At 40.6% G+C, this 288,358-nt stretch overlaps 1 protein-coding gene and 1 long non-coding RNA gene across 2 annotated transcripts; one reads left to right on the top strand and one right to left on the bottom strand.

Annotated features, from left to right (window-relative positions):
• Positions 1-83,692: 83,692 nt before the first annotated feature.
• On the bottom strand, positions 83,693-94,036 carry LOC131485350 (uncharacterized). Its single transcript, XR_009248787.1, has 2 exons — positions 93,833-94,036; positions 83,693-84,024 (listed from the first exon to the last, which is right to left on the bottom strand). It is a non-coding gene; the product is annotated as an uncharacterized LOC131485350 (long non-coding RNA).
• A 21,735-nt stretch (positions 94,037-115,771) lies between these two features.
• On the top strand, positions 115,772-262,247 carry KIZ (kizuna centrosomal protein). Its single transcript, XM_058684742.1, is given in 13 exon segments — positions 115,772-115,987; positions 123,340-123,402; positions 128,786-128,948; positions 137,837-137,929; positions 175,408-176,053; positions 176,438-176,756; positions 218,786-218,906; positions 229,583-229,748; positions 230,885-230,950; positions 244,957-245,061; positions 251,949-252,045; positions 254,850-255,051; positions 255,053-262,247. Coding segments are annotated over 13 exon segments (2,265 nt in total). The 5' UTR covers positions 115,772-115,820; the 3' UTR covers positions 255,110-262,247.
• Positions 262,248-288,358: the final 26,111 nt, after the last annotated feature.

Raw genomic sequence — 288,358 nt, 5'->3', positions numbered from 1 at the left:
GCTGCACCAATTTGCATTCCCACCAACAGTGCAGGAGGGTTCCTGTTTCTCCACATCCTCTCCAGCATCTATAGTCTCCTGATTTGTTCATTTTGGCCACTCTGACTGGCGTGAGGTGATATCTAAGTGTGGTTTTGATTTGTATTTCCCTGATGAGGAGCAACGTTGAGCATCTTTTCATGTGCCTGTTGGCCATCCGGATGTCTTCTTTAGAGAAGTGTCTCTTCATGTTTTCTGCCCATTTCTTCAATGGAGTACTACGTGGCAATGAGAAAGAATGAAATATGGCCCTTTGTAGCAACATGGATGGAACTGGAGAGTGTGATGCTAAGTGAAATAAGCCATACAGAGAAAGACAGATACCATATGGTTTCACTCTTATGTGGATCCTGAGAAACTTAACAGAAACCCATGGGGGAGGGGAAGGAAAAAAAAGGGGGGGGGGTTAGAGTGGAAGAGAGCCAAAGCATAAGAGACTCTTAAAAACTGAGAACAGGGGCGCCTGGGTGGCGCAGTCGGTTAAGCGTCCGACTTCAGCCAGGTCACGATCTCGCGGTCCGTGAGTTCGAGCCCCGCATCAGGCTCTGGGCTGATGGCTCGGAGCCTGGAGCCTGTTTCCGATTCTGTGTCTCCCTCTCTCTCTGCCCCTCCCCCATTCATGCTCTGTCTCTCTCTGTCCCAAAAATAAATAAAAAACGTTGAAAAAAAAATTTTTTAAAAAAAACTGAGAACAAACTGAGGGTTGATGGGGGGTGGGAGGGAGGGGAGGGTGGGTGATGGGTATTGAAGAGGGCACCTTTTGGGATGAGCACTGGGTGTTGTATGGAAACCAATTTGACAATAAACTTCATATATTGAAAAAAAAAAAGAAAATGGAAAAGGTAGATTCTGAAGGTTGTGTGTGGGAGGAAAGGGAGGTGGTGTCTCACTTAAAAACCATATGTTCCTGGCACAAAAACAGACACATAGACCAATGGAATAGAATAGAAACCCCAGCACTAGACCCACAAACGTATGGCCAACTCATCTTTGACAAAGCAGGAAAAAAGACAGTCTCTTTAACAAATGGTGCTGGGAGAACTGGACAGCAACATGCAGAGGGTTGAAACTAGACCACTTTCTCACACCATTCACAAAAATAAACTCAAAATGGATAAAGGACCTGAATGTGAGACAGGAAACCATCAAAACCTTAGAGGAGAAAGCAGGAAAAGACCTCTCTGACCTCAGCCGTAGCAATCTCTTACTCGACACATCCCCAAAGGCAAGGGAATTAAAGGCAAAAATGAATTACTGGAAACTTATGAAGATAAAAAGCTTCTGCACAGCAAAGGAAACAACCAACAAAACTAAAAGGCAACCAACGGAATGGGAAAAGATATTTGCAAATGACATATTGGACAAAGGGCTGGTATCCAAAATCTATAAAGAACTCACCAAACTCCACACCCGAAAAACAAACAATCCAGTGAAGAAATGGGCAAAAAACATGAAGAGACACTTCTCTAAAGAAGACATCCAGATGGCCAACAGGCACATGAAAAGATGCTCAACGTCGCTCCTTATCAGGGAAATACAAATCAAAACCACACTCAGATATCACCTCATGCCAGTCAGAGTGGCCAAAATGAACAAATCAGGAGACTATAGATGCTGGAGAGGATGTGGAGAAACAGGAACCCTCTTGCACTGTTGGTGGGAATGCAAATTGGTGCAGCCACTCTGGAAAGCAGTGTGGAGGTTCCTCAGAAAATTAAAAATAGACCTACCCTATGACCCAGCAATAGCACTGCTAGGAATTTACCCAAGGGATACAGGAGTACTGATGCATAGGGGCACTTGTACCCCAATGTTTATAGCAGCACTCTCAACAATAACCAAATTATGGAAAGAGCCTAAATGTCCATCAACTGATGAATGGATAAAGAAATTGTGGTTTATATACACAATGGAGTACTACACGGCAATGAGAAAGAACGAAATATGGCCCTTTGTAGCAACGTGGATGGAACTGGAGAGTGTGATGCTAAGTGAAATAAGCCATACAGAGAAAGACAGATATCATATGTTTTCACTCTTATGTGGTTCCTGAGAAACTTAACAGAAACCCATGGAGGAGGGGAAGGAAAAAAAAAAAGAGGTTAGAGTGGGAGAGAGCCAAAGCATAAAAGACTCTTAAAAACTGAGAACAAACTGAGGGTTGATGGGGGGTGGGAGGGATGGGAGGGTGGGTGATGGGTATTGAGGAGGGCACCTTTTGGGATGAGCACTGGGTGTTGTATGGAAACCAATTTGACAATAAATTTCATATGTTGGGAAAAAAAACAATATTTGTTCTTTCAATCCATGAAAAAAAAAAAACATATGTTCCAGTTTTAGACAAGGGCAAATGAGCAGAAACCGTTCCTCCCAGGGTGAGGAAGTTACTGGAACACTGCTCTGCTTCAAGAAGAGACTTAAAAAGTATTTTTGCTGAATAGAGGAGAAAGGGAAAAGCTTGTTATTACTCAGTCTGCATTTGGCATCATAAAAAGCTTTCTTAGGCTACTTTCCTTTTGAATGCTGCTGGACACACATTTGTTGAAATGTGTTGACTTTTTTTGGTCAAAACATTTTCAAGAGTAACCACAAGGTAAATATAGGTGTATCCAAGTGAGCAAAGCAATATTCCAAATGCTGAGTGACCTTGCCTCCAGATGATTTTGTTGTACAGACTCTGGTTTATTCGTGGAAGAAGACACACACTGTGTGGCCACAAGTGATGAGCAACGTACAGAAAATGTGAACTCTTTACACGACATCCCCAAGGTAAAGAAAAAAGGAAATGCCTTGCAAAGTACCCTCCTGAGTGGAGAACAGGGGGACCTAGTTCCAGGTGAGAAAAGGGTACTTATCAGGTTGTTACCCTTATTTTTATTTTTTTGACTTGTATTCATTTTTGAGAGACAGAGAGAGACAGAGCATGAGCGAGGAAGGAGCAGAGAGAGAAGGAGACACAGAATCCGAAGCAGGCACCAGGCTCCAAGCTGTCAGCATGGAGCCCGACGCGGGGCTCGAACTCATGGACTGTGAGATCATGATCTGAGCCAGAGTCGGACACTTAACTGACTGAGCCACCCAGGCACCCCTAAACGTTACCCTTATTTTTAAAATAAAAAGTAAATATCCACAAATCTCTTAATCCCATAACTGATTTAAAAGTCAAATGAAAATGTGGAAAAAAGTGTTCTTGAACATGTGTCACGACCACCTATATTAAGGAGGGTTATGAAGTTAGGGATTTATTCGGACCAAATGCACACGTGCACACACGCACACAGAGGAGTAGTGAAGAAGGTGTTCTACGGTCCGAGCTCATTATTACCCTTTTTAGAAATGTATAAACACTCATGTATCTAGAGAGGTGATAATGTCCAAGGCCATTTTCTTTAACATCTATTTTTAATATATATATTCACCTGCATTTAGGTCTCTAAGTCCTGGCAAATCATTTATGGATTTACAATTTTAAAATAGCACTTACATTTCAAGGCTTCAAATAAATAATTTTATACAAAGGGATGTAGTCAGTTCCCTTTTTTCTATTTCTTTGAAAAGTTGGTAAGTTTTCTGAGAAATTGAGTCTGAGCACAAACACCCACAAAATATGACTGAGCAAATATGTAATCCTCAAATCCTCAAAATTTGAGGATTGGCAAAGGGCCACAAATTCTTTTCTCTCTACACCCACACACGCCCTTGGTAGTGCCCTCCAGACATCAAGTTGTCCATTGCTTTGATTCATTTGTTTTGGCCAATGAACATCGCGATCAACATGACACAAGCAGAAACTTAGAAAGCATTTATCACATCCCCTCTTGGTGCACTTGATGTGAACAAACTAAGTTATCCTAACAGAAGGTAAGAGACACATGAAGAAAAGACTCAGTAACCTGTTGATTGTCAGTGAGGTCATCTTCTAGTATTCTTCTATTGGACAGCCACAAACATATGCAAGAGCCCAGCAGGGGTCAGCCAAACCAGCCCAGCCCAGGAGAGCCACCCACCAACCCATAGAGTCACTAGCTAAACTTGGACTCAAGTGCTATATGTGCTGAGTATTGTGACTGAGATCTGTTCTGATTTAAATTCTCTTTTGTTATTGAACCATCAAAATTTTTTTTCTTTCGTGAACCATCAAAATTATAGTAAAACTATACACTGTTTTGGTGCCACTGAGTCTTCATGGCACATTTATGACTCTCTTGGTGTTTTCAATTATTCCAGTTACACCAAATCATCTATCAAAGCTGGCCCTTAACTATACAGGCACTGTATTAAAAATGACACTTCCTGGGGCACCTGGGTGGCTCAGTCAGTTAGGCATCCGACTCTTGATTTTGGCTCAGGTCATGATCTCACAAGTCATGAGTTTGAGCCCCACTGTCAGTGCAGAGCCTGCTTGGGAATCTCTCTCTCCCTCTTTCTCTGCCCCTCCCTTGCTCACTCTCTCCCTCTCTTTCAAAAAATAAATAAATGAACTTAAAAAGATTTTGAGACATGACACTTTTCATTATTTTGAAGACTGAATGAGAGTGTATGGGTGTAGCAGATGCTATCAGTGTTGTGCCTACCATCCCCTAAATTCTTTGTCATTGTCATGCAAACCCTTTGCCATGTGTATTCACTCCCCAAAGTCAGTACTTGCATCTCTGTTGGAGGACAGCCCTTGAGCTGCTAGAACCCACTTTGCTTGAGAATATGGAGAACTTGAAATCTGGGGGGATTACATCATGTCTCTTCCCATTAGGATATGACCCTAATTCCACAGCTCCTGAAGGACAGAGCCAAAGTTATCCTCCAAGAAATTTTGCTAGATACCAAGTCTTTGCTCAGCCTTTTTGGCCCTTCTTCCCCACTCTTGTAGTGAACTTTCCTGGAATCACTTCTTAATGAATTCCTTAAACTTTGTTTCAGAGATTGCTTCTGGAAAACCAATCTAACTTAGCTGCTTTCTCCTTCAGGCCAAGATTATGCCCCTCCTATGCCCAAGAGAAGTTTTTAGCTGGCCTAGAAGCTGTCAGTTTCAAGGATATCCTTTGCTTGGACAAGATGATCTGATGTCCGTGCTCTCCTGCCAGCACATGTCTAATCCTGGCACATTACTAGCCAACACTAAAGATTCCTCAACCTATATCTGATGTGAGAGAATTGACAACTCTCCCTCTTTCTCTCTCTCTCTGTCTCTGTCTCTCTCTCTCTCTCTCCTCTCTTTCTATATCTGTCCTTCCTTCTGCAAGCAGATTCACTTCTTTGGGAGAAACTGTTCCTCAAGCATGGAACTGCTCCCAAGCATGGAGTTGTCATGGACTGATAGTCTTAGCCACCCCACCCCAGCCACAGCTGGCAAGTGACCATTCAGACCAATTGGAATCCTGCCCTGGAATATTTCAAACTGGAACTGAAGAAAGACAGGTAGTTAGACCAAGAACTTCTCAGCACTGTTTCCTTCCAGTATGACATTCAGAGAGACAGGCACAAGAGAGACCAATAGGAATGTGTCACAGGAGTCCCTGAGGCCCTCCCCCACTACATAAGACATTGGCAGGTCCTTTTATCCCAAGTCAGTTTGAGGTATATTTTTGTCACTTGCAACCAACATACCTCTACGTGATGGATACCTCTGGATTCTGGGCTTGTTGTCACTCATGGTCCTGTGTGAAAGCCAGTGGCTGAACTCACCTATGAGAACCATACCTCTGGCTGATTCTTCCTGGTCACGTCTTGGGTACGGGTGTGGTATTTCCTCTCTGGGAGCCTTGAAGTCTGTTCTTTGCTTGCTCATAGGGCATGATCCTAAGAGGAACAAAAACAGGAATTTCACTGGACCATGGCAAATAGCTTCAACCTCCTTCCTAACCCAAACTCTTACTTCATTAGACTTTTGTTTCCTCTTCTTCCTTTTTCTGTTCAGCCATGGGTGATCAGCATTAACCTCCTTGAGGTTGTCTGAAGATAAAAAAAGGAAGGATCCAGATGATTCTTGAACCAACATAAAATCACAGTGACTCTATTTGACATAGAGAGAAATTGGACAACATAAGAGTTCTAAACTTTTGCTTGAATCATTCATATGAACATGTGCATGTTTAATAAAGTTGGCAGAGGTGAAGCTCTTGCCACATAACACAGTGGCTCTCAAACCTGACTTGTTTCAGAAACATTTGTGGTGCTTTTATAACCTACAGATACCCGTGTTCCTTTCCAGACCTCTCCAATCACCATCCTTAAAGAAGGTTAAAAATGAGAACTCTCCAGAGAATCCAATAAAAATCAGGCCAAAAAAATAAACATTTCTCCAAAGAAGATATATAAATGGCCAACAAGTACATGAATACCCAACATCACTAATCATTAGAGAAATGCAAATCAAAATGACAGAGATCCCACTTCATATCTATTAGGATGGCCTCTATAAAAAAAAAAAGAAAAGAAAAAGAAAAAAGAAAGAACAGAACAAGTGTAGGCTGTGGAGATGTGGAGAAACTGGAACCCTTGTGCATTATTGGCAACATAAAATGGTGCAACCACTATGGAAAACAGTACAGCATTTCCTTAAAAATAAAATTACCATATGATCCAGGAATTACACTTCTGGATATATAGTCAAAGAAACTGAAAGCAGAATCTTGAAGAGATATTGGTACATGCATATTCGTAATATGTTTAATCACGATAGCCAAAAGGTGGAAATAATCCAAGTATCTACCGGCAGATGAATGGATAAACAAAATGTGGAATATACATACAATGGAATATTATTCAGCCTTTCAAAGAAAGGAAATTCTTCTTTTTTTTAATGTTTATTTATTTACCTTGAGAGAGTGTGTGTGTGCACATGTGTGAACAGGGGAGGAGCAGAGAAAGAGAGGGAGAAGATCCCAAGCAAGCTCCATGCTATCAGTGCAGAGCCCAACATGGCGCTCAAACCCACAGACTGTGAGATGATGACCTGAAGTGAAACTAAGAGCCATATGGTTAACCAACTGAGCCACGTAGGTGTTCAAGGGAAGGAAATTCTGACACATGCCATAATATGGATGAATCTTGAGGATATTATGCTAAGTGCAATAAACTAGGCACAAGAAGACAAATACTATATGATTCTTCTTATCTAAGGTATGGGGAATAGTCAAATTCATGGGTATGGAAAACAGAATGGTGGTTGCCAGGGGCTGGGGAGAGGGGTGAGTGCCATAGGAATACAAGTGGTTTAGAGATTATATATCTACCCTTAATCTGCACCCATGACTCCTCTCCCAGCCTCTCAAATCCAGTTCATCAATAAGGTCTATTACAGAAACATTCAAACATAAAGGGGCATCAAAATCCCCTGGGAATCTTGGTAACACACAGATTTCTGGGCCCCACCACTAAGATTTCTGATTCAGTAGTTAGATTTGTATTTCTAGCAAGTTCCCGGGAATTGCTAATACTGCTGGCCTGGAAATACTTTGGGAACCACTGACCTATTGATTTAACTCAACAGTCTGCCTAAAATTAATCCTCTTTCTCCTGCCATCACCAGTTCAGACTCTCATTCCCGAATGTTCTGCTTAAAAACAATGGTTGCCTGGTGTTCGAGATCCTGCATGAGCAGCTTTAGCCTCCTTGGTGTAGTGGGAAGAGTTCAGGACTAGACTCAAATGCCCCAGAGACTGCACTGAATTAGCCAGGTGGTTTTGAGTAAGCTACCTCATCTTTTGCTACTTAATGTGTTCATCAATAAAATGGTGATGAGAATATCTATTTTGTAGGGTTATTTTAGGATAGAATGAAACAAGGTATGTAGAGACGCTTGGCACACAGTAGAGCTGTCCCACAGGCCTTCCACAGCCGTTGGTTCTCTCTTCCTTTTCCATCTTTGTTACAAACTCTTCACCCACAGGAAACCTTATGCTCCCCTTCCCCCAAACATACTCCCAGTGCTGCCATCTCTGCAAACTTCCATGTACCTTTTCTTCCATGTGGACATTGCCCTGATTAACATTTTTTAACAGAAACTCTCTTTGGATCAGGCGATCACTGTTTGGTACTATAAGGCCCTAGAGTACCAATGCTTCAATCCTGAGCATTGAAACATAGTCCACAGTAACAGGGCACAACCCCTGATTGTCCACCCATGCAAGTGTCTACCATCCTTTTACCAGGCCCTTGTCGCCACCTCAGGAAATCCCTCTTACCTTTCCAAGCCCAGTGAACTGCCACCTCCTCCTTGAAACGTGCCTTTCTCCTTAACCAAATATGACCTCCCCCTTCTCAACCAGCTTTGCATTCAATTTATGCCTCTCGGACAGCCCCTGCCACATGGTGCATAGTGATCTGTGTATGTGGATCTGCATATCGAAGGCCTGCCACTTGCTAACTCCATAGCCTTGGACACATTGTCTCTCTGGGCCTCATTTTCCCCATCTCATAAATGGAAACAGTAACAGTGCCCACCTCCAAGGCTTGCTGTGAGAATCAACAGAGCTGAACCATATAAAGTGCTTCAAACTGCACTCCACATAAGGACACTCAATAATTGTTATACATGATAATGATTAATTTTCTATCCTTACTTATGAGCCCCAATGATCAGAGGCTATGTTTTTAATCTTGGCACCTTGCAGTACCTTATGCCAGATACTAAGCCCTCAGAAAAGCAAATAAGTTGTATTTTATTGCCCTGGCCTTTCCACTTATGGTTACCTCTTAGGACGGGTGGGGGGTGGTTCTCCTTCAGAGAGAGGCAGACTCCCTCCCATACCCCAATCTAGTTTAGTGGGCAGACAAGTTTATCTCCCGATTAAATCTTCCTCTGAAGTCACCTTATTCTATTTCATGAAAGGTTTGGGATATGAGCTTAGCTCTAAGGATGCTCCATTAACATTCTTTTAATTGATATTTTCACACTAGTATATGAGACTTTTTTGAGAAGGGGGGGTGCAAGTGAGCGAGCGGCAGAGGGAGAGAGAGAATCCATGTGGACATTGCCCTGATTAACATTTTTTGTTAATGTTAAAATGTAAATGTTGAAGCAGGGCTCAAGCTCACCTGATGCAGGGTTGAATCTCACTAACTGTGACATCATGACCTGGGCTGAAGTTGGATGTTTAACCAACTGAGCCACCCAGGTGCTCCTAGTATATGAGGCTTTTTGTGGCTCAAAACTTTTTCATAAAGATCCCAAGCTACCAATCTTAGATTTCAGAAACAGAAAGTTTCTGAGGATATTCAACATGTACTCGGAGATGATACTTTAAAAGTACCACCACTATCCCTTTTCCCTTTTAATTGGGCAAATTTTAGTGTGGGTGAAGATTCCTTCTCTCACTGCTTATCTGCTTCTCTAGAATTCAGTGTGGTGATTCTCCATCCATCTTTGAATACTTTTTCCTTTTTATTTAAACACAACCCCCCCACCGCCAATAATCTGCACAAACTCTTGCCAACATGAAGAATATGAAGCCAGAAGTTTGCGCTCATTTCCACAGCATTCCACAGGACTGGCCCAGGAAAATAAAACATGCTCTGGTAGAAACTATTTTGTAATAGTTGGGAACTTTATAACAATGTCGTACTTACTATCCAGTTTATTCTAATATGTTTGGTGGACAATTATTAATCACCAAAGTAGAAAAGGGAGCTTGCCTTTTCAAAAGTGGTGAAAGTCCCCCACCTCAGGAGCCATGTGGGATTACCACACAGTTTTAGGTGGCCCAGCCCCAGCCTCCGCTGACAGCCAGGCTGCTCAGCAGAGTCTCTGATCTGGTGAAAGGGAAACTGTCTTCTCAGGAAGCATGTTACAATTAAGTAGAAACCCTGGGCTGTAAATATAGATACATGACAAACAAATAACTCAAAGCTTGTTTTCTTGTGATTTCAGGGAAGACACAGAAAGCAATATGTTTACACTCAGATGTTTACATGCATGATTCAGAACACTCTCAAAAAACTGGTGCTTGGGAAAAACAAAAAACAGAACAAAACAAAACAAAAAGTCACCAACTGCTTTTTGGCCAGTTCACCTATGTCTGTTAAATCAAATAGGGAGGAAAGTGCTTTGTCTGGAAGGTAGAACTTCTGCCCAGCGGAAATGAACTTGAAAATGTATTGTGGACACCGGCAGAGTGATTACATAATTAAAATTACTAGATCTGAAAACTCCCAATTATTTGTCCTCTTCAAATCCTAATTATCTTTTTAATTTGCAAAGATAGTTTTTTGGGTTTTTTTTCTGTGTTTTTTGTCTGTTTTTTAGAGCCAGTTAGATGTGCCAGCTGCTCAGGGCTCTGTTGTGAACACTGAGAAGGGTGTTTAATGATGTTAAGTTAGGGTTAAATTTCACCTTTGAAACAAAGAAACAAACAAAATTGAACAGGGAGTGGGGTGTGCACATAACTTGGGTTCAAGAAAGGCTATGGAGAAAGCTGCAGAAGCCCACATCATGTTCAAAGTTCCATAAAAATCCCTGTCCCCTCTCATCCCACCCCCACTATTTCCAGTTTAATCTTTGGATGGGGGGAGGGAGTGGGTGATGTTATTATTAACTTATTATGCTGTCAAGAGCTCCATATGCAAATTAAATGTGTTCATTTTTCCAAAATCTGCTGTTTTCTGCTCTCAATAACTAAATTTCCTCTGTCATCAAGTCTCAGAATTATAATTCAGGAGGGAGTTAAGCTGTGGCATTAGCCAGGCTCTATATACATCTCCACCCTGTGACCCAAATGTTGGATTAATGAGGACATATGGCCTGATCCCAAAGATAAAGCCTTTGGGGTCAGCCCCAGAGGCCAAACTGGCACCTCTCCCTGGTGGTCCTCATTGTTCCTCCTCAGCATCCAGGGAGCTTACCAAATCCTAACTCTCAGGCAATTGTACATCTGACCTTGTGCAGCAGCCTGTGGGGCACAGTGGGCTGATGGGAAAGAAGTCAAAACCCTCATAGGGAGAAAGGCTGGGGACCCCTAAGCCAACCAACCTGGGTTCTGGGTGACTGGCCCCCCTGCAGCATAGAGGCAGGCCAGGCAGGCTTGGCAAGCCCCTCCAGGGTAGCTGGAGGCTTCATGGCTGCCTGTTTATTTTCTGGACCAAGGACTCCCAGCACACACACCCTCATGAAGACAGCCTTGATTTCACTACTTCCTGAGAGACAAATGGACTAATAAAGCCTGCAGGGGGTGGTTGGAGAAGGAGTCTCTCCCTATTCTTTCTCTTGGTTGCTTCTTTCAGAAATCTAGGGTTACTCCAAAGGGATGCCAGGGCCCTGGGCAAATCCAACTCTATACCTCACCTCACTTCCTTGAGAGGAAAAACCTTTCATGTATAGAGGAGGTTTCATGGCTTACAAGATGCATTCACTTCATGAACTTACTGGTGCTGTGCAGTAATGGGAATATTTCTCCTATGTTACAGATGAGAGAATGGAATTCAGAGTCCAAATGGCTTGTCCAACACCTCCTACCTTCTAAGTGATAGAAATGGGTCTGGTCCCCAGATCTTCTAGTCCAGACCTCCCCATATTCTTCACAGAATTCTTCATAAGAAACAAACAACCTCATCCTGCCAAGGAAAGGGACTTTAGCAGCCAACCCCAACCAATGCTGGCCCCAGTTGGGAAGGCACAACCTCTTGTGCATTCATTGAACCATCTGAGTTCCTGATCTCATCCATCACACAGGATGGTTTCTCCCCTAAAAGAGTCCTCCAACCTGCTTGCAACAACAGTCACTAAATGAGTGTGAAGGGATGGGAGAGGCATTTGAATCATTCCAAATCTAAGAGCATCAGAATAACTTCTGCCTCCCATCATGATGGAGAACCAAGTTCCAGACCAGCCCTCCTACTGTAAACCACTATGAAACTGTAAAACAAAACTGTTTTCAGACATTGGAATGCAGCACAACACTGGCTCTGTAGGGAAAGGAAGTACACACGGTGAGACCCATGTTGCCTTCGCTGTCTATCTGAAGGTGCTTTCCAGAACACACTATAAAGAGCTGGAGACCAAACAGACCATGGTGGTTTCACTGAGGTAAAGAGTCAGTGATCAGAGTTTGGATCTGCTGCAGTGGGTAGAATAAAAGAGGCAGGATACCAAAGAGGATTGAGGTGTACAGAGAAAGAGTTCCATAAATCTGCATAAAGTTCCCCTTGAACGTTTGGCCAAATACTAAGCTGCATATGTGCAGAGTGAGAATTCATGAGTCCTGGGAAAGAGCAATCAATGGAGGTGTACGTGGGTGCTATGAGCCTAATGGGGATTCTGGGGTTTGAATAAAAGAGGGAGACATTGGAGTTCTAACAGCCAGACTGGAAACGTACCACTCAATGTTCCAGGCAATGAGTTAAGACTCTTGAAATGTCACACCTTGGAAGTAGAGATAAACTAGATCTAAAGTAAAGGCTACTCAAGACCTACCCTGACAAAGCTTAAAAATAAGCTTCCAAGGGGTCAACTGATCTGCAAGTAACTGCAAATTAACTGCTTACCAGAACACTCAGCATTCAGCAGAACCCAGAACTCTATAGCATACAATCAAAAAAAAAAAAAAAGTAGCCATGCAAAAGAAGGAAAATGAGACTCATAATCAGAAGAAAAATCAGTCAATAGAAATAGACCCAGAGGTGACAGCACCGTTGGAATCAACAAGCAAGGACTTTAAAACGGCTATTACAAATACGTTCAAAATTTAAAGAAAAATACACTATAATTGGAAACAAATGGGGAATATCAACAAAGAAATGGAAAATATTAACCAACAACAACAAAAACACCAAGAGCCACCCCAGCCCCATGACCTACCATGTCCATGTGAACTACAATTTGCCCTGGCACATGCCTTCCTTTTACCTTTCCTGACCATACATTTCAGCTCAGTTCCCTTTATGCATTCCACTTCCCTTCCCAAATTTCCAGTGCCCACCCCATTCCTGCGTCTGTTCATATCCACCACTGACCATTCTTCCAAAGGTCAAAATAAAGGATTAAGTAAATCTCTTAATAGTGCTAAGAATGGGAACAAGAAGATTTTTCCTTTGCATTTTCACTTTTTATGAGCAGTGTGGCAACGCAGCCAGCTCACAGACTCTGACTGGGTTGATGCTGGCTCTACGACATGAATATTGCAGTCTGTGTGAATGAGGCAGGGTGAATAACACCAGCCGCTATCACAAAGTCCCACATCTCAGCATCTTGGCACAATAAGAGTTGACTTCTTGCTCACACAAAATCCAAAGTGGATATTTCTGGTCAGGAGGTACTTTCCACATGATCACTCAGGAATCCAGTTTCCTTCCATCTTATGGTTTCACCATCGCCCAGGGCCTCAGAGTCCTCTGTTGGGTCCTCAGCACTCAGCTACCAGACAGAGGAGGAGAGAGCAGAGGATCAGGTAAGAGTTTTGTGTGGCCATTTCTATATACAATCTATTGGTCAGAACCCATTCACATAGTCACACCTAACTGCATGGGCAAATGAAAAATAGAATTTAACTAGATACATAGGAGGAAGAAAAAAAAATAGGTTTTGTTGACCAGATAGAAGTCTCTGTCTCACTGTAATGTCTTGGGGCAATTACCTTTCTCTGAGCCTCAGTTTCCTTGTCTGTTTACAGACAAGGAATAATACCTTCTTCATGGGGTTATTCTGAGGGTTGAAATGAGATAGTTCATGCGAAGCAACTAGCAGCATACCTAGAACACAGGAAGTGTTTTAGAAATTTTGCCTGTTACAATTTCTACAATAACTGCATTAGTAAATCTTTGTATGCTCCATAGGGTAGTTCTAACCTTGTGGACCGGGGCCAGGCATGCTTTAACTTTTTCCCATTGTGTTGTTTTCAGTCAAGAGATAGTAAAAAATAGAACTACTATGAAGGGGTTGGTCCATAGCAAAATGGAACAACCATTTTGGTTGTAAGATGGTTGTACTTAAAAAGTTTGAGAACCGGGGCACCTGGGTGGCTCAGTCGGTTAGGCGTCCGACTTCAGTTCAGGTCACGATCTCGCAGTCCGTGAGTTCGAGCCCCGCGTCAGGCTCTGGGCTGATGGCTCGGAGCCTGGAGCCTGCTTCCGATTCTGTGTCTCCCTCTCTCTCTGCCCCTCCCCCGTTCATGCTCTGTCTCTCTCTGTCTCAAAAATAAATAAAAACATTTAAAAAAAATTAAAAAAATAAAAATAAAAAGTTTGAGAACCATTGCTCTATGGGACCCAGAATGCTCTTTTGCACATAGTAGATAATCAATATGTCAAATGAATAGGCTTCCTTCACACCTATTTTGTTCTTCCCTCATTCCTATTTCCTGGTCTTCTTACTTTGCTTACTGCCTCCATGTCACATACTCAATACTTCACTACCACCAGCACCTCCTCACACACATGTGTAAGCACACACACACCTACTACACAAACATATGCTGACCATAATTCAAACAGATTATCTTGGATTGACATGTCTACAGCCATACATAGCATCCACCAGCCAGCCTAGTCCTGACATGTCCTATAGTTCCCCAAAGGTAGCCTCCTGATCCTGCTTCCACTGCTGGCCCTAACAAAACTCTTGTTGCCTTTCTATGTTTCTGTGAGGCTCTGGGAAAACAGACCAAACTAATTCATACTAGGTAGAGAATGATTTGCTATTATATTTTCACATAGAGATATTTATTTGCTAAAATTAATTTTTAATTAGTAGTATTTCAAACCAAGTAAGTAAGGAATTTGTCTACATTGGTGAAAGTCTCTCCATAATTCATGACACTCAGCTTTCTTTGCTATTTAAAATTGGTCTGAATAGGAAGTATTCACCACCACACATACCCTTATTTTCCTGACAAACTCTTTCCCCAACCAAATGGATGAATTGGCCACTCATTAGCTTTTAGTCCTAACTTCCCTGTCAGATCCTCCTTCCTCAATGAGCAAAAACATCTTCCAGGACAAATGGCTGTCCCCCCATCCCTGCCTCCCTCAACTACGTAGTATAAAACTCAATATCTACCCAGTCCCTGTTCTTCATACCTGTTCAGCATACCTGGAGGTGGCTGAAACATCTGGTTGTAGGTGCTCCTAGAAGAAAGGGAAGAAGCCTAGGCTCCTGTAGGTTATGATCCAGCTGACACCACCCCTTTCTTTGCTCTCATACCTCCATCTCTACAGTCATTCAGAAAGAACCAAAGCCATTCCCATGACTTACTCTGGGCCTAATTCACAACTAGCCCAGAGATGATGATGCATTTCATTAAGTGTGTCACATCAGCTCTGATATAAGTTTTATTTGATCACAATACTATGATTTGAGTCCTCATGCTGCTCTTCATTTTTCAAGGGCAATGCCAACTGCCATTGACGCCTCTAGAAACTGAGGCCTGCCATCCTGGCTCCATAGGGATGGTCCAGGATATAAGTCCACAGCATCCTTGATTAGAAATAAGACATTGTGGGGGCGCCTGGGTGGCTCAGTCGGTTGGGTGTCCGACTTCAGCTCAGGTCACGATCTCGCGGTCCATGAGTTCGAGCCCCGCGTCGGGCTCTGGGCTGATGGCTCAGAGCCTGGAGCCTGCTTCCGATTCTGTGTCTCCCTCTCTCTCTGCCCCTCCCCCATTCATGCTCTGTGTCTCTCTGTCTCAAAAATAAATAAACGTTAAAAAAATTAAAAAAAAAAAGAAATAAGACATTGTGCTCCCATCTTGTATACACAGAGCTCACACCAGCTTCCAAAACCAACAGACAATCCCCACGCCTCATGTTGGCTATTAAGCTCCATCTCCTTCAACCATTTCTCCAGCAATGCTAACAAGGGAAAATGATCTGATGAGTGTTTCCCTCTCCTTTTCTTCTCTGGTCCCACTCAGTAATGCAGTGAATGCTGGAAACACTCTGTGCCATGACCCTTCCTCCCTCAGCTGTGCAGGATAAGGCTCCCTGTATCCAAGCTACGGGAGGGAGGGGGTGGCCTGGAAGGGAGGGAGGTTTGGATGTCGATAGACATATTGGGCCCACCAGGATTGAAATCAACATTTGTTTCTCCAAAGGTCTTGGGCTAAAACACTGTGCAATGTTACCAGGTTGCAAAAGGAGAAAGGATGGTGACTAAGACAGGAAATGTAGAGTTGGGGCTCTCTGGGTAAGCCCCACCCCATGCCCCACCATCCCATCGAGACAGCACTGGCTGAGAGAGTATACAGGATGTCAACTTGCTAAGGCTGAAATCTCTCAGCATTATTTCTCCTGTAAAACTTAAACTGCTCTTGTCAACTTAACACCAAGGAGCAACAGCTGGGTCTTCATGAAATATGGATGCCTTAAACCCTTAAGTTTACTTTGGGTCTTTTCTTCATAATGATGTAGGATAGGGAGGAGAATGTTTTAGAATAGCTAGGAAACCAAATAATAGAAGGAGCAACATATGCCAGAGATAACCAAGAAGGTAAAAACATCTGCCCAGGTTTGCCTACGAAGGAAAGAAATCACATTACTGAGAAATTAGTACATGGCCAAGCATACCTTAAAACAGGACAGGGACGTTTGGGTCCTGCTCACAAAGAAATAACAATGTCTTCTTACATTTGCATTTGCCAATTAAATTCCGTTGAAAAATGCAGACAGTTTCCTGTGTCAGTATACCTGCATTATCACAGAACAAAATAAGGAGACATCTGATCTAGGCAGAAGGCCCGGGTCCACTTGCAAAATCCAAGAGGCAGTTTTGAAGTAGGAGAGAAAATAACCTGTGCCAGGCGCTGTACCAGAAGCTTCCATATGGGAGCTATAATTAAATTCTCACAACAACCCTGCAAAGCAAAGTGTAATTATTCCCATTTTATAGATAATGAAACTGAGCCTTGAAAAAGTTAGGTAATTTGACCAGAACTAGAATTAGAATCCACATCTATGTGATTCGAAGACCACATTCCTTCTACTATAGCACCTCATGGTTAAACAACCACCTTATCCATCAGACAGATATTATCAGGTGCCATGAATGAATCTGTCAAGAAATACACTGTAAGACCGATGGTTGCCAGAGATAGGGGTTGCCAGAAGAATTAGGTGAAGGTGGTCGAAAGGTACAAACCTCCAGTGATAAGACAGGAAAGTCCTGGGTATGTAACATGCAACATGGTAACTATAGTTAATAATATTGTGTTGTATATTTGAAAGTTGGTAAGAGAGTAGAGCTTAAAAATTCTCATCACAAGAAAAAAAAATAGAACCATGCAAAGTGATGGATGTTAAGTAAACTTATTGTGCTGATCATTTCACAATGTATACATATATCAAACCATTATATCGTATACTTAAATTTTTTTAAATGTTTTTTATTTATTTTTGAGAGAGAGAGACATGGAGTATGAGCAGGGGAGGGTCAGAGAGAGAGGAAGACACAGACTGTGAAGCAGGCTTCAGACTCTGAGTTGTCAGCATAGAGAACAACGCAGGGCTTGAACTAACAAACTGTGAGATCATGACCTAAGCTGAAGTCGGCTACTCAACCGAGACACCCAGGTGCCCCTGTATACTTTAAACTTATACAATGTTCATTATATCTCAATAAAACTGGAGGAGGGGAGAGAAATCCATTGCATCCATTGTTTCCTAGTGGATACAAGCATGCTCATGGCTGTGAGTCACTATCATGCAGAAAACTTTAATAAAAATACTAAAAATATTTCTAAACATCTTGGGCTTTTGCAGCTCAAAAGGGTGAATTGAGCACATACTTTTTGTCTCTACACCCTTCTGAGATCCTGTGAAAATTGTAATACTGGATTTACAAAGATGAAACCCAGTAACAGCAAAGCAAGGGATAAAGGATGCTTAGCAGCTAGTGAGGTGTCAGCACATTTCCAGAAGAGTGGAAGAGGGAGAAAAGTGGGAGAGGATTAGTGAAAGACACAGAGGTTGCCACAGGCACAAACATTGTAGATGGGGCTGAGATGGAGGGGTGCCCACCAGCCTGGAACCCTGCCAGACTGTGACGGGGCGGGGCAGACATGGCATGGCAGGGATGAGAAGTAAGCTGGACCATAGAGGAGTAAAGAGTGATTCTCAAGTGGAGCTACATGGTGGGATGTGGAGAGCTTTAAAAAGCAACAATGCCTGGATTCTATCCTGAGAGGTTCTGACTTAATTGGTGTCAGGTACAATTCAGGTATTGGGAGGGTTTAAAAGCTCCCCCAGGTGATTCTAATGGGCTGTCAGGGCTGAGAACCACTGGCTTAAGGTGATGGAAACATGGAACCCCTCACCCCACCACAAACAGCTGCTCCCTCGCCTACCTGGAAGCAGGTAGAGGAATCTACCTAGAGTAGAATCAGAAATGTAGAGCAAGACGTATTCTAGCCTTATACTTAACATTTCGGTGAACACCAAATAGTCACATCATGCCAATAATATAAATATTGGTTATTGATTTTCAAATTTTAGCCTTACTATATACACACATAAAGAATAATTTTAGGACAGAATATAAATATTTTTAACCGGACTATTATAAAACCGCAGAATCAGAAACCCATATGTAGGACCCAACCAGGTACATTTTTTAAAACATTTGGATACATAGCCAAGATGGAAAGAATCTGAATCATCCTTCATCATTTTTCTTCTTCATAAATTATTTTCCAAACTAGGTATCATGGGCAGTCCCTCTCAATCTGCCCCTCACACATACACATGCATACACAATGACATCCAGATTCCCCATGTCATTTGGTGAGTTCAACCTTTATTTTGAGGCTTACCCATTCTTTGGACCCCCACCACCTTTGTCCTGCACACCTCTCTCCTGGCTCCGCTGGAGCCATTCTCACTGACAGTCTTATGGTTCTGAAATCTTGTACACCATACACTGTCCAGCACACCAAGCCAGCTACTTGCTAATGCTCAGACTCTTCTGGTAGAAGTTTTTGCATGGATCTTGGAGTCTCTTCTTAGAAACAGAACTAGTGGCATGGGTGGAGTAGGTTATATTTGTGGCCCTGAATCTTCATCCCTCTCTTCACCGTGAGACTAGGCAGTTCCTCCCGCTAGAGAAGCAGAGTATATACCCCATGATGGCAGATTTAGCTCTGTGACTTGCTTTGGTGAATGGAATGTGAGCAGAGGTAACATGACTGTAGGTTTGAAAAGTCTTGCGCAATTGGGCATGAACCTCAGCCATGATGAGAAGCCCTCCCCTGGTGTAGCTGCATGCCTTCAGCCTGAGTTCCAGATGGACACATGTAGGGCAGACCTTAGGCCAGTCCTCAGGGAGGAGATAAGGCACAGAATGTTGATATCTTCAAGTACAGCTGCCCAGTCAAGCCATTCTAATTCAACCAGCCCTCAGATATGTGATCCAGCCCAGACAAAACCAGACAAGATCAACCTACCCTCCAGCCAACCCACAAATGAATGAGTTAAATTAGTGCTTACTGTTGTATGCCCTTGAAGTGTTGTGGTTGTGAATGATGTAGCACATGTAGCAACTGTTATTTAATACAGATAAACTAAATGCTATGAAAGCAGAGACTCAGTCTTGTTAACTGTTGTACATCCAGCACCTAGTACAGTGTCTGGAAAATAATAATGCTTAATGAGTAATTGTTGAGTGCATAGAAAAATAAATAAATGAATGAATAGATAACAACCAGAGGAAAACACTGAAAGAGCTAGCACATTGGCAAGGATGTGGAGAAATGGGAACCCTCTTGCACTGTTGGTGAGAGCGCAAACTGGTGCAGCTGCTCTGGAAAACAGTGTGGAGGTTCCTCAAAAAATTAAAAATAGAACTACCCTATGACCCAGCAACAGCACTGGTAGGAATTTATCCAAGGGATACAGGAGTGCTGATGCATAGGGGCACATGTACCCCAGTGTTTATAGCAGCGGAATGAAATCCTGCCATTTGCAGCAACATGAATGGAACTGGAGGGTATTATGCTGAGTGAAATAAGTCAGAGAAAGACAGATACCATATGTTTTCACTCATATGTGGATCTTGACAAACTTAAAAGAAGACATGGGTGAAGAGAAGAGGGGAAAAGAGCTACAAACAGAGAGGGAGGGAGCCAAACCATAAGAGACCCTTAAATACAGAGAACAAACTGAAGGTTGATGGGGGATGGGGGAGAGGGGAAAGTGGGTGATGGGCATTGAGTAGGGCCCTTGTTGGGATGAGCACTGGGTGTTGTATGGAAGTCAATTTGACAATAAATTATATTTTTAAAGAGAAGAAAGAACTAGTGTGCAACACATAATTTGAGTTAGTTGTATTAGAATTGTGTAGAGAAACAGAACGAAAATAATGTGTGTACACACACACACACACACACACACACAGATTTATTATAAGAAATTGGCTCACATGACTATAGATGCTAGCAAGTCCCTGATTCTACAAGGTGTCAGCAAACTAGAGACCCAGGAGGGTTGATCATTTAATTCTAGTCTGAGTCCAAAGGCCTGAGAACCAAGAGAACCTATAATGTAGTTCTAGTTCAAGGGCTCAGACTCAGGAAGAGCCAACATTTCAGTTCTGATCCAAAGGCAAGAAAAACCTTATGTCTCAGTTCAAAGGTGATTGGGAAGGAAGAATTCTTTCCTACTCAGGGAAGGACAGCCTTTTTGTTCTATTCAAGCCTTCAACAGATTATATGAGGCCCAGCCACTTTGGGGATGTCAATCTGCTTTATTCCATCTACTGAATAACATGTTAATCTTATCACACACACACACACACACACACACACACACACCATGCAAAAACACCTAGAAAATTTTTTTACCAAATATCTGGCTACTTTGTGGCCCAGGCAAGTTGACACATAAAATTAACCATCATGCTGGTTTTATGCACATCAACAGGGTTTTTATGTACTCTCTCCATGTGGCAAATCCCCAGCAGAGGTGGCTCACCCACCACCCATCATTTTCCAGAACAGTTATAGCAATGAATTGTTCTAGTATGTGGCATCTTTGCTATGCTGCTACCAGTCAGGGTCTGCTGTCATTTAGATATAAATGGGAAAGGGAAGAGAGATGGGGAGGAGAAAGGATACTGGCCAACATCAGCCCCAAAGTCCAGAAACACCATGTGCAAAGGTTTTTTAAAGGATGACTTCCCCATAATACGTTTTGACGGGTTTGAAATTGGCCCTATGTAGACCAACAATAAGGGAGAGTCAAGTTTATAGAGCAGAAAATCTATACTCTCTAGACACTTGCTTACTGCAGGAGAATTCACGGTATTGACCTTCAATTCAATGCTGAGATAAGAGGCGCTAATCTGTCCAACCTCCCAGGCACTTCCAGGCTGACACGGATCTCTTCAGCCACAGCTTTGTAAGTTACTAAATGGCCCTTTATTGACTCCGTCTGGGGCGACACTCCCAGGATAGAGAGGAAGGCTCTATCAATGAGCCCAAAGTCCTCTTCCCTACTTCTTCAGTTGTGCCTGAAATTCTCTTAATAGAGGTTTAAAAATACAAATGACTTTGGCAGAGGAAAAAATGAATGTATATTCACTGAGATCTCTAGAGATGGGAGTTTCACACTTCAGTTCCTCCTGTCTCTACACCTCCTCTTCCCCCAAAAAAGGAACCCCACTAAACTTGGTCAGTTTCAAGACATCAATTGGGGCATGTTTATTTGTGTAGTTCCTCTTGTCCTCTTCCAGCCAGAGCAATGGCAGTCAATGGTCCGAGGCCTTGCCCACAAAAAGGAGGTCTGATCCTCTTGCTTTATCTTGCTGGTGCTTCTCTCTGTCTCTCTCTCTGTCTCTCCATCCTCCTCCCACAAAGCCATTTGCTCCCCTGGATGCAATTTGGTCTTTTTCTATGGGTCCCCTGGTCTCTGGATGGCTAGCCAGTGTATGGAGCACTTTAAGATCATGGGTTTGCTATGGGGGAGCAGTGCCAGTCTGGCCATCTTCTATACCTCAGAATCCTCAGAATTCAGTGTTCTGCACACTGGCAGCCCAACCATGATGGACAGCAATAAGGGACTCATTTTCCTTCACTGCTGTCCCTGTCCATCTCTAATGGCATCCTTGAGGGTAAAACAACTGCAGTCCAGGGTCAGACTCAGGAATGCCTGCTCTCTTGGCCCCTATGCCATCCCAATAATGTTCAAACCCCTTAATTCTGCTTAATAGCATTAAGGTGTAAAGGACTTACTAAAGATTCTTCCTGAACTTTGGTGGCAGAGAAGGGGCCAAAATGTAACAAACAATAAAGAGACTAAGCTTCTGACAGGACAAGGTGGCAGTGAACAACACATCCAAACATCAAGACTGCAAGCAAATACTTAGCCCACAGCATGATTCAGTGCCACCCACTTCATGTGAGCACGCAATGGAGACAGAAACACTCCATTGAGTCTTGCACACTCTATCATGCAATGTGATCACCAGAGAGCCCCCTTTCTTGCGGGAAACTAGAAATCACTTGTTCAAGAACTCTCACTGATGGAAACTTCCATATTAAAACCTATGTCAAGGGACCCGGCTATTTGGTAGGACAGGTAAGGAGGAGAGTGTTGTTTAAGAAGTTTCCAAGGAAGCTACTGGTGGTTATGTAAACTGGTGCAGCCACTCTGGAAAACAGTTTGGAGGTTCCTCAAAAAATTAAAAATAGAATTACCCTATGACCCAGAAATTGCACTACAGGATACAAAAATGCTGATTCTGAGGAGCACATTCACCCCAATGTTTATAGCAGTGCTCTCAACAATAACCAAATTATGGAAAGAGCCCAAATTTCCATTGACTGATGAATGGATAAAGAAGATGTGGTATATATACATAATGGAATATTACTTGGTGATCAAAAAGAATGAAATACTGCCATTTGTAACAACAGGGATGGAACTAAAGGGTATTATGCTAAGCGAAATAAGTCAGTCAGAAAAAAAGACAGATATATGATTTCACTCATATGGAACCTAAGAAACAAAATAGATGAACATATGGGAAGGAAAGGAAAACTAAGATAAAAACAGAGAGGGAGGCAAGCCACAAGCGACTCTTAAATACAGAAAACCAACTGAGCATTACTCACTTAGGGGTGTTGGGTGGGGGGATGGGCTAAATGGGTGATGGGCATTGAGGAGGGCACTTGTTATGATAAACACTGGGTTTCTGTGTAAGTGATGAATCACTGGGTTCTACTCCTGGAACAATTATTATACTACATGTTAACTAACTTGGATTTAAATAAAATTTTTTAAAAATTAAACAAAAAAATAAAAAATAAAAAGTAAAAAAAGAAGTTTGCAAGGAAGAAAGATGGTGGTTAGGAATACAAGGTTAGGGAAGGACACAGAGGGACTCCCAAAATAATTCAGCTTTTCTTTTTTTTATACGGTTGCTTGTCCGGGTCACAGCAAAATCAGTGTAGTAAATTCCCCACCCAAAAATGGCAGCATTTGTCGCTTTCTGGCACACTTGCCCTCAAAAACAAGTGTTAGATGAGAACTTAGTTTGGAGATAAGAGAGAAAACTTGTAGTTTGAAAAGGTTTTTTTAATATGAAACTTATTGTCAAACTGGCTTCCATACAACACCCAGTGCTCATCCCAACAGGTGTCCTCCTCAATGCCCATCACCCACCCTCCCTCCCTCCCTTCCACCCCCCATCAACCCTCAGTTTGTTCTCAGTTTTTAAGAGTCTTTTATGGTTTGGCTCCTTCCCTCTCTGTAACTTTCCCCCCCTCACTCCCCCATGGTCTTCTGTTAAGTTTCTCAGGATCCACATAAGAGTGAAAACATTTGGTATCTGTCTTTCTCTGTATGACTTATTTCACTTAGCATAACACTCTCCAGTTCCATTCACGTTGCTACAAGAGGCCATATTTCATTCTTTCTCATTGCCACATAGTATTCCATTGTGTATACACTTTTTAAGTGTTTTCCAAATTATGCTTCCACAAAATCGTAAACAGAATTAGAGACACATTCCAAAAGTTGCAACTAAGGAGAGAAAATCAGATGAAACCTTATCCTTTTAAGAGGCACTGAAAAACTTGCCATTATACAATTAGGATCTGTAAATGCCAAGCTCCAGAATTCAGACATTTTATGCCATAGAAATATTCTGAACCAAAATTTCATTGCCAATATGGATTCCTTATAGCATATCTACCTTAAGGCTAAGCCAAAGAGGGGCCCCTAGGTGGCTCAGTTAGTTAAGCATCCAACTTCGGCTCAGGTCATGATCTCGCGGTTTATGAGTTCGAGCCCCGAGTCAGGCTTGTGCTGACAGCTCAGAGCCTGGAGCCTGCTTCAGATTCTGTTGTCTCCCTCTCTCTCTGCCCCTCCCTCACTCACACCCTGTCTCTCTCTCTCTCTCAAATATAAATGAACATTTTTAAAAGAAGACTGAGCCAAAGAAACAGATTACAAACTTCTAAGTTATGTGAAAAAATACATGCTAAGAAGTTAGGCATGCATAGTAGTGGCCATAACGTTAGCAATAATAATAGCGGCAATGCTAACATTTATTAAGCATTTTCCATGTGTTGGGCACTGGACACAAACATTTTTCTCATTCATCTCCTGCATTGATCTCTAATCCTGGCTAGAAAGGACAAGTAACTTGTCCAGGGCTACCCAGCTCCAGATGGCTGAGCCTGGAAATAAGCACAGGTGGTTGAACTCCACTGTGAGGCCTCTCAGCATGCAGGGGAGCCAGGTAGGACCACTGCACAGTGGGGAAGGAGGGACCAGGAGTTGCATAGCCAACCCTAATCTGCTCTTCATGGATCAGCCTCATCTTTGTCAAATGACAGCATCTATTATTAAACTTCACTGCCCTCACAGATAGAATTAGGCTAGGTCCCCCCAAAAGAGACCCTGGGACAAGAATTTGGGTGCAAGTAGTTTATTTGGGAGATGATTCCAGGAAAAATGGTGGGGGATGGGGAAGTGAGACAGGGAAGGGAAGGAAGCCAATCTGAGGCGCTCTCAGGAGTTGGTTACCACTATGGCCAGCTAGGACACAATCCCCTGGGGACATCTAGGTGACTATGTCTAATGCACCTCATAGTTTCCCACCAGGGCTAAAGAAGCTGGGCTCTGTAGCCACAAATTCCTGCCTGTCAGAGCTTGAGGGCATTAATTTCTAGGCACTTTTGGCCTGTTCTTTGCCTAAACTATGCAGATCATCTGCTTGACACAGGCACTGGATATACAAACATGAGGGCCAGGAGATGGGATGTGGTGGCTATGGACAGTGTTTGTTCCACTATATTCGCTTCCTATTTCTACACACTGTATACATTATATACAAGGATATTCTTGGATTCTAATTAGACAATCACTTTTTCTCACAGAGGTATCATTCTAAGAAAAATGTTGGGCAAAGGGCTTGGAATTATATCCACTGAAGATCAAACATACTTTTTTTAGACTCTTCCAGGTTCTCACCATGAGAGAGGGAAGATATCAGACCCCTCTTCTGCATGAGACATTATTTGGCACCAAGGAATCAACGTGTGCTGGGAAATTCCCAAACTGTTGGCTTCTACCTACTTCTTTCATCTGTGGTCCAAACCTTCTGAGGGTCTGGGGCAAAGGGGTTTTGAGTAATACAAACTAGGGTGCATACTCAAGGCAGGGAGGGAGACTATATATTCCTTTTGCCTAAGAACATATGGATTTAAAAGTCAGTATTAAAAGAGGGAAAATGATATACAGTATGGTCAAGGACATTTAAGCCTTGGAAATCAGATATGAGACATTGTATGTATTTTTGCTACATTGATTTGGTCCACTTTTTAGCATTTAAAAGGAAAAGATGAACTTATTTATGTACCACATTATACCAGACCGTGTAGTAGAAGGGGTGTGCGTGTGTGTGTGTGTAGTATGCATACTCTGGAAAGACTCAAGAGTGTACAAAGAACAAGAGAGCATCCTTGAAATACGTCATAGTAGATTGAAAACATGATACTACCAAATATATTAGAAGCCAAGTTTATATTGGAATTAAATTTGAGTTCTGATTTTGTCCTTTTTGATTAAAATAAAAACTTTTCAACAATTAAAGCTTTGATGGCATTTTCACATAAAGAATACAGATGGAACCACAAATAATTTTTTTTCTTTTAAAATCTATTTTTGAGTAATATATTGCAAAGATGTATTCTACAAAATATTATTTGAATGCCAAGTCACCCAAGTATATGGAGAAAAGGTGATCTTCTAAAGGTTTACGTTTTTTTATTTCCTCCTGGAGGACTTTGTTCAGATAAGGATGATTTCTGCCTTCAATGTCTATGATTTAAAATATGACTTTTCTGAACTTTGTAACCTTATTTTGAAGGAAACCATTTTAAGAGCAAGGGATAAAATTCAATTAACTGAGATGACAGAAAATAATCTACTAAGCGAATATATCAAGCAATTGGAAGCTTTCATACCTTTCAAAAAGGAAATAACCTATTTCTTGCCTTGTTATCTAATGACACAGGAGTTTATTTCTCTTGAAGCTGTTACAAATCTACCTAATGAGGCCTAAACACTGTTGCCAAGCAATTAGAGTTTTTATTGTGTCACTGATTTCCTTCATTTCCGTAGTTGCTGATAATCATTAGCCAATACTGTCTCATCTAAAAATGCACATGTGCACACATGTGCATACACAGGCACACACACAAATAAATACACACACTCCAGCTGGCTAAGAATTATAACAGAGCCACTGACAGCTGGGGCCAGTGGGTGGGCATCCTTAGAGAGTTACCAAACTTGGACATTTCTGCATATCTTATTGGCTAAGGCATTTGTGCTGACCCATGCTCATTGCTCATTTGCTATTCTGTGGGTACAATTTATTTCAAAGGCATTGAAAAATGGCAGCATTTCCTAATATGAACACACACACACAGCAAGTTGTATTTTCCAAAGAGCCACTTCACTATTTCCTGTCCCACAGGCTCTTCTAGAACCTTGTCACCTCCCCCATCAAGAATCTGAGGTGCCTGGGTGGCTCAGTCAGGTAATGTCTGACTTCAATTTTGGCTCAGGTCATGATCTCTGGGTTCATGAGTTCGAGCCCTGTGTGGGGCTCTGCACTGACAGTGCGGAATCTCTCTCTCAAAATAAATAAATAAACTTCTAAAAAAGAAGAATCTAATTCACTTCCCTTGAATGTGGACTGGCTCATGACAAGCCTGGAACCAACAGAATCCTGCAGAAGTGACTTAAGGTCATAAAAACAAACGCACTTTCTGCCTTAGGCTCTGAAACACCTCTTGCAGACTTCAGCTGCTAAGCCCAATGGCCAGAGGGCCATCATGCTGTGAGGAAGCCTATACAGACAGACTGCGTGGAGACAGAAAGAGATTCCCAGCCACCTCTAGCTCCTCTAGGAAGCCATCCTCTGCCAGCCCCAGCCACCAACTGATGGCAACTGTCTATAAAATGCGTCCAGTGAAACCTTCCTGAATTCTTGACCACAGAAACCACAAGTAGTAATAAAATGATAGTTGGAGATTAAGACAGTAAGTTTTGCATGCTCATAAGAACATGGGTATGGGAGCACCTGAGTGGCTCAGTTGGTTGAGTGTCTGACTTCAGCTCAGGTCATGATCTCACCACTCATGAGTTCAAGCCCTGCATCAGGCTCTGTGCTGACAACTCAAAGCCTGGAGCCAGCTTCAGGTTCTGTGACTGTCTCTCTCTGCCCCTCCCCTGTTCACACTCTGTCTCTCTGTCTCTCTCTCAAAAATAAATAAACATTAAAAAAGAACATTGGTATGATTAGAATATTTCTCTATACATACTCTTTTCCTTAATAGAGCAGACACTGTTGGTATTATGCCCACACCCTGTTGCCACTCATTGTTCCCATAATGGTTTTTGACTTTCCGAAAGCTGCAGTCACTTTCCGTTTGGGGGCTTTCCTGGCTGCAGCCTGGGTGGCCACTGAAGGGCAAACCAGAAGTACTAGGGAGTTGTTGCCTACAGGTAAGCCCTTAATTAATGGAAAATGGAAGTTTCTAGATAAATAGCCCAACTCTTCGTCCCTTAGATGGAAAAACTCCAATGCAGGCTCTCCCCCATCCTCAGAGTGGTAGTAAACTCTATAAAACTCTTCTGGCTGCCTTTCCCCTCCTGACCAACCAAGACACCCCTGGGACACATGCATTTTAATGGGTGTCTCAGTCAGTTAAGCACCAGACTCCTGATTTTGGCTCAGGTCGTGATCTCATAATTTGTGAGTTTGAGCCCTTCATTGGGCTCTGCACTGACAATGCAGAGCCTGTTTGGGATTCTCTCTCTCTCTCTCTCTCTCTCTCTGCCCCTCCTGCACACTATCTCTCTCAAAATAAATAAATAAACTTGGGGCACCTGGGTTGTTTAGTCGGTTAAGCATCCAACTTCAGCTCAGGTCATGATCTCACGGTTCGTGAGTTTGAGTCTATGTCAGGCTCTGTGCTGACAGCTCAGAGCCTGGAGCCTGCTTCAGATTCTGTTGTCTCCCTCTCTCTCTGCCCCTCCCCCACTCATGCTCTGTCTCTCCTCTCTCTCAAGATAATAAATAAACTTAATAAAATAATAAAATAAAATAAAATAAAATAAAATAAAATAAAATAAAATAAAATGCATGTGTCCTGAATGGAGAATTTTGTCAAATACAGTCTTTCCCCTGTAACCCTCCAAATTTTGAAAAATATTTAAGTCAAAAAGACATATTGCTAATTAACTGTATGCCTGGCACTCTGTTAGACAATGCAACAAATGCAAGAGAAAAGTCACACCCCAAATTTATAGTACTTGAAGTGTGGCCAGAGGAACCACCCTTACTCACAGCAAAAATCCAGAAATGGTGTATACCAGTGACTCAGGGAGGTGAGAGGCTTGCAGAGAAGGGAACTCCACACTGGGCAGTGATATCAGGGTAGTGATGCCACCCGCCTTTCTATTCCCAGGGACTCCCTCTATGTTGGTGGAAAAGGATTCAGGAACAACCAGGCTTGTGGGAGCACAAGTGATTTGCTTGGTACCTAACCAAAGACTATACCTTTATAGTAACTGCCATTCATAGAATACCTCTTCCACGTCACACAGCCTTTGAGGGCTTTTTATATGCAAGGTGGTGACACTTTATGCAAAGGGTATTGTACCTGAAGAAATTGCATAATGCAAAGCCTGCATTATTCAACATTAATCCCAGGAAGAAGGTGAGTATTTCTTATTACCAGCCAGTCATGTGGCAACAGCATAAAACCAGTGTACCATTCCCCCCAACATGTTAGCTTTGAAATTACACAATTCTGGATTAATATTTATATCATGGGGACTTGCATTATTTCAAATCTGGGGTGAATATATAAAACAACTAATATTTTACATTATACTAAATTCAACTCATATAAATATGTCCTCTATACATAATTGTCATCATCTTCATTTGTACGCTAACAATTAATACTGACGTTAATAGTAATATAATAATTATATAATACTTATAAAGAGCCCCATATTTATTAAGTGCTTACCATACATAAGTGTTTAGCACAGATGTTAACTCATTTAATGTACTGCAAAGTACATGTTACTATTATCCCAGTTTATAGATAGAAAAATTGAGGCACAGAGGTTAAATAGCTTGCTCACAATTATACAACTGATCAATGGGCAGTTGTATAATTGGATACAGCCAGGCAATATGGCCCTAGAACCTGCCACACTCTCAATCACCAGACTCTACTTCCTCATTTAACCCCCATAATTAGTCTATCATGAAAGTATTGCTTTCCTATTGTACAAATGAGAAAACTAAGGCCCAGGTGAGTTCATCAGAATTCCAACCCATTTCTCTCCAGCTCTAAACCCCACACTGCTTGCATCAAACTCAGCTGGATCCTTCTGTTTCCTGGCTGTGTTGATGCCAAGGTAGACTAAGGCCAGCACTCACCAAGACTGCTCTTGTCAAGACAAACTCTCTTACTTCGATATAGAGATAGACAAATGGAAAAGATCCATTTTACCATGAAACATGATGAGAGGTAGGAAATCCTAGTGCTTAGGTGATCTTACACCAATAATAGCAAACATTTATTAAGTCCTGACACAAACCAGGCACTGTTCTGGGCACCTTCCACATATCAGCTCTGTACTGCTCTTTCTCCCATTGTACAGCTATGTCAGAGGTAAAGAGAGGGGGAATAGGGGTCCAGGTGTTGCTCTGGGTAACTGCCACTATTCAGTAGAACTGAGAACAGAGTGAATGACAAAGCTCTCCTCCAGCTCACTCACAAAGCTGAAGATGTACTCCAATGTATGGTGTGAAAGAGAGTTGCTAAGAGGAGAGCAGCAGTGACCCCGACAATGCCCAGAGGAGAAAATGCAGAGCTAAGGCCTACTTCACTATTCTCTGGAAAAGCTGGGGTGCCAGGTTTCAGACACCCTGTGGGTTTCCTGGAGGACCCATGGGGCAACTTCAGTGATGGCTACCACAGCGCCCTCTAGGGGCAACAGTGAGCAGCCCGGGGCAAGAAGAAGGCACCAAAGGCTTCTCCTGGTGGGGAAGAATGAATGCTGACATAGCCACCTGAGGATGCTAAGACAGGAGACAAATTCACAATGCTGGTGAAGTAAGAGTCCCCATGGACCTCGTGTGACCTTGGGAACTAATTTTTACAAAGCTTTGAGAGATTGTGACTCATTAAGGACTACTAGGTTATATAAGCCTAATGGTGCATTATATCATAAGTGCTGACTTTGTTATTGTTTAATTGAAATTTATTTTAATACATCATCAGGGTATTTGGAAATGGAAGGGGCAGGCAGCCTCACTGAGTATATAGCAAAGGTGTGGGTTGAAAATTGATAATCCATATATATCATAAAGAGAATGTACTATAATTCTCAGTTAAGCACTATTCTATACACGAGCATATACTTCAGTAAAGTAATATTCTGTATCTGTATAAGTGTATACATTATATAAATGCTGCTGTTGCACCACCCAGGCTTCCTTTATGAGGCCAGGTGCTGGCCTCCAGCTTCCAGGAGTGGTGGCTGCTAACAGCTGTCACCTACCTTAATCTCTGGAGAATCACCCACTGCCAAAAGGGAAGCTACCTCACCTATGGGGTTATGCCCCGCCCCAGGGGCAGCCAGTGTCCAGTGACTGTTTCATAAGGGTTCATATGTACCTCAAGGAACATGAAATCCATGGTGCAATTCACACTCCAGATTACCCCATGGGATAAGGTTGAGACTAGACCCCAGGCAAAGATCATAGCTTTGCACAGCGTTAACTAGTGAGATAGAAACTATATTTCCAGCTACCGATCAGAGTGGAATTTTCAAGGCTCGTTAGTTCCTACTAGATAATGCTTTGGAAGTAATCCAGCTTATTGTCATTTAAGGCTAGGATCCTGCGTGAGACAGCAAAAACTTAGAAACCATCTGACGAGTTAGGAATAGCATGGTACATACAATGGAAAATATTACACAATCATAGAAATCAGGATACAGATATGTATCTACCGACATACAAAGTGCAAATCCAGGTTACAGAATTGTGTGTATAGCATGTGCTTTTGCTTGATGCTGTACATTATTCATACACACACACACACACACACACAGAATGTCTTAGTGTGTCCGGTTCCCCCCCAGATCAGCCTGAGACAAGAGCTTGTGTGTGGACAGTTTATTTGGGGAAGTTATCACAAAAATGGAAGGGGAGGGCTAGAGAAATGTGAAACAAGGAAGTAGGGAAAACCAACCCAAGGACAATTGTTGAGCCAATCACCCGGGACTCAGTCCTATTTGGGACCCTCTCAGGAGCTGTGTAGACAGCCTCAGAATTGTCCACTTGCAGAAGAGGAGAAAGGGTGTTTTTATTCACTGGATCTAGGCCCCATTGGTCAAGGGTTGCCCCATAGGGTGTTCACTCCTTTCAGCTTCCTATGAGTACCTGCCCCAGATGGGCATAGGTAATCTACCTACAGTGGTAGAGGAGCCCTGGGGCAAATGTAGGCAGGGGAGCTGGGGTTACACCTGCACAGTTGGTGGCCATGGCCGGAGTTAAAAGGTTGGCCAAGGGGCTTTGAAGAGGGCACAGGGGATGGTGGTCATTCCTGGGTGGCAAGATTCTTTATTCTCTTCTTTATGTTTTCTATACTGTTAAATTGTTTTTGTAAGAAGCATGTAATTTTTTACAAAAACACAGCAAAGCTATATCAAAAGAAGAAATCATTGCATTTGACTCCATCATTTGACAGAGGAGCAGATGAGGTTTGGGACAGTGCTCACAGACTGGTAGCTCAGAGGACATCTGCAGTGTAAGCATAGTATTATGGCCCACCCAGCCCTGCGGATGTATAGGATTCTGCCTACACACTGCAGCTCAGAGCAGATGAGGGACACAGCAGGTGGTAGAGTCCTATGAGGGATGAAGAAAACGGAACAGGGTACCTGGCTCCATTGGCTTATCTCTGCGTGAAAGAACAAGTGTGGAATCATTTCCGTGGATCTCAAACACTAAAGAGAAGGGTGGATGCTACAAACAAGACTGCCTTTCTTGCCCACTGCTTCTTGGGCCCATTCTCACAGCTTCAGCCACTGGCACAGGGTGCCTGACTTAGTTTATGTTCACCCCCAAAGTGAAGCCTGAGACAAGGATTTGAGTGCAGATGATTTGTTTGGGAGTTAGTCTCAGGGAGCCCTGTGAGGAAGGGGTGGGAGCCAGGCAAGAAGAAACCCGGTGTGCATCAGTGAGGGTGGGTACCAGGGCTCAATCCCCCAGGATCCACTAGGAAGCTATGGGGAATTTTCCCTCTGAGATGCTGGAACACTGGAACATTTTTCTGCTAATCCCACCCCTCATTGGTTGAGGATCACTCCTGGGGTGTTAACTCCCTGACACTCATGGTCTGCCCCATCCATGGTGAAGGAAGTTGATGGAGTGAGGGAGCTGTATGCAGGCCACATCTCCATAGTAGGCTTAGGGAACATGGGTAGAATCCTAACAGCATCTACTATACTCCCGAAACTCTGAACTGAGATTTTCTCCTGTGTATCCTGGGCCTACTGGCTAAACCATTCAGATGATGACAGAGCAGCAAGTGGGACCCTGACTATAATTTCTGTTCCCTCCTCTATCACTCCAGCAGTTGGGGGCGGGATGGAGACAGTGGGAAAATGTGATGCAAAAGGCCAAAGATAGGAGAAGATCAACTGCTTGAATGAATTGCTTGTTCTCAAATAGAGAAGGAACTGTATCTGAATGGTTAATCCTCATGTGTTACAACAGCCAAAGACCGCCCCACAAAGATTATTATTGGCCCAGAGTGTTATAGACTGGGGAAATCTTCATGTGCCGCTTTTCATTTTAAACATCAGATCCTAGAGCCAGGCCAAGATATTTGAAAGCAAATTGTGAGCCCCGTCTGCCAGCTGGGGGCATGCTGAGACAAAGGAAAGATTCTAGCTGGCAGAGCTCACTGGAAACCCTTAATCCAGCCAGGCTGCTTTTAACACGTTTGTTCCTATGTTGCGTGGATATTCTTCCATCCTCAAAGCTGCCTCTTCAAAAAGAACTTTTCTGTTTGTTATCAGCTTATTTACTGTTTTAGATTCAGCTATAGATCATAGAGTTTAAAAACCTTGGCCAACTGAGGGGGAAATCTCCCCAGGGTTCCATCTAAATTGTAAATAAATAGGTGTTGCAGCTCAAGGGGTCATAACATGCCCTCTGTGATTCTGTGGGGTGGCTTCACGCAGGATCTCTTCTAGAAAACAAAAGAACTGAGGAAACACGAAGCTCCATATGCCACAAAGTAATCCTCAAGGTCATAGGTCACATTGAAAGGAACCCTTTAAAAACTTTTGCTATCCATAAAGTGAGTGTCACTTAAACATGAGGGTCAATGAGTTGAGCCAACTTAGTTTGCCAGAAAATCATGCAACATTGCTGAAATTAGCAGTCTCTCACACTGACAGATAGACAAACTCTATGAATGAGCCAGTAACACTGAGTTTCAGGGTGAGGAAAAAAATATAAGCTGAGCCTCAGTTTAGAAAAGGTTAAGGATATTTTTGCAAATGCTCTCAGAAACACACTCAAAAGTCCATTTAAAATCCTGAATGGGGGTACCTGGGTGGCTCTGTCAGTTAAGCGTTCAACTTCACCTCAGGTCAAGTTCTCATGGTTAGTGAGTTCAAGCCGTGAGACCAGCTCTGTGCTGACAGCAGCTGTGCCTGCTTCGGATTCTGTGTCTCCCTATCTCTCTGCCCCTCCCCTGCTTGTGCTGTCTCCCTCTCTCTCTAAAAAATAGGTAAACATTAAATAATAATAATAATTAATAATAATAATAATAATAATAATAAAATTGTGAATGAATACCCTTAAAAAATATTCAGGATGCTCACAGGTAATCAACTGTTTGTGCATGTCTCTAAAATTAATAGATATACTGAAGGTGAGATTTAATTTACCCAGGATGCAAAGCCTGGTATTATGATCACTTATTTGGAAATTGCTAAATTCAGAAAGAAAGACTTCCTCAGATGACATTAGTAAAATTAGTCAAATATAAAGAAGAATATTTTCATTTTCAAGGTCATATAAAGTTTTTTTCATTGAGAAAAAGTATTAAAGGATGCTTATAAAAAAGACACAGGGAAAGACTAGACAGTCTTTTATGTTACTGCCCTTGTAAGTCATCCATTCAACAAAGTAAAATTTGCAATTCATTCATTCATCCATTCATTCAACAAAGATATGCATGACTTCCCTGCCAGATACTCTGCTGGGCACTAACGATATAATAATGCTGTAGACGGTTGGATTTTTGACCCCTTGAGCTTACCATCTCGCACACAAGTGAAAAGGGAGGTATTTTATATTATGCATGGATGTCCATTATAAAAAAAAAATATTAGTTAAAGACCAAAAGAATTTTAATAGAGACCAACATGAGAAGGTAGAGGCATAGGAGGACGCTGGGCTCACCGCGTCCTGTTGATCACTTAGATTCCACCCACACCGCCTAAATAACCCAGAAAACCACCAGAAGACTAGCAGAACAGATTCTCCAGAGCCAAGCATAGACAAGAGGCCCATGAAGAGGGTAGGAAGGGCAGAGAGGCGGTGTGAAATACACGGACTGGAGGGAGAGAGCCAGCAAAGCAGACCCCTGAGTCTGGCTTGCAAAAGCAGAGGGGCTGGATGGAGTGTGTTCTGACAGTGAGCAGGACTTAACATATGGAAGGTTATAAGTTAACAGCTCTGCTCAGTGAGCCGGAGGGCTAGAGGACAACGGGAGGGAGAGTTGTTGAACCCCAGATGACAGAGCTCAGCTTGGTGGGGAACAAAGGCACACGCCAGCGCCATCTCCCTCGCCCATCCCCCAGCCAAAATCCCAAAGGGAACCAGTTCCTGTCAGGGAACTTGCTTGCACCCCGCAAACACCCAGTGCTGTGCTTCTGTGGATCCATCCCTCCAGTGGGTCTGACTCCCTCCCTGTGCTGCAGGGCCCCTCCAGAAGCAGATCACCAAAGGAGAAGTGAGTTGAGCCTGCCCCTCCAGCCCCTGTGCACCTTGCCAATCCACCCCAGGTAACACACCAGATCCCCAGCACCACAAGCCTGGCAGTGTGCAAGTAGCCCAGACAGGGGCCACACCACCCCACAGTGATTCCCGCCCCTAGGAGAGGGGAAGAGAAGGTACACACCAATCTGTGGCCCCAGTGGTGGGCTGGGGGCAGACATCAGGTCTGACTGCGGCCCCACCCACCAATGCAAGTTATTCAAGACAGCACAGGGGAAGTGCCCTGCAGTTCCACACCACTCCAGGGACTATCCAAAATGATGAAACGGAAGAATTCCCCTTAAAAGAAACTCCAGGAAGTAGCGACAGCTAATGAACTGATCAAAAATGATTTAAACAATATAACAGAAAGTGAATTTAAAATAATAGTCATAAAATTAATCACTGGGCTTGAAAACAGTATAGAGGACAGAAGAAATCTATTGCTACAGAGATCAAGGGACTAAGAAACAGTCAGGAGGGGCTAAAAAATGCTATAAATGAGCTGCAAAATAAAATGGAGGCGACCACAGCTCGGATTGAAGAGGCAGAGGAGAGAATAGGTGAACTAGAAAATAAAATTATGGAAAAAAAGGAAGCTGAGAAAAAGAGAGATAAAAAAATCCAGGAGTATGAGGGGAGAATTAGAGAACTAAATGATGCGATGAAACGTAATAATATATGCATAATTGGTATTCCAGAAGAGGAAGAGAGAGAGGTGCTGAAGGTGTACTTGAAGAAATCATAGCTGAGAACTTCCCTGATCTGGGGAAGGAAAAAAGCATTGAAATCCAAGAGGCACAGAGAACTCCCTTCAGACATAACTTGAATCGATCTTCTGCACGACATATCATAGTGAAACCGGCAAAATACAAGGATAAAGAGAAAATTCTGAAAGCAGCTAGGGATAAACATACTCTAACATATAAAGGAAGACCAATAAGACTCGTGACAGATCTATCTACTGAAACTTGGCAGGCCCGAAAGGAATGGCAGGAAATCTTCAATGTGATGGATAGGAAAAATATACAGCCGAGAATCCATTCTCCAGCAAATCTGTCATTTAGAATAGAAGGAGAGATAAAGGTCTTCCCAAACAAACAAAAACTGAAGGAATTCATCACCACTAAACCAGCCCTGCAAGAGATCCTAATGGGGATCCTGTGAGACAAAGTACCAGAGACATCACTACAAGCATGAAACCTACCGACATCGCAATCACTCTAAACCCATATTTTTCTATAATAACACTGAATGTAAATGGACTAAATGCACCAACCAAAAGACATAGTGTATCAGAATGGGTAAAAAAAAACAAGGCTTGTCTATTTGCTGTCTGCAAGAGACTCATTTTAGACGTGAGGACACCTTCAGATTGAAAGTGAGGGGATGGAGAACTATTTATCATGCTACTGGACGTCAAAAGAAAGCTGGAGTAGCCATACTTATATCAGACAAACTAGACTTTAAATTAAAGGCTGTAACAAGAGATGAAGAAGGGCATTATATAATAATTACAGGGTCTATCCATCAGGAAGAGCTAACAATTATAAATATCTATGTGCCAAATACAGGAGCCCCCAAATATATAAAACAATTACTCATAAACATAAGCAACCTTATTGATAGGAATGTGGTAATTGCAGGGGACTTTAATACTCCACTTACAGAAATGGATAGATCATCTAGACACAGGGTCAATAAAGAAACAAGGGCTCTGAAAGATACATTGGAGCAGATGGACTTGACCAATATATTTAGACCAAAAGCAACAGAATATACTTTCTTCTTGAGTGCACATGGAACACTCTCCAAGATAGATCACATACTGGGTCACAAAACAGCCCTTCATAAGTATACAAGAATTGAGATCATACCATACATACTTTCAGACCACAATGGTATGAAGCTTGAAATCAACCACAGGAAAAAGTCTGGAAACCTCCAAAATGGAGGTTAAAGAACACCCTACTAAAGAATGAATGGGTCAACCAGGCAATTAGAGAAGAAATTTAAAAATATATGGAAACAAACGAAAATGAAAATACAACAATCCAAATTCTTTGGGATGCAGCAAAGGCAGTCCTGAGAGGAAAATACATTGCAATCCAGGCCTATCTCAAGAAACAAGAAAAATCCCAAATACAAAACCTAACAGCACACCTAAAGGAACTAGAAGCAGAACAGCAAAGACACCCTAAACCCAGCAGAAGAAGAGAAATAATAAAGATCAGAACAGAAATAAACAATATAGAATCTAAAAAAACTGTAGAGCAGATCAATGAAACCAAGAGTTGGTTTTTTGAAAAAATAAACAAAATTGACAAACCTCTAGCCAGGCTTCTCAAAAGGAAAAGGGAGATGGCCCAAATAAATAAAATCATGAATGAAAACGGAATTATTACAACCAATCCCTCAGAAATACAAGCAATTATCAGGGAATACTATGAAAAATGATATGCCCACAAACTGGACAACCTGAAAGAAATGGACAAATTCCTAAACACCCACACACTTCCAAAACTCAAACAGGAAGAAATAGAAAGCTCGAACAGACCCATAACCAGTGAAGCAATTGAATCAGTTATCAATAATCTCCCAACAAATAAGAGTCCAGGACCAGATGGCTTCCCAGGGGAGTTCTACCAGACATTTAAAGCAGAAATAATACCTATTCTTCTCAAGCTGTTCCAAAAAATAGAAATGGAAGGAAAACTTCCAGACTCATTCTATGAAGCCAGTATTACTTTGATTCCTAAACCAGACAGAGACCCAGCAAAAAAAGAGAACTACAGGCCAATATCACTGATGAATATGGATGCAAAAATTCTCAACAAGATACTTGCAAATTGAATTCAACAGCATAAAAAAGAATTATTCACCATGATCAAGTGGGATTCATTCCTGGGCTTCAGGGCTGGCTCAACATTCGCAAATCAATCAATGTGATACATCACATTAATAAAAGAAAAGATAAGAACCATATGATCCTGTCAATTGATGCAGAAAAAGCTTTTGACAAAATTCAGCATCCTTTCTTAATAAAAACCTCAACAAAGTCAGGATAGAAGGAACATACTTAAACATCATAAAAAACCATTTATGAAAAGCCCACAGCTAACATCATCCTCAATGGGGAAAAACTGAGAGCTTTTTCCCTGAGATCAGAAACACGACAGGGATGTCCACTCTCACCGCTGTTGTTTAACATAGTGTTGGAAGTTCTAACATCAGCAATCAAACAAAAGGAAATCAAAGGCATCAAAATTGGCAAAGATGAAGTTAAGCTTTCACTTTTTGCAGATGACATGATATTATACATGGAAAACCCGATAGACTCCACCAAAAGTCTGCTAGAACTGATACATGAATTGAGCAAAGTCGCAGGATACAACATTAATGTACAGAAATCAGTTGCATTCTTATACACTAATAATAAAACAACAGAAAGACAAAGAAACTGATCCCATTCACAATTGCACCAAGAAGCATAAATACCTAGGAATAAATCTAACCAAAGATGTACAAGATGTGTATGCTGAAAAGTATAGAAAGCTTATGAAGGAAATTAAAAATACAAAGAAATGGAAAAACATTCCGTGCTCATGGGTTCAAAGAATAAATATTGTTAAAATGTCAATACTACCCAAAGCTATCTACACATTCAATGCAATCCCAATCAAAATTGCACCAGCATTCTTCTCAAAGCTAGAATAAGCAATCCTAAAATTCATATGGAACCACAAAAGGCCCCGAATAGCCAAAGTAATTTTGAAGAAGACCAAAGCAGGAGGCATCACAATCCCAGACTTTAGCCTCTACTACAAAGCTGCAATCATCAAGACAGCATGGTATTGGCACAAAAACAGACACATAGACCAGTGGAATAGAATAGAAACCCCAGAACTAGACCCACAAAAGTATGGCCAACTAATCTTTGACAAAGCAGAAAAGAACATCCAATGGAAAAAAGACAGTCTTTTTAACAAATGGTGCTGGGAGAACTGGATAGCAACATGCAGAAGGTTGAAACTAGACCACTTTCTCACACCGTTCACAAAAATAAACTCAAAATGGATAAAGGACCTGAATGTGAGACAGGAAACCATCAAAACCCTAGAGGAGAAAGCAGGAAAAGACTTCTCTGATCTCAGCCGCAGCAATTTTTTACTTGACACATCCCAAAGGCAAGGGAATTAAAAGCAAACATGAACTATTGGGACCTCATAAAGATAAAAAGCTTCTGCACAGCAAAGGAAACAACCAACAAAACTAAAAGGCAACCAACGGAATGGGAAAAGATATTTGCAAATGATATATCAGACAAAGGGCTAGTATCCAAAATCTTTAAAGAGCTCACCAAACTCCACACCTGAAAAACAAATAATCCAGTGAAGAAATGGGCAGAAAACATGAATAGACACTTTTCTAAAGAAGACATCCAGATGGCTAACAGGCACATGAAAAGATGCTCAACGTCGCTCCTCATCAGGGAAATACAAATCAAAACCACACTCAGATATCACCTCATGCCAGTCAGAGTGGCCAAAATGAACAAATCAGGAGACTATAGATGCTGGAGAGGATGTGGAGAAATGGGAACCCTCTTGCACTGTTGGTGGGAATGCAAACTGGTGCAGTCGCTCTGGAAAACAGTGCGGAGTTTCCTCAAAAAATTAAAAATAGACCTACCCTATGACCCAGCAATAGCACTGCTAGGAATTTACCCAAAGGATACAGGAGTACTGATGCATAGGGGCACTGTACCCCAATGTTTATAGCAGCACTCTCAACAAGAGCCAAATTATGGAAAGAGCCTGAATGTCCATCAACTGATGAATGGATAAAGAAATTGTGGTTTATATACACAATGGAGTACTACGTGGCAATGAGAAAGAATGAAATATGGCCTTTGTAGCAACATGGATGGAACTGGAGAGTGTTATGCCAAGTGAAATAAACCATACAGAGAAAGACAGATACCATATGTTTTCACTCTTATGTGGTTCCTGAGAAACTTAACAGAAGTCCATGGGGGAGGGGAAGGAAAAAAAAGGAGGTTAGAGTGGGAGAGAACCAATGCATAAGAGACTCTTAAAAACTGAGAACTGAGGGTTGATGGGGAGTGGGAAGGAAGGGAGGGTGGGTGATGGGTATTGAAGAGGGCATCTTTTGGGATGAGCACTGGGTGCTGTAAGGAAAACAATTTGACAATAAATTTCATATATTGAAATTCAAAAAAAAAGAATTTTAACAGTTAACAATCAGAAGGATCGAACGCAAAGAGGTTGGTGCTGGGTTCTGAAGGAGGAATGAGCAAGTTTGTGGGTTTCCAGATACTGAAAGCCATGCCTTGCCCCACAGCAGGCCTCCAGATGAACCAGGGAAATACCAAGCATTTCTCACCTGTGCAACAGGGAAGTAATGATACTTAACTCTTAGGATTGCTTCAGGGTATATGCAGAAAAGGCCTAGTCTGGTAGCACCATGACAAATGCTCAATTGATGTGACCTGCTTTGATACTAGCAAGTAACTCACACAGCACCATGTTTGGCACTAGAAAATGATCTATAAATATTGATTCATTTCTCTTGCTATGCTGACATACACACATATATACACATACCTTAAGCCAGGGTCTCCAAAGTGGGGTATGCACAAAAATCCACTGGGTGAAGAAAAAAATTAGGATTTCTATTTGTAAGTTTTTATATAACAGTGGTAAAATGATTAAACTTTATTGAAATGTATGGATTGACACTAGTGCCCTTCCTTGGTCTGTGTGTCTGTCTTGCATTATTGGTACCTGAGGAGGCCCGAGGGAATGTAGGAATGCCCCTGCTCCAAAGAGCAGAGAGTGGCATTCTTATTTGGTGGCCTTTTGTGAGTTCTATTAAAGGAATGTACAGATTTTATAAATCTAGCTTTAACTAAATTAGTTTCCCAATTTGGGGAAAGTGGCTTTAAAATATTCTAGGGGCACCTGGGTGGTGCAGTTAGTTAAGCATCCAATTCTTGATCTAAGCTCGGGTCATGATCTCACAGTTCATGAGTTCGAGTCCCACACTTGGCTGTGCACTGATGATGCAAAGCTTGCTTGGGATTTTGTCTTTCCTTCTGCCCCTCCCTCACTTGTGCTCTCTCTCTCCCTCTCTCAAAATAAATAAATAAACTTTGAAAAATAAACTAAAATATTCTAGCGAAGAGAGGGGGACTGGCTGGCTCAATTGGTAGAGTAGGTGACTCTTGATCTCAGGGTCATAAGTTCAAGCCCCACATTGGGTGTGGAGCCTACTTAATAAAATAAAATATTCTAGCCAAGAAATCACAGATTGAAGATACTCATGATATCACAAGCACAAAGGAATAAAAAAAAATGGCAGAGCTGACTCTTCCATTCCCATTATCTTCTATCAGCTTCATTATAAAAACTATAATGCTCCCATTAGTGTGACAAGAATTCAGCCAAAGAATATTGAAATTATAAAGACTACCAGAAATAAGGATATACAATCGTTATGATTGACAATGAAACTAACTCTATGTGTAGGTTGTTGCTCTGCTATAGTAGTTATTAATACATGGTTTCAAAGTAGCTGTACAATTTACACTCCCACCATCACTATGTGACAATTTCAATTGTCCCACATCCTCATCAAACCTTGGTATTGTTTTTTTTTTAATTGTAGACATTCTGGTAGATATGTAGTGGTAACCAATTAAAGTTTTAACTTGCATTTCCTTGCTGCCTAATGAAACTGAACAACTTTTCATGTCTTTAAAAGACTTTAACTCGTTTTTCAAATTTTATGGTCTTTTTCTAACTGATTTTTAGGAATATTATATATATTCAAGGCCTGATACAGACAGATATATAGACCTATATTACAAATATGTTTTCTTATTCTATGGCTTGATTTTTAATCAAGGTATTGTATGATTAGTGTTTATCAAATCCATTTAAGAAACGTTGGCCTTCAGAGTCAGGAAGATATGTGTCCATGCTACCTTTATGTTCAAATGTACATTCCACTTGGAATTGGTTTTGTCTCTGATGTAAGGAAAAGTCAAAGATCCTTTCCTCCTTATGGGTAGTCAATTAACCCAGAATCATTTATTGTGAAGACCATCCTTTCCCTACTGCACCCTTGTTGCATTTTTGCAATAAAATCATGAGACTAAATGTTGTGAGTCTGCTTCTGGACTATTGGTTCCATTGGTCTGTTTGTCTGTCTTGCATCTGTTCCATACTGTCTTATTATAAAGCAGCAGCAATTAATTAAATCCATCGACTTTGTTCTTCTTCAAGATTACTCGGCTATTCTTGGCTCTTTTCATTTCCATTTGAATTTTAGAATCAACTAATAAATTTCCACCACACACACAAATCTGACGATTTTTGCTGGAATTGCATTGAATCCGCAGATATTGCAGATTGTCTTCCAATATATAATATTATATTGTCTTCCAATCCATTAATATTGTCTTCCAATCCATTAATATCTCACAGTAATTTTGTGAGACCTCTGTGCAGATCTCTTGCACATCAGTATTTATTCCTAAATACTTCATTTTTAAAGATATTTTTAAACGTTTATTTACTTTTAAGACAGAGAGAGACAGAGCACGAGCAGGGGTGGGGCAGAGAGAGAGGGAGACACAGAATTTGAAGCAGGTTCCAGGCTCTGAGCTGTCAGCACAGATCCCGATGCGGGACTCAAACCCACAAATCATGAGATCATGACCTGAGCCGAAGTTGGATGCTTAACCGACTGATCTATCCAGGCGCCCCTAAATACTTTATTTTTTAATGCTATTGGAAATATTGACTTTTTTCAAAGTGTCATGTTCTAATTGTTGTTAATATATTTTTTAAAATCTGATTTTGGCATATTTTCATTTTATTCAGCAGCCTTGCTAAGCCCATGTATTGATCCTAATTATTCATCTGTAGATTGCTTTAACTTTCCTATGTACTAAACACACCATCTGTTTTATTTATTCCTTCTCTTTTCTTTCTTCCTCTCTTCCTTTCCAACCTTCATAAATTTTCATTTTATACCAAATTTCCACTGGCTAGAAACACCACGATAATGGTGAATAAATGTGATAGCAGGCATCCTCCTTTCTTTCCTAATCACAGAGGGAAAGCTTTTAAGTAATTATTAATAATTTAATAATGGAATGTTTTCCATATGGTTTTTACAGAGACATGTAAGTTCTCTTGTATTCCTAGTATGCTGTGAGTTTTTTTTAATTAGGAGTTTAATTCAATGGTATACTATTTTTGCTTTCATTGAGATATTATTTGATTTTTTCTATTTTTTTTCTGTTATTATGGGGAATGACATCCAATGATTTTCATATATTAAACTAAGCTTGATTTCCTGGAATGAACCCAATTTAATCATAATTATCTTTTTGAAACATATTGCTGAGTTTGATTTGCTAATAATTTGGGATTTTTTTATCAATATCCATGAGAGATATTAATCCTGTTGCTTTCATTTCTTATACTATCCTTGTGAGGTTTTTGCTATTCTGGCCTCATAAAACAAGTTGAGAAATGTTTTCCCCTTCTCTCTTCTCTAAAAGAGTATATACAATTTAAAAATTTTTAATGTTTATTTATTTTTGAGAGAGAGAGAGAAACAGAGAGTGAGAGCATGAGTGGGGGAGGGGCACAGAGAGAGAAAGGAGAGGGAGACATAGAATCCAAAGCAGGCTCCAGGCTCTAAGCTGTCAGCTGTCAGCTTCAGCTGAGCTGAAGTTGGAAGCCTACCAATTGAGCCACCCAGGTGCCCCATATAAGTTTAATGTATATTATCCTTAAGTGTCAGAAGATTTCAACAGTAAAGCCATTTCTCTTAAAGTTTTATTTATTGGAAGTTTTTAAATTATAAATTCAACTTAATAGAAATAGGAGGACTATTCAGATTTTAAATTTCTTCATGTGTCCATTTTTTAAATTTATGTTTTCTATGAAATATGCACAATTCATCAAAATTTCAAACGTATTGGCACATGTTGTTCAATATATCATTTTATGATCTTTCTAATGTATAAAAGATCTGTAATTATGTCCTATTTTTTGTTGATAAATGGTAATTTGTGGTCTTTTTCTTCATAGTAAGTGTTGCTAAAAGTTTAATAATTGTATTAATTTTTAAACAGAACTTTTTACTGCATTGTCTCCATAGTATGCCTGTTTTCTATTTAATTAGCTTATATGTTATCTTTCTTATTTCCTTTCTTTTACTTTCTTTAGGTTTTATTTAATGTTTTTCCTGACTTCATGAAATATTTAAATCATAAATTATCTTCTTTAGATGTATACATACAATAGAATACTATTCAACCATCAAAAAGAATGAAATCTTGCCATTTGCCGTGACATGGATGGAGCTAGAATGTATTATGCTAAGCAAAATAAATCAGCGAAAGACAAATACCATATGATTTCATTCATATGTGGAATTAAAAAACAAAACAGATGAACATATGGGAAGAGGGGAAAAAGAGAGGATAGAGGGAAATAAACCACAAGAGACTCTTAATGATAGAGACTAAACTGAGGGCTGATAGAGGGAGGTGGGTGGAGATGGGCTAGATGGGTGATGGGTACTAAGAGGGCTCTCTTAGTTATGATGTGTTATGATGAGCACTGGGTGCTGTATGTAAGTGATGAGTCACTGAAGTCTACTCCTAAAATCAATATTGTACTGTATGTTAATTAAAATTTAAATAAAAAATAATAAATAAATAAATAATCTTATTTTATAATGTATGCATCTAGCACTACAAATTTCCCTCTAAGATCAGCTTTGGCTACTTTCCATAAATTTTATATATCATACCTTCATTGTTAGTCTGTTAGTAATATCTTCCATTGTCCACTGTGATTTCTTTTTTTTTTTTTTAGTTTATTTTTGTTTTGAGAAAGAGAGAGAGAGAGCAGGGGAAGGGCAGAGACAAAAAGAGAGAGCAAATCTCAAGTAGACTCTGTGCTACCAGCATAGAGCCTGACATAGGGCTCTATCTCACGAACCATGAGATCATGACCTGAGCTGAAATCAAGAGTCAGACACTTAACCAACTGAGCCACCCAGGAACCCTGATTTCTTCTTTAAGAAGTTTTACTTAGAAGAATATGACTTAGGGGCACTGGGGTGGCTCAGTCAGTTGAGCCTCTGACTTTGGTTCAGGTCATGACCCCACAGTTTGTGAGTTCGAGCCCCGCATCAGGCTCTGTGCTGACAGCTCACAGCCTGGAGCCTGCTTCAGATTCTTTGTCTCCCTCTCTCTGCTCCTCCCCCACTCACACTCTATCTCTCTAAAAAATAAATAAACATTAAAAAAAAAGAATATGACTTAATTTCCAATAGAGATTTTTCTAATTATCTTTTGTTATTGATCTATAGCTTAATTCCACTGAAGTCAGAAAACATGCTCCCCATGTTTTTAATAGTTTGAGGTACAACTCAATTTATGACCTAGCACATGGTGATTTTTGGTGAATGTTCTATTTGAATACACCCGAAAAACCAATCAATCTCCAGTTGTTGTTTGAATTATTCTCTATATGTTATTTAGGTCAAGTTGACTAATAATATTCTCCAAATCTACAGTTTTATGATTTTTCTGTTTGCTCCATCAGTTACAGAAAGAAGTATTTAAAAATTTATAATGGATTATAATTTAACTTATTTCTTCTTTTCATTCTATTGCTTTATACATTTTGAAGCTGTGTTACTAACTGCATACAAATTTAGGGTTGTCATGTCTTCTTGTTGGGTTGAACATTTTATCATTATGAAATCATTACAACTAGTATAATTAGTAGTTCCTCACTCTTAAAGTCTATTTTGTCTGATATTAACATAGTTGTACCAGGTATCTTTTTGTTAGTGTTTCCATGGTACCATGGTACATGGTACATGGTACAAGTTTCCATGGTACACTTATATTTCCAACCCTTTAGTGTCATAATAATAAAACTGTGTCACAATTAAGTTGCTACTATTGATTTTTTATTTTTATTTATTTTTGAGAGGCGGGACGGGCAGAGAGAGAGAGAGAGAGACAGACACACAGAATCCAAAGCAGGCTCCAGCCTCCAAGCTGTCAGCACAGAGCCTGACACGGGGCTCAAACTCACAGACGGTGAGATCATGACTTGAGCTGAAGTCACTCAACCAAATGAGCCACCCAAGCGCCCTGCATATTATTGAATTTTTAATGCAACATGACAGTCTTGACCTTTAATTACCATATTTTATCTGTTTGTATTTAACATATACACTAATGTGTCAACTAATATATTTGGGTTTAAATCCACCATCTTATTATTATCTATTTGTCCTATCCTTTATTTTCTTTCTCTTCTTTCTTGTCTTTGAGGATTAATCAAGTATTGTTCTCATTCCATTTTCGACCTCTGTAAGTAAGTTATGCATTCTTTTATTATACTTTTAGTGGTTGCCCTAGAGATTACAACATGTACCTTGATTCATTAGGGTCAGTTATAAATTAGCAACATTAAATTTATGGTTAACTTTTTAACCGAAATTGTGGAATGATAATGCATGTGTCTTCTACCATCATCATGATGCTACTCCTCAGCTGCCTTTAGGATTTCCTCTTGGTCTTTCCTTTTCATAAGTTTTAACATGATATCCGTAGGTATGGTTTCTTTGTATACACCCTGTCTGAGGTTCATAGTGCTTCTGAAATCAGAGACTTCTTATCATCTTTCAGCTTTGGAATAGTCTCAGCCACAAAATCTTCAAATATTGTCTGTCAGTTCCCCACCCTCCTCCCCTAGAACACCAAATTCACATGTTTAGACCTTCTCACTGTGTCATGTGTATGCTTGGTGCTCTTATATGAGGCTTATCATCTTTCAGCCTTATTTCTGGGCAATCTGAGTGGACTCTTAGTTGACAAACATTCAATATTTATAGTTTTGGATATTTCCTTTTGGGCTGTTCAGATTTCCACTTTTCTAGTCTTCTCTCTGGAAGGAAAACATTTGACTTCTAGCTTTCTGGGAAGCTCTGAAAGAGGAGCAAGAATCTCTGCAAGTAGCATTCACCTAGCCATTTGGTCAATTAATCCTCTGTTTGTATTATGGTATTACTGTATCACTTGTCATCCTAGCATTCTCCGGTCCAATGACCCCAATTTACACTTTCAAACAATGTCTTTATAGTAAAGGCACTGAGTATAAACTTTTTGTTAAGTATAGCAGCTGTTTCAACTTTTGGTATAAATAGTTTTATCAACTAAAAGAAGTTCAATTCTGTTCTTGATTTGATAAATTTATCGTGCGTAGGTGTTGAATCTTATCAAATTATTTTTCTGAGTTAATTAAGAAAAATCAGACTACTGAAGGAAGATGGTGGTGTAGGAGGTTGCTGGGTTCCCCTCGTCCTGCTGATTGCTTAGATTCCACCCACATCAGCCTAAATAACCGAGAAAACAGCTGGAAGTCTAGCAGAATGGACTCTCCAGAGCCAAGCAAAGACAAGAGGCCCATGGAAGAGGGTAGGAAAGGCAGAGAGGTGGTGCATGCTACACGGACTGGCAGGAGGGAGCTGGGGTGGTGGAGAGGCAGCCCACCAGGCAAGGCTGAGCCCCTGAAGTCTGGCTTGCAAAAGCAGAGGGGCCGGACTGCGTGAGTTCTGACAGCCAGTGGGTATTTAACATCTGGAATGTTAAAAGTCAACAGCTCTGCTCTAAGAGAGTGGGGAGGGCGGGAGGACACCAGGAGGGACAGTTGTTGAGTTCTGGAAGGACAGAGCTCAGTGGGGGAACAAAGGTACTGGCAAGCACCATTTCCCTCTCCCATTCCGCAGATGAAATTCCAAAGGAAACCAGTTCCCATCACCAAACTTGCTTGCACCGTGAAAACACCCAATGCTGTGCTTCTGTGGATTCATCCCTCCAATGGGCCTGCCTCCCTCCTGGTGCTGCAGGGCCCCTCCCACAGGGGACCACCTATGGCAAAGCTAACTAAGCCTGCCCCTCCCACCCATGTGTACCTGGTGGATCCACCCCATCTAATACATCCTTGGCCATATCCCACCAAAGCAGCAAGACAAGCCTGACAGTGTGCAAGCAGCCCAGACAGGGGCCACACCACTCCACAGTGAGTCCTGAACCTGGAAGAGGGGAAGATAAGGTACACACCAGTCTGACTGTGGCAGGGGTCAGACGTCAAGTCTGACTGAGGCCCCTCCCACCAACACAAGTTTCTCTGGACAGCACATGGGAAATGCCCTGCAGTTTGGAACTACTGCAGGGACTAGCCAAAATGACAAAACGGAAGAATTCTCCTCAAAAGAAACTCAGGAAGTAGTGGCAGCTAAAATTGATCAAAACTGATTTAAGCAATATAATGGAAAAAGAATTTAGAATAATAGTCATAAAATTAATGGCTGGGCTTGAAAAAAGCATAGAGGGCAGCAGAGAATCTATTGCTACAGAGATCAAGGGACGAAAACATAGTCATAAGGAATTTAAAAATGCTATAAATGAGGTACAAAATAAAATGGAGGTGGCCATAGCACGGACTGAAGAGGCAGAGGAGAGAATAGGTGAATTAGAAGATAAAATTATGGAATAAGAGGAAGCTGAGAAAAAGAGAGATAAAAAAAATCCAGGAGTATGAGGAGAGAATTAGAGAACTAACTGATGCAATCAAATGGAACAATGTCTGTATCATAGAAATTCCAGAAGAAGACGAGAGAGAGAAAGGGGCTGAAGGTGTACTTGAACGAATCATGCCTGTGAACTTCCCTGATCTGGGGAAGGAAAAAGTCATTGAAATCCAAAAGGCACTGAGAACTCCCTTCAGATGTAACTTGAATCGATTTTCTGCAAGATATATCATAGTGAAACTGGCAAAATACATGGATAAAGAGAGAATTCTGAAAGCAGCTAGGGATAAATGGGCCCTAACATACAAAGGTAGACACATAAGGGTAGTATCAGACCTATCTACCAAAACTTGGCAGGCCAGAAAGGAATGGCAGGAAATCTTAAATGTGATGAACAGAAAAAATATGCAGCCAAGAATCCTTTATCAAGCAAGTCTGTCATTTAGAATACAAGGAGAGATAAAGGTCTTCCCAAACAAACAAAAACTGAAGGAATTCATCACCACTAAACCAGCCCTACAAAAGATCCTAAGGGAGACTCTGTGAGTAAAATGTTGCAAGGACCACAAAGTAACAGAGACATCACCACAAGCATTAAACCTACAGATATCACAATGACTCTAAACAGATATCTTTCAATAATAACACTGAATGCAAATGGACTAAATGCTCCAACCAAAAGACATAGGGATCAGAATGGATGAAAAACAAGGCCCATCTATTTGCTATCTACAAGAGACTCACTTTAGACCTGAGGACACCTTCAGATTGAAAGTGAGGGGATGGAGAACTATTTATCATGCTACTGGACATCAAAAGAAAGCTGGAGTAACCATACTTATATCAGAAAAACTAGACTTTAAATTAAAGGCTGTAACAAGAAATAAAGAAAGGCATTATATAATAATTACAGGGTCTATCCATCAGGATGAGCTAACAATTATAAATGTCTATGCACCAAATACAGAAGCCCCCAAGTATATAAAATAATTAATCACAAACATAAGCAACCTTATTGAAAAGAATGTGGTGATTGCAGGGGACTTTAATACTCCACTTACAACAATGGATAGATCATCTAGCTACACGGTCAATAAAGAAACAAGGGCCCTGAATGATACATTGGATCAGATGGACTTGACAGATATATTTAGAACTCTGCATCCAAAAGCAATAGAATATACTTCCTTCTCAAGTGCACATGGAGCATTCTCAAAGATCACGTACTGGGTCACAAAACAGCCCTTCATAAATATAAAAAAATTGAGATCATACCATACATACTTTCGGACCACAATGGTATGAAGCTTAAAATCAACCACAGGAAAAAGTCTGGAAAACTCCAAAAGCATGGAGGTTAAAGAACACCCTACTAAAGAATGAATGGGTCAACCAGGCAATTAGAGAAGAAATTTAAAAATATATGGAAACAAAGGAAAATGAAAACACAACAACCCAAATGCTTTGGGATGCAGTGAAGGCAGTCCTGAGAGGAAAATACATTGCAATCCAGACCTATCTCAAGAAACAAGAAAAATCCCAAACACAAAATCTAACAGCACACCTAAAGGAACTAGAAGCAGAACAGCAAAGACACCCCAAACCCATCAGGAGAGAAATAATAAAGACCAGAGCAGAAATAAACAATATAGAATCTAAAAAACTCAATGAAACCAAGAGTTGGTTTTTTGAAAAAATAGACAAAATCAATAAACTTCTAGCCAGGCTTCTCAAAAAGAAAAGGGAGATGACCCAAATAGATAAAACGATGAATGAAAATGGAATTACTACAACCGATCCCTCAGAAATACAAGCAATTATAAAGGGATACTATGAAAAAATATATGCCAACAAACTGGACAACCTGGAAGAAATGGACAAATTCCTAAACACTCACACACTTCCAAAACTCAAACAGGAAGAAATAGAAAACTTGAAGCCAGCGAAGAAATTGAATCAGTTCTCAAAAATATCCCAACAAATAAGAGTCCAGGACCAGATGGCTTCCCTGGGGAATTCTACCAGACATTTAAATCAGTGATAATACCTAGTCTTCTCAAGCTGTTCCAAAAAAATAGAAAGGGAAGGAAAACTTCCAGACTCATTCTATGAAGCCAGCATTACTTTGATTCCTACACCAGACAGAGACCCAGCAAAAAAAGAGAACTACAGGCCAATATCCCTGATGAATATGGATGTAAAAATTCTCAACAAGATACTAGCAAATCAGATGCAACAGCATATAAAAAGAATTATTCACCATGATCAAGTGGGATTCATTCCTGGGCTTCAGGGCTGGTTCAACATTTGCAAATCAATCAACGTGATACATCACATTAATAAAAGAAAAGATAAGAGCCATATGATCCTGTCAATCGATGCAGAAAAAGATTTTGACAAAATTCAGCATCCTTTCTTCACAAAAACCCTCAACAAAGTCGGGATAGAAGGAACACTTAAACATCATAAAAGCCATTTATGAGAAGCCCACAGCTAATATCATCCATCCTCAATGGGGAAAAACTGAGAGCTTTCTTCCTGAGATCAGGAACATGACAGGGATGTCCATTCTCACCACTGTTATTTAACATAGTGTTGGAATTTCTAGCATCAGCAATCAGACAACAAAAGGAAATCAAAGGCATCAAAACTGACAAAGATGAAGTCAAGCTTTCACTTTTTGCAGATGACATACTGTACATGGAAAACCCAATAGACTCCACCAAAAGGCTGCTAAAACTGATACATGAATTCAGCAAAGTTGCAGGATACAAAATCAATGTACAGAAATCAGTTGCATTCTTATACACTAATAATGAAGCAACAAAAAGACAAATGAAGAAACTTATCCCATTCACAGTTGCACCAAGGAGCATAAAATACCTAGGAATAAACCTAACCAAAGATGTAAGAGATCTGTATGCTAAAAACTATAGAAAGCTATGAAGGAAATTAAAGATACAAAGAAATGGGAAAACATTCCGTGCTCATGGATTGGAAGAATAAATATTGTCAAAATTTATTTGACAATATTTGTCAATACTACCCAAAGCTATCTACACTTTCAATGCAATCCCAATCAAAATTGCAACAACATTCTTCTCGAAGCTAGAACAAGCAATCCTAAAATTTTTATGGAACCACAAAAGACTCCAAATAGCCAAGTAATTTTGAAGAAGACCAAAGCAGGAGGCATCACAATCCCAGACTTTAGCCTCTACTACAAAGCTGTAATCATCAAGACAGCATGGTACTGGCACAAAAACAGACACATAGACCAATGGAATAGAATAGAGACTCCAGAACTGGACCCACAAAAGTATGGCCAACCAATCTTTGACAAAACAGAAAAGAACATCCAATGGAAAAAAGACAGTCTTTTTAACAAATGGTGCTGGGAGAACTGGACAGCAACATGCAGAAGGTTGAAACTAGACCACTTTCTCACACCGTTCACAAAAATAAACTCAAAATGGATAAAGGACCTGAATGTGAGACAGGAAACCATCAAAATCCTAGAGGAGAAAGCAGGAAAGACCTCTCTGACCTCAGCCGTAGCAATCTCTTACTCGACACATCCCCAAAGGCAAGGGAATTAAAAACAAAAATGAATTATTGGGACCTTATGAAGATAAAAAGCTTCTGCACAGCAAAGCAAACAACCAACAAAACTAAAAGGCAACCAACGGAATGGGAAAAGGTATTTGCAAATGACATATCGGACAAAGGGCTAGTATCCAAAATCTATAAAGAGCTCACCAAATTCCACACCCGAAAAACAAATAACCCAGTGAAGAAATGAGCAGAAAACATGAATAGACACTTCTCTAAAGAAGACATCCGGATGGCCAACAGGCACATGAAAAGATGCTCAATGTCGCTCCTTATCAGGGAACTACAAATCAAAACCACACTCAGATATCACCTCATGCCAGTCAGAGTGGCCAAAATGAACAAATCAGGAGACTATAGATGCTGGAGAGGATGTGGAGAAACGGGAACCCTCTTGCACTGTTGGTGGGAATGCAAATTGGTGCAGCCACTCTGGAAAGCAGTGTGGAGGTTCCTCAGAAAATTAAAAATAGACCTACCCTATGACCCAGCAATAGCACTGCTAGGAATTTATCCAAGGGATACAGGAGTACTGATGCATAGGGGCACTTGTACCCCAATGTTTATAGCAGCACTCTCAACAATAGCCAAATTATGGAAAGAGCCTGAATGTCCATCAACTGATGAATGGATAAAGAAATTGTGGTTTATATACACAATGGAGTACTACACGGCAATGAGAAAGAACGAAATATGGCCCTTTGTAGCAACGTGGATGGAACTGGAGAGTGTGATGCTAAGTGAAATAAGCCATACAGAGAAAGACAGATATCATATGTTTTCACTCTTATGTGGTTCCTGAGAAACTTAACAGAAACCCATAGGGGAAGGGAAGGAAAAAAAAAAAAAAGAGGTTAGAGTGGGAGAGAGCCAAAGCATAAGAGACTCTTAAAAACTGAGAACAAACTGAGGATTGATGGGGGGTGGGAGGGATGGGAGGGTGGGTGATGGGTATTGAGGAGGGCACCTTTTGGGATGAGCACTGGGTGTTGTATGGAAACCAGTTTGACAATAAATTTCATATATTGAAAAAAAAATGTTTCACGGTGATCAAGAAAAATCAATCTCTCATTCTCAGTATAGAACTCCATATATGTGTGTTAACTCGAGCTATACTATACTGTTCCAATTTTTTGTATCTCTGCTTATTTTTAATCTATTTGATCTAATAGTTTCTGAATGGGCTGTATTACAACCTCAAAAACATGTTTTATCTAATTTTCCCTGCTGTGCTATCAGTTGTTGCTTGATATATAAGGGCCATATGTAATCAGGATGGATATATATTTTTGTCTTATTGTTCCTCTGCAATTATAACATTTTGTTTTGTTTTAATTATATTTTGCCTTAAATTTTATTTTGTGAAATATTAATGTTGCTATACCAACTTTGTTTTGATTCATATATTCCTGGTATAACTTTTTCATCCTATTATTTTCAAGTATTTTTTACCTTTCCACTTTAAGAGTATCTTTTGTATACTAGATTTTTAACTCCAGCCTAAAAATCTGTTTTTAAGCCACAAACATTTATTCCAATTACTAATTCATTAGAAGTTAATGTACTTGCTTATTTTTATATTTTCTATTTAGCTCATTTTCTTTTCTTTCTTTTATCCTTCTTATTCAATAGATGAAATTTACTCCTGGTGATTTTAAATGAAGTCTCTTCACAAAGCAGGAAAGAATATCCAATGGAAAAAAGACAGTCTCTTCAACAAGTAGTGTTGGGAAAACTGGACAGTGACATGCAGAAGAATGAAACTGAACTACTCTCTGACACCATTCATAAAAATAAATTCAAAATGGATGAAAGACCTAAATGTTACACTGGAAACCATCAGAATCCTAGAGGAGGATTCAGGCAGTAACCTCTTTGACCTTGGACGCAGCAACTTCTTACTAGACACATCTCTGGAGGCAAGGAAAATAAAAGCAAGTATGAACTATTGGGACTTTTCAAGATAAAAATCTTCTGCACAGCAAAGGAAACAATCAACAAAACTAAAAGGCAACCAATTGATGGAATGGGAGAAGATATTTGCAAATGATGTACCAGATAAAGGACTAGTACCAAAATCTATAAAGAACTTATCAAACTCAATACCCAAAAAAGAAATAATCCAGTTAGGAAACAGGCAGAAAACATAAACAGACATTTCTCCAAAGAAGACATACAAATGGCTGACAGACATATGAGAAAATGCTTAACATCACTCATTATCAGGGAAATAATAATCAAACCACAATGAGATATCACTTCACAACTGCCATAATGCCTAAAATTAACAACTCAGGAAACAACAGATATTGACAAGGATGCAGAAAAAGGGCAACACTTTTGCACTGTTGGTGGGAATACAAACTGGTGCAGCCACTCTGGAAAACAGTATGGAGGTTCCTCAAAAAGTTAAAAATAGAGCTACCCTATGACCCCACAATTGCACTACTAGGTATTTATCCAAAGGATACAAAAATACTGATTCGAAGGGACACATGCACCCAATGTTTACAGCAGCACTATCAACAACAGCCAAATTATGGAAAGAACTCGAATGTCCATCAACTGATGAATGGATTAAAAAAAATGTGACACACACACACACACACACACACTGGAATGTTACTCAGCCATCGAAAAGAATGAAATCTTGCCATTTGCAAAGACAAGGCTGGAAATAGTGTATCATGCTAAGCAAAATAAATCAGAGAAAGACAAATACCATATGATTTCACTCATATGTGGAATTTAAGAAACAAAACAGATGAATATAGGGGAAGGGAAGGAAAAATAAAATAAGATAAAAACAGAGAGGCAAACCACAGGAGACTTAACTATAGAGAACAAACTGAGGGTTCCTGGAGGAAAAGTGGGTAGGGGGATTGGTTACATGGGTGATAGGCATTAAGGAGGGCACTTGTGAAGAGCACTGGCTATTATATATAAGTGATGAATCACTAAACTCTACTCCTGAAACCAAAACTAGACCATATGTTAACTAACTTGAATTTAAATAAAATCTTGTAAGAAAAAAAGTAATAAAATAAAATCAGTCTCTTCATTCTTTTTTTACAGCTGTATGGTATTCCCTTGAATGAATGTGTTGTGATTTACCTGTATCATCCATTTTTTTTTATTTTTTTTAATGTTTTATTTATTTTTGAGAGACAGAAAGAGTATGAGTGGGGTAGGGGCAGAGAGACAGGGAGACACAGAATCCAAAGAAGGCTCCAGGCTCTCAGCTGTCAGCATAGAGCCTGACGTGGGTCTCAAACTTGTGCAAAATCATGACCCACACCAAAGTCCGATGCTAACCGACTAAGCCACCCAGGTCCCCCCTATATCATCCATTATTGATAGATATTTAAGATGTTTCCAACTGTATTACAATCATATTCTATCTCAAATAATGAAAAACTCTGTTCGTACTCCCAGTTCAAGTTCATCATTTACCTTTTGAGTATATTTGACTCTAAGAATTGACAGCATTTTTCATGGGTTCTGTCTTGAGCTGGGCTCTCCAGAAGCAGTCCCCTAGATGAGCATTCCTGTGACCATGGTTTAGTAGGAGCAGAGTCCAGGAAAAACTGGTGGGATGGTGGGAAAGGATGACAGGGAAGGAAGCCACACCAAGTGTAGTATCAAGCAAATCACCTAGGAAGGTGACTTTGGTTCAGTCCAACAGGAAATCTCTGGAGACGATACAGGCCCCTCCTGAGTGAGCACACTGCTCCCCTCTTACACTGTTACAGACTGCACCTGTAACAAGGTCAATTCTAGCACCTGCACTAACCATCAGGGTGGAAGAGCCCTGAGCCCACCTGTGGACAAAGAAACACAGGCAATGGCTCTGGGGGGCTACTGTACATGAGAATGCCTGCAGACCTGGCATTGTCTGCTACAGCATCCTGGCCTCTGACTGGGTGCAGGCCAAAAAAGAGGTTCAGCAGGAAATGCAAGGGAAATTTTCTAATCTTTTAGATTTTCAGCCTTAAGGCAAATGAGGGCTTTAAGGAGTGTCTAGGCTGATTCTTGTCTCCACCACTTGTAGGTCTTGTGGCCTTAGGCAAGTCATCACTTAACCTTTTTTAAAAAAAATATTTTTAATGTTTGTTTTTGAGAGAGAGAGAGAGTGTGTGTGTGTGTGTGTGTGTGTGTGTGTGTGTGAGCGGGGGAGGGGCAGAGAGGGAGGGAGACACAGAATCTGAAGCAGACTCCAAGCTGCCAGCACAGAGCCTGATGCAGGACTTGAACTCACAAACCGTGAGATCATGACCTAAACTGAAGTCAGACGCTCAACCAACTGAGCCACCCAGGCACCACATCACCTAACCTTTTTAAGACATATTTTCCTCACCTACAACTGGGGATGATTATAGTTTTTATAGCAGAAAGCTTACCAGTGTGTCTGGCACAGAGTAAGAGTTGATACAAGTTCCTACCATTATTACTCAACAGAACTTTACTCAAACGATCCCTGAAGGACTTTAAGCTGATTAAACAACCACTAGAAAGTACCTTACAAAGCAAAAATGCTAGAGCATTTATTATTTATATAAAATGCATAACTAGGAAGAAATCACATAAATCATAAGTTGCTACTTTTCTTGGAGTTTACAATAGCTATATTATTTCATGAAGAACTGGACCATATTAAATTACTCAGGCCTTAGAAACTTGTAAGCCTGTACAAATTCCACACTGGAAACAATCATTTGTATGTACTGTCACTTAAAACACAAATTATGGTTGGTATAAAATATCTTAATTCACATCAATTCACCAGTAAAAAGTATATACCAGGACAGAACTACTCAGGGCTTGTCGCACGTATGAGGAGGCTGCTGGTTTCATCTAGTTACATTCGCAGTGCTTTACATTCTCTTTGGGTGATGTGGTAGCAGGATTGGGTGGAGGGGAAGTAGGGAAGAATTTTTAGTTGGGTTCCTCCAAAATCCAACCTTGGCAAGGGCTTGGGTAGAGATAGTTTACTCAGGAGATGTATTAGTCAAGTTTCTTCAAAGAAACAGAATCAATAGGATGGATGGATAGATAGATAGATAGATAGATAGATGATAGATAGATAGATAGATAGATAGATAGATAGATAGATAGATATGGAATTGGCTCACGTGATTATGGAGGCTGAGAAGTCCCATGATCTTCTGTCTGCAAGCTGGAGGCCAGGAAACCTGGTGGTGTAATTCAATCTGGGCCTAAATTCAGGAGGCAAACTCTATAATGAGTCAGGAAGAAAAGGGGTAAATTTCTTCTTCATCTGCTTTTTGTTCTATTGGGGCCCCCAATGGATTGGATGAATGATGCCCACCCACACTGGTGAAGACAATCTACTTTGCTGAGTCCACCAATTCCAATGTTAATCTCATCCAGAAATACCCTCACAGACAAACCCAGAAAATGATGTTTAATCTAGGTACTCGAGGGCCAGTCAAACTGATGCAAAAAATTAAGCATTACAGAAAATAATGCCAGGAAACACAAGTGGAGGAATCTGGAAGTTAGATGGGAAGAGAGAAAAGCCAAGAAGGACAGCATTCATGAGAGAGTTACCACTATGGGCAAAAGGTGCTCAGAGGTGCTAGGGACTTTCAGAAAAACCATGTGGAACACACCTTCAGAAAAATCCCGCCAAAGGAAGGGTAAGCAGGGAAATTTATCCACCTATTCCCAGTCCCCTTTGGTTGAGACTTACCCCAAGTTGTTGAATCCTTGACATTTAGAGGTTGCCCTACAAGTGGGTTGACCAAGCTCATGGGGTGCTGAAGAAAGCCTTTTGGAAGAAAAAGAGAAAGACAAAGATGCTTGGGGTGAGAAGTTTACAGTATATTCAGGGACTGTCCAGTGCAGCTGCAGGTGAATGCATTGACCATGGGAGCACTGGTTGGGACATCCACATCCACAGCATCTGCTACAAATAAATGTCAAAAATCTATCATGACTCAAAACACAGTGAAATGTGAATGCATTTTAGAACCCAACTTTTATTTATTACAAGGAACAAAATATCATTATAATGTTATTGCTTGCTAAAACTTTGTTCCATAAAATGAACCTCCGAAATTGTGCTCTATGAGAATCTGGGCAATTATATTCATCTTTCCTCTTAAAAAGAATTATTTCTTAATCTAGTTTTCCTTAGCCATATGACAACCATGATAATTTTAGAGTACAATACACCCTGAGTCAACAGTCAAACGTATCATAAATTAATGCCAGCACAAATACAACATTTTGGTCACCATATCTGTTACAGAAGAATCTAAATGTGTTAATACCATCCAATAACTCTGTCCTCAAGTTTTCCAGGCCATTTAATTATTAAATTTCTCTTTTAAAAAGGATCCCTATTGTAAGCAATTCAGACTTTGGTGGATGTGAGGGGTTTTTTGTGAGGTCAGTAGAGCTTTTAACCACTGCCTAAAGTGCATCCTGTGCTGATTAACATACTTTGGATTAACTACATTTAGCATGCGGCAATCATACTCCATTCAGTAGAGCCCACCTCTGGTGAATCGTGGACATTAATGACAGTTGCAAGAGCTCAAATATTATATAATCACTAATTACATTCTGCGCAATTAGTGGAGGCTCATCAGTGTGAATCACTAATGGCTGATCACCCTGTTCTCTCTGGAAAGAAATAGACGGTCTGCATAATTTTCTGATTGTATTAGCATAGTCACAAACGCTATTAATGAACTTTGGCAATCCTGAAGAGGCTCCACGTCTGTGATGGACAAAGGCAAGAGGCTCAGCTTGATGGGGACAGATACTTCATTTTGAACCTCAAAGCTATGTGTTTGTGGTTTGTTGATGTGACTCATTCACTCCCCTTCCAAAAGGAAAACACACACAACATCCTGCCCAATCAACCACTAAAGAACTTTCACACAAGGCCAGTTAAAAAAAAAAAAACACCCTATGGACATTTATTTTCTTTAGCTGGTTTTCAGAGAGCCAAGATCTAAGGATTTGTGGGATATTCAAATATGAAGCTGGTGACAAAATAGGAAGAAAACATCTGAAATGGTGAAGGACTTATCTATTTCTTTTAACCCTCTACATGCTGGGCCAGTATATTAGTCTGCATAGGCTGCCATACAAAGTACCACAGACTGAGAGGACTTCAATGGCAGAAATGTATTTTCTTACAACTCTGGAGTGAAATCCAAGATCAATGTGGCAGCAGGTTTGATTTCTTCTGAAGCCTCTCTCCTTGCCCTTACAGATGGCCACCTTCTCAGCATATCCTCACAGGTCCATTCTTTTGTGCACAGGCAAGGCTCATGTCTCTCCATGTGTCCAAATTTCCTGCTCTTATAAGGACACCGGTCATATTGGATTAGGGCTCACCCATATGACCTCCATTCACCTTAGTTACCTCTTCAAAGTCCCTATTTCTGAGGACAGTCATATTCTGAGGTACTGGAGGTTAGAGCTTCAACATATGAATGGAGGGAGGGGACACAATTCAGCCCATAGCAGTCAGGATGTGCACAAACCATGACTATTCTAACTCAAGAAGTTCTGGCTAGAAGACTAACAACAGAATTGGACCACTTGAGAGTCCTAAAGGCATCCTTAGATGAGAGCTCTGTTGTTCAAAATAGCAGTCCACAGCCACACGTGACTATTGAGCACTCAAAATGTGGCTAGTGTGGGTGAGGAAATGAATTTTTAATTTTACCTCACTGTAATTAATTTAAGTTTTAGAACCAAAGAAATATAAAATGTGTTTCTATGAAACACAACTTTATTGTTCTAGTAGAGATACATTATACCTCAACCATTAAAAGTTTAGTGTCTCAGTTGAGATACACTATGAGTGTGAAATACATAATGAAATCTGAAACTTAGAGTAAAAAATGTAAAGCATTTCATTAAAATATTTTTACTGATTGTGTGTTGAAATTAAAATATTTTTAATATTGATTAAATAAAATATATTATTAAAATTAATTTTTTCTTACTTTTTATGATGTATCTATAAGAAAGTTCAAAGTTGCATATCTGGATTGCACTACATTTCTATTGGACAGCATCAGGTTAGAACTTTAGTCCTCCATGGGGTGCCTGGATGACTCAGTTGGTTAAGCGTGTGACTCTGGTTTCAGCTTGGGTCATGATTTTATGGTTCATGAGTTTGAGCCCCGTGCCAGGCTCTGCCCTGACAGTGCAGAGCCTGCTTGGGATCCCCTCTCTACCTCTCTCTCTGCTCCTCTCCTGCTCTCTCTCTCTCAAAATAATAAATATAATAAATAATAAAATAAACTTAAAAAAAAGAATGTTAGTCCTCCAATATCCCACCACTCAGCAAAGTTGAGTCAGTGGGTAAACTAAAGGAAAAATTCCTTTAGCCAAAATGATTAAAGTTCCATGTCCTTTTGTGTCCTTTGTACTAAGATTTGGATAACTGAAACCAGCCATTTCTCCTTGAGTACTCATACAGTTGACAATGTGGGGGTGAAGGGCATGGACCCCTGTACAGTTGAAAATCCATGTATCATTTTGACTCCCCCAAAACTTAACTACTAATAGCCTCCTGTCAACTGGAAACCTTACTGACAACATAAGCAATCAATTAACATGTATCTTGTATGTTAGATGTATTATATTGTTATATACATATACTGTATTCTTATAGTAAAGTAAGCTAGAGAAAAGAAAACATTATTGAGAAAATCATAATGAAGAGAAAATATATTCATGAACTGTACTGTATTGAAAAAAAATCCATGTATAAGTGGACCCTCACAGTTCAAAACCTGTGTTGTTCTAGGGTCAACTATATATGATGAAAGCTCCCATTTCTTGCCATATATGTACATTTTCTCAATAATGCTTTCAGCACCAAAACTTTGTTAACAAACACTATATTTATGAATCAGGAATAATTTTCTTCATAATGAAAAATTCTTGCCTATAAATGAATCCAGCTACCCTGGTGGCTCTGGCTTTTTCTCTATACCACCTGGCTTCATTTGTCCTCCTGTGATCTCATCTTTGTATTCTGTCCTCCTGCCTCAGTTGCTAAGAAATTCTCAGATAAGGCATCATATACCCTTTCCTTATATCTATTTAACACAAGCTGAAAACCCACTCTTATTTCTTCATCTGCACTATGGAAAAGTCACACTGATTTCACATATTAAAAATTAAAGAATTAAAAATTCAAACAAAATACAGTAAAACCTTGGTTTGTGAGCATAATTCATTCCAAAAACATGCTTGTAATCCAAAGCACTCGTATATCAAAGGGAATTTCAAGAACACAGGCTCAGTTGTGATCATGTGACATTCGATACCTGGTACTTACTCATATTGCAAGTCATCGCTTGTTTATCAAGTGAAAATTTGTTAGAAATGTTTGTTTACCTCGCAGAACACTCACAGAACAAGTTACTCCCAATCCAAGGTTTTCCTGTAATTGTTTGATATTAGGTTAGAACAACTGGTTAGTTGTCTTTAACCCTTTCTTAAGCAGTTTAACCCATAAATGTCACAAAGAACAACAAATAAACAACAGAGCAGACAGAACTTCTGGACACCTGAGCCCATGGTACAGCTTGTCCTCACCCTACCCATCAGCATATATTAGCCCCCAGTAGAGAATGTCTGAAATTTCTTAAAAGACCACAGAATTTGCCCAATATCACATGCTCATTCTAAAATACAGGATGGGGAGGGGGACAATAAAAGCGATGGTTTTTGCCTTATCTCTTTGTTCTTTCTGGCATCAATCAGCCTTTAGAAATAATGAAATCAATGCAAACATTTGTTGGAAGGATGCCCACTTTGAAGATCATTTGCTACCTAACTATCTTGGTCATTTACATGGATCCCAGGGAGGATTTCAAAGAGTTTCTCACCCTTGTTCCTCAGATGAAAGAATCAGGTGTTAACTTTGGTTGTGCGTGTGTGTGTGTGTGTGTGTGTACCTTAATATTTGATGAGGCTTCCATTTCACACACACAGGATTCCCATGTGAGTTTTATTTTTCTGTCCTTTAATTGAAGTGCTACAGATTGAATCAAAGATGAAAACTGTATTTATATCCAAAAGGAAAAAAATATTTACATCCAGAAAAGTGACATGTAAGTGACTGTTTTCATATACATAAAGCAAATGCTGCTTTTCTACAGTAGCAGCAATATATGGCTAAGTGGTTTCAATTAGAAAATATAAGGGAATGGGGCGCCTGGGTGGCTCAATCTGTTGGGCGTCTGACTTCAGCTCAGATCACGATCTCGTGGTTCATTAGTTCAAGCCCCGTATCGGACTCTGCTGACAGCTCAGAGCCTGGAGCCTGCTTTGGATTCTGTGTCTCCCTCTCTCTCTCTCTCTCTGTGCCCCTCACCTGCTCACACTGTTTCCCTCTCTCAAAAATAAATTGAAAATTAAAAATATATTTTAAATTTTTTTAAGAAAAAGAAAAAAGAAAATATAAGGGAAAGAAAGTTTGGTAAACAAAAGACTTACTTACCAAAACTTAGGAGCAGAAGATAAGGAAAGGATATACATGAACCAGATCCTCATGTAATATAACAGAAGTTCAATAGAAAACATGAAAAGATTTAAAAAATCAAGAACTTATGGGAGACCACGTTAACTGGGTTTTGGAGACAACTACTAGAAGACAGAAAAAAATTTTTTTTTATTTTTTTTAATGTTTTTTTTTTTTTGAGAGAGAGACAGAGACAGAATGCAAGTGGGTTAGGGGCAGAGACAGAGAGAGATGCAGAATCCTAAGCAGGCTCTGAGCTGTCAAAACAGAACCCAATGCAGGACTGGAACTCACGAGCTGTGAGATCATGACCTGAGCTGAAGTCAGACGCTCAACTGACTGAGCCACCCAGGTGCCCCAAGACAAAATTTTTAAAAAAAGAAAAGAGAAACATTTGACCCATTGATTTCTCAGTAGTGTGTTATTTAATTTCCAAATATTTGTGAATTTTCCAGTTTTCCTCCTATTATTGATTTTAGGGTTTGTTTTTTTAAGTTTATTTCTTACTGAGAGACAGAGCATGAGCATGAGCATGGGAGGAGCAAAAAGAGGGGAAGACACAGAATTGAAAGCAGGCTCCAGGCTCTGAGCTGTCAGCACAGAGCCCAACGTGGAACTCGAACTCACAAACTGCAAGATCATGACCTGAGCCGAAGTCGGATGCTTAACCAACTGAGACACCCAGGCGCTCCTATTGATTTCTCGTTTTGTACCATTTTTGTCAGAAAAGATACATGGTATAATTTCCATGTTTTTAAATTTGCTGAGTCCTTTTTTGTGACCTAACCTATAATCTGTCCTGGAGAATGTTCTGTGTGCCCTTGAGAAGAATGTATAGTCTGCTGCTGTTGGATGGCATGTTCTGTATAGGTTTGTCAGTACCATTTGGTCTAAAGTATAGTTCAGGTCTAATGTTTCCTTTTTGACTTTCTGTTGGATGATCTATTCATTGTTCAAAGTGTGATTCTTGAAGTTCCCTGCTATTATTATTCCCTGGATTGTAGTCTACTTCTCCTTTCAGATCTATTAGTATTTGCTTAATATATTTAGGTGCTCTGGTATTGGGTACATATATATTTATAATTGTTAAATCCTGTTGATGAATTGACCCTTTTCTCATTATATAATGACCTTCTTTGTCTCTTTTTACAGTTTTTGGCTTAAAGTCTACTTTGTCTGATGTAAGTATAGCTACCTTGGCTCTCTTTTGGTTTCCATTTGCTTGGAATATATTTTTCCATCTTCTCTTCACTTTGAGCCTATGAGTGTCCTTGAAGCTGACGTGAGTCTCTTGTAGGCAGCTTGTAGTTGGGTCTTTTATTTTTTTAATTCATTCAGCCACTCTATGCCTTTTGACTAGAGCACTTAATCCATTTATACTTAGAGTAATTGGTAGGTAAAGACTTACTATTGACATCTTGTTAGTTGTTTTCTGGCTGTTTTGTAGTTCCTTTGTTCCTTTCTTCCTCTTTTGATGCCTTCCTTTCGAACTGATGATTTTCCAAAGTGGTATACTTTCCCAATCTTGTGTGTATCGGTTATAGGTTTTGGGGTTTTATAGGTGGTTACCTCAAAGCTTATGTAAAATTGGATAGATTAGCAGTGTATTTTAAGTTGATAACAATTTCACTTTGATCACACAAAAACTCTTACCTTTCATTCCTACACACACGCATTTTGTTTTTGATGTCACATTTCACATGTTTTTTTTTTAAGCTTACTTATTTGCACTGTCCATGCAGAACCCAACATGGGGATCAGTCTCAGGAACTGTGAGATGATGACCTGAGCCGAAATCGAGAGTCAGATGCTCAACTGACTGAGACACCCAAGTGCCTCTGTATGTTTTTATATTTATATTTGTATCCATTAACAAATTATCATAGCAATAGTTGTCTTTAATATTTTTGTCCTTCAACATTTATACTAGAGTTAAGTGGTTAACATACCACTGTATTACAGGATTCTGAAGCTGGCTATATACTTGCTTTTACGAGTGTGTTGTTTATTTTCATATGTTTTCATATTACTAGTTAGCACCCTTTCATATCAGCTTGAAAAACTCCTTTCAACATTCCCTGTAAACCAAGTCTAGTGGTGATGGATTCCCTTAGCATTTGTTTGTTTGGCAAAGTCTTTATCTAGCCTTCATTTCTGAAGGACAGCTTTGCTGAGTACAGTACTGCTTGTTAGCAGTGTCTTTCTTTTAGCATTTTGAATATATCATCCCAGGAAACCTATATTTAAAAAATGAAACTTGACCCTTACTTCACACCACCCACAAAAATTAATTCAAGATGAACTATAAATCAGGGGTGCCTGGGTGACTCAGTCAGTTAAGCATGACTCTTGACTTTGGCTCAGGTCATCATCTCACAGTTCATGAAATCAAGCCTTGCATGAGGCTCTGCACTGACAGCACAGAATCTGCTTGGGATTCTCTCCTCCACCGCCAACCTCTCTCTGCTCCTCCAATGCTCACTCTCTCTCTCAAAATAAATAAATTAACTATAAAAAATTTTTTAGGGGTGCCTGGGTGGCTCAGTCAGTTAAGTGTCCAACTTCAACTCAGGTCATGATCTCATGGTTCATGAGTTTGAGCTCCACATTGGTCTCTGGGCTGACAGCTCAGAGCCTGGATTCTGCTTCAGATTCTGTGTCTCCCTCTCTCTCTCTGCCCCTCCCCCACTCACACTCTGTCTCTCTCTCTCTCAAAAAATAAACATTAAAAAATTTTTTAAGATAAACTATAAATCTAAATGTGAAATTTAAAACCATAAAAGTCTTAAAAGAAAACATAGAGATGATCATCATGATCATCATGAACTTGGGGTAGGCAAAGATTTCCTAAACAAGACACAAAAACTATGGACCATTAAAAAAAGAAAAAGACTGATAAAGTGGACTTCATCAAAATGTAAACTTAAACTCATAAAGAGACGCCATTAAGAATGTGAAAAGATAAGCCACACACTGGGAGAAAATATTCTCAACTTGCACATCTGTCTTAGTCCGTTTGGGCTGCTAAAACAAAATATCACAGACTAGGTAACTTATAGACAACAGAAATCTATTACTTACAGTACTAGAGACTAGGAAATCCAAGATCAAAGTGTCAGTAGACTGGGGCTCTCCTGAGGCCTTTCTCCTTGCCTTGCAAATGGCCACCTTCTGTGTCCTAAAATGGTATTTCCTGTGACACCCTGTGTCCTAAAATGGTATTTCCTTTGTGCATGTACACTCCTGGTGTCTCTCTGTGTGTCCAAGTTTTCTCTTCTTATAAGGATACCAATCAAATTTGATTAGGACCCACCCTAATGACTTCTTTTACCTTAATCACCTCTTTAAAGCCCTTATCCCTAATACAATCACATTTTGAGGTACTGGGAGTTAGGACTTCAACACATTGATTCAGTTCATAACACATGAGTAAGAAAGAAAACAAAATCCCCAGGAGCCGAAACAAAGCGAAAACAGAAATACAGAGAGATACGCAAGCATTGAAATCAGCTCACCTGAGGTCAGATATCATTAACTGATAACAAAAGCTTTCATTTTGATGATTTGCCTATAAAGACAGAAGACAGTGCCTACACTAGATGGGGAATAGAAATACCTCACATAAAACAGCATCTCCCAGAAAACCATACCTCAGTGAAAGGTAAACTAGAAAAGAAAATCTCCCCCATGTAAGTAGAAAGCAAAAAATGGCTCTGTCTCAACATGAGCAATGGGCAGGAAAAAAAAAAAGGACCCTCCCCTGAAAATCTTTACATAACCCAACCTTAATACAAGATTGGGATCTAAATTTACCCTTCCTTGGGAAGGGTTAATGTGTCCACATCTGATCCCTTCAGGTTAACATTCCAGAAGAGGGATTGCCTCCCAAACATTTTGAGGGCCCTTGGTCACAGGGTCTAATGTGATTTTGATACCCAAGGAACCAAAGCGTCATCATGGAATTCCTATTAGATTGGGGCAGGTATAAGTAGTCTTAGCTAGGCTCCCATTGTGTTCATTGAATCCATGGACTTATCTATTGGTATAAAATGGACATAGTTGGTGGTTAGCACAATACCTACATTGGCTCCTCTACCAATAATGTGAAGGCTATATAGTGAGTAAGACAAGTGAAATAGCCCCTCTGACACAACCCCTCCCACCCCACTCTTCACCAAGAAGTTACACAGAAACAATATCATTCAGAGGAAATTGTAGACATTATTGAAAAAAGAAATTATAAGTTAAAGGAAAGAGGAGTTATCTCCATTATATTCTCATCTAATTCACCAATCTGACGCTGCAAAACCAAGACAGATATTCAAGGATGATCATGGACTAAGTTCAAATGGAACCAGATCATAGCCACAATGATAGCTGTGCTAGATATGGTACCTGTACAACAGATTACTATGTTTTGATGTCATGGCATGTAGCCATTGATTTGGAGGATGTTTTCTTTTCCACACTTATCAAGAATGAGAACCAGAGCAGAACCCAAGATAGACAACACTACATTTGCAGGCTTGGTCCAGGGCTATGTAAACACTCCCTCCCTTAGGCCTATGGGATTTAGGCATGACTCTGTGACCCATAGAGACCTTGACTGGCTGGACATCTTGCAGAGCATCACATTGGTCTGTGTATTAATGACATTAAGTTAATAGGACCAAATGAGCAAGAAGTGGTACAATATATGTGCTCCAGAAAATGTGAGATAAACCATATTCAGGAACCTACCCATCAGTGAAGTTTTTAGTGGTCTGAGGCATGATGTAACATCCCCTTCAAGGAAAAGAACAAATTATTGCATCTCACACAATGCCTGGTAAACCTATTCAGGTTCTGATGGGAAAATATTCCACATTTTGAAAAAGACAGTAGAAGATTAGGTAGACAAAATGACTCGGCCTTCCTCTATCACCAATTATTCTAGTGTCAGCAAAATAAATATGTGAACTAAAATGGGATGATGGCAGGTTTGGGGGTCATGCATGGGCTCAACAGCATGGGGTCCATCTCACCATGGCTAATGCTGTTACTGAATGTCCAATATGCCAACCACAGGGACCAATGGTCCTATTATAGCACCATTTTTCAAGGAGATCAACCATCCACTTAATAGCAAGTTAATTACTCTAGACCTCTCCCATTCTGGAAGGAGGGGCTATTCCTCTTCACCAGAGTCAACATATATTCCAAGTATGAGTTTGCTTGTCCTGTCCTTAGAGTCTCATCCAGAAGCACATTTATAGGGCTTAGAGTATTTAATCTGCCAACATAAGATACCTCATTATGTCACATTGGACCAAAGGATCTACTTTATAACAAAGATGGTCCACCAGTGGTCTCATGTCCATGAGGTTTAACAACTCTATTCCATTCACCACCACAAAGAAACTGTCAGCCTGACAGAGTAGTTAAATGATCCTTTCAAAGCACAGCCAATATGCCAGCTGAGAAATAACATCATGCAAGGATGGGCCTCTGTCCTCCAGATTGTGGCATACACCCAAAATCAATGACCATTTTATGGCACCATGTTCCCAGTAGGTGAAATCAATAGGTCTAGAGTGAACATAGAAGTGCCCCCACACACCATCACTTTCAGTGGTTTATTTAGAGAAGTTGTACTTCTATCTCTGTAATTCTAGGTTCTGTAGTTCTAGACATTCCAGTTCCCAAGAAGGGGAACACTTCCACCAGGGATGTAAGTAGCCCACTAAGCTTTGATATATGAATGCCAACTTCAGGATCTTCATGCCAAGAGACCAGCAAGCCAGGAGATGGGTCACTATCCTGGCTGGGTAATTGGCCCTGATCAGGAAGAGGTGGGGCTGCTCTTACCTAGTGGGATAGGGAGGAACATGCAGGGCACCCAGGTGACCCACTGAATGCCTTTTAGTCTTTCCTTGACAAGTTTTGATAGTAAATGATCAAGAGCAGCAACAGTCTACGAAGGACTTGGAGACCAGAGGCTCTCATCCCACTAACTTTGCTTTTATAACTACATTCTGCCAGGAAGAAACAAGGAGAATCCAGAAGGGATCAATTGATATGCAGCAAGTGCACCTCGGAGGACAAGGGGTGTTCTACAGCAGATGCTGTAAGACTATGCAGAGTCCTTCTTTATGTCTGGAACACTCACTGTATGGTTGCATGACAGATTGCCTACTTAGGACTTACTCTTGAGTCCCACCCTGAAACAGCCATTAGCTGAAGGGAGCTGCCTGGCCCAAGTTTCTGCCCCTGGTTAGGAGCAATCTATATCCACTGACTGGTCACTGAAGGGGTACAACTCAAAAGACAGCTGATCTTGAATCTAAGCATATTCCTTTGAGACAGTATTCTTAAATTGAGATTTATGGAAATGCATTTATTCCTTCAGCAAATATGTATTAAGCATAAACCGTGCATCTGAACTATTCCAAGAATTTGGTATACATCAGTGAACTAAACACACAACAATTCCTGTCTTCATGGAATTTACCTTCTAGTGAGAAAAGACAGAGAGTCAACAATCCACATAATAAGAAAGTGAGTTATATAGTATAAGGGGGAAAAAGAGCAAGGTAAGAGAGATAAAGAGTACAGGGAAATGGAGAATAGTTACCGTTTTAAATAGCCTTGTCCAGGTAGACCTCACTGAGAAGGTGACACTGAGCTGTTTGGAAGGAGATGAGGAAGGGAGCTATGTGATTGGGAGGAAAATGTAGCAGGCAAAGGGATCAGCTAGGGAACCTAGTGTATTCAGGAGGCAGCCAGGAGAGCATGCAGCCACAGACAGTGAGCAATAGGACCATGGTAGGAGAGGAGGTCAAGAGATAAACAGGTAAGGGTGGAAGGAACCACCTTGTAGGCCACTCTGTGAGGATTGTGACTTACACTGAGGGAAATGGAGAGCCAGTGAAAAGCTTGATCAGAGGACTAACAGGATCACTTCCATTTCGACAGGACTTTTCATCCTGCTTTGCTAGGATGAGACAAGTTGGGGGAAGGTAGAAGTGTAGAAACTGGTAGAAGCCAAGAGAAACTAAGAAGCTGTAGCAGTAGGTCCATGAGACAAGATGGTGGCTCAGCAGGGTAGCAGTGGAAGCAATGAGGAGATTCTGGATACATTTTAAACATTGAGACAACCTGATTCCCTGATATATTGACAAGGCGTAACAGAGAGAGAGTCATGGATGACTCCAAGGTGCTCTGTATAAGTAATTGGAAGGATGGAGTTGGGGAATGGGAGTTGGGGGAGGGGTCTCAGGAGTTTTGGACACATATAGTCTGAGATGTTTAATGGACTTAGAAGCAGACCCTGCTGCTGCTCCACTGCCAAATTGGAAGTGGCTGGGAGTTTGTGTCCTCGCTCACCACCACCCCCCCACAAAGCCACCCTCGGACAATGATGGATGAGTGCAAGAATATAATAGCCCAGCTCCTGTTTCTTGCACTGGAACAAACTTCAAGACATAACGTATACCTTAGAGGACCTTTGTGGGACCAAGTTGAAGCTGCCTTCTGCAGAACTTTGCCTGATATTGTGTGATGCTTCGTTTCCTCACCTGCTCTATCCCTGTCCTATTTTCCCCATCCCCTCTCTAGTTTCTTCTGAAAGTGGCTCCTTATAGATCACGTAAACACAAACCCTCATGTAAGGTCTGCTTCTGAGGAACCAGACCTAAAATGACATCCAAGCAGAGATGGATATATGAACCTGGAGTTCATCAGAGGGCTTTTGGCCAGAGAAATAAGTTTGGATGTCAACCAGATATAAATGTACTTAATGGCATGATCATGAGAGGGACTTGGCATTATTCTTCCACTATAGAGACACTCTCATCTTGAAACTGGGGAAGAAAAGTGGGGAACAAAAAGACTGATTTTGTTTTAAATACCATTAAGTTGTAATTATAATTTAATTATAGCAAAATGTCAGAAGTTGGGACGCCTGGGTGGCTCAGTCAGTAAAGCGTCGACTTTGGCTCAGGTCATGATCTCACGTTTCTTGAGTTTAAGCCCCGCATCAGGCTCTGTGCTGACAGCTCAGAGCCTGGAGCCTACTTCAGATTCTGTGTCTCCCCCTCTCTCTGCCCCTCCCCTGCTTGTGCTCTCTCTTTGTCTTTCAAAAAATGAATACATGTTAAAAAAAATTTTAAACAAAATTTCAGAAGTTGATCATTGTTAAAGCTGGGCCACAGGCACATAAGAGAATCATTATATCACTCTTTTTACTTGTGTGCATGCTTGAAAATTTCTATAATGAAAATCATGTAAGCAATATATGAATATGCTCTCTTTAAAAAGAAGAAACAATTGGAGGAATTCAGGAAGGTGATCAAAAGTTACGAAGTTTCAGTTATAGATAAATACTAGGGATATGTACAACATTATGACTGCAGCTAATGCTGCTATAAAGTATATAGGAAACTTGTCAGCAGAGTAAATCCCAAGAGTTGTCAACTCAAGGAAAAAATTTTTTTTGCTATTTCTTTTTATTGTATCTGTGTAAGATGATGGATGCTAACCAAACTTACTGAGGTAATCATTTCATAATACATGTAAGTCAAACCATTATGCTGCATACATTAAATTTATATGGTGATGTACATTGATTATATCTCAATAAAACTAGTAAAAAAAAGAATTACATAGTAAAAAACTAGAAATCATGTAAATATCCATCAACAATAAAATAAATATGTAAGTTGTGGTTTACTGATCCAGTAATGATTATGATGAACTACCTGTAACAATATGAATGAATGAATCTTATAAACACAATGTTGCAAGAAATGTACACAAAAGAGTACATGTCATATAATTCAACTTATATAAAGTTCAGAACAGACAAAACTAATCTATACGGTTAGATAGGAGTGTGTTACCCTTGGGGGGATAGTGACTAAAAGGGTACATCAAGGAGATTTCTGTGATGCTGGTAATGATCTTTTTCTGGATCTGGTGCTGGTTATACATGTGAATCCACTTATTCAATATTTACATTGCATTGTGAACATGCTGAGATTTTAGCTTGCCACAATCTCAGGGATGCCAGCAGAAGACATGAGACTTCAGGGTCAGAGACGGACTTTATTATGGTCTATGATGGACTTCATGTTTGTATCGGTTCCTTTTGACCTCTAAGTACTGTGGGGGTGACAGGGAGCTGGGCCCCTGTGAATGCAGCACACGCACAGGGTTTGCAGCAGACCTGAGGGACCCTAAGCTTAGAAAGTCTGCCTTTGAAAGGGGCTACAAGCAAACTGCTCAAATTTTGTCCCAGATGGGGACAGTGTCTTTACTACATTGGACAGCAGATAAACTTATCCTCACCTCAGAGACACCATCTCTGTCTTCAAAGGTTGTTTTCTGTACAAACATAGTTGAATACATAGTCTGGAACAAAAACTCTTGGTGCCACTACTCATAAGACATGAAGTATAAATATGAGAAACATAGAAATTTGCCAACTAACAATATTGCAATAAAAATGTGCATTTAAAAAATCACTTAAGTAAATCACTAACCAGACAAAGCCAAAGATCAACTTTCTTTGACCATTTTCCTGTTCCAAGTCAAGACGTGATCAATGTTGGGTGTAATCATTTCTAGACCATTAGCTATACAATGGTATGAATATATTATAAATGGTATAAATATATTATAAATGGTGTAAATTATACCATATATTTATACCATTATATACAACGGTATAAATATTTTATAAATGGTATAAATATATTATAAATATATATATATGTGTGTGTCTAGAGAGACAGAGACACAGTGAGAAAGACAGAGACAGAAAAACAGAGAAAAGAGTGATTTGGAATACAGTATGGAATGAGTTAAATATATGACACATATTCTAAACCCATGTACTCTTTTTTTTTTAATTTATTTATTTTTGAGAGACAGAGAGAGACAGAGCATGAGCAGGGGAAGGGCAGAGAGAGAGGGAGACACAGAATCCCAAGCAGGCTCCAGGCTCCGGGCTGTCAGGACACGGGGCTCAAATCCAGGAACCGTGAGATCATGACCTAAGCCGAAGTCAGATGCTTAACCGACTGAACCACCCAGGTACCCCATATATGACATCATATTCTACATATCATTCTGCAACTTGTTACTTTCACTTAACAAGGTCTTAATATGCCTTCCCTTTTTCTCATTCCTTATCACTACATACCCACAGATCTTCCTCTTTCTTCTAATTTTCTGCATAATGAGACATACTATGGATGTTCTACAGTTTAATTAAACATTCCTCTTTCGGATGTGTTCAGTTTTTGCTGTTTTTTGTTTTCTGAATTTTGGGGGGTTTTTTTGTGGGGGGTTTTTTGCTATTACAAGCAGTACTTCAATGACCATCGTCAGACAGATCTCTTTATACATTTGTGCAAATATTTTTCCCTAGAGTGGATTCCCAGGGGGACTACTGCCAAATTGCCCTCCAAAACCATTGTTCCAGTTATCTCACTAGTAGTTTATGAATGCCCATTTCCCCATGAACTTGCCAACAGCGTACATTATTGTTCATTTTAATTTTTGTCAACTGGAAAGGAGAGAAAAGTGATATCCTGTTGAGGTTTTAATTTGCATTTCTGTGATCTTTAGTAAAGCTGAGCATATTTGCATAGCTCATTTATTAGGTCACTGTATCTTTTCTTTTTTTTTTTTTTTTTTTAAACGTTTTTTATTTATTTTTTGGGGACAGAGAGAGACAGAGCATGAACGGGGGAGGCGCAGAGAGAGAGGGAGACACAGAATCGGAAACAGGCTCCAGGCTCCGAGCCATCAGCCCAGAGCCCGACGCGGGGCTCGAACTCACGGACCGCGAGATCGTGACCTGGCTGAAGTCGGACACTTAACCGACTGCGCCACCCAGGCGCCCCTATCTTTTCTTTTTTAAGAGAGAGAGAGCATGTCCTTGCCTGCACCCACACAAGCAGAAGAGGGGCAGAGGGAGAGGAAGAGAGAGAATCTCAAGCAGGATCCACACCCAGCACAGAGTCCAATGAGCGACTCAATCATACGAACCTGTGAGATCATGACTGGAGCCAAAATCAAGAGCTGGATGCTGAATCCACCAAGCCACCCAGGCACCCCTAGGTCACCATATCTTAATATTTATGTGCCCAGAACTACAATGGGTGTTTCATGCAAAATATTTCACTTTATTCTCACAGCCCATCCTGGTCTGATAGTGAGGAAAGAGCCGCTAGATCCCCCATGAGACAGGCAAGTCAACTGAGAACTAGTGTGGATTCACACATCTAGTAAGTGCTGGTGGCAGCAAACTCTTCTTCTAACTAATTACACAGTATCTGTTCTCTTCTTCCTTAGTAAGAGAACCCAGACTGTGGAACGAGCAGAAACCTGTCAGCTTTGAATCTCCCCTTTCCAGCCTACTTTGTAGGTAGCAATAGCCATGAGAAATCTTGCCCGTGAGCTATTGACGCCGTTGAGGGGTAGAGCTGCTTCCAGCAAAGCTCCTTGAAAGGACAGCAACCATCTGACTCTGCTTTGCTCTCCTCCCTTCTTCCTCCTTAAGATAAGTTGACTCAAGCTGTATAGCCAGGGCATAACCCTGAGGCAACCTTAAGGTGGAAATGAGTTCAAAACAAGGCAGAACAGGGAGACAAGAGGAACGTGGGACACTGATAGCATCATGGGGCCTGTTCTCTTCCACCTTAGACTACCTATTTCCACCCTAGATATCTACCTGCTATTACTGAGACAGTGATGGAACCAGGATTTGAACCAAAGCCAAGCACATGATTGTAACCCTTAATCTATGTCGAATCACTGCTCTTTATCCAGGCAGCTTCTCTCCACACAAAAGGGATGCTTTTACTATAACAGTCACCTCCAGTGGCCCTTAAAGACTGGAAGAAATCTTACTCTTGGCTATTCTTCCTCAGGACAATTGGAGTCGCACATCCTGCTTCCACGTCAGAACAATTCAACCTCATAATGGCAACAGAAGAGGTAGGTAGCGCTTGTGAAAGATAAAAGTAAAATAACCAAATACTGCATAACTTCCTTTATTGATTGATGGTGTCTATACAGGGGAGCATGGGCTTACAGAAATGAATACCATGGCAAATGTTGAAAACAAAATTTCCAGTCCTGGTTTCACTATTGCATGGGCTGTGTGATCTTAAAAAAAAAAAAATCGTATCACTTCTCTTAGCTCCCTTTTCTTGTGTGTTAATAAAATAGACCTTTGTGCCAGGCTTGTGATGAAGAGTCCAGTGAGGAAATACACATAAAAGCTTTTCAAAAAAATCAACGCTGCTCTGACCACGGAGAGAATCACTCTATAAATATTGAATTCCCAGTATACGTGTACACCATGCACAGAAAGCCTTGTGGTTATCATTATCCCATTTTAGTGACCCCAATTTTCTCCCTCTTTTTTAGCCATTATGCTGTGGGAGACCCCACGAGACACAAGGACATTGTCACAGTGAGGGGTAGGTTTGCCTGTATGCGTGTGTTTTTAAGATTTATCCTTTTTCTCATTGAGTTTCATATATTTCATGCAAAGGATTGCTGAATATTCATTGATCTATCTAGGATCCACAAGTATGCTATTAGAAATGCATTGCTTATCTATATTTCTGAAATGTTGAAATAATTCAGTGTTGATCCTTTATGAGATAGGTTTGCTACCTTTAAACTGAAGTGACAATAACACCCCAGCCGTCTTCGGTTTCTCTCAAGTTGTACTGATATCCTTGATGTCGCTAACAAACCAAAGACTGCCAGTGAGAATCTTGTATGTCACCATTAAATTGAAAAAGGCCCGAAGTATCGAAATCTTACTTCTGGTAGGGAAGAGAATTGAGAAAAGAGCAAACCGATGGTTATTCATGAATCACTCTGGCCTGCGATGATACCCCTGGCCTCACTCTCCTCTTCTCCGGGCTCATAATTTTCTCCCTGACGGTGTTCCACCTGCACAGGAAGAACTGGGATGGAAGGATGCTAGTAAAAATGATTTTTAAAGCCTCTTAAAACACAAAAGGCCGTGTGGGGGTTACAAGCTCTTCTTTTTGCATAGGCAGCACAATGTCCAACTAATCTCAGCAGACGGGGGAGAGGGGATGAAACAGTATGTCATGTTTGGTCTGGGGTTTTGTGACAACCCAGGAATGTGCAGGGAAAATGATATAAACCCCGGACGAAGGAACTTCTTTTAAAAGATTGCAAGTGAATGGCTCCAGATCTGGGCTTCTGTTGCAACACTGAACAGAGAGATCCACTATCCAAACACAGATTCTGCATCTAAGCTAGGGAATTTTCTTGCCCCTTCTACATGAAAGGCTAGGATGGGGCATCTGGAAGGAAATACAGCAGTGCACAAAGAGCCAGTAAAAGTGTGGCTTCCAGGTTTTATTGTACACTTCCCAGTGTCTTCTCATTGTTTCCACAAGGAGTTGCCTTCCCACCACCGGTGCTGACAGGCCGTGCTATGTGACAGGTTAGCAAACAATTTTACGGTTTTCCTCTCTCTCCTTATGAATGATATTTATAGACTAAGAATTGCATTTGCTTCCGATTTCCGACACAGTTATCTTCTTGGGCGTGGATTAAATGTAGATCTGGGTGTTGAAAGACATTTACATAAGTGCTGTTTGTGAACAGGGAGGCCAGTTCTTCTATTATCGCCAGAACATTTAAATCTTAATGACTGGCATTGTTGTCTAAAAGACGGTGTTTTTCCTGCTGAGAAACTGCATTAGATTCAAGAAACGGAGCTCATTTCCATTCCCGCAGCAGTCTCTCTAGAAATGACATGCAGTGCTTGAAACTGTTTATTTCCAAATTCAGGCCTCCCTCGCATCAGTCATCAGCTTCAATTACCAGTTTTCCGGAGCCGAGCCATCAGGCAGTCTGACACCGGGGTCCGGCCTAATTCCCACCTTCTCCAGAGTCAAGAGCATAATGTGCGGATGAAAAGGTGCAAAATAGCCCGGACTTCATTAGCATGCAGGGCCTGGCTGTTCATTTGCCGGCTGCGAATGGAAGTTCTGACACTCGGAGCTGGCTGCAAAATGAGAAAAGTCCTCTTCAGGGGAGATGGGGTCCTCGGTGGTGAGGAAAGGTCATCAAAAAGACAGCCACTGCCCTTGCTCCCTGCTCTCCAGGACTGCTTATTGATTCCAGGGACACCTCATTACACGCCGGATCAACATATTATTGCCATGTTCTGGGACTGAATTGTTTACAAGTGTCTTTATCACCAGCAAAGGCCTGCCCGGCGATGCATGACTACACTCATTTGGCTGTGACCCGCCAATTATGTGTTATCCGATATGTTGCTGGGTATCTTGATCTTTGCCCGGGTCTTCTCGCGGCATCAACACAGTCCCATTTACTACTTTCTAACCACTCTTTGGGAAAGTAGCCATTAGCCTGTCAGTGTGTGTGTGGGAGGGGGGGGACCGGGGGGGGGGGGACAGTGGAGTTGGGGGAGGGTGTCCTCCACTACAGGAAATCTGAGCCTGATTTCTGTGTTGCTTCCTGTGCATGAGGTTCATAATCAGTTGGTAGAAAAAAAATTCTCTGTCTCTGTCTTTCACACACACACACACACACACACACACACACACACACACACCCCTTTTCCCTTTTTTCATGGCATGGAGGAGAACCCACGCAATTTGCAATCAGTATGCATGGCAGAGAGCATAATGCGGCTTGTTACCAAGCTCCCTCTGCTTACACATAGGCCCTAGGAGAGAGCTGTCATATTTTATTTGGGCACAGCCACTGCAAACCACTGCACAGAACCATTTTAATCTTTCATTACAGACACTTCTATGGCTCCATAAAAGAAAGAGTGGAATAGCAACTCGATTAAAAACTCAGTAAAGAGACTGTGGAACCTATCCCCCTCCCCAAAAAGTGGAGACAGAAGCCATAGTTTGGAAATGAGTGCATTCTGTTGCAACTTGATTTCCATTTCCCTCCACTGGTGACTACTGACATAGCTTTAATGATGTTGCGTGTTGACAACTTTGGTTTATTACCATGAATACTGCTTGGGGGAAGGTTTAATGACTACCAAACATTTGGGCCATCTCAACCAAATACTAAAAAGAGGCCATTTCATTTACATCTCTAATTGCCATCAGGAATGGCTCTTTGATGAGTTTTCCAGTGGGGCGATGTAAAACAAATGCTAAGGAATTTGCCTTTACTTTCCCTGGAAGAATACATCCCTGGCAATGGGCACAGACTACAATGAATGAAATGAAACTCAAAAATCTAACTGCCTTTGGAAAGGTGACGTCTGTAAATACATTCATTTCTAGTGATTTTCTATATTTGTCTGGTATTTATCTTTAAGTTAATTTTCCCCAGGGGCACATGGATGGCTCAGTTGGCTAAGTGTCCAAATCTCAATTTCCATTCAGTTCATGATCTCACAGTTCATGAGTTCAAGCCACATATCAGGCTCTGCACTGACAGTGTGGAGCCTGCTTGGGATTCTCTCTCCCCTCTCTCTCCCTGCCTCTCTCTCTCACTCTCTGTCCCTCCCTAAAATAAATAAACATTTAAAAAAATTAATTAATTTTTTTCAGGCATTTTTCTTTCCTTCTTTCAATTTTTGGAGCAGAGTCTTATAAAGTTACTGAGTTCTTTTTGTTCCTTCTGAAATCCCTGGGCCCTGGCTTCTTGGCAAATAACTCACTGAAAAGGCTAAATAAAGCCCCCCTCATCAGGGTGCTTCAGCCCAATTAAAGAGTCAATGGAGAGATGTTTGCTCCAGCAAGGGTTTAAGGACACTGCAAATTCTGTAGTGTCATCAACCAACAAATAGCCTTTGGAAGAGAAGAAAATACTCTTGCTTTTTTTTTTTTTTTTGAGACATGATTGCATCTGGAGAAGTTTAGTCAAGTGATAAAGATGGAACAAGCAGGACTGTTTACCAAGTTTTCCATGTGAAGAGCAAGTCTCAGTGTGGTTGGGATTCAGCGAATGCCAAAAAGGATGACTCTCAATAACTAGAGATCATCCAAAAGAGAAGGGTTTCTTTACACACTTATAAGAGATTGTAACAGTGAAGCTATAGGAGTTCCCAGTCAATGGACAATCTGGGGTTGAATGCTCTAAGCAGAAGGAAGAGATCCATCCAGGGGTTTCTGCCAATTTTTATAACCAGCTCATTTGTGTTTTTAACCATCAAAAAGAATTCCTTGTTGTTATGGCTTTAACATCTCATCTTCTTTATGAACCCCCATACTGGAACCAAAAGATTCTCTTCAAGTAACAGGATGGCTGGTAATCCTTAATCTTCTTGATCTTAAGGAATCATGCCTTTGCATAATTTCTTTCTTTTTTTTTATTTAAGGCAGGGACAGGAGGGAAGGAGCAGAGGAAGAAAGAGAAAGAATCTTAAGAAGACTCCATGCTCAGCATGAAGCCCAATGCAGGGCTTGATCCCGTGACCCTGGGATCATGATCTGAGCTGAAATCAAGAGTTGGACACTCAACCGACTGAGCCACCTTCATATAATTTCTGATAGTTAATGGAAAATGCATACACAGAATGTGCAAGCATAATGATAGGGTAAAATGATCAAATGGTAACTTGAAATAACAAGTGTTAGAGAAGATGTGGAGAAAAGGGAATCCCCAGGTACTCTTGGTGAGAATGTAAATTGGTGCAGCCACTGTAGAAAATGGAGGCTCCTCAAAAAATTAAAAATAGAAACATTATGTGATCCCTCGATTCAACTACTGAGTATTTACCCAAAGAAAATGAAAATACCAATTCAAAAAGTTATATGTCTTTCTGTGTTTATTGCAGCATTATTTATAATAGCCAAGATATAGAAACCCAAATATCTATCCATACATAAATGGATAAATAACATGTGGTATATATAATTTTATAAATATATATATAATTGAATATTACTCAGCCATAAAAAAGAATAAAATCTTGCCATTTGTAACAAACTGGATGGACCTAGAGCATATTATGCTAAGTGAAATAAGTCAGAAACAGAGACAAATACATATGATTTTACTTATATGTGAAAAACAAACAAACAAAAAAGCAAAAACAGACCCATAAATACAGAGAACAAACTGGTGGCAAGGGGTTCGGCAGAATGGGTAAAATGGAGAAAGGGAATGGGAGGTACAGGCTTCCAGGAAAAAAAATAGTAACTTTTCTTTGAAAGTCATTTATTAAACATAATTTTGTTTCAGGGAACTTTCTAAAAAATTAGTACATCTTTACTTATTCAATATAACAACGCTGTGACTTATTGTTATTGTTATTCTCACTTTCCTCATGAGGAAAACTTTTCACACATCCAACAGAGTTTTCAAATGTGCTCAAGGTCACAAGACTAACAACAGAGGTAGAATTTAAACCCAGGTATGACCCAGGGCAGAATCCATACTGTATTCTGTCTCTCCTAGAGCTGACATCCATCACACATTTCCACGAGCCCAGTAAAATGCATTTTCTGCATGCTAGCTAACATCGATGCACAAAGAGCTACTAGTCCTGAAAATGTGTCTAACCCATCATCTTTTATACATCTGATATCTTTAGCCATGAGGTGAGCTGAAGCAAGCCTACTTTGATTGACATGATAAAGTTTTGATCCCAAAGGGCAATTCAGGGCATTTAATAAAAAAGTGGGGTGGGAGTTACAGAGAGAACATGTTCAGGGAGCTATAGAAATACCCCCACTTGTCACTAGGAGAAACAGAGGAAGTCTTGTCAGTCTTTTGCACTTTTATGCATCCCTGCTGTCTGCTGATCTTCCCTTAGTGGTTCTATTAAAGGAAAACAACAACTCTTATTTCATTTTCTGTGGACACCATAGGCCCACTAAAGGCTTACTCTACCTTTGGAAACCTAGTGACAAAGGACCAGTCACAGTGTAGGAGACTGAATGCCAGAGACTGGAGGGATGTCCATTTGCTGACTACAAACCCACAAAAACATATGCATAGGTTCTAGAATCTTCCCTTGGCTCATGTTTTTATTTTTCTCTGTTGTCTCTGAGAATGGCAGCTACCTTCTAATACCCAGGGCAGTGCATTCTTGAGAATGTCTCCTCACAACTGGCCTGGCTGAAATGAAAGGAGACCACTTGGCCATAAGGATCCCTCCTCCTCAATTCTACCCCCCTCAGCATCAGTGGGTTCCAATCTTCCAGCACATCCATACTGTCCCAGTTTCTTCTGTTGAAAGAGAAACACTTCTCTTATCAGTTAATTTATCACTAAAACATCAGAGATTCAAATTCCCTCCCCTCTCCTTCCCACTCATCTCCCTCAGGTAGTACTTGAATTTTAAAAAAGGGCAAAGCTTGACACAAGGGAATCATTAAGGCAGAGGAGTGGTATTTGGGAAGGGGAGGCCTTCCTGGTGATCCATTCCATTCACAAACATGGCCATTCCCTCGTGTGGCTATGTGTGTCACCTAAGCCTCACTTAGGCTGGGAGGATTTCAGAATTATTTGATCTTCAGAATTTACAGTTGAAGACTCCAGATAAATCTACTAGAAATGAGTTCTACTGATCTAGTTCTTAGCCTAAGGGCATATACTTGCTAGTGACTCCTTCCACCCACCTCTTACTTCTATGCCCTTCCTTTGCTTTTGCAGAGATATACACTATACAAAATGTTCTTGGAAATCTAATATGCATTTTCTGCTCTCAAAGAGGCAGCAATGGGTAGCAACAAAGTGTTACAAGACAATAAATAATTAAGGACAAGATAAGAAGTGTGTGTGATAAGAAGCACCCACAGAGTTCAGGTGGGGCTAGAAGACCCCAGTGGCCTAGCATAACAACAAAAGCTTTCTATATGAGCATGGACAGGAATATGTCTTGAATTTGAATAAGTGCAAAAGGGGCAGGTAGGCATGATGGACAGTATACAATGCGGCCACTGTATTTTGTTCCTTTATGCATATGCAGCTCCTCCCACAAAGAGGAAGAGCCTATTGCCCCCCTTGACCTGGGCAGACCTTGTGATCTGCTCTAACCAATAGAATGAAATGGGAATGACATTTTGAGACTTCTGGCTGCACAAGCCTTCAAAGGACTAGCAGCTTCTACTTCTTCCCTTATGGAACCCAGCTGCTGTCCTGCAGGGAGGTCCTCACTGGGCTACTGAATGATACACAACCACACAAAGAGATGTCCTTGAAGATAAGAGGCCATCCTGGTGGTTCCAGGTGAATAAGCCTAGCTGACCTTCCATGGAGGAGAAGTGCCTAGCAGATCCTGCCCCAATTTCTAACTCATGGAATTGTGAAAAATAACAAATTATTGTAGTTTTAAGGCACTAAGTTCTAGAGTGGTTGGTTAAATGCTGACAAAAAAGGGGAGTACACCCGTGATGGGATACTTTCCCCATGAAAGGATGGCACAAATAAAAGGAGAATAAATGCTCATGGTATTTGGGGAGCACTAAATCAAGTAAACCACCCTGGCTGGGGCAGGCATTTCAAATTAGCAACTGGAAGAACAGATTGATAAACTGAGTCCAGATAACTTCAATGTAGGAAGGGGAGCTTCAAGACTATTCATCAATGCTTTCTGTAGCAGATGTGGTCAGTGTCCTATCAGTAGACCTTTGCCCTTAAACTTCAGTGCCTACCAGCTCAATATCCAACCACCAGCATATGCGGTACATTGCCTGAGTACTTCCTTTGGTCCCTAAAGCCTACTTTGCCTATGAAACAGGCCAGACATGCTGAGGAAATACTGCCCATGAAAAGTAATCCTCAGCTAATGATTGATGGGAGTTGGTGTATAAATACTTTGGCTCAGGTGGACTTATCCTAAGGCAGATGTTCTATACCATTTCTCAAAGTTGCCTCGATAGAATTAAATCCCAGTTACCCACAATGGTAATTCGCTTTAAAGTGCACTTTAATGGCTGCCTGCATTTTCCTGTCTGTCAACCCCACTCCTCAACTGGGATTTCCTCAGATCACTTCCCAATAAACTGCTTGCTTTGGGGGAAACCCAAACTAAGATACTTTCACTTTACAGTTAAGAAAAATAAAGCCTGGGCCCCCTGGGTGGCTCAGTGGGTTAAGCAACCAACTCTTGATTTTGGCTTGGGTTATGATCTCACAGTTTGTGGGTTTGAACACCACGTCAGACTCTGTGCTGTCAGCGTGGAACCTGCTTGGGAGTCTCTCTCTCCCTCTCTCTGCCCTTCTCCCACTTGCACTCTATCTCTCTCTCAAAAATCAATAAATAAGCACTTAAAAAAAGTAGAAAGAAAAAGAAAGCCAGGATGTAGATTACTTTGGGTAAGTGCTGTAACAAAGTGAACCAAATATGCAGTTTTTCAAACAAAATAGACATTTATTTCCCTCCATATAACAGTTCAGGGTGAAAGTGCAGACTCTGATCTAGGGAGTCATTTTGTGAACCCAGGTCTTTGGGCGAGTTTTGTCATCCTCCAGGTCATTGGGCGAGTTCTGTCATCCTCCATATGTGGCTTCCATTAGCATCATTCCAGCCAGTAAGAAGGAACAGGAAGGTGCAAGTATGAGATGACAATTACTCCCATCACTTCTGCTTGCATTCCACTGGTGAAAACTTAGTCACAAGAGTTTACACAACTGCAAGGGAGGCTGGGAAATGTAGTCCAGCTGGGCATCCATGTGCCTAGCAAGAAGAGAATAAATTGGTGAGAAGTGGCAGACAGGATCCCTGACACAGGGAGATTAGGTGATTGCCCAAGTGTCTACAGCCAGTTAGTGGACAGATAGAACTATAAGCCTTCTGCCCACCATTTATTTCCTTCTGACCCCGACATTGATTCCAACCAGACTGTGGCAGGTCTCAAATGTCATGCTTATCAGTCCGGTATTCTGCAGGATCCATCTGCTTTCCTCACAGAGTCAGCAAAGCAGAGTAAGTCCTTGGAACCCCTCTTAAATTCAGTCTACACTAGGATGCTGGATTGAACTTTCTGGCCAAAGCCAATGGCCCAGGGAGTCCACAGTCCCCACTATCCATGACTGTCTTCTTTAAGCAGAGCCAGCTAGACTTACACTTAACCCATGTAGCCCCTTGGTACATATTTTAAAAATAATAATAATAACAGCCTTCTCCCTCAACTTTAATTTACTGTCATACCACAGAGCAGTGTCTGAAAATCCATACACATCCATAGTGACAATGGTGTTGAATGGTGCACCTGGAGTTAGGTGAAACTCAACCTGTGGATTGTAATCATGACTCCTGGTGGGAGTGGAGGGAAAGAACCATGGGGCAGGCTGACGTCCACAATGATCAGAGACATTTTGCAGTCATCTCTGAGGAATCTGGACTTGTTTCTGTGGCTTGCAATTATCCATAGGCTGATAAGTATTGAAGCTCTTTCCTTTTAAACCCAGTATCAGAACCCAGCATAGCTTATTTAAATATTAAAATAGAAGAAAATGAGAGGAGACAGGTTTATCTAAGTGAATTCTGTTCCTAACTTTTACAAGCTAACCTACATTTTCCAAACTCAGTTTTTCAATAGATTTGGGTTTGAGCTGGCCACATATGTAAAAATCACTTTCTTTAAAGAGCAATAAGAATCATTCATTCTTTCAAATAATTGCAAAAATTTGTTTTTTGGGAGAATTTCTTTAATGGCTCTGCACTGTTCTTTTCCTTCAAATTAAAAAAAAAAAGTCTTTTATCCTTGAAGAAGATAGCACTTTTTAAAATCATTATTCTGCTCCTTGTCTATTCTGTAACTTTTCACAAGAGAGAAGGCTTATTTCTTTTATAATTAGGTTGGAAATGACAGGGTATGTGTTGTTAAATTACTGAATATCACCTAATACTGTATTTCCAATATTTTTACTGCAAGTGTACATGAGTAGCAGTTACCTTTGATTTGAACTCTACAAAATAAAGTGATACTCTAGATTTTTTTCACCAACAGTTTCCAGTTATGTTCAGCAAACCTCCCTCCAAATGCAGATCTCAGTCTCATTTAGGAAACTGCTGAAAATATGTGTCTAATCACCAAGAAGCCAAGCATTTATCAGGATAATCCTTCCAAACTCATCAACTTTAATGGTATCCAGACGGCTTTTCTGGAGAGGGCTCATTAGTTTAAAATAAAGAAAAGAAAAGAAAAGAAAGAAAAATACCCGCAAAATTTCAATGTACTATGGCTTGACTTACATAGTCAAAATATAATCAGAGTCCCCATATTCTTGTTTAATAGCCATTTTCTGCCCATATACTGCCTTGAAAAATAGTCAAACAAATGTAAAAAAAAGATAAATATCAAGCATAAACAAACTAACGCCATAGGGGATAGGTTGTGTGCATAAAAATGAGTAACATCAGAGCTGCAGATTAAGAAACTGAATATGTTGGTGTTTAGAATGGTTCCCAATTGAATTGATAATGTTCCATTTAAGAAAAGAAATGTTTTCAAATCACTCTGCTGACTGCAAGTCTGAATCAAAGTCAGAAATTAATAAAAAGATGCAGACAGAGACCCCTAATCATAAATAACAGAGATGATTTGTATGCTTTTAAAACCTGCAAGGCACGGGGGCGGGGTGGGGGGGGGAGCACCTAATGAAATGCAAGAAGAAAATGTTAAAAAATAGAAATGAATGTGCTTGGTTGAAATGCTATTGTATTCTTGTGACACAATGACTTATTTTCTGGAAAAGTAATTCTTCAATTGAGCCAGGCAAACATTGTATTCATTGTAAAGTATATTTAGACCTATAGTCTGAAGAGCTTGCTTGTATTTAAAGCTCAGTGCTACCCCAGGCTCATTAGAGTACAAGGACAGAGCTCGATCATATTACTGCTTAGACACTACTCAGAACTTCAGGGTAGTTTTCAGTGGTTTCAAGTACTTAGATTGTTAGCAGTGTAGGAAACAGAAAAAATACTGAATGGGTGAGGTGTATACATCAAACATGTAAGAATGTATAGACAAAGATAAGCATCCCAGTTGAACATCCTGTTATAGTGAAGTCAGTGCAGAACAATTCCAGGGTAAACACAGACTCATAGTCAAAAGAGCTGCAATGCACAGGTTGCAAAATTAGAGCGGTCTGAGTCTCATTCAAGATCAAATGGTTCTTTTCTAGACTTAATATCAGGAACAGGGTTCTGCTATGGGTGGCAGAAAGATAAAGGAACATAATCACAGCTATGAAATCTTCAGTATAGGAACAGGAAAAGCAAGGGAAACGTGTCTAAATTCAGGTCTGTTTTGACAACAGTATGGCATCATTGTGCAAAGTGTTTCCTTCCAAACTGTGGCCAACTCAACGTTTAGGTGACATACTTGTGCTTTGTGGGAAGTTGCTATCAGGATGGGGGTGGGAGGCACTGGCTGGGGGTGAAGGTAGGAAGGAGGAACTGTGGTCAGGAGGAAGAATGGGGAGAAGTCAGGTAAGGACTATAGGCAGCCAAAATAATTCACCCCTGCTTTTTGGTAATTCAGTTTGTCTTTTATGTATTTATTTTTGGAATAAATAATTCGCATGTAGGGAAACATTGAAAGGTACAAGAGGCAATCCAGTGAAAAGCTGATCTCCTCTCACCCACCTACCACATTCCCCTTCCAGTAGATATTTGCATACATAAGTGTAGTCAGTCAATTTCAATCCAGACATTAAAGAAAGCAGCCCCCTATTTCACCCCCCCCCAACACCCAAGTCTTCTTCCTTCAGGCAGTTCTTCACTCAGTACCCCTCCCCAGCAAGTCTATTAATCTCAGGGTATTTGATACACGACCTGCCGACACCGTGATGACCCAGGCGTTTTTTGTTTTTTTTTTTAAGGGGTAGGGTTATTACTTAATGATAATGACTTATCCTACACATTGTCGTCTGCTGATGTTTAAAAGATAAGAAGACATTTGTCTGAGCGGGCGCCTGAGGCCCTCGGAGGACGCTGGGAGACCCTGCCAAAGCGTTTCCAAACTGAATAGTCATTGGGTTGCCAGATAATTCAGAAACTATTTGTATGAGCTGTTTATCAAATTATTAACCGCACAGATGTTGTTTGGCTGAAGAGCAGCTGAATCCCCTCTCTGGCAGCCGCGGAGACAAAGGTCTCCAGGAATAATTGGAGATGTGCATGGAATATTAAATTAATTTACTGCTCTTAATTCTTATGCAAATTCTGACCTCCGATGGCGCCTATCAATTACCCCGCGCGCAGTGAAAGCGAAGGCGACAGTTTCTTTTCTTCTCTTTGCTTTTTTTTTTTTTTAAGGAACTCGAAAAAGGAAATATTTGCAATAAGCAGGCGGTAGGAGCACCGCGTAACTGGAATTATTTAATTGAATCTCCAAGTTTTCAGGGATGTCCGTAGAGGATAAAACCCCAGGACCCAGGGGAGAAGGCGGGAGGGGTGCGGAGCGCGGAGGAATTTGTTGGTTTGACTGTACACCTGCGGCAGGAGGAAAACTGCAGCAATGAGCAGGGACCCGGATAGCTAATAATATATTGGCCTGCAGGCGGTTACCGGCCTTAGTGATCCTGAGAGCTGAGCGTTAGCGCCGGGCCCCTTAGTGGCAGGTGATTAGGTCTAAACAGCGAGCGGTTGGCAAACCCGGGTCCAGATTTGGAAGCGCCTTTGCGCTGCTTTCCTCGACCGCAACCTGTAAGGTCTTCTGTGCTCGGGATTCCCTTTACTTATTTTTTAAGTGTTTTAACCTGTCTTTACAAACACCCCTCTCCCTCCCCCCCAAAAATTATTCTTTATTTGAACACACACACACACACACACACACACACACACACCGCTGCGCGCGCAAGTTCAACTCCTATGGAAATCCCGGGTAGGCCGAAATGCGATTTAATTGTCTCTTGCGTGGAGAGTGACACCCTCTCTTTTCTCAGAATTAAGCAAACGTCCAGGCTTTGTCTGCGCTTGTGGCTTAAACTCTGTGCGGTTTCTACGCCCCAGTGGTGGGTTGTAAAACTGGGGTCTCCGAGTCTTTCATCATCCTTTTAATAAGGAAAACCAAATCGGGCGCATAATGTCATCAGCCCCGGCTCGACCTCGCCGGGACCTCGGCAGCCCGATGATGTAGCCAGCGGCCCCCGGCGCAGTCACGACGCGCCGCCTTTCAGCTCCTCACGGCCCCCACAAAAGCCAGACAACAATATCAATTAATCATGCAGCCGGCAAACAAGGAGATTTATCCCGCGACAAACAGCCCCACCGAGAGCCGCTGAATGGGTATGATTAGCATGTGAAAAGGCGAGCAAAACTCCGCGGTTCAACAGCTAAAGAGCAATTTGATGGGGCTGGGATGGGGAAATTACTTGATTAGCGTCCATCGGAGGAGAGCACGGTAACTGCCCCTCGGCCGGGAATCCGACAAGGGAACAAAACGCGCTGGTAAACTAGGCGACGTGGAAGGAGAGGAAGCGAGGGAGGGTGGCGCGGGGTCCGCGCTGCCTAGAGGAGATCAGGGATGGGGGCGGGAATAGTGAGCAAAGGGGAGGACGCCCTAGCCAAAGCCAAAGCCCGAAGCCAAAGACTACGGGAGCTGCGACAACTGGTTCTCGCCGCCCTCACCTCGGGCTCCCAGGCCGGGACAGGGCGGACACAAAGCTCCCACCCAGTGCTGGAGGCCGATTTTGAACGCGCTGCCCCGGCCCTGGTCTGAGAGAGAGGTGCGTGCGGAGGGAAAGGCCCACCCTCGAGGTCCTGAGAGCCCCCTTCGGGAACCCCAGGGGCGCAACTAGTCGCGGCAGCAGCCTCTGCCTGCTCCAGGGCTCCGGCCCCGGGTCAGTATCGCGAGGGCAGAGCGCGGTGGTTCCACAGAGGTAGCTCTGTGGTTCCATTCTTGCCTGCTGAGAAGATTGGAGTCGGTCAAGACGTGTTTTCCGGCTCCTCCGAATTTGATCACCCTTTCCCTGCCTCGTCGAAAAGTGGCCGCGTTTGGGCTTGGCGTTTGGCAAGAAAAGGGTTCCTTGCTTGCGCCCCCACGGGGAAGCGAAGGCAAGTTGGGAGAGAACGCCCTGAGTGCGGGGGGGCTGGGGCAGAGAGGGGAGCTGGGTGGGGACGCCAGGGCCTTGAGGTAGGGACCTGGATGGAGCACGCGCTGGGACTCTTCGTAGGCTCTGGTGGGCAGCCCAAGGCCTGCCTTGGATCTAGAGGCGCAGGGCCAGAGCCGGCTGCGTGGGAAACTGCGCATCGCAGCCTATTCCCAGGCCCGGAAGGCAGCTTCAAAGGCCCAGGCGCACAACTTGGTCCAGAGTTTGGTTTGGGCACGCACACTTGATGCTCGCGGACTGCGCTTTTATTTGCTGGGGGAAATGAGTGAAGGGGGAAAACGCTAAGGCGTAGCGCGGCTCAGGGTCCGCAGGGCAAGGCCAAGTGGAAGGTGTAGGCACTCTCAGAGCCCCATCACTCCATCTAGGGCGGGCATCCGCACCTTTTCCTCAACCCCCGACATTGCCCCGGCACTGAAGTCTGCGCCAAACCCAGCAAAAGAAATTTAGTTTCTCACTCGACGCACCTGCAACCTTCCTTCTGGACTCATGTCCACAAACTCCTGCTCCCTGGCTCCTCCCAGTGCCAGGGAAGAGAAAACGCTCGCACCCAGTCCCCAAAGGCCCAGACTAACTCCCTCTGGGGCTCGCGATCCAACTCATGCCTCGAATTGGGGTGCACATATGAGTTCCCAGGATGCGGCCTTCAATTTACCTGAGGGAGTCTAATTCGGCCTTCGTGAAGTACATTAACACAAATGTAATAAAAGACTGCAAAGGGCAGATTCGCCAAGGCCCCGTTGGTTTTAAATTCACCCATCCCCTTAGCACGAATGAAACAAGCACCAAGGAATCAAATCTTGTTTTACATAAAAGTGAGGGGGGATGGATCGCCCCCATCGAGCTGAACAATTGTCACTCAGTTGAACAGAGTGTCTATTAAACCTCAGCTCGTGACCAATTTTAAAAAGCTTAATTCTTTCTGAAATGTCCCTGGCGGCGGGTGTGCAGCGAACTCTCCCTTTCTCCTTCGCCCGCTTTCTGTCCCTCTGGACTCCTTACTGAAGCCACAGTGAGGCTCCCTTCTCTTTCCGTCCCAACTCGGACCCCGAGAGCCACAGCTCCCGATTTGGCGCAGGTACTGAGGTCAGAGTGTGTCGCGGCGGCCGGCAGGTCTGGAGAGTGCACGGGTAAGCCGGGCGCGGCGGCAGTGGCACGCTCCAGGTGGGAACCCATGACCCGAGAACCTGCGGAGTGCACAGCCCAACTGCGAACCCCAGACCCCCGGCTGTCTGCCAGCGTCAAAGCCCTGCTGGCACCTCGGCGGCACCCAAGCAAATCCGTGCCTTTCGCACCCGCCCATCTCTCTCTGCTCATCCCTAACTCGCGGTGTATTCCGAAGCACTTTCTCAGAGCGGCTAGGGCTGTGCATTATAATCCCAAATCCAGGTGGATAAACCATCGCTAAATTGGAGGGCGGAGGGGGAGGTGGAAGGAAATCGGGTGGCTAAATGCCTTTGCCTGCAGGGTAGCAGAGCTGTTCCCACCAATAGCGACAGCTCAGGGCTGGCTTTGTAGTTATTTTTACAAGTTCTGCCCGGTGCCCATCATATTGCCCTGAAAAAGCAAAAGAGGCCGCCGCAATTTATTCCAATGGGCGGTTTTTAAGAAGCTGGCAATTTGAACCGGCTGGGTGTTATTTAGTGCAATATGAAATCAAATGATCCTATTTCTCAAATAACAGTGTCTGTGAGGAGAAGTGAATCCTCTGAAAGGGTAATTGTCTGCTGATAGTGTTTCCCATTATACCCGATCTTGGCCTAAATGGTGTTCGGCAGCAGGCTGAGAGCGCGGGGTGAAATCAATGCGCGAACTCGCCCTCGGGAGACAGGGAAAAGGCACTAGCGCTCAGTCCCGGCAGGTTGAGTGAACAATGCCACCCAATGCGCCGCCGGTTTCGACGTCATTTTGCAGATGTCCGACATCATTAAACAGGAGTGATCTTGTGGATGAAAGAAAACTAACTTTTCCTCCTTTTGCAACTTTGGGAGTCGTTAGAAATTGGATATGGCCATCGCTCTCGCGGTATCCTGGCGCCGTTTAGTCCGACTACAGATGGACAATAATCTGGGAAAGAAAACCTAGCTTGGCGCCCGTCATCACAACACATTAATATCGTGAACGCGGGGGTCCCTCCTTCCAAGGACACACTTCTGTCTAGGACTTTCCCAGTCCCATTTCTGGAACCCAGATTTAATTCCGGGGAAAGGTATTGCGTCCACGAGGCGTCTGTTATTCACACAGTAAATGGTACCTTTTGGAGGAAGAAGTTGGCCCCGTCCTTTCAAATTGTCCTCCGTGGGCCCAGCCACTGTTTTGGGTGGAAACCAGATAAAGGGATGCAGCTTGTATCAGACAGAAGCACGGAGGAGGAGCAAACTTCAGGAATGTTTTAAGAACAGGGACATAAGCAGCCTTCCATAATCTCCCGTCTGGCTTTGGGGCGTGTCAGTATGCTGGGGTCCAGTGCCAGCATGCACACTGGTGATGTCCGGGGCTACCTCTCTGCAGAATTATTCCCAGATACGGAGGCGGTCGCAGGCAGCATCCTTGCCTATGAAACCCTTTTACTTAGTACTCAGGCACCTTGAGGGGGCTGCCTCCTCCTTAGAACCTGTGGGCCTGGACAGAGTGGAGTTCGACCGGAACAAAGCCACCCGGGGTAAAGGCGCTTCCAAGGACACACGCAGGCCAAGAGTGAGAGAAGGTTTCTGGGTGTGTTTTCTCCACCCCACCCCACCGCACCTTCAAACTTTTTTTCCTAAGGAGCATTTTGTGTGTTTTGAATATCCTGGGTTTGCAGGTACAGCCTACCTACCTACACCCTCTGGTAATTTGAGGTATGTCGGGCTAAGCCTCCTAGAACAAATTTGTGGTTTGTTTCTGCTCTAGCTAGGCAGGTCCATTTTCATAGTCTCTCTGGATGTTTTGAATATATATATATATATATATATATATATATATATATATATATATATATAGTCTCCCCCAGTACTGTGACCTTTGTTTACGCCAAGCAGGCGGGAATCACTACCACCACCACCACCACCCTCCGCGCTTGGCGCTACTTCCAAATTTTTAAAAAAGCCAAAGAAAAGGGTGGTGATTCCTGCATATCCGAGGAACCCGACCTGGGAAGCTTCTATCCCTTCCTAGCAGGGAGCATCTGCCACCGCACCTCGGAGGGACGTTCTGCCATCGCACCTGGAGCCCAAAACACCCGACACCAGACGCGCCATTCCTGGAGCTCTTTCGGGCCTCTAGTTGACGATCAGCAGGTAGCCTGGGTTCAGCCTGCAGCATCGCCTCTAGCATTCATTGCCTGGCTGAAAATCCAGCCAGTACCCATCCTCTTGCCAGGCCCGGAGCAGAGCTTGGACACCCCACCCTCGGGAGCCCTGATCGGGCGTTTTCATTTCTCACCCTCCTGCTCGCGTCTGAACAGCCCCAGGTGGTTTCCTAGGGTCTTCTGAAGACATCCTCGCCTCTCGAGGGCCTGCCCTCCCTGTGATGAACGTGAAGCCCTCCGATGAGACCACGAAGACGCGACGCTCCCTCTGGCCCACCGAGGGGCTTCTCAGGTTCCCCCTCCAATACTGCCGTCCTCCGCGCAGAGTAGGGGCTCTGCATTGCTGCAAAGGCAGCCGTCTACATCTCGCGCGCAGGAGCTGAGCCAGGGCTGTGCAGGGCTGCGCCAGGGCTGCGGGGACTGTGCGGGCAGTCGGCCCCTTTACCCACGGGGGCCCACGCGGGGCGTTCGCCTCGAAACCTGAGCTCACACTTCCAGAGGAAGGGATGGCCACGCCTGAGCCTGCCGACCAGTCTTTAAGGAGAAGGGAGTGACAGTAAGGAGTCCCTCCAGTAACCTCAAAGGGGCTTAGATAGGATTCCCGCGCCTCCTCCCCAATAAATCAAGCTGGGAACCCCAGAGACTGTCAGCGTCTGTCCGCTTTCCAGAGGCTTCAGGCTTTTGCGTGGTTTTATACTCCCTCTCTCCTTCCGAATGTACCCTAGGCTGGCTTGGACTCCGCGTTGCACTGGACAGGGCTGGGTCCGCGGCTGGGGAGGAGAAGGGGCTTTGGGGGCTCAACCCGGCCGCCACCCCTTGCCTGCAGAGAAACCCTCTCCAAGTCCAGGCGCATGGGGTGGGGGCCGGGCGGAGACCCAGCCGGACCAGGCCGCGCGCCCCCTCTTCCAGGGGTTTCGGGGTCCCAGAGGGACAGGGGATTTCAGAAAGAGATCTTCCCTTTGAAGCCATTGCCCGGCCCCAACGCGCCTTTGCCAAGGAACAGCCGGCCGCTCACCCACCTCTTCCGCTCAGACCCACGCTGCCTGGTGCCAGCACCTCCCCCTTCGGCTCTTCGAGTCACCTTTCCCCCCACCTCAAACCCCTACCCCGCCGCCCTCCCCTCCCGCGGCCCACTGACCTTGGGAAGGCGCGGACCCGCCGCTTGCCGAGCCTGCCAGGCACTGAGCGAAGGAAGAGCGCGGTCCGCACTCAGAGGAGACCCGGAGGCTTGGCGGCGTCGGCCCTGACGGGCGAGGGAGCTCAGAGCTCCCCTCCCCCACGCCTTATAATTTAATCACACGCGATATTAAATTATCAAGTCGCTCATTAATCGTCATGCGAGTTACTGGGACTCAGCACGCCGCTGCGTGTTTTGACAGCCCAGACCCGTTCGCGGGGTCGGGGTGTGTCTGGGTTTGGGGGGTGGGGGTGGGGGTGTCGAAGCCCTCGCGAGGAACGCTGCGAGCCCCACGCGGGCTGATGGGGTCTCTTGCCTGGAAAAAGATTAGGAAAGCACAGGCTGGGCTTACAGCCTAGCCTAGCCTAGCCTAGAGTTTGGTCGAGGGTTTGTCAAAAGCCCAAAGGCATCTCTCAGGGCCCCTTTTCTTAATGTTTGGATTTTGATCAAGATGATTAAGACAGCCAGCAGCGGATCAATCAGCAGCATCTTAATTTGTAGTTTTTCTGGAGGGTGAATTTGACCCGAATCTGTGCATCTTCATTACCTAGCTTGGACGGTGTGAAATTAATGCGTTTGAAATACAGATGAAATCATATCACTGAAGTCATTTCAAAGGACAACTTCCCCCCCCCCCAGTTCAAAAGGGCTTTCTTACCTTTGCATACTGTAGATGTCAAGAAAGGAAAATAAAGGTGTTTTTTTTTTCAATTCAATCCTTAAATTGAGGCTTTCTTTTTAAAACTAATCTATGCGTTTCACTCTAAAGTCTTAGAAACTGATTTTATTTTCTAGTTTTTTTCCCTTTCCCTCTATTAGATGGATATTTTTAAATGAATACACCAATTGAATTAAAGTTCGTAGGATTTGATTCCATACAATGAAGAAGCAAGTGCTCATAAAAAGTTGTTTTAGTGACACAAAGAACGCTAATTAGTTCTCAGTGTTCAGGATCTAACACAACAGCAGAAAATAAACAAAAGAGCATCCGCTGCCCTGGAGGGGGTAATGTAGATATGAATCTGTCAACCAACATATTTTTTTAATATTCAGTTTGAAATTAGTCTTTAAGGGAAATGTAATTCCGAAATTAAGTCTTTTCTCACCTTAGCAGAAGCCAAGGTTAGGTGTAGCAAGAGGCCAGTTCCTGTAGGAAATAACTGTGGATTCAGTCAAGTTGGAAAGTAAAGTTTTCTAAACAAACTGTAGACCAAATCAAATTATTTCCCTTTAAAAATATAACATAAAAATATATGTCAAATGAAAGTAAATTCCAAATCCTTAGAACCTAAATCACATTTTACCTTCTCAACCAGTAAAGTGTGATCGATTTAGTAAGCAAATAAATAGATACATCCTGACCCTGTGGTTACATTTTATCACAGAAAATTATCAATATTATTACTGGTGTCCAAGACCATTCTTGAGATATCCTGTCTCCTATTAATCTGTTGTCTGTATTTTTCAACCCTCCTCACTAGCACACAAAGAGATAGGTATCAAAAACCCAACGCGCGCGCACACACACGCACACACACACACACCAAAAACTAGGTGAATTTCATAAATCCTAAAGAAGCTAGTGAGTGGGGGCGGGGGGGAGCTATAAGACATAGATTTTTCTTTTTTAAATAAACCAATGGAAAAAAAAAATCTTATCCAGGCCATTCATGCCTATGTATGCTCTGCAATGATAGAACATTTGTTGTCTGGTCAGAGAGATCACTTTCCATTCCAGGAGCCCTTTCTTGTTAAAGTAGGCCACTGGCAACTCTCTGCTAAAAATTATATCTGAAGACTTATTTTTAAAACCAGAGACTTTCAGGGCACAGTCTACAGACTTTATGGCTCAATCTGACTTTCGCTCAGGTCATGATCTCACGCTTGTGAATTCAAGCCCCATGTTGGGTTCTGTGCTGACAGCTCAGAGATTGGAGCCCACTTTGGATTCTGTGTCTCCCTCTCTATGCAACCCTCCCCTCCATCCCCCCTTCACCACCACTCATGCTCTGTCTCTCTCCCTCAAAAATAAATAAACATTAATTAAAAAAAAAAAAACACCCAGAGGGGCGCCTGGGTGGCTCAGTCGGTTAAGCGTCCGACTTCAGCTCAGGTCACGATCTCGCGGTCTGTGGGTTCAAGCCCCGCGTCAGGCTCTGGGCTGATGGCTCAGAGCCTGGAGCCTGCTTCTGATTCTGTGTCTTCCTCTCTCTCTGCCCCTCCCCCGTTCATGCTCTGTCTCTCTCTGTCCCAAAAATAAATAAACGTTAAAAAAAAATTAAAAAAAAAAAACCAAAAACACCCAGAGACTTTCAATATAACCTGATCATCCAAACAGTGTGGAATGATGGACTAGGCAATTATGTACTTCTGAAATGTAGAATGTGGATCAAGTCTACATGAGAAGGTTGCAAGAAAATTTAAAACACAATATTTTGTTGACCCAAAAGACTCCACCAAAAAACTGCTAGAATTGATTCATGAATTCAGCAAAATTGCAGGATATAAAATCAACGCACAGAAATCTGTTGCATTCCTATACACCAACAATGAAGCAACAGAAAGAGAAATCAAGGAATTGATCCCACTTACAGTTGCACAAAAAAACCATAAAATACCTAGGAATAAATCTAACCAAAGAGGTGAAAAAGCCATACACTGAAAACCATAGAAAGCTGATGAAAGAAATTGAAGAAGATACAAAGAAATGGAAAAAAGATACCATGCTCCTGGATAGGAAGAACAAATATTGTTAAAATGTCAATACTACCCAAAGCAATCTACATATTCAATGCAATCCCTATCAAAATAACACCAGCATTCTTCACAGAGCTAGAACAAATCCTAAAATTTGTATGGAACCAGAAAAGACCCTGAATAGCCAAAGCAATCTTGAAAAAGAAAACCAAAGCAGAAGGCATCACAATCCCAGACTTCAAGATATACTACAAAGCTGTAATCATCAAGACAGTATGGTACTGGCACAAGAACAGACACTCACATCAATGGAACAAAATAGAGAACCCAGAAATGGACCCACAAATGTATGGCCAACTAATCTTTGACAAAGCAGGAAAGAATAGCCAATGGAATAAAGACAGTCTCTTCAGCAGGTGGTGCTGGGAAAACTGGACAGCGACATGCAGAAGAATGAACCTGGACCACTTTCTTACACCAGACACAAAAATAAACTCAAAATGGGTGAAAGACCTCAATGTAAGACAGGAAGCCATCAAAATCCTCAAGGAGAAAGCAGGTAAAAAGCTCTTTGATCTTGCCCGCAGCAACTTCTTACCCAACACGTCTCTGGAGAAAGGGAAACAAAAGCAAAAATGAACTATTGGGACCTCATCAAAATAAAAATCTTCTGCACAGCGAAGGAAACAATCAGCAAAACTAAAAGGCATCCAACAGAATGGGAGAGGATATTTGAAAATGACACATCAGATAAAGTGTTAGTATCCAAAATCTATAAAGAACTTACCAAACTCAACACCCAAAAACCAAATAATCCACTGAAGAAATGGGCAAAAGACACGAATAGACACTTCTCCAAAGAAGACATCCAGATGGGCAACGGACACATGAAAAAATTCTCAACGTCACTCATCATCAGGGAAATACAAATCAAAACCACAATGAGATACCACCTCGCACCTGTCAGAATGGCTAACATTAACAACTCAGGCAACAACAGATGTTGGCGAGGATGCGGAGAAAGAGGATCTCTTTTGCATTGTTGGTGGGAATGCAAGCTGGTGAAGCCACACTGAAAAACAGTATGGAGGTTCCTCAAAAAATTAAAAATAGAACTACCCTATGACCCAGCAATTGCCCTACTAGGGATTTATCCACGGGATACAGGTGTGCTGTTTCAAAGGGACACATGCACCCCCATGTTTATAGCAGCACTATCAATAATAGCCAAAGTATGGAAAGAGCCCAAATGTCCATCAATGGATGAATGGATAAAGAAGATGTGGTATATATATACAATGGGTTACTCGGCAATCAAAAAGAATGAAATCTTGCCATTTGCAACTACATGGACGGAATTGGAGGACATTATGCTAAGTGAAATTAGTCAGAGAAAGACAAAAATCATATGATTTCACTCATACGAGGACTTTAAGAGACAAAACAGATGAACATAAGGGAAAGGAAACAAAAATAATATAAAAACAGGGAGGAGGACAAAACAGAAGAGATTCTTAAATATGGAGAACAAACTGAGGGTTACTGGAGGGGTTGTGGGAGGGGGGTATGGGGTAAATGGGTAAGAGGCACTAAGGAATCTACTCCTGAAATCATTGTTTCAGTATATGCTAACTAATTTGGATGTAGATTTTTTAAAATAAAAAAGAAAATTAAAAAAAAGAAAAAAAACCAATATTTTGTTGAATGAACCATTAAAATTGAGAAAAAATAAATTGTTCCATTCATTTGCCTGTTTTTCTTCCAGTTAACCACTTTTGCAATCATCTGTTTGACTCTCGCAGGAATGCTATGATTGTGGAATGGGAATTTAGTCTTTCCAGTTCATGCTTGGGGAAATTACACAATTTATTCATGATGCAGAATAATAAGCAAGAACCCAGATTCCTTGACTCCTAGTCCAGTGCTCTTTCCAACCAACATCTGCTTAGTATAGCTAATATGTACTTCAAATTTTTCTCTTTTATAAGCCCTTCCCCCATCACTCAATAAAGTCAAGCACTTGATTATTCTGAAACTTTCAGAATGTAACAAATATGGGAAATACTCTTGACTGGGGTGGCGGGGGTTAGCTTAGCCTCTAGTTTTAGCTCTGACTTTGGACACATTAGTCTATAACTTCAGTTGGGTTCTCCCATAAACTGACCTTGAGACAAAGATTTGAGAGCAAGTAAATTTTTCAGGAGGTGATCTCAGGAAGCAATATAGTAGGGGGATGAGGGAAGAGAAACAGTGAAAGGAAGGCAGTAATAAAGAGTGAATTATCAAGCAAGTTACCATTGTCTGCAACTGGAACTTAATCCTGCTAGAGGAGCTCTGGGAAGCAAGGGAACTGTATCCAACTCTTGTCAATTATTGGCTGGGAACTATAGGAGATGAGTGTTAATTCCACACAGCTGCAAACCTGTCCCACAAGAAGCACAGCAGACCCTGGTCACCAGAGAAAGCTCTGAGGCACAGGATTGCAGGTGCTGGTAGTTTGGATGGCTGGCCAGTGTACATGGAAAAGGTGAGTGCCATTATATTTTCCAAAAATGTCCACAACTAAATCTCCCAGCCCATATGTTCTGTAGTGTGGCCTTGCCACTCTTCCATAAAAGGATGGAATCTATTTTTCCACCCTCTTGAGTCTGAGTGAGCTCCATGACTGCTTTGACCAATAGAACATAGTACATACCAATAGAACACTGTACCAACTCCAGGCATAGGTCTTAACTGGCCTAGCAGCCTCCATTTCCTATTTCTTGGAATGCTGGCTCCTAGGACACTCCCTTCAGAATTCAGCCCTCTTGCTGAGAGAATTCCAAATCAATGGAGAGGGATAAGTTTGGCATGGTCAAGAGCCCTAGCTGAGCTTCCAGCTGATGGCCGGCTCAAATCACCAGCCATGGGAATGACTCATCTTGGACATCACATCCAACTGAGTCTTCAGAAGACATCTGACTATACCCCTATGAGAGGCCATGTGATAGTTTTATGTGTCAACTTGGCTAGGCTATAGTATTCAGTTATTTAATCTAACACCAATCTAGATTTTACTATGAAGGTATTTTGTAGATGTAGTTAACATCAAAAATCAGTTGACATTAAATAAGGAGATTACCCTCAAATATGTGGGTGGGTCTCATCCAATCATGAAGGCCTTAAGAAAAAAAACTAAGGTTAAGAGAAGAAATTCTGCCTCACGACTGTAGGGGTTGCCTACACCAACTCCTGCCCAAGCAGGATTTCAAAAAAAGATTTCAAAAAGTATATATGTATATAATTTAATATATAACATATAAATTATAATATATTATAAATTGCATAATATAATTATTAATTTACATTTCTTTATATTATCAATATATAATTATGATTATATATTATTATAGTTATTATCTTGATATAACATATAATTATATAATACAATTTATACAATAATTATATAATTAAGATGATAACTATAATTATGTATATTTATATTAATGTGTAAAATAATTATATAAATATTATATACATTATATAAATTATAAACCAAATGTATACATAAATATATGATATATAAATATTTATATATTATATAAATGGTTCTGTTTCCTTGGAGGACACTGGTATAGACTGTAAACAAGAACCATCCAGCTGATTCTAATCTAATCAACCCACAGAACCATGAAAGATAATAAAAAATCATTTATCTGAGGGCCTGGGTGGCTCAGTCCATTAAGTGGTTAAGCGTCCAACTTCCTCTCAGGTCATGATCTCGCAGTTTGTGAGTTCAAGGCCCTTGTCAGGCTCTGTGCTGACAGCTCTGAGACTGGAGCCTCCTTCAGATTCTGTGTCTCCCTCACTCTCTCTGCCCCTCCCCTACTCATGCTCGCTCCCTCTTTCTCTCTCTCAAAAATATAAACATTAAAAAAATAATTTATCATGCAAACAAGAAATAATCAGAACAGGAACTGACACTGTCTACTATATTCTATATTCTGCTTCTCTGGGTCTCAGTTTCATCATTTCTACAGTGAATATCTTCTAGATTTATCATTGAGATCTTTTCAAAATTTCTTGTTCTCAAAATCCCAAGACTTATTAGTGAGATGGAATATTTTGCTGTTGTTAAATTGATAACACATAATTTGTTAATACTGAGGCAAAGAAAATAATAAACAATTAAAAATGAAATAATATGGACCAACTATTGAACTATAAAAATTGTAGGACCTAAAGAGGTTATGGAATTAAATAGTTGGTAAGTTAAGGTGAAAGAAGCTTTATTTCACTTTCTCTATAAAGTTGCTCAAATAAACCTTAAATATTTCTGTGGTTTCATGATGAGGGAGCTCTTATCTAATGCTTCTGTAAAACACAGTGGCAATCAACTATGTCTATAGGCATTCTACAGAACAAGAAGTAATCACTTTTTTCTTTTTATTTAATTTTTTTAAATTTACATCCAAATTAGTTGGCATATAGTGTAACAATGATTTCAGGAGTTGATTCCTTAATGCCTCTTACCCATTTAGCCCACTCCCTCTCCCACAACCCCTTCAGTAAACCTCTGTTTGTTCTCCACATTTAAGAGTCTCTTATGTTTTGTCCCCCTCCCTGTTTTTATATTATTTTTGTTTCCCTTCCCTTATGTTCATCTGTTCTGTGTCTTAAAGTCCAAAAGGTAATCATTTTTGTCAATGATGTGGCCAAAATGTTCTAGAGACATAGTTGAATATCTTAATGGAAATAACGTGAGGTCAAATATTCTACTCTTGGAATGCCAGGGGCATTTTCTGAGATTTGGGACATCATGGGAACTCCTTGCATTTTTCTTCTACTGCGATAGCATACTATTCTTTCCCCGTCTATCCTTTTATTGCCCAAAGATAATGATGTCACAATTTCCAACATGTTCCAACATGTTAGAGAATCCGCTTTGAAATACTCAAGGAAGCTTTAAGAGGTAAGTAATTTATAGAATGGTGGAGAAGGAATCTCATGTGGTGTTGAAAATGGGAAAGTGACAGAGAACCTTGACTTTGACGTTAGGGCTTTCTGACAGTCTTAGTTTCTCTACACACCTTTAAGCAACCAGTTGGCCTGAGGCCCTCTTTTTATTTCACATTGTCACTTCTAGACCACTGAATTATTTCATCCCCTCTCCTTTTTATTTAAAATTCATTTCATTGATTTACAGTTTCTTCTTGGTGATGTAGAGAGCTGAAAAGAGTGCTATTCCCAATCTTACAAAAACAAGAGCCAGAAAATCCGCAAGTATATAATAGCAAGAAAAAAAAAAAGTCACTTTCTTGAATGCACTGGAGTTGCCACTGTCACAAGACAACAAACTGGCCCAAGACTTAGGCTCAGGATGAAACCTGCTTGTGCTCAATCCCCTCCTACCTTCCAGCTTCTGAGTGTATCCACTGACTTCTTCAACCCAAATCACGAGGAGGCAGTGGAACCATTTCTTTTTAAGCAAGGTAGTATGTTACTGCAGCCCTGTAATAAATCTAGAAATCAGTCTTATTTTGGATAGTCTAGGTCCTTTGCATGTCCATATGAATTTTAGAGTCAGCTTATCAATTTCTACCAAAAAGCCTGGTAGGGGGCACCTAGGTGGCTCAGTCAAGCATCCAACTCTTGATCTTGGCTCAGGTCTTGATCTCAGGGTCATGAGTTTAGGCCCCACATTGGGCTCTGTGTTGGGTGTGAAGCCTACTTAAAAAAAAAAAGCCTTCTGGGATTTTGATTGGAAATCCATTGAATCTATAGATCAGTTTGGGGAGAACTGACATCTTAACAAAGTTGAGTCTCCTGACCCAGAGTTCCCTCCATTTATTTAGATCTTTTTTAATTTCTTTCAACAATATTCACAGTTTTCACTGTATAAAACTTCCACATCTTTTGTCAGATTTATCCCTAAGTATTTCAATTTGTATGCTATTATAAATAGTATTTTTTTAAATTCCATTGTTTTCTGCTGGTATATAGAAACATGGATTTTTAAAAAATATTGATATTTTCTCCTACAGTCTTAATAACCTCATTTATTAGTTCTCAGCAGGCCATTCTGAAGGGGAGTCAGACATAGCCTGGTGTCCCCACTCACCTTTAGCCAGCTTAGAGGACATTTGTCACATAGATGACCATGGGTTGGTTGACCTCTATTTCTCTATCTGCTGTGGAATCTTGAACAATCTCTGAGCCTCATGATAATAATGCTTACTTTGCCATACTACATTAGGATTGGTGGGATCATGTATGTTAAAAGCCTACCCAAGGCAAACACTTAGCATGCTTGATATTCTAAACACCATATAGTAATTTCGTTTGCACCTTCACATGCTAAGCACCCTTTAGGCCCAGAATTAAGTGCTCAGAAAGCCCTACCATGAAGTACTCCATTAAGGGGCCAAAGGCTAAATTCCTAGCTAATGTACATGCTACTTCCAAACACAACAAACTCTGTTCAAATCCATTTTCCCTTTTTCCCCCCAGAAGCAACCTTCACAGTTTCTGTATAGCCAAGGACATCCTGCATCTCTCTGCCTGAGGATGTTCTTTGGTCCTGGAGCTGCATGGACAATTGGAAACACCAGGAGCAATCTTCCATCAGCGAGTGATGAGAGTAGGTAGATAATAAAAACCCTACTTTCACATCCCTAAATCAGGATGTTTCTGTTCTTTGCTACAAAGTCGCCTAGATGTCACAGTTGAATTGAGAATAGTTTCCCACAGTGGTGACCCACTCATTAAGGCATGTTATGTCTGCTTCCTTCCCTTTCATGTCTTACTTTTCCTCTCTGTCAACCACTTCCTGGGATCACACCTTACATGAACCAATTGTGCCAAACAACAACACAACACAACAAAACAAAACAAAACAAAACACCTTGTCTTGAGATCTGCCTTTGGGACTTGAATTAAGGCAGGTCACTTGACAAATGATCAAGCCAGTAGCAGAGCTAGAGTTAGAACTCAGGTCTTCTGGCTCTAGATTGTGTCCTTTAGTCTTACTGAATATGAGAGTATACACTTGAAATAATGATGATACAACATTGAGATGCATGTACTTGGATACTAATGGTGCAGTACTGACTCTGCCCCACTTGTCTCCTAAGGCTAGTAATAGATCTACAAAGTAATAGATCTGACTCTATGTGGTTTCAGGCAGCAACATAAATGGCTAATGATTGAAGGAGGGGCTCAGGTGCAGGTCACTAAAACCAAGAAGGGATAATTTCTCTAAGAAAATGGAGTAGAAGTGGTGTGTGGGGTATTAAAAAAATCTAATGAAAACTGGGGAGAGAGACCTTAAAGTGGTAGAGCATATCTGTAAGTATAACTTAACAATGCAAGTTTTAAAAACACCAGAGTTTTCAGTCAGCAGCATTTCTGAGATCATGCTTTCATAAGCATGATACATGTATACATTTGATGAATGACCCACTCGTAGTGCTACAATGGGGTGGCCCAGTGGTGCACCAGAAAGATACCTATCTCTATAACATTATAAAGCCAATTTTTTAAAGTGAATAGTTACTGCATTAAGTGTCACCACTGTCAATATCATTGTATATTAAATAAAAACAGGTCCATTGAGTGGGGACTCATTAAGTTGCTTCATGTAATATTTGTAAAATGAAACATTGTATGGCTATTTAAAAAGAATGGGATGGATCTATAGCTCTCCATATCCTAATATAGAAAGATCACCAAGATAGCTTTAGCAAAAATGCAAGATGCTGAAGTGTGTAAAGAATAATACCATTTATATTTTAAATGCTATAATAGCTAGCTTCATAGATAAAAATATATAGATATACATATAGACTCAGGAAATCTAATTTAAAAAGTGGTAACTGGTTGCCTTTGGGAAAAGAAGCACAGAGGCTCTGGTGGCAGGGATATTTTCACTGTACATCTTCTCAGTTGAATTTTGCATGACATATTGCTTTAAAAATAATGAAATATATGACAGCTCTTTTTTTTTTTTTTCAACGTTTTTTTAATTTATTTTTGGGACAGAGAGAGACAGAGCATGAACGGGGGAGGGGCAGAGAGAGAGGGAGACACAGAATCGGAAACAGGCTCCAGGCTCCGAGCCATCAGCCCAGAGCCTGACGCGGGGCTCGAACTCACGGACTGCGAGATCGTGACCTGGCTGAAGTCGGACGCTTAACCGACTGCGCCACCCAGGCGCCCCTATGACAGCTCTTTTGGAAGCTGGCCACTGTAGAACAAAGCTAAACCATTAAATGGTGCAAGACCATGTGGAAAGAAAGGTCCAGCCAATAGCTACACCAGAGCTCAGATATGAGTGAAGCTGTCTTGGACATTCCAGTCTCAGCTGAGCTCCTGATTGAATGCAGCCTAATATGCAACCTACATCACCCAGCTGAGCCCAGCCAAGTCACAGATTCGTGGGTAATAATAAGTCATTTTTCTTTGAAAACACTAAAATGCACACACACACACACACACACACACACACACACACACACAGAGAGAGAAGAGAAATATATGAGAGGCAAAAAAAAAGAAGAAGAAAATGTTGCATAAAAAAGGGTGACTTTTCCAAAGAAGAATTCTAAGGTAAATATAAGACACCTTTTAGCTCACTTTCATTGCTGCTAAATAATAGCAAGTTGTTAAGTGCGTGCACAACATCAGTCATGGTATGAGAGTATCCTACAATAGGGATCCAGTGATAACAGTGGAAAGTACATATATTTAAGACCTCAGCAATCTCCTTAACCCCTGAGCCTTGATGAAATAGTAATGATAACACACATTTTACAGAGCTTGGAGAGGATTCCCACAGATGATTCTATGGCTAGAAGATAGAGGGCATGTAATAGTCATTAGCTTCTTCAATCACTGCTCTTCATCTCAGCTGTATCAGTTATCTGATGCTGCATAACAAATAATACCAAAACAATGGCTTAAAATAACAAGGATCATTTAGTATCTCACGGTTTCTGTGGATTAGAATTCAACAAAAGCTTGGTTGCTCAGTTCTCTCTTGAGTTCTCTCACAAGGTTATAGTCAGATGTTGGCTAGAGCTATAGTCATCAGGAGGTTAGATCGGGCTAGAGAATCCACTCCCACTCACATAAATGGCCATTAAGTTGGTACTGGCTTTTAGCAAGAAGCCTCAGTTACTCTCCTAATGACCCCTTCCTAAGGACTGCTTAGGTGTCCTCACAAAGAGAGCCATCCTTGGATGGTATCACCATCACATGAGTTAGCCTCTATTCAATGTGGAAGAAGGCATGAACTCCTGGTGGAAAGGAACATTGAGGGGCTGCTATTGGTTGAATTGTGTTCCCCCCAAAATACATATGTTGAAGCCCTAACCCCTAGCACTTCAAAATGTGACTTTATTTGGAGATAGGCACTTTAAAAAGATAATTAAACTAGGGGTCCTGGGTGGTTCAGTTGGTTAAGTGTCCAACTTCAGCTCAGGTCATGATCTCATAGTTGATGAGTTTGAGCTCCACATCAGGCTCTGTGCTGACAGCTCAGAGCCTGGAACCTGCTTTGGATGGTGTCTCCATCTCTCTCTTTCCCTTCCCTGCATGCGCTCTGTCTCTCTGTCTGTCTGTCTCTCTCAAAAAATATAAATAAATATTTTAAAAAGAGGTAATTAAATTAAAATGAGGTCACTAGTGTGGGACTAATCCAATATAACTGATGTTCTAATAAAATGAGATTAGGACATGGGCAAGTACAGAGGGAAAACCACATGAAGACACTTGGGAGAAGGTGGCCAGCTGCAAGACAAGGAGAGAGGCCTCAGAAGAAATCAACCCTGCTGAAACCTTGGTCTTGGACTTTCAGCCTCCAGAACTTTGAGATAATAAATATCTCTTGTTTAAGCCATCCGTCTGTGGTACTTTGTTATGGCAGCCCCAGCAAACAAAGGCAAGGGTCATTATGGAAGCTAACCTCCATATTGACCGTCCTATCACATTTAAAAAATAATGGCTTCTTCAAATGTCCATTGACTGATGAATGGATAAAGAAGATGTGGTATATATACATAAAGTGGAATATTACTTGGCAATTGAAAAGAATGGAATCTTGCCATTTGCAACTACATGGATGGAACTAGAGTGTATTATGCTAAGTGAAATAAGTCAGAGAAAGACAAGATATGATTTCACTCATATGTGGAGTTTAAGAAACAAAACAGATGAACATATGGGAAAGGAAGCAAAAATAAGATAAAAATAGAGAGGGAGGCAAACCATAAGAGACTCTTAAATACAGAGAAAAAACTGAGGGTTGCTGGAGGGTTGTTGGGTGGGGGATGGGCTAAATGGGCAAGGGGCATTAAGGAGGACACTTGTTGGCATGAGCACTGGGTGTTATATGTAAGTGATGAATCATGAAATTCTATTCCTGAGATCATTATTACATTTTATGCTAACTAACTTGGATTTAAATTTTAAAACATTTTTAAATAAATTAATAAAATGTATTAAAAGTCAAATAAAAATAGGGGTGCCTGGGTGGCTCAGTCGGTTGAGCGACCGACTTCAGCTCAGGTCACGATCTCACAGTTTGTGAGTTCCAGCCCCGTGTCAGGCTCTGTGCTGATAGCTCAGAGCCTGGATCCTGCTTTGGATTCTGTGTCTCCCTCTCTCTCTGCCTCTCCCCCACTCATGCTCTGTCTCTCTCTCAGAAATAAATAAGCATTAAAAAATTTTTTAAAAAAAATAAAAGTCAAATAAAAATAAAAATAAAAAATAATGGCTTCTTCAGACACAAGGCTATGTACTATATTTATATGAAATTTCCAGAATAAGCAAATCAGTAGAGACCAAAAGTAGACTAGCAGTTGTTAGGTACTAGAGGTCCAGGGGAATGAAGAGAACTGCTAATGGTTATAGGGTTTCCTCTGGGGGTGATAAAAATATTCTGTAATTACAGAGCAGTGATGTTTACATAACTTTGAGAATATACTAAAAACCACTGAATTGTATGGTTTAAAGAGGTGAATTTTATAATGTGTGAACTATACTGCAATTTTTAAAAATGCTTCTTGTTGCTGCTTCTGCCCATCAGTTGGTATTTGGGGATAATCTTCTTGCTGGGTTTTAGTCCTGCAGCTAAGCTAAAGAACACCAAAGAAATATATGCCAGTCTTCCTCCCTGCAGAACACTTACAATTAAGTTGTGATAATGAAACATGGTTTTAAAATATTCCCAATGTATTATTTAAATAGCTGCCAAGATTCCAGGTTGAGTCTAGCCTAAGAAAGTCTACCACTGGGGAGACACAACACTTCCATCACACCTCCACAGGCCCACTCCAACTTCTGCTCCAGCTACAGTGGTCTGCCCTGGTCATGTATTACCTCTCATGCCTCATTTTCCCTGATGAACAAATACTTGTCATTGTGAGAAGTAGAACAGAGTGGTGGAGAGTCTGGGCTCTGTGCTACATTGTGTAGGTTATAATACCACTCCTCCTCTTATGAGCTGTGTGGCCTCAGTTGGATTGTGTACCTTGAGGTGCCCCAGATTTTTCATCTGGAAAATGGGGGCAATACTTATAAAGAACTAGGAACAAAGTAAGGCTCCATTAATGGTAGCTATTTGATGATATTTATTGGTGCATGTGTGTGTACACACAACCATTAACAAAATGAACCAGTTGTCATCCTCTTTGATTACATTTAAAAGTTCTAAGAAATTGGGGTGCCTAGGTGGCTCAGTCGGTTAAGCACTGACTCATGATTTTGGCTCAGGTCATGATTTCATGGTTGTGGGGTCAGGCCCTGCATGGAGCCTGCTTGGGATTCTCTCTCTCCTCTCTCTCTGCCCCTCCCATGTTTTGCTCTCTCTCTCAAAATAAATAAACTTAAAAAATAAAATTAAGTAAAAGTCCTAAGAAATTAGGAATTCTCCTTGTCCTCAGGGAGACATTGGAAGCTAACCTCCATACTGACCATTTACTAATCTCCATTTGTTTATTGAATGTTTTCTATGGGCCAGTTCTGTGCTAAGAGCCTCTCAAATGGTACCTTATTCACACCTCACAGTAACTCCATTAAAAAATGTCATTACCCTCAAGTTTGAAACTAGCAAAATGAAGCATTCAAGATGTTAAGACATGTGCTCAGAGTCACACAGATGGTATGATGCAAGTTTAGGATTTGAACTCAGGTCTCCAGATGTTAAAGTATGTGATCTTTTGACATACCCCATCCCGTGCCCTTGACTTCTATTCTTGAGAGATGGTAAGCTAGGATTCCTCAGCTTCAAGGGCTAACACAAAAGGAGTGAAACTGAACCATGGTTGAGGTTCCCAACTGAACACCACATACTGAGTCCTTGGTGATAAGTTCAGGTGACTCAACCCCTCTCAGTGGGCATGTGAGGACTGATGAAGGACAGTGGAGAGAAAGCTTGGGAAATATCTTTGCAAGACAGACAATTAGGAAGAAGCAGAACGTGGGCCCTAACCTCTGATGGCTCTCTCCATCTCACAAAGGGATATTCTTCTTGCCTGCTGAAGAAGTGATGCTAACTTATGTTTATTGAGGGTTAATTCTATCAGACATGGTTCAAGTGCATCACACAGGTTACCACACTCAATCTGCTCAACAAGCCTGAAGAATTTGAGGCAGTGCAAGTTTAAGTAATCTGCCCAACTTTGCATAGTTTGTAAGAGAAGGTATACTATGCAGAGGGGGACCTGAGCCAAAATTCTTAACCTCTGTATTCTACCACTTCTGTAGGACATGATGGTAAGTGTTTGTTGGAGCAGGGAGGGTGCTCTGTGTGGCAGCCACCATCCAAGTGCCCCAGGAATGAATGAAGTCAACATTTCTACAAAGACACATGCTACAGATAATTGCAGATGATGAGAAGTGGAACATTCTTCACCCTGTCAACCTTATAAATATAAACTACATAGCTGGCAAATTAAATGGTATTTATTATGCAAAACCGTTTGGTTTCAACCTGTCTGTGAGTTGTAAGAGCAAGCCCAGAGCATCCCTTTGTTTCCAATCCTTGTCGTTAGGAGTACTTGTTGAACCCTGATGAGAAGTGCATCCAAGTGGCAAACAATTATAAAATCCACCAAATGATTTTTAAGGAGAATCTCAGCATTCAAAGATTGTTCACGCATGACGTCAACACCTAGGGAGGCAGGGCTGCTACTCATGCACCCAGGGAGCCACAGCTACAGAGCAGTCCCTGCCAGGCAGCACCAAGCCACCATCCAGTCCTACGGGGAGAAAAGAGTACATGAAAAGATTTGGTGCTGCAAATCTATCGCCTCTGGGGATTCCTCTTTGTCAACAAAGGGATAGTCCTGGAGGGCTCATGGAAGCACAAATTCAAGGACTTCCATGGAAATCATAGGTATGCAAGAGCTGTGAGATGAAGTGAACCCATCTCATTTTAGAAGTCTCTAGCTAGATCCATTTCAATGCTCTGTTATTCTATTTTTGGCTGTTATTTAGCTATCACAGAACTTGCATATTTTAGAAACCCGCACATTAGTTGGTGGCTTACATGATATGAAATAAAATGAGGAAAACTATGTTTTCACTTTATTTATTGGAATTTGCACCCAATTCTTATTGTTTCAAATTAGCTGTTATAAATGCCTTTGAGCAAAATTCGCTTAGTAACCTCATGCTATCCTGTATAAGCCAGGGTTCTCCAGAGAAACAGAACCTGTAAGACAGGTAGGTAGGTAGGTAGGTAGGTAGGTAAGACAGATGACAGATAGAGAGATGATAGATAGATAGATAGATAGATAGATAGATAGATAGATAGATAGAGAGAGAATCTGAAGAGAGGGAGAGATTGATAGATTTTAAGGAACTGGCATACACAATTGTAGGGGCAAGCAAGTCCAAAGTCTATAGGGCAGACCTGCAGTCTAGACATTTCAGCAGAAATTGATGTTACAGTCTTGAACCCAAAGGCAATCTGGAGGCAGGATTCTTTTTTCTGGGGACCTCAGTCTTTTCTCATAAGGTCTTCAACTGATTGAATGAAGCCCATCCATATGATGGAAAACAATTTGCTTCAATCAAAATCTACTGATTTAAATCATAAAAATATTTTCACAGCAACATCTAGACTGGTATTTGACCAAACAACTGGGCATCATGGCTTAGCCAACTTGACACATAAAATTACTGATCACACCTCCCTTGCTGACCACCATTACCTCCCACCAAGGATGGCATCTCACACTCTAGCTTCTACTTTTCTACCTCCTGGTAACTTATAATCTCCCCTTAACTCACTGTGCTTATCCATCTTTCTACTTTATCTCTAGATCTGCACTGTCCAACATAGTAGCCACTAGATACACATGTCCTATAAAATTTTAATTTTAATTAATTAAAATTAAATGAAATAAAAAATTCAATTCCTCATTTGCACTAGCCATATTCAATTGCTCAACAGTCACATGTAGCTAGTGGCTACCATATTGGACAGCACCAAATAGACCATTTACATCATTGCTGAAAGTCTCATTTAATAGAGCTACTCTAGATGCTTCTTCCTCAGATATCGACCCTCAATCTCTGAGTTCCAGGTTTGGTGTCTCCTCGACCATCTGGATAGTCATGTAAATCCTGTTTGAGAATGTTGTGGAAAGGCATTTTGATGCACTTGTATAAGTGTTCTGTGGAATGCTTGTGTATTAATCAGGCTAAGTAATGCCAGCTGCTGAAACAAACAACCCCCAAATATCACTGGCTTAACACAATAAAGGCTGATTGCTTGCCCAAGTCACATCCTGTGCTCTTTTCAGGAATTCTCTCTTCTTCCAGAGCCACAGAGTTCTCCACTGGAATCTCTGCATGTAGGCGGCCAATGAATGAAAACTGGGGAAGAGAGTATAGCATATTTGCAGGTCATGCCTAGAAGTGACTGCATCATTTCTGTTCACATTTCATTGGCCAGACTCCATCATGTAGACCCATCTAAACTGCTAGAAAGGATGAGAAATGTAGTGCCAAAGAGGAAAATGAACAGAATGGTGAACACATAGCGCTATATCACAGCATGTAGAAAAATGCATTCTATGTCAGTATATAATTACTATTCCCCCAAACAAATGAACCATGTATATGTGAAAACCCTCCTGCATACATTATATTTTACACATCTAATACTGGAAAATAAAAAATATCAGTAGGTATTGATGAATAGAAAATGGTGAGTTTCAAGGCCATGTAGAATGGAGGTTAAGAAAAGACTTTGGAATTGGAAAAGGTTTGTGTTGGAATTCTAGCACTACTTACTGCTAGCTGGCCAAGAAGACACTGGCAGCAGAATCTTAGGCCTGTTGTTTAAATGTGTGGAGCCCTCAAAGAACCCTCACTCACGGGGTTTAAACGAGGCAATAAATGCTTACATCAGTGTAAGTGCTCAGTGGCTGGAGGGGTTGCATCCACACATGTATGTGATAGTCTTTTCTCCTACCTTCTCTTCTTTTTTTTCTCTTACTTTCCACTTTGGAGTCATCATTTCTCACAAACTGAATTTTCTCATAGCATAGGACACAAGGTCTAATATTTGCATAGTGATTGCAAATAATGAAATACTTTTCCATGCTCCTGTTTGTGGTAGGTTTAGTTGCTTCTCCCCCAACTCCCACCCAAATTCACATGTTGATGTCCTAATTTCCAATACCTCAGAGTGTGACCTTACTTGGAACTAAGGTCATTGCAGATGTAATTAGTTAAGATGAGGTCATGCTGGAGGAAGGTGGGTTCCTAATCCAGTATGACTAGTGTCCTTATAAAAGGAGACATTCAGAGATGTGCGTGTCCACAGGGAAAGCACTATGTGAACATGAAGGTAGATTGGGGTGATACATCTATGAGCCAAGGAATGGCAAAGATTGCCAGCAAACCCCTGGAAGCTTGGTGAGAGGCATGGAACAGATTCCCCCTCACAGCTCTCAGAAGGAACCAACCCTGCTGACACCTTGATCTCAGACTTATGGCTTCCAGAACTGTGACACAATAAAATTTTGTTGTTTAAAGTACCCATGTGGGGTACTTTAGTACCTTTGCTAGGCAGCCCTAGCAAACAAACATAATATTCAAACAGTTATTGACTCAAATATACAGGATCCATTTTTTAAATGGCATTTAAAAACATAAACTTTAAATTGTCCAATTCTAATTTCAACGTATTTCCAAAACCAATTTTCTATTTGTTAATCTGCTTTTGAGCTTACAAAAGCAGCAGTTTAATTTGGGTCACCCTAAGATCCATGACTACAGGACTGACACACTGGCTTTCCTTGCTGTTTGCTTAGTGGGGCTCCAGGGGACCCATATTTAGAACAATTCACTGGTATAACACAGATTGCCAGCTGTGTGACCTTGGCCAAGTCCCTTACCTGCCCTGAATCCTTTTCTTCCTCTAAAAAATAAAGGGGTGACTAGATTCTCTCTAACTTCCACCTACGACATTGTGTAGCTTATAGGAAGCCTTGCCCACCTAGGCAGACTTGCTGGCCTGTAGGCCAGGTAAGTAAAAGTAGAGCTGCTTACAGAAATTACCTCTGCTAATGTAAAGGGATTTAAGAACAATATTAAAAGACAGTGCTCCGGCAAATTAAATATTCAAAGTGAAGAACACTGCATTTTATTAAAAGTGTCACCATTTAGAATGCATAATTTTGGCATAAATACTCTAGAAATATTCACTTAGTTTGCTATGTGGTATTGTTAATAAAGGAGGTCCTGCATCTAGATTTGTCATATGTCATTAATAAATCCAACCATAAAATGCAAATTGTAATTATTTTGAAATATCTATTTACTGTTTAATTATATTTAATTTTAGGCTCCCCTAAAATGGCCTAATAAAAATTTGAGATGCTAAGTGACTGCTTCATCTGCTTACTCTGTATATTTGCTGAAAATAATTAGTTATATTAATAGAGGAATATTTTCCCTCTAAAAACTTACCTGGGTGAGAGTGAACCTAAATAAAATATGCTAAAAATATGCATTTTTTTTTTTGCCAGAGTGGTGGCAAAATGTAGTTTGCGCTGAAATCAGCAAAATAAACGTTTGTACATGACCATAGAATCAATTTGGTGTAATGATTTCATACAACAACTAAAAAATGGAATGTTAGCACTACTCTTAGACCCAGGTAAGAGGGCCCCTGCCCTAGCTTCTGTGTATTACATAGGCTGTTTTTGGCTCTTTTTTGGCCATGCTACTCCATACAAAGCAAAGAGGCCCCGAGGCCAGGGTACATGCTTGCCTGAAGATCACACATACACACACCCTTCCAGAACACATTTCAGGTCCCTACAACACCAACATTCTTTGTTCAAAGGGGCCTAACTTTCCAAGGCCTTTAAAGACCTCTTTCTTGGATCCTTCCTGTGAGGGTGACTATCACTGGTGTGCTCACCATCAGGCTTGATGCATGGCCAAGAAGAGACTAAGGTTGGAATGACGATAGATCTGGGACTTGTGGACTGGAGTGAGGGAGACACATTACTGCCCGTACAGGGAGCCCCTCCCAGTGCAGGACTGAGCCTGGGGGTGATAAATAAGAGGGTAAGTTGGGGAATGAGTCACAGAACTAAATTCCCCTGTGACTTCCCAGGTTCTTATGAAGGTACATTGGTCAAGGTTGGAGGAGAGAATATAGTTTATCTATAACCTGTCATCATGAGTTATAATTAATACTTCAAGAGACAGTACACAGGCCTCCATGTACTCTTGCCCTAGACCTGGCAAATACAAAGAGAAGGCTGAGTAACATCATAATTTTATACTGCCAACCTTTAAGTGGTCCATCTGTCTTACTAGCTTAAGTCACACCTAAGAATAAGTGAAATTAATGACTAAGAAAAGAAGCCAAGTGAGGAATAAGAGAGTAAAGAAACTCTATACTGTAGTAGTTCCTTTTCTTCTGCACTGTGGGTTTAGACTATGTTTGTTTTTCTGCAGGAAGCTTATCCCCCAAGATGATGATGATGATGATGATGATGATGATGATGATGATGATACAAACTTACTATGTGTGGGGCCCTCTTATAAACATCACACACATTAATTAATTATTATAACAGTAGCATAGGTGGGTCCTGCACTAATAGCCTCCCTGTTTTACAAGAAGAAATCTGGGCATCAAGAGGGTAACTTGCCAGCAGTCACACAGCTGGGCAGAGGAAGAGGAGATTCAAGCCCAGGAGTCTGGGTCCAGAATCCATGAGGAAGGATTCACCAGGGCGTTTGTACACCGAGCTTGGTCTACACAAACAAATGCCTGCTTCATGAGCACCTAGTTAGCAACTTTTCCCTCTTCACCAACCAATAATGTCATCAGCATTCACCACAACCTTGGTCAGCATGGACTTTCAAGCAATGGGTTGTTCTACTGTCAGGGCTGAGAGCAGTTGCTTAGTATTTTGGGTTTTGTCTTTTTTGTAGTGTTTTTTTCTGCTTTTAAGTGTGGTAGGAAAACAAGTTTACCACAGTGCCTGGAACTCAGAAATCCTGAAAGAAGGGAGGGACAGCTGGGGGAGGAAGGAGAGAATGAGCTTTGGAAAATTCATGCAGTCTGATGCCAAAGGCAAAAATGATCAAGTGAGGGGCGCCTGGGTGGCTCAGTTGGTTAAGCATCATCCAGCTTGGTCTCAGGCCATGATCTCAGGGTTTGTGAGTTCCACAAGAAGAGCGTACGGAGCTCTTCGCTGTTAGTGCAGAGCCGGCTGTGGATCCTCTGTCCGCCTCTGTCCGCCCCTCCCCCACTCATGCGCGCGCGCGTTCTCTCTCAAAAATAAATAAATATTAAAAAAAAAAAAAAAAAAGATCAAGTAAAGTGCTCCCGCCCAGCGGTGCCCCCACCCTCCCAGCCTCTATCAAGGTGGGGGGTTAGTAGTCAGGACCACTTCTCACTTGTCCCTTACAGGGGCTCCTTGCCTCGGGGTGGGCTACGGTCTGTCTCAGGAGAATTCTGAAGGGTGAGAGGAAAGGGAGACTGCAGACTTCGGGCGGAGAGGCCAGGGCACCGCGGCCACGCCGCGTCCTGCCTGGACACAGGCCAGTCCCTTCGGAGCCGACCTGCGCAGCCTTAAAAGAGGCCCCGCCTCCTACCCCACCCTCTCCCCCGCCCCTCCACGCCGTCCCGCCCCCCCGCGGCCCTCTGTCCCGCCCATCCACGGCGCCCCGCCCCTGCAGACCTCCGCCCCGCCCCCTGTGCGGCGGCCTAGGCCCTGTTTACCCGCGGTGCATGGTGGGGCTGTCGCCTGGGACAACCCAGCCACCCGACAGTCTCTTGGCGTTGCAGAGCGAGCGCGGCGGCGGTAGCATGCACCCGGCCTTCTCATCCTCAGCGCCCCTGGCGAGCCCCGACTACTACGAGAGGCTGGGCCGCCTCCAGCACGGGCTGCGGGACAGGTACGGCCTACCCGGGGCGGGGGCGGGGAGTGGGCCTGGCCGAGGGTTAGCTGGTGCCCTAACCCCTGTTCCCTGCCACTCCCCGCGCCGTGTTTCCCAGGGCCCGGATCCGCCCGCGACGCCCCCCGCCCCCCGCCCCAAGTTTCTGGTGGGGCCTGGAGGACAAAGTTTACCAAATACCGTGGCCCACTGCCTTTATTGGAGGTCTCTGCCGGAAGATGCGGCCGCATCACTGCATGTGCCTAGAAGTGAGAGTGGGATTCTCCTGCCTGTCACTCTCAATCACGCCTTGTGAATTTCTCTACTCCCCTTCTACACGCCTCCTCCCCTGTCTCTCTTCAAATTGTCATCCCACCCTGACAGCTGCACTGCATCAATGATGACAAGTCCAGGAACGCAGGCGGGGAGTGTGTGTGTGTTTGTGTGTGTGTGTGTGTGTGAGAAACATATGCAGGAAACATTTAAATGCAGGAAGCATTTTGGGGAGGAACGAGGGCTGGCCAGATTTCCAGCAGAGGTGAAATTTACAGCAGAAGTCCAGCTTCCAGAGGGTTCATCATACTTTGATTAAGACATGAAAGATGAGAGCCACTGAAAACAGCTAGATCTGAGAGCACAGAGAGAAAATTATAAAGCAATTTATTATAAATAACCACATAAAAGATAAGTTGTTGGAACTATTATTTAGCTGCTAAATTAATTGGAGTTGGAAATCTCATTAGTTGACAAGAAAGGAAATAGATATTTGGATCACTTGATAAACAAAGCGTTTAATGAATGTTAAAAGTTACAAAATCATTTCAGTGAAGAGGAGAGCTTTGTGTGTGACAATTCTAAAATGACAACAATAATTACATGTAAAGGCAGGAGTAAGTGGTTATGAAAAGGAATTATATTCATCTTATCCTAGATTTAATTCTTGTCAAATATTTATAGAGCATCCACAACAGGCCTCCATAATTGTCCTCACCATATTTTATCCCTCAGTCCTTTTCTATATCCTATTTTTCTTTCTGACATATTGCCACTCACCCACTCTGGGGACCTCCTCACCTCCAACTTAAAAAAAAAATATCACTTCCTGCAGTGCTTTCCATGTGGCAAGTATTGATCAACCCATTCTCTAAATTATGTGATCTCTATATTTTTGTAGCACTGTAGACAAGTGGCTTAAGTAACTCGCTCCCTGCTGAGATGCAGAATTCCAAGAGGACAGGAACCATATCTAGCTGGATCTTTCGCTGATAATAGAGTAGCTGAGGTGGAGGAGGAACTTGACAAATGTTTGTTGAGTGAATGGCAGAAATCCCAAAGTCAACCATCCAGGGTCCAGCTGTTATGAATGTTTTATATACAACACTGTAGCCACCCATTGTCACTAAATCATGACCATTTTTAGTCAACCAGGAAAAGTGAACAGTATGATATTTCAAAGACAGTATTAAATGTTTGCACACACCTTATAGTTAAAAGACAAGACACTGGTCTGCACATTAGTGCACCCAAAGTGCTTTTTGACTCTGTTTTGCCAGAAGAATAGCTTAGTTATCTAAGGCCTTCTGTTATCTCTTAGCCCAACTTCTTTTTTTTTTAATGTTTATTTTTAAGAGACAGAGTGGGGGACACAGAATCTGAAGCAGACTCTGAGCTGTCAGCACACTTAACCAGCTGAGCCACCCGGGCACCCCTCTTAGCCCAGCTTCTAATTTTAAAATGTTACTGGTTCAAATGGCATTCTTTTTGAACTAAGTTCATTGTGAGTTATCATTTTTGCTTCCATGCTAGGAACACCTGGCTGCTTATAGTCCTTATGGTATAATAACTGTAATGATTAGTACTCACTTTATGTTTAACACTTAATGTTTTAACTGTTAAGCAAGGTGAGGCTGTTGAAATTATATAAGGAATTCAAATCAGATTTTATAGCCTATTCACGGTTCTGCATTTGGAGGTTTTAAATTTATTTTTTTACTTAGTACAAATCTGTTGCAGTGTGTATTCATATTTCATTTTAAAAGTCCATAACTATCTCCAATGCATAGTAAGCACAGAGGCAAATAACTTTGAATACAGAGAAACTTCAGTAGACATGTGGAAAGTTGGTTTCTACTCTAGGAACAGTTGTGTGACCTTGAGTAGTTTGTTCAGCTTCTCTGAACCTTAGTTCTTCACCAGAAATGAAGAGCATTGAATTATATGTAAGGTAAAACCATAGGTTTTTTTTTTTCCTCTAGTAACTAGCTTCATACTAAAAAAGTTGAAATCTGTAGTTTTGCAGGGTGCCTGGGTAGCTCAGTCAGGTAAGCATCTGACTATGGCTCAGGTCATGATCTTGTGATCTGTGAGTTCAAGCCCTGCATTGGGCTCTGTGCTGACAGCTCAGAGCCTGGAGCCTGCTTCAGATTCTGTGTCTCCCTCTCTCTCTGCCCCTCCCCCGTGCGCTCTCTGTCTCTCTCTCTGAAAAATAAATAAACATTAAAAAAAAAGGAATCTGTAGTTTTGCAAAGCAACAAGTAATGAATATCATTGTTTGTATCCTATTTGACTGTTTGAGTGTACTTGCTTTTTGTTTAGTTTTGGTTTTTAACCAATTTCAGTGACTGCAAGGATTGTAAAACTTCAGAGTCCTTTTAAAATCTGCATCCCTGGATCATCACAGCTGCTTTATCAGTCCAGAAATTTCCTGGAGGTGGGAGATTAAAAAAAAAAAAAAAAAAAACTTGCCCTTTTCTGGCCTCCTTAGAGCTGGGACATTGTGGTGTTAGCTCTAATAACTGGGCCTTTCTCTTGTAAGTGGTATATTTCTAGCCCAGATTGTCTCAGCTGTAGTCACATGTAGGTGTACTTATATAGTCTTAATTTTTTCCTCTTTGTATATGGTGTTTTCTCTGCACTGTGGTGAAATCAGTCATAGAATCTTAAAGAGCCTGCTGGAGTGACTCATTACCGTGTGTGTAGTGCCACGAGCACGGTAGAAACATGTGAGTGGAATTGACTCTTATAATTATATAAAAACATCCCTTTAAAAGGCCCATTAACCAGCCCCAGTTCTTTCAATGCCAGTATTGATTCAGAGTGAGATATCATAATGGTCCAGAAATTGATTCTAAGGTATTAGTTGAGTAAAGCTGAAGTTGGTGTTGAGGCAAAAACAGAATAAAAAGTGGCTTAAAAGGAGAAAAGGGAACCATGTGGCTCTGCTGTAAAGACCACCCAGCTGTGTTAACCTTTGAATGGTCCAGGGGCACCTGGGTGGCTCAGCTGATTGAGCATCTGACTCTTGATTTTGGCTCAGGTCATGATATCACAGTTGTAGTATCAAGCTCCATCCTGGGGCTCTGTGCTGAACCTGCAGCCTGCTTAGGATTCTCTCCCTCTGCCCCTCCCCTCCTGTGTGAGCTCTCTCTCTCAAAAAACAAAAACAAAAACAAAAAACAGAGCACCTGGGTTGCTCAGTGGTTAAGCCTCCAACTCGGTTTTGGCCTAGGTCATGATCTCATGGTTCATGGGTTCAAGCCCTGCTTTGGGCTCCGTGCTGACAGTGCAGAGCCTGCTTGGGATTCTCTCTTTCCTCTCTCTCTCTGCCCCTCCCCTGCGCTCTCTCTCTCTCTCTCAAAATAAACAAACATTAAAACAATGGTCCAGGTGAGGGGTGCAGGTGACGGAAACCATAGGCTATGGATACACATCCCGGGGCTGGTGTTTCAGATATTCTGAAATAAAGATTTAGTATGTAAGGGTTGCAAGAGATCCTCCCTGTAAACCTTTCTCTGGCTTAAAAAAATTTTTTTTTAATGTTTATTTGTTTTTGAAAGAGAAAGAGCAAAAGAGGGGGAGGGGCAGAGAGAAAGGGACACAGAATCCGAAGCAGGCTCCCGGCTCTGAGCTGTCAGCACAGAGCCTGACACGGGCGCAAACCCACAAACCGCGAGATCATGACCTTAGCCGTAGTCAGATGCTTAACTGACTGAGCCACCCAGGCGTCCCTCTGTGGCTTTTTATTGAGGGAGATGTTTTGTTTTACGTCTTAAATTTAAACTAGAAATGAAGGACAGCATTCTGAAGCTCTGCAGTGTGGTGAGGAGGTTGGGGAAAGGGCCTGTGATTAAGAGTTAATGAGACTAGCATTACGTTGTCTGGAGCGTAAGGCCAGAAAGTGTTTGCGATTTTTCACCATATGAAGTGTCATAATAGAGAAGTGTGACCTGCAGATGTCTGTATGTACTAAAGACAGAGCAGGAACAAAGAAGTTTTATCTTTGTGATTAAAAAGAACTTGCTGCACGGGAGATGATGGATTCCCAAAAAGGCTGTGGTCCTTTTTCACTAGAGGTCATAGGTGAATTTTTAAAATTATTTTTATTTTTAATTTTTTAATGTTTATTTATTTTTGAGAGAGAGAGAGAGAGAGAGAGAGAGAGAGAGAGCAGAGAGAAAGAGGGAGACACAGAATCCAAAGCAGGCTCCAGGCTCTCTGCTCTCAGCATAGAGCCTGATGTGGGTCTTGAACCCCTGGACTGTGAGATCATGACCTGAGCTGATGTTGGACACTTAACTGACTGAGCCACCCAGGCACCTCAAAATTATTTTGAATTAAATTCAAGCTTACAAAAAAAGTTGCAGGTGTCTAGTATTCCCCTCACCCAGATTCCCAACTCTTAACATTGAATTCCATTTTTTTCTATTTTGTCTATCAACCTGTTTAAAATCATTAGTCTTTTCTGAACCATTTGAGAACTACAGAAATGATGCCCCATTACTCCTAAAAATTGTCTATTTCCAAAAAGGGATGCTCCCTTACATGATTACCCTATAACTCTCCCAGTAAGAAAATCAACACTGATTGATACCAGTACCCAGACTCCAATAAAATTTCACCATGTGTCCATTTTGCCAACTGTCCCAAGGCTGTGTTTTTCCTTTAATGGTCCAGGCTTCCATCTGTGCACCCATGTTGCCATGTCTCTTTAGTCTCCCCAGACCCAGTCTGGAGCTATTCCTTAGTCATTTCCTGTCTTGTGTTCCTGAAAGTTTCATAGAGTACAACTTTCATTCCAGAGGGTGATCCTCAAGCTGGGTCCATCTGATGGTTCCTCATGACCAGACTCTGATCTCGTTTCTTGACAAAAATAGCATAGAAATGAAGCATGACATCAGGGGCACAAGGTCATAGATACACTTAGGGTCTTTCTGTCTTTGTAATTTAGTGACAGCTAGCTGACTGTCCAGTCATTCATTCTATATGAGCTAAGTGTTGAACATGAAATCTTAGAAGAGGAAAAAGCGACTAATAAAAATTTCTAACATGGAAGCACTTATATCGTATTTCCTTCATTTCTTTTCTAAGTTCACTCTTAGAAGATGAGAAAGTAAAGATCTGTGTGGAGCTACTACTTAAAAAAATGGTGTCTCTGAATTTTTTCCTTGTAATCTTTTTTTTCCTTTTTAGGCATGGGCATACCCCAATTAAGGAATAGATTGTGGGGTGCCTGGGTGGCTCAGTCGGTTAAGCGTCCAATTTTGGCTCAGGTCATGATCTCATGGTTTGTGGGTTTGAGCCCCACCTTGGGCTCTGTGCTGACAGCTCAGAGCCTGGACTCTGCTTTGGATTCTGTGTCTCCCTCTCTCTCTGCTCCTCCCTCACTCATGCTTTGTCTCTCTCTCAAAAATAAATAAACATTAAAAAAAAAAGATAGATTGTGTTGCCCAAGCCAAGATTCAGTATTTGGATTTTGGACCCCATTTTCCCATTAACAGAATTTGGTTAAATGGAAGTTTCCATTCTAGATTATGCTAAGCAAAGAAATTTACTTATAATGCAACTAACTTTTGAGATTTTTTTTTTTAGAAGGGAAAATATATCTGAAGGAAAACGGAAACTAATAATTAAGAGTTCCAAAATGGAATGTGGGCTCAGCCCCTTTCCCTTAGCAGGCCACCTGAGGTCACCTTCTGTTTGGATATGTCTTTGATTCACAGTCTTTTTTTTTTTTTCTTGGCATTTTTCTTGCAGACATTATGTGATTTCTCTTTTGGCCTTTAGTTAGTATTAATTTAGATTAGCAATTTGGCTTCAGTGGAAGCTGGTATGTTGGTGGTAGAACAGAACCCCCCATGGTCAAACCCCCCAAGGGCTCTTTCTGGGATTGGGATGGCTAGTCCTGTTCAGCAGCTTTACCCCGTAGCCCCTTGGCTTTGGCTATTGCCACCTTGTCTGCTGCCCAGTTTCCCTTCCTCTTATCAGGCTTGGGCATATAGGTGTGCAGAGTAAGGTCTGTCCTCTAGCTTATTGCCAGCAGTCACCTGAACAACACAAGCTAATAAATCTTTAGTGGAGTAGCTCTATGGAATGGCAGTCAGTGACAGATCATGATGTTACAAAGATATAGAAAGAAATTCCTCCAAATTTGAAGTAATTGTGTTAGGGGACTTGATCTTTATTAAATGTGAATGGGGTTGGGCCTACTTTTCAGAGACATGGCTCTACCCAAGTCTGGTTGGGAGTAGAGCAAGCCACCAATCTTCACTCCAAGGTGGATTTGTGGAAGTGTGGTGTCTTGACCTGGCAGGACCCCTATCATGCATATGCCACTGTCCAGAGAAATCTGGCCATATTATATTTTATGTATTCATGTTTCTTATTGTCTGTCCTTCCCCACTTCTCTCTCTCTCAAAAAAAAAACAAATACAAAAACAAATTCAGGGCACTTGGGTGGCTCAGTGGTTAAGCCTCCAACTCGGTTTTGGCCTAGGTCATGATTTCATGGTTCGTGGGTTCAAGCCCTGCATTTGGCTCCATGCTGACAGTGCAAAGCCTGCTTGGGATTCTCTTTTTCCCTCTCTCTCTCTGCCCCTCCCCTTCTCTCTCTCTCTCTCTCTCTCTCTCTCTCTCTCTCTCTCTCTCTCTCTCAAAATAAATAAATAAACATTAAAACAATGGTCCAGGTGAGGACTAGAATGTCAGCTGCTTGACAGCAGAGGCCTTGGTTGTCTTGTTCCCCATGTTAGTCTTCAGGACTAGAACAGTGCCTGGCTCATCATGGAACTCAAGAAATTCTTATTGAATGAATGAATCTACCTTCCAGTCTTTTCTTAGTGCATTTCCCCCATTTACTTTGAAAATCTTGTTCTTTTTACTTCATATTGGTATCGTTTTGCTTTCTAGACTCCCATGGTGACTACCAAATGTTTTTGTGACTTGAGTTTCAATCAGCTGGCATTTTCTGCTTCTTAGAGAGTCCAGAGATGCATTCTCACAAAGGTGTAATTTCAAAAGAGATCATGTTCTAAATCCAGCTGCTTATTACTTATCAGTGTAATTTATTCATAAAGTGTTTTCTTTCTATTTTATAGTGAAAAAAAGAGACTGGACCTGGAAAAGAAACTTTATGAATATAATCAGTCTGATGTATGCAGGTAAGATGTGATAGTGGGAATAGTTTTTAAACCAATTGGCATATGTTAATCAAAAAAGTGTAACCCTAATGTATGTTACAGATACCATAATTGCAGTACTTTTACCATTCTCTTATGTCTAATATATAATCATTTCAAGTAAATACTGAAATTTAATATAATCACTATCAAATGTAGGAATAAATTTGGCTAAATTTTGTGTAAGATGATTTTATTTTCGCTATTTGGTATTCGTGGTATTTCAGAATCTATTTTGCTTAAATGTCTGAGGAATAAGATGCATCATAGTCTTTATCTTTTTGATCACAATTTAAACACATTGAGCTTGTGTAATGATTAAGGCATAATGACTATAGCTGACCTTTCAACAAACTGTTGAAGGCAGAGTTACGTGATGTCTCATTTGTTCATGGATATTTGACAATGCCTGTGAAAATTATTATGAGCAATGGATAATATAAATGTTGTCCTTTCCAGGTTACTTAATCTGAAGAGCCAACTTTTAATATTTTTAATTCTATTTTATGTAAATTGAACTTCATCCTTAAGCCAAATGTGTGGTATTACCTCCAATATTATTCATATGAAAAATTTCTGGCTATGATAGCATTAATTTTGTGATTTAGCCACATCATAAGATGAGTGAGAAATGAAAACACCTCATCCAGAAGAGAGATTTAAAACCAAATCACCCATCAGGTCCATTTATTTCCTCCTATGCAAAATTATTCTTTGGTTTTAGGATTGAGTGTACTTCCAAGGATACCAGTCATGGTGGACATTGATATGTCCCCAGTAGTTCTAGAAGAGACAAGAAGCCAGTAAAATAGTGTAAGGAATAGCAGTGTTATGGATGCCATGGCCTCAGAAGTGGGCCCAAGTCTGAGAGCATCTGTGGCAGCTGCCATTTTTCTAGACTGCAGCCAAGAGGGTGGCCAATGGAGTGTAGACTTTTCCTGCAGCCTGGTTGGGGGCGGCTTCCTGGCATAATGGTGATGGGAAGGGGGAGGTAAGAAGAGACTGGAGACTTTTAGCAAGCTGTCAGTTTGCTGAGTCTGTTCCCCTCTTGTTTCCTAGAAGACAGAGGGTATGATTTGCTAAAAAATATCCTTTCTTTGACTGCCCAACAGGATAAAATCCAAACTGTCTAACATGGCTGTTTCAACCTGGTTTCCCCCCGAGAAGGCAGAGTCTGAGATAAGGGTTTGTATGTAGATGGTAGTTTATTTTAGGAAGTGGTCACATAAAACTGACAAGCAGGGCTGGGAAGAATGAAATAGGAGCTGGTCACTGCTGTGGGCACCTGGGGCTCCACCCTTTTAGATCTTCAGAGGAGCCATGTAGATTGCCTCTCTGCTCCTCACAAATGTTCACTCAAGAGAAGGAAGGGGGGCCATTTACCTATCCGTAATCCCACATTGGACAGGGCCACCAGGGAGGTGTTAACTCCTTCTCACATCCATGCTGCAAACACAGAGAAGCAGCCCTGGAAAAGCAAGATACCAGGTGCTACCATGGCTGGAGAGGAAATGCTGGGCCAGGAGGATGTAAGGAGGGCCTGAGAAGTATCCGGAACAACAGCTTACCAGACCCTCCATTATCTTCCCCTGGTTCATTTTCATCATCACCCTCTTTCATCAGCCTCCACTAACATGTTACACAGAATCTTCAGTGTCTGAAGCATGACAAGGACTTTCGTAGTATCATGTAAGCAGGTGGGTTTTGTTACCAGGGACTTCTGTTCAGTCTGAGCCCCACCAGCAGTTAGCCATGTGCCATTAGGATAATTACTTCAACATTCTGTACCTCCATTCCTTTATCTGTCAAATGGGGATAATGGTAGCTATGAGGACTTAACAGAGCCTTAAAGCAGTATCTGGCCCTGTGTAAGAGTCAATAATTTATTATTTGTTGCTATTTTTAAAATCAGTATTACTGTTATTCTTCTTAATTATTGCCTTTAAGCTTTCCAACATACTATTTCCCCTGACTGAGTGTTTCCCCTCATCTTCTCACCCTTGCTTTCCCCAGTTTTGGGTTTAATTCTCACCCACCCTTCATGTCTAAACTAAAAATTAATTTCTGTTGGGAAGGCCTTCCTGACCCCTTCAACTGGGTCAGATTGCCCACTCTGTAAGAGTCCCTGGCAGTTTTCCCTCTTAGCATTTATCACACTGCATTGGACTCATCTAATTTTTTGTTTTCCCTGTTGACTAGTGAGTGGCTTTCCTATTCACAGTACTGCACATATGAATGACTGCACGAGTGGGTGGATGACTGAAGTGGTGAGCTTTGAAGGTTCATGTGGGCAGGAATGAAACTAGACTTTGGGTGGAGAAGGCATGGTTACTATTGTATGTACTCCAGCTGGACACTGGCCACCACCAGCAACTTCACCAGGTGCCTGCATGTGGAAGACAGTATGTTAGGTTCCACCTCCATTATTGTCGCTCAGCGTCGAAAGTGGCAGACATGGGCAACAATAAAACCAGTTTTAAGTTTTTTTTGTTTCAGAAGGAAAAATGGGGACAGCCAACCAAGGTCAAAAGCACAAAATTATTAGCATTATAAAGAATTTCTTGAAAATTTTTGGCTTAGGTGTAGAGGTTTAAGGTCTATTGCTGATGAATTTTTTTCCATTTTCTTATTTCTTTTTTTAAAATTTATTTTATTTTTTAAATTTACATCTAAGTTAGTTAGCATATAGTGCAACAATGATTTAGGTGTAGTTTCCTTAATGCCCCTTACCCATTTAGCCCATCCCCCCTCCCACAACCCCTCCAGTAAACCTCTGTTCTCCATATTTAAGAGTCTCTTATGTTTTGTCTCCCTCCCTGTTTTTATATTATTTTTGCTTCCTTTCCCTTATATTCATCTGTTTTGTATCTTAAAGTCCTCATATGAGTGAAGTCATATGATATTTGTCTTTCTCTGACTAATTTTGCTTAGCATAATGCCCTCTAGTTCCATCCACGTAGTTGCAAATGACAAGATTTCATTCTTTTTGATTGCCGAGTAATACTTCATTGTGTGTGTGTGTATGTATGTGTGTGTACATATATATATATATGTATATATGTATATATATGTATATATGTATATACGTATATACATATGTACATATATACATGTATATATGTACATATGTATATACGTATATACATATATATATATATATATGTACACACACATACATACACTTTTTTATCCATTCATCCATCAATGGACATTGGGCTCTTTCTGTACTTAGGGTATTGTCGATAATGCTGCTATAAACATTGGAGTGCTTCAAAGCACCATACCTGTGTCCCTCGGATAAATGCCTACTAGTGCAATTGCTGGGTCATAGGGTAGTTCTATTTTTAATTTTTTGAGGGACCTCCATACTGTTTTCCAGAGTGGCTGCACCAGTTTGCATTCTCACTAGCAATGCAAAAAAGATCCTTTCTCCACATCCTTGCCAACATCTATTGTTGCCTGAGTTGTTAATGTTAGCCATTCTGACAGGTGCAAGGTGGTATCTCATTGTGGTTTTGATTTGTATTTCCCTGATGATGAGTGACATTGAGCATTTTTTCATGTGTCGGTTGGCCATCTGGATGTCTTCTTTGGAGAAGTGTCTATTCATGTCTTTTGCCCATTTCTTCACTGGACTATTTGTTGAGTTTGAGAAGTTCTTTATAGATTTTGGATACTAACCTCTATCTGATATGTCATTTGCAAGTATCTTCTCCCATTCCATTGGTTGCCTTTTAGTTTTGCTGATTGTTTCCTTCGCTGTGCAGAAGATTTTTGTTTTGATGAGGTCCCAATATTTCATTTTGCTTTAGTTTCTCTTGCCTCCAGTGGCATGTTGCGTAAGAAGTTGCTGCGGCCAAGTTGAAAGAAGTTTTTGCCTGCTTTCTCCTTGAGGATCTTGATGGCTTCCTGTCTGACATTGAGGTCTTTCACCCATTTTGAGTTTATTTTTGTGTCTGGTGTAAGAAAGTGGTCCAGGTTCATTTTTCTGCATCTCATTGTCCAGTTTTCCCAGCACCACTTGCTGAAGAGACTGTCTTTATTCCATTGGCTATTCTTTCCTGCTTTGCCAAAGATTAGTTGGCCATACGTTTGTGGGTCCATTTCTGGGTTCTTTATTCTGTTCCATTGATATGAGTGTCTGTTTTTGTGCCAGTAGTTGCTGATTAATTTTTAATATCTGCAGCATGTTTGCGAATCTGTTTTTAAGGGTGAACTTTTTTGTGCTTTTCATCTTAGTTTTCCTTGATAGAAGAACATGAAAATTGTGAGCACTGAGTAATGTATAGAATTATACTCCTGAAACTAATATTACATAGTGTGTTAACTATACTTGAATTAAAATATATACTTGAATTATTAGATACTTAATAAAAATGTTGAATTATTTTATTGAACTAACAATAGAAATGCTTCATATCACGTACTCTTATGATGTAAAATTTGTGAAGAAGAAAGAGCTAGAACATGCAGGGTTGGTTCTGTGGGAAGAGTGGGCTGCACAACTTGAGCCATTCAGTGTGCCTTTTCATTTATTTGTTTATTCATTATTCATTCATTCACTCATTCATTTTTTGAGAGAAAGTACACTGGAGCAGGGGAGAGGGGCAGAGGGAGACAGAGAGAGAATCTTTAGCAGGCTCCATGCCCAAGGTGGAGCCTGACATGGGGCTCAATCTCCTCGATCTCGGGATCATGACCTGAGTCAAAATCAAGAGTTGGACGCTCAACTGAGTGAGCCACCCAAGCACCCCAATGTGTGCCTTTTGTTTTACACTTTGGATGAGAGTCTCTAAAGGTTTTGTTCACAATTTGAGTAGAGTCACAGCCTATATATTATCATAAAATATTTTAAAATATAGTAGGTTGTTGCAGTTCCTAATAAAATTTTAATATTATCTAAAGGAGAACTTTTTGGGTATTTTAAATTTTAGAATTTCTCAATGTTTATGGATTGTGGTTTGTAGTTTGATTCTATTTCCATATGAGCAGATAGTTCTGAAATTGTCTGTCATAAAAAGAATGCTAATGGACTATTCATCCGACCATGGCCACATAGCCACCGCTCTTGAAACCACATTTAATATTGAGAAAGAAATCCATATAAATCTTTATTGTGTGAATGTTATAATGTAGTCTTGTATACATTTCTCAGGAGAGTTATGCCTGGATGTGATACTCAGTGATGTTGCATTAATTTCTTCTAAAAATGTGTGTACATTCTGCTCTTTAGCTTTCAGTGTTTAGTTAGGTAAAGTATCTCAGAATACATTGTCTCATTAACAATTTTGTTTGAGAAAAATCTCTTTCTTTGATTTGTTAGTGTCTAACTGCATAATTTAAAAATCTGCTTTTATTTTTCTAGAGTTAAGCTGAAGTATGTGAAACTAAAGAGATATCTGAAGGAAATATGTGAATCAGAAAAGAAGGCTCGTACTCGAAACCAAGAATATTTAAAGCGATTTGAGCATGTCCAAGCTCATGTTGGACACTTTACTACAAATACAGAGAAGCTTCAGGAACTAAAGGTAACATCTTGTTTTTCACTATATTTCTCTTTATCTCTCTTTCTTTTGCTAAAATTGGAAGGAAGTAACGAGCACTAAGTTTCAGATCAGTGGTGGTCATTAATGTTCAGTTGTTCATCCATAAGAGAATTGCTCATTTTCTCTGTGATTTATGATGTGGCCAAATTTTGATCAGGGAACTTGAAATTGAATTTTCTTAGATTCTACTTTAGTTGAGGAATTAATGGAATATCTGTACTTTGTTATACTGCACAAATAATTAACTTGTAACAGACATGGGCACTAGTCACTACCTGGCACGTGGTATTTGGTGGCTTCATGACTGAATTTGAGCAGCATTAGGGTTCTCTCCAGAGACCGTTTCCTTCTTTAACGGGTTTTTTCCCTGGGCTCCTCTGTTCCCATCAGGCAGTGTGTTGGGAAACACTGAGGGTAGAACTGGCCCCACGGAATTCACCTTCATACTCCTCATCTGTGCGACCCAGAGCAACTGCTTTCTGCAGCCCTCTCTGATTATGGCATCTCGTTCCTTTAAGGTGCTGGGCAACCTTCTCCTCCACAGATTATGCCCAGTGAGGAGGGCTAGGCCTTTTTTCTCTAAGCAGTTGTGCTGGCCAAGGGTTGTTGCTCATGTTAACCCAACAAAATACTGGTTATAGAAGAAGTTGCCTTTAATTACTTTTTTTTTTTCCTCTAGCAATTTCCCCCACTGAGGCTTTATTTCAGGTACACAGGAAAATGAAAATACTATGCAGTGGTCTGAATGTTTGTGTCCTGAAATTCGTATCTTGAAATCCTAACCCTAATCAAATCCTAACCAAATGTGATGGTGTTCATACCAGGGGCCTTTGAGAGGGGCTTGTGTCATGAGGGTGGAGCTCTCATGGATGAGATTAGTGCCTTCTAAAACAGGCTCTGGAGCACTTCTACCAGGTGAGGATGCAGTGAGAAGGTACTGGCTCTGAATGAGGAAAGAGGCCCTCACCAGAAGGTGACCACACTGGTACCTTGATCTTGGACTTTCCAGCCTCCAGAATTGTGAGCAGTACATTTCTGATGTTTATAAGCCACCCAGTCAGGGATATTTTGTTATAGCAGCCTGAATGGACTAAGATAACTCACATATTCTGTACCCAGATACAGTAGTTGTAAATATTTTGGTATATTTGCTGTGTGTGTGTGTGTGTGTGTGTGTGTGTGTGTGTGTGTACATTTTTTCCTGAGCTGTTGAAAGTATGCTGTGGACACCATAACAGTTCTCCCCTAAATACTTAAGTGTGGATCTCCTAAGAACACAGTCTCCTACACAATCACACTACTATTATCACACCCAAGAAAATTAATAATGATTTCATAATACCACTTAATATCTATCTGATATTTAAATTTCCCCAGTTCCTCCCAAAATTTTCTTTATTTTTCCAGACCAGGAGCCAACTAGGGTTCACATTACATTTGCTATTTTGGTTTTTTGGTCTCTAAATCAAATTTAGTGTCCTACCACTCTTCCTTTTTTTTTTTTTTTTTTTTTTCATGACACTGGCTTTTTGAAGAAGGCAATTTAGTTGCCTGTATAATGACTCACATTCAGAATTTGGTTATTTCTTTGAGGTATAATTTAACTGGAAATTTGGATTAGATCAGCACTGCCCAATAGAACTTTCTGTAGTGATAGAAATGTTCCCGATCTATACTGGTGCTAATTTAGTAGCCACTAGCCACACATGACTACTGAGCACTTAAAATGTGGCTGTGACACTAAGGACTGAACTTTTAATTTTGTTAATTTTAATTGGTTAAATTTAAATAATCACAGCTGAGGTTACATACATCCTACTGTATCCCATCAGGAGGCTTATGAGTCGTGATGTCAGGTGGTCTGACCTGAGTGAGGTTGAGTTTGATGCATTGCTTAAGATGGCAAGCTCTAGATCTCTCTTATAAGGACCTTTTTTTCCATTTGCAACTGAGCATATAATCTGTGGAGTGATAGTTTGACATCTTGGGAACATCTTGTTTCTAAATAGCCTTTTACTTAGTGGTTTTAGGATCTGTTAGTGATGCTTGAATCAGTGTGGTGGAGGTTGTGGAATGGGGATTTTCTAATTTAATCTTCCTCTTTATTAGCTTAAATTGTTCTATAAAGAAGAGCTTTCTTTCTTTTCTCTCCTCTTTCTCTTTTTTTAAGTATCACCATAGACTTACAAATTTTTACTTAGTATATTATCAATTACTGTAGTTATTATTTTTGTTGTTTGTATTTCTCCAAATTTTGCTTGGGAGTGTCTCTTCAAATTGGCTTCTGTGTCCTTTTGGCCTGACCTCATTAATCCTGAGCCTTCTTTGCTTTGGGGCACAACATGTTCCAGGTTTACTTTGTACACCGCTGCCTCAGACATGGAATTAGCCTCTTTTCCAAGGAGCTGTGGTTCCTTTTAGTGGGGAAGGGTATTTAGAAACCAAGATCTGGAAGTAGATGTGCTCAAACAATAGCACGTTTTAGCTACAGCACTACAGTTTTTTTTTTCTTTCTTAGTTTTCAAGTAGAATACTTAACATCCAAAAAGTAATTATTATAAAATTGTAAATCTCTTTGCTGTTCAGAGATTTTACAGAGAAAGTAAAAGTGATGGACAAAGCAGGGAATTTTGCCTTCCCAATAGAAAAAAGGAAATAATAGAAGTTTTCCTTTTATTTTCACATTGATGCTTTTTTTACTTAATTATTGATTTGATGACATAGCTAAATGTGAGAGGGAGGAATTTGAAAGGGAGAATCCATACTTTTATATTGAGAGCATTTTAAAATGGATAAGGAATGCCTTTAGAGAACAGTCTGTGATGGCACAGAAGAGCAGATCATGTAGCTACAGTTGGGAAAGATGGGAGCACCATTGGGAGTCACCCTGAGTCCAAAGCTGAATGCAGGCAGCAATCTTTGAAACTCCAGCCAGTGACACCACTTACCTCAGCAAGCTGTACAGTAAGCAGAGATTCAGAGTGGGGAATGTTTGCCATGCTGTCTTCCCATTCCTTTCCTCCTCTTCATTTCATCTTGGTATCCAGTGGTAGCCTTAGGAAGGCTGGAGTCTGCCCCACTCAGGTAGCAGATCTTTACCTCCACTGATTGACCACATGTAAGTCTTAGGAGAAAGGTGTTCTGGGGAAGCATATTGCCCACACACCCCACAATGCTAGGGGTATTTCCCCTTGAATAGAATATAGTTGATGCAAATGGACTAATAATTGGTAGAGTTCCAGAAAGTGAAACGAAATGAGGCAGTATGTGAGAAGTGGGGATTTGGCCCAAGTTGTATTAAGTGAATTTCTCCCTTTTTGTAAGACTGTAAGACTATTTATTATATAATATTAAAATCTTTTTAAATGGGATAAAGGCAAACATATTTTATGAATTTTTTTATTTTAAACTGATTTTATGAATTATACTACTTTGGGGTCCTATGATAATTTTCAGGGCTTTTAAGGATGTTGATTTGTCATGTCATTTTGAAAACACGGTGTTGTGGCTATATTGCTACTTGTCAGATAAAGAGGCCAACTAAGCTCAGTTCAAGAATATAAATATTAGTAGTACTGTGAAGATTGTGTCCTTCTCTCCCCCTTCCTGCTTCTACTCCCCCTCCCTGCGTTGGTGCTTGTCGAAGAGCCCCAGTTGGGCCTTAAAGCAGGTGTTTTGGTGCCCTTTGTGCTTATCTCAGGTTGGGTTCTCCTGAAGTGGACCCTGAGACAAGGATTCAAATGTAAGTGGTTCATCTGGGAAGTGCATGGGATGTCAGGAGGCAAGTGGGGAGGTGAAACAGGGAAGGACAGGTAGCTGGAAAAGGGTATATATACACTAGTATATACATACACAAATATATATATATATATATATATATATATATATATATATATATATTGCTGTTCAGAGATTTTAATATATATATATATATATATGTTTGTGTATGTATATACTAGTGTATATATACCCATATATGTTTATATATATATACAAATATATATTTTATATATATACACAAATGTATGTTTTATATACATATATGTATATATGTGTGTACATATATAAATTGTGTGTGTGTGTGTGTGTATATATATATATATATATATTTTTTTTTTTTTTTTAAACCAGCCTCCACAACTCCCCACAGGCCTGACCACCCTGACCCGAAGCGGATGGGCGACCCCCCCAAAGGGTCTTTAAACCTCCGCGCCGGCGACGCCCTAGGTACCTGGACAGGGTGAGGGCGAGCGAGGTGGGGGACCAGGGGCCGCAAGCTGCCACCTCAACACTGACGCCTTAAGGGCCCCGCAAGGGCGCCAGCCCCAAAGCTGCCGTGCTGTTGTAGGCCCAACGGGCAACCGCCCAACAGGCCTCGCCGCCGCCACCACGGGACGCCATCATCCCACCTCCCCCAACAACCCCCATGGAAAAGGGTGTATTATCAAGCCAACTACCATAGTCAGCATCTGGAACTTAACTTACAGGGAAACCCTGGCAAATGGTTCCGAGCATTTGGAATATGCAGACATGGCTCCTGAGCATCACTGATTAAAGGCTGATGACAAAGAGATGGGGGGAGGAGAAATTAACCACAGGCTCCTTAGGCACAGAGACAGGAATGTTGAGACTTAGGAGCACCCAAAAGGGTCCCAGGGACATGTGTGGAGCATGGCATCTGTTTCAGCCTTCCCCATTCAAGTGCCAGGCATGAGGCTGGTATGTCAGGGCATTCAGGGAGAGTCCCCATCTGATGATATCTCTCATCTGCCTGAAATCCTTGAGTGCTTGCTCAGCCTTTCAGGATAAAGCCCAGATGCTGGCGTCTGCCTGCATACCACCCTGCAGCTCAACCTTATGACCCTTAACACACACATGTCCTTTCTCATTTCTGTCTCACACAAATATACAGACATGTGCACATTTTTTCTTCCCTACTGCCTCCCTTCACCTCCTTCCTCTCTCCCCATCTCTGCCTCCCATCTCTGCTCACTCTCTGCCCACGCTCTGCTCTCCCCGAACCTGTCTCCTCCATTTCCCCCCATCTCTTATGCAATATTCCCTCCACTCCCATGTCTTCCCACTGTCCCTCTCCATCTTTTATCTTCCAATCATGTGCGCATTCTTTCTCTTACACACTAATACACTCACTCACATGCATCCAAGTTTTAAACATGCTGACTGCTATATTTTCTTGAAAGCATCACATCATTTCCTATCTTCTTCAACTAGAAGCCCTCTCTCTCTCTATCCTGCCTTAGGTCTGGGCCGTAATTATCTCAGTAAGCACTTCCTTCATAGTGTTGTCATTGCTTACATGTCTGTTTTTCCACCTCGTTGTGGGCTCCTCATCTTACTATTTCAGTGCTGTCAGTATCTGGGCCACAATGTGGCACATAATAAGCACTCAGTAAGCTTTGAGAACACCTCCCTATTCTTTAAGCACTCAGTAAGCACTGGGACTTCTCCCTTGACTGAAAATTAATTCTGTATTTTTCAACTTGCTCTCTTCTGGACCATGAACAACTATGTGAGAGCTAATGTGGTATTGGTTCTATCCTGTGTTATACCTTCCCAGGAGCATTTCTGTTTAATAGCAGAGGCACTCTGAAGATACAATGTCACTATTTAAAGATGTGATTCTTGTTGGAAATTCAGTCATTAGGGTATATGTGCCTACGAGGGATAAAATTTGAAGAGAACAAATATTTGAGCCCTCATTCGATTCCTACTGAGCATTGTGACAGCCACTCTGGGCAGGGCAGGACCTTCAGGCTCCTGGAGGACAGTCTGTAGCTTTTCCCATTTTTTATCAACCAGAGTGTCTTACTTGTTAATATGTATTAGTTGAATATAAATAAGTGTTCCTGCATACCTTTTTGTAAAAAAACATCTAAAAAGGAAACTCATAGGGGCACCTGGATGGCTCAGTCAGTTAAGTGTCTGACTTTGGCTCAGGTCATGATCTCACAGTTCGTGAGTTCAAGCCCCACTCTGGGCTCTCTGCTGTCAGCACAGAGCCTGGAGCCTGCTTCGGATCCTCTGTCTCCCTCTCTCTCTGCCCCTTCCCCACTCTCTCTAAAAAATAAATAAACGCTTAAGAAATAATAAAAGGAAACCCATATCCTGGAAAAAATAGGAGAAGAGAAAAGACTGTGACTTGTAGTCCTGAGGGTCAACTCAAACAATTTATGTAATTCTCTGTACCCATTTTTTCAACTCTAACATGTGGAAGCTGGGCCAGCAGATCTTAAATGTCTGTTCAGTTCTGTAACCAAGAATTTTTATATAATCCTGGAGACCACTGAAAGAAGGAAGCCTGTTTAAAAAAACAAAAAGGTAGTGGTGGCACTTTCAGGCAAATGGTAATGTGACGAGGGGAATTTGAAGGAATGTAAGTGGGGATACAGAAGAAAAGAAGAAAAGAATGGAAAATGAGATGTGCTATTAACATGGAAACATATCCCAGAGACCTGAAAGATATCCCATGACCTCCACCTCCTTCAGATAACCCCAGATGATCGTCAACAGATTTCATCAGTTGAGCTGAGATGAAATTGTGCACAGCGGGGAAGTGAATAGAAAGTTCTCCTAAATTTAGGTGGGCAGCATCAAGCTCAGTGCTGGGAAGCAATACATTAGCAGACGGAACAAGTTAGTTACCTGATAGGTTGATTCAGTGCTCTTGAGTTCATTAAAATAGGTTTCCCTGGGGGATTTGTGGGAAGAGGGGACTGTCCTTAGAGGTGCTGTGGACTGGCAGATGCTACCGGGCCATGAGAACTTTGGCCCCTGAAACAGCAAATGTAAGAGGAATCTGGGCCACATGGCAAGAAGGGAACAGAGACCTGAATCAGCACCAGACAGAAAGGATGCAGTACAAATCCTGATGTATTGTGGAAATATAATGGGACCTTATCAAAGAAGAAGTGGGGCATAAAACATGGAAAGACTGATAGTTGGAAAAATAGGGCACATGCTCTGCTGTTTTATCATTTTTAGCTAGGGAATTTTTGGAAAGATTTGTCTATACAGGTTTCCAAACTTAAAAAACTTTTAAACATAGTACAACCCTTTATATGCAGATAGAATAGGAGGTGGAGTTGAAAATCCCTGCTCTCCAATGTTTAGGAGGTAAATTTGATGGATAGTAACCAAGTATCATATGTATGAATAAATGGCAAAGAGAACAAAATGTTTGTAGGTGCAAATCTGTGGTCCTAGGGGATGCAGAATTATAGTTTGCATCAGTTTTCAATTTATCATAGCAACTTTTGATTTCAAGTACATTGTTCAGTTTTTATTTGTATCACTAATTTAGGAAAGTACCTACACTACAGTGAATTTTTCAGGTGCATTGAGAGCAATGTAATTTGGACTCTTGAGACTTCTGTTACTATTCTTTATAAAGTCCTAATGCAGTTACAAGTTTTTTGCTGCAGCAGAATGAATTAAACAAAAGTCATGTTTCCATGAGAAAGTGCTCTGTCTTTAGAAGGTATGGCTCTGAAATGATCCCATAATGAGAAAAGTAGGTATAATGCCTGTTGCGTGTTTATAACTGATCTCAAAGAACATAAGAAAATATTTGCAGCCACAGGAACAGAGTTTTTATTTAACCAGCAATTATTTAATAAACCTCAATATTTATTTTGTTTATTTCATAATCCACTCCCATCCCTTTTTAAAGATACTTTCCCTTAGAATCTGTAAAGTATGCCTTTTGAAAGCTCTTGGAGTTGAAAAGTAACTATCTCTGAGTCCAAAGGAGTAGGTAGAACAGAGAGATGTAAATTGTATTGTCTTAATTGCCTTATTTTTAAATCTTTTCTTGGTTTATCTTTTTTACCGGCCTTATAAAACTTTCATTTAATTAGGTATTTCTTTAGATTATTACTGTCATCTATCATGTTAATAGCATTCTGATAGAGAAAAAAAATTCCCTGCTAAACTCTTATTAGAAATGGGGCAGCATGTAATATCTTTTAAGATATTTTGAGGGAAACAAGTGAGTTTTCATGATGATTGTCTGTTTTTTTATATGTCAAAACAAAGCTCAGACCAATTTCATGTTCAGACTAAGAACTAAGGAAACAGTTCTCTGATTATCTCATAGGTGTTTTTCTAATTGCAGTGCATCGCGGCCTAATTTAGAAAATGTTCTGATACTTATCTGTGATGAACCACCATCCGTGAATTTCTTAAGGCTTTAATTACTAACATACTGAATCAAAGCCCTTTTTATGCCTTGCTTTTAAGAAAAAGTCATTTTATGATGGAATCACTTTCATCAATTATAGTGTGATAATGATGCAGGCATCTTCATGTAGTTATTAGTGCCAGAGCAAACTTCATTCCTATGGTGCTGATCATTGATGTTTCCTGTATATTTTTATTCATAGAAAATGGAGTTTGTTTCAAGTCGATGAGCTAGCAAATAATATACTCTGTTCCTGTGATTAGTAGGACCATGATACTAATGTAGATATCTATAAAGATAAGAAGTCTGTAGGATTGATTTCTTTTCCTTTAGAACAAAACTTTTCAGGGTAAACACTGTCTAATGTGCTGCTTTCATAATAAAGTAACTGGATTTTCCTGATAGCTTAATATGCTAAGGTTTTATTCCCTAAATTGATGGAAGACAGTAAGAAGCCATCAGGTCTTATTTAAAAACATACAGCATTTTATAGACCTCAGCTTTTGACATTTTATTTGTGAAATTTTCTATTCTAAGATAAGTTGAATTTCTTAGTAACATCAACTTTTACTTTCTACTTCACTGTTTTATACTCTAAAGACTAAAAAATATAGGCAGATGCTGGTTATAATAAGAGCCACCACAAAATCAAAACTTCGTTTCTGTTTAGACCGAATATGAGGCTCAAATTAAGAAGACACAGCTACTCTCAAAAGATAGACCTGGAATAAAAGGTGAACTGAAAGATGAAGACAGAGAAAAGGTAATAAATTAAAACAATAAGCTTTCTGTTAACAGAGGATTTCTGGAGTGTTTCTCTTTTACTATATTGTTTTAAATAAAATCATCTTATTACAGAGATCTTTTTTATTAAACCTTAAGTATTATTTAAAGACTTATAGAGTATTGCTTTAATGTCTAATTCAATTAAATTTGCTAAAAGGCAGTCACAGCAGGTTTAAAAGAGATAGATTCCAAAGAAAACCTTAGTGTTGTTAGCAGGTGAAATTATGTTTCTCTAAATAATGCTTTGTCGCTGCTTTTTTTCTTCGTTCCAGAAATGTTTTAAATAAAAGGTAAACAAAATATGGAATTTTGCTTTTCTTTGTATATATAATTTTGTACATTTTAACCTTTTCACAGAGAAAGTGGAAAGAAAAGATTGCATATCTAAGCAACAGACAAAAAGACTGGCAAGGAATACTTAAATAAATTCTGCTATGTATCTGCCGTAATGCAGGCTTCTAATCCTGCAGCCTATCTCCATATAAATGATTCTGTTCAAGACCATAGATGTTTTCTTCACTAAAAGCAGTAAAGCTCTTTTAGATGAAATGTCTAAAAACATCTTGTAATAACTTGGAGCATGCTGGCAAGAGTAGTCACTTGTGACTATGGTGAAACCCCCTCAGCCAGTCGATATTGTAATAAGCAAAAATGGTAGCATCACTCCATTATTCAGAAAAGCCAACAGCGTGCTTGTTCCTTAGGCTGCAGCATTCATTAAGAAAAGCTTACTGGGCTGAAAGCTGGAAACAGATGATAACGGGATATGATTTTCATATTTAATGCTTTCCTTGGAAGAGTATGTGTGCTACAGATTGATAGAAGAACCAACTGCTACTTTACTAAAAGACTTTCAGGTTTGCCCTATAGCTACCGATGGAATCATTCAGCCAAGAAATTAACTTTTTCTCCTTTTACCTGCTTTATATATCTGCTAAGCAGGCTGCCTGGCTGCCAGTAAATGTTATTATGCAGTTAACTGTTTGGTATTTAAGACTCTTATCAGAAAAGAAACAGAGGCCACACTATTTTGTTTTTATAGTAGGAGGAAGGTTTTAGTTTTCCTTTTTTCCATGCATTAGCAGGCATTAATCTGAGTTTATAGGAAGTTTTAGTTTTCCTTCCCAAAGATTAAAAAGTTAAAAAACCTAGAATTTAGAGCATTCTTTAAACTGTAAGATACAAAACACCAAGCCCCAGAAACCTTGACCTATATAAAAAGGCCTTTTAATGATAAATGATTTCTGTGCCATTAGATGTATGCCAAATGTGGTATGATGTGATAGACTTCTAAACCATTCAGGCAGTTTTTCTGTTTGACATTGGGTCATGAAATAATTGATGTGTTTTTAATCTATAAGCCGGTTTGTTCTTTCTATGCCATTCCTGATAAAGGCATTCTTAGTACGGCAGTGTCAATGGTACTTAAGTAAAATGGGAGACTTTTTTTTGTATTTGCACTAGTGATCCCTTACCTTACATACAATTACATAGTCTCCTTTTAAGTTATATTTAAAATTAGGGCAAGAGACATACAGCTGACAACCCCTTAAAGACGTTACATATAATAATTAGAAGACAGGTATTTTCCTGTGTACTATAAAGTGTCATCTTAAAAGCTTTGATTATTGACTGTATATAACAATCAATTAGGTAACATTTTGAGAAATTTCTTTCTTGCCTATATTCAATTTCTTATTGGTGTTCCATCAATTAAAAGGTAAATACATTTTAGTAAAATGATGAATTAATGAATCCTTATTATATGCTAATTCCAGAATAATTGCTTATCATATGAGTTACATTTTTTTTCCGGTGGAAATCCATACATGTCTTCTTTAGACAGTCATATGAATTAGTCTCTGTTCCCAGAGTTGTTGGTCTTCAGGTATTGGCCTGAAGCGCAATATGGAGTCACTGGTTGAAGTCAATAAATCGTTTTTAAGCATGTGATCTGTGTGAGAAGCCACAGTAGATCCCCCTATGAATTCCACAGGGCTTGTGCTCAAGGTGCTTCCTACAAGGAGATGTCCTTTCTAAGGCACAAGATAGTGTGTAATGAATGCCAGTTACATGTGGTGGGCATGTGCTGCATGAAGAAAGAAGGTATGCTTCTACCAAAATGAGTGGCCCAAGACTCAGTGGAGGAGGTGGTGTTTGAACTAGTGTGAAGGATGGGAAAGATATCAGTCAGTGGGGATGTGGTAGACATTCGAAGGCCAGGAGATGTCATGATTAAAGGAGTAGAAGCAGGAAAGCCCAGTGGGCAGTTGTGCAGCCTGGCTGAAGTCCAGTGTTCTTGTACGGAAGTGGTAGACAGTAAGGTTGGAAAGTTATATCATGGAACTTCTTAGTGCCACATTAAGAATTGAGATTTCCTCCTGGAATCGTGTGTGTGTGTGTGTGTGTGTGTGTGTGTGTGTGTGCGCGCGCGCGCGCGTGCGTGGGCATGTGTAATTGTGTGTGTATGTGTTGGGGCAGGTAAAGGCAGGACTTGTGGATGGAGCAGTGACATCACAGCTGTGCAGCAGCAGGGAGATAAGGCTGGAGGTGCCATGGAGGACGAACTGGGGGAAGGAGTTGGTGGAACTGAAGAATCGGGGTTCGTTCAGACAGGAAGAATTAACTAAGAGCCTAAATTGAGGGTTGCCATTAAAGTGGAAAACACTGATGAGGGGGAGAGGACTTGTCAAATTAATGATAATTCTGAATTATAAGAAGCTATATTTTTTAAGTGATTGTATACCTTTCAACCATAGCAGTAACATGGATACTCTATCAAGAAAAGTCATCAAGCAGTGATTGTCCATTTTCTCAATGTAAAACTCTAGCTCAGTTTCATAATAAGGCATCCAGAGTTTTCATGCCTCCTCTGGCTACTTTTCAGAGTCCTGTGTTCTCTTAAGAGAATTAATAATTGGTCTACTTGTTCCCCAAGCTTATTTCCATGATTAGTTTACCTAGTAAACTTTTGGTTTTTGGTTAATAGATAGCAAAAAGACAAAGTTCAAGCCCCCATTCGGATCCTCACAAATTTTACTATAATTCAGTAATCCTTTCCCTCTATTATACATTGCATTTTTTTGGTTGTTGGGGCAGGGTGTAAATTCTAATTCTGTTGGTCTTTTGGCATGTTCTAGTTACTTAGTTTTTTATATGAGCAGTGACTAGAGAACATACATAAAAAAACATCAAGGGGCACCTGGGTGGCTCAGTCAGTTAAGCGTCCGACTTCAGCTCAGGTCATGATCTCGCGGTCTATGAGTTTGAGCCCCACGTTGGGCTCTGTGCTGGCAGCTCAGAGCCTGGAGCCTGTTTCAGATTCTGTGTCTCCCTCTTTCTCTCTCCTCCCCCTCTCATGCTCTGTCTCTCTCTCCCCAAAAATAAACGTTAAAAAAAAATTAAAAAAAAAATCAAAGCGTATGTATTGTCATTTGTGAATGAGATATCAATTTTGGGATGGGGTTTGTGAAGTTTCTTTGAACTATTTTTGTGTGTGTTTGTGTGAGAGAGAGAAAAATTTTTTTTATATTTTAAAATTTACATCCAAATTAGTTAGCATATAGTGTAACAGTGATTTCAGGAGTAGATTCCTTAGTGCCCCTTACCCATTTAGCCCATCCCCCCTCCCACAACCCCTCCAGTAACCCTCAGTTTGTTCTCCATATTTATGAGTCTCTTCTGTTTTGTCCCCCTCCCTGTTTTTATTTTTGTTTCCCTTCCCTTATGTTCATCTGTTTTGTCTCTTAAAGTCCTCATATGAGTAAGGTCATATGATTTTTGTCTTTCTCTGACTGACTAATTTCACTTAGCATAATACCCTCCAGTTCCATCCATGTAGTTGCAAATGGCAAGATTTCATTCTTTTTGATTGGTGAGTAATACTCCATTGTATGAAAGAAATTGAAGAAGACACAAAAAAAAGGAAAAAGATTCCATGCTCCTGGATAGGAATAACAAATATTGTTAAAATGTTGAAACTACCCGAGGCAATCTTTGAACTATTATACTATGAAACTTGTTCTACTAAAAGCAGAAGTGAACTGGATCCTTCACAGCAAGAGTGTACCGTGCTAGGCCTGGCTGGAGATCTGTGGAGGACCAGGGAATTTTGTCACAGGGCTGAAGGCTAACTGGAGAGGTCCATTTCACTGTTGTAATACTTCCTGCAAGGGTCACATGGAGAATGGTTATGCGGGCTGTTACTTCTACTTCTCATGTTAATTGTAACAATGGGTAATGATCAGTGCACACTTATTCTGTGCCAGGTGCTACATGAAGCACTTTATGGTCATCAACTCATTTAATCATCTCAACAATCCTGGAAGTAGATGCTGTTGTTATCCTCATTTCATGGGAAGGCTCAGAGAGGTTAGTTAACTTCCCCAAGACTACATAGCGAGGCAGAGCCAAAACTCAAATCCAGACTCTTTGGCTTCAGTGTCCATGCAGTTAGCCATCTTGCTGCCCTGCCATCTGAGGTGGTGTGGGTGAAATGCTCTTCAAAAGTTGGGAAAAATTCCTGATCCAATAAAAACACCCTGGCCAACATCATGCAAAATATTCCAATTATCCATTTAGATGCTGCATTTGTGCCTAACCTTGGTCTCATTTGGTGCTATAATATTCCAGCTAAATCAGGTGAGCCAAGGAAAGCAGAGCATCTGTCTCTGAACTGCTCATGTTTACACTAAAAGGAGAATCCGGGGCGCCTGGGTGGCTTGGTCGGTTAAGCGTCCGACTTTGGCTCAGGTCATGATCTCGCGGTCCGTGAGTTTGAGCCCCATGTCGGGCTCTGTGCTGACAGCTCAGAGCCTGGAGCCTGTTTCGGATTCTGTGTCTCTCTCTCTCTCTCTCTGCCCCTCCCCTGTTCATGCTCTGTCTCTCTCTGTCTCAAAAATAAATAAACGCTAAAAAAAAAAAATTTTAAAGGAGAATCCATTTGAGTTGGTTTGGTAGGGCAGAAGAAATACCTTAAAGCTCTGCTGAAGAAGAACTTCCAGTTGAGAAGACATGTGCACTTTGTGTACACTGGCTTCACCTGTGGGTTGGAGCTGTGTCAGGAGAGGTGGTGAAACTGTGGTGGGGAGCAGCCCTGTTGCAGGGGAGGCACCAAACAGGGAAGACAGCCCAGTATTACATGATGGGAAGAGTTCCGTTTCCAGAGGACAGACCGTGGCTCCTGGGATCTGAGCAGTATTCACAAGACCAAGGCAGCCACTGTAGGGCCTGGGCTCATCTCCAAGGGCTGAAGTGACCGGCATTGTGGAGGAGACAAGTGATTGAAATAACATGATGGCAAGGGTAAAGGAGTCGTAAGACTCTCCTGAAATACCCATAAAGAGAAAATGACTCAGGTTGGAATCTTCTGGAAGCAGATCCTAAGACAAGGATTGGAGTGTAAGTGGTTTATTTGGGAGGTGGTCCCAGGAAGCACAGAGGAGAGAGGAAGGTGACACAACCAGTAGTGTGTGATTGAATGATTGAATGGGTTACTACTGTGAGCAGCCAGAGCTCAGTCCTATTGGGGAACCTTGGAAGACTGTGTAGCACATGCCTTAGTGTCTTCACACATGGGCGTAGAAAAGGGAGTGGGGATATATTCTTCAGTTCCTATCTGTCATTGACTGAATGTTGTGGCTGGCTCTACTCCTGGCTGCTGCAGAGCAGTGAGGGAAGCTCCCAGGCCAGAAGGACACTGTGGGCATGTACTGGGATGGTGAGGTTCCCATAGATATGGGTCTGGCCCTGTCATACCGGCTACTGGAGAGAGCAGTGCAGGGCAAGAGTAGAGTGGTTGGGTTATTACTTAAAGTTATCTATATAGGCCCCAATTTCTTACCCTTACTGGCCCACAGTACCTCATTCACCAGCAGTCTCCTTGAACCACTGCTCAATTCTGAAGAGTGCAAGCATCTCCCTAAAGTGGGGCTCTGAGCGGTTGCCCAGGTTTCTAATACTGGGACATTGTACCTTGCTTGGGATAGTGATACACCCTTGCAGAGTTGTGACTTTATTTGACCTAGAGCAATGACAAAGTCAGAAGGTGTTCAGCTGGGCCTCTTTTATCTAAATAGCTTTTTCACTTGTATGTGTTTCTATTCACAAGACATTTAAAAATTAAACTGAATTACACAAAGTTTTTCAAGTCCTGGCGCTAATACTAGATTTGCAGCCCTTTTTTTTCAGGAGAGGCTAGAAAATGCTCTTCTCTCCATGCTCATTAGACCATGAGCTCCTGCACAGTAGGGTCTAGGCCCATCCACTGCTCCACCTGGTGAGTGGTAGCAGCGCACCAGCCTGCAGTGAGGAAGGGGAGGGAGCCATTCTTCTTGAGCGAGGGGTGTGCCCTATTCCACTGGAGTCTGAGGCCGGATGAAGTTTGAACTCTCCACATCCTGCTTCCTTTTGAGGGTACCTCCCAAGTGGGTAGTGTGGCTCAGATTGACAGCTAACATTTGCATTGGTCTTACTCTGTGTCAGGTACGGTTCTAAGGACTTTATAGAATACAGTACACACACACACACACACACACACACACACACACACACACACACGTCTACACACATTCGTTACAACAACTTTCCGAAGTGAGATTTATTTTTATGCCCATTTTACAAATTAGGAGATGGAGGCCCAAAGAAATTAAGTAACTTGTCTCCAGATCACCTAGCTGGTCAGTGGCAGAGCCTTAATTAATAAATACATCAACTTTGCTTCTCAGTCATTGCAAGAAAGGTTTCACTTAGGAGAATGGTGGGAAGATGTCTCTCTGGAAGAGACTTAACCTCTTTCTCACAGTCAAGAATGAAAATAACCATATTTTTAAATTTTCCTTTTGTGAAGACATTTGGCTACACAACTATCACTCCTTTGCTGTCTCTGTGGTGGAATTATGTGACAAGTGTGTTATGTGTAAAAGACTCTTACAGGTGAGAAAATTGCATTCATATATATATAGGTATACATCTTGTAGTAGAGTGATAGGGAAGAGAGAAAAAGTCAAGGAGAAGGGGAAACGGAAACAAGCCGATTTGGCAAGAGGAAGATAAAATTTGTGGAAAACACTGTTTCTTTTCTCCCTTTGATGGTACAAGGGATTATGGAAGCCTCCACAGGAGAACAAATTTTGATTTCCATTTTTTATAAGATTTTCCAAACTTCATATACTTATATTCTATGAAATAATGTATTAGAAAAAAAAAAGTCTTTTTCATGTAGTCTGAAAAAAATGTATTCATGCCTAGAACTTTTTTGGAAAGGAATCTGGCAATAACTATCACAATTATATATGCAGTTGACCCTTGAACAATGTACGGGTCCACTTATTCACAGATGTTGAACTTTATGTACAGTTGGTACATGTATTTTCCTTATGATTTTCTTTTCTCTGGCTTTATTGTAAGAATGCAGTATATAACACATATAATATTAAAAGTATGTGTTAATCGACCATTTGTGTTGTGGATAAGGCTTCCAGTCAACAGGAGACTATTAATAGTTAAGGTATATACAGATTTTTGACTGTTCAGGGGGTTGGATGTACACGTATGCTTTGTGCCAGCAATCCAGCTATCCTCAAGAAATAGAAACTCTAATTAGTTTAATAACATTAATACACTAGGGGCGCCTGGGTAGCTCAATCGGTTGAGCAATCAACTTCGGCTCAGGTCATGATCTTGTGGTTCGTGGGTTCGAACCCTGGGTCGGGCTCTGTGCTGACAGCTCGGAGCCTGGAGCCAGCTTCGGATCCTGTGTTTCCCTCTCTCTCTGCCCCTCTCTCACTTGTGCTTTGTTTCTCTCTCTCTCTCTCTCTCTCTCAAAAATAAATAAACATTTAAAAAATTTTAAAATAATGTTAATACAGTAAAAAAACCCAAAAAGTTTGAGGAAGGGATGAGCAGTGGTTAATCCATTTTAGGAAGAAAGAGCCTGCCTGTGTATGGGATCGCTCTTTTAATTGTAGTATGTTAGTTGCTTCTATCCTCACATCTCTCAAAATCAGAAACTGGAGTTGGCATTCTGTCTTTCTAATGTAGTCCTGCACATTTCTTTTTTAACAGGAAGCTCTAAGAGACACAGTTATATCCCGAGCCACCCTGTGTAGGAACCACAGAGCATGTACAGAGCATACTAAAGTGTATTATAAAAGAAAAGGCTATTGTCTTGATATTCTCAGACACTTGTTAAGCTTCTTTTTTTGCATGCTGTGGCTTTCTATTGTTTTGATCAAGGTTAATTGCATAAACCTAGGGGTATTGGGGAAAATGTTGGTGCTGGGGTGTGTGTGTTTATTTTTTGAAAATCACCAATTGGTACAATTTAGGAATGCTGAATTTATGTTGAAGTTTTTATCTGCTCTTCTCCTACTCTTCCCATTTACCCTATATAGACTTGGTTTTATTTATCAGGTACAGGTTCCACTTAGTGTCCTATTTTAATAGGTCTGATTTTATACTGGTTGAATTTAGTAGGAAATTAGATGTAGACTTCCAATTTATTATTAGAGACTTTTATGTTTGTTTTTCAAAAAAGCTGTGGTTCAATGATACAATTTGAGCTTCATTGATTCCATTTTGAACGTTGTAGCATAAGAGATGGGCATTGGAGTCCTCGTGTGTGGGTTTGAATCTGTGACCAAGAGCAAATTGTTCAACCTTGCTAAGTCCCATAAGGATGAGTACAATAATAATGGTTGTTTTGAGAATTAAAAAAAGGTAATGAATATAAATCTGTTTGACACCTGGTAAGTGCTTGGCAAATGTTCACTGATCCTGCCACCACTCTCACCACTGTCCCCATCATCTCCGTCTTTGGTCTCCGTGAGAGTAGCCATTCTTTGGTCCAGCTTTTTGCCACTTATCTAGAGAGTGGTGACACGAGCTCTGGGGATGGAGAGGCTACCTATGAGTTAAAGAAATGGGACGTAAAGCCACCGGGTGGTAACAGCTTGTAGTTGATTTATGTTATAGGGATTTGCCCAACAAAGTTACTTCTAGAAGATACCTTTGAAGCCTAAACTTAACGGATCCATTTTAAAATTAATATGGTTCTAGTGACTATTGGATTTAATGGCCAGAGATATCTCTTTGTGGCCTTAGTTGTGAATTGATTGTGTCTATAATCTATCACAGTGGCAAAATGAAAGAAGTGTTAAGAATTACTTTGGCATGATGTCTTAGCCAGCTCAGGTGGCCATAACAAAATACTGTAGACTGGGGGCTTAAACAATGGAAATTTATTTTCTCACAATTCTGGAAGCTGGAAGTCCAAGATCAGGCCTCTCTCTTTGGGTTGCAGACGGCTGTCCCTTCTCTCTGTCCTCATATGGCCTCTTCTCTCTCTCTCTCTGTGTGTGTGTGTGTGTGTGTGTGTGTGTGTGTGTGTGTGTGTGTGTTTATAGAGAGAGATCTCTGGTATCTCCTCCTCTTATCAGGACACCAGTCATATTGGATTAGGGCCCCACCCTTACAAACTCATTTAACCTGAATCATCCCATTAAAGACCCTGTCTCCCAGTAGTCATACTGGGAATTAGGGCTTCCAACATAAGAATTTGGGGAAGGGGGACACAATTCAGTTTATAACACATGATGAAGTAAAATAATTCCTTCAGGATTGTTATATGTAAATTTTTATTAAGGGATTGTTTTTGAAATCTCAATGTGACTTAAGGACTTGCTTACACAGAAACTAGAAATAATCATTGAACTGTGTGAAAGCTGAAAATTTGGTCTGATAGTTCCATTTCTAGTCTGCATTCATCTTGATATTTCTCAGTTCCCTCACCTGTGAAAGAAATAATATAGTAAGAAAAAAATTAAGATTTTCTGAGCATTTTTTAAAGAATGTGAAGTGGGGCGCCTGGGTGGCGCAGTCGGTTAAGCGTCCGACTTCAGCCAGGTCACGATCTCGCGGTCCGTGAGTTCGAGCCCCGCGTCAGGCTCTGGGCTAATGGCTCGGAGCCTGGAGCCTGTTTCCGATTCTGTGTCTCCCTCTCTCTCTGCCCCTCCCCCGTTCATGCTCTGTCTCTCTCTGTCCCAAAAATAAATAAAAAACGTTGAAAAAAAAATTAAAAAAAAAAAAAAAGAATGTGAAGTATAACATGTATTTTTCAAAGTACAGTAATGATTAAGATCTACCTGCTTTGACAGCTGTAGTTAGTAATTTTTTTTAATTTTTAAATGTTTATTTATTTAAGAGAGAAAGAGAGACAGAGTGTGAGCAGGGGAGGGACAGAGAGAGAGGGAGACACAGAATCTGAAGCAGGTTCCAGGCTCTTAGCACAGAGAGTGATACAGGGCTTGAACTCATGAACTATGAGATCATGACCTGAGCCAAAGTCAGATGCTTAACTGACTGAGCCACCCAGGTGCCCCTGTAGTTAGTAATTATTAACTAAGTCATCATTATAATAATTGTAAACTAGGTCTCTCTTCTTTCCCCCCAGTAAAGATGTAGTCCTGGTTTTAAAAGTTACCTTCTGGGGGCCCTGGGTGTCTCAGTCCATTAAGCGTCTGACTTTGGCTCAGGTCATGATCTCACCATTTGTGGGTTCTAGCCCCGTGTTGGGTTCAGTGCTGACAGCTCAGAGCTCAGAGCCTGGAGCCTGCTTCGAATTCTGTCTGTCTCTCTCTGCCCATCCCCCACTCATGCTCTGTCTCTCTCTCTCTCAAAAATAAACATTATTTTTAGTCATATCCATTTCCTTTGCAATCACTTTCCCCAGCTCCTAAAATGTTTAAAGAAACTACAGATAGAGAATTGTGTCAGGAAAAGGAAGAACTGAACCAAAATCCTGGATTAGAGATTTACCTCAAGCACTGAGCTACAGAAAGTAATAGGAAGGCGTAGAAACATTGATAATTATTTCAGATCCTTAAATACTGATACATGCACCTTCTTTTGGCAATAATGTCTGTCTCAAACTGTTCAATTCCTAATATTATTCCTGTGTCAACAAGAATGTGAAACACAACATTTCTCTCTTCAGCTTTCCTGGCTCAGAAACTGCTTGAGACACATAACAATGTCAGAATTTTAAGATTAAAGACCACCCTATTTCCTGTTGCTAAGCAAACAAAATGCAGTCTGTTTTAAAAAAGAAAAGAGGCAACTAGGGGTGCCTGGGTGGCTCAGTCCCTTAAGCGTCCAACTTCGGCTCAGGTCATGATCTCATGGTCCGTGAGTTCGAGCCCCGCGTCAGGCTCTGTGCTGACAGCTCAGAGCCTGGAGCCTGTTTCAGATTCTGTGTCTCCCTCTCTCTCTGCCCCTCCCCTGTTCATGCTCTGTCTCTCTCTGTCTCAAAAATAAATAAATGTTAAAAAAATTAAAAAAAAAAAAAAAAGAAAAGAGGCACCTGTCTCACGACCCATCTCAGCAAACAGGAAAGCTGCCAACCTGTAGAAGCCCAGCTTGTATTTTACTGGAGCCACTATTTTACTTTGCAAATGTTGAGCCAGTTGAGATGTAGCATTGCCTTACAGCAAGCAGCAGTTCAATTGTACAGGCCTATTGTACATTTTTTGTTGTTATAAAAGTTTAAGTAATTGCTGGTAGGAATGTAAAATGGTGCAGCAGATAAGTGGTTGCCTAGGGCTGGGGGCTGGTCAGGGAGGATGGGGAGTGATTACTAAAGGGCACTGGGTTTCTTTTTGGGGTAATGAGATGTCCTAAAATTGATATAGTGATGGTTGCACAACTGTGATTATACTGAAGCCTCTGAATTGTATACTTTAAAAGGATGAATTTTATGGTATGTGAGTTATATCTCAATAAAATGGTTTTTGTTAAGTTTGTGAAATTGGAAAAAGGACAAGATGAGCAGAACAATGTTCATTTTCCTGGCATAATCCTATATAAACACATTTTGGTTAATTTCTTTCTCTTCTGTTGATTTATCTTTACATAGGTGTAAGCATATTAAATATATAATTTGGGTTTTATTTTTCTTTTGCCATATCTAAACATTTCCCTTGTTATGGCATAGTCTTCATTTGCCTCATTTTTGTGACTTGCCCTATTTTATGTGGTTTACTTCTAACCTTTCATGATTGTAAGTAATGCTGCAAATGAACTTGTTTGTCCCATAGCTTTTTATTTTCCTGTAAGGCTTATTTCCTTAAGGTGTTTCCTTATAAAATGAAAGAATCAAAGACAATAAAAATGTCTAGGACTCTTGATGCTGGATTCTTTCCTATTTGCTTTCAGAGGATTCTGCCTGTTTATTTCACTACCAACAATACAGGAGCATCTATTTCACCTAACCTTCATCACTACTGGAGATTCTGAAAATTGTTACTGTTATTTTTTTATTGAAATATACTTGACTTATAATAGTGTATAAATTTAAGGTGTATAACAGGTTAATTTGTTACATATATATTTTAATATGATTGCCATTTTATGATAATTAGCACCTTTATCGCATTACATAATTACCATTTCTTTTCAGTGGTTAGGATAATTGAGTTCTAGTCTCTTAGCAAGTTTGATGATTGTAATACAATATTGTTGCCTATATTCATTGTACTGGGCATTAGATCTCTAGGACTTACTATTCAATGCACGCTTATACTGTTAAGCCTATCCCCAGCCCCTGCTTCCCAGGGGTTATCTTTTTTTTTTTTTTTTTTTTTTAATTTACATCCAAATTAGCTAGCATATAGTGCAACAATGATTTCAGGAGTAAATTTCTTAGTGCCCCTTACCCATTTAGCTCATCCCCCCCCCCACAACCCCTCTAGTGACCCTCAGATTGTTCTCCATATTTAAGAGTCTCTTATGTTTTATCCCCCTCCCTGTTTTTATATTATTTTTGTTTCCCTTCCCTTATGTTCATCTGTTTTGTCTCTTAAAGTCCTCATATAAGTGAAGTTATATGATTTTTGTCTTTCTCTGACTGACTAATTTCACTTAGCATAATACCCTCCAGTTCCATCAACGTAGTTGCAAATGGCAAGATTTCATTCTTTTTGATTGCTGAGTAATACTCCATTGTATATATATACCGCATCTTCTTTGTCCATTCATCCATCTATAGACATTCGGGCTCTTTCCATACTTTGGCTATTGTTGATAGTGCTGCTATAAACATGGGGGTGCATGTGTCCCTTTGAAACAGCACACCTGTATCCCATGGATAAATGCCTAGAATTGCAAATTGCTGGGTCGTTAGGGTACTTCTATTATTAGCTTTTTGGGGAACCTCCATACTGTTTTCCAGTGTGGCTGCACCAGCTTGCTTTCCCACCAACAATGCAAAAGAGATCCTATTTCTCTGCATCCTCACCAACATCTGTTGTTGCCTGAGTTGTTAATGTTAGCCATTCGACAGGTGCAAGGTAGTATCTCATTGTGGTTTTGATTTGTATTTCCCTGATGATGAGTGACGTTGAGCATTTTTTCATGTGTCCGTTGCCCATCTGGATGTCTTCTTTGGAGAAGTGTCTATTCATGTCTTTTGCCCATTTCTTCACTGGATTATTTGTTTTTTGGGTGTTGAGTTTCAGAAGTTCTTTGTAGATTTTAGATACTAACCCTTTATCTGATGTGTCATTTGCAAATATCTTCTCCCATTCTGTCGATTGTATTTTAGTTTTGCTGATTGTTTCCTTCGCTGTGCAGAAGCTTTTTGTTTTGATGAGGTCCCAGTAGTTCATTTTTGCTTTTGTTTCCCTTGCCTCTGGAGACAGGTTGAGTAAGAAATTGCTGCGGCCAAGATCAAAGAGGTTTTTGCCTTCTTTCTCCTCGAGGATTTTGATGGCTTTCTGTCTTACATTGAGGGGTCCAGGTTTATTTATTTATTTTTTTGATTTAACTTTATTTTTTTATTTTTTAAAATTTACATCCAAATTAGTATATAGTGAAGCAATGATTTCAGTAGATTCCTTAATGCCCCTGACCCATTTAGCCGATCTCCCCTCCCACAACCCCTCCAGCAAAGTTTGTTCTCCATATTTATGAGTCTCTTTTGTTTTGTCCCCCTCCCTGTTTTTATATTATTTTTGTTTCCCTTCCCTTATGTTCATCTGTTTTGTCTCTTAAAGTCTTCATATGAGTGAAGTCATATGATTTTTGTCTTTCTCTGACTAATAGCATAATACCCTCCAGTTCCATCCATGTAGTTGCAAATGGCAAGATTTCATTCTTTTTAATTGCTGAGTAATACTCCATTGTGTGTGTGTGTGTGTGTGTGTGTGTGTGTGTGTGTGTGTGTATATATATATATATATATATATATATATATATATATATATATAACACCACATCTTCATTATCCATTCATCCATGGATGGACATTTGGGCTCTTTCCATACTTTGGCTATTGTCAATAGGCTGCTATAAACATGGGGGTTGCATGTGTCCCTTCGAAACAGCACACCTGTATCCCTTGGATAAATGCCTAGTAGTAAAATTGCTGGGTCATAGGGTAGTTCTATTTTTAGTTTTTTAAGAAACCTCCATACTGTTTTCCAGAGTGGCTGCACCAGTTTGCATTCCCACCAACAATGCAAAAGTGATCCTCTTTTCTCCGCATTCTCGCCAACATCTGTTGCTGCCTGAGTTGTTAATGTTAGCCATTCTGACAGGTGTAAGGTGGTCTCTCGTGGTTTTGATTTGTATTTCCCTGATGATGAGTGACGTTGAGCATTTTTTCATGTGTCCGTTGCCCATCTGGATGTCTTCTTTGGAGAAGTGTCTATTCATGTGTTTTGCCCATTTCTTCACTGGATTGTTTTTTGGTTGTTGAGTTTCAGAAGTTCTTTGTAGATTTTAGATACTAACCCTTTATCTGATATGTCATTTGCAAATATCTTCTCCCATTCTGTCGGTTGCCTTTTAGTTTTGCTGATTGTTTCCTTCGCTCTGCAGAAGCTTTTTATTTTGATGAGGTCCCAGTAGTTCATTTTTGCTTTTGTTTCCCTTGCCTCTGGAGACGTGTTGAGTAAGAAATTGCTGCGGACAAGATCAAAGAGGTTTTTGCCTGCTTTCTCCTCGAATATTTTGATGGCTTCCTGTCTTACATTGAGGTCTTTCACCCATTTTGAGTTTATTTTTTGTGTATGGTGTAATAAAGTGGTCCAAGTTCATTCTTCTGCATGTCGCTGTCCAGTTGTCCCAGCACTACTTGCTGAAGAGACTGTCTTTATTCCATTGGCTCTTCTTTCCTGCTTTGTCAAAGATCAGTTGGCCATACGTTTGTGGGTCCATTTCTGGGTTCTTTATTCTGTTCCATTGATGTGAGTGTCTGTTCTTGTGCCAGTACCATACTGTCTTGATGATTACAGCTTTGTAGTATATCTTGAAGTCTGGGATTGTGATGCCTCCTGCTTTGGTTTTCTTTTTCAAGATCGCTTTGACTATTCAGGGTCTTTTCTGGTTCCATACAAATTTTAGGATTATTTGGGTTTAGGTGTGGGGAAGATGATGGCATAGGAGGATGCTGGGTTCAACGCGTCCTCCTGATCACTTAGATTCCACCCACATCTGCCTAAATAACCCAGAAAACCACCAGAAGACTAGCAGAATGGACTCTCTGGAGCCAAGCATAGACAAGAGGCCCACAGAAGAGGGTAGGAAGGGTGGAGAGGCGGTGTGCACTACACAGACTGGCAGGAGTGAGTCGGGGCGGTGGAGGGGCAGCCCACCTGGCAGGGCAGAGCCCCTGAGTCTGGCTTGCAAAAGCAGAGGGGCCAGATGGAGTATGTTCTGACAGCCAGTGGGACTTAACATCTGGAATGTTATAAGTCAACAGCTCTGCTCAGAGAGTGGGAGGGCTAGAGGACAATGGGAGGGATAGTTGTTGAGTCCCAGAGGACAGAGCTCAGCTTGGTGAGGAATAAAGGCGCTGGCCAGCGCCATGTCCCTTGCCCATCCTCCAGCCAAAATCCCAAAGGGAACCAGTTTCTGTCACGGAACTTGCTTGCACCACGCAAACACCCAATGCTGTGCTTCTGTGGATCCATCCCTCCGACGGGTCTGCCTCTCTCCCAGTGCCATAGGGCCCCTCCCGAAGCGGACTACCAAAGGCAAAGCTAGCTGAGTCTGCCCCTCCTGCCCCTGTGCACCTTGCGGATCCACCCCAGCTAATATGCCAGATCCCATCAAAGCAGCACCACAAGTGTGGCAGTGTCAAAGTAGCCCAGACAGGGGCCACACCACTCCACAGTGAGTCCTGCCCTTGGGAGAGGGGAACATAAGGTACACACCAGTCTGACTGTGGCCCCGCCCACCAATGCAAGTTACTCCAGATAGCACAGAGGAAGACCCCTGCAGTTCCGCGCCACTCCAAGGACTATCCAAAATGACAAAATGGAAGTATTCTCCTCAAAAGAAACTCCAGGAAGTAGCAAGAGCTAACGAAATGATCAAAAACGATTTAAGCAGTATAACAGAACATGAATTTAAAATAATAGTGATAAAATTAATCTCTGGGCTTGAAAAAAGTATAGAGGACAGCAGAGAATATTACTACAGAGATCAAGGGACTAAGAAACAGTCAGGAGGAGCTAAAAAATGCTATAAATGAGCTGAAAAATAAAATGCAGGCGACCACACTCGGATTGAAGAGGCAGAGGAGAGAATAGGTGAATTAGAAAATAAAATTATGGAAAAAGAGGAAGCTGAGAGATAAAAAAAATCCAGGAGTATGAGGGGAGAATTAGAGAACTAAATGATGCTATGAAACGTAATAATATATGCATAATTGGTATTCCAGAAGAGGAAGAGAGAGAGGTGCTGAAGGTGTACTTGAAGAAATCATAGCTGAGAACTTCCCTGATCTGGGGAAGGAAAAAGGCATTGAAATCCAAGAGGCACAGAGAACTCCCTTCAGACATAACTTGAATCGATCTTCTGCATGACATATCATAGTGAAACCGGCAAAATACAAGGATAAAGAGAAAATTCTGAAAGCAGCTAGGGATAAACATACTCTAACATATAAAGGAAGACCGATAAGACTCGTGACAGATCTATCTACTGAAACTTGGCAGGCCAGAAAGGAATGGCAGGAAATCTTCAATGTGATGGATAGGAAAAATACGCAGCCGAGAATCCTTTCTCCAGCAAGTCTGTCATTTAGAATAGAAGGAGAGATAAATGTCTTCCCAAACAAACAAAAACTGAAGGAATTCATCACCACTAAACCAGCCCTACAAGAGATCCTAAGGGGGATCCTGTGAGACAAAGTACCAGAGACATCACTACAAGCACGAAACCTACAGACATCACAATGACTCTAAACCCATATCTTTCTATAATGACACTGAATGTAAATGGACTAAATGCACCAACCAAAAGAGATAGGGTATCAGAATGGGTAAAAAAACAAGACCCATCTATTTGCTGTCTACAAGAGACTTACTTTAGACCTGAGGACACCTTCAGATGGAAAGTGAGGGGATGGAGAACTATCTATCATTCTACTGGAAGTCAAAAGAAAGCTGAAGTAGCCATATTTATATCAGACAAACTAGATTTTAAACTAAAGGCTGTAACAAGAGATGAAGAAGGGAATTATATAATAATTACAGGGTCTATTCATCAGGAAGAGCTAACAATTATAAATTGTTATAATTTATAACATTAAAAATAAAATTATAAATACGAGAACCCTCAAATAAAGAAAACAATCATAAACATAAGCAACCTTATTGATAAGAATGTGTTAATTGCAGGGGACTTTAATACGTCACTTACAACAATGGATAGATCATCTAGACACAGGATCAATAAAGAAACAAGGGCCCTAAATGATACATGGGATCACATGGACTTGACAGATATATTTAGAACTCTGCATCCCAAAGCAGTAGAATATACTTTCTTCTCAAGTGCACATGGAACATTCTCCAAGATAGATCACATACCTTGTCACAAAACAGTCCTTAATAAGTATAAAAGAACTGAGATCATATCATGCACACTTTTGGACCACAATGCTATGAAGCTTAAAATCAACTACAGGAAAAAGTCTGGAAAACCTCCGAAAGCATGGAAGTTAAAGAACACCCTACTAAAGAATGAATGGGTCAACCAGGCAATTAGAGAAGAAATTAAAAAATATATGGAAACAAAGGAAAATGAAACTACAACAATCCAAATGCTTTGGGATGCAGCAAAGGCAGTCCTGAGAGGAAAATACATTGCAGTCTAGGCCTATCTCAAGAAACAAGAAAAATCCCAAATACAAAATCTAACAGCACACCTAAAGGAACTAGAAGCAGAACAGCAGAGACACCCCAAACCCACCAGAAGGAGAGAAATAATAAAGACCAGAGCAGAAATAAACAATATAGAATCTAAAAAACTCAATGAAACCAAGAGTTGGTTTTTTGAAAAAATAGACAAAATTGATACCTCTAGCCAGGCTTCTCAAAAAGAAAAGGGAGATGACCCAAATAGATAAAATCATGAATGAAAATGGAATTATTACAACCAATCCCTCAGAAATACAAGCAATTATCAAGAAATACTATGAAAAATTATATGCCAACCAACTGGACAACCTGAAAGAAATGGAGAGATTACTAAACACCCACACACTTCCAAAACTCAAACAGGAAGAAATAGAAAGCTTGAACAGATCCATAACCAGCGAAGAAATTGAATCAGTTATCAAAAATCTCCCAACAAATAAGAGTCTAGGACCAGATGGCTTCCCTGGGGAATTCTACCAGACACTTAAAGCAGAGATAATACCTATCCTTCTCAAGCTATTCCAAAAAATAGAAAGGGAAGAAAAACTTCCAGACTCATTCTATGAAGCCAACATTACTTTGATTACTAAACCAGAGACCGAGTAAAAAAAAGAGAACTACAGGCCAATATCCCTGATGAATATGGATGCAAAAAATCTCAATAAGATATTAGCAAATCGAATTCAACAGCATATAAAGAGAATTATTCACCATGATCAAGTGGGATTCATTCCTGGGCTGCAGGGCTGGTTCAATATTCACAAATCAATCAACGTGATACATCACATTAATAAAAGAAAAGATAAGAACCATATGATTCTGTCAATCGATGCAGAAAAAGCTTTTGACAGAAATCCGCATCCTTCATAAAAACCCTCAACAAAGTCCGGATAGAAGGAACACTTAAACATCATAAAAGCCATTTATGAAAAGCCCACAGCTAATATCATCCATCCTCAATGGGGAAAAACTGAGAGCTTTCTTCCTGAGATCAGGAACATGACAGGGATGTCAACTCTCACCACTGTTGTTTAACATATTTTGGAAGTTCTAGCATCAGCAATCAGACAACAAAAGGAAATCAAAGGCATCAAAATTGGCGAAGATGAAGTCAAGCTTTCAGTTTTTGCAGATGACATATTATACATGGAAAATCCGATAGACTCCACCAAAAGTCTGCTAGAACTGATACATGAATTGAGCAAAGTCGCAGGATACAAAATCAACGTACAGAAATCAGTTGCATTCTTATACACTAATAATGAAGCAACAGAAAGACAAATAAAGAAACTGATCCCATTCACAATTGCACCAAGAAGCATAAAATACCTAGGAATAAACCTAACCAAAGATGTACAAGATCTGTATGCTGAAAAGTATAGAAAGCTTATGAAGGAAATTAAAAATACAAAGAAATGGAAAAACATTCCGTGCTCATGGGTTCAAAGAATAAATATTGTTAAAATGTCAATACTACCCAAAGCTATCTACACATTCAATGCAATCCCAATCAAAATTGCACCAGCATTCTTCTCAAAGCTAGAACAAGCAATCCTAAAATTCATATGGAACCACATAAGGCCCCAAATAGCCAAAGTAATTTTGAAGAAGACCAAAGCAGGAGGCATCACAATCCCAGACTTTAGCCTCTACTACAAAGCTGTAATCATCAAGACAGCATGGTATTGGCACAAAAACAGACACATAAACCAATGGAATAGAATAGAAACCCCAGAATTAGATGCACAAAAGTATGGCCAACTAATCTTTGACAAAGCAGGAGAATATCCAATGGAAAAAAAGACAGTCTCTTTAACAAATGGTGCTGGGAGAACTGGACAGCAACATGCAGAAGGATGAAACTACACCACTTTCTTACACCATTCACAAAAATAAACTCAAAATGGATAAAGGACCTGAATGTGAGACAGGAAACCATCAAAACCCTAGAGGAGAAAGCAGGAACAAACCTCTCTGACCTCAGCCGCAGCATTATCTTACTTGACACTTCCTCACAGGCAAGGGAATTAAAAGCAAACATGAACTGTTGAGACCTCATGAAGATAAAAAGCTTCTGCACAGCAAAGGAAACAATCAACAAGACTAAAAGGCAACCAACGGAATGGGAAAAGATATTTGCAAATGACATATCGGACAAGGGGCTAGTATCCAAAATCAATAAGGAGCTCACCAAACTCCACACCCGAAAAACAAATGATCCAGTGAAGACATGGGCAGAAGACATGAATAGACACTTCTCTAAAGAAGACATCCAGATGGCCAACAGGCACATGAAAAGATGCTCAACGTCACTCCTCATCAGGGAAATACAAATCAAAACCACACTCAGATATCTCCTCATGCAAGTCAGAGTGGCTAAAATGAACAAATCAGGAGACTATAGATGCTGGAGAGGATGTGGAGAAACGGGAACCCTCTTGCACTGTTGGTGGGAATGCAAACTGGTGCAGCCGCTCTGGAAAACAATGTGGAGTTTCCTCAAAAAATTAAAAATAGAGCTACCCTATGACCCAGCAATAGCACTGCTAGGAATTTACCTAAAGGATACAGGAGTACTGATGCATAGGGGCACTTGTACCCCAATGTTTATAGCAGCACTCTCAACAATAGCCAAATTATGGAAAGAGCCTAAATTTCCATCAAATGATGAATGGATAAAGAAATTGTGGTTTCTGTACACAATGGAATACTACGTGGCAATGAGAAAGAATGAAATATGGCCTTTTGTAGCAACGTGGATGGAACTGGAGAGTGTCATGCTAAGTGAAATAAGTCATACAGAGAAAGACAGATACCACATGGTTTCACTCTTATGTGGATCCTGAGAAACTTAACAGAAGTCCATGGGGGAGGGGAAGAAAAAAAAAAAAAGAGGTTAGAGAGGGAGAGAGCCAAAGCATAAGAGACTGTTAAAAACTGAGAACAAACTGAGGGTTGATGGGGTGTGGGAGAGAGGGGAGGGTGGGTGATGGGTATTGAGGAGGGCACTTTTTGGGATGAGCACTGGGTGTTGTATGGAAACCAATTTGACAATAAATTTCATATTAAACAAAAACAAATTTTAGGATTATTTGTTCTAGCTCTGTGAAGAATACTGGTGTTATTTTTATAGGGATCGCATTGAATACATAGATTGCTTTGGGTAGTATTGACATTTTAACAATATTTGTTCCTCCTATCTAGGAGCATGGAATCTTTTTCCATTTCTTTGTGTCTTCTTCAATTTCTTTCATCAGCCTTCTATAGTTTTCAGCATATAGATTTTTCACCTCTTTGGTTAGATTCATTCCTAGGTATTTTATGGTTTTTGTGCAATTGTAAATGGGGTCGATTCCTTGATTTGTCTTTCTGTTGCTTCATTGTTGGTGTATAGGAATGCAACCGATTCTGTGCATTGATTTTATATCCTGCAACTTTGCTGAATTCATGAATCAGTTCTAGCAGTTTTTTGGTGGTGTCATTTGGGTTTTCCATGTACAGTATCATGTCATCTGAGAAGAGTGAAAGTCTGACCTCCTCCTGGCCGATTTGGATGCCTTTCATTTCTTTGTGTTGTCTGATTGCAGAGGCTAACGCTTCCAATACTATGTTGAATAACAGTGGCGAGAGTGGACATCCCTGTCTTGTTCCTGACCTTAGGGGGAAAGCTCTCAGTTTTTCCCCATTGAGGATGATATTAGCGTTGGATTGTTCATATATGGCTTTTATGATCTCGAGGTATGATCCTTCCATCCCTACTTTCTTGAGGGTTTTTCTCAAGAAAGGATGCTGTATTTTGTCAAATGCTTTCTCTGCATCTATTGAGAGGATCATATGGTTCTTGTCCTTTCTTTTATTGATGTGATGAATCACGTTAATTGTTTTGCAGATATTGAACCAGCCCTGCATCCCAGGTGTAAATCCCACTTGGTTGTGGTGAATAATATTTTTAATGTTTTGTTGGAGCCAGTTGGCTAATATCTTGTTGAGGACTTTTGCATCCATGTTCATCAGGGAAAGTGGTCTATAGTTCTCCTTTTCAGTGGAGTCTCTGTCTGGTTTTGGAATCAGGGTAATGCTGGTTTCATAGAAAGAGTTTGGAAGTTTTCCTTCCTTTTCTATTTTTTGGAACAGTTTCAAGAGACTAGGTGTTAAATCTTCCTTAAATGTTTGGTAGAAATCCCCTGGAAAGCCATCTGGCCCTGGACTCTTGTTTTTTGGCAGATTTTTTATTACTAATTTGATTTCCTTACTGGTTATGGGTCTGTTCAAATTTTCTATTTCTTCCTGTTTCAGTTTTGGTAGTGTCTGTTTCTAGGAATTTGTCCATTTCTTCCAGACTACCCATTTTATTGGCATATAATTGCTCATAATATTCTCTTATTATTGTTTTTATTTCTGTTGTGTTGGTTGTGATCTCTCCTCTTTCATTCTTGATTTCATTTAGGTCCTTTCCTTTATCTTTTTGATCAGGCTGGCTAGTGGTTTATCAACTTTGTTAATTCTTTCAAAGAACCAGCTTCTGGTTTAATTGATCTCTTCTGGGTTTTTTTTTTGTTTTGTTTTGATAGCATTAATTTCTGCTCTAATCTTTATTCCTGTCTTCTTCTGGTTTTAGGTTTTATTTGCTGTTCTTTTTCCAGTTCCTTAAGGTGTAAGGTTAGGTTTTGTATCTGAGATCTTTCTTCCTTCTTTAGGAAGGCCTGGATTGCTATCTACTTTCCTCTTATGACCACCTTTGCTGCATCCTAGAAGTTTTGGGTTGTGGTGTTATCATTTTCATTGGCTTCCATATACTTTGTAGTTTCCTCTTTAACTGCTTGGTTAGCCCATTCATTCTTTAGTAGGATGTTCTTCAGTCTCCAAGTATTTGTTACCTTTCCAAATTTTTTTCTTGTGGTTGATTTCCAGTTTCATGGCATTGTGGTCTGAAAATATGCACGGTATGATCTCGATCTTTTTGTACTTACTTAGGGCTAATTTGTGTCCCAGTATATGGTCTATTCTGGAGAAAGTTCCATGTGCACCAGAGAAGAATGTATATTCCACTGCTTTAGGATGAAATGTTCTGAATATATCTGTTAAGTCCATCTGGTCCACTGTGTCATTCAAAGCCATTTTTTCCTTGTTGATTTTTTTATTAGATGATCTTTCCATTGTTGTGAGTGGGGTGTTGAAGTCTACTATTATGGTATTACTATCAATGTGTTTCTTTGTGTGTTTAATTGATTTATATATTTGTGTGCTCACACATTTGGCACATAAATGTTTACAATTGTTAAGTCTTCTTGGTGGATAGACCCCTTGATTATGATATAATGTCCTTCTGCATCTCTTGATACAGTCTTTATTTTAAAGTCTAGATTTTCTGATATAAGTATGGCTACTCTGGCTTTCTTTTGTTGACCATTAGCATGATAGATGGTTCTCCATACCCTTATTTTCAATCTGAAGGTGTCTTTAGGTCTAAAGTGGGTCTCTTGTAAACAGCATATAGATGGATCTTGTTTTCTTATCCATTGTTACCCTATGTCTTTTGATTGGAGCATTGAGTCCATTGACATTTAGAGTGAGTACTGATACTCACTCTAGATGATATGAATTTATTGCCATTATGATGCTTATAGAGTTAGAGTTTCTGGTGGTGTTCTTTGGTCCTTTCTAATCTTTGTTGCTTTTGATATTTATTTATTTATATAAATAAATACCTCCCTCTGAGGGGAGAAAAGATGGAAAAGTATATACACATATACACGTGTATATGTATATATATAAACCTATATGTATATATATATATGTATATACATAAAACCTATATGTATATACACATATACTTTTTGATCTTTTGTCCCCTCAGAGAGTCCCCCTTAAAATTTCTTGCAGGGCTGGTCTAGTGATCTCAAACTCCTTTAATTTTTGTTTGTCTGGGAAACTTTTTATCTCTCCTTCTATTTTGAATGACAGCCTTGCTGGATAAAGAATTCTTGGCTGCATATTTTTCTGATTCAACACACTGACTATATCCTTCCACTTCTTTCTGGCCTGCCAAGTTTCTGTGGATAGGTCTGCTGCAAACCTGATCTGTCTTCTCTTGTAGGTTAGGGACTTTTTTTCTCTTGCTACTTTCATGATTCTCTCCTTGCCTGAGTATTTTGTGAATTTGACTGTGATATGCCTTGTGATGGTCGGTTTTTGTTGAATCTAATGGGGGTCCTCTGTGCTTCCTGGATTTTGATGTCTGTGTCTTTCCCCAGGTTAGGAAAGTTTTCTGCTATGATTTCCTCACATAACCCTTCTACCCCTATTTCTCTCTCTTCCTCTTCTTGGACCCATTTGATTCTGATGTTGTTCCTTTTTAATGAGTCACTGATTTCTCTAATTCTTAAATCGTGCTCTTTTGCCTTAATCTCCCTCTTTTTTTCTGCTTCATTATTCTCTATAAGTTTGTCCTCTATATCGTTGATTCTCTGTTCTGCCTTATCCATCCTTGCCACCACTGCATCCATCCATGTTTGCAGCTCAGTTATAGCATTTTTAATTTCATTCTGGCTATTTTGTACCTCTTTTATCTCTGCAGAAAGGTATTCTAATCTGTTTTTGACTCCAGCTAGTATTCTTATTATGGTGATTCCAAATTCTGGTTCAGACATCTTGCTTATATCTGTGTTGGTTAAATCCCTGGCCGTCGTTTCTTTGTGCTCTTTCTTTTGGGGTGAATTCCTTTTTTTTTTTTTGTCATTTTGAAGGGAGCAAGGAATTAATGAGGTAGAAAAATTAAAATGAAAAAATATTAAAATTAAAAATTACACACACACACACACACACACACACACACACACAAATCAAATAAATGATGCTAGATCCTAGATGTGTTTTGGTCTGGGTGTTGAAAGGGGTTTGACAGATTAGGGAAAAAAATCAGGGGGAGTAAAAAAAAGGAAATCGTTCGAGAATTTGGAAACATGAATACACTGAAGTAGACTAAAATGAGATGATGGGAATATAACAGAAATTGACAAAATATACACAAAAGTAAAGAATATAGTAGAAAAATTAAAGAAAAATATTTTTAATAAAAATTAAAAATAAAAATGATTTTGTTTCTTTTTCTGTATTCAAGAAAATGGAAAGAAACAAAAAAGAAAAAAGATTAAAAAAAGGAAATCATTTGAAAATTTGAAAAAGTGAATACACTGTAGTAGACTAAAATAAAATGATGGAAGTAAAATAAAATTTGAAAAAAAATTACCTAAAAGCAAAAAATATAGTAAAAAATGAAATAAAAATATTTTTAATAGAAATTGAAAGTAAAAATGAAGTTTTTCTCTTTCTGCATTCAAGAAAAAGAAAAGAAACGAAAAATAAGAAAAAAAGGAAATTGTTTGAAAATTTAAAAAGGTGAATACACTGAAGTAGACTAAAATAAAATGATGGAAGTAAAATAGAATTTGGAAATTTTTCCACAAAAGTAAAAAATACAGTAATAAAAATTAAAGAAAAAATTTTTAATAAAAATGAATTTTTTCTCTTTCTGTATTCAAGAAAAAGAAAAGAAGTATAAAAGAGAAAAAAAGAAAGAAAATTGAATAGATGGACCTGCTAACAGATTGAAGTAGGAGTGAAATTACTTCGCTTTCCCCTAGAAGTCAGACTATGTAGCGCTTTATAGTCCATAAACTAAGCAGGTGATGAGACTTGTGTTCTTGAAGAGTGAAGTTGGCCCAGTTGGACAGGGCTCAGTATAACGACTCTGCTCTTCACTAGATGGCGCTGCTACCCTAGTGGGGTGGAGTGTTGTAGCGCTCCTAGGTGTGTATGCACATGCGCGGGAGCGGTGAAAATGGCGCCACCCAGCTACCCAGTCTCTAGTTTTGGAACTCTGTTCTCCCAGATTAGTAATCGCACACCTGTCCTCTGTCTTCAGCTTTTGTCCACTCCCTGCGTTTTCACTCTCCATGACCAGACCCCAGGCAGTATCTGTCTCCTGAGTTTTGTCTCCAATGTGGCTGTTTTTCCCAGCCCCTTACTTCTGAAGGACTGTGGCTTTGACCCGTTCTGCCCCTCTGCAGGAGGGTCTCACTGCACAATGGTCGAGTGAGCAATGGCCGAATGTCGGCTGCGCCCAGGAATGCTTGCTAGACCCCGCTGCTGCCGGTGCTTTGAGACTGCGGCCAGGTACCAGCCTGCCCCAGAAAAAGTTTGCGAGATAGTGTAGCGGTAGCTTTTCAGGGATTGTGGAAAATCACAACACACATCTGGCACCAGGCCAGACCCTAATGACCTTGACCCAGCACCAGCAAATGTGGCCACCTTCTGGAGTCTGCTGGGACCAGGTAGCTTCAACAGTCTCTACCAAATGTCCTTCCAGCAGTGAAACTGCTTTTCCCTGTGTGGCCTGAGAACCCCTTGGACCCCACTCTTTTCTTGGGGATTCACCCTTCCCAGCAGAGCACTGCCAGGTATCAAGATGCAGAGTTGCAGACTGCACTCCCCTTGTTTACAGTCTTATTGGAATTTAAACCCTCTCCTTTCTCCTTTCTCCCTTTTTAGTTTAGTCCCTGCAGCTGTTTCCAATTTTCCACTTTCTCTCCAGCTGCTTTTGGGGAGGTGTGCTTTACCCATATTCTCCCTCCACCAGTCTCCATCCTCTCTTTGCTTGCAAAAGCACCTCCCTTCCTGCTCCTCGCTTCCCAAGTTCAGCTCTCTGTGCCACGTACCTGCTGAATTCTGTGGTTCAGGTTGTGCAGATTGTTGTGTTAATCCTCCAGTGAGTTTTCTAGGTGTGTAGGATGGTTTAGTGTTGGTTTGGCTGTATTTCTTGGACGTGAGACACACAAAAAACTTCCATGCTGTTCCACCATCTTGGCTTTTCCTCCCCAAGGGGTTATCTTTTTAAGTAAACTTTTTATTCTAGAATAATTTTAGATTTGCAGAAAAGTCACAGAAACAATATAGCTTCCTTGGATCCCTCACCCATTTCCCGCAATGGTCCACATTACAATGCCACATTTATCAGATGTAAAAAACTAACTTAGGTACATTACTGTTAACTAAACTCCAGACTTTGTATTTCATCAGATTTTCCCTCAATGTCCTTTTTCTGTTCCAGGACCCAATCCAGGATTGGGTGTTATAATTTTAATTTCTAAAATTTAATGTAATAGGTATAAAGTGATATTATGTTGTTGTCCCTCTTGTTTTTTAATTTTTTTGTTTTTTTAAGAAGGCAAATTTTTAAACAAATATTTCTAATTATTCTGCTTCATAGTGGGAGGATTGGGGGTTAATTTCCATCCAAATAAATTTGCTTTATCAGAGTAGTATTCCTGTTACTGAAAACTGTAAACATACTTCTGTGGTTTTCCTGCGAAAAATGAATAACCTGGACATAATCATGAGGAAACATTAGTCAAACACACATTGGGAGACAGTCTGCAAAGTAGATAGCTTATATTCTTAAAAAATGTCAAGGTCAGGAATGACAAAGACTGAGGAGTTGTTCTAGGTTAAAATAGGCTCAAAGAGAGATGGCTCTAGATTGGATCCTGAAACTGGGAAAAAGGTAGCTATATAAAGGATATTATTGGGGCGCCTGGGTGGCGCAGTCGGTTAAGCGTCCGACTTCAGCCAGGTCACGATCTCGCGGTCCGTGAGTTCGAGCCCCGCGTCAGGCTCTGGGCTGATGGCTCGGAGCCTGGAGCCTGTTTCCGATTCTGTGTCTCCCTCTCTCTCTGACCCTCCCCCGTACATGCTCTGTCTCTCTCTGTCCCAAAAATAAATAAAAAACGTTGAAAAAAAAAAAGGATATTATTTGGCCAAGTAACAAAGTTTGAATGAGGACTGTGGAATAGAAAATAGCATTTTATCAATGTTGAATTTCCTGATTTTAATCATTGAACTCTCTCTACTGATGAAAGAGAATGTCCCTGTGCTCAGGAAATATACACTGAAATGTCTGGGGGAGAGGGACCAGATATCTCCATTTACCCTCAAATGGTTCAGGAAAAAATTGTGTGTGTGTGTGTGTGTGTGTGTGTGTGTGTGTAAACATACACATATATGTAGAGAGAGAATGATAAAACAAATGGGGCAAAATGTAAATAATTGATTATTCTAGACAAAAGATATTAGGGGAGTTTTTCTTATGATTCCTGAAACTTTTCTGTAAGGTTGAAATCATGCCAAAAACTTAACCCTCGTCCCCCACAAATGAACAACTAGAGATAGCGCAGAAAAAACTTCCTATTGGGTCTCAACAGATCCTCAAATGCAAGTTGTCTCTTTTGGTCCTATAGGCAAACAAATGCACCAGTCTGTAGATTCTAATTTTATGCATAATTACAGGCCACCTTTCCATAACTTCTGGTTTATTATAGGCCACTAAAATGTAATGTTCTGGGTGCCTGGGTGGCTCAGTCAGTTAAGTGTCCAACTCTTGATCTCTGCTCAGGGCATGATCTCATAGTTGGTAAGATTGACCCCTGAGTCAGGCTGTGTGCTAACTGCATGGACCCTGCTTGGGATTTTCTCTCTCCTGCTCCTCCTCCACTCATATTCTATTTCACTGTCTCTCTTTCTCTCTCAAAATAAATGAATAAACATTTTTAAAATATTAAAAAAATTAAATGTAATGTTCTCATTGATTACTATATTGGTAAGTAGTATATTAGTAGAGTTTGTTGAGGACCCACAGTTCCATATTCTAAAAAGTGTTGAACGCTTGGCAAAAATGGCAGTTTATAACCATTTGCTGTCATAGAGATTTGGAATCTCTCCTACTTTTATGAAGTATTCTTCATTAACAGCACTGTCTTGAATTGTTGTTGCTGTTTTTCACTTACTGTGGTTTTAGAAGCATTTACTGTAAGTTAAATCATTACATGCTAATTTTGTTGATTGTGCAGGTTACTATATTGCTGTTTCTCTCCATTTCTTAGCTCTTGGGGTTCTTTGTTCAGTGGGAATGGACTTGGAGTTTTTGGCCTCTTAGTAAGTTAGAGGACTTTGAGAATTACTGGTAGAAAGGAGTAATCCAGGGTACTTCCTTTGGCCTTCCCCAGGTGGCTTTCTTCTCTCTAAGACATGCCTACTCCTTTGCTTTATGTTTTGGCCTTTAACAGACAACCAAAGAGGCAGGTGTGTATTCCCTGTGCTGGGTTAGTAATTACTCTGGTATTGGTTCATTAACATTCTCTAAATGGGTCTTGAAAGTGAAAAATCAAAGACCTCCCAAACCCATAAGTCTGATCATTGATTTGCCTCAATTTTGTACTAGCTGACCTCAGCATATGGCCAGCTTTAACTTCTACACAGGAGCCCATCCCTTGAAGCCATATATTTAAAGAACTTTTTTTTTTTTGACAATAGGACAAGTGAAAGTAGTTGTTAGATTAGGATAATGGTAATAGGTGATTTTGCCTATTTTAAATTTGTCTTTGTTCTTATATTAGCTTTTCAATTACAAAAGGAATAGAGAGACAAAAGGAATAGAAGTCACAAATTATATCAGGTGAATCAGAATGTTGATTACTATAATTTTGCTATTTAAACCTTATGGTGCAATGGAATATTCTTAATAATGACATAATGGCCTCTTTGGATGGCAAAATGGCAATATCCTATAAGTCAAGTGTTGATCCAGCAATTTCAGTTATAAGAAGCTGTCTTGTACTTGCATATGTACAGAGAGACATACGCTCAAGGATCATCATTGCAGCATGGTTTGGAATGGTACATGGTGGGAAACAAACCAAGGTCCATCAAAATAAGATGGGTTAATTAAATTATTGTACATTTATAGAAGAGGATAATATTCAGCTACTGAAATTACTTTGTAGTCTGCTTTCTGACCCAACATATAAGAAGCTTGGAAGTCACCACACTGTCCTAACAAGTAAAAAGCTGAACAAACCAAAGAATCAACAACTCTTAGATCTCTCAGAGAAGTGGGGTTACAGAACAATCTGCTGCGTCTAAAATTGGAGAGACCAACAGGGAATACAGAGAATCACAGCTTGTTAGAGCAGAGCTGAAACCACTACAATAACTGGTGCCAGGATAGAGAAATCCAAGCTGTAATTGACAAATTGCTGGAGGCTCAGCATGGACAGGTCTGAGAGATAACTCCAGAGAGACCTAGTCATAGCCCCCCGATCCCACCTTTTGTGTTTTAATTCCAGGGAGCGTTACCAGTTCCACACAGTGAATATCAGAGAAAAATCCCCCTATAATTCAGGCATGGGCAGGGAAAAAGTAATCATTTTGAAATATAGGAAAGAATTCTGTTCTTAAAAAGATCTGCCCTCAGGAGAAACTGACCAGAGCCTAACTGACCTGAGAGAAGAGAAATACCAACCCAGAAGGCATAGCCTTCAATGTGAAGGAAGGGAAATAACCAATTCCAGCCCCTTCTAGCCTTGAATCAAAAACTACTCTTTAAAAATGTCTTTAAACAAGTCAGTTGACTGTAGATGCATGAATATTTCTGGGCTCTCAATTCTGTTCCAATGATCTGTATGTTTATCCTTATGCCAATGAGGTCTACAATTACCCTAGTTTTGTAGTAAGTTTTAAAAGTGGGTAATATTAGGTCTCCAAGTTTGCTTTTTTGGAAAATTGCTTTGGTTATTCTGGGTTCTTTGGATTTCCATATGAATTTTCGTGTCATCTTGCCAATTTCTGCAAGAATGCTAGCCAAGATTTTGATAGAGATTGCATTGGATATGTAGATCAATTTGGGAGTAAGATTTGGTCCTCTTTTTTTTTTTAACGTTTATTTATTATTTAGAGACAGGGAGAGACAGAGCGTGAGCAGGGAGGGGCAGAGAGGCAGACACAGAATCCAAAGCAGTCTCCAGGCTCGGAGCCATCAGACAGAGCTGGACGCAGGGCTCGAACTCACAAACCGCAAGATCATGACCTGAGCCAAAGTCGGACACCTAACCGACTGAGCCATGAGCCACCCAGGCACCCCAGATTTGATCATCTTAATATCAAGTCTTATGTTCCTTGAATACAGAATGTCTTTCCATTTATTTGGGCCTTCTTTAACTTCTTTCATCAATGTTTTGTAGTTTTCAGTATACGAGTCTTGTGCTTCTTTGTTAAATTTATTCTTCTGTGTTTTTATGCTATTATAAATAGAATTGTTTTCTGATTTCAGTTTCAGATTGTTTATTGCTAATGAATAGAAATACATTATTTCTATTTGTATATTGATCTTGTATCCTACAACCTTGCTGAACTTATTACCTCTAATCTTTTCTTGCGATTCCTTAAGTTTTTCTTTTCTTTTCATTTTTTAATTTGAGGAGGGGAGGGGCAGAGGGAGAGCCAGAGAGAGAATCTTTCTTAAGCAGGTTTCACGCTCAGTATGGAGCCCAGTGCAGCACTTTATCCCACAACCCTAGGGTCATGACTTGAGCCAAAACCAAGAGTTGGACACTCAACCGACTGAGCCACCCAGGCACCCCATTAGGTTTTTCTTTATATGAGATCATGTCATCTGCCAATAGAGATAGTTTTACTTCTTTCTTTGAAATCTAGATGTCTTTCATTTTTTCTTTTTTTCTTACCATACAGTCCTGGCTAGAATCTGCATGCTGTGTTACATAGAAGTGGTAAGAACAGATATTCTTGTGTTAATCTTGATCTTAGGAAGAAAGTTTTCAGTCTTTCACCATTGACTATGTTGTTGGGTGTTTTTCAGAGATGCACTTCATCAGGTTGAGGGAGTTCCCTTTTATTCCAGGTTTGGTGCTTTTTATCATGAACATGTGATGGATTTTGTCAAATGATTTTCCTGTGTCTATGGAGATAATATTTGGGAGTTTTTCCCCCCTTTATTCTATTACATTACTTGATCTTCATACGTTGAACTAACTTTGTATTCTTGGCGTAAATCCTACTTAGTCATGATGTATAATTCCTTATATTTGTTTCTGAATTCAGTTCTCTAGTATTGTGTTAGAAGTTTTTCCATCTATATTCAAAGAAATATTGGCCTGTAGTTTTCCTTTTTTGAGATATCCTTGTCTGGTTTTGGTATTAGGGACTGACTTTATAGAGTGTGTCAAGAAGTTTTTCTTCCTTGCCTATTTTTGGAAGAGTTTATGAAGGATTGGTGTTAACTCTTTAAACCTATGGTAGAATTAACCAGTGAAGAGTTGTGATCCTGACTTTTCTTTGGGGTAAGTTTTTTTTACTACAATTCAGTTTCTTAACTAGTTACAAGTCTATTCAGATTTTCTATTTCTTCTGGAGTCAGTTTTAATAGTGTGTGTCTTTCTAAGAATTTGTCCAATTCATCTAGGTTGGCTAATTTGTTGGCATACAATTATTCATAGTATTTCCTTATAATCTTTTTTATATCTATAGGGTTAGTAACAAAGTACTTACTTTCATTTCTGATTTTGATAACTTAAGGTTTTTTTTTTCTTAGTCTAGCTAGACATATGTCAATCTGTTGATCTTTTCAAAGAATCAGCCTTTGGTTTTGTTGATTGTCACTGCTGCTTTTCTCTTCTCTAATTCATTTAGTTCTTCTCTGATCTTTATTATTTCCTTCCTTCTGCTTGCTTTGGATTTAATTGGCTCTTCTTTTTTTAATTTCTTAACATGGAAGGTTAGGCTATTGATTTGAGTTCTTTCTTCTTTTTTAATATAGGCTTTTATAGCTATGAATATTAATATAGGCTTTTGTAGGTATGAATTTGCCTCTACAACTGCTTGTTGTAGGCTTTAGTATGTTGTGTTTTGCTTTTCATTTATCTCTGACTATTTTCTAATTTGCCTTGTAATTTCTTCCTTGACCCATTATTTATTTAGAGAGGGTTTTGCAATTTCTACATATTTGTGAATTTAACAAATGTCCTTATTTTATTGAGTTCTAATTTCATTCCATTGTCATTAGAGAACATACTTTCTAACCCTTTAAATGTATTGAAACTTGATTTATTGCCAAAAATACGGGTCTATCTCACAGAATGTTCCATGTGCACTTGAGAATATGGATTCTGCTGTTGGTAGGTAGAGTCTTGTATGTATGTCTGTTAGGTCTAGTTGGTTTACAGTTGTTCAAGTCTTCTATTTCCTTAATGACCTTCTGTTTAGCTTTATATATTGTGCAATGTGGAGTCTTATTGAATGTGGAGTAATAACAACTATTATTATTGAATTGTCCTTTCAATTCTTTCAGTTTTTGCTTCATGTATTTTAGGAATTTTTTTGACATATATATGTATTTTTTCTAATTGTTATATCTTTTTCACAAATTGACCATTTTAACATTATAAAATGTCCTTTGTCTCTAGTATCAATTTTGTATCTTAAAGTCTATTTCATGTGATATTAGTATAGCCACTTCAGCTTTCTTTTGATTACTGTCTGTATATTTTTTTTCATGAGGTTCTGTTCATATATCATTTACTCTCCTGTTCCTTTAACCTGTTTGTGGCTTTGAATCTAAAATGAGTCACTTTAGATAGCGTATAGTTGGATCATGGCTTTTAAAAAATCTTTTCTGCCAATCTCTGACTTTAATGGTAGTGTTTAATCCATTTAAACTTAATGTGGTTACTAAAAAGGTAGGATTCTATTCTGCCATTTTGTACTTTCTTTTCCATATATCTTATGTCCTTTTATCCTCCATACTGCCTTCTTTTGCTTTAAATATATATTTCTTAGTGTGCCATTTTGATTCCCTATCATTTCTGTTGCTGTGGGTTTCCTGGTGTTATAATTAATAGCTTATAAGTATCTAGTCAGACTAATACCAACTTAATTTTAATAGCATGCCAAAACTTTGTTGCTATACAGTTCTATTCCTTTCCTGTTCCTTTGTGTTGTAATTATAGTACGAGCTATGTCTTTATATCTCATATGCTGCTCATCAACATATATTTGTAATCATTGCTTGATGCAATTGTGTTTTAAATCATATAGGAGAAAAAAGTTACAAAAATATATTTATGCTATCTTTTATGTTTACCAGTGTAGTTACCCTTATTAGTACTATTTATTTCACTCTTTTCCCTTTTTAAAAAAATTTTTTAAGTTTATTTCTGAGAGAGAGAGAGACAGAGCATGAGTGAGGGAGGGGAAGAGAATGAGGGAGAATCTGAAGCAGGCTCCAGGCTCCGAGCTGTCAGCACAGAGCCTGATATGGGGCTCAAACTCACAGACTGTGAGATCATGACCTGAGCTGAAATCAGACACTTAACCGACTGAGCTACCCAGGTGCCCACTTTTTTCCCTTTTCAAAATTGAAGTATAGTTGACACACAATGTTACATTAGTTTCACTACACAACATAGTGATTCAACAACTGTATACATTGTACAATGCTCATAACAACTATAACTACCATCTGACACCATACAATGCTATTACAATAGCATTGACTGTGTTCCCTATGCTGTACTTTTCATTCCCATAACTTATCCATTCTATAATGGGAAGCCTGTACCTCTGTCTCCCCTTCATCTTTTTGCCCATCCCTCCACCCTCCTTCCTTTGGCAACCATCAGTTTGTTGGTTTTTTTGTTTGTTTGTTTGTTTGTTTTCAGTGTTGATTTTTGAGAGAGACAGAGAGTGAGCGGGAGAGGGGCAGAGAAGAGAGGGAGACTCAGAACCCAAAGTAAGCTTCAGGCTCTGAGCTATTAGCACAGAGCCTCACTTGGGGCTCAAACTCACGAACTGTGAGATCATGACCTGAGATGAAGTCAGGTGCTTAATCAACTGAGCCACCCATGAGCCCCCCATCAGTTTGTTTTCTGTATTTATGGGTATGTTTATGCTTTTTTTAGAGAGAGAGAGAAAGCAAGTGGGGAGGAGGGGCAGACAGAGGGAGAGAGAATCTTAAGCTCTGCGCTGCCAAAATCAAGAGTTGGACACTTAACTGATGGAGCCACCCAGGTTCCCTGTTTCTGCTTTTTTTTTAAACAAAAATTTGCTTGTTTGTTCATTTGTTTTTTATATTCCACATATAAGTGAAATCATATGGTATTTGTCTTTCTCTGTCTGACTTATTTCACTTAGCATAATGTCCTCTAGGTCTATCAGTGTTGTTGTAAATGGCAAGATCTTATTTGTGTATGTGTGTGTGTGGCCAGGTAATATTCCTGTGTGTGTGTGTGTGTGTGTGTGTGTGTGTGTGTGTGTGTGTTACTTTAGTAATCACTGCATCTTCTTCATCTATTTATCTATTGATAGATACTTAGGTTGCTTCTATATCTTGGACATTGTAAATAATACTACAGTAAACATAGGGGTGCATGTATCTTTTTGAATTAGTATTTTCGTTTTCTTTGGGTAAATGCCAAGTAGTGGAATTACTGGACCATACAGTATTTCTATTTTTAATTTTTTGAGGAACTTATATACTGTTTTGCGCAGTGGCTATACCAATTCACATTCCCACCAATAGTGCACTAAAGGGTTCCTTTTCTCCACATCCTTGCCAACACTTGTTATTTCTTGCCTTTTTGATTCTAGACATTCTGACAGGTGTGAGGTAATATCTCATTGTGGTTTTGATTTGCATTTCCCTGATGATGAGTGATGTTGAGCATCTTCTCATGTCTGTTGGCTGTCTGTCTGCTTTGGAAAAATGTGTATTCAGGTCATCTGCCCATTTTCAATCAGATTATTTTTTGGTGTTGAGTTATAGAAGTTCTTATATATTTTGGATATTAACCCCTTATTAGCTATATCATTTGCAAATATCTTCACCCATTCAGTAGATTGTCTTCATGTTTTATTGATGATTTTCTTCATTGTGCAAAAGCTTTTTTTGGTGTAGTCCCAATAGTTCATTTTTGCTTTTGTTTCCCTTGCCTAAGGAGGCAGACATATCTAGAAAACTATTGCTAAGGCTTATGTCAAAGAGGTTACTGCCTATGTTTTCTTCTAGAAGTTTTATGCTTTCAGGGAGGGATGGTATATTTGAAGAGAAGCAAGACCTGGATTCTGTTTCAGCTGTGTATGTGACATTTTCTCCTCTAAAATTTGGGCCTCAGATTTTCTTGTCTGCAAAAGAGAGATGCAAATATATCTCCCCATGTATTCTGTAAGCCTCTGTGAACTAAATGCTATCAGGTCTGTAGAGATGCTTTGGTCCCTTCAAAAGAAAAGCATGTAACTTCCTCAAGGCTTCATTATTGTTACATCCAGTTCTACTTCCCACTGTGTGTCCTTGACCAAGCCACTGAACCAATTGCTTCTGTTGCTTCACCCAGCCCCCTCTCTTTTTAAAAAAGAGACAATGCTCATTCTCCCCATAGACATGACTGTAAATTTAAATTGCTTTACATGTCTTTAAAATTACTTGAGGGGCACCTAAGTGGCTCAGTCAGTTGACAATCCAACTCTTGGTTTTGGCTCAGGTCATGACTCTAGGGTTGTGGGATTGAGCCCCGCATTGGGCTCCACAATGAGTATAGAGCCTGTTTAAGATTCTCCCTCTCTCTCTCTCTCTCTCTCTCTCTCTCTCTCTTTCTCTTTCTCTCTCCCTTTTTCTCTCCCTCTGTCTTCCCTCCTCTGCCCCTCTCCCCACCTTGCACTCATTCTCTCTCTCAAATAAAAATAAATAAATAAAATTACTTGAAGATGTGGAGGAAAAACTGTTATTTGCAGTTTGACTGGCAATCAGGATTATTTTTGCACAAATGGAGTATATTTTAATGCAATCCTGTATATGATTAGTGGAAGTTTTTTTTATATTACCCATAATACTAGAAAGAGTTTTTAAAACTCATATAGTCCTTTGTATGCATCTCTCCCTCCCTCTCTTTCTCTCTCTCTCTCTCTTTTTTTTTTTTTTTTGGTATAGTATCTCCCTAGTTCTATTAAATCCAAGCCTCTCTGTGAAAAGTGGTTAGAATTCAGTTTTTTAAATTGTGCTAAAATATATGTAACATAAAATTTACCATTTTAGCCATGTTTAAGTGTACAATTCAGTGGCATTAAGTACTTTCACATAGTTGTGCAATGTGTGCATCTCTTTTTGAAATGTAGATTACATAGTTGTTAGATAATATTTGTTTGAGGAACCAATATTGTGATTCAAAGTAAATACTATGGACTGTACCGTTTTTCTGACTTATTTTGTGGAAGCCGTGGGTTTTATAAAACGTGGTCAGTATTGATTTCAGTGGCCGTGCTTCCTTTTCCTCATTTCATTTTTGAGAAGGATGTAAACAACCTAATCGTCCAGACACAGTATGTTTAACTCACCTCTCCCTTGGCGTTGCAGGTTACAAGGCAGGCAGGAACTAACTCGGGGACAGCCATGTCAAGAGGATTGTATCAACCGGCAACAATCTTTATGGGCCGCCAAATGTCAGCCATCTCAAGCATTGGAGGTTTCAGTACAGAGCAGAAATCTCCCCAGCCCACAAAGAACTTTTCAATTCCTGACCCACATTCACACCGACAGACAGCCCAGAGCGGTAATGTGACAGACAGCTATGTAGTACAAACTAATAGTGACACACAGTGCTTAAATAAGTCTGACAAAATAGATGGAAAGACATCTCTTCAGATTGGTGAGAAAACGCCAGTCACAGCCAGCGCATTGTCTGAGGAGGAACAAACTCATTGCTTACAGATAGGAAGCAACACGCGTCACGGCGGGAGTAGTTTATCTGAAGGCAAAAAGTCTGCTGAACTCCATTCCCTGTTACGGGAAAGATTAAGTCCAGAGAACAGAACCACTGATTTAAAGTATGACAGTTGCAGCAGATCAGAGGGATCAGAGGGAGAAATACTGACACAGGAATGTATTGAAGTCAAGGAAGAAAGAGCCAGACCGCCAGTCTCTCCGCTATCAGCCTCAGAATACTGTGCATCTGTAAATAAGTGTTCTCAAGAGAAGGATTCTGCTTGGGAAGGTTTCCCAGGTGGGTTGAGAGGCTGAGATTGTTTGCTGGTTTTTGTTGGTGTTTAGGTATTGGGAGTGGTGGTGGTCTTATGTAAGAACAAAATACATTCTTTAATTTTATCTCTGTCAAAAAGCAAACCAGTGACTTGGCTAAAAAATTCCATTCTCATGAGTTCTTAAATACACAGGTGGAAATATTTTTGCAAGCTAATTCACTGATTTTAAAACCCACTGTGATAGGTTTAAAGATATTTTTAATGATTTTTCACGTACTATATAATTAATTGTGGATTGTTTCTACATGTTTTTAACTGAGTAATTTATCTGCCTGTGAGGCAGAATGTGTTAACCTTGCTTCTCCCTGAAGTTGTGATCTGTAGTCTGTTCATATTCCCTCTTATAGATCATCTTCCTCCTGGGGACCCAGAGTCACAGAAACCCTTCAGAAAAATGCAGGAACAGCAAGAGGAGGAAAGTTTGAGCAGCAGCAGCAGTGATCTCACAGTCTCTGTAAGTGAAGATGATCTGATTTTCAAGAGTTCAGAACCACAGCCAAATCCGGGTGACGTGATGGAAGGAGAAAATGGAATAGAGGCCTTAAAATTAATCCACTTTGAGCAAGAACGAGATGCCCTATCCACCGAAAAACATAATTGTATTTTGCAAACCCTAAGCTCTCCTGATTCAAAAAAGGAATCCGCCACTCACTCACCAACAAGAGAGTAAGACATTCAATTTTTTTTTTTTTTTACTGTTCTGTTTTTAATTATAGACATTTTTAGAGACCATTCCACTGGGAATGTATTATTGAACCTTCAGCCATGGATGTGTAAGTTCCTTAAGTCCCATAAACAGTCTTTTAGATAAGGTTTAATTTTCTTTCTTTCTTTCTTTTTAATGAAATAGATTTAAAAGTCTGAATATCATTGACTCATGGTGATTGGCAGTTTATAATTATATCCAAACAACCCCTGGTTAATTCATAAGTCATTCCCCCCTACACCCTGCCCTCCAGCATTCTAGAAAGTAAATCATTTTTGAAGTTGTGGTAGCACAGAAGGTAACAAATAGTTAAACTTACTAGGAGTTCAGCTTTAGAGGCTAAGAACTTTGTATCTAATTAATTTGCTTAATCCTTCTATTCCTTGCCACTGTGTCTTACGATTAAACATGAGTTTATAAGTTCTGCTAAGTATATTTCCAAGTCAGCTTTCATTTTTTGAATGAAGACACTGGAATCTTTAATATTATTATTTTTTTTTTTTTAAACTTTTTTTTTTATTTATTTTTGGGACAGAGAGAGACAAAGCATGAACCAGGGAGGGGCAGAGAGAAAGGGAGACACAGAATCGGAAACAGGCTCCAGGCTCCGAGCCATCAACCCAGAGCCTGACGCGGGGCTCGAACTCACGGACCACGAGATCGTGACCTGGCTGAAGTCGGACGCTTAACCGACTGCGCCACCCAGGCGCCCCTGGAATCTTTAATATTAAATAGGAACAACATTAGTGTTAAACATTCTGAGCACTTCTAATATCCAACTTATAAAAGCTCACATATGATTTTTCACTATTGACTAGAGATACTGGGTGGAATTATGTAGAAAGCATTGAAACTATTAGGGAACTTATTCTGCAATGAAAAATAGCACTGATAGGATCTCATCTCTTGTAGGAGTAGAAGAAACCTAAGTAAACAACCTAAGGTAGATGTTATCTTTTAAAAATGGGGAAACCAAGGCCAGGGGCATAGGAATGACATTTGTGCCATTGGGGCAGACCTGCCTCCTCAACTTACATGCTACCCTCAGAACTTTCTCTTATACTATGATAATGTCACTCTTCCTTTTAAAAAAAATTTTTTTTAATGTTTATTTATTTTTGAGACAGTGACAGAGCATGAGAGGGGGAGGGACAGAGAGAGAAGGAGACACAGAATCTGAAGCAGGCTCCAGGCTCCAGCCTCTGAGCTCCAAGCTGTCAGCACAGAGCCAGATGTGGGGCTCAAACTCATAGACTGTGAGATCATGACCTGAACCGAAGTCGGACACTCAGCTGACTGAGCCACCCAGGTGCCCCTGATAATGTCACTTTCTTTTCAATGGTCTCAGCAACAGTGAAAAGACAAGTAGGCATTGTTGTGTATTGGGATATATACTCTCTTTTAGAGCACTGTTGTACCTTTCAATATGTTGCTTTTCACCATTCATAATCTACTTATGGTGAAAAGTTTAATTTATAGTTTGACTCCAAGAGTTCAAGAAAGATTTATTAAGAGCACATCAAATACAAAGCACTTGCACTATGGTTGGAAGCACTGACAAACTTCCTGGACTTACTTATTGTAGAGGCAAGCCAAATGGATTTTTCTAGTCATAATACTTCTCTCTCATCAAAGAGGTACAGATATTATATACTATATCATCAGAAACTTTATTACCGGAGATAAAATCATCTATTCTGGGTTTTGTATTCACAGGCTTCTTTTCATACCAATCCATTGGCCAAGTTAGCACTTTGGTAGGCTAACAAGGGGGCTCATGTACTAGTGTCTTTACTCAGAATTCAGTCTTTTCCTGAGATGAAAAACGATGAGCATGTGTGTGGAATTAAGAACACTCTATCTCCTTTTCTCCTATGTGAATGACTTTTTCCTATGACCTTAAAGCCAAGCTCCTTGGGAATTTGGGATATGGTGTTCCAAAACTTATTGGGAAATATGGTCATTTGGTGAATTTTTGAATATTTGTCTTAAAAGAATGTCCCCAGAATAAAAGGTCAGTCAGCAGTGGTTGATGTCTGTGCTATCAAATTTGAGCCTATTGGTTGTCTGTGGTGAAAGTACTCCCACGAATAGGTTGGAAGTGCTTTTAAATGATGCTGGTTAACCTGCTGACATTCCTACTGCTTTTGAGGCCCTACTTTCTCTTATTTATTCTTTAGCATGAGTTGTTCTCCCTTGCTCTGAAGGTTAATTATTAATCTGGGGCTATAGCATTGTATTTACAGAGCTGACACTGTGACCTCAAAGGTTCATTACCTCAGTTAACTTTAGGGTCTTTGGGGGGGCTTGGAGAAAAGTCACTTGAACGAATTTTAGTTAAGAAAGATGAGAGATGGGACAAAGGCAGACACATAGATACAGACAGGAAACTGGACCCTCTGATTTGATGATGATGATGATGATAGTTATTATGTTTTAGCACATCTGTATGCCCACTAAATTGCTGTGTTTGGACATGAAACTTGGTCTTAAGCTTCCTGGTAGTAAAGGTGAAAAGAGGAATACAGTGTGCTGGATAGTTTCCATTAGAGGGGAAAAGTGAAGCCAAGGATTATTTTTGTGTTGTTTGGTTGTTGTTTGTTTTGTTTAGAAAAAAAATTAATGGCTCTATTGAAATATACTTCACATAACATACAGTCCAGCCATTTAAAGTGTATAATCCAAGGGTTCGGGGTATATTACATTACTGATTTGTGAAAAATGTGCTAAAATGTAAAAAACATTTTAAAATTGCGATTTTAAGCATATAATTTAGTAACATTAATTACATCCACTGTACTATGCAGCCATCAGCACTATCTCTTTCCAAAAGTTGTTCCTCACCCCAAATATAAACTCTGTAACTCTTCATTCTTCCCTCCCTCCAGTCTCTGGTAACCTCTAATGTACATTCTGTCTGTAAATTTGTCTATTCTGTTGGTAATTATACATTATTTGCACTTGTCTGGCTTATTTCAGTGAGCATAAGATCTTTTGGGTTCATACATGTTGTTGCAGGTATCAGAACTTCATTCTGTTTTATGACTAAATAATATTCTGGTGTATGGACATACCACATTCTGTATATCCATTCATCTGTTGATGGACACTTGGGTTGCTTCTACCTAAAAGCCAAGTGTTTTTGAGAAGCTTCATGACCCACTCCCATGGATACTTCCAGATATTGAAAACCAGGCTGTGCTTCATGCATAATTCCTTCATCACAAGTTAGAGTTAACCCTTTTCACAAGAAAGCATACCAAAATAAATCTGAGCTTAAAACAAATGTCAAAAAGGAAGACCTAGAATCTTTTTATTCTTTTTTTCAATGTTTTTATTTTTTATTTTTGAGAGAGACAGAGCGTGAGTGGAGAAGAGGCAGAGAGAGAGACACACAGAATCTGAAACAGGCTCCAGGCTCTGAGCTGTCAGCACAGAACCAGATGTGGGGCTTGAACTCATGGACCATGAGATCATGACCTGAGCCAAAGTTGTACACTTAACTGGCTGAGCCACCCAGATGCCCCTAGAATCTTTTTATTCTTAAACAGTAAACAGTTTGCTGCAAACATTGGTACAAAACTCCATGACTTAACCTGATATTTGCTGCTTTTCATGTGTCGGGTGTTGGCCCAGTGTCAGTTGGGGCCTCAAGGATAATTTAGCTATGTGCCCCTCTTCATCCAGGAGAGTCGTTTAGCCTGTCATCTGGTGGTGGTAGCAGAGTTCCCAAGACAGCAAGAGGGCAAGCCCCAGTGCCCAGATGCTTTTATAGTGTCTGCCCGAGTCACATTTGCAAGTGTCCCATGGCTAAAGAAAGTCACAAGGCCCAGCCCAGAGTCAACAGGTGAAAAAGTCAAGAGGTCCACCTCTTGATAAGATGAGTGGCAGAGTCACATTGCAAAAGAGGAGACACACAGGGATGGGAAGCTTATGGCCATTTTTTGCAACCCTCCCACAGTATTTTAGGACAAATTCAAATGAAGGTAAGTTCAGCATGGGTCCAAAGGTCAGGAAAGGTTTTATAACAGGTGTTGATGTGGCATCTTGAAGGCTGTTGAGGCTTTGAGTAAGAAGGAGGTAGGAAGAGGTGGGTTAGTTCTCTGAGAGGAGTGCTGGCAGGCATGTAGATGCTGAGTGCACAGAGGGGATGGGTGGGCAGAGCAAAGGGTGTGATTGAGGCTCAGTGAGCAGGACTCCTTAAAATAAAGGTTTAAAATGGTGCCTGAGGCATGGCTGAGAACAGGCCTAGAATATCTGGTTAATAAATTTAGAGTTGATTTTCTGTCTTTTGCACAACTGCTGAAGGATAGTATGGTGCGTAACTTGACTTAGGAGAATTAATCTGACTTGATTAGTTTTGTCAGGATTAATTATCCACGAGGTAGGCAAAATTCTAATGTGGCTCCCCAAAGTCCTGCCTCCTGGTGTGTACTGTGTATAGTCCCCTTGCCTTGAGTGTGGGCAGGAGTGTACATTTGATGGATTTCCCTCCTACAATTACTCTATGTTAAATGACAGATATGAAGCTTTTGCAAATATGATAAAGTCCCAAATCAGTTGCTTTTGAGCTAATCAAAAAAGGAATTCTCCAGGGTGGGCCTGACCTAAACTGATCAGATTAGCCTTTTAAAAGGGACTGGGTCCTTACTGAAGTCAGAGATTCAAAGCAGCTGATGTACTCTCCTGTTTGCCTTGAAAAAGCAAACTGCCATCTTGTGGAGAAGGCCACATGGTAGGAAATCGTTGGCTGGAAATTCATTTGCCAACAACCAGTGAGTTTGGAGGAGGACCCAGACTTAAACAAGATTGCAGACCCGGCCAGCAACTTGATGTCAGCATGGTGGGACTCTGAGAATAAGGCTCCACTAACCTAGACCCAGACCTCTGACCCATGGGAACTGTGAGAAAGGTTTATGGTAAGTGTGAAATTTGTGGTAATTTGTTATGCAGCAGTTATGATCCAATTGAAAAATTGGAATCAGGGATTGTATCTTTGCAAAATTTTATGGGTAGAAGTCACTACCCATAGTGACCCAAGGCAGGCTGAATCAGATGTGTTCAGGGTCCATTGTGGGAGCACATGGTGCCAGGGTGGCAAAGTGAGTGACCTAGCAGCTACCTGGGTTGGGCCCAGCAACTGACCTGTGCTTTCTCTTGCCCTGTACCCTCACCATCTGAGCAAGTGCATTTTCACACATGGCCACGTGCAGGTGAGCAGGCATGGAACATGGTTGACTGGTAGGGACCTAGAAAAGTGGGTGTGCACAACTGCATTACTCAACAAGCAGTTTCTCATGCAAACAGTATTTCTCTGGTGACTTTTCTAGTGAATGAAGCAATGTATTGATGGTTTTTTGGTTTTGCTTTGTTTACAATGCGTAGTATCATATATGCACCTTTACATCATACAGAATACTTTCACTTCCTGAAAACCTCTATGCTCTGTCTACTACTCATCTCTCTTTCCACCCCCTCACCCAAACCCTGGGTCACTACTGAACTTTCATAATTTTTTTTTTTCAACGTTTTTTATTTATTTTTGGGACAGAGAGAGACAGAGCATGAATGGGGGAGGGGCAGAGAGAGAGGGAGACACAGAATCGGAAACAGGCTCCAGGCTCCGAGCCATCAGCCCAGATGCCTGACGCGGGGCTCGAACTCACGGACCGCGAGATTGTGACCTGGCTGAAGTCGGACGCTTAACCGACTGCGCCACCCAGGCGCCCCTGAACTTTCTATTGTCTATAGTTTTGCCTTTTCCAGAATGTCATATTCTTAGAATTATACAGTATATATAGCCTTTTCAAATTTCACTAAGCATTATGCATTTAAATTTTTTTAATGTTTATTATTTTTAGGAGAGAGAGAGAGAATGTGTGAGCATAAGCGGGGAAGGGGCAGAGAGAGAAAGGGAGACAGAATCCAAAGCAGGCTCCCTGCTGTCAGCGCAGAGCCTGACTCTGAACTCTGAGATCATGACCCAAGCCAAAGTCAGACACTTAATAGACTGAGCCACCCAGGCGCCCCAAGCAATATGCATATTTTGAACTCTTGTTCATGGCTTTTCATGGCTTGCTAGCTCATTTCCTTTTAGTGCTAAATAATATTTTGTTACCTGGATATACCACAGCTTATTTATCCATTTACTTACTGAAGGCAGCTTTGTGACCTACACATTTTGTCAATTATGAATAAAGACACTATGGACAATTACGTGCAGGTTTTTGTGTAGACATCAGTAAATATCCTTGTCAGCCTTTGGTATTTTAATTTTTTTTTTTTAATTTTAACTATTCTGATAGGTACACAATGGTATATTTTAATTTACAATTTTCTAATGACATATGATGGTGAGCATGTTTTCATGTAGTTAATTACTATTTGTATGTCTTCTTTGGTGAGATACCTGTTCAGTTCTTTTGCCTAGTTTTTAACTGGATTGTCTGTTTTCTTATTATTCAGCTTAAATAATTCTTTGCATATTTTGGATACAAGTCCTTTGTCAGGGGGATAATATGTTTTGTAAATATTTTCTCCCTGTCTGTAGCATGTCTTTCCATTCCCTTGACAGTGTCTTTTTCAAGGCAGAAGTTTTTTGTTTTGTGTTTTTTTCTTTTTTATTTAACCTCTCCCAGGGCAGTGAACCCCAGCAGTGAGTGCTGGCCCACCAGTACTGCAGGGCTTAGCCACTTGCATTCCCTGCCACCATCTTGAGGTCCCATCACTGAATCTAAGGTGACCTAGATTTTTTACTATGTTATCTTCTAGAAATATTATAGTTTTGCAGTTTACATTTAGATTTGTGATCCATTTTGAGGTAATTTTTGTGAAAGGCACAAGGTCAGTTTCCAGATTCATTTTGTCTTTTTGCTTATGGATGTCATTCTTTGCAGTGCCGTCTGTTGAAAAGACTATCCTTTTTCCATTGGAGAGTTAAATAGTTGACTTTATTTGTGTGGGTCTATTTCTGGGTTTTCTGTTCTGGTCCATTAGGATCTGTTTGTTCCTTCACCAGTATCACACTGTCTTTATTATGTTAGCTTTATAGTAAGTCTTGAATTCATGTAGTATCAGTCCTCTGACTTTGCTCTTCTTCAGTACTGTATTGACTCCTCTGGGTCTTTTGCTTTTCCATGTAAACTTTAGAATCAGTTTGTCAATATTCAGAAAAATAACTTGCTGCGATTTGATTGATACTGTTTTGAATCCAGAACTGGGAATTCAAGTTGGGAAAAACTGACATCTTAACAATGTTAAGTCATCCTGTGCATGACATGGAATATCTCTTTGTTTATTGAGATCTTTGATTTCTTTCATCAGTTTTGTAGTTTTCTTCATGTAGTTTTTGTTCATAAACTGTTAGACTTATTGTTAAGTACTTTTCTCTCTTTTGTGCTAATGTAAATGTATTGTGTTTTTCATTTCAAGTTTTACTTGTTCATTGCTGCTATATAAGAAAGCAATTGACTTTTGTAGATTAACCTTATATCCTGTAATATTGCTATAATTGTTATTAGCTTCAGGAGTATTTTGTTTTTGATTCTTTGGGATTTTCAACATAGACAAGCATGTGATCTGTGAATAAAGACAGTTTTATTTTTTTATTCCCAATCTATATGTCTTTTCTTTTCTTTTTTTTTTTAATAAAATTTTTAATGTTTATTTGTTTCTGAGGGGTGAGGGCAGGGGACAGAGGATCCAAAGTGGGCTCTGTGCTGACAGTAGAGAGCCTGATGCAGGGCTTGAGCTCACAGACCGTGAGATATGACCCGAGCCAAAGTCAGATGCTCAACCAACTGAGCCACCCAGATTTCCCTTATTTTCTTTCTTACTGCATTAGCTAGGATTTCTAGTACAATGTTAAATAGGAGTGGTGAGAGGAGACATTCTGGCTTTGTTGTTGATCTTTTGGGGAAAGCTTCTAGTTCTTTCACATTAAATATGATGTTAGCTATAGGTTTTTGTTCTTTATCTGTTGAAGAACATTTGTTCTTTATCAAGTTGAAGAAATTCCCCCTTTATTCTTGGTTTGCTGAGAGTTTTTATTGTGAATGAGTATTGACTTTTCTTATATGCTTTTTCTGCATGTAATGGTACAATCATATGATTTTTCTTCTTTAGCTTTGGATGTGATGGGTCATATCCATTGACTTTCAAATGTTAAATCAGGGATATACCTGGGATAAAATCCAACTGGTCATGGTGTGTAATTTTTTTTATACATTCTTGGATTCAGTTTGCCATTTTTTTGAGGATTTTTGCATCTATATTCATGAGAGACTCTGATCTATAGTTTTCCTTTCTTATAATGTCTTTATCTGGTTCTGGTGTTAGGGTAATGCTAGCCTTATGTAATGAGTTAGGAAGTATTCTCTTGCCTTCTATCCTCTGAAAGAGATTGTAGAGAATTGGTATAATTTCTTCTTTAAATGATTGGTAGAATTTGCCAGTGAACATATCTGGCCCTGGTACTTTCTGTTCTGAAAGATTGTCAATTATTAATTCAATTTCTTTAACATATATAGTTCTATTCAGATTCTCTGTTTCTCTTTGTGTAAGATTCGGCATATTGTGTCCTAGGAATTGGGTCATTTCATCTGAGTTACCAAATTTGTGAGTTTAGAGTTATTCATATTATTCTTTTATTTTCCCTTTAATGTACATGGGATCAATAATGATGGTCTGTCATTCATTATGACTTATGTATATCTTTTTTTTCTTGGTTAGCCTTGTGTTATGGATTGAATGTCTGTGTCCCCCCAAATTCATATGCTGAAGCTCTAGTGCTGCAAGTGACTGTATTCAGAGATATACAAATACAGTGAGGAGGTGATCTAGGCTAAACGAGCTCATAAAGGTGAGGCTTTAATCCCATAAGGCCAGAACCCTTATAAGAAGAGGAAGAGACACTAGAGCTCTTTCCAGCTATGTGAAGACACAGTGAGAAAGTGGCCATCTGCAAGTCTCACCAGGAACCAAATCAGCCAGCACTTTGATCTTGGGACTTCCCTACTTTGAGAATTGTGAAAAATAAATTTCTGTTGTTTAAATCACCCAGTTTGTGGTATTTAGTTATAGCAGCCTGAAAAGACTAATACACCTGGCTAGAGGTTTATCTGTTTTGTTGTTTATTTTTTTTCAAGGAAACAGTTTTTTGTTTTGTTGATTTTGTCAATTGTTTTCCTGTTTTCAATTCTATTGATTTCTTCTCTAGATTTTATGATTTCTTCTGGTTACTTTGGAAAATTACCCCCCCCTTTTTTTTCTAATTTCCCAATATAGAAGCTTAGATTACTCATTTTTAGATCTTTTTCTTTTCTAATATACGTGTTCAATGCTATAAATTTCCCTGTAAGCCCTGCTTTTGACGTGGCCCACAACTTTTTATAAGTTGCACTTTCATTTTCACTCAGTCAAAATATTAAATTTCTCTTGAAACTTCTTTGACCCATGTGTTCTTCAGAAATGTGTTTTTTAACCTCCAAATATTTTGAGATTTCCTGTATTTCTGTTAATGATCTTTAGTTTTATTCTATTGTGGTCTGAGAGCATACTCTCTCTGACTTATGTTCTTTTAATTTCTTTGGGGTGTGTTTTATGGCCTAGAATATATTTGGCCTTGGCAAATGTTACATTTGAGCTTGAGAAGAATGTGTATTTTGCTGTCGTTGAATGGAGTATCCTGTAAATGTCAATTAGATCCAGTTGATTAATGGTGCTCTTCACTTCAGCTATATCCTTGCTGCTTGTTTACCTGCTGGATATGCCAGTTACTGACAGAGGTGTGTTGAAGTGTTCAGCTGTAATGGTCAATTTACCTGTTTCTCCTTGAAGTTCTATCAGTTTTGCCTATGTATTTTGGTGCTCTGTTATTAGGTGCATACACATAAAGGATTTTCATGATATTCCTAAAGGTGGTTTTTTGGATATTTATCCTGCTTCATGTTCTCTGAGCTTCCTAGGTCTATAGTTTGGTGTTGTTAACTTTGGAAAATTCTCGGCCATTATTACTTCAAATATTTATTTTGCTTCTTTCTCTTCCTTCTTCAGATATTCCCATTATTTGTATGTTAACACCCTTTGTAATTATTTCACAGTTCTTGGATATTCTGTTCCTTTTTTGTTATTGTTCATTCTTCTTTCTCTTTGCATTTCATTTTAGCAGGTTTGTATACTAGCATATCTTCTGGCTCATTGATTCCTTCCTCAGCTATGTCCTGTCTACTTGTGAGGCCATCACAGGTATTCAGATTTGAGTTTGATGTGTACATTTTTGGTTTTGCACTTAAGTAGACTGTTTTAAATTAATTATTTTTTCGAAGCCCTGTATAAAAGAATCAAACTGTTCTTCCTTCTAGTTATAGTATATAACTAATTGAATATACAGTTGAAAATCACACTGTATAATTCCATTTTGAACCAAAATATTCTGAATGCCTGCTAGGCTCAAAGCTCAGTACTATGCACTATGGGGTTGTGGCAATTTAAAATATGGATGAAAGACCTAAATGTAAGACAGGAAGCCATCAAAATCTTCGAGGAGAAAACAGGCAACAACCCCTTTGACCTTGGCCACACCAACTTATTACTAGACATGTCTCCAGAGGCAAGGGAAACAAAAGCAAAAATGAACTATTGGGACCTCATCAAAATAAAAAGCTTCTGCACAGCAAAGGAAACAAGCAACAAAACTAAAAGGCAACCAACGGACTGGGAGAAGATATTTTCAAGTGAATATCAGATAGAATAAGGTTAGTATCCAAGATCTATCAAGAACTTATTAAATTCAACACCCCCAAAATAAATAATCCAGTAAAGAAATGGGCAGAGGACATAAATAGACACTTTTCCAAAGAAGACATCCAGATGGCTAACAGACACATGAAAAGATGCTCAATGTCATTCATCATAAGGGAAATACAAATCAAAACCACAGTGAAATACCACATCACACCTGTCAGAATGGCTAAAATATAATAACTCAGGAAACAACAGATGTTAGTAAGGATATGGAGAAAGGGGAAGAACGGTTTGGAAGTTCCTCAAAAGGTTAAAATAGAACTGCCTTATGGCCAAGCAGTTGCATTACTAGGAATTTATCCAAAGGATATCAAAATGCTGATTTGAAGGGACACATGCATCCCAATGTTTATAGCAGCATTATCAATAACAGCCAAATTATGGAAAGAACCCAATGTGTATCAACTGACGAATGGATGAAGAAGATGTGAGATACACACACACACACACACACACACACACACACACACACATTGAAATATTATTCAGTGATCAAGAAGAATGAAATCTTGCTATTTGCAACAACGTGGATGGGACTAGAGTATATTTTGCTAAGTGAAATGAGTCAAGTCAGAGGAAGACAAGTATGATTTCACTCATGTGGAATTTAAGAAACAAAATAGATGAACATAGGGGAAGAGAAGGAAAAATAAGATAAAAACAGAGAGAGAAGCAAACCATAAGAGACTCTTAAATATAGAGAACAAATTGCAGGTTGCTGGAGGAGAGGTGGGTGGAGGAATGGGCTAAATGGGTGATGGGCATTAAGGAGGGCACTTGTTGGGATGAGCACTGGGTGTTATATGTAAGTGATGAATCACTGAATTTTACTCTTGAAACCAGTACTACACTATAGGTTAACTAACTTGAATCTAAATTTTAAAAAAAGGAAAGAAAAATATGGCTACAATTTTTTCAACATTTTTCTTATCAAAAGATGGGGTTTCTGTCCATTTCCCTTGAATCTGAGTAGGCTAATTACTGCTTAACTAAGTAGAGCATGGTGGAATTGATGCTCTCTGACTTTAAAAGTTGAGTTGTAAAAGGCCATGCAGTTTCTGCCCTGTTTGCTACACCACTTGTTCTTGGAACCCTGAAGCACTATGAGAAATCTGACTAATCTGAGACTGCTGTGCTTGAAGAAATTATGTTAGGTGCTCTAGATTATAGTCCCAGCTGGGCCCATCCTTCCAGCTATCTCCACCAAGATGCCAGATATGCAGTGAAGCTTTCTTGGACCCTCTAGACAAGTGCATTCACCCCAACCAACCTCTCTTAACACATGAAGTAGAAGAATCACTCAGCCAAGCTCTGCCTAATTCTTGATCCACAAAATCATCACGTATAATATAATGATGGTTGTTATAAGATACCAAGTTTTGGGGTACTTTGTTATGAGTCTACAGATAACTACTATAAGACTTCGTTCATTTTACCTTAAATATTTATTGAGTGCCTCCCCTGTGCCAGGCACTATTTTGCTTTTACATTTATGATCATCCATGTAGAGGGGAGGAAGATACCATAAACTGATAAACAGTCTACGTGGAAAGTGTTATGACAAAGAATAGCAGGTTAAGTGTATAAAGAAGGCATAGATGCAACTTAATATGGGATGGTTAGGGAGAGTCTTTCCAGTAAGATGATATTTGAGTAGAGACCTAAAGTGAGTGAGTAGGCCACATTAAATTGTACCCATACCTTCTCTATCACTTAACCTGCTTTATTCTTTGTCACCTTAATTTTCACCCTGGTATATTTGTTTATCAATTTATATTTCCTTTCTCCCCTTACATATCTGGGCGATGGATGGGATATATCTTGAGGAAGAACATACCAGGTAATGGGAATGACAAGTAAAGAGGCCCTCATGTGGGAGCATATTTGATGTTTCCAGGAACAGCACACAAGCCAATCCAGCTGGACAACAAGAGGTGAGGGGGGGGGGGGGGGAGGTAGGAGATAGAGTGAGAGAAGTATCAATGGACCAAATCATGAAGGGTCTTGTAGGCTATAGGAAGAATTTTGGATTGTGCTTTAAGGGAGATGAAGAATCACACTGGCTACTTAATGGAAAGTGAACTATTGGGGAAAGGGTGGGAACAGGGAAACCTGTTTGGAGAATATCACAGTGATCCAGGGAGAGATGGTAGTGCCTTGACCACAGTAACAGCAGTGAGAAGTAGTCAAATTCTGGAAATATAAATGTATGTGTTGAAAATCACATACACACATAACATGAGATTTACCCTAACATTTTTTAAGGCTTTATTTTTATAGAATAGTTTTAGGTTCACATCAAAAGTGAGAGGTAGATACGAAGATTTCTCATATACCTTATGCCCCCACACATACATGGTTTCCCTCATTATCAACATCCTGCATGACAGTGGTTCATTTGTTACAATTGATGGGCCTTCATTGACACATCATGATTACCCCAAACCCATAGTTTAAATTACAGTTCATTCTTGGTGTTGCACATTCTGTGGATTTCGATAATGTATAATGACATGTATCCATCATTAGAGTATCATAAAGAGTATTTTCATTGCACTAGAAATTCTCCGTGCTCCACCCATTCATACCCCTACCCCTACCCCCTGGTAAGCACTGATCCTTTTACAGTTGCCATAGTCTTACCTTTCTAGAATGTCATATTCTTGAAATCATACAGTTTGTAGCCTTTTTTGATTGGCTTCTTTTACTGAGCAATATTCATTTAAGGTCCCTCCATGTCTCTTTGTAGCTTGATACCTCATTTCTTTTAAGGGCTAAATAATATTCATTACTTGGATATACCATAGTTCATTTATCCATTCACCTACTGAAGCACACCTTTGTGGCTTCCATGTTTGGGCAATTATGAATAAAGCTGATATAGACATCTCTGTGCAGATTTTTATGTGAGCATAGTTTTCAACTCATTGGGTAAATACTAAGGAGTACAGTTGCTGGACTGTATGGTAAGACTATGTTTAGCTTTGTAAGAAACTGCCAAACTGTTTTGCAGAATGTTTTTTGCATTCCCACCAGTAATGAATAAGAATTCTTGTTGCTTAAAAGCCATATTAGCATTTGTTGTCAGTTTTTTGGATTGTAGCCATTCCAATAGATCTGTAATAATATCTCATGTTGTTTTAATTTTCAATTCCCTAGTGACATATTGAGCATCTCTTCATACATTTACTTATCATTTGTATAGTTTGGTGAGGTGTCTCTTTTTGCCCATTTTTAATTAAGTTGTTTATTTTCTTATTGCCCACTTTTAAGAGCTCTTTGTATATTTTGGATACAAGTCCTTTATCAGATGTGTCTTTTGCAAATATTTTGTCCAAGTCTGTGCTTGTCTTCTCATTCTCTGGCTATTACTTTTCAAGTTTCTAATTATAATGAAGTCTAGCTTATCAATGATTTCTCATGCCTTTGTTGTTGTATCTAAAGAGTTAAAGCCATAACCCAACATCATCTAGGGTTTCTCCTTTGTTCTCTTTTCGTTTTGTAGTTTTGTGTTTTACATTGTGTGGTCCATTTTGAGCTAATTTTTATGAAGGGTATAAGGCGTGTATCTAGATTCATTTTTTTCTTTGCATATGGATGTTATTTTACCATTTATTAAAAATGTACCATTTGTTAAAAAGTTAGCATATTTTTAAGTGTACCATACAGTATTGTTGACTGTAAGCACAATGTTATATAGCATATCTCTAGAACATTTCCATCTTGACTAACTGAAACTTCATGCTCATTGAATAGCAAGTGCCATTGACTTCTCCTCCAGCCCTGGGACAACCACCATTCTTTCTGCTTCTAAGTTTGACTACTTTAGATATCTTATATCTGTGGAATCATGCAGTATTTGTCCTTCTGTGACTGGCATATTTCTTGTAGCATAATGTCGTCAAGGTTCATCCATGTTGTAGCATCTGACAGGATTTCCTTCTTTTAATGGCTGGATAATACTCCATTCTGTATATATACACTAGATTTTCTCTATCCATTCACCTGTCTGTGACATTTAGTTTTTTTCCACCTCTTGGCTATTGTAGATAATGCTGCAATGAACATGAGAGTGATGCTATCACTGTGAGGTCCTGATTTCAGGTCTTTTGAATAAATACTCAGAAGTGGGATTGCTGGATCATATGGTAGTTCTATTTTTATTTTTTTTAAGGAGCCTCTGTACTGTTTTCTGTGGTGGCTGCAACATTTTACATTCCTTTCAAACGTGCACAAGAATCTAGTTTTCTCTATGTACTCACCAACACTTGTTATTTCCTGTTGGCCTTTTTATCCCCCCCAAACAATAGGTGTTCTAACATCATTGAAGTGATATCTCATTGTGGTCTTAATTTGAAGTTCCTTTCATATATATCCTTTCACATATATTTTGGTCATTTGTATATCTTCTTTTGAGAAATATCTATTCAAATCCTTTGCCTTTTATTTAAAATAAAAAATTTTTATTTTTAATTTTTTTAATGTTTATTTTTGAGAAGGGGGGGGAAGCATGAGTGGGAAGGGGGCAGAAAGAGGGAGACACAGAATCTGAAGCAAGCTCCAGACAGCAGGCTGTCAGCACAGAGCCCAGCACTGGGCTCGAACCCACAAACCATGAGATCATGATCTGAGCTGAAGTTGGATGTCAACCAGCTGAGCCACCCAGGTGATCCTCAAATCCTTTGCCCATTTTTAAATTGTTTTTTTTTTTTTTTTTTTTGCAGTTGAGTTGTAGGAGTTCCTTATATTTTTTGGATATTAATGCCTTATCATATATATGTTTTGAAAATATTTTCTCCCATTCCATAGGATGCTTTTTCACTCAGTTTGTGGTTTCCTTTGCTGTGTAGAAACTTTTTAGTTCAAAGTATTCCCATACAAATAGACAACTATTTTTGCTTTTGTTGTCTGTGCTTTTGGTGTCATACCCAAGAAATAATTGCTAAGACCAATGCCAGGAAGCTGTTCCCCTGTTTTTTTCTAGGTGTTTTAAAGCTTCAGATCTTATGTTTACATTTTCAGTACATTTTGAATTGACTTTTGTGTGTGGTATAAGATAAGGGTCCAGGGGCTCCTGGGTAACTGAGTTGGTTAAATACCTGACTCTTGATTTCAGCTCAGGTCATGATCTCATGGTTGTAAGATCCATGCTCAGTGTGGAACCTGCTTAAGATTCTCCCTTTTCCTCTCTCTCTTCCCTTCCTCTGCTCTCACTTGTGCACACACACTCTCCCTCTTCTCTCTCTCTCAAAAAGAAAAAATAAGATAAGCATCCAATTTCATCCTTGAATTTGGATATCCATTTTTCCCATCACCATTTGTTGAAGAGACTATCTTTTCCCCATTGTATATGCTTGACCAAAGATCAGTTGACTCCATGGATTTATTTCTGGGCCCTTTGTTCTATTCCTCTTGGCTATATGCCTTTGTTTCTACCAGTACCATACTATTTTGATTATTGTAGCTTTGTGATATGCTTTGAAATCAGGAAGTGTGAGTCCTCCAGCTTTGTTCTTTTTTTCTCAGTGTACTTTGGCTATTCAGAGTCCTTTGTAGTTCCATATGAATTAGGATTGTTTTTTTTCTATTTCTGTAAAAAAATGCCCTTAGGATTTTGATAGGAATCATATCTATCATATCTGTAGATAATTTTGGGTAATTTTGACATTTTAACAATATTGAGTCTTCTAATCCATGTACATGAGGTGTCTTTCCATTTATTTGTGCCTTCTTTAATTTCTTTCAACAATGGTTTGTAGTTTTCAGTGTACGGGCCTTTTGCCTTATTGGTTAAGTTTATTTCTAAATATTTTATCTTTTTAATTCTATTGTCAATGGGATTGTTTATTTAATTTCCTTTTTGAGTTGTTATATAAAAATGCAACTGATTTTTGTATGTTGTTTTTGTATTCTGCAATTTTACTAAATCATCTGAGTATAAACGCATTTTTAAATCATATACCCGGGAGCCATTAGAACCGAGAAGTTGTGCCGTTGGTGTCAAGTGGAGTGTCTCAGGTGGGGTTTAGAAAGACTGAGTAACATTCCCAGATCATAGAGCTAGTCAGAGGTGCTGCTAGCATCCATGCTGATAGTCAGATGCCAGAATTCATGCTCTCAATTTCTGTGCTCTATCCCCCAAATCACAATCATAATGGTGACAGTATCCTTCAATAGCACCAACTCTGTGCTGGGCACTGTTCTGACAGCTTTGTAAATCCATTTTTTCCTACTATCATCACCATTTTACAGAGGAGGAAACAGACACAGAGAGGCTATGTTCAGAGTTACAAAGTATCTCAGTGCACTTTGAACTTGGCTGCCTCCACAGTCCTAACTGGTACCCTGGGCTATTTCCCAGTAACCTTCCCCTGCCTAAATAACTGGAGTGTCATTGAAGATATTATTTCATAGGGTCGAATAATGAAGTTCGGGAAGCAAATTAGATTCTTTAATTGAAAAAGAAAGGAAAACCAAGCCATGACAATTTGATCTTTTGCTCCATCCATATTGATTTTTGTACCTTCCAGTCGCAAATAATCTGGTGAAGAGCTGTGTGCCTTTCTTCAAACTTGAACAAAGTACTTGCAAAGTTGCTTTGTTCTTTTCCCCCTGGAGTACGACTGAAAGCAAAATGTAATGCTGCCTTTTAAGTTAAGTCAAATGAAAGCCTTGGTTTCTCAAGGTCATAAAAATGTGATCACATAGATTGAATCTCTTCCAGTGATGTTAATTTAGCCCCTCTTCAAAGTTAAACATAGGAAGGAAGTTCTTATATTTGAGAAAGGATTGCTGCTGAAAATCATAATTGCCAGGAATCACAGGTTATAACTGTATTCCTTTAGAATTTTCCCTAAATTCACTTTAAGAGCTGAAAACACACACACACACACACACACACACACACACACACACACACATTCAGCATTCCTTCAGATGCTGTGATGCCTTCAGATATCTGTTTTCAGTTGCTTTTTTTCTTCACCACTGTCACTTGTTTTTCCTGGATATGACCTCTACCTCTCAATGCAGGTGGTCCCCTGAACTTTTTCTTGCCACCCCATAGATTCTTGCCTTTGTTCCCAAAGTCAGGTTGTGCATTACATTTCTGGAAAAATAACCCAGCGCCAGCGGTGAGGCCATCAGTGTATCATTCTCCAGTTTTGCCTGTGCCTCTTGTTTTAGCGAACCTATTTCAGTCTGAAAAATCTGGGACCTCCTTATCTTTACTTTGGTTAAAAATGTAAAAATCCAGGGCCAGGTTTCTAAGAGGGCGGTAGTTCTGATACCTGATCATTAGCAAAATAGTCAATAATCACAGTCATTGTTCCTTGGTGTCTATGCAGGGAATAAAAAAAACAACAACTCCCTTGGCCATCTTGAACCTCAGCCTTTGCCAGCCATCTTATGTTGATGGCCTGGGTCAGATGAGGTGAGTGACCTGTAGCAAAGACAGTCTTGTGGGGTACTGAGGAGCACTTGCGAAGGTTACAGCCTAAAGAACCTCTTTAAACATTTTTTACAAGACAGCTCTACCAATGAAGAGCCCGTCAATTTGTGTTTGATTACCTATTCCACTTCTTAAATGCTCATATGTTTATGTTTTCATTCATCTTGACTCAGTTTGCAAATGTATACTATGCTAGAAATAGATCCATTTTCTAAGTTTTCAAATGTGTGGGCCTATTTTATATTTTAGGATTTCTACTATATCCATAATTATGCTCCTTTTCTCACTCATAATTTTTTTGTCTGCCCTATTTTTTAATGAGTCAATCCTGCATAAGATTTGTCTATGCTATTACTTTTCTTCAAATCAGATTTTATCCCATCTATTGCTTTTTAAAAACTCATTCATTTCTGGGGTGCCTGGGTGGCTCAGTTGGTTAAGTGTTTGACTCTTTGTTTCGGCTCAGGTCATGATCTCACGGTTGTGAGACTGAGCCCTGTGTTGGTTCCTTGCTGAGTGTGGAGCCTGCTTAAGATTCTCTCTCTCTCTCTCTCTCTCTCTCTCTCTCTCTCTCTCTCTCTCTCTCTCTCTCTCTCTCTCTCTCTCTCTCTTTTCTCTCTCTCTTTCTTCCCTTCCCTCTGCCCCTCCCAGCTCTCATAATGTTGTTATGGTTTACACCCATTTATGAAAAATCATCCAGAATATGAACCTGTTTCCTTACTTTTATTAGCTCAAGCTTATTAATTACATAGTTTTAACCTGCGAGTTCACTAACTTTTGATCTATAAGTTTCAGACCTTTCAAAAATCTGTTGTTAATTAATTAATTTACATTCTTCCTGGGTAATATAAGTACCTTAGACACTATATCTCCATTTATTCCTTGAAGGTCTATTTTCTTTGGTTTCTTAATCACTGTCTTGTTTTTTTCAAATCTCTGGTAATTTTTGAATGGATATTGTATAGAAGCATTTTTGAAGTGATTTGAGACCTAGGAAGTTCTCTTCCTCTGGAGAGGATTTACATATGCTTTTGGCATGTGTCTGGGGCAGAAGCAATCCTGGATTCTTTCATCCAGGTGTGAGGATTTTGATGGTTTGGAGCCAGACTTTAGTCCCTTTGATGACCAGACTATTCTATTTCACCCTTATCTATAGAAAGTAGCCCTTTGAGGTTCCAGTTCAAAGTGTGGGTGATTTATTAGGGCTCCCTTCTTTAGTAGACCCAATGTCGGTTTTTATTCTCCAACTCTGTGGGTTTGTCCAAAGCTCTACTTAGCATCTCAGATTCTCAGCTTCCTGTTCTGGAATTTACACATGCCCTTCAAAGAAAAGTTGCCGCACATACTAAGCTCATTTCACTGAATTTTCTTTTTTTCTTTTTTTTTTTTTTTTTACATTTGATCCTGTAGTCCTTCATTACCTTATCTGTCTAATGCTGTCAAGGAGATTTTTCAAATATATGTTGTTGTTCTTAGTGCAGGGTTTCACCTGCATTACCTAGGATGCCATTAGGAGAACCTGAAGTCTTTGTCATATGCACTTATAAAAATAAATTTTATTATTGCGGTATAGCATACACATAGAAAAGTGAACAAATCATAAGTATACAGCTTGATTGATTATCACAGAGTGAACACCCCTGGTAGCCCCTCCCTGTCCAGAAGTGGTTTTGGTACCCAAAGCCTGCTCTTTGTCCCCCTCCCACGCTTCTCCCTCATCATCACTTCCATTAACTGCTGCTTCCTTTCTGAAGACCAAGGAAACCAGATATCATTTGGCCCCTTTGAGTTTTAATTATGAAATGCATAGCTTTGGCCAAAGCCTTCCTAATTTGGTTTGCCTTTCCCCCTTTAAATCTGTTACTTGGAAGGTTTTCTTCCTTTCCATTTTATCTTTCTTGCCTGTATGAACCCTCTCAAGTCTTTCAACAGTCTGTCTCTGTAGTTTGCACACAATACTTTCTTGTTTTCGTATGTGTAGTTACTGGAAAGCCTTCCAAACTCATGACTGTCTGCTGACCTGTAGAATATGCTATTTCAAAATGTTGTTATGGTTTACACCCATTTATGAAAAATCATCCAGAATATGAACCTGTTTCCTTCCTTTTGTTTCTCCTGTCAGGCTAATGCTAATTCCATTTCTTTAACTAGAGATGATCACAAGAAACAAATCGGGAACACATTTGTTTGGTTTGGAATGTTCTCTTGCTGTCTCCCTGCTCTAGACATGTGAAATCACAGGAGGAATGGCAAAGCCATGACCTCTTGTAATTGTCATCTTGTATCTCTTTGTGGCCAGTATTGAAATTGACTAATTGAACTTGACTTCTAGTTCTCATTTCCACCTTCATCAGATTCATTTCTTTCAGCTAAAGCACCTGTACAGTGGCTGGCGTATGTTATAATTTGAATTTTTATTAGTTGATGATAACCTGATATGATGGTTCTAGAAGTCAAGATCCAGGGACATACATGAAGTAAAACAGGAATGGCCAACATTTTTTTTTTTTAAGTTAGAAATGAACTTGGCTTCTGTGTCTCTTATTTCTGACTGTTGGTAATTTGGTAAATTTCTTTTCTAGCATCAAATAATCAGAATCATGACAAAATGGGCATTTTGCTTTACTTTACTCTTGAAAGTGTTGGGTATGGTGCACTCACTGTAAGTATAGTTTGTACTTAACATCAATATATAAGGTCACCAGCAAAGCCCCAGAACTTGGAGAGTTCAACCAGGAAGTCATAATCCAAATGGGTGTGACCAGAAGTTTTCCTTAAAAAGGGATACTTTCCAGAAAAAAGACACATACCTTGTTTTATTGTGCTTCACTTTATTGAGCCTCACATATTCTGCATTTTTTTACAAGTTGAAGGTTCAAGACTTCAGTGGGAAGTGACTACAGATGTGGTGGAAACAGCAAGAGAAATAGAATCAGAAGTGGAGCCTAAAGATGTGGCTGAATTGCTGCAATCTCATGATCAAACTTGAATGGATGAGGAGTTGCTTCTTATAGATGAGCAAAGAGTGTTTTCTTGAAATGGAATCTACTCCTGGTGAAGAAGCTGTGAAGATTGTTGAAATGACAACAGAGGATTTAGAATACATGAACTTAGTTGATAAATCAGCAGCAGGTTTTGAGAAGATTGACTCCAATCATGAGAGAAGTTCTACTGTGGGTAAAATGCTATCAAAGAGCACCACCTGCTATAGAGAAATCATTTGTGAAAGGAAGAGTAAATTGATGCATCAAACTTCATTGCTTTAAGAAATTGCCACAACCACCCCAGCCTTCAGCAACTCCCACCCTGATCACTCAGCAGCCATAAAGGCAAGACCCTCCACCAGCAAAATGATTATGACTCACTGAAAGCTCAGATGCTGGTTAGCATTTTTTTAGCCATATTTTAAAATTAAAGTATTTACATTGTCTTTTTAGACATAATGCTATTGCACACTTAACAGACTACAGTATAGTGTAGACATAACTTTGATATGCACTGGAAAACAAAAATATTCATTTGACTTGCCTTATTGTGATACTTGCTTTATCACGGTGGTCTAGTACCACACCCACAGTATCTCTGAGGCATGCCTGTAATCAGGGTTGAAAAGTTACCTTCAGGGGCGCCTGGGTGGCGCAGTCGGTTAAGCCTCCGACTTCAGCCAGGTCACGATCTCGCGGTCCGTGAGTTCGAGCCCCGCGTCAGGCTCTGGGCTGATGGCTCGGAGCCTGGAGCCTGTTTCCGATTCTGTGTCTCCCTCTCTCTCTGCCCCTCCCCCGTTCATGCTCTGTCTCTCTCTGTCCCAAAAATAAATAAAAAACGTTGGAAAAAAAAAAAAATTTAAAAAAAAAAGAAAAGTTACCTTCAAGGAAGGTCATAGACTAATCAGCTGTAGGGTCTGTCTGAAGCAAGGATGTGTGAGCATGTGGAACAGGGGCAGCATACAGCCCAGGAAAGGGAAGGCTTGAGGCAGAATCAGGTAGTTCCACATCCAGTACTGATGTGGGGAGAGACGCACCAAGTCCAGGGGCGGACAACTCGGGAGGTGTCCCCTGGAGTGGAACAGTGGAGTTTTACCACACTTCACCTGACCTACCCAAAATCTTTAATATTTTGTTAGGGTTAGGCTTAAGGTTGTCATATAAACTTGATATGCTAATATTTATAATAATAGTGATAATTTCTATTATCTTTGAGTGCTTGCTACATAGCAGATGCTGTGCCAGTCACTTTATACACATTATCTCATTTATGACAATGGTCCTATGTAGTAGAGGTGTCATTACCTGCATTTTACTGATAAGGGGACGAGAATCACCTCTGGGACTGCCTTCCAATGAGATGCCTTCTCCCGCACTCTGGAAGGGCAGGTGGACCAGGCTGGCTTTCCTGCTTTCATGGCTCCAGAGCTCCCTCTTCTGTGGTTCTCCCATAATGTTTCTAAGTGTGGCTTCTAGCTTTCTTGGATCTCTTGCCTCTTTCCCCTCATCCACATTAAGTGGAAAGAGTCTTTCTTATTGCCTTAGTTCAGTTCAACTTAGAGGTCACTTCCAGCAGTTTCTTCTCAGGGCTGAACTCTCTGCTGAAAAAGCACTGAGAACAGTGAGGTCCCAGACCGCAGGGCGGCTCCTGTCCCTGCCACAAGCCCCTCTGTTCTCACCCTTGAAATGGGCCTGCAGACCCCCTTCCAGATGGGCTGCTGTCCTTCTGGTGAGTACCACCTGCTGATGTGGAGGGGAGGTTTTGTGTTCTGGGGAACATCCTGTGTCTCTTTGCTGTCCCTCCACTTCCTTTTGTACAGTTGCAGATGTAATGGGTTGGGTTGCTCTTGAGTTGGTCACACTGCCTTGTGTTCTGTCACCTAATTTTTTGGTAGATATTACTTGTGAGTTTTTGGTTTGCTCTACTAGTTGTTGTCTTTATTTTTTATTTTATTAGGGGAATTCTGAGAGATTAAAAAAAAAAAGTACGCTGACACTATTTTCCTAGAATTCTTTTTACCATTTGATATTTGGGTAAATCACAACATTTTAAGGGCAGTCTCCCAATGGCATGTGAAGGTGCCCTGCCCCAGCTTTCTGGGAGCCAAACAAGAGTTAGAAAGGGAGGGGAGGGAGATGGTAGAGGAGGGAAAGATGAGGGAGGCTAGTGGGAGAAGGTAGCAGACCTACACCTCTGCCAGGGAGGGAACAACGGACCAAATCCTGCTCAGTGTGTAGCAAAACTAAACCTCTTTCAACACAAATTTGAGATCTGTAAGTAGTTTATTCTGAGTGGGACAAGTTTACCATGGTTTCAGATGTTGGGAGAGGAAACTCTGACAGTCAGGCCCTGGTTGTTTAAGACCCAAACAAGGTAGGAAAGACTGGAACATGGCTAGGCTTTCAAGAAAATGGGGCTAATAGCAAACGGGCCTCAGGGAGAGGCCATGTATAGGCCTGGCCATCAGTAGGTCCTGCCAAGCCTGAAGCCATCCCAGCCTAGGATGCAGGTGTGAGTGCACAAGCTCCCAAACAGTTACAGTCCCCTGAATTCCAGGCCACCCCTAGATGTTCAAGCTGAGGCCCCAGACATTATGGAGCAGACAAGCCACCTGCTAATTACTGACCCACAAAAGCCATGAACATAGTGCAAGTTGAATAACACCACTGAATTTGGATTAACTTGTTACACAGCAGTGGATGGTTGGCTAGTTGAAGGAGATCAGCCATTCCAGATTGCAGGAGGGCAATCCTAGAGAAGAGCCACCACAGCCCATGTCTAGGAGACTGTTGGTGACTCCAACTGAAAGGGTGGCTCATGTGGCAGCATGTAGCACCACTTCAGGAGCCGCAAGAGTCTTTCTTTATCTCTCCAGTGCCAAGCACACCAAGAGCAAAGATCCTTCTATTGCTCATATTTATAAAAATAAGAGGAGATATGGTGGGGGCCAGGGTGACAGGAGCAGGATTGTCATTTTAAGATACCTCCTTAAATTTTTTTCAGTGAAATATGAATCTGAATTACTGAAAAGCCATCTGTAAGAGTTTGTTGTTTTTCAAAGTTAGTGTTTTGGCCTTGTTGAACATTCAACTATAAATTATCTTGATGTATCAGGTTGCTCTTGGCTACAAATAACAGGAACACTGTTTCAAACTCCTTTCAATAATAAATATATTTGTTATTTCTTATTTCTGGAAGTCCAGGAATAAAGCAGGCCCTGAGATTGGTTAATGCCACCCTTCACTTCTGTCATCAGAGACCCAGACCCTTTCCATTTTGTTGCTGTCAGCCTCAGTACTGGCCTTATCCTATGGCCAGGAGCAAGATGGCAGCAGAATGCTATTATGGACTAAATTGTGCCCCCTCAAAACTCATGCCGAAGCCCTAGACCCCAATGTGATGGTATTTGGAGATGGGGGCTTTAAGAGGTGTTTAGGGTTGGATGAGGTCATTGAGGCTGGGGCCCTCATAATGGGATTGGTGCCCTTTTAAGAAGTAACTTGAGACAGCTCTCTTTCTCCCTCTGCCAAGTGAATACACAGCAAGAAGGTGGCTGTCTATAAGCCAGGAAGAGGGTCTTCACCAAGGAACCAAATCAACTTGCACCTTGATCTTGGACTTCCTAGCCTCCAAAACTGTGAAAAATGAATATGCTATTTAAGGCACCCAATCTGTGGCATTTTGTTATAGCAGTAAAAGCTGATGAATGCAAGTGCCAACAACTTCATCTAGATACCACAAAGGTAAAGAGACACCAAAGATAGAAAGACATTCGCTCTTCTCCATTCTCTTTATTAGAAGCAGGGAAAGCCTTCAGTAGACTTCCTCTAACATCTCATCACCTAAATTCAGTCACAGGCCCATTCCTAAGTCAATCACTGGCAAGGGTTATTATAACTGGCTGAGATGAAAGAAGCCTATAGTGGGAGGGACCAGGTAGTAAATATTTTAGGCTTTGTTTTCCTCTTCCCACCCCCATCGCCTTTCCCTCCTTCTTCCTCTTTTAAATCTTAGCTCCAGGCTTGTACAAAAGAAGGCCGTGGCTGGATTTGGTTACCCCTGGCTTAGACTAATTGTGATCTAGTCCTGAATTGGAGTTACTCGAGAGGAAGGTTGATTCCTAAACAAAATTGAGGTTCTGTGAAAGGGAAGTAAGGATCTGGGCAGTGAATAGGCAGCCACAGTGCTGCTACACTTGGTCAAAAGAAGACTTTGTGGATGCAGAAACAGCCAAAGGAGGTGTGTCCAAGATAGCACTTGGGCTTTTTTAATAATGAATAAGTATTGCTTTTATAATCAGAAAATAGTTAAGCTAAAAACAAGCCCTCAAAACTATCTTTTGGAAATATTCTAAAATTAGATTGTGGGAGATTACACAACTATGAGTTTGTTAATAAAAACCATTGAATATATACTTTAAATGAGCAAATTTTATGTTATATGAATTATATGTCAGTAAAGCTGTTGTGGGCTTTTTTTTTTTTTTAATCTTCTGAATTCCAAAGGTTAAAAAACATGTCTTGCAGCTCTGTGGTGTTTGCCCTGTGGAGGCAAGGGCACCTTTGATTATATGGCTGGTTTCATAGCTTTCACTGACAGCCTTGGAAAGCTTCCTGTAACGGTGATGCTTTTAATGGCCAGTTTTTTGGACATGTGTGCTAAATATCCTTAGAAAGTATTTTCTATTTTATAATCAAATGCTTAGCATGCTTATAATAAAAATAAAACTGAGACAAAAGCAAGGAATTACTGAAAATTTTTGCCTTTTCACCTCTTTTAAAATTTCTTTACTCTTTGTGTCCATTACTATTTCTGTTGTATTTACTTATTTTAAACAGCTTTAAGTCAGAGGGAACTCTATTGGCATGTGGCAAGAAGTCCTGTGGTAGATAGTCTGCAGCGTGGCTTCATCCAAGGCTCAGATGATGCCACTGGGCTCTGACTCCTCTCTTTTTCTTGGCTCCATTTCCCCTGAGTTGGCTCAGTTCTCAGCCCCAGCATCCTGGTGGCCTTTGTCCTGGAGTGCTGAGCCAAAGTCTTTCTTTGGCTCTGATCCCATCCTGTTCCTAGCCCTTCCTCAGTCACTGTAGCAAGGGGAGAGCTCCACTAGCTTGCACCTGGACCCCAGACTTCACCCTGAGCCCCATCCATGGTGGGGGGTGGTTGGGATGGGGGAGTGGTAGTTCTTTAGAGCAAAACAGAAATGTTACAGGTTGCTGGGTGGCAAACCTCAACACTTCATCTCTGGCTTCACTTCCCCATTTTGCTGCCTATTTTATTCCTCCTCCTTCACTTCCTTATGGCTCATCTTTCCTTTTAGTCTCTTTAACTTATATTTCTCACCTTTAAAGAACAGTCTTGGAGCTGTTAGTGATAGCCTTCTGGAAAACCCAAATGCATCTTAAGGTGGGATTTGAAAAAGAACATTTGAGCCTGAGAGCTGAGTGGGAAACCTTCCCTTCAGTGAGGGCTTTTGCAGGGAGTGTGTGCAGACAGGACAAGCAGGTGAGACAAGGAAAAACTCAAAAGTTAAGCAAAAACCGAGACTTTGATATATTTGCTTGTACTTTTATATTTAATCTTACCATTTGAGTCCTAGTTTCCAACTATTGCACTGTTGCCTTAACCTGTAAGAGAGATGTGAGGAGCAATTCTTTTTTTTTTTTTTTTAATGTTTACTTATTTATTTAGAGAGGGAGAGAGAGAATCCCAAGCAGGCTTTGTGCTGTCAGTGCAGAGTCCAACACGGCTCAATCTCACGAACCGTGAGATAGTGACCTGAGCCAAAATCAAGAGCCAAATGCTTAACCGACCAAGCCACCCCAGTGCCCCAGATGTGAGGAGCAGTTCTGGATCCCCTGTCTTTTATGGCTTTGAACTAGTTGTCTTTTTTTCCTATTTTCCTTTGTCAGTGTAAATTTATTTTAATCTGCTTGTTATTTTGATGGACAGGAAATGTGTTTGAATCTGCTGTTTAAAATAATGTGGTTTCATTTTTTGGGGGTTTTTTTTGGCAGTGATTCTCACATGTATTTCAATAGAATTATTCTGCAGTTGAGTATAATGATCTTTCCCAAGTTTGTAGGACAATGAATCTTTGTGATTTTGAGAACTTTCTCAAAATCATTTTACTAAAACTTTGGTACCTGCTACTGCCTGCCTACTTGAAGATAAAATGCATGAGAGCAGCAGATGAATAATAACAAAATGTGGAGCAGCTGATCTTGTTAGCTTTGACAGATTGATTTTTTAATCATGCATATATGTACCTGTGGTTTGATTTTTATATTGCATACATATAGTCATTGCTTATAAAAATGTTTCTATTTTATATGATGAAATGAAATATATCAATATTTCATGCAATTTTGAAAAAAAAAGTTCTGTGAATTCCAGGTGTTCTGCCACCTTAAACATTGGAAAGCACTACTTTCCTGGGCAATCAAATCCCTGAATTTCTGGTATTGAGTCATGCATCCTATGTCCTTACTGATGAGCTGTGTTATGTATGTACAAGGACATGCACTGTACCTGGTAGTTTGGAAGCACTATTACATGTGTAATAATGAGCACACTTGGAATTGGTTCCCACTGTTTTGAAAAGTATACTTAGCAGGAATCAGGGATTTGCTTGTCTGACATCCCCTGAACTCTGACCCAAAGGAAAGAAGCCTTATCACCTGGCTCCCAAGGTCTATGTGGGAGGGCGGAGCTGTTAGCTTTCATTTTCTTGTTTGCATCCTGCCTGCCTCTCCTCCACAGTTAATCCATTTATTAATTCGTCCTGATGATTTAGTATCTCCCACTTTCTTGTTTCTTGTTTTCTCTTTTCGTCTTTAGCTTCTTCTGAGCAGCCTCTTAGGTGAATGCACATTTAAGTAATAAGTTGATTCAGCTTCTTCGTTGTAATAGAGCAATGACCTGTGAAGGGCCAGCAGCAAACCAGCAGTCTTTTCAGCAGTCCTGCATTTGACTTCTACCATCCTGGCATAGCAGAAGGCAAATGTCAACAGCCAAGTGTTCTTTTTGGCAGTGTCCTCCCAGGGAGCTGCCACTTCCATCTTATTGTCTTCATGGTGGTGGACCCAGAACATGGAGTCAGAATCCAGAGAGGGAACTGGTCTACTTATCTGAGCTCCCCCTCAGTGAGGGTGACTGCACTGGACCTCATTCCCATTCATCAGTTATTGGCCTCCAAGGAGACTCACCTATCCCACCGAACTGGCATACTAACTTATTATGGGGTCTGGATGTGGCAAGAGCCCTCCTTAAGCCCACCCACCACACTATTGTATCCTCTGGTTTCCCTTCTCTCTGGATCCCCTCCCGTGCTGTAACCCTTGTCAGCCCAGTCTGAGGCTCCATGCTTCCCTTCTTACACATGCACACACACACATGCAGAGGCAGACAGGTAACAGCACAGCAAAAGTTTGATTTTGTTTTATGGTCCTCCATCAGTCATGAAGTCCCAACAAAGATGGAACTACCCTGACAATATCAGATGCCCTTTTACCAAAAGCACTCCCTAGAGCTTAATTGTAGAAATGATTATGATAATGTCTAATAAGCAGAAATTTATTATGTTCATAATATTTTTTAAACTTTTCCAAAATGAAGGTCCTGATTGTATTCCATTTTTGAAAGGCATAAGGTGTATGGTGGTAGGACGTTTACCGTGTTCTCTTTTGCAGCAGATATTTGAAGCCAGGTGTAATTAAGTGAATGGCTCCATAAATCTGTTGTGTGTGCCTGAGACTGGGGAGTGCAGCCCTAATGACAACACCCCTCTGCTAACATGTCAGCGCTGACTGAAAGGACACCCAGGGAGCAAGAGTAAATGTTTCTGGTCTTCACCCTCCTTGCAAGGGTTTTTATCAACCAAAGTGTTAAGTAGGGGATCCATAGATTATCAAGGAGAAAACAGACTGGAACCCTTACACATTTCACAAAGGATGTCTGCAGCTGGAACTAATGATTCTGGGCTACTAAAATCTCTTTATAAGTTCAGGCTGCTTATCTCTGTTTAAGGGTGAAGAAAACACCTACTACAAATTCTCTCAGGCTGTCCAGTGTCTCGTTCAGGAACTTAAAATTAAAAAAAAAAAAAAAAAAAAAAAAGGTGGCCTGGGAGAGAGAGCAGTTCTGAAAATTACAGAGTGATGAGGTCTGTTTTGAGGCCAAAGTGGGGGAAAAGGCAAGGGTTTTGCTTGTGCAGCCTCTGCTACAATGGAGGGGACCTTAACACAGACGGACAGTACCCTACAAAATGTAACCCATAATTCAAGCTGTCAGTTTAATCACACTGTTTCCAGGTAAAGAGAAGGAGCCCTTGTTTCCAGGGTAAAGAGAAGGAGCGTTGTTTGCTGACCCCTGGTCCTTAGCCTGCGCAGACCGCCCTGCTCTGTTGGCCTTTGTGTCGCAGTCCCCTCCTTCCTCCTTTTTGTCATTGTGCTCCCTTCAAGTGGCCCCCTGGAAGGGACCACCCAGGGGGCTGCACAATGGGGACCGAGGTAGCCACCAAAACATAGGTTTTGTAAGACAGCCCGTTAAAAGAAAAATACTGTTTAACTATGTATGTGTTTGTCCTTTCTACAACTGTTTTGTGTGGCAAACAAAACCCCATATACAAACTTCACTGTGGCCGCACATACAGCTGTTCCAGCCATCGGGTGTCAGGCTTGAGATAGTAGCTTCCAGTTTATTTTCCCAGGGCACTAATTCTTGATGTGGTTTATATTTACACGTTTGTTTGGATTTATGGTCAGGAAATTTGGTATCAAAACAAACAAATTGCACTGGATTTATGAAACTATTTTATCCATAGTCCTCAGAGTTGGTGGCTTGGCATTACTCTCTGATGAAATTTGTCTGTAATGATACTTAACAAAAGCTAGCAGCCCGGAATTCAGTTCTCAATAGCCATTTACACCTCTGTAAAAGGATTAGCTCTGGCCAATTGTTACACTGTTTAAATCTTAATTTGCATCTTTATGGAGGTAGAGCTTCTAGAGACCTCTCGGGTTCTCTGTTGTATTTGTATACCTATGGGTGGGAGGTCACTGGAGGTTTTCTCTTATTGGTGAAGGTGCTAAATTGCCTCAGGATGACCAGTAAGCTCCACAAATTGAATTAACGTCTCGGGTTTTGACTGACAACAGCCGGCTTTGGTTCGTTAGTTATATTTTGTAGCAATTGTGGTCTGAATGTTTGGTACATGAATGCACTCTGTTCTATTTAAACTAAAGAATCCTCATGCTTCTTAGGATTTTAAATGTTAATTGTAATCAACAAATGTCCATGGGAATAAAGTGTAAAAAACCAGAACCAGAACTAGATAAAATGATGGTTTTAAAAAGTAATCTTTTCTGTCCCGAACATGTGCTATTAGCTTAAAGATCAAAGCCTTCTTATGTTTAGGTCAAACCGATGAAGAGGAGCAAGTTGAGTTTTCCAGCCAGTGTTGCTGCAGGCACTAGAATTGGAAACAAAGGTCCTATGTATTGCTCCTTTCCCACCTTTCTGTGTATGGGTTATTCCTAAATTGCAAGCTCCCAGCTTGTGGACCACCTCTTCGAATGATGCCTTTTCATTTTGCTTATTTTGAAATACAGATTTCCTTCACTAAAACTTTGCTCTGTGACCAGCCCTGGTGCTTTACAATCCTTCAGCATTAAAAATTTTGTAAGCCAACTCATTACCATTTACCATCAGTGATTCCCATACTATTTTGAGACTGCTGTTCCCTAGAGAAAATAAAACCTGAAAGTTGAGCCTGTAGTGCTGCAGCTGAAATGCTTAAATTCGAAGTCCCTGAAAAGGTAACACCTACAGGAATGGGTGAGAGTTACCTGGCAGCGTTAAGGAATCATTTACTTTCTGTAACCCTCATACAGGGTTTGTTTCTATTTTTATGTTTTTGTCTTGTCAAAAAGTAATTCTCAGGTCACAATACTGAAAGAAAAAATCATAGCACTTTTCTCTCTTCCTCACTTTAAAATACATATACTGAGTGTTCACATTAGCCTAGAATGGGGTTGTTTTCTTTCAAATTACCTCCAAAATTCAGTAAAAGATGAAAGATGTGAGTAAAAGATGAAAATGAAACTAGGAAGAATTATTTTAAATTAGGCCCTCCCAAAATTTTATGTATTGTATGCTTTAACCATTGCTGGGTAAAATAAAATACACCTCTTAAAGGTTCCATTTGTGTGTCTAACAATTCCCTGTCAACCAGCAGATTTGTCCACCTGCTGGACTTCACAAAGAACAAACTGGCCCCGTGTGTTGAGGCCAGGCCAGTCCACACATTCCCCAGGCAAGACTGGACCTGGCCTCACTGGACCAATGCCCCTCCAGCAGGAATCATTTTGGTAGGAATACAAATAGAAGACACAAAAGAAGTTGAGTCCTGAATTCCAATATAGTTAGTCAGTGTTTCCATAACACATAGTCTTTAACCTTTAGTTCCATAGTGTTTGAATTCTTGAATAGAGTTATTTTTAGCAAAGGACTGATGGATACTTTGCAAACTAGAGCCAGGTACCATGTGGGGGAATACCTATTAGAAATCCCCAGCACATACCAACTCTTCTTTCAGCCAGAGAAACTTGAGTTCATCTAGAGTAGTTGTAAGCTCTGTGCAGATAGTAATTATCCATCTCATTGATCACTTGTTGCCCAGCCCTGGAAGTACTGGGCTGGTAGAACAACTATGTAAAAACTGTAGAAATAGGTGTGTCATGAATTTCTCTAATCTGGGTTTAAATCTTGGCCTGCCATTCAACACATATTGCTGTTAAGTGTGTCTTCAGTGTCATGCTGAGTGCTACATGAAACTTAAAACATAACAATTCACAAGTCCAATTGCTGTTCTCAACAAGCTTTTGGTTTTGTTGAGAAGGCTAAGCAGAAAGGACATAACTAGGGGACTATTCAGTGTAACTAAGGATGCCGTCTGTATGGTGAGTGCTAAAGGAAATCAGGGATAAGAAAGAGCCCGATGAATGAGATGGTCAGAGAAGCATCTAGACTGGTGTGAGATAAGCTAGTCTACAGGAGGCTCACATTTGGAAAAGAACAAAGGTTATGTGACTGGACAATCAGGTGTTACTGAACACTGGCACACCGTGCTCAATGGGGACAGAGATGCACACACAGGCAACGAGGGATGCGCTTTCTCTAGAGAATTTGATAAACAGTAACAAAAAACTGTCTGCTTTCTCTTATCACCACTCCTAAGAATGGCAAAGATAAAACACTCTTCCCCTGGAGGGAGGCTGTTCTCATAGCAACACCCTGCCCACACCCTACGTTGGTACCCCAGCATTAGTGAGTGTCTGCTAACTTCCACTACCCGTGGGAACATTTTAGAGGTGATATAGAAACATCCAAGCCATGGTCCTTGTTCAGGGTGCACCACCTGGTTCTGAAAATCAAATTAAAGGCAGTCGAACTGGAGACCCCAAACCCACAGGCAGGCTCTGTGCAGCATAGTATTTAACCTTCTTTTGAGTTAACTGCCACATTTGTAAACTTAGAACATGGCAAATAAAAATAAACTTTGCAATTGTAGATTTCTAGCTTCTCTTGAACACTAGGAAGATCAGCATCACTGAGACCCCCATTTCACAGTGGGAGCTGTGAGTGGCTGGCCCTTTGCAGGAAGCACGGGCCCCAGCCTTCCACGACTGCCCCACCAGCCCCCACTGTGGGTGATCCCTCCCTCCTCTGCCTCACCCACCACTGCTTTCCCCCTGCTGGCTCCTAGAGCATGAGCTTAGTCTCCTGGCTCCTGGGGCCTCACCAGTAGCATTAGCATATGGCCGCCAGGCTAACCCTCTCAAAAACACTCACTGCTTTTAGGAAACCAGCCATTGCGTGGACATCTGAAAGATTTGTTGCTATTTTCTCACGAGAGTTTTATATCGAATTTTATTTCCCATTACAGTTGCCCCTTGAACAACAGGTTTGAATGGCACAGGTCCACGTATACGTGTTTTTTGTTTTTGTTTTTTTGTCACTAAATATGGTATTGTAAATGTATTTTCTCTTCCTTATGATTTTCTTAATGATATTTTATTTTCTCTAGCTTTACTTTAAGAATACAGTATAGAATACATATAACATACAAAATATGTGTTAACCATGTTATCAGTAATGCTTCAGGTCAACAGAAGGCTATTAGTAGTTAAGTTTGGGGGCAGTCAAAAGTTATGTATGGATTTTTGACTGCATGGGCGTTCGGTGCCCGTAACCCCCGTGTTGTTCACCAGTCACCCATACTAGCTTATCACCACCAACAGCAATCCCTACCTGGCCAAACTTGTCTCCTTACTGGCACCCACACCCCCCATTACCTGGCATTTCCTATCACCTGCTCCTGAGCTTGCAGTCTTATCTCCCCTTCTGTCTTAATGATCGCTGGCAGAAGGTCTTCCTCATCATTCCTGATGGTCTGCCTCCTCATCCTGAGCTCCCCTTTACATCTCTAAAATTGGCTCACCACTGATGGGCTTATCTTCCTCTTCTTAAGGGCAAGTATTGTGTGAATTGAGTGGCAGTAAGATAAAGCCTTCCAGGAAGAATTAGGACACAGATTTTACCCAAGAAAAAAGTATTCTTAGGTACTGTAAGTGACATAGGCCAGGAGTCTGGAAGGTTTTGGGCAGCAGAGCTCATAAGTGAAGGGCCCAACCCAGGGTCTGGCCCACAGGGACTAAGACTCCAAACTCAGAGTCTAGACAACAGGTCAGGACTTGGCAAGGAGCTGGGGCACTGACAGTGTGGCCCAGAGCCCGGAACAGGTTTTGAATCCAGGGATCCATTTTTATTTCCTGCCCAGGGTAAAAGCCTGTATCAGAGTAAGGGAATGGTGGTGGCGGGGGGGGGGGGGGGGGGGGTAGTGGTAGGGAGGGTACTATGCCCACAGTTTTTTCTCACCCTCAAGTAGGACAGATCACATCTCTTTTATCCCCATGATATCAGGCACATGGCCATCAAATGGATCCAGTGACTTAACCAACTATAGAACTAATTACAAATTAATAATACTTTGCTGTTAACCCATTGCCTTAGGAATTGCTTCATTTTCATTTGGGGGCATGTATCAAACATTCCCAACTGTGATCTTTTTTAATGTAGAAATACTGTTTTGTTTTTTGATATCCTCCCCAATAGCTTTTTAGAATCATGCTTTCCCCCAAACAGACACCTCTTTTTAAGGCAAGTTGCTAGCCAATCTCTTTGGAGGCTATTGGTACCATGACAGACCTAACTAGAAACAGTGGCCAAGTTGTTAGCCTCTGCCACTCCTCCCCTCTACCTGGAAGTAGACAATGAAGGCTAAATCCCTCTTCCCTTGCCTTCCTGTTCTTACAAATAAAATGTTATTGTAGTGAGATCCAAATGAAGAAATAATAGTCATTTTTTTTTTTTATTATTCAGGAATGGAGGATATAACCTATACTCTAGCCAACAGTTTTCAATTTCTTAGCAGTGACAATTTAAGTAAATTTCACATGAGTTGTGGGGCTCTAACTTTGTTATGATTGACAATATAAAATTAGCCTTTTCCGCTGTTAAGATTATCTAGCATTCCTATCAGTCAGGTGCAATGTGGCATGAGATTGCACAGCCTTAGATTGAAAACATTAAAGTCTTCAAAGGGTTAAAAGTTGCTTCCTCTGATGGATTTAAAACTGCCACATGCACACAAACAAGTTTTCCCAAACTGCCCCATTTTACATTTTTGTCGAGAGACAGTCTAGTTGGTGCATTTTTATGTCTAGATTATATTACAGATATATTTCAATAAACCACGAAAACCACTATAGATTCTAGAAGCGGGCCGTCTGTGCTTAAATAAACATCTCATGCAGCACCTGTTTTGTTTTATAGGCTCTATAATCACAGTGACATTCTGAAAGGAGACCTTGAAGCCTGCAGAGCAGCTGTCCTTCACCAGCCCCCAGGACTCTTACCTGGGGGTGGCAGTGATGAAAAGCAAGTCAAGTATTAATCACTGCGGGTGGGATGGCTGTTCTTGCTCCCAGACACTTCCAAATGTAAAGGGTCACAGAAGAACTCACACAGTCTCCACTGGGGTAGTCACTTATAATTGTCAATTTAGCCTTTTCTTACAAACTGTATCATTTACTACTTTGTAAATGTATTTGTTTCTGTTAATTGGATATATACACTCAATCCCTGATCATAGCAATGTTTTAAGGGTTTACTTTGGAAGGGGGGAGGGAGCACAGGTAGCCTTTGGCATACTCGTATACCCGAGAGCAACCCAGGATACCATCCAGTATAACCACCACCCGGAGGGAAGCACTCCTTAATTTCCAAGGTCGTGCTAGTGATACCGGTCTCCAATCTGTATGTATGGGTCACTGGACCATCAACAAGACCTAGGAGCTTGTTAGAAACATGCGTTCTCAGGCCTCACCCAGGACCCACTAAATCAGGAATCTGGAGGTGGGTGCGGCCACCTGTGTTTTAATGAGCCCTTAAGGGAACTCTGCTCCCTCAAGTTTGAGAGCCACCATTTCAGAAATATCCCTTAAATGGCCACAATTCTGGGATGAGAGAGAGAGAGAGAGGGAGAGTTAATTATTTGCAAGGTAGTCAGCACATATGAACCATGACTCTTGTACACTTTTCCTAAGTCAATTAGAAACCAATTCCATACCCTCTACCCGCCTTTTAGGCAGTTGGGTTTCTTTTCATGGCCTCAGAAGTTTTGTGGCATTGGGCTGCTTATTGAGTTCATAGAATTACAAATGTGTAATGTGTGTAATGGTTTATCCAGTACTGTTATCTGGTGGGTTCCTAATTCATGTGGCGTAAATGTTGCCTGTGTTCTAACTTTGATTTGTATTTTGGGGGTTGACTCTATTTCCTCTTAGTAAAATATATCCTGCCATTTACTAGTTGAGAACAGATGATTACTCAGGCGTGGTCAGCAGAAGGGTGTCTGTGAAAGTCCATCTGCAAGGACCTTGTTTGGCTGAGAGCCTGGGAGGGGCTTCTGGGGTCTGGTTATCTTACCTCCAATATCATTCTCTATCTTTAATGTGCCCTGTAGGCTGTTTTATGTTCACAAGTTTTTAGAGTAGAGTTCAGCCTCTAAGTCTAGTGTGTATTGGATCCCATTAAGGCGTGAGAAGTCAAATAAATAATGGTCTCTAAAAGGGCCTTGTCACAAGAAAACTTGGCCAAGCGAATGGTTCCATTTCGCAGACCACAAGATGAGCTTCACGAGTCCTGAGTATATTTACATCAACTTCTACATCTCCACTAGTGATCCCCAAGTTATGGAAAATGTTGGAAATGACCTTCCTATTCAATAGCTTTTCAGCCTGAAGCAATAAAGGCAAGGAAATACAAGAAAATCCTCTGGCATATATTTATCATGTGAAATAAAAAAAACAGCAGTCTTAAAATACTCCTTTACAAGGTGGTGGAAGAAGCTGGCTGGGAGGAGTCTTTCTGTGCTCTATAGGTCATTCAGTGCTTATGTGTCGTGAGGCTCTTTCCCTGGGCCCCTGTTTCTTTCTCACTGCCTTTTATGTCTGTTGATATACTATTTGGCATAAACCATAGTGTGACGTGTGGCATAGGAAGCATATATGCATTTATAATTCTCTGTGCAAACTGACTTGTTACACTAAATGATTCATTGTTTGACTCTCTTAACCTAGGCTGCCAAAGTGTGATTGTGGGTGAGAAGATATAATATCTACATCTACTAGACTGATGTTTGTTATAGTTTCTCAACATGCATGATAAAGCATTGATTTCCATTATGAAAGGTTGCATTTTACATTACTATTGACCTACAGTTATGTATAAATCAGCCTTTCCTAAGAAATGAGCCTTCTTTATGACCAACACAAATTTTAAAATTAATATCTGGAGCCTTCAAGACTGGTTACCACAATCATTTTTAAAGCCAGATAAAGAAGTCAGGAATGGTTACTAATGTCAGTGTTATGTTCTGTTACAATTAGAATTGTCCCATGTACTGTGACTGGGGACAGTAGTGTTTAATGCGTTCAGATTGTCACTGCTTCACTCTCTAGCTTCAGAAAAAGTGCCAAGTGTTTATATGACCTGTGAGAGACAAGTAGTCAAGTCTTTAAATACGTATTCCTTCTAATGGTTTTAACCGTGGCATCCAGCTCCCCACTGCCTTCCTTGCTCCAGCCACCCCCTGCACCCCTCAACATCAGTAGTTATTGCTGGCTACTCCCCTAAGTGAAATATTCCTGTATGCTTGGTGATCTCCCCTGGATCAGACTAGTCAATTTGATAAACCATTCCAGAAACACAGATTTGGAAAGAATTATGTGCTTTTGTTCTTCAATTGCTAATGACTCTGATGTCATAGAAGTGTAAGCCAGGCAGAGTGGGAAGCCTCTAACAGGTTATGAACTCCTTAAAGCCCATTCAGTAGAGCCATGTTCGATGTGTCCGAATTCCTGTTTGTGCCCCTGACCAAACCATGGCAATCGACATCTGTCTCTCTAATCTCATGTGTAGAATGGGACACCTGCCTCATAGCATACTCTAAAAGATAGTGTGAAGACCTCCAAATTCCTGCTCATAAAATGAAGCATCTTAAAGGAAAAAAGAACAAAATGATTCTTATCATCATTATTGATTTTTGCTATATCAAGGATTAAGTGTTCAAAGTCCTTCATTTGAAAGAAAGGCTTCCTATTAGGTAGAGTATCAAGTCACTATTTTAGACAATGATGAGTTATTACAATTTGATTCATGTCATTTGGGGTACTTGATAAAAAGTTCTGTTCATTGTTGCCTTTAGGAAAACATATTTTAAAATGAAAATGGTTACTAAATAAGTAGTTTTATCTTATACAAAAACCATAATGAGACTACCTATTACTTTATACTTTTTTCCAGGTGCAACTAATTAGTTGTCTCTTTTACTGGCTACTCTCAAATACAATTGCCCAATTGTACTCTCAAAATCATGCTGAAAAATTGAGTCAGCTTTATATTGTTTGGGTTACAGTATGTAAAAGCCTCTTTATTTTATTCTGCCTGTATTCATAACAAAATTCAGGCTGTTTATTAATTTGTCTCCATTTAAAACTTTTGGTCAAATTACCAATCTGTTATAAATCAGTTGTGGTTAGGAAGAACTGGTACATTTGTTTCAATTGCAATTTTCTGATTGGAAGCCAGTCCAAATATATGAAGTTAATTAAAGTCTCTTCTTTTGTTATATTTTTAATTAGAGGAGTATATTGGGGCGCCTGGGTGGCTCAGTCAGTTAAGTGTCCAACTTTGGCTCAGGTCATGATCTCACAGTTTGTGAGTTCGAGCCCCACATTGGGCTTTGTGCTGACAGCACAGAGCCTGCTTCAGGCTCTCCCTTTATGCTTCTCTCTCTCTCTGCCCCTCCCCTGGTCACGTTCTCCCTCTCTCTCTCTTTTCTCTCTCTCCTCTATCAAAAGTAAATAAATAATTTAAAATTTTAATTAGAGGAGTATATAATTTATCTGACACCAAATTTTGTTTTTCTTTCTGTGTGGCACTGATGTTATAAATTTTCCAATCAAGGTGGAAAAATTAAAAAAAAACTTTTTTAAGTCCTTTGTACCACTTTGCAGATCTTCTGATATGGTGTATTCATGTAGAACCATGGGCAACACTTCATACAAAGGCAGCCATGACTCTTGGACTCCTTGCCCAATCTATCCTGAAATAAATCTGCAGAAAAGCCTGGTTTTGTGCTTTGATTTTTGACTTAGCTGTTCCAAAGTCACAAATTCTTGATGCTGTACCTCCTTCAGGAGCTCATTTTGCTGTTTGACCCCCTGCAAGTCAATTAATGGTTTTGTCCTTTTGTGAAGTATGTATAATAATTATAGGAAACCTTAGCAAGTTCTTCATCCCAGGACCCAAGGGATGGTTATGGTTGGTGGGGGTATTAGTAGCCAGAGTCTTGCCTTGGCTTTGCCTCTACAGAAGTCATGTGTATCAATCACCAGAGAGATTGGTCTCTGTTCATTCAATCCATCCCAACTAATTTAATTAATTTAATTCATCCAAAATCAACCTGTTTTCAAGTTTAATTCAATTTAGCTAAACATGCTTTCAGACCAGAAACACAATTGATTTACTCATTATAAGAAATACAACAGTTGAATAGACTAGAATTTGCTCATGCCCTGTGAGTGCATTTTCCCAGTAGTGAAATCTATTGTGAAACCAAATGTAAATGGATGTTCCTTCATTTATATAGAATCAGAACAAAGGAATTGGGTGGCATTATGACTTCAGTGAAGTCTCGTAGAAACTAAGAAATTCAACTTGCTGAAGGACCTTTCTACCAGACGAGCCAGAAACTTTAGAATCATTCTAGGAAGTTTTTAAAGAAGTTCAGGGATCCCCATGACACATCCCACTTTATGCAAGTCTTGGTTAGGTGAAGCAAAGATTATAACAATTGAGATGCATTAAAGAAGGTTCTGAATTGCATATAGACTTACTTTTCCCCCCAAACATTTTATTTTGAAAATTTCCAAACATGCAGAAAAATAAAGGGAATGGTACAGTGAGCATCCATACGCCCACCACCCATATATACCACTGACGTTTTATTGCACTGACGTTTTATGTCTGTCTTTCCATCCTTCCATCTATCCATCAATCTGAGTCATTTATTTTTATGCATTTCCAATCAAGTCACAGATATTAATGCACTGTTTTTTTAACTTTTTACTTTGAAACAAAAATTCGCAAAAGCAAATATAACAACATAATGAAATTTCATGCATTCATCATCCCGATCCACCAATTGTCAACATTTTTTTAGACTTGTGTTATCTCTTTCCCTTCCCCACATTTTTTTCCTGAGTCATTTAAAACAGACAAAACATTTCATTTACAAATACAAATGCTTATCTCTTTAATCTATAAGCATTTAATACATTACTGTTTAATTAGATTCCTTATCTAATACCTGTTTTTTGCCAGTTGGCCTTGATGGTCTCAGTCTTTGATTCAGTCTTTTTACATTTGATTTGTTTGAATTAGGATCCAAGTGATATTACCCATAAACTGGTAGCTCGATACAAATACAAGATTATGTTCCAGGCCAGTTATTTTGGCAAGACGACATCATAAGTGGCGCTAGTACTTCTGGTACACCTCTGCAGGCAGCACACGATGGCTGGTCATCCCACTGGTAGTGTTGCTAGGACTGATCCATGGGTTCGAGTGTTGGCACACTGATACGTTTAGTACAGCGTTTACTGTTACACAATTTTCACAAAATTATAATCATCTCTTAGATGCATTCATTAATCTGGACTTAGAAATGGTGGCTTTTCTAGTTTATTCATTTGTTCTGCATTTATTAGTTGGAAGAACTTTGCCCATCAACTACTTGGTAACCCTGAAATGCATTTTTTTACCACAAAGGCAGGATAAATGATACTGTCCCTTTACTTACCAATTTTCAGAATGAGTAGTTGCCTTACCAGCCTCCAAAGGTTTGTTTGTTGGTTGGTTTATATTTTTAATTGTGGTAAAACACACCACAAAAGTTACCATTTTAACCATTTTTAAGTAAGTGTGCAGTAGCATGAAGTACATTCATACTGTTGTGCAACAGATCCCCAGAACTTTTTCGTCTTACAGAACTGAAACTCTATACCCATTAACCAACTCTCCATTTCTCCTTCCCCCCAAACCCCTGGCAAGCACCATTATGATCACTATTTCTGTGAATTTGACCATTTTAGATGGCTTACATTAAGTCAAATTATACAGTATTTGCCTTTTTATGACTAGTTTATTTAACTTAGCATAATGTCCTTAAGATTCATCCATGTAGCATGTGACAAGATGTACTTGCTTTGCAAGGCTGAATCCAAAGGTTTTTATTATTTTTAAAACTTAGGTATTTTTTTATTATTTATTTTTTAAATGAACTCATGATTTTCATATATTTGCTGTGTTTCAGTCCATTGCAGTCATTATTGTTGTTGGTGCTCAAATTGTTTCATCTTGGGCCAGTGGGATCCCCTTCAGGGGAGCTTCTGAGGCCTTTTAACATGACTCAGTAGCCTCTGAGAGTTTCCTTACTTTGTGATGCCCAGATGTTCCAGGCTCATCTCGTACATCTCCTACCCTAGAGATGTACTACATGCCAGAGTCTGCACGTATAATACATGCTCACTTTTTAACTCTTTACTAATATTATCTCAATGCTTTTTAATTACAAGTAGACCTTAGTGAGAGTATAACAAGGATAAATTATTGTTCAGAAAGAAATGTGATGGGTTTCTCTTAACCACACGTAAGAGGAGCTGGACTATCTATCCCATGATTTGAAACCATGGCTACTATATATTAGAACCACTCTGAGGGCCTTTAAAAAAATCCCAGTGGCCAGGCCACACCCAAGCCCAGTTTGACTAGATCCTTTAGTGATGGCACCAGGCACCTAGATTTTGCAAAGTTCCCCAGGTGGTTCCAGTATGTGGTCAAAGTTGAGAATGCTCATTTAACAATGAAATCATAACCAAAATAAATTTTTAAAAAACATACCTGAACTCTGAAAATTACCTTAGTCTAGAATATATTAGGTTCCTGACTTTTCTGTAAATAATCCTTCACTAGCTTGATTATGGGGCCTTTAAAAATGAAGGAATCTCATTTAGTCACACAATACTGCCAATGTCTAATGTGTCTCCTGTTTCTGTTTTATAGATCTGAACAGGCACCAGGTCAGCATGTTGCCACCTTGAAAGAACATGATAATTCTATCAGAGAAGTAGTAGTTAAGCCATCTGAAGTTTTCCCGGTCAAAAAAGTGAACCAGATGACAAGGGTTAGTAATTTTTATTAAAAAAAAAAAAATGAAGTTTCAAGATTATACAAATGATTCATTTGAGGAAATAAGTCACCTTCTTAAACATGGTTAAAATATTTGGAAAAAAATGTTATGTAATAAGTGAGGTTTTGTGGTTTGTTTGTTGACACTTTCTGATCTCAGGCCTTTTGTGCAGAGTTTTGTGTAGGAATCCCAACTTCCTACATTCAGATCCTGGAGGTAACCTAACTGAGCATAATGACCACAACATTTTCCAAGTAACTTAGAAGCATCTTGTAGCATTCTGGTTTTCTTTCCCCACTCTATACTTTAAAAATACAGTCTGGGGCACCTGTTGCTCAGGTGGCTCAGTTGGTTGAGTGTCTGACTCTTGATTTCAGCTCAGGTCATAATCTTGCGATTGAGAGATTGTGCTTGGAAGATTGAGCCCTAAATCAGGCTCACCACTGAATGTGGAGCCTGCTTAAGATTCTCTCTCTCTCTCTCTCTCTCTCTCTCTGCCCCTCTCCCAATTCACACACTCTCTCTCTCTAAAAAATAAATAACAAAAAATACTGAGCAATCATACATGTTAATTCAGCAAATATGTACCAATCCATTTCTGTATAAAGGTACCAGCCCAGATCCATTGAAGGGAAAGAGATAAATAAAATGTAACATTTCCTTCTGGGAAATGGCATAATAGGATGTGTGTAATAAGAAAATATCAGAGAATATGGGCCTCCAGTAAAAGGAGCCAAGCCATCTGGAGAACAAGTGAGGCAGACTTTACAGTGGAGGGAGTAGAGAAGTATTGAGGTGACCCTTAAAAGAGAGACAGAATGGGGCTCAGTCAGTTAAGTGTCTGACTCTTGATTTCAGGTCATGATCTCATGGTTTGTGAGATGGATCCCCGAATCAGGCTCTGCCCTGGCAGCACCAAGCCTGCTTGGGATTCTCTCTCTGTTCCTCCCTTGCTTGTGCTCTCTCTCTTTCTCTCTCTCTCTCAAAATAAATAAATAAACTTTAAAAAAGAGAGAAAGACAGAATTTTGACAGGCTAAGATTGCAGGGGGTTGCATCAGGCAGGGAGGGGCAGGGGTGACAGGGAAGGGCTGTTAGGAGCCAAAGAACAGACCCAGGAAGTAGAGCCAAGCTCTGGTCCTCCTGGCTGAAAGGCAGGCTTCAGGCCCGTGGTGGTGGGCGAGAAGGTCCAAAGTAGTGCTGGGCCCTGTGTGCAGTGACCATCCAGCACAAGTAGGGAGTTTGTGTTTGCTTTACTAGACCCTGGAAAGCCCTGAGAGCTTTTTGAGCAGGGCTGTAATAAGATTTCTGCAGTGCCTTAGGGAATTGTACCCCCTTGGATTTGGACTGAGAAGGCAGAGGAGGGACCCCCACAATGGTTCTGACCAGACAGACAAGGAGGCACCCGAGGGTGAGTGTGAAGATGCTGAACAGAAAGAGGAAAGCGATGGAGTAGATCCCCTAGAGGAGCACTAGGGAGGACCCAGAAGCCCAGGTCTAAAGTGTGCCCATTGTAGTCTTCCTTGTTCCCTAGAAGGCCGTCTATTGAGAGAGGTGGCACTTCCTCTAAATTTATTGTCTTGTCAATGTGTTTTGTCTCAAAGTATATTTTCTCATCTTTGTAATGTAGGGTTTTCTGGCTTTGATCCTTTTAAGTTTTTATGTTTATCATGTTCAAAGTTCAAGGATTCGACATGTGTCCCTCCTGGAGGCAAGCCTTGCCCCCTCTGCACCAAAGTCACATGTCTGTGTCACTGTGGTCCAGAGCTTCTGCCATCGCCCCCACAAGCCTTTCAGAGCACCTTCAGCCCTTACCAAGCACCTCCCCCCACTCCTCGCCTCTTTAAAAAAGAGAGGAGAGAGACTTTAAGCATTTCAAAATATGCACATAGAATGATATAATGATCTCAACAATCCCATGCCTGCCCAAGTTCATGGATGTTGTTACCATTGCACCATATTTGTTTCAAACCTCACCTTCTGCCTCCCCTCCCCCATCGCCCTACCCCTCCTCTTTCTCCTCTTACCTGCTTCCTCCCCCCTTTCCTCTTCTGAAATAAATTATTGCAGATATAGACACAGCCCCCATGTGCCTTTCATGGATCCCATTTCCCTTTTCACAGATAACCTTGTATGTATCCTTCCCACACACATTTGCATTTTACTGCATTTTGTGGGACTCAGTAAATAAAGAACAATATTCTTAAGGAAAAACAGGTCCATTCCATATCTGTTGATAAATGTAGTTCTTAAGCAAGATTTTCTCAGGTTTTATTGTCCATTTTATTTAGTACTATTTTATAACAACAGTGTTTTTCATTCATTCCATTCACTGCAAGTACTTCACATTTCAGCCATGTCATGGGTGAAAGATGTATTGGGTGCCCTGGTGGCTCAGTCTCTGACTTTGTCTCAGGTCATGATCTCATGGTTTATTAGTTTGAGCCCTGCATTGGGCTTGCTGCTGTCAGCACAGAGTCTGCTTCAGATCCTCTACCCCTTCTGTCTCTACCCTCCGCCACTTGTGCACTCTCTCTCTCTCTCTCTCTCTCTCAAAACTAAATAAACATTTTTTTAAATTTTATTTTTTATTTACATCCAAATTAGTTAGCATATAGTGAAGCAATGATTTCAGGAGTAGATTCCTTAGTGCCCTGTACCCATTTAGCCCATCCCCCCTCCACAACCCCTCCAGTAACCCTCAGTTTGTTCTCCATATTTCTGAGTCTCTTCTGTTTTGTCCCCCTCCCTGTTTTTATATTATTTTTGTTTCCCTTCCCTTATGTTCATCTGTTTTGTCTCTTAAAGTCCTCATATGAGTGAAGTCATATGATTTTTGTCTTTCTCTAACTTCACTTAGCATAATACCCTCCACTTCTATCCACGTAGTTGCCAATGGCAAGATTTCATTCTTTTTAATTGCCGAGTAATACTCCATTGTATATATATATACCACATCTTCTTTATCCATTCATCCATTGGTGGACATTTAGGCTCTTTCCATACTTTGGCTATCGTCAGTAGTGCTGCTATAAACATGGGGGTGCATGTGTCCCTTTGAAACAGCACACCTGTATCCTGTGGATAAATGCCTAGAATTGCAAATTGCTGGGTCATAGGGTAGTTCTATTTTTAGCTTTTTGAGGAACCTCCATACTGTTTTCCAGTGTGGCTGCACCAGCTTGCATTCCCACCAACAATGCAAAAAGAGATCCTCTTTCTCCGCATCCTTGCCAACATCTATTGTTGCCTGAGTTGTTAATGTTAGCCATTCTGACAGGTGCAAGGTAGTATCTCATTGTGGTTTTGATTTGTATTTCCCTGATGATGAGTGACGTTGAGCATTTTTTCATGTGTCCGTTGCCCATCTGGATGTCTTCTTTGGAGAAGTGTCTATTCATGTCTTTTGCCCATTTCTTCACTGGATTATTTGTTTTTTGGTTGTTGAGTTTGATAAGTTCTTTATGGATTTTGGATACTAACCCTTTATCATATGTCATTTACAAATATCTTCTCCCATTCTGTCAATTGCCTTTTAGTTTTGCTGATTGTTTCCTTCGCTGTGCAGAAGCTTTTTATTTTGATGAGGTCCCTGTAGTTCATTTTTACTTTTGTTTCCCTTGCCTCTGGAGACATGTTGAGTAAGAAGTTGCTGTAGCCAAGATCAAAGAGGTTTTTGCCTATTTTCTCCTCTAGGATTTTGATGGCTTCCTGTCTTACATTTAGGTCTTTCAACCATTTTGAGTTTATAAATAAACATTTTTTAAAAAGGGGTGAAAGAAGTATTGGTCTACTTCACTTTGCTATCTAATCATCTTATTTTTTTAAGTTGTTCATATTAGAAAACATGTCCCAAGTTCCAGACAATTCAGTCATGGTTTTTCAAATAAAAACTCCATTATTAATGGAAAGGGGGCTGCCCAATTAACAGCTTAGGATTCAAATGATAGTATGCCTCCCCTAGCAGGTTTTTTTAGATTCTTTAAAAAAATTTTTTTTTTAATTTTAGACAGAGAGTGCGAATGGAGGAGAGGAGCAGAGGGAGAAACAGAGAAAATCATAAATCTTAAGAGAAATCACAAGCATAAGAAAATCATAAGCCCTTGAACACGGGGCTTGATCCTATGACCCTGGAATCATGACCTGAGCTGAAATCACGAGTCAGACACTCAACTGACTGAGCCACCCAGATGCCCCTTTTTAAAATTTTTCTTTATTCTAGAGAGAGTCCCCTGGTAGGTTTTTTTGTTCCTTTTTAAATGATCCTGATCTCATATTAGTGACAATCAAAAAAATTACCAACAAATTAATGACAAAGTCTGTCCTTAAAAATAGAAGTAAGCAGGCAATTTCTGTTAGTTTGGGACCAAAGAAATGCACAGCCTGAGAGAAGTACATTACCAAAATGACATGAGCAGGACAGGCCTTGTGAACTTTATGACAAAATGCTTTTGTGAGTCCTAGGACTTACTTCGTTCACACATCATCTTGTCACAATTAGCAAAATCAAGTGTCTTTGAGTTGTTTCTCTGCATTGAAACAATACACACATTTAGTAAATAGTATCAGTTAAATAGTTCCCCATAGATAAAAATTGTGAAACTAAGAGATTTTCAAAATTTAAGGAAGCTCTGCTAGAAATTACTTGGTTAAGAATCTAATGAAGCTCAGAAATATTTACTTTGATCTCTTGGGTAAATGGCTAATTAAACAGCCACATGTAAATGATGTTTACCTGTGGGTCCCTTTGCTGTCAGCTGGAGTCAATCCCGTCTCTTGAGTAAATACATCATTAAAGCCACCGAAACTCAGATTATGTCCCCTCGAGACCAGATAAGATCCACAGCACCTGCATAACCTATTAGGTAATTACATAATTGAGCTGCATGCTTTTAAATCAGAAAAATTTGTAATTACTTTATGTGGACAAAAAAAAAAATGAGTTGGGTGCTTCATTAAAACACAAAGTGCCTTAATACTCCTTTTCTCCTAAGTGATGTCTCTTTCCACCCAAGAGAATTTCTCCACGCAAAAGCAGAGGGGCATGTTGGTATCATTCATACAGTAGGTCAGTCCTGTCCCCTACCACACACACATTGCCAGAAGAGACAGGTGACTGGTCACAGAAATCCCTTCAAACTCTTCCTAAATGATGGCCTGTTTTTTTGGTTTTGTTTTTTGTTTTTTTTATCTTATCTCTTGAATACTCATTTACCGGCTTGTATGAATACTTCCCCCTCTCTTCCAATTGCTCCATAGATAAAATCCCCTTCTCTTTCTATCCCTTTCCCCTCCTATAACTTAAGAGCATTTCATTTTAAACTCTGAAAAATTACTTTTGGTGTGCAAAAGTGAGGTTGTTGAGGAAGGTCAGTTAAATATGTGTATTAGGAGAAAATGTTATGTGCTGTTGACAGCCCTAATTCTCTTGCTTTTTTGTATCAGCATTAATAGCACTGATTTACATATAGAGCAGGATTTATTTTTACTAGATGCTTTCACATTCACTTTCTGTTGTATTTGTACTGCCTATCACAGAAATCACATTCTTTTAGGGCTAGCATAAGTTTAAAAAAAACAAAAAACTAACAGGAAAAAAACTTCCAAACTTGGAATATTAAGGTAAACAGAAAGAATAAAAGAAAATTGTCAATTGAAATTGCAGTGTGTGGTTTTTAATATTTAATGTATTGACAAGTGTGGGCTATACTGACTGTGTACAAAGCTTCTTTTTTTCCTACTTGTCACAAGTGAACTTCCCTTCATATCATCACATTCCCTTCATATCATCACATCACATCATTTCAAACATCTGTATGGATGTTTGAGACCTCTGTGTGAATACTCCAGTCTCTTTAACCACACTTCTGTTGAACATTTGTGTTTTTTTGTTTTGTTTTGTTTGCTTTTGTTTGTTATTGTGGTTTCTTTTTTTTTTTTTTTTAATTGTTAGAGAGCGTGAGCTGGGGCCAGGGTCAGAGAGAGAGAGAGCAAAGAGATCTTAAGCATGCTCCACACTCAGCACAGAGCCCAACACGGGGCTCGATCCCACGACCCTGGAATCATGACCTGAGCCGAAATCAAGAATCAGATGCTCAACCAACTGAGCCACCCAGGCGCCCCTAACATTTGTTTTTAATTGTTACTCTAGTAAAAAAAAGTTTCAAAGAACATCTGAGTAATTCAGATTTTACAACTGTTTATGCTATTTCCTTAGGATTAATTTCTAGCTGTGGAACTGTCAAGTCAGAGGGTGTGTGCATCTCTCAGGCTATAGCTATGCACTGGTACATCTCACTCTGGAAGGGTCATCAGTTATGAGGAATGAATGAAAATTATCATTTCTGTGAACTTTTTATGAAACTGGATACTACAGACTTTTTTTTTTTTAGCACCAGCATTGAGAAGTGCAAATGACATCCAATTTTTTTTGTTCATTTGACCTTTACATTATAGTTGAGGTCAAATTTTCCCCTACCTATTTGTTAGCCATTTGTATTTCTTCTTTTATAATTTGCAGGTCCGTGTTCTTTGCTCATTTTTCTATTAGGTTAGAAATATTTTTTCTTACTGACTTGTAGGAACTTTTTTAATATAAATTGGTACAATTTGTTACAATATTTGGAGCAGTTTGATTTTCTCCTTTCATTTCTTTTAATGGTGTTTTGGACATAATGTCTTTTCCAGTAATATCTTCATTTATCTATGCATGTGAATATCATAATTGATAAGTTTCTGGATATAAATTAAGAGACGATTCTTGGGATTTTAGACCTAGCAGGATCCATATTTAAACCTGACTTTGAGAAAAATTCTAGTAGAGTTGAACCAGTAACTAGGTATCCTGCTGAATATAATTCATGGGACGATTTATCTTTCATAAGATCTGAAATGTGGAGCTACCACCATCAGTCATCCTGCAAACAGTGTGTGTCTTTCTCCTGGCTCCTGGGAAGCCAGAAAAGTGAGGGGACTAGTTTGTTGGTATTGACTTAGGCATCAGACAACTGAGAGAAGTGAGACAGTCTCCATCTCCCTCCTAGGCTCCAAATGTATGAAATCAAAGAGAGCCTTTATTTGCTAACGGGTAAGTTGAAACCCAAGCATAGTCCATTCATAAGCACCATCAGGAGGCCGCTAGTAAAGTTGTTGTCTGGTGACATTTTTCACATAGAGAGCTCCAATTTGCAGAGCCCATTCAGTCCCAGCATGAGCTGTGTAAAGTAGCTTGTTCTCTCTTCTCTGGGCTTTTGTTCCTTTGCAGGTACTGGTTAGTGTTGTGGCCTCAGACTGCAAACTGCTTCAAACTGGGGGCTTCCTTAGAAATATGCCCTTCTGAAAGGTCTGCAAACAGTACGTCTTGAGAATGTATTACAGATGTTTCTTCTGACTCTGCAGAAGTTTTTTTTTGACTTGAAACTTTCTCAGTGTTCCTCCTTGTCTGAGGCTGACATTTCTTTCTGTCCTGCTTATCATTATTCCCTGCTTTTAGGGTCTTATATTGTGGATTCCTCTGCAGATGACCCAGTGGGCACATCTGCTCTCTCTTGGCTCCATGATCCAGTAAAGCCAACCTAGCCATTCTTATGTTATAATTTGACCCTCTACCAAAAATCTTTACAGATATAAAAAAGTCATTGTTAAGACATAGAGGTGCCTGGTGGCTCAGTTGGTTGAGCATCTGACTCTTGATTTCAGCTCAGCTCATGATCTCACAGTTCATGAGATTGAGCCGAGTCAGGCTCTGCACTGACAGCATGGAGTTTCCTTGGGATTCTCTCTCTCTCTCTCTCTCTCTCTCTCTCTCTCTCTCTCTCTCTCTCTCTCTCCCCCCCCCACTCATGTACTTTGTTTTCTCTCTCTCAAAGTAAATAAATAAACTTAGAAAAAAAGAGAAATTATCTATAGACTTATCTTAGAAGATGAGTCCTTTTAGTAAATGTCTCTATGAAAAAAAGTAAGAGAAATTCCAGAGACAGGAGTATTGAGTAAAGATAAATGGCATGAAATGTACAAAATAAATAAAAACCTGCAGTATTCCTATCACTCTACTTACCTCTCTGGAGTGAAAGACGAGGGGTGCTTGGTATAGAACTAGTGGTAGTGCTGTATGGTTATCAAGCATATAAGGACTTATTAGAAAGAAATTTACTGTATTAGTATAGCATTTTATTCTGTGTTCTTTTTGAGACCCAGTTGGAACCCAGCTAAAGCAAAAGGGATCCCATTTGCTTCATGGAAGGGATCCCTTCTATGAAAAGGGATGCATAAACCAGTGAGATAAATTATGTGTCATCTCTGAGGAGCTAGTGAGAAGTAGTTTGAATCACTGGCAACCCCAGTTTCTGGGGTCTGCAAATTCTACAGCACAAAGCACAAGAAGCTTCAATAGCCCTTGAACAATTCTATTCTTAAGATAAGTGTTAAGACAGAGGCTATTATGAAGTCATGCCAAGAAATTATTAGTTACAGCTATTGCATAAGGTAAGATGGGGAAGAAATGCATATTTGAGGCTCTTTCAGAATGTTTGGATTATTTTAACTATCAGAAAAAGAAATGTACAGCTTTCACTACAGAATTTGGGCGAATTCATTTTGTTCACATTCTAAAATGCTTTTCACATAGCCAGCATTATTGGGGACACAGAATTGGAGCTTAACTCTCTGGGGGAAGAGACTAGATCAGGATGGGTGGAGATCTAGAACTGAGACATGCTGGAATGGTCCAGAGACCATAATGACAGAGAGATGGCAGTTCAAAGAGGTGGTCCTACTCTTTATACCTCTCTTCCTGGACAGATTCTGGAAGCAGGTGCAGCACAGTGGTCCATGTAGGCAACTGGAATTAGGGCACTATGGCAGCCAGTGATGGGAACCAGCTCTCGCTTGAGCTTTGGAAACAGGACTCTACACCTGAACTCTAGTCTGCAGAAGCACAGATACTGTGCAGATCATCCCAGTACAGAGTTACCATAACTGGAGTAAGAGTAAAATCAAGGACTAATTTAAATAAATAGAGGAAAAGTACCTGGTTACTAGAAGTGGACTACAGACAGATCCTTGCTATAAGTCTAACTTGATGCGAAGTTAGGCCAGAACTCCTTAAATCCTCTACAATCATGGAAATCCTCTATAATGGGCATGAGTCCAGGAGGCCAGCTGGTCCTAGGAAAGGCAGAAGGCAAGAACCTTGCAGGAATGTCAAGGCTGACAGCAGTGACCTCAAAGTATGTTCCAAGCCAAACTCACAGGGCTGGATCTTCCATGTTCTGCCTCAGTAATTCCCTTTGTCAGGGCATCTTCACTTTCTTTCATATTAATCACAAGGAAAGATTATTATCTTCCCTCTTGTTTACTAGATAATTATGGTTTTACCACTTTTCACTTAGACTAAAGATAACCTGTGAGGCTTTGTGCAGTTCCACTCTTCTAGAGTCTTGTGTTCATTTCCCACAGGTTGGGTTCAACACCACCCTGTGTTTACTCCTGTTGTCTGATACCAGTGATAGGTCAGCACCACCACCTCGTTTTCCTCTGCCAAAAGACTGGGCAAATCATCAGTTCTAAGTAGGAAGAGAGGTAAAAACATATTCTCTGGAAGGAGGTGATGTCATCATTGGTTACCTCTTGTTAGCAGTGTATTTTTATTTCTTGGGAGGAGAGTGCTGACCTGACGAATAGACGTGAGTATTAACCTGTCCTGTTAATTGCCACTTGTTCTCCACTGCTCAAGTTGGCCATGATGAAATCTGTGCCACCTGCCTGCCCGTGAGGCATGAGCTGATACAGGTAAGACATTTCAGGGCCCTTTGAAAACAGATAGGCAGTGTGGTGGGCAAGTTTCCCAAGCTCCCCAGCAGACTGAGGGGCAAAGTGCAGAGTGTCTTTATCCTTGATTGAAGACTATGATTTAGAATAAGATTAGTTCTCTTTTTGCTTTAGTATATCCTCCTTAGCCACAAAGTTTTTCTGTAATCTTCCCGTTTGGGGGAAGTTCAGGGGTCATTTCTAGAAGGATGAGGATATTGGGGCACTTGGGTGGCTCAGCTGGTTGAGTGTCTGACTCCTGATTTTGGCTCAGGTCATGATCTCATGGTTCATTAGATTGAGCTCAAGCAGTGTGGAACCTGCTTGAGATCCTCTCTCTCTCTCCCTCTCTCTGCCCCTCCCCCACTCATGCTCACTCTCTTTCTCAAAATAAATAAATAAATAAATAAATAAATAAATAAATAAATAAATAAAAATAGAAGGATGGGGATATCTTAAGGTCACATTTTTCCAGATCTCTTTTACTTTCCAAACCCAACTGTCTTACATGCCTGAAAAACAGATTCATGCAATGAAAGAGTAAATCTTGGATAAACAAGCCCAGATTAACAGAGATGCTCACATCTCATATACATACTTCACGAGTCAACACTTATGCATTCTGTAAGTCCTCAAAAAAGGTGTCACTGCAAGTGCAAGTTGTTGTAAAGAAATTATGCTGGAAAATAATCAGATGTTGTGTTATCTTGAAGACATTTAAATTTCAGTTAAATGTCAGGAAGCAAATTAAATCCCAAGTAAAGCTTAACCTGAAATTACATTTGAAGGCTGGGTTTTTGAGACCAAGGGTAATGTGACTAGAGTTTGTTTTTATTTCTTTGTGCTTTCTTTTAAACACTGTAGGCAACGGCATTATTGAAAAAAGCCCTTACAGAAGAGTGTGATGATAGGTCAGCTATTCACAGTAATGAATCATCTTGCAGTCTGCCATCTATTCTGAATGACAATAGTGGAATAAAGGAAGCAAAGCCCACTCTGTGGCTCAACAGTGTTCGTACAAGGGAACAAGGTAACTATTGTTACAAATTCTGTCCACAGAAGAAATGCGTTCAAAGTCACCATAACACCCTCTTTCTCAAGGTATACATATAAAATTAAGCTGACCAGAGAATACCTCTGATTTTAATATGCATAATATCTTACTTGTTTTAAGCCACCTTTTAGTAAATGTATTTGTTTTCCTTTAGTCTAACAGGAATGGAAAACCTAATCGTAGGTCTGCAGTTCTGCTGAATTTCCAACAAAATAAGTTTTCATAAGTAATGAAATCTTAGCAAAACTAACCTCTTGACAGTAGATCATTTTGATTGTGTCACAAAGATGAAGATGATTCCATTAAAATGATTCCATACAATACTGTGAAGTTTTTGATATCACTTAGTAAAATTTACTCATAATTTGTAAACATTCTTTTTAATTGTAATGGAACCTCATAAAAGTCTAAACAGATGACCAAGAATCTGAGTTTATGCCTGCCAAATTTAATAGCCAATGTTTAGTGTCCAGAAATTGTGATAATTTTAGTGTTACTGTCAATTCATGCCAGTAAACTGCTGTGATGGTATTTCCAAGAGAGCTGTGAGTTGCTCAGGACATACTCAGCAGTTGATATACATGTGCAGGATTTGAAGCTTACTTGTTTTGTTTTGTTTTTTTAATTTTTTTTTCAACGTTTTTTATTTATTTTTGGGACAGAGAGAGACAGAGCATGAACAGGGGAGGGGCAGAGAGAGAGGGAGACACAGAATCAGAAACAGGCTCCAGGCTCCGAGCCATCAGCCCAGAGCCTGACGCGGGGCTCGAACTCACGGACCGCCAGATCGTGACCTGGCTGAAGTCGGACGCTTAACCGACTGCGCCACCCAGGCGCCCCGAAGCTTACTTGTTTTAAGCCCCATTTGAATTTGATAGATGCCACGCTAAATTATTTTGCTTGAAGACAGCATAGAGAGAACTTTTGGTTTAGAATCAGTTTCCTTTTAGAAACAGTACTATTTCAGACAAAAAAATAAATAAACTAATCAAAAAACGGACATGGAGAGGCAATGAAAATAAAAGGAATGGCAGTTAAAATAAAAGGACCAAGGTCTACTCCATAAATATATCCTTGAAATACACTTTTATCATCATGTGTTCTGTTTTTAGAAGTTTCCAGTGGCTGTGGAGACGAGACCAGGGAAGAAAGCGTGGCAGCAAAGATCCCCATCACAGGTAAAGTTACGGTCGCCTGTGAGTTTCAAACACAGGATTCAACCTTATTATGTAATCAGAACCTTCTAGGTTAGTGGTTTGTGGACTCCGCTAAGAGCAAGGATATTCAACTGCTACATGCTGGAGCAGGAGATTAAATTGTAAGAGCAGGATGTGTGAGTTTATGTTAACATAAACTAAGGTGGAAAATAACCGTGTCTATTGAATTCTTCATAATCGTGTCTTACATTTACACATGTGAGCACCCCCATCACACAGCCTTTCAGCACCTGCGTCTGGGTGACAAGGTCAGTCTCCATGGGGAACACCCAGTCATTATATGGCAAACTACAGATGTTTCTGATGTTACTCTTTTCTTTCCTGTGATAATTGAATGTGTATTATTAAAATAAGAGCAGGGAGGGGGAAATGCCATCTGGGAAGCTTGTCTTGTACCTCTGATAACTTAAAACTAACCAAAAATAGGAGGTGGTTAGCCTGTCTGATAATTTAACAATTTTAGCAGTAAGGCTTCATCAAGACCTATTAAGATTTCTGCACATGTATTAGGCTTGTTTATATGGAATCTGAATGTCATTACTTTTTTTAGTTTTAGAATATCAACAGCAGCAATTAGTATTCTGAACAGAGTTCTATTTGTCATACATCTAAATTTACTAGTACCTTATTTTGTAAAGTGGTGTCCTACTTCATTAGAAATTCAAAGGTCTGACTTTAAATATTTATACAAGTAAATACACCATTGCACGGAGGTACTGAGGCATGCATCTGCATATGTGGTAGTTTTGTTGTTTATAAGCAGAAAAGAATGGCTTTCCTTTATGGCAATACAATTCATGGCCTCATGATTAATTTTTTACGCCCATGTTTCTGTGATGAACTCTGGTTTTGAAAAGGGAGTTTATAGTAGAGCAATTATTGTATATATTCTGCATCAGATAATATTTCACTCCAAAATGCAGAGGTTTTCTTTTCTTTTAAACCTTTTCCCAGCGAGATATTTATTGCTTTCTTATTCTTCGTTTTGAGAGAACTCTGGTAGAGTCTCTTCTTATTAATAGAAGTATGGATGATTCCAAACTGCAAATAACCAAGAAGTCATTTAGATGCTTTTCCTTTGCAATTTACCTTTGAATGCACAAGTATCTAATGACCCCTGAAGTTATTTCAGATGAAATGACAAAGGCTTATTGGGTGGAAACCAGGAAATGATCCACTTACCCATTCTTACTTCTCCAGTATTCTTTGGAATCATCCCTTGCATATAGATGACTCTTCCCCAAATTAATGCAGATGGTATTTTCTCATAGACTTTCTTTAGAATAGAAGAGATAGTTAAATACTGGGCTTTCAAAATTTTCTCCTCTTCCTGAAGAAAGGGGTGTGACAAGCCTAGAGGTAACAAGGATTATTTGCCATTAGGATCTTTAAAGAAATTGCAATTCCATCATCATGCCATTGACCCATTGATAGTTGGCAGTTAAAAAAAAATGCCTTGCTCCTGGTTCTATGCCAAAGTAGTAGTCATAAACTAACTTGGGAAATGTGAAAGAAAAAAAAAAAACTTGCAAAGCCAGTGACTTTGTTTGAGCATTGCCTTCTGTCCTGGCTACCACACTCTCCTCTGTGGAGACCCACCAGACTTCCCATGAAGTTGATGTCTGAGGGCCTCAGGCACCTTGGCTCTGCTTAATACTATATTGTACCATGTGTCACTGAAGTTACTTTGATCTTCAGTTCTTTTTTTTTTTTTTCATTTTTTTCCAGATATAATTGTCATATAACATTGTATTAGTTCAGTCTCCAAGGTCTTGACCATTGTCTCTTTATTAGATCTTTGTGACTTTTGGCATAATTATTTGGAGATTTGGCCTTTGGTAGAGTAGGGCAGGTGTCCTGTTTGGCTTAAGATACAGTCCGCCACCCCCTTCATAATAATTTTGTTGAGGCTTTCCTGTTGTATGAGCTGCATTCCTTCTAGAGTATTCCAAAGGAAAAGAATATTCCAGGGGCTGTCCTCTGGGAGAGATGTGGCAGCTGAGCCTGGGCTTTGGCATCAGCTGTCTATGTCAGCTCTTTACTCCCTGCTCTATTTCTCCACCCCTCTGAGCCTCTGTATTGGGAGAGACATACTACCTGGAAAAGTTGTCCTAAAGTTGAAATGGGTCATGTGTGTGAAAGCACCAAGCATGTACTACACTACCTCCTGAACTGTAGTAACCACTTGGGACCAAGACCCACCCAAGCCTTTTGCTGCCATAATTTCTCATAGACAGTACTTTGCATAGTACTGCTAAATTAGTTTCTGCAGGAAATTTCCACTTGAAAACTCAATGGATGGTTTGAATCCAGAAGGATGTTTACTTTATCAAAATAGAATCTTAAGGAGAGTTCCATGATATTTTAGGAACTTCTACTTAGTCCCATGAAGGAGTTAATGAAGTAGTTCCTGGAGTTTTCCCTGGTGGAGGCCGGATGTCTCTGTGAGGACTTATGCACCATAAGCCTGAGGTGCCCACGGTTGAGGACATTGCAGGGTCCTTCATCACCAGAGAAGTCTTCCCTTGGTGTGCTCTCACAGGTATTGATGAGCTGATGCAGCATTTCCCCAAATCTGCTCTGTGCAGTGCTCCACCCAGAAGATATGTCAAGGAATACGTGTTTTGTGACCAAACCCTATTTGACCCCTCTTTCTCTCTACAGCCAGCACAGTGTTCTGGAGCTTGCTAAAGACTTTTAGAACTTTCAGTGAATGAACAATTTATTTATTTTAATTTTAGAGAGTGAGCACGTGTGAGCAGGGAGAGGGGCAGAAAGAAAGAGAGAATCCCAAGTAGGTTCCATGCTCAGCACAGAGCCCAGGTCTGGGCTCGATCCCACAATCCTGGGATCATGACCTGAGCCAAAGTCAAGAATCAGACACTCAACAGACTGAGCCACCCAGGCGCCCTGTAAATGAACCATTTAAAAGTGTGAATTTAGAGTTTCAAATAATCTCCTATCTGAAAATGGAATCCTTCCTATAAATGGCCTACAGAATTAATGTTCTGTGAGACACATTTTGGGAAATACAAATATACACACATATATGTGAAACGTTTGTTAAAACCTTAAGTCTAGTGAGGACACTGGTTTTCTCAGCAGTCTAAATTTATCTTCAGTGTTTTCCTGTGGTTCCTTTTTGTGGGAACATCCCTCATGGATAAGCTAGCTTCTAATAAGACCCTGGGCTGCTTTAGTGTAAGTAAACCTAGATGATGTTATGATTGAAAGTTATATGTTAGTTATATGTTAAAATGCTCCCCGAATGGACAACCAGCAGGTTACAGTAGTAACTTATGACAGTCCAAAGTGCTCCTCTTCAGCGTGGGTCCTCTGTGTGACACTATTTGTTTTACAGCCATCTCAGGAGAGATGTAGTAAAGAGAGAGGCTGAGGCAAAATTCAGGGCAGGCACCAGGAAGCTGGGCAGAATGGGTGGGAAGCTCTGAAATAGAACTGTTTTCAGAATGACAAGGGTCCTGGGAAAGTTTAACTTGAAAAGGGCACAAAAGCTATCTTTAAATATTTGTGGGGCTGCCACATACCAAACATTTATCAATGTAAATGTTTTTTACATTGTACAGAATGTACAAATGTACAGAATGTAGCCCAGGGGGCCCTTATGTGAGTGTTGCAGGAAGGAATTCACAGCTCAGTCATGGAAGAACTTCCTCACTCTTCATTTCAGCAAAAGCAAGTGTGTCCTCCAGCTGCCAGGTGGTTGAACCATGGCAGGAACCCACTGTCTAGAGGGGCTCTGTGGAAGGATTCCTGTTTCTGGGAATGCTGACATTCCTTCTAATGCTAGAAGTCTGTGATCCTCAGTCCATATTGAAGGAATCAAGTGTACCACCATTCTCATTTCCTCTTTTCCTTTTCTTGTTTGTTTATCACTCTCAAACACAGGTTTTCTTGGCAAGGGGGCTCATCTTTAAAGAATTTGCTGTCACTCTGAAGGCATCTGCTTTGTTAATCATCATTTGGGAGAGTGTGAGTTTCATAACTCTGGCTCCCATAATCTGTGCTTAAATTTACACAGAAATCCTTCCATACACACCCACACCCACATCCACAGCCTGTATGATCTGCCGTTGTTAATGCAGTCTGCTCCTTCTATTAGTCTGGCTGTTCACACTAAAGAATCCAGGTAGAAATCAAAGATGAATTTGAATATCAGTGAATATGTGGTTTTTGTGTACACCAAGTAGTCTCTCATTTGCATGCATGCTGCATCTTTACTTGGGCTGCATCCTGGAAATACCAGGACAGCAAAAGACTGCATGCGACCCTGCCCTCACTAAGCCTCCGTCACCCCCAATCTTCATAACAGCCTTGTGAGGTAAACATCAGTGCCTTGTTCTACAGATGGTCCAACAGAAATTTAGAAAGGTTAAGATTCCAGCTCAAGGCCATGTTGCTAGAGTGTTAGATCTTGAACACAAACTTTAAGATTTAAGCCTTGAACTCCTTCCATCCCACCACTCTTCCAATTTCTTTTTATGTTGGAGTCGACTGCATCAGGATGTCTGGGTCAGTGAAATGTCAGTGTGTATCCCAGCGAAAGAGGAGCTGTGCAAAGGATGCTTTGAGAGCACTGATGAACAAAGCCGTGTGTTTCCTTTCCCTTATGTTAGACCTAGAGAGGTGGGCAGCTTGTGAGGCTTTCCGGGCATAGCTTGTACCAGAGGTCTGCCCTTGATAAAGAGGGGCGAGCCTGAGTGCACTTAGGCCTGAGACTATGTGCCAGTAGTTGGATATTCAGCTCAGTGTTTCCCTGAAACACTTAAGCCAGGATTAAAGTGATACTTACCTACCTTATGAGAGAAAGTCTCCCTCTGAACAGCTTGTACCCCCGAGTAAAATTTCCCACATTGGGAATTTTCCTTGTATTTGCACTAAATTTACCTTTGCAGGGTAAATGAGTTTTTCAGCAAGTAATGCATGCTTATGCTAAATTTCATAAAAACCCATCCGTTAACACAGTATCTGGCACACAGTGGGTACTTATTTCGTCAAATGAATGAATAAAAATGAGAGTATTAAGGAGTTTCTTTAATGCTTGTTGATTCAGGCCAGAATACTATCTCTTTCAGTCATTCACTCCACCAGTTCTTTTCCCACCCCACGTGCCCATCCTGGCAAAACTCATCTCCTTAAGCTCCATGTGAAAAGGCCTCTCAGCTTTTATCTCAAGAGGATTAAGCCTCTAAGAATGTCCATTCAGCCTCTCATTCTTTTGACACCAATTCTCTTGGTCAAGCTGTGTTGAAAGTGGTTGCCTGACTGTGCCATTTCTCACTGATATTCTTTGGCAAGCTGAAATATTCAAGGTCATACTGAGGTACGTCCATTTAAAAGCTTTGTGGGAGGTCAGCATAGATTTGAAGGTTGCCACTTGGGGTTCTGGGCGCTGCTTCCCAAAACACGATTACTTGAGTTTCTCATCACACTGGGAAAGGTCTGGAAACACACAACAGCCAGGTGGTCGCTGGTGACTAGAGTTTTCCTGGAAGACAAGACTGCAGTGACAACTGCTGGTGGCCAGAGTACAACCTCCACTGCTCAGACTTTTCTACGAGTGTGTCTCATTGTCCTGTCCCAGAAATGCACAAAAGTCATGTGAAGACATGTTACCTGCTGTACCTGAGACAGGGAGCGCCCAACTCGTGCAAAACCGAGGGAACCTGCTATGTGCTGCTGGGCTGTCCAGTGCAGTCCCCATGGCCCTCCTATATGGTAGGGGTCAGGTTGCTGGGGCTTCACCCATGGGGCCTACTGCCTATTGCTTGCTAGAGCAAAATATTCCTCACTCGTGACATTGAGGGTGGTGGTGTTGATTTAAAGTGGTCAGTAAAGAATGAAAGATATCTTTCTGTAGAGTGCTCTTGATTGGATGCTCCTGCCTTCAAGGTAATCAACTCATAGGAGCCTAGAGAAATTCTTCTCAGTGGTTGTGCAGTAGAATCCCATGCAGGGTTTTTACACATCCGTGCCCCAGCTACACCCTTGATCAGTGACATCAGAACCTCTGAGGGGGTGGGACCCAGGCATCAGTCTTACATAGACCCAGGTGGTCTCCCAAGTTTGAGGACCATGGAGCAGGGGGTCTCAAAGCTGAGAGAGCCCTTGCAAGTCAGGTGGTGAAACACTGCCATTTTACACAAGAGACTCAAGTGAAGAAAGAGAAAGAAGAGAGATTGGGCTTTAGATATTTCAATAAAACTGGGGAACAGGGAGTGTATTATTTTCCCAGGAGTGCTATAACAATGTACCACAAACCTAAGCCAACAGAACTGTATTATCTCACAGTTCTGGATGCTGGAAGTCTAAAATCAAAGTGTCAGGGGGGCTGTGCTCTTCTGAAGGCTTCAGGGGAGAATCTTCCATGGCTGCTCCAGCTGCTGATGGCTCCTGACATGTGGCAGTATCAGTCCAGTCTCTGCCCCATGTTCACACTGACTTCTCTCTGTCTCTGTTTGTTCCTCTTCCTACCAAGACCCCAGTCATTGGATTTAAGGCCAACATAAATCCAGGATGATTTCATCATAAGGTCCATTGCTAATTACATCTGCAAAGAACCTGTTTCCAATGAAGACCACATTGTGAGGTTCTGGGTGGACATAAATTTGGGGAGAGATACTTTTCAACTCACTACACTGGATGAGGAGGGGTTTTCTGTGTATTTTATGTTTCTAGCATCCAGCTCATCTTTATACAGCAATTATTCTTGGTCCTACTATAAATGATGAAATAATAATATTACTGTCTTTATTTCTGATTCTTCTCATATAAATCATTGCCTGCAAAGCCACTAAAAATACTGTTTTGAAAAACAAATAGTGCCAATAAAATACAGCTTCCTCATCAGATTGTGCCGTCTTTGAAAAGTTAAAGCTTCTATGACTTTCAGAGTTGAAAACTCACCTCCCAGGACTGAGCAGTGTTAAGTGGCAGGCACTAGAGCTGTCAGTTTACATGGGAAGTAATACCAGCAGAAGTGTTTCAGTTCGGTTTTGGAACATTCATTAACGGGCAGTTTCAAGCCTGCCATTTATTTTCAGGAGTAATTGTTGAATTGCTCCATAGAATTTAAGAATGTGATGTAAATACTTATTTTCTGAAGCAGCTCCAGGCAAGTCAGCTGAATCCAGCATTTCTTCTCTTCTGTATGCATCAGCCTTCTCCCTGGCAATGGTTTACCAGCCCAGGACAACTGATGGAGTGAGGTTAATGGCAGAAAATCTAGACATGAAAAGCGATTGTAGTTATGGATCCAACCTTGTATGTCTCACCTTCACATAGACTTACGGCCTTTAACTTTAAAAATCCTAAATATAATGAGTATTCTGTATTTTCAGATCATGGAAGCACCCATATCCTCATAGTCTCTCATATTCATTTGAGCAGATTACACTTAGACGAATAATTCTGAATTTTAAGCGATAATCTTTATCTTCAGAATTAATTTTAGAAATGCATCCCCCAATTTTTATTTTATTTTGCAAAGATGACTGGGTTTGCTGCATCAGCCACATATCTAGCACAGGGCGGGGGGAAAATTGCATGGGTGTAGGAATATGAGTAATAGCAGTGGGAAACTCAGCAGATGGAAAGTACCTTTCAAATTTCATTTTAAAATTACTGCACACTTCAGATGGGAATAGTAATTATCCTTCTGTACTCGAAGATGCCCAGTTCTTGTCAGTTCAAGGTCGTTTTTTTCTAGCCGGAGTGATAGTATTGTTTGCATCCCTCTTTGTTATTCCTTTTCTGGGCCCAGCTCTTCCCTTTCTTCATGGGGGATTTCTGCGAAAGCCCTGGGCGGACTCTCTGCCTCGGAGACACCCCTTCGAGGCTGGTGAACCCCACATTTATCTGGCTCTTGTAACGGGTTGTTAAAAGCACTTGTTCATCAGATATTTTCTTTTTATTTGTAGATTTAGAAGTATTTTAGCAGGTGTACATTTGCATATAAAAGAGAACGACCGATAAGAAGTTGAAGCTTTTTCTTTCTCCTTTTCTCACCAACATCATCTCCTACCTCCCTTTATTCAGCATGTTTTCTCTTTCTTTCCCTTGCTGTTCCATTTTCTAGACACAAAATGCATGTCAAAAGAAAAACACAGTCTCAGTGATCCCTCACCACTTTGCAGGAAGACATGATTGGGTTTGGCCAGCATATGTAACAAAGTAGGAAAAAATATATTTATCTTGTGTCACTGCTCTGGAATTAATCACCAAGGATAGATTTTAACCCCCTGGGACCTCTTGCCATGTTTTATGTTTTAAACCTCCACTATTTTCTACTTTTTAAACTAAATCTTGACACAGATTTGAGTATACAATGGATGCTTGACTGAGAGACCCAGAAAGGAAAGCTTGAGGACACATGTGTATTTGTTTCTGTGTACGCCAGAACATTCGAATCTATTCTTTAGAAACATTTATCAAACTGTTTGCACTACTCAATAATTTCCTGAGAGTCTGACATTACCAATGGGAAGAAACATTTTTCTGGAGTTCTAAGTCACAGGCTGGAAAGTGAAGACTTAAGAGGCCACCCAGGCCTCCAATTTGCAGATTTAAAGTTTACTTGCAGTTGGGAAAACTAAAGTCTTATCCCTTGGAACCATATGAACTTTGCCCCTACCTTGTTTAAGCCAGCTAACTCGAACCTCTACATTTGTTATTTTTTGTTCTTTGTTTTTCATTCATTCATTAAGTAACTATGAATTTGCTGGGCAACACAGTGCAACTTTTAACAGCCTGATCCTTTATTTCCCTTCCTTCCAGGAATGCCTGGGCCTTAGTTGCCACAAACCTCATGCCAGTAACTTTTGCTCTTTTGCTTTATAAAGTTGATATACTCACCTTCTAAACCACTCCAAGAGGATGTCTGAATTGTTGGAGCACCCCTAGCAAAAACTAGAGTCTTGCCTCCAAAGATGGCTCATTAAAAATCTCCATACAGCTGTTGCAGCCCCCCTTGATAATATGTTCCAATCAACTTTCAGCTAAAAAAGCTTTTCCTAACATCAAACTTGTATCCCTTGGCTGAAGTTTTTCTCTAAGGGTTCTTGTGCTTACACAGTGAAGAAAAAATTGCTCACTGCCTTTCAGTTTTGAGGTTACAGGTATTCTCTGTTTGACACGTGCAGTGTTTTATTTTTTAAAAAAAGACAAGTCCAGGGACGCCTGGGTGGCTCAGTCAGTTGAGCGTCTGACTTCAGCTCAGGTCACGATCTTGCGGTTCATGGGTTTGAGCCCCAAGTGAGGCTCTGTGCTGACAGCTCAGAGCCTGGAGCCTGCTTCAGATTCTTTCTCTCTCTCTCTGTCTCTCTGTCTCTCTGTCTCTCTCTCTCTCTCTTTGCCCCTCCACCACCCACTCACTCTGTCTCTGTCTCTCAAAAATGAGTAAACATTAAAAATATTTTTTTTAATTTTGCCAGAAGTCTGGCAAGAAGTCTGGCCCACTCTCCCAACTGGCAGCAATTGGCTGTCACCAGAGAATAGCTGTCCCCTGTGGATAGGGCTCCAGCCCTGCTACAGGGCTCCCCTGCCCACTGTTCCCACTACGCCAGAGTTACTTCTGTATGGTACCTGCTCGGCCCCAGTAAGTGTCTGCGTTTATGGTCCCACCCTGTCCAGTCTGTATGCAGTATCTATGGACTTGAACCCTTCTTCCCCTCTTTCTTTACAGGCTCTGTAGCCTTCAACCTCCCCTAATTATTTTTTTCACCAAATTGCCTTCGAGTCCACTCCCAGCCCTTCATATGTTGTGTGTTGCAGCTCTAATGGCTAAAATAAGGATGTGAACATGCCATGGGAAAGTGACTCCCAGCTCTGAGTGTCTGATCCCCAACACAGACTTCCTGATAGCCAGCAGCACGCGCCTGGCTGCTCCAATGCCTCCAGCTGTTTTGGTGTCTCTGGTGTTTATTCCTCCAAGTGAATGCATTTAATCCTTTTACCTTTTAAGCTTCACTTTGCCATGAAACCATTGGAAGAATCACACATGGGGATGGGGCAGGCGATGTGCCCAGCACCCCCCAGCTTGATTTTGCCAACCCTCCCTCTATCACTCAGTTCAGGGCAGCTACATCTAAGATAAAAGTTTTCCAGGCAAGCTTCGATGATCCTGCTCAGAGAAGGGCCACAGGAGGTTTAAGGATCAAATACCAACAAGGATTTGTGTTTGGGAAGGGGGTTGGGTTCTGCTTGAAAAGAACAGGAGAGATGAGCTATCTCTCTCCAATACTGTTGTAAAGTTGAAAGCACAGAGCCCAAGTCCCTCAAGAAGGAAGGGAAGGTAGATCTTAAAAGTCCTCATCACAAGAAAAAACAAAGTGTAACTGTGTAAGGTGATGGACGGTAACTGGACTTATTGTGATAATCATTTTACAATATATACACTATCAGATCATTAAGTGGTACACCTGAAACTAACATAATGTTGTATGCCAACTACACCCCAATTTTTAAAAAGAAGAAGAAGGGAAGGAAACCAGCATAGAAAGTACACAGAACGTGGAAATGGTTTATCTTTCCAGAGTAGTAAAATGGCCCCTTACTGCTAAGCATGAACTCACTTTACATTTCTCCCTTGCTAGACTCGGACCAGTAACAATATCAGCACTAATATTTGGACCACACATTTAATCCCCCCAAATCTGAAATTACCTCTCAACTACTAGCTTGCCATTTTTCAAGCTGAAAATAAAAGGTACACATTTTCCTGGTTTCTGAGGAGCAGGAGAGCCAGCTCATTGGGGTGAAATGATTCACTTAAGACAGCAGCTGAGAGAAAACCCCACTTCAAGTTTCCAGATGCCAGGAAACAAAATCTTTGTGTTCTGTTGTTGTTGTTAAATGTCTGGCTTTGCTATCTCTTCCTTGACCAAATAAATGTAATTGAATGCAGAAATAGCATATGGTCATTATGCTCTGGACTCGTATCCTAAAGGCTGGAAAGTTTTTATATAGTAAAAACAAAACTGTGCATTTTCATCTCCTTTACAATGATTCTTTACCTACTTAGAATCCAGATGCTCTGTCTTTGATTTTATTAATACCTTCCCTCTTCCAAAATAACCTTACAAGTCTGGAGTAATATGGACGTGATGATTTTAATTAGAGTATTATGATGCCATCCTATTGAAGCCATCCTAGGACAACGAGACTAACCTATAGCAAAAAACACTTTCTGTCCCAGGGCAGCTCGCACGCGCATGCACACACACACACACACACACACACACACACACACACGCATCACACAAAACAATACTTTCCCATTCTGCATCCACTGCCTCTGGTGTTTTCTGTACTAAATCTGGTTCCAGTGTGTTCACAATCCAGCAGTGTTAAAAAAAAAATGTTGCCTTAGAATTTGTTATTTTCAGAGTTAAGAGTCCTTGATCTGTACATATTTTTAATTATATATCATTTAACATTCCAAAATATGATGCTCATTTTCAATACTTATTTTTATCTTGATTCTCAGTAGGGCAAGAGAAGTTATATTCTTCTTCTTCAGTGTGATGGTAGTTTTAATCCAGTAAGAAGGGCCTCATGATTAAGTTCTTAAATGGAGCCAGCAAACACAGGGATGCAGCTGATTGCCAGCCCCCAGTGCTGACAGCAGGAATCCTTTTATTTTGTGGCCACGTTGAAGGTACAGCCATGGATGTTGTTTTGTTATGTTTGTGCTATCAGTTTCATTCAGGTATCCTTGAGACTTGAGGGGATACAGAAGGTTGTGTCACTCGGGTTCTTTTTATTTGTCGTTGTTCCCAACAGTCGTCCCCACATTAACTCACAGCAGACACCATGAGAAGCCCTGTGGGAACCTCAGTCAAGTGGACCTGAGCCAGGTCTGTGCTGCTGCTGATCCCTCAGGGGTGCCTGGCTTTGCTCCCTGCAAACACTCTGTCCACACGATGAGCCCAGATTCGATTTTCTCAGCTGCGGGCCTTGGAGCTCATCCTGTGGCTGCTAGTCTTCCTGACTTTCCTGTCCCCACCCAGCCTCTCCTCTGGTCCCCCTTCACTCCAGGGTGAGGAGTGCTCTGGAGGGACCAGGAAACCAAGGAAATCAGTTCTGTCTCTTGAGATTCATTCCTCTAGTGGCTTCTGCAAGGCCCAAAGAGGAGAGAAACCATTTTACTATGATGTTGAGACTACCCACAGACCAACTCAAAATAATGACTGGAATTTGGCCACTTCAGATAAACTCATACAACTTATCTTCAAGTTTTGAAACCTGGGTTCAACTAAATTGTTTTTTGTTTGTCTTCAGAATTCCTAAAAAGTGACAGTTCAAGAAAATAATCTGCATGCATTTTAAAGTATCATCACAGGAGGAATTTAAGAAACCTCTCTGGGCAGTAGAATTTTCTGTATTTATGTGTCTTTTTCCCCCACAATTAAAACAGTTAATAATAATGTATCAGTATCATCAACTATCCCATCAGTGTTCTACTCTTCCTCACAGTTTTTTTTTTTTTTCTTGAGTCAGTAGCCAGACTATGCCAACACGCTGTGTTTGGTTTGGGTGACCACATAAGTCACCATCTAAATAAGGAAACATTTGGTAACAAAAGGGGATTCTATTAATAGTTATACTGGGACAACAGGCACAAACTTGAATTGTCATGGACCAATTGCGATGTTTGGTCATTCTCCTTTTTTTTTCTTAACTGTGAATAAAAATGCATAACATGAAGTTTACCATCTTAACCATTTTTAAGTGTACAGTTCAATAGTGTTGAATACATTCGCATTGTTGTGCAGCAGATCTCTGGAGCTTTTTCATCTTGCAAAACTGAAATACTCTACCCACTAAACACTGATTTCCCCTTCACCCCTGCCCTCAGTGACCGCCTTTCTACTTTCTGTTTTTATCATTTTGACTCCTTTCAATACTTCATATGAGCAGACTCATATGGTATTTATCTCCTGGTGACTGCTTATTTCACTTAACGTCATACCCTCAAGGGTCATCTATGTTGTAGCAGGTGTCAGGATTTCCTTCTTTTTAAAGGCTGCTTAATATTCAACTGTAGGTATATGCTACATTTGTGTATCATCTGTTGATGAATATTTGGGCTCCTTCTACTTCTTGGCTATTATGAATAATGCTGCAGTGAACACAGATGTGCCGGTATCTCTTCCACATCCTGCTTTCAGTTCCTTTGGATATATACTCAGAAGTAGGATTGCTGAATCATATGGTAGTTCTATTTATAATGTGTTGAGGAATCTCTACACTGTTTTCCATGATGATGGCACCATTTTGCATTCCCAACAGTAGTGCACAGGATTCCAACATCTCTGCATCCTTGCCAAAGCTTGTTATTTTCTGTTCTTTTGATAATAGCCATCCTGATGGGTCAGACCTGATTACCTCATCGTGGTTTTGGTTTCCATTTCCCTAATGATTAGTGATTTTTGAGCATCTTTTCTTGGCTTTTTGTATACCTTCTTTGGAGAAATGTCTGTTCAAGTTCTTTCCCCACATTTTCACTGGGTCATTTGTGTTGTTGTTGTTGTTGTCATTGTTGTGTTGTTGTTGTTGCCAAGTTGTAGAAGTTCCGTATATATTCTGGATATTAATCACTTATCAAATATATTACTTCAATTATGTTCTCCCATTCTGCAAGTTGCCTTTTCACTCTGTTCATTTTTTCCTTTGACATGCAAAAGTTTTGTTTGTTAGAGTCCCACTTGTCCATTTTTAATTTTCTTGACTATGTTTCTGGTGTCATCCAAGAAATCATTGCCAACTCCAATGTCCTAAAAGTTTTCTGCTATGTTTTCTTCCAGGGATTTAACAGTCTTAGGTCTTATGTTTAAGTCTGTAATCCATTTTGAACTGATTTTTGTGTATGGTGTAAGGCAAGGGTCCAAATTTATTCTTTTGCATGTGAATTTCCAGTTATCTGTGTCTTTCTTTTTAATCTGTAGAAACAAAAGCCTACCAGTTGCTGAAGCAGTCTACCCTTCAGGATAATATAAATCACACTGAAGACAGATTCCAAAAAGCGGATGTTTCTGTAATACAACTGTCAGGTAAGCAAGGGCATATTCAGTGCTCAAAGTGAGGATCCAGGGGACCTAGGAGGGCAGCCAGTGCCTGGTTCAAGCAAGGGTGGTCACCCTCTGAAGGTTTCTGGAGTTTGCTTTGTAATAAGCTGCCATCAGGTCAGAATAAGCCAATACTTTTTCAGTTCTTAACGAACAACAGTTTGGAAGTCTTCCCTCCTGGATATGTACAGGCCCCCAGCATGGCAATGGCCCAAACAGTCCCTTGGATTCTACCTGGTATGTCATGATAGTAACTTGTCACTAAGTACCACTGGAAACACCCCAAACTCCTTCTTTTCCCAATATCTCCCAGTTTCTCTCTCTCTCTCTCTCTCATTTTTTTTTAAGTTTATTTATTTACTTTGAGGAGGGGAGGGGCAGAGAGAGGGAGAGAGAGAGAATTCCAAGCAGGCTCCACACTGTCAGCACAGAGCCTGATGTGGGGCTCAAAACTCACGAACCATGAGATCATGACATGAGCCGATTTCCAGAGTCGAATGTTTAACCGACTGAGCCACCCAGGCGCCCCCTCCCAGTTTATTAATCATCAGTGGGAGCATCAGGCTGGGCTACCTTCCCTCCTTAGAATGTTGGTTCTTTAAATAAAAATACTGCAAATCCCAGTAAAGCTAAATTTTAAGTTTAAATGCAGTTCCTTCAACTGTAACTTTCTTTGTTTTCATATATTGTGTTATTGTATTTTTATTATTTGCAGCAGTTTTTATCTTATTGTACCTTTTTTTTTTAGTTGGAGTCACCTCAGCTCTCTTCGTGAAAGTAAATGCATTAAAGTATACTTTAATTGACCTTATTTTCACATAAACCACAGTGTCATAATTTCACCTAACAGAATGAATAGTGATTTTTTAATATCATGTAATTTCCAGTCCATATCCAAGTTTCCCAGTTGTCTCATGAGACAGACCTTTCTTTTGAGGGACATACTTACGGTGTATCAGACTTAGCTGTCTTTGGAGAGCTATTTCCTAGATAATATTAGTATTAAAATCAGTTACTGTAAAATTGAGTTATTTTGGCTATTTTGAGGATTCAGTGAGTCTTTGCAGGTTAAATGCCAGCACAGTGCCTGTTAGAGAAAAGCCCTTAGGAGAATGGTGGTTATTATTTGAACTCCACAAACATGAGACCTTGCTGTATAATGCAGGGCCTTTACCCGGATGGAAAGATACAGTACTGTGAACCTGCAACTGTGCTTTTCATCACCTTCTTCACATTTGAGTCACAGTATTAGAGTCCAGAGGGATCTTAGAAAGTATTTATCCAACCCCTTATTTTACAAATGAGGCCCCAAGACAGTGATGTCTCTCTCAGAACAGTACAGCCTATTAGCAGACACACATTTGGAAGGGGACTCCACAAGTCTGTTTCTGCTAAGTATATTCATGATAGTTCCATGGACAGGTTCAAAGGATAAGTAAGTTTGACATAAGTTATAGTCCCTTGGATGTATATTAAACAGTTTGGTACTGTTAAGATAGTAATAATTAATATATTCATTTCTTAATCTATTCCTAAGTGAAGTGATAGGTTGTATCAAGTCAAGCAGCCCTAGATCCAATTTCCTCACCTACCCTCACAATTATACTATATGCTTTGCAAGATTCCATATTTTCTAACACTGGGCTCACAGAGGTGCTTCTGATGGTCCTGGCTGTCATTGTAGTTAGACATTGCTTCTTGTATTTATTTTACCTTTGGTCACGGCTACCTTTTCACTTTCATGCTTACTCCGAGCCTAGGGACTTCTCTGAGCTCCAAAGAAAAGCAGGAAGTGGGATGGGACAGTGAAGGGAAATGGAAGCCACGTACCCGTATTAGACCTCACAGCGTTGTTACAGGTAGCCGTAGCGCTGTGGACCCTGAACTCAAGAGTTCATCTAACTGTTGAAGAAATTCAGGTTTCAATTAACTTCTGCTCATAGGTCTTTTTTTTTTTTTTTCCTAGTTATTTATTTATTTATTTATTTATTTTTTCTTTTTTAATATATGAAATTTACTGTCAGATTGGTTTCCATACAACACCCAGTGCTCATCCCAAAAGGTGCCCTCCTCAATACCCATCACCCACCCTGCCCTCCCTCCCACCCCCCATCAACCCTCAGTTTGTTCTCAGTTTTTAACAGTCTCTTATGCTTTGGCTCTCTCCCACTCTAACCTCTTTTTTTTTTTTTTTCCCTTCCCCTCCCCCATGGGTTTCTGTTACATTTCTCAGGATCCACATAAGAGTGAAACCATATGGTATCTGTCTTTCTCTGTATGGCTTATTTCACTTAGCATCACACTCTCCAGTTCCATCCACGCTGCTACAAAACGCCATATTTCATTTTTTCTCATTGCCACGTAGTATTCCATTGTGTATATAAACCACAATTTCTTTATCCATTCATCAGTTGATGGACATTTAGGCTCTTTCCATAATTTGGCTATTGTTGAGAGTGCTGCTATAAACATTGGGGTACAAGTGCCCCTATGCATCAGTACTCCTGTATCCCTTGGATAAATTCCTAGCAGTGCTATTGCTGGGTCATAGGGTAGGTCTATTTTTAATTTTCTGAGGAACCTCCACACTGCTTTCCAGAGCGGCTGCACCAATTTGCATTCCCACCAACAGTGCAAGAGGGTTCCCGTCTCTCCACATCCTCTCCAGCATCCATAGTCTCCTGATTTCTTCATTTTGGCCACTCTGACTGGCGTGAGGTGGTATCTGAGTGTGGTTTTGATTTGTATTTCCCTGATGAGGAGCGACGTTGAACATCTTTTCATGTGCCTGTTGGCCATCCGGATGTCTTCTTTAGAGAAGTGTCTATTCATGTTTTCTGCCCATTTCTTCACTGGGTTATTTGTTTTTCGGGTGTGGAGTTTGATGAGCTCTTTATAGATTTTGGATACTAGCCCTTTGTCCGATGTGTCATTTGCAAATATCTTTTCCCATTCCGTTGGTTGCCTTTTAGTTTTGTTGGTTGTTTCCTTTGCTGTGCAGAAGCTTTTTATCTTCATAAGGTCCCAGTAATTCACTTTTGCTTTTAATTCCCTTGCCTTTGGGGATGTGCCGAGTAAGAGATTGCTACGGCTGAGGTCAGAGAGGTCTTTTCCTGCTTTCTCCTCTAAGGTTTTGATGGTTTCCTGTCTCACATTCAGGTCCTTTATCCATTTTGAGTTTATTTTTGTGAATGGTGTGAGAAAGTGGTCTAGTTTCAACCTTCTGCATGTTGCTGTCCAGTTCTCCCAGCACCATTTGTTAAAGAGACTGTCTTTTTTCCATTGGATGTTCTTTCCTGCTTTGTCAAAAATGAGTTGGCCATACGTTTGTGGGTCTAGTTCTGGGGTTTCTATTCGATTCCATTGGTCTATGTGTCTGTTTTTATGCCAATACCATGCTGTCTTGATGATGACAGCTTTGTAGTAGAGGCTAAAGTCTGGGATTGTGATGCCTCCTGCTTTGGTCTTCTTCTTCAAAATTACTTTGGCTATTCGGGGCCTTTTGTGGTTCCATATGAATTTTAGGATTGCTTGTTCTAGTTTCGAGAAGAATGCTGGTGCAATTTTGATTGGGATTGCATTGAATGTGTAGATAGCTTTGGGTAGTATTGACATTTTGACAATATTTATTCTTCCAATCCATGAGCAGGGAATGTCTTTCCATTTCTTTATATCTTCTTCAATTACCTGCATAAGCTTTCTATAGTTTTCAGCATACAGATCGTTTACATCTTTGGTTAGATTTATTCCTAGGTATTTTATGCTTCTTGGTGCAATTGTGAATGGGATCAGTTTCTTTATTTGTCTTTCTGTTGCTTCATTATTAGTGTATAAGAGTGCAACTGATTTCTGTACATTGATTTTGTATCCTGCAACTTTGCTGAATTCATGTATCAGTTCTAGCAGACTTTTGGTGGAGTCTATTGGATTTTCCATGTATAATATCATGTCATCTGCAAAAAGCGAAAGCTTGACTTCATCTTTGCCAATTTGGATGCCTTTGATTTCCTTTTGTTGTCTGATTGCTGATGCTAGAACTTCCAGCACTATATTAAACAACAGCGGTGAGAGTGGGCATCCCTGTCGTGTTCCTGATCTCAGGGAAAAAGCTCTCAGTTTTTCCCCATTGAGGATGATGTTAGCTGTGGGCTTTTCATAAATGGCTTTTATGATCTTTAAGTATGTTCCTTCTATCCCGACTTTCTCAAGGGTTTTTATTAAGAAAGGGTGCTGGATTTTGTCAAAGGCCTTTTCTGCATCGATTGACAGGATCATATGGTTCTTCTCTTTTTTTTTGTTAATGTGATGTATCACGTTGATCGATTTGTGAATGTTGAACCAGCCCTGCATCCCAGGAATGAATCCCACTTGATCATGGTGAATAATTCTTTTTATATGCTGTTGAATTCGATTTGCTAGTATCTTATTGAGAATTTTTGCATCCATATTCATCAGAGATATTGGCCTGTAGTTCTCTTTTTTTACTGGGTCTCTGTCTGGTTTAGGAATCAAAGTAATACTGGCTTCATAGAATGAGTCTGGAAGTTTTCCTTCCCTTTCTATTTCTTGGAATAGCTTGAGAAGGATAGGTATTATCTCTGCTTTAAACGTCTGGTAGAACTCCCCTGGGAAGCCATCTGGTCCTGGACTCTTATTTGTTGGGAGATTTTTGATAACCGATTCAATTTCTTCGCTGGTTATGGGTCTGTTCAAGCTTTCTATTTCCTCCTGATTGAGTTTTGGAAGAGTGTGGGTGTTTAGGAATTTGTCCATTTCTTCAAGGTTGTCCAATTTGTTGGCATATAATTTTTCATAGTATTCCCTGATAATTGTTTGTATCTCTGAGGGATTGGTTGTAATAATTCCATTTTCATTCCTGATTTTATCTATTTGGGTCATCTCCCTTTTCTTTTTGAGAAGCCTGGCTAGAGGTTTGTCAATTTTGTTTATTTTTTCAAAAAACCAACTCTTGGTTTCGTTGATCTGCTCTACAGTTTTTTTAGATTCTATATTGTTTATTTCTGCTCTGATCTTTATTATTTCTCTTCTTCTGCTGGGTTTAGGCTGCCTTTGTTGTTCTGCTTCTATTTCCTTTAGGTGTGCTGTTAGATTTTGTATTTGGGATTTTTCTTGTTTCTTGAGATAGGCCTGGATTGCAATGTATTTTCCTCTCAGGACTGCCTTCGCTGCGTCCCAAAGCGTTTGGATTGTTGTATTTTCATTTTCGTTTGTTTCCATATATTTTTTAATTTCTTCTCTAATTGCCTGGTTGACCCACTCATTCGTTAGTAGGGTGTTCTTTAACCTCCATGCTTTTGGAGGTTTTCCAGACTTTTTCCTGTGGTTGATTTCAAGCTTCATAGCATTGTGGTCTGAAAGTATGCATGGTATAATTTCAATTCTTGTAAACTTATGAAGGGCTGTTTTGTGAGCCAGTATATGATCTATCTTGGAGAATGTTCCATGTGCACTCGAGAAGAAAGTATATTCTGTTGCTTTGGGATGCAGAGTTCTAAATATATCTGTCAAGTCCATCTGATCCAATGTATCATTCAGGGCCCTTGTTTCTTTATTGACTGTGTGTCTAGATGATCTATCCATTTCTGTAAGTGGGGTTTTAAAGTCCCCTGCAATGACCACATTCTTATCAATAAGGTTGCTTATGTTTATGAGTAACTGTTTTATATATCTGGGGGCTCCGGTATTTGGCGCATAGACATTTATAATTGTTAGCTCTTCCTGATGGATAGACCCTGTAATTATTATATAATGCCCTTCTTCATCTCTTGTTACAGCCTTTAATTTAAAGTCTAGTTTGTCTGATATAAGTATGACTACTCCAGCTTTCTTTTGGCTTCCAGTAGCATGATAAATAGTTCTCCATCCCCTCACTCTCAATCTAAAGGTGTCCTCAGATCTCAAATGAGTCTCTTGTAGACTGCTCATAGGTCTTATGCTGTGTCTCTGGACCACTTAAGGCAAGCCACTTAAACCTTGTGCCTTCATGTTCATGTCTGAAAAAACCTTGTCTTGTTAAGCATGGGGGACTCTCTTTGGGCAAACATGGACACCTCATTAAGGGAATCACTTGGCTGCAGAGGTTCTGTGAGACAGGCAGGTTACAGGTCAGAAACTCTGCCAGTGCCTTTCCCAGCGATGCCCATGCACTCTCTATCCATGACCCCAGTGACCACCAGTTGAGAATCAGACTGGTAGCTGACATCCAAGGGCACCCAGGAGATGAGGTGAGGGTTGCCCTGCAAGCTGGATGTACCATGGGCATGGTCTGGTTCCCCTGCTCCAGAGAAGAGGTGGATTGTCATCTTCCCCATCAACCTTTTCAGGCTGATTAAAGAGTGGCCTTGATGGCTTTCAGTGGAGTTTCATTCTTCCCCACAAGATGGAAGAGAGAGGATTTGGCAGAGGGGTATCTGTCATCCTGGGATGTCAGTGATTTCTGTTCTGAGACCTGGTTCCCAGCACCCATCATTTTGGTGATTTCTCACTGCCCATGTGTTACAACAAGGTAAATTATCAGCATTTAGTGTCATAGGAGAGACCCATATGCGCAGACATGTGACTTGGTCATTTAAAATTGAGGTCTTTGAATGATTTTGTTTTTTCGTTTTTGTGGCTTCTGCATGTCACAGGAAGCCCCTCCACCCACCCACACGCACACACACTTCCTTTCAGTATTCTGCCAACATGTTGTTCCTTGCCTCAGAAGCTCCTTTGCCTTCTGTGGCTTGGACAGCATCTTCCCCCGTCGACGTTTGTTTCACCAAAATTATTGTGAGGCTGCTTCTTCATTCAGTGCATTTCTCTGCTGCGTGGCGGCCAGCACTCACTCTCCACGTTTGTGCTTATCACAGGTTTGAACATTGGCAGCGGTATACTCAAGACAAAGACAACTAACAAAATCGCCTCGGAGGCTAGTTTTTCATCGAGCGAAGGAAGTCCTTTGTCAAGGTAAAGTCGTGAAAGCCTTTCTGAACAGCGGTCACAAGATGAGAACTGTCACTCCGTAATGAATGCAACTCTGGCTGCATATTATTTTGTTGTGTGACTTGAGGGAAGGTTATGGTTTGGTTTTTTGTTTATCTAAAATAACAGTTGAAACTCCAGTCTACCTTTGAAAATATTTGTGCCAGAGAGCCAAGTATTGTTTTGCAGCTGTTGTTTCGTTGGTTTAAGACTCAATTGACACCTCAGTGAACCACAAATTAGCGTCTACAGCTGCTCGCAGTAGGGCTGCTTAGAGACCACACAATGGAGGGTGTCGGAAAAGGGCAGAGAGAAAACATCGGGCCTTAAAAGAAATAAAGTGGCCCGTTTCTGCTTTCTGAGACGGCTGATATATATACTGGCAATTGCTGGGTATTTGTTTCTGTATTCTTCTTTTTCACCAGGCATTTGGGCAAGATTATTCTTCCCTTTTCTGATACTTCCTTGCTTATTGTCCATAAAGAACAAGATGTATCCAACATTTGCTGAACCCCAGCACCTCTTATAAGTTTTTCAAGCAATGTAAGTGAGTTGGTGAGTTGTGTGCTGGATTTGTCATCGACATAAAATACTAGCCATGCGATGGCATTGGGTCGGAAAAAATATATAGATGGGAATCAAAGCAATTGTCTGAGGAAATACCTGCCTTTTAGGCTTTGGCTGCATATTGTTTAAAACTGCACAAATTTCCTTTTCTAATAACATTTCTCATTAAAAAGGTGTCTTTTAGATGCTTACATTACATTAGAATTAACTTGCCCTCACAAAATTTTAAAACAGAAACTTTACATTTCTAACATCATATCCAGTATCCCATAATATAAAGTGATTTGATCCGGAAATGTAGTATTTTTTAAATGAAAAAAAAAAATCCTATTTTCACTTATATTTTGAAAAACATTATACTATTTTTAGGACTGGAATATCTTAAAATGAGATGGATTTTCTAAAATTAGGTTGTTGCTTTTAGAAACCCGACAAGTTCAGTTTTAGAAAACTACTCAGGTAGACTCAAAAATTAGCATGTTTAATACCTGGGTTTTCATCCTTGGTTTTGAAAGAAGTGGGAGGAAATGAATTATGGGACGGGAAGAATGTTCAAGTGTTATATATTTTTGATTATCCTGTAAATTCAAGTTCTAGGTCTTTTAAAGGGTATTTTAAAAGACAGTAAGTTCTACAGGTAGGTGTCAGCACTCACTGTTACCATCTGGCTCACTAACACATCCTGTAGTTGTTAAAAGATCGTTGGAAATGGTCATCTCCATTATATTTTAGAGGCATTAAAAAACCCAATTCTTCTTGAACTTGTCTTTATATGTATATACTCTTCAGGCAATGTTAAAATACATTCAGAAAGCAGCTAGACCCAAAGAATGTTTTCTCGGCCGGGTAATTTCATGTCTTGTGTCTATATTTCACTAAACTAAATTCAAACTTTCTTCCCCATCCATTTTGAGGCAGGGACCTTGTGTTACTATTGCTCCTGCATGAAATTAATTTTCTAAATAAATCATGAGTAATCTCATAACCCTCTTTAAGAAAAAAAAAAAAAAAAAGGTCTTCAAGGAACATTTGGTTCTAGACACTTGATAATAATCCAGTGATGAAAAAGGTTTGGGCATTGAGTGTGTGGGTTTGGCGTGCTGTTTGTTACGGTTTAGTTCTTTTGCTGGGTTTGGTGTTGTTAATACACCACCCTGGGCTTTGGAGAGCTCTGGTTTTGCTGTTTGTGCCTGGATTCACTGAAATTTCTTAGAGGCTTACATTTAAGGATCCCACTTACTGCAGTCACTCCTCGTGCTTTATTGCTTTTACAAGTGGTCTCGAAACCCAGTACTTGAGAATAAACATAACAGTGCAGTGCTGCTGTAGCACTTTTAAAAATTCTTCTTTGCTCTATTTTGTCAGTGAGCTGATGAGCAACCTCAAAAAAAAAAAAAAAAAAAAAGACCCTGCTGGACCTAAAAAAAAAAAAAAAATGGCTTCTTCTGATGTCCTAGAGACAATAATTATGATGTGCTAGTTAAGCCCAAACTACAGCTGAGGGATTTTACTTTAAAGCAGCGGCTTGGGTGCAAAAATGCATTTATAGCTCTTTGTCTGCACCTCATTATGTGTGGGCCTGATTCATTAAGTAATTGGTTTGCAGTTGTTTACATGAGTATTAAGGCCTTCTTTTCAGCCGCCTTTGAGAGATACATTGTGCAAATGTTGCCTGTGATGAATGCAGAATGAGGGCCAGAGGGTCCGTCCTATTGGCTAAACAGTGCACTCTGTTGAAAAGCCAGAGAAAGGGATTGGGTGCTGCTTTGCATAGCAATGACTTTCTTAATAAGCGTTACAGATTAATACACACCAGCTATAAAAGATGCAAAGAGATACTCTTAGCACATTTATCCATGCTCATTTCATTGTGATGGTGGTGGGATCCGGGTGCTTTCATATTCCGTTTTTCCGAGCAGCAGCTTCAGTGCATGAGCCGTAATAGAATCCGATGTTTATTGTATTATAAATCACGGGCAAGTAGGCAGATCGGCAACAGTTTATTATTAAAGATTCTTTCAGTGTAAATCTTTTTCTACCATTGTATTTGCTTCAGCAAAATCATTTTGTGGTTGAGTGGGGATGAAAGGCATAATGTACGAAGGAGTGAGTCCTAATAGGAAGCCGTTCTCCAAGTAAAGACCACTTGTTCCCTTTTGTTCAGGGGTGCATGCCAGAGCTTCCTCTCCTCTGCAAACATTGTCTCGCTTTACCTTCCCCAGGAAGCGGTTTTCACGCTCCCGGATCCATTTATTCAATGGAGAGTATATTTTAACAGCCTGCCATGTAACTTCAGTTTACCGTCTGGATCGAGATAACATTTTACCGAAGAAAAGGATGTGTGCTTGCAACATAATTGCCTGGGGGAAAGGTAGCAGAAGTCACCCAGCCATGGCACCCTGGCAGGGCCGCTGTGGGTGGCATTTTGTGTCCACCCTGCAACCACCAGAGTGGCCAGCGGAGGGCGCCTGGCCGCAGCTGATGCCGTGTCTCTCTCCTTGCCTGGTCACTGGGCCATTTTCCCTTGGGAGAATACAAAGATTGCACGGAATCAATACCAGTGAAATAAAAATCAGGTATTCCTGGAAGTCCTTTAGGTTTTATTAAAGCACCCGTTCTCCGTCTCTGGCTTAGCAAATCTGCAATCGCCTTAAATCCTACTGAATAAGCAGCTGCCTAAATATCCTACGTGTTCTCCTCATAGACCCACCTACTTTATTTTTTTCTACACAGAGCATGAAAGAACAGTAACTTCCTAGATTAGCAGAAGGGAAGGAGTTAGCAAATTGACCCCAGGCAGCTTAAAAAAAAAAAAAAAGAAAAAAGGCTTCTGCTGCAGGGTCCCTGGCTAACCATCAGGGGGCGCTCGGACTTTGCCAAATTAAAACTGTCTCAGCCTTTGGTCAGCCCTTAAAATTAGAATTTACAGAGATTTGTTGGCATACTCATGGGGTTCTTTTCCTTCCTGAATAATTTTATGCCTTCTATTTTTCAGAAATATATGTCTCTTGAGCAAAATTGTAGCTGAATATGCTATTTGAGACATTTTAATACCGATTTTAGCTAGCAGTCAAAATCATTAAAAATTACAGAATTTGGAGTCTAGAGACCACATCTTCTCATTAGTTAATATTTTCAGTCTTATATAGTAAGACCCTAGAACAGGAAGGACACTTCCCACTAGTAGTCCCCCCCCCCCCATGTGGTCTCCCATCCCATAGACCCCTGCTCTTGGCAGGACCCTCAGAGTCTCATTGCCAGACTCCACTGACATGACCTCAAGGTCACAATAACTTGGGTAGTTTGTTGACAGGCTGTGGATACTTATTTCCTTCAACACAGTATTGACCATGAGGTTGAGAATCATTGTGTTACTAATATTAGGACATCCCCCAGGTCTGCTGTTTTCCAGATTCCTCCTCCCACAGGGCCAAGAATGAGTGTCTGAAATCCTAGCCTGACTGTTGCACCTCTGCTGCTGTGAGTCTCTCAAGGGCTTCTGTTACCCATACCCCCCTCGAGCACTGCATGGCCTACAGTCTGCAGCGCCTTCCAGCCTGCTCCCCCATGTCCCTGTGCCCACTTGACAGCCTCATGTCATGCCCTCATACAACCAGCTATGTCATGAGCCCCAGCTTCTATTCCTGCTCTTTTGCTGGAATGCTTCTGCCCCACACTTTCACCTGGCTGATGCCTACTAGATTGTCAGGGCTTAACTATTAACCTTCTAAAAGTCTCCTAAGCAAAGGATCTGGTCATACAAGACGCCCCTCCTGTGGCCCCATGGCTATTTCTACCATCATCTGTAGCATAGGGATTGTAGCCATTTGCAGGTACCTTCCCCTCACTGTGAGCTCCTCACTGGGGGCTTGGAGGGCTTTTCTGATTACCAGTGCTCAATAACTGTTGGACTTGCTGAGTAAGTGAACCTCTGTGTATAGCTCCACATTCACTCAAGCATTTGTCTTAGATGCCCTCACCTCTGGGTGGCATCACGTACCCAAGCTGCAGGAAATCATGCATTCCACAAAGGTCTCTGCATGAGTGTATAGGAGAGGGAGGGCACACACACATTTCCCAAGGGAGACTCCTGCAGTCAACCTCGATTGCACCCTCTCCAATCGTGCACCCTGCATTTGGCTTCCAGGAAACACACTGGGCATGCACCCTCATACAGTGCATTACTGGGGTCCTCACCTAACTGCTGTCCTGTCTATTGGTAAAAGGATATCTGGCTCTTGGCCCTGAACTTGACATGGGCTCTTGGTATGTGCTAGGGGCCTGCACGTTACCCCCTAATTCTGCTGCTGTCAGTTCTCAGCTTACCCCACAGTTGCCCTTTTTGGCTTGTGTCACAGTTATTTTGGTATCTGTCTCCCCACTGGAGCATGAGAGGCCCAAAGACAGAGATCAAATGGGTGTTGTTTGTTGCTGCGGGCCCAGCATAGAGCTGATGTGTAGTGTGACCTATGAGACGGTGAATGAGTAAGGGAATGGATGAATGAACAAACCATTGCTCTGCTGACCTGCTTGTGCAAGGCCTGGCAGAGGCCATTTCCCTGTGTCCTCCCCGTCCCAAGTGCTCCTGCCCATCAGGCTCCTTAAGGAGGAGACTTCATGCATCTCAGGCCTGTTTCCTTTCTCTCTGTCCCCACATTTTCCCTTTCCTTGGCCACTGTGCCAGAGTACTTGTCACCTTCACTTAGAACCCATGACTGCCATCACCAAACCAAGCACATGCCTTTGTGCACCCGAATGCTGTGACAGTGAGCAGCACCAGTCCCCCACACCTGCTGTAGCCAGGCTGTCAAGCAGGATTCTCTCTATACTTACCAGAACACTGCAACGAAGGCCTACTTCCCCCATTTTGCAGACAGAAAACGGGTGCTCAGAGAGGTAGGGAGCTTGCCCAGGGCCACACAGGGAGCAGAGTAGAGCATCAAGGGAGTAGAGGCTGTCTGGCCCCAGAGCTGACACTGTCTCCCATCAGCAGTCCTGCGCTGGGATAGGGACCGGCTGCCCCAACCCAGGTTCTCTCCACCCTGCTGTTTGACCACATCTCACGAGGTGAGGCAGGTGTTTGCATTTGGGAAGCATCCATGTGCTGGGGGGCTCTGTCCTCGTCTGCCCCCACCCCCATCTGACAGTTCTGTGTGTCTTGAAGCACAGCCTTCACAGCCTCTCTGGGCCCCACCACCCATACAGTGAAAGCGATGGATAATCTATAAGTGCTCTGCTATAATTTAATAATGGGTTTCTTAGAAGCTCATAGGTTTTCCACTTCTCATTTTGTCTCTACTTGCCAGTTCCACAAAGCAAAACTTCATGCTTACAGTAGGCCTTGCCATCTAATTTTGTATTTATGTTGACTAAGTATTCCTAGCTACATTAGCCTTTTGCTCACATAACATGAATAGTTGACACACATAATTTCAGTGATACCTTGTTTCACCACGATTGTGGATTGTGCACGTGGGTGCCAGGTGCTGCTCTTTGAATAAAAACTGTTAAGGCCCTGACCAACCTTGACTTCTTAAGTTTAGCAAGGATGAGAACAAAAGTGACTTTGATTAGAGTTGTCCTAATCTGGTTTATCAATAGCAGGGGAATTCATAAACAATTACTGAAAAGCATCAAAAAATGAGATGGCTTGATGGGTACACAGAGGGAAGATATGTGATAAAGCCAATATGGCAAAAGGTAAATTAAACATCCCCTTCATGGGTATGTGGTATTTATTGTACAGCTATGGGGAAAAAAATACCTAACCTGCTGGGAAATTCTGCAGAGGTCATTGTCCCATTATGATGAGACCAGCAGAACGTGGTCACATTTTAATTTAATCCATTGTCTGTGGTGTTTTACCTGAAAATGGTTTGTTTTGAAGTAGGACCTCCAATCTAATTGTAACCTTCTGGGGAAAAAAAATCAAGTCTGCCATCTTGGATTCTAAGAGTTACCCATGAAAGACCATGCAGGGGACAGGCAGACCCTTTGGTGTGCTGTAAGTATGGCAGTGTCACCTGTTCAACCGGCTCGGTGCACTGTGGCCCCAGGGCCAAGTCTTGGCCTCTGCCTGCTTTTGTACACCTTCAAGCTAAGAGTGGGTTTTACATTTTTGGGGGATGAGGGGAAGCAAAGAAGAGGGAGAAGGAGAATCTTAAGCAGGCTCCACACTCAGCATGGAACCCAACACAGGGCTCGATCTCACAACCATGAGATCATGACCTGGACTGAAATCAAGAGTCAGACGCTTAACCAACTGAGCCACCCAGGTTTTTACATTTTTAAATGTTGGAGGAAATCCAAAGAAGAATGATGTTGCATGACACCTGACCTGGAAGTTCTATGAAATTCAAATTTTAGTGCCTATAAGTGAGGTTGAATTACAATACAGCCCCACCTATCGTGTTCATGGCTTGTTTCCATGCTATAGCCACAAAGGTGAGTTGTCCTACAACCATATAGCCCACAACAGCTGAACCATTTACCCTCTGGCTCTTTACAGCAAACCTTTGCCAACCTCTGTTTTACAAGATGAAAATGTTACTTTCGTGCTCTTAGGGAAGACGAAGCAGTCAGACTCCAAGTATGTGTGACCCAATCCCATGGCCTATAAGACTAACTCTTCCATTTCTTATACTTTGCCAGAGTGAATGTGTTCCTCATCTTATTTATTATAGTAGCTCAAGTTGACTATATCCAGTATTCCAGGGAAAGTTCTCCCACTATGCCCGTTGGCCTTGTCTTAGCTTTACACATTAGGTGTGACTCAGAAAGAACCGTTGACCCTAAGAATTGCATGTGACTCTAGGTCAGCTTTGAATTGGGGTGTCACATTGGTGGGCAGAGCTGGCTTCCCAAAGGGAAACATAATTGCCCCTAGTGCATGGGGATGGAGTAGGAGACACCTGGAAGCAGTGTCCACCTTTCTCAGTGGGTGACGTACATGCATTTAGTTCTGCAGATTTCTTGCACGATTCCGGTAAGAAACTTAACCTGATTCTGAAGTCACAGAAGTAGAAACATGAAAGTCAAATAATGTGCCAGCAACTAGGTCGAGTGTCTTTAAGCAGGGCCCTGCTCTTGGTGAGCTTCATCTTTTCATTCTGCACATAATCACCAAGCGCAAAGCCCTGGGTTACCCAGGGGAGCTGAAGCAGGTGCCATCGCTTCCCTCACAGAGCTCATAGTCTATAGAAGAAGTGATCACACATGCATTAGTTACACAAATGAGTGTAAAACAGCAACTTGGGTGAGGAATCAGTGGTGGGTGGGGGAGCAGTAGGGGAAGTGAGGCTGCAGTAGAAGGACCCAACCAAGTCTGGGGATCAGCCTTTGAGGTGCTGTTCACGATTTAGGGAGTTCATCAAAAAACAATGGGAAGGCTTTAAGGAGCTTTAGCAAGGAAGTGGAGTGAGAAGTTCATTCTTGCTGCTGAGTGGAAGATGGACTGTAGGGGACAGGGTGTGTGTGGCATCACCAGTTAGGGGCTGTTACAAAGGTCCAGGCAAGAGGTGCTGGTGTAGTTGGCCAGGTTGTGGCAGTGTGGAGGGAAGAGCAAGGATTGAATTGTAATACAGCCCCGTCTATTGATTTACACATGGGAGCTGACTGGGTGCAGGAGGGCCTAGGAGTGGAAAGGGTTGGGGAGGGAGCAGAGGATCCGAGTGCCCTTGACTGAAACAGGAGGGACCTGGCCTGGCAGGAGAAGAGAATCACAGTGGGGAGATTGTGAATTTAGTCATGGATGAGCATGTTGCCCACAAGGTGCTTGGGAGGCAGCCAAGTAGAACTAGCACATGAGCACAGGCCATGTTTCTGGAGCTCAGAGAAGTGGCTGGGGCCACGGGGATCTGGCCCGTGCTTATCTGCCATTGTGTACTTGCTCTTAACAAGAGCTCCCTGCTACCACATCCCACTGCATCCCCCCACCCCTTTACTGGCCTGTGCGATCCTCTCTGGCTTTCAAAGCAGAGTCCAGGAGATGCCCTGCTTCCTCAGGGGTCCTGCAGCCACCCATCACCCACCCTCTGCTCCCTGTTCTCCCAGCCCTCAGTGCTCTACCCCTCTCCCCGCTGTTGCTCTTATTACCTGGACTACAGCCGGAGACTCTCTGGCCCCCACCAGCACTGTTCTAACCCACCTCTGCCTCCAGCATCTAGACTAGTCCTCATGAAATGAGAGGTAGGTAAATAGTAGACATACAACCCACAGTTGCATTTAATGTGTGTGTGTGTGTGTGTGTGTGTGTGTGTGTGTGTGTGTGTGTGTATATACACTAATACTTTATGAAAGATGGATTCATATGGTCAGTGGCCACCTTACCTGCAGCCTCCATGACTGATGGTTAGTGCTGGGCCCTTTCATAGGACCATCCACTCTTCATGGAGAAACAGCTGTGGGCCACTAGTTGGTCATGACAGATAATGAAACAGGCACCAAGTTTAAAGGAAGCATTGACAGATGTTGAGCCTAGAAAATGATACCTAAATGGAGCTCATTTTACAGGAAAAAAAAAACAAGTATGGCAGCTATGGAAAACAGCAGATTTTTAAGCCATAGGTTAGCCAGACTTGACACAAAGGAGGGAGAAGATAAGTTCACAGGGTTTCCTATGTTAAGAGGACCAGGGTCCTGGCCATGAGCAGTGACCATACACATTGGGGTCTGTCTTTTCTTGACATTCTTCTCCTCTAACAGACTGGAATCTGTTTTAATGCAATAATATATAAATGTAAATCCCAACAAATACCTTGGCAAGAACAGGTTGCTAGGTATTAGATGCCATAGACACTAGCATCTTTGTGTATGTGATACCCAGAAACCTACACCTCGGTGTCCAGGATACTACGTTTTTCTCTGTCTTGAGTTAGTGTTTTTAATTAAGCAGACTGAGAGTTTATCTTGGACTCCCTTGTCAAGCCGTTAAGGATTGGTATCACTGGCTTGATGGAGATGAGGATCTTATCTTCCCCGCCAGCTTCTCCTTGTATTCTATCTTGGATTCTCTACTTCGGGTATTTCACTTTTAGCTTGTCTAAAAGTGCCAAAGCTTTGTCTGGACATGTTTTGGGAAGGCTGTTGAAGGGAAGTGGATCCTCTACCTCACCATGTGCTCATTGTCCTGCGCTGCAAGGGATGCCCGCAGGGCACACTATGACCCGGTGTCTGCAGGGCCAGCAGAGAATGCACTCAGGGATACTGGTGATGCTGTCGCAATAGGGACCCACCCACCAAAGCATCAGCAAGTACCTCTGGCCACCGAGGTCCTGACATTTTCTTCTTCTTCTTTTTTTAAAGTGTTCTATTTATTTATTTTGAGAGAGAGAGCAGGGAAGGAGCAGAGAGAGAATCCCAAGCAGGCTCCATGCTGTCAGCACAACCCCGGTGCGGGGCTCTATCCCACGAACCGAGAGATCATGACCTGAGCCGAGATCACAAGTCAGAAGCTCAACTGACTGAGCCCCCCAGGCACCGCCTGACATTTTCTTCTTGCTCTTAAGACTCAGGGAGAAGTGTAAAATTTCTGGCCTTTCAGTGTAGTACTTCTTTGCTAATGTGCTCATTGTAAAAATATCAGTCTGATTGTCATTTTTTTTGCAAGACTCAGGCTATTTCTTTATTTTTCAGGCATGAAAATGAAAAGAAACTAACTACCAATTTAGAGTCTAAAGGTAAGAGAAATCACTGGAGGCTAGATTTTCATCTTGTGTTTTAACCCAGAGTTGTTTTGTGACGTGTTTCTTGTTTCCTGCACCCTCCTGTAAGGACTGTGAAGCGTGTGTGCGATCACTGGGCGCCCTGTGGCTCTCCCCAGGGTGATTATGGTCTCTGAGGGGATTGGAGGGCTATCGAGGAACCATTCTTCAATGACAGGGCTATGAGCTGACAATATATGGCGTGCCATGGGCCACGGTGGCATAGCATTCTAACTTGCAAGTATGAATTTGCAGGGTATCCCAGCCTCCACATCCAATTGATTGACAACACTGGTATATTCTACCTGTGAAATGGTTTTTGACTCTGTCCCCATCCTCATGGCTAATGCCCTGAGAGTACCCACTGCTCATGACATGACAGGGCTCTTACAGTAGACACTAACTGGTTTCCTCCCATGTGGCCCCTCTTCCACTCCCCATTGTCCTCCACCTGGCCACCAGCATCTAAAATCTCATGTAACCTTCTTACCTTCCTGGTTAAAAATTGCTAATGCCTCCTGCTACGTGCAGGATAGAGTCCACAACTTTCTCCCTTTGTGGTCTGGCCACATCCCTACTTTCCAGCTCAGTCCCTACCAAGATCTTGTCCTCTGTGGATCTAGTCACAGTCAGCTTTTTCCAAATATAGATGTACTTCAGAGATACTGCAGGTTCGGTTCCAGACCACCGTAATAAAGCCAAATAAATTTTTTGGTTTCTCAGTGCCTGTAAAAGTTGTGTTTACACTGTACTGTAGTCTCTTAAGTGTACAACGGCATTCATTATGTCTAAAAAAGTGTTAATTAACATTAAATTAACTTAAAATACTTTAAAAATAATTTAAAAACACCTTATTGCTAAAAGATGCTAGCCATCATCTGAGCTTTCAGTGAGTCATAATTACTGATCACAGATCACTGTAGGAAATATAATAATGGAAATAATAATAATTGGAATAATGAGAGAAGTACCAAAATGTGACACAGAGACACAAGGTGAACAAATGCTGTTGAAAAAATGGCACCAATAGATTTGCCTTGTGTAGGGTTGCCATAGACCTTCAGTTATAAAAAAAACACAGTCTCTGCAAAGCACAGGAAAATGGGGTATGCCTGTATACCACGCTTGTACTTCTGTGCCTTTGCTCATGCTGTTCCCCCCCCTTTTCTTTAGCACCATGAGCTCCTATTTGTCTTTCAGCCCCACCTTCCATGCTAACACTGTGGTATATCCTATGCAGGATATACCTATGCAGAGCTTGGGCTTGTTCTATTCCTGTCTGCTTAGACCCCCGTCCCAGTAGGTTGTGGTCAAGAGCGTGGGTATAAGTCCGACAACCTGGGTGGGACTCCTGGCTTCAACACCCGCTAATTCTGTGATTGGGGCCAGTTACTTAACCTCTCTCAGCCCATTTGCTCAGTAAATGGAGACATTAACACTTACCTTCCCAGGTTGGTACAAGGATGAAATGGGGTTGTGTGTAAGAAGTCATCACAGAATGGCAGGTAGTGCCGTGGAGATAGCGGTGGTCATGGGGATTGTCCGTATAGCAGACCATGTCCCACCACATCCTGTCCGACCACGCTGGAGATCACAGTGCAGTTTGTGGGCATGCTGTGGCCTTCCACCACAGGCAGCTGTGCATCTGCCTAAGGGCTTTCTCTGGCTGCAGGCGCATGCCCAGCCCCAACGGGGCAGCCCAGAGTACCCAGGAGTTGATGCCCTGGTTGAGAATGAGAATAACCTTCAACCAATGAGAAATGGAAGTTGGTCAATAAATAACCCCACTGCCTTACTCTTTGTTGGGACAATTCGAGGAGAGTTCTGAGTTTCTCAGAGAGTGCCCTGCAGGCCTGAGCCGCCTTGTCCACTGCCAGCCCCCCTCATTAACACACCCTCTGCTGGCTTCCTCTCTTCCTGTATCACTATTCCAGCCCCTCCCATCGTTCCTAGGATCACCGCCCAAGTAAACCATGTGCACCCAAAGCCTCCTGTTCTTCCACCATGTCTTCCTTGTGAAGTATAGAAGGGGATCAAAGTGCAAGAGCAGCTAAGCTGAGGTGGTCTCAGGCCTGGTGAAATACCTGGCTAACCCTGCTTCTGTGTTAATCCTGATTTAAAATCCCCATCCTGCAGTAAAGAGCTGAGCACAACAAAAGGGGAAGGAAATATTCTGCAGTGTTTCCATAGAACACACTGAGATGTGCAAATTTGTGCAGTATGGACATGCGTCCAGATGCACCTGGTCAGGTTCAGCCCTCAGTGTCCCTAGTAGGCCTTTTGCAGGCCAGTGCTTCCAGTCCCCTGGAACCAGTCTACTGATGAAGCCAAGCTTATCAGAGTGGAGAGATGTTAAATAGCTGTCTTTTTTTCTCTTCCAGCCTTTTGGGATGAATCCGACGACAGTAACTCAGAAATTGAAGCTGCTTTACGCCCTAGAAACCATAACACATCTGCCGATGACTTTGGTGATTTTTATGACTAATAAGCAGTAACAACCATTGGAAATAAAGTCATTAAATAACCTAAAACCCTGTGTTTGTATGTGATGTCCTAAACAAGCATGTCTTTTAAAGCTTCCTAATTGTTTAATAGGAGCACTTGGGACCATATTGCTACTGGAGTGAAATTCCATGGCATAAACATAAACTAGCATATTCATTTGAAGTGTTATCAAAAAACAAAGTGATATGCAATGCCCATCAAAATGTAAGTTGCTTTCTTTGTAGAAATTGACAAGCTGGTCCTAAAATTCATATGAAAATCCAAGGGACCCAGAATAGCTAAAACAACCTTGAAAAAGGAAACAAAGTTGGAGTACTCACACTTCCCAATTTTGAAACTTACTTAAAAGCTGAAATAAACAAACAAACAAATGAAAGCTGTAGTAATTGAGACTGTATGGGACTGGCATAGACATACAGATCAGTGAAATATCAATTTATATATAATCTAGAACTGATAATCCAGAAATAAATCCTCATGTGTATGGTCACTTAATTTTTGACAAAGGTGCCAAGCCATTCAATGGGGAAGGAGTGATCTTTTCAACAAATGGTGCTGGGACAACTGAAGAGCCAAAGAACTGCAGATGAATGAAGTTAGATCCCTACCTCACACTGTATACAAAATTAACTCAAAATGCATCAAGGACCTAAGTGTAAGAGCTAAACTATAAAACTCTCAGAAGTAAGCATTGTGTAAATCTTTCTGACCTTGAATTAGGCAATGGTTTCTTGGATATGACACCAAAAGCCCTTAACTGAGAAAAATAGATACATTGGACTTCACCCAAATTAAAACATTTTGCTGCAAAGGACACCATCAGGAAAGTGAAAAGAATGGGAGAAAATATTTTCAAATCATATATCTAAAAAGGGACTTGTATCCAGAATATATAAAGAATTTTTATAATTCAATAAAAATACAACAAACTCAATTTAAAAATGAGCAAAAGTTCTGAATTGACATTGCTCCAAAGAAAATGTACAAAAACAGTCACAAACTAAAGGACACATGACAACTAAATGCAATGTGGGATCCTAGGTTGGATCCTCGAACCAAGAAAGGACATTAATGGAAAGTTTGGGGAAACCCAAATTAAGTTTGGAGTTTAGTTGATAGTAATTATACTAGTGTTGTTTTCTTGGTTTTTACAAATGTACTGTGGTAAGGTAAGATCAGAGAGATGTAACAAGAACTCTGTATTATCTTTGCAACTTTTCTATAAATCTAAAATTATTCCACACACAAAAATCCAGCAGTAAACATGAACATTTGGGTGATACCCTTCCAGACCTTTTCTATGTTTTTACCTTTTCTTTGTTTTTCAAATCGTCTTGAACATTTCATTTTTTAATTCTTAAATCTTAGCAGACAATAACACAGCCCTTCAGCCAGCACACTAGCCAGGTATTTGTCAGCAGTGCTCGTGGAATACAGAGTCCTACATCTGAACACCTTTTGCTGGAGATCACATGTCATGTGTACTGATGATGACCCAGAACAAAGCCTAGCTTTGTGCAGTCTACCACTTTCCTAATGCTTAATCTTACTTCTGAATAGTGGTAGAGTAGGCCTGGGGCCCAACACCTTTTGCAGGCAAATTTTCCAGCTAAATTTAATAACATTCTTTTTTTCCTTCCTATTGACCTCAAGTGACCCTGATTTAAAATGCATAGAAGTAATATAAAGTTTCCCTTTTGTATACATTGTAAAGAAAAGAAGATAATTGACTTTTTAAATTATACTAAGAAAATAACAGGACAAGTGATTGGCTGGCATGGCTAAGGGGCTGGCTAACTAAGCTCCACTGTGCTGTGCTCACCAGACAGCTCTCTGGTCCATTTTGGGGTCTCCAGGGGTTTAAATTCCTGGAGGGTCATGCACTGGCCCATAGGTGGTCTTGTTTCCCCAGGTAAAGGCAGTGGGACAATGTAAGTTTGTAAACTATTTGTATGAACCACCCTCCCTCCACCACGTTCTCCTGCCCCCTCATACCGCTACCACAACTCACAACACTCCTGACACCAGACATGTGGGGTTTTCCCACACCAACCAATTATCTGACCCCAGCTGGGCGTCCTGCAATGCGATTCAGTTCTGACACTACCTGCGCTTAGTGCAGACCCCACAGGTTAAAGACACAGTTCCACAAGGCTGACCGCCCCACCCCCGCCCGACTTCAGACACAAGTCACAAGTAGTAGGTCCCCAGGTTATCTACAACTTCTGTCTGACTTGGCTACAAATCTGATGGCCACAGCCCCTCCTTGGTTTTGATAATTTGCTAGGTGGCTCATGGAACTAAGGAAAACACTCAATTCCTTTTACCTGTTTATCATGAAAGGTATGATAAAGGATATAGATGAACATGCAGATGGAAGAGGTGCATATCAAGGTGTGTGGGAAGGGGTGCGGAACTTCCATGCCCTGGCCAGGTGGGCCACTCTACCGGCACCTGCTTGTGTTCAGCAACCTGGAAGCTCCCAAACCTCCTACTTTTGGGATGTTTATGGAGGCTTCATCATGTAAGCATGATAGATTATCAACCCCACTTCTACAGAGCCCCACTCCCCTCTCCAAAGAATGGGGGGATGGGCCTGAAAGTTCCAAGCTTCTCATCATGACTTGGTCTTCCTGGTGACGAGCCCCTAATCTGAAGCTACCAGGAGCCCACCCAGAATCACCTCATCAGAACAAAAGACACTCCTGTCACCCAGGGAAATTCCAAGAGTTTAAAACTGTTTAGAGCTCTGTGTCAGGAACCAGAGAGCAGAGGACCAGAATATACATTCTCTATTAATTCCCAGTGGTCTTCAAATTTATAAATGAGACTTTGGTGAGCTTGGTTAGCATGGAGACCTGAACACCTGACAAAATCAAGTGCTATAGCTCAGTGCTAAGGACCCAACTCTATGTCAGAAGTAACTGCCCTTCCAGCACCTATCAATCGAGCTTCCGACACAGCTTTAACATCTGCTTACTAGCAAGCCTCTTCTGACACTTTCTGCATGTCAGGCACTGTTTGTGCTAGTCATTGGGAATAATACAAGGAGGATCTAACATAGTCATTGACCTCAGGGTGCTCACACTTCAACAAAGGAGACAAAGCCTGAAGCGAGGTACATTATGTACAGTAAGATGATGACAGATGATAGATAATCTTAAACACACACACAGGCTCAGAGGAGTGAAAACATTGTCCCTCCTGGGTTGAGTTAGGGAAGGTAACATTTGTTGGGATGGGGCGGTGCTGGAGGAATAAGGGACTATAGGCAGAGAGATGACTCTTGCAAGACTGAGACCCAAAAGAATGTGTGTAAAGGAAACAAGCAATGCTTGTGTGAGGCTAGCACAAGACATGTGTGCAGCAAGCATGAGCACACATCTGCGAAGGCAGGGGGGCACACCAAGAGAAGGTAGCAACTCTGGCTGGGAGGGAAAGAATTTGTGCTCATTAGCCACAGATGTCAAATGTTTCGAAAAGACCAGAAGCAAAACTATTCAATCACTGAAGTAGTAATTCATAGAAGTTTGTCATGCACATGCCAAAATGTTTGCAAACCAGGAGCACTGAAACCAAAACATGGAATGAGGCCCAGGGGTCTGTTTTCATCAAGCAGCTTAACAGTACAGAACCAGTGACTTATTCTTCATAGTGATTGGTTCCATTAGAATATTCTTATTTTTATTTTTATTTTGTATTTATTTTTGGGAGAGTGCAAGTTGGGGGGGGGAGCAGAGAGAAGGGAACAGAGGATCTGAAGCGGGCTCTACGCTGACAAGCTGACAGCAGTTTGTGGAGCTCGAACTCATGAACCGCAAGATCATGACATGAGCTGAAGTTGGACATTCAACCGACTGAGCCACACAGGTGTCCCACGTTAGAATATTCTTAAATGAAAGGGAATTGGTTAGTGGCTACCACTTATCAACTTGGGGTAACAATTTAAGTTTCACTTATGATTTTCAAAAGTATAAGCAAGAGGTAAAGGTCAAGTTAGCCTCGCTTGTCTCACAAAATAAGCTAAATTAAGCTTTGCTTGTACGACTGAAGTGGTTTTGTCTGCTCAGAACTGTTTTTTTAATGTTTACTATTTTTGAGAGAGAGAGAGAGAGACAGAGACAGAGACAGAGCATGAGCGGGGGAGGGGCAGAGAGAGAAGTAGACAGAGAATCCAAAGCAGGTTCCAGGCTTAGAGCTGTCAGCTCAGAACCTGACACGGGGCTCGAATCCACAAACCATGAGATCATGACCTGAGCTGAACTCAAATGCTTAACCGACTGAGCCACCCAGGTACCCCTGCCCAGAATTTTCAAGACTGGTCTCTGTGTGTGTTTTATTTTCACACAATCTGATTATCTCCAAAGAAAATCAAAAGACTCTAAAGGCAAAGTATTAGAACCATGGAGCTCAGCAAAGTTGGTGACAGTTCAGCAATGCACTAGGAAAACCAGTTTGAAACTAAATTTTTGAAAGACATCATTTACAGTAACAACCAAAATGATGTATCAAAAATCTAAATTTTTTTAAAGGAATTATTGAAAGACAAAATTGTACACACTTACTGAGACAAGAGAGAATGACATGTTCCATTTTGGGGACAATCCTGTATCTTGAAATTCACAATTCTGTCCAAATTAATCCAGAAAGTTATTCCATTTCAATCAAAATCCCAACAGGTCTTTTGCAGTACTGGTCATAAAACTGAGAAGGAATTTAAAGGACCAAAATGGCCATGACAAGTTTGAAGAATAGAAAGGAGGTCTTGTGGTGGCAAACATTAGGATTTATTATAAAGAATAGTAATTAGTCCCTGTGGTAGTGGCTCGGAGATAAAAACATGGAGCAGAAGGGAGGCTCTAGTGATATTCCCAGGCAGGAGAACTGAGTGTAGACAGATGTAGTTTTAGAAATCAGGGAGGCGGTAACAGACTTTTCAATAAATGGTACTGGACCAATTGGCAAACCACGTGGCAAGACACCAAGCTAATTTTTTTTTTACATGGTCATCATGAAATGTTTATTTTTGCATAAATTTCACTCTCAGTGCCTAGTGACATATTTAGGGCCCTTTATCAATGGCACGCCACTGCCCCAGCCCTTCTGAACCTCTTTCTTCCCCTGGCTGAAGGATGTAATCTGTCCCCTATTTTGCTGAGATTGAAGTATAAGCTGCTTTGTTTTCCTTTTGCTGCAACCTCTTAGTGGCTGACATCTCCTTTCTTTCCAGATTAAAGAAAGTAAAGGCCGTTCCCTCTTCCCTGCCTCACTCCTTCCCACCATTAATTAATTCATTTATTCATTCAGGGTACATTCGATGCCCTTCCAACTCCCCCCAGTACATTTTTTCCCAAGCTTTCTTATTGTGGCAAAATGTAGGTAACATAAAATGTATCATCTGAAGAATTTTTAAATGTATGAGTTGGTGGTATTAAATACATTCACAATGTGCACCCATCACCACCATCCATCTCTAGAACTCTGTCATCTTGTTTAACTAAAACTCTGAATTCCCCCTCCCTACAACCCCTGGCAACCACCATTTTACTTTCTGTCACTATGATTTTGACTACTCAAGGTACCTCATATAAGTGGGATCATGCAGTGTTTGTCTTTTTGTGACCAGCTTACTTCACTCATATAAATGTCCCTAAGGTTCACCCACACTGGAGATGTGTGTCAGAATTTCTTTCCTTCTTAAGGCTGAATAATATTCCATTGTATGTATATGCCACATATACATGGTTATCTATTCCATGGATATGTGGAATGGATATGTGGTTATCTATTCATCTGTCAATGGACACTTGGGTTGCTTCCATGTTTCCGCTATTGTGAATAATGCTGCTATGAACATGGATGTACAAACGTCTCTTCAAGATCCTGATCTCAGGCCTTCTGGATATATACCCAGAAGTGGAGTTGCTGGATCATATGGATCATCAATTCTATTTTTATTTTTATTTTTTTTTAGATGTTTATTTTTGAGAGAGTGCAAGTGGGGGAAGGGCAGGGAGAGGGGGACAGCTTGTGCTGACAGCAGCAAGCCCAATCTGGGGCTCAAACTCACAAACTTCAAGACCTGAGCCTATGTAGGAAGCTCAACCAAGCCACCCAGGTGCCTGAATTCTATTTTCAATTTTTTAAGGAAACACCATACTATTTTTTACTTGTTTAATGATAATTATAGTACCAAGCTGTTTTCCACAGTGGCTGTACCATTTTACATTCTCAAGGAGAGTGCATAGGGATTCCACCTTCTCCACATCCTCACCAACAGTTATTTTCTGTTGTTTGATAGTAACCATCCTCAGGTGGTGAGGTGGTAAAATTAAATTTCTACTTCACTCTTTCCTTTTTAAGTTTTTTTATTTATGTTTTTTGAAAGAGAGAGTGTGCAGGGGTGGGGGGCAGAGAGAGAGAGAAGGTGACAGAACCCCAAGCAGACTCTACACTGTAGTGCAAAACCCTGTGTGGGGCTCAATCTTACAAACCATGAGATCATGACCTAAGCCAAAATCAAGAGTCAGATGCGCAACCGACTGAGCCACTCAGGCACCCCCCTCACTCTCAATACAAAGGAAATTTCAGCTCAAATAAAGAAGCAAATGTGAAAAAGAAAAACTTGAAAATTCTTAAATAAAAAAAAATAGGCAATTAATTTTATGACTTCAGAACAAAGAAGAATTTCTTAACCCATGAGGAAAATGCACAAACTCACATAAGAAAATATTGATAAATACTACCACATTGAAATGAAAATATTCCGTATAACTGAAACACCAATATGAAGATAAATCATAGGCTAGAAGATGACTTATGTAGGATACATGCCCATCAAAGATCTGTATACATAGAGAAGCATAGATCAATAAAAAATACAACTCAGCAGAATGTGAAAAAAAGGATTAGAATGAGCAATTCATAGACAAAGAAAACCAAATGATCAGTAAACATAAAAGGTACTTAGAGTTACTAGTATAGCAAACAGCAAAAGAAAAGTACAGTGGGGTGTCATTTCATAGCCAGTAGACTGGCCAAGATTGGAGGCAGATCACTCTGAGGTTTGGGTAGGAAGCAGGAAAGAAGGACTTTCATTAACTATGAAGAAACACACATCAAGTAAGGTTGCAGATGGCATATCAGATCCTATGACGCTATGGTTCTCCCTCTAAATATATAGAGCCACACTGTCCAATACAGTCATCACCAGCCGTGCGTGACTCTTGAGCACGTGAGCAGTTTGGCTTAGTCCAAACTGAGAAATTCATTTTGGATCTCAAGACTGTCTCTGAAAGAAATAACATAACATACTTCACTGATTTTGTAAATACATTACACTATGTTCACTACAGGTGTAGCTACCATCTATCAGCATACAACAGTATTACAGTACCACTGACTATATTCCCTGTGCTGTGCCTTTTATCCCCATGACTTAGTCACCCCATAACTGGAAGCCTGTATCTCCCACTCCCCTTCACCCATTTTGCCTATCCCTCTATCCCCCACTGTGGCAACCAACAGTTTGTTCTCTGTATTTATGGGTCTGTTTCTGCTTAACTGTTTTTTTAGATTCCACATATAAGTAAAATCATTATATTTTTCATTATTTCATTATTTCATTAATTTGTATATTGGTTATAGCTTGAAATAGAGACATTGGATATGTTGAGTTAAAATATATTGTTAAAATTAATTTCACCAGTTTTTGTTTTTTTTTTTTACATTTTCTAATGTGGCTACTAGAAAATTTAAATTACTATGTGACACACATTTGTGGCTCTCTGATATCTCTATGGGACAAAGAGAAACTCTCACTGTAGTACATAGAGAGACAAAAACTTAGCTGCAGTATTGTTTGAAATAGTAAAAATTTGGACATTTAGTGCCCACCAACAAGAAAACAATAAGAAACACATTGCTGGAGGATTTATACAGTTCATAAAATACATGTAAAAGTGAAAAACATGAAACAATTCAGTGTGTTGTTTATAGAAAGGGGAGAGAAGGTTTGTATATGACAAAAGTATAAAAACATGCAAGGAAGAGGTTCACAACATCTCCAAGAAAGTGATTAGCTCTGGGGAAGAAAAGAAGACACTATGATGAGTGGTAAATAGAGAAGTATAATGCATCAGTAACAGCTTCTTTCTTTAGATTAACAAGCAAATATTCTTGGCAAATATGGCCAAATGTTAACATTTGTCAAATATCTGTCCAATTTGGGTGGTGTTTCATGTCATTCATGTAATGCTGTTCTCTGCATTTTTTGTGTGTTTAAAATAGTTTACAATTTTTGGGGGCACCTGGGTGGTTCAGTCGGTTAAGTGTCAGACTTCAGCCTAGGTCATGATCTCGTTCCTGTTGAGCCCTGCATCAGGCTCTGAGCTGTTAGCACAGAGCCTGGAGTCTGCTTTGGATTTTGTGTCTCCTTCTCTCTGCCCCTCCCCCACTCATGCTCTGTCTCTGTCTCTCTCTCAAAAATAAATAAAACATTAAAAAAAATAAAAAATAAATTAAATAAAATAGTTTATAATTTTTTAAAGAAACGAGTCATGAAGAACTTTGTATCACATGCTAAGGAGTCTGGACTTTCTTCTGTTGATCAGTATTTGGAAGCCATTAAAGAGTTTTATTATTTTTTGTTTTTTTAATTTTTTTTTAACGTTTATTTATTTTTCAGATAGAGAGAGACAGAGCATAAACGGGGGAGGGTCAGAGAGAGGGAGACACAGAATCTGAAACAGGCTCCAGGCTCTGAGCTGTCAGCACAGAGCCCGACGCGGGGCTCGAACTCACGGACCGTGAGATCATGACCCGAGCCGAAGTCGGTCGCTTAACCGACTGAGCCACCCAGGCGCCCCCATTGAAGAGTTTTAAACAGAGGAAGAGATTTCCATCTAGAGAGAGAATTTTGCACTCTTATCTTAGGCTTATCCAGCTCATCATCTAATAACAGTCAGGAAAAATATGTCATTGCTTCTAACACATTTTTTTTTTATTTGAATAACTCTGCAATTGGCATGTATCGTATTGTCCAGTTAACACTCGGGGCATAGACGTCATTGCCTGAGCTGATGCACCAATGTGCAGAATGCACGGCAGCCGCTTGGTAAAAATTATGGGGACACTAGAGGAGCACTCTTTTTTTTTTTTTTATTTTAGAGAGATAGAGACAGAGAGAGAGAATCTTAAGCAGACTCCATGCTCAGTGTGGAGCCTGAGGTGGGACTCAAATCTCGCAACCCTGGAATCATGACCTGAACCCAAATCAAGAGTCAGACAGTCAACCAACTGAGCCACCCAGGTGCCCTGGGGAGCACTCTTAAATGTTACCCTGCCAACACACCTCATGGCACAGACAAGGAAAACATGGAGAATTGTTGACATCAGCAACTCTGAATCAAAAAGTGATTTAAGGGCACCCGAGTAGCTCAGTCATTTAAGTGTCTGACTTTGGCTCAGGTCATAATCTCCGGTTCATGGGTTCAAGCTCCGTGTCGGGCTCTGTGCTGACAGCTCAGAGTCTGGAGCCTGCTTTAGATTCTGTGTTTCCCTCTCTCTCTGCCCCTGTCCCATTCTCTCTCTCTCTCTCTCTCTCTCTCTCTCTCAAAACTAAATAAATATTTTTTAAAAATTAAAAAAATGGTTTAGAAGATGCACATTCTATATGTGAAGGAGTTTTAGGAAAACAGTGACATTTAATTGGTCTACTACATTTGCCTTTTTATATGTGCACAAAAGTGAAATATTTTTTTAAGTTTTTTTTTTAAATTATGGTAAAACACACATAAAGTAAAATTTGCCATCATAACCATTTTCAGGGCACAGTTTAGTGGCAGTAAGTACATTCACATTTTTGGGCAGCCATCACCACGATCCCTCTCCAGAATTCTTTGCATCTTGTACAACTGCAGCTCTGTGCCTATTAAACACAAACTGACCAATCTCAGCCACTGTTATGAAACCACTGTCCAAATCCCATACAGCTGATTGGTAGGACCTGCCTAAATCACAAAAAACTCTAGCTGAGGGGAATCTAGAAAATGTAATTTTTAGCTTTCCAGGATCTGCAGTATAGCAAGCGTACCACAGGCTGCTGGAATGGATGCTAAGCACCGTCCTACCATATCTACTGTAAAGATCTACCAGTACTGGTCCTGGAATACACTTGGGAAGGGTTGTTCTAAACAGGGAAGCCAAATTCAGGGGCGGATTACGTTGAGTTTGAATGACCAAAGTCACCCTCACTGAAGTTTGTCCCTGGGATCCATCCCTGTACCTCCCCACGGAAGTGTAGGCAGGGTTTTCCAACAACAGTGGGAAATCACATTTCCTCCAGGCATAAATCCTATGAAGGTCAGTGCTGGATGAAGACATGGTCTAGAAAAAGGCCCATAAAATCTCCCACGTTTTCTGCCACTGGGATTTGGCTAGCCTTGAACCTTTCATCTTGGTGAATTGCTTTTCTAATTGCACTTGCTTTTTAAATTGTTGGTCGCCACTGTGTCCTCCCAGGCTTCTCTCATTACCGTGTGGTTTGCCACTCTCAGCATTAGTGGCATTACTGACCAATTCTCCATTGGTGACAGCTCATGAGTTCCCTCCTCCCTACCCTCAAGAAAAAATAAGGAAACCAAACTATGAATCCTGAAAGCTTTTATCCAGTTCTCAAGCTTTCGTTCACTTTCAATATTCCTGTCACTACAGCTGTGTCATCAGCAAAGTGCTTCGGTGACGATCAGATTTCGATGTATCAAACTGGCAAAAACACATTAAAGAAGATTGCAATAATTCCAGCCCCAAATCCAAGCAGATAAGGATTATATTACTCAAGAACTTACCCCGAGTGACAGAAACTGAACTCATCCAGTAGAAACACTCATTAGCATTCAGCAGCCAAGATTTCAAGTCTAACTGCTTCTGGTAGCGGTCCTGTGTATTTATTTCAGAATCATCTGGAAATCTCTGGCTCCTTAAGGTAGTTCCCTTTAAATCTTTTTGAACGACGTGGTGTCGCCATTTGCCTCACTGCGCTGATGTTTTCCATTTCCTCAGGCCAGTCCAGCCATTGACACAAAGACTAATATTTGATGACAGATGGCTCTGTGAGCTTCTGGTAAGGCCATATCTCACTTTTGGAATGCAAGCGATAACCGAGTTCCTCTAGAGCCTTATTTATTATACTATTATTGTGCACAAACTCATTAGATGTAAAACATTCTGCCAGTCAACCTGATCCTGCTCTACCCCAGCTGTCATGCTGGCAGCTCAAAGATGGCGACAGATGATACTGATGGACAGTATGGCTGCCATCCCCTGCCTTCCCAAATTTAAAGCTGGATGCTTCTCAACCAAGGGAACATGCTGGAGAAAAGAGCTAGGAAGCCATTCTGCAGCATCCTGTGGTTTAATCACCATGATAGTTTACTAAATGGTATTCATAGGGCCCTGCTGGCCAGGCCTTAATAGCACTTGCAAGCATAGTTACGGCAACTGTATGAAATCAGCTGAAATCAAAATACATCCCTCCCTCTGGTGCAACAAGAATGCTGTCAGTCTTACATCCTGGTCCCAGTTCTTGCCAAGGACCAGTTCTTTCTCCCTTTTCAGATATGCCTGTATGTACTCTCAGTGCTCAAACATTTCTCATAGGCATCTTTGCAATTGTATAAGAAGTAACAATTTATTCAATCACTTGTTTAATAAGAGCATTCATTCTGGAGCACTTGCTATGCCCCAGCCATTATGCCAGGCCAAATATATGGAGAGATGAATCAAGGACTTCCCTGTCTCATAGGAAAGAAACAGGTCATCTATATGCAAATTGTTTAGGGTGATGTTTTAGCTGCTATGACAAATAGGCCCCCAAATACAGTGGCTTTGAGAATATGGAAATTTATTTCTCTTTCATTAACAGCCCCAGGTTTGGCAGACGGTCTTTTCTTACACATTCAGAAATCCAGGTTCCAGAGCACCTGCGTGGCTCAGTCAGTTAAGTGTCAGACTCTTGATCGCGGCTCAGGTCATGATCTCACAGTTTGTGTGTTTGAGCCCCACATTGGGCTCTGCACTAACAGCATAGAGCCTACTTGGGATTCTATATTTCCCTCTCTCTGCCCCTCCCTTGCTCCTTCACTCTCTCTCGAAAATAAATAAATAAACTTAAAAAAAATAAATCCAGGTTCCTTCCATTTTCTTCCTCCACCATTCCTAGGGCATCATCTTGGTCTGCATGGCCAAACTAGGTTGCAGACACAGGAGGAGGTAGAGACTGGAAGTCCTAGGAAAGGAATTTTCTATTAAGGGATGACATGGTTATTGTTTACATTTCATCAGCAAATGCTTAGTTATTTGGCCATACCTAGCTATAAAGTAGGTTGGGAAACAATCTCCAGCTGGGCAGCCATATTGCCAGGAAAAAGAGGACAATGGATTTTGGTGGAAAACTGGTAGCCTTTGACACACAATGCTATGTGCTAAATATTGATAGAGGAACATCTCTGGAGAGGCCAAATCATGAAATGGTTAAACACTCAGGTTCAGGAGGCAAACGAGCCTATATTTGAATCCCAGTACGCAACACAGTATCATTCACATAGTAGGTACCAATTAGTATTAGATGAGAATATTATTTGCCATTCCATGGAAATACAGTTAAAGGATTAAATAGACTACTGTCTGTGAGTGAGTCCTATCAGGCTTATATAAGAAGGTAAACTTTGGCTAAGTCTCAAAGGACCAATAGAAATTGAGCAAGTGGAAGTTCAGTCATTCTGGGCATGCATGTGCCAAAGGAACTACGTGACCACATAATTATTTTTACCTTTGAGCAATTAGGATTTTCTCATACCAAAGGAGCTCATATTAGGCTCCTGAGTCTCACATTCTGACTCTATAGTGACATTGAACCTCAGATCCCCTTGGCAGGATATAGGAGAAGAAAGACTATCAACATACATCATGAGACTCAGGGGCAAGTGTCATGTTGGCACTGAAGACAGACAGCAGAAAAACCAGAATTATAATACAATGAGAAACTCATCCTCTATGTTTGGAGGACAAGAGTCCAAACTAGAGAAGAAAGGATTCTGGGAAGATGGCAGAGTAGAAAGCACCAGGAATCTGTCTCCTGACCTATGCAGTGATTGCATTGGCAGAATCTGGCTGATGTAACTATTTTGGAACTCTGGAGTATGCTTCAAGACTTGCAACTTCCAGAGGAAAATTGGAATGCCTGTCGCAGTTAATTCTGGACAATTTCAGCTCCCAACATTGTAGCACTCTCCCCTCCTCCTGCACTCAGCCACATGGCACGTGGCATCAGTCAACTACTGGGTGCCAGGGTGGGCAATAAGGACACTGTCCTCCAAAAATTGAGGATTTGTGTTCTGATTGTTGATTGTTGCTTCTGATCTTGGAGATGCAGAAACATAGGCAGGTGTCCACTGTTGCACCTCTCCTCACAATGTTGCAAGCCCTTCCCACTCCAACTGAAACAACTTCCAGGGGAATTCAAGGGCCAGCACTCCTTTTATTTCCCTCTTTTATCCTCTTCATTTTTCTCCTTTCTCCGTTCCCCTTTATGAGAGCCAGACATATAAAGTCTAGGACTTTCAAAAGGAATCACATATATGAGGGTACTTAAAAAATCACCACACATGGCCAGGAAAGGCACAGGCTTAAAAAAAGCCCTGAGAAGACCTTAAGTTTATGCCTCAGGCTTATCCCCAGCACAGACACAGCCTACAAAAATCAAAACACAAAAACAAAAAGCATCAATCCCAAGAAAATGGAGGAATCTGATTTCCAGAGTTACTACATTATTAGGTTCAATTGTCCAGTATTTAAAAAAAAAAAAAAAGAATCACAAGGTATATAGGAAAGTATGGCCATTCAAAGGAAAAAGAAAAAAAAGAAACCAACAGAAACTGTCACAAAGAAAGACCAGAGGGCAGTCTTTCTAGACAAAGACTTTAAAACAACTGTATGTAAGGATGCTCAAAGAACTAAAGAAAGACAGGGAGAACGTCAGGAAAATAATGTGAGCAACATGGAAATATCAATAGAGATATAAAACATAAAAAGAAACTAAAAAGAAATTCTGGAAATACAAAGTACAATAATTAAAAAGAAATATTCACTAGAGTGATTCAAAGGCATAGCAGAGCAGCCAGAAGAAGAAAAAAAATCAGTGAACTTGGAGATAGGACAATTGAAATTACTGAGTCTGAAGAACAGAAAGAAAAAAGCCTGAGGAAAAGTGAATGGAGCCTAAATGACATGTAGGACACCATAAATTGGATGAACATATGCATCGTGGGAGTCTCAGAAAAAGAAGAGAGAAAGAGGCAGAGAGATTAGTCAAAGAAATAATGCCCCAAACTTCCCAAGTCTGATGAAAGACATGAATATGAACATCCAAGAAGCTCAACAAACTCTAAGTAGGATGAATTCAAAGAGAACTATACCAACACACATTATAATCAAGCTGTGGAATGACAAAGACAAAGAGGGAATCTTAAGAGCAGTAAGAGAGAAGCAATGCATCACATATAAGGGATTCTTAGTAATATTATTAGCAGATTTCCCATCGGAAACTTTGGAGGCCAGAAGGTAGTGGGCTGTTATATTCAAAGTGCTGAAGGAAAAAAAAAAAAAGGTCAACCGAGAATCTGACATCTGGCAAAACTGTCCCTCAAAAGTGAGGGAGAAATTAAGATATTCCCAGATAAACAAAGGCTGAGAGAGTTGATTACCACTAGATCTGCCCTGCAAGAATGCTAAAAGGAATGCTGTGGTTGAAATGAAAGGACACTAGACAGTAACTTGAAGTTTCATGAAGAAATAAAGATCTCAGTAAATATAAACACACAAACAAGTGTAAAAGCTGGTATTAGTTTAACTTTGGTTTATAACTCAAATTTTTGTATTCTACATGATTTAAGAGACTAATATACTTTCTAAAACTATTAGTTTAGAAGCTACTATTATAGCTTTGGTTTTATAATTTCACATTTTGCTTCCTACATAATTTAAGAGATTGATGCATTAAAAAACAATTGCTAGTTTATGTTTTTGGACATACAATGTATAAAGATGTAACTTTGTAACATCAATAACTGAAAGGGGGTGAGGACAGTGTTGTATAGGAGCAAGGTTTTTGTATGCTACTGGGGTTAATCTGGTATAAATTCCAATTGGAGTGTTATGATGTTAGAATGTTAAGTGTAATTCCCATGGCAACCACAAAGAAAATAGCTATAGAATATACGCAAAAGGAAATGAAAAGAACTACATTTCACTGCAAAAAAAAAAAAAATCAACTAAACAAAAAAGAAGATAATAATGAAGGAAATGAAGTACCAAAAAGCTACAAGGCATATAAAATATACCAAAATAACACAAGCAAATCCCTTATTATTGGTAATTACTTTAAATGTAAATGGACTAAACTCTCTGATCAAAAGACGGAGATTGGCAGAATGGATAAAAAAAAACAAACATGATCAAACTCTGTGTTGTCTACAAGAGACTCACTTTAAACCTAGAGGCTCAAACAGATTGCAAGTGAAACTATGGAAAATATATCCCATGCAAATAGTAACCAAAAGAGAGCAAGGGTGGCTATCAATAAGCTAATCACAAAAAGACAAATACTGTATGATTCCACTTACATAGTTAAGAGTGGATAAATTTTGTAGAGACAGAAAGTGCAGTGGTGGTTGCTGGGGGGTTAAGAGGAGATAGAAATGAGGAATCAGTGTTTAATGAATATAGCCTTTTAGTTTTACAAGATGAAAAGACTTCTGCAGATGGTGGTGATCATTGCACAACAATGTGAATGCACTTAATACCACTGAACTATTCACTTAAAAATGGTTAAGACAGTAATTTTTTTCTATTTATTTATTTATTTATTTATTTATTTATTTGAGAGGGGCGCGGGGGGTGGTAAGGGCAGACAGAGGGGAGAGAGGGAGAATCCCAAGCAGGCTCTGCATCATCAGCACAGAGTCCGACTCAGGGCTCAAACTTGTGAACTTCGAGATCATGACCTGAGCAAAAACCAAGAGTTGGATTCTTAACCAACTGAGCCACCCAGGTTCCCCAAGATAGTAAATTTTATGTCATGTATATTTTACCACAGTTTTTTAAAGTGTTATTAAATTTTAAATTTACTTTCATCTAAATTTGAGTCTTTACAGTTCTTAATGTCTCTAAGCATACTCTTATAAAGTGTTCACCATGGTCAAATATGTCTGGGAAATATTTTATACTATATCCTAATGTAGATGAGCTTCTTCAATTCTTGTAGAGGAGCTGCAAGAAGAATACCTTTGTTTCCCTCTGTTTTTACGGAACAGTTCAACTACTATTAACAGAGATCAAGGAGCCAAAGATTTTTGAAACATAGTCACCTCTCATGTACCCTGTTCCAGCAGTTGCTGGCCCATTGGAAATATCACTGGTCACAGTCCCTGATCCCTATGTGTGGCAAACTGTTCATTTAGTGACCCCCACAATGAGCCCCTCCTTCTGGTATTTAAGTCTTTTAATCTGGCCTGGACTTATGGTCTGCAGCAGAACTGACACAGTGCCCATTCTAGGCCTAAGACTTATGAACACTTGGAAGGTTCCAAGTTTTGTTCAAGGGCAATCAGCTACTGTGTAAGAAATCTGACTTCTCTGAGAACACCATGCTGTAAGGAAGCCCAAGCTAACCACATGAGAAGATCTGAGGAGGAGAACCAAGGAACCTGGACAACAGCAAGTCCAGCCCTCAACCCTTTGAGCACCAGAGGTGATGCCACACAAAGGAGATACTAGCAGCCTGCCCAAAGTGCAGATTGGGAACAAACAAGCAATTGTTGTTGTAAGCCTCTATGTTTCAGGCTGGTTTATTTATGCAGAAAGAGATGTGCAAAAAAGTATGTTTTCCATCTAACTGAGTGGGGTCTTGAGCCCCCCAGTGGGGGCTTCTGATACCTCTACTCTCCTTTCCTCTGTGGTACCCTTTTCCCTGATGGATGTTCTACATCCTCCAGCTTGCATCTCTGAAGAATAAGGACATCTCCTACCTAATCACATTACTATGGTCATATTTAAGACAATTAACATTAACTCAGCAATGGCATTCAACGGATAGTCTATATTTGAGTTTTGTTATTTGTGCCCAAATGAATCCTTAGGGCAATTTTCTTTAAGCTGCAGAAGCTACTTGAGGATTGCTCACTGCATTTGGTTTTTAGAGACATGTAGAATTCTTGAACTTACTGAAGAAAAGGATCATAACTAGAAATTCACAGTGTGATTATTACCTGGGCAGCAATTTGCTCCTCTCAGAATGGGGAGCAACACCTGTTCTACCTTTGTCACAGGTCCTGAGTTTTAACAGGGGCTATCATTTGTGGTAAAGACTATTCTAAACTAGTCTTTTGTAGGTTATAACATGTTTCATATATATTATTTTCATTTATGGTCATACATAAACACTTAGTGTCCTTGCTATATGGTATATTGTAATAATATTAGTAATTCCAAGTTGTTTCCTTTAGGGGAACGCCTACCTCCTTAATGTTTACTTCAGGGTACCTTTTTTGAGTAGAGATTAATCACTCTGGGAAGTGATGCTTAGAAAGAATGAGACCCGGTGATTAGGAAGAAAAGAGGGTGGACAGTTTTGGCAATGTGGTATCAAGAGAGTGAAAGTAAGTCAGCTCAGGACCTTCTTGCTTCTGTTGGTGGAAGAGATGGTAGCATATCTCCAGAAACAGGGAGGAGTCCAGAATACAAGAGTCTATTAACACTAGTCATGTCATTAACAAAAGTAATCTTTTTTTTGCAGGAAGAACCAGACATACACTGTTCTAATTCTTCTTGGTTTGCACATTATCTAGCCTAAAGTCAAATAAATTCACAAGCTTCTTATTGATACTGCATGGAAGGATCCTGAAGGGTCCTGATGAGCTTCTACTGCTTTTGCATCATGTAGGGAAGTCATTATTTTATTCTAATAGACACCAAAATGTGTACAAGGGCTTTGGAAGGTTTATTCATGTTCTCAGTTCTCTAAGGCACAGTCCCTTTCCTGTAAGTCCTCTGCCTGCAGGGAAAGGGACCATGCATGACCTTTGGTTTGGACAGTTCCCCTCTTCCACCTTCTACCCCAGGAAACCATCAGAAAACAGACCACTATGGGAACCCCACAGACTATCCCTAGGACCATGGAAGTCAGATGTAAATGTTTATCTATTTCTTCCCAAGGAAACAGCTCTGCAAGGACTAAGGAAGGGCTTCAGAGAGAGAAAAGAAGGGGAAAGGACAGATTGCAGGCTCCATCTTCTGTGCGGCCTCAGGGGAAGAACCGTTGATTAAAACAGAAGGTCAACATCATCCCTGCTGGGCAAACTTGAGATCCTTGAAGAGCCTCTCAGCCCAGTAGGACTCTCAAGCCTGGCTTTGAGTGGGCAGAAAGAGACTAAGCGGTTCTCCCTCTGAGGCCAGTCTTGGCCTGAATTCATCTTTAAGTACAAAGTGTTTAGATCTTCATGCTACCTTTGTTGCCCTGGTCAGGAAAGAATTTGTCACAGCTCCTAGCTTTGTAATTTGCTGAAGAAGCCTAAGGTTTAAGTCACTCTGAGCCTCTCTTCGCAGAAAGTGGGAGATAACATTGGCCCACACGAGTCCAGAATAGCACACCAGGTCCTGTTTGCATAGCTTATTTACAAGGCTTGTTTGAAACCATTCTTCACCCCTCCATTGTAACTCTGCATCCATTTGCCAAACCCATCAGTCTCTTTTTCTAGGACAGCAAAAAGTTTAATCCTGAAATTGTAAATAGATGTCAAATAGTATTATGGCTGCAGTTTGGGATCATGGTCATCTTCCCCCATCCTCATGATTATAAACAGAGATTCTGAGGTGGCCACATTCTTATTGAAGGGATGGACTTGGGGGATGCTCCCTGGCCTGTGAAAGGCAGACCACAAGGTCAGGGAGAAGCTCCCTGCACCTTTGTCTTTACCCACTAGCCCTCAGCCCCTGGCCCCCAACCTTTTCCCCATAAGATTATTCTGCCAAGGCTTCCCATAGCTATTATCTTGGAACCTCCACATTCTTACTTGTCAGGTGAGACTCAACAATGAGAAAACCAACATCCCAAGAAGATTTCTCTGAAACAGAATCAGGTATAGGCTGGGGAGCCAGTGGAGACAGCAAACAGAAATTATTCTTGCTCTCACTAGTGTTAAATTAATTAAACAAGGAGGCCAATCAGTGAGGTGGCCTTAATGCCTTAGTAGCCTGCATAAACAAACCAAAACTCAAGCCTATAAATCTCTCAAAGTTTAGAAATCAAAACCCAAGGACAAGCAATCACAGCCAACTAGACTTTTCCAAATAAGGCAACCACTCAAGTTACAGCCAATCAATAATTTCCTTGCTTTGCTTCGGCCTCTTCTTTAGGGAAGTCCTTCCTTTTCTAGCTCTTGTGCATGGAGTGCTCCTAACCACTTCCTGTTTGGTGCTCCCTGATTCAAATCAATTTTTCCTCCAATTAACTTATAATTTTTACTTAAGATTTTAAGTGATCTCTACACCCAATATGGGGCTCAAACTTACAACCCCTAGATCAATAGTTGCATGCTCCACTGACTGAGACAGCCAGGCACTCCAAAAATTAACTTATAATTTTTAATATGCCTCACTTTGTCTTTTAACATGTTCCCTGTGGATTTTCTGTGAACATAGAAAACTCTCTACTTGGAGATGTTCCTGCAATTTCTGGTTCACCTGAACACCTGAATCTGGACAAACCTGGCACTGTTTGAACCTGCCCCTTTAGTATAAGATGCTTCCCTTTCCTGCTTGCATGCCTGTGTCCACTGGAAAACCAGCTGGTTTGTTAGGCAGTGAAGCTCTAACCCTCCTCCCCCACTCCTTAGAACATCAGTTCCCAAACTTGAGTGGCATCAGAATCATCAGAATCCCCTGGATAAAGCATTTTACAACCAAGATTCCTGGGCTCCACCCACAAAGATTCAGATCCAGAGGTCTGGGGTGGGGACTGAGAACATACATTTCTTATAAGTTTCCAGGAGATGCTATTATTGGTGGTCCAGGGGCCACAGTTTGAGAAACACTGCCTTAGATCTCTGTGGCATCGATTACCTTCTCTCACCTTGTTTTCTTTGCACATCCTCATACTTTGGGAGAACCATGTCTCCAAATTATGTGACATGGTAGAAAATCCCTTTTTTTCTTGCAGTTTATTAGACAATATTTTCTGAACTGATCCCTAGTAGAACATGGAAAAGAATAGAAGAGCTGAGTTATATGCTAAAATAATACCTTCCAACAATGGCAAGAGTCAAGCTTTGAGTTGGTTCCCAATTAAAGGTAATTACAGATGAATAGAAGCAGAAGAATTTCAGGAGTAATGGAGAATTTAAACTTTACTGGATAGTTCAACTGCCTTTGAACCGATCTTATGAACAATTTATCTTTCAAAGTCCATTTACAAATTGGTTGTTTTTACCATCAGAAAGCATTTTCCCATACTGTACTCTACATGATTATAGGAAGGTGTTCAGATAAGCCTATAGAAGCTTATGTACCCCATTGTGTGGCCGAAAATATTCATTTTACCCAAAACAAAAGGTAGGAAACCATATTATATTTATTATATTTCATAAGACATTTAAAAATATAGAGTACATCAAATGTATCTTTTTAAATTTTTTTTAACGTTTATTTATTTATTTTGAGAGAGAGAGAGAGCATGAGCAAGGGAGGGGCAGAGAGAGAGGGAAAGAGAGAGAATTCCAAGCAGGCTCCACACTCTCAGCAAGATCATGACCTGAGCTGAAATCAGAAGTCAACCTTTAACCGACTAAGCCACCCAGGTGCCCCAAAGTTTCCCTTTTTAACTTTTTTTCAATGTTTATTTTTGAGAGAGAGAGAGAGAGAGCATGGGAGGGGGAGGTACAGAGAGGGAGGGAGACACAGAATCCAAAGCGGGCTCCAGGCTCTGAGCTCTCAGCACACAGCCAGACACGGGGCTCAAACTCACGAACCATGAGACCATAACCAAAAGTCTCTCTTTTTAATAAGTATTTTACAATGCACTATACTACAAATAATTAAGACACAGACTGCAGTCTGTTTGGAGGCTGAGCCAGCCACAGGCACGACCAGAGGCAGATTGCATTAGACTAGGAGTTAAGACAGTGGAGAAGTAGGGGCACCGGGATTGCCCTCGTCCCTCAAACTCAGCTGTATTGAGGTCAGAACACTGGAACACCCGGGTATACAGGCTGTGGAGTGACAGAAAAATCTCCACAGGTGGATGGAGACAACTTGGCTGGACAGAGGTGCGTTTACGTGAATTGGAAGAGATAAAATGTAGGCACCGAAGGGAGGGAACCCCTTCTGTGGAGAAACAAAAGGATGAGAAAGAGAGGCTGTGGAAGTGTGGGATTGTGTGTTTGGACAAGAGAAAAACCTCTCCAGACCATGGGCTGGGGAGCAATAAATACAGTTTCTACTTTACAAACAGCCTTAGGAGCTGAAGATTGCAATTTTCAGTGATGCCAATGTTCTCTAGACGGGAGCTCCTGCCCTGTGGGTGTATCTGGAGGAGAGGGAGCCAGCCCCTGGGGTGGGGGGGGGGAACAGTAGCCATCTCAGGGGCGCACTGGGAGACAACAGTCCCTTCTCTTGAGCACTGTGGGAAGAGAGTTTGTTGCCACCCCCAAGGACAAAAGAACCAGGAGTTCAAGACCTTGTGTCAGCTGGGCAAGGGCAGAGTGGTGCTACCCCGGAACCAGGTCTGCAAGGTGCGAGACCCTTTAAGACATTGGGGGTTGAATCTCAGCTGAGCGCCCAGAAGGTGAGGGAGACTGTGGAGCAGTGCAAGCTGGTCACCTACACTACTCTGTGAGGGCTGCCTGAACAGTGTGGTTTGAGGCACCTGGTCCAGGGATAAAAGATTGGGTTGTTGCCATTTTTCTCCCCATCTTCCTTCAGGGAACAGAACAGAGGGCCCCCAGTGGAGGCGGGACCACTTACACCAAGCCTCACCTCTCTGAGCCTGGTAACTGTTTGTATACTGAGTGGGACTAACACTGACCGAACCAGCTGGCCTCTCCTCCAAACCAGTACAGCCATCAGTCCCAGGCACCAACTGACAACTGTCCTACGGTTTTGTACATTAGTCTGTTTTTTTTTCTATTTTTCATTTTTTTCTCTTTTTTTCTTCTCTTCTCTTTTCCCTTCTTTTTCTTTCTACCCTTCTCTTTTTTCTTTTTTTTTTTTTCCTTTGGAATCAGGCTCATAGTTTCTGATTTGATTTTTGGTCCATTCTTATCATATATGTCTTTCTTTCTTTCTTTCTTTCTTTCTTTCTTTCTTTCTTTCTTTCTTTCTTTCTTTCTTCCTCTGTTCTGGTTGTTTGTTTAATCAGACATTTTTACTCTATTCTTTTTACACCTTTCCTGTATCTCTTTCTTCATTATTCCCCCCCCCTCTAAATTAAGCCTTCTAGTTTCTTTGAAGCTCTGCCTGGTGTTTTTTTTTTTCCCACCCCTTTCATTTCTCTCTTTGTATGGGATAAGGTGTCCTCTTTCCTTTTTTCCAGGGTTACTTCAACAAGCAAATCAAATCCACACCTGGTGGAAGGTCCAAACAGTCCACCACTACAAGTAGTGGAATAGGGCAGCCAAATATGCAACAACAGAGTGCACGCAACACACTCCAAAAACACTTCGTGAAGTGCCAGGCCCTGGACAGCATATGACCCCTTAATATAGTACTTACAAGTACAGGACACATAAGCAAAAAAGACAGAAATCTAGCCAAAATGATGAAACAGAAGAAGTCTTCTCAAAATAAATTCCAGGAAGGAATGACAGCCAGAGAATTGCTCAAAACAGGTATAAACAATATATCTGAACAAGAATTTAGACTACTAGTCATAAGACTAATAGCTGGGCTTGAAAAAAGCATAGAAGACAGCAGAGAATCTATTGCTGCAGAGATCAAAGACCTAAGAAATAGTCACTATTAATTAAGAAATACTGTAAATGAGATGCAAAATAAACCAGATGCAGTGACAGCAAGGATGAAAGAAGCAGAGGAGAGAATAGGTAAAACAGAAGATAAAACTATGGAAAGTTATAAAGCTGAAAAAAAAGAGGGAAAGGAAATTACTAGACCACGATGGGGGAATTAGAGACCTAAGTGATTCAATGAAATGAAATGATATCCATATCATAGGAGTTCTAGAAGAAAAAGAGAGAGATAAAGGGGAAGGAGGTTTATTTGAACACATTATAGCTGAGAACTTCCCTAATCTGGGGAAGAAAACGGACATCAAGTTCAAGAGGCACAGAGAACTCCCTTCAAAATCAACAAAATTATGTCAATACCATGACATAACATAGTGAAATTGGCAAAATACAAAGATAAAGAGAGAAATCTGAAAGCAACTAGGGACAAACAGACTTTAACCTACAAGGGTA

Source organism: Neofelis nebulosa, chromosome 9 (assembly GCF_028018385.1).
Source record: "Neofelis nebulosa isolate mNeoNeb1 chromosome 9, mNeoNeb1.pri, whole genome shotgun sequence".
NCBI lineage: Eukaryota > Metazoa > Chordata > Mammalia > Carnivora > Felidae > Neofelis > Neofelis nebulosa.
This window is presented reverse-complemented; position numbering and strand designations above follow the sequence as displayed.